The sequence below is a fragment of the Pelobates fuscus genome, chromosome 6, assembly GCF_036172605.1.
Source record: "Pelobates fuscus isolate aPelFus1 chromosome 6, aPelFus1.pri, whole genome shotgun sequence".
Taxonomy (NCBI): domain Eukaryota; kingdom Metazoa; phylum Chordata; class Amphibia; order Anura; family Pelobatidae; genus Pelobates; species Pelobates fuscus.
Window position 1 is genome coordinate 265,775,161 of NC_086322.1, and position 288,358 is coordinate 266,063,518.

At 41.0% G+C, this 288,358-nt stretch overlaps 5 protein-coding genes across 11 annotated transcripts in view; 3 read left to right on the forward strand and 2 right to left on the reverse strand.

Annotated features, from left to right (window-relative positions):
• The first annotated feature begins 4,057 nt into the window (after nt 1-4,057).
• On the forward strand, nt 4,058-131,089 carry IKZF3 (IKAROS family zinc finger 3). Of its 3 annotated transcripts, XM_063459090.1 has the most exons (9): nt 4,058-4,156; nt 54,285-54,338; nt 58,784-58,903; nt 60,953-61,072; nt 94,711-94,971; nt 102,119-102,286; nt 102,979-103,086; nt 122,043-122,159; nt 130,218-131,089. In XM_063459090.1, exons 1-9 carry the CDS (start codon nt 4,150-4,152, stop codon nt 130,892-130,894), a joined length of 1,632 nt encoding a protein of 543 aa, XP_063315160.1. In that variant the 5' UTR covers nt 4,058-4,149; the 3' UTR covers nt 130,895-131,089. The 3 variants fall into 3 exon arrangements, with proteins under 3 accessions (XP_063315160.1, XP_063315161.1, XP_063315162.1); XM_063459091.1 differs by lacking the exon at nt 60,953-61,072; XM_063459092.1 differs by lacking the exons at nt 4,058-4,156; nt 54,285-54,338; nt 58,784-58,903; ... (2 more) ...; nt 102,119-102,286; nt 102,979-103,086 and adding an exon at nt 107,621-107,788.
• A 9,124-nt stretch (nt 131,090-140,213) lies between these two features.
• LOC134565797 (retinol dehydrogenase 8-like) lies at nt 140,214-159,683 on the reverse strand. Its single transcript, XM_063425450.1, has 6 exons — nt 159,437-159,683; nt 143,924-144,085; nt 142,954-143,133; nt 142,127-142,220; nt 140,950-141,133; nt 140,214-140,705 (listed from the first exon to the last, which is right to left on the reverse strand). The coding sequence occupies exons 1-6, from the start codon at nt 159,642-159,644 to the stop codon at nt 140,466-140,468; spliced, it is 1,068 nt and encodes a 355-aa protein (XP_063281520.1). The 5' UTR covers nt 159,645-159,683; the 3' UTR covers nt 140,214-140,465.
• Nucleotides 159,684-163,365: 3,682 nt separating this feature from the next.
• GRB7 (growth factor receptor bound protein 7) lies at nt 163,366-243,824 on the reverse strand. Of its 5 annotated transcripts, none has more exons than XM_063459086.1 (16): nt 242,820-243,824; nt 239,986-240,055; nt 186,856-187,033; nt 185,448-185,580; nt 180,952-181,108; nt 175,825-175,946; nt 174,871-174,948; nt 174,502-174,639; nt 171,798-171,908; nt 171,422-171,520; nt 170,840-170,914; nt 170,293-170,409; nt 169,803-169,863; nt 169,629-169,716; nt 168,181-168,274; nt 163,366-164,173 (listed from the first exon to the last, which is right to left on the reverse strand). In XM_063459086.1, the coding sequence occupies exons 1-16, from the start codon at nt 242,988-242,990 to the stop codon at nt 164,027-164,029; spliced, it is 1,839 nt and encodes a 612-aa protein (XP_063315156.1). In that variant the 5' UTR covers nt 242,991-243,824; the 3' UTR covers nt 163,366-164,026. The 5 variants fall into 5 exon arrangements, with proteins under 5 accessions (XP_063315156.1, XP_063315154.1, XP_063315157.1 ...); XM_063459084.1 differs by having other exon boundaries at nt 186,850-187,033; XM_063459087.1 differs by having other exon boundaries at nt 186,850-187,033; nt 239,986-240,068; nt 242,820-242,965.
• A 33,140-nt stretch (nt 243,825-276,964) lies between these two features.
• Nucleotides 276,965-282,734, forward strand: LOC134565798 (nuclear factor 7, brain-like). The gene is made up of 2 exons (XM_063425451.1): nt 276,965-277,126; nt 281,463-282,734. Exon 2 carries the CDS (start codon nt 281,508-281,510, stop codon nt 282,537-282,539), a length of 1,032 nt encoding a protein of 343 aa, XP_063281521.1. The 5' UTR covers nt 276,965-277,126; nt 281,463-281,507; the 3' UTR covers nt 282,540-282,734.
• Nucleotides 282,735-288,141: 5,407 nt separating this feature from the next.
• The window catches only part of LOC134566157 (E3 ubiquitin-protein ligase TRIM39-like), a 13,397-nt gene continuing 13,180 nt past the window's right edge, over nt 288,142-288,358 (forward strand). Inside the window, exon 1 of the mRNA XM_063425861.1 lies at nt 288,142-288,263. Within this exon, the coding sequence (XP_063281931.1) occupies nt 288,239-288,263 (25 nt within the window). The 5' untranslated portion in view covers nt 288,142-288,238. The remainder of the gene's footprint in view (nt 288,264-288,358) is intronic.

Genomic DNA, 288,358 nt, shown 5'->3' on the forward strand with positions numbered 1-288,358 from the left:
CATTTCTGTTAGCTCCTCACTTATGTGATGTTATGTTATGTTTCAACCTCAAGGTGATTTGCTGCATCGATTGATGCCTTTCATGTACAATTCCAATCAGCTGAAGTGCACATCTGGGGCCTACCTCACGCTGATGATCTCAAGTCTAGAAACACTCCTTGGCAGCTCTCTTGTAAGTAGCGGGTGGAGTGCGGCCTACAAGTAACATCCTGCATCTCCGGACACTATCCGAACATTGGGTGCAGATCCAAAAAGCCTGATGGTAGAGACATAGGGGCTGTGCTCCAGAAGACAGCTCAACCCAAGTCAATACCTGCAGAGGGCCTACAGACATGCCGACGCACTTATACTATGCCTGTATGCGAATCGGAATAGCAGCCTCCCTGGGACCAGGCGGATGGCACAGCATGGAACGCGACCTCAAAGTCCTACTCAATAATCTACACAAAATGATGGCAGCGCACCTTGCCCTCATCAGGTCAGAGATCCAAGCGGTCAATGACTGAGTAAAAGCATCAGAAGAAGATGTGATGAACACTCAGGCCACTGTGTCCATCTTGAGTGGCTCGGTCTAACAATTGAAAACTTCCTAACACTCTCCAGCTCTGCAGATAACGTCCCTTGAAGATCAAAACAGCCGCAACCAAGTAAAAATCTGCCGCACACCCAGTGCAATTCTGGCTGATGAAATGCCACACGACATTCAGTGGTTACTAACCTCCATTCTGTCACCTGCTGTGGCCAAGAAAGTTGGGGTCTACAGAGTTGCATGCAATGCTAAGCTATCAACATCTTTAACAAGGGATGTCATCCTGCAGAGCTCCTCTTCATCACACAGAAACCACTTCATGGCTGCCCTGTGAGGTTAAACACCTCTACATTTTGAGGACTCTCTTTTACCTTTTTGTCAAGACCTCTACAATGGCGCATCTTCATTGGGCCCATTACATCTCAGCTACAAATCGCTGGTGTGTCCTACTGGTGGGGTGGTCCTGGCTTGCTTATAGTGATTTAGAATGGTACTACTCATATAATCTGGTCTACGGAAGAGGCACCTGCATTGTTTAACGCTCTAGGCCTGACGGCACCCGCTGAGAGCTCAAATACCCAAAATCCTGCAGAAACATAGGATCCGGCTAACATTGTATCCTTTACTCGAAGGGCTCGCACATCGTCCTTTTGAGCAACCTGACTGAAGTGGATGACAGTGCTGATCCTGCTCAACCTTTGGACGACAAAACTCAGAACTGCAGCTCCGATATACCTACCGCCAGATCTTATCATTCTACAATCTCTTAAATTCACCATGTGTTATATCCATATGTTCTCTTTATATTATGTTCTTCTATATTGTGTTATTTTGAAAATCAATTAGAGCCTCTATTGCCAAGTGTAGAGATTATTGAGAATCACCCTAATTATTGGGGGCGTAGTCGGCAATTCCCAAAGATGCTATGTTATAAGATGCCCCTAAGCTAAGAGGCCATGGGAGTGGGCCCATTAACCTCCTAGGTTAGGGGCATCTTATCAAGGCGCGTAGCCAATCTAGCTCCCACACCTGTATGGGTTGCCTAACTACTCTACCAACTATACTGCTTTTCATATGGCACACTAATTCTAGTGTAACTATTGGCTATGCATACATTGCTCTTTCATTCCACGCTTTAATTCTTATAGACTATTATGCCAAACCTAACTGTTTTTAAGGGAGACCTATAATCACATAATAAGTTACTCCTCTTCTGGACCCAAGTATGTTTTAAGTACCCCTCCTGATCTTGTTCCCTAGGGTCTTATTTCCTGGTTCACTAAAAAATAAATGCAAGAATTCTGTCATGTATTTCACTTTTACAAAATAATTCTACTATTACAATGTGCTGACAATTGTTGTATTGTGTATTTGCCATGCAGTGCAAAAATAAAGATAAAAAAAATAATAAATTACATTTGTATATATATATATATATATATATATATATATATATAAACAATCTGAGGTGACATCATTAGGTACTAAAATTCACATTCAAAGTAAGAAATAAGAATGGACTAAAAAAATCTGATCTAAGTAACTTTGACCGTGGTATGGTTGTTGCATCCTGACATGATGGTTAGAGTATCTCATAATCTGCTTAAAGCCTGGGTTTTGTCACGCAAAGCAGTCTTTCGAACTTACAGGGAATGGAATGACAATCCAAAACAACAAACGAGAGTCGGTCCCTTGGGTGATAATGCCTTGCTGGTCAGGTCAGAGTGATTCAAACTGACAGGAAGGCAACCTTAACTGAAGTAACCACATACAGGAGTGAATACATGAACACACAGCACGTCGGACCTCTAAGTGGATGGTCTACAGCAGCAGAAGACCACATCAAGGAACACTCCTGCCAGCTCGTCAGTTGAAAACAGGAAACGGAAGCTACAGGGGACACAGTCATACTAAAAATTAAATTGAAAAGATTGGAAAAGATTTGCCTGGTCATACCATTTTTGTTTGTTTTTTCTGTCACATACATATGCAATGGTCAGGATATGGTTTACAAAAACCTTAAACCATGGATCAAACGTGCCTTGTGTCCGTGGTTCAGTCTGATGGTGGTGTAGTTATGGGGTGGGGACTCTTTTTCTCCCAACTGAGCATCTACCTGATAATTGTTGCTGGCCATTTGCATACTGTTATGGCTACCGTCTACTCATCTGCCAATGACTTCTTCCTGGAGGAAACCATTATATGCCACAATGCGCACTTTTATCTCAAGCTGGTAGCAAGATTATGACACAAACCTGTACATTTACCGAATCTCAGTACATTTGAGAACCTTTAGGATATGGCGGAAGAGTAAGATTGTCAGCAGGAATGAGCAGACGACAAATCTGCAGCAACTGTGCAATGATATCATGCCACGAAAATGCGGGTTGTTCTAGGGGCAACCTACGCCCACCATCTTACCTTGTATTAGAAAGGTCTACCTACTAGTGAGGCCATGATAGTTATACATAGTTACCTGAGACTGTCCCTCGCAGTTGCCGCCATCTTCACTTGCCAGGACTGTGTCAGTGCTCTACTCTCTCTCGTGTGTGAGAGTACAACACTAAGGTCTATGGAGGGACCAGTGATAACATCCATATATTACATTGTGTGAGATGACATCTGAATCCCAAAGCTGTCATTATTGATGGCTGCTAGGATTGAACAAAAGTTAATGGGAAATCTGCCTTTTGTTAGCCTAAAACTTTACCACAAAAAAAAAAAAACCCTAAATAATCTTGAATTTGTTTTATGAAATCTGTGGATTGAATTTGAGTTTCAATGAAATGTCAACACTGTCAGCATGAGTATTTCATAAAGCGTATATCTTTATGAAATACTCAGAAGTGACAGAACTGTTCTAATCTGCAGGCAAGTTACACATATCCCCGTCTGCCTGAGATTGCTGGGAGTTACATCCTTCTATAGCAGCTGCTATTTGCATCTGCAACCACTAGTTAAATCCCTTTCCTGTCATGCAGCTCACTAATGATAGAGGGCTGGATTAAAATTTCAGCAGCTGCTACTCAGGAGCATCACTCCCACTAATATCTGCCAGACCATATATGAACAGTTAGAGTGCCCACAATGCACAGGGTCTGCCAAACTGCAAATTATGAAGAAATATAAACTACAAATTTGCTCACCCATTGTGCCATATAAACAGGAAGTTCATAAAAATACATTTAAAATTGTGCAGGTGTAAAACATAGATTATATACTGTAGAGTTTAGCAATGCTAATCTAGTAACAGTCCATACTTTGTCACTATACACCAACTTTTTTTTTTTTTACATTCTATTATATTTTTTGTATCAATAAGTGTTGTTTATATTAGTAATAGAATGTTCACATTGTTTTAATTTTTTTGATTTTTTTTTTATAAAAGCCAAAGTGTCCATATCCCAAACCACATGTGCAGTAACTGCACAGCACCATCCTCTCACTTACCCCCTCCCCTCTTCCCCCCCCTCCTCCCAGTCTGACGTCATGACGCTGCTTCCCTCCGCAGCCGACAGCACAGTGGGAGCCTCCCGCCTGCCTGGTACTTGGAGGCTGCGCGGCAGAGGGAGAAGCACGTGGAGCAGAACTAGTGGAGGGATTTAAAGGGAGAGACAAGGATGGCAGGTGAGAGGGCTCATTCCAAAAAAAAAAAAAAAATTAGAGTGAATTTGCTGTTAAAAAAAACAGTAAGACTGAAACTCTGTGTGTAAAATAGGGGACAGGGATGGGATTTGTTAGATGGTAACACTCCATATGAATTAATCTCAGAAAATATATTATACTTTATAGAAGTCTAGAATCATTTACATTGTTTTACAAGCAATTTGTATAACTATAGATATTTTATTCTTACAGTTATATTGTTGCTACATGTAACACTGAAACACAGGAGGGTATAGGAATTGCATTTATGAGATGGTTAAATTCGATTTAGAAAACATCTCAGCAGACATATTAGACTATATATAATGTTTTACAAGCATTTTGTTTTTAAAATCTATATTTTATTATGTTATTTTTGTGCAGTGTTCTGGATTTCTCCAGTAAATTCTAGTGGTTGTGAATTATAGTTGACGGATTGATTAATTATAGTTGATGTGCGGAAGGAAATTGCAACCTGTTGTGTGCTTATATCAGAATAAATTTATCAAAGTGTTTTTTGTTTTTTTTCTGAAAAGTGCCGCAAAGTTCTAAACATGGAGCAGTCGTCATGGATACTAGTAGAATCCTCAGGAGCATTCCATCATTTTCATATTTTTTGCACCCTTTCACAGGACAAGATACTTTGATAAATGTCCCCCCAGAATGATTTATTAGTGTGTGTGCAGTGACAGGAAGGAGTCTATGTCTCTTTTTCATAATCGCAAAATTGTTTCCTTACCCTAATGAAAGACATCGAGGTTCAATAAATATTAAAGTTGCCTGATAGATCTGGGTAGGACCCCCTTTTTATAGTGACACTAGCTGTGCAGGATATCTGATAGATCATTAGAGTGCTTACATAGTGTTTTTATTTATTGTCTGTGGTAGACAGATCTGAATGTATGTCATGACTAGTAAATCGAGGACATGCAGAAGATTTTTACATTGTGTACCTGCAAGTAGATGGCTGGCCTGCAAAGGGCACACACGGTATATTATTGTATGGTTAGGTACACACAGCTGGCAGAACTGGAGAGGGCACACGGTATATTATTGTATGGTAAGGTACACACAGCTGGCAGAACTGGAGAGGGCACACAGCTGGCAGAACTGGAGAGGGCACACACTATATTATTATATGGCTAGGTACACACAGCTGGCAGAACTGGAGAGGGCACACAGTATATTATTATATGGTTAGGTACCCACAGCTGGCAGAACTGGAGAGGGCACACAGTATATTATTATTATATGGCTAGGTACCCACAGCTGGTAGAACTGGAGAGGGCACACAGTATATTATATGGTTAGGTACACACAATATATTATATGGTTAGATACACACATTATATTATTATATGGTTAGGTATACACAGTGTATTAGTATATGGTTAGGTACACACAGTATATTATTGTATGGTTAGGAACACACAGTATATTATTGTATGGTTGGGTATACACAGTATATTATTATATGGTTAGAACTGGCAGATCGGGAGATGGCACACAATATGTTCTTGTATGGTTAGTGGTACGCAGTATGTTATTGTATGGTTAGGTACAAACAGGTGGTAGGTCTGGAGAGGGCACACAGTATATTATTATATGGTTAGGTATACACAACTGGCAGAACTGGAGAGGGCACACTGTATGTTATTGTATGGTTAGGCACACACAGATGGTAGGTCTTGAGAGGGCAAACAGCACATTATTGTATGGATAGGTACACACAGCTGGCAGAACTGGAGAGGGTACACAGTATGTTATTGTATGGTTAAGTAAACACCGCTGGCATATCTTGAGAGGGCATACAGTATATTATTGTGGGTTTAGATACACACAGCTGGCATATCACAGTATATTATTATGTGGCATTGGTACGTGTTGCTGTCTTATATAGTTAGGTATCTGGATTAGGGCCACAGTATAGTATTGTGCGGTTAGTACACCTATCAGGCCGTTCTGGAGAGGGTACATAGTATATTATTATGCGGAATAGATGGGATATCTGGAAAGGGCACACCATATGTTGGTGTGTTCCATAGCTTTTTGTTGCTCTGCAGATCTGGACAGATCACACTGTATATTATTATGAATTTGGAGAAAAGGTACATCATAGGCACATATGGAGATGGCAGCCAATATATTATTGCGTGGTTAAATATGTATATTTGACAGATATGGAGATGGAGCACAATGTATTATTATGTAGTTAGGTACATATAACTGGCAAATATGGAAAAGACACACACTATATTTTTGTATAGTTAGATATACGTAGCTGACAGATCTGGAGAGGGCACACTGTATATTTTTGTGTGGTTAGGTACATGTATCTGACAAATCTGGAGGGGTCATGCTTTGTATTATTACATTGCATGGCTGTAGACCTTGAGAGTGCATAAATATACAGTACTACGAAGACATAAAATGCATGTGTGCTACTGTCAAATCTGGCAAGTACAAGAAGTATATTACACGATTGGGTATACACAACTGCAGATATGAAAAAAACCCAGATAGTATATTATTATTACATTACATTGATATGTGTACTTTTTTTTAGATGTGGAGAGTGCATACAGAATATCTTTAAATTGCATTACATTATATTTGTATATGTAGTACCTTAGGTGGGAATATAGCATATTTTTAAATTACATGCGTGCGTGTAAGTGCTGATGTGTACAGAGCAAAGAGTTGGTTGTTAAATTGTATTGATACTTGTAACTGGTACATTCTAAGAGGGCATGTAGTATATTATTACATTGTATTGGTATATGTAACTGGTTATTACATAACATGTATTCCTCACAGAAAAATAGAAGTGCACAGAAAGTATATTCTTATGTGTATATGTAGTTGACAGTTCTTACTGTGGCATACAGTTAAGAGATGAACAGGGTTATTCACTTCAGAGTGAATTCAAAATGAGTTACAAATTTAATATCAAAATAGCCACGGATTGAATATTGACTAAAGAATATACAGATATTGTAATTTGTTATTGTTTAAAATGATTGAAAAGAACTAAAATCTAAAATAAAAAAATAAAGATTCAAAAAAAAATAAAAAAAAATAGCCAAACTGAAAAAATTCTCTAAACCGAATTTGCCGCTCTGGCCTTAAATGTAAAATTAATTTTGAATTCACTTTAAATTCTCAACCCAGATGTAGATGTAGCTTTCGTATCTGGAGTGGGCATGCAGTAAATTAGAAAATTTTGGACCATATAACCGTTAAATGTGTTGTGTACATATTACTACTGTCAGATCTAGAGTGTGTGTACACAGTATATTATTACATTATATATGTTGTGTACATGTAACTGACAGATCTGGAGAGTGTATATTAATTCATTATATGTTGTGTACCAATAACCATCCGATCTGGAGAGCGCTTACTGTATATGGTTACATTATTGTTATTATTATTAAATATTGTGTACATGTAGCTAGATGATATACAGTTTAAGCACAATATATTATAACATGATGTGATATGTACAGCGCTACAACATTTGCTGGCGCTATAGAAATAATAAAATAATAATAATAATATGTAGCTGGCATACCTAGAAAGGACATACGGTGTGACATTATGCGCAATAATGTTGCTGGCACATCTGGAAAGAGCATTCAGTATGTTATTATACTTTATGTGTTTATAAGTGAAGCCCTAAAGTAAGAATGTATAGCTATATTAGGCACAAATTATTATGTCAAAGTATATTATTATTTGTAAAGAATGAAATGGAACTGCACTCAATCCCCATCCGAGTCCGGGTGCAAACAGACCGGCCCCAGCACCAAGAGACCAATGTATTAGTAGAAAAAATAGAGAAATAGAGAAAATAAACTCACAGCCAAGGCAACGTTTCGACCAAACTGGTCTTTATCAAGCTTGATAAAGACCAGTTAGGTCGAAACATTGCCTTGGCTGTGAGTTTAAAAAATTGCCTATTCTACTGATATCTGAAGTGCCTGGACCTCTCTTTTTTTTCTAAAGTACATTATTATGTCACTTGGGTATATATCTCAAAAGACAGCATACTGTAAATCAGTATGCATGATGTGAGTATAGATATAACTTTCAGACCGTGATATGGTACACAGTAAATAAGAACAATATAATTTTGCTTTAACTGATGTGTAGAGTTTTACAGGTAAATGTACCACTCTGAGTGCACACATGTGAGTGTACTTTGCAGCTGACAAAACAGGAGAGTGTATAGAGTAATTTTTTAAAAATTATATGAATACTTGTATTGCGGATATTAAGGTGGGACACATTTTATTATTACACTGTATTAATAAATTGGTATACCTGGATAGCGCACAATATACTATTGCACAGTATATTATTACACTATAGATGTACATGTAGCGTTACTCTCTTAAGGGCTGGCCTTATATTATTATATTAGGTTACATAATCTGACGGATGTAGAGATTGTGTGCAGTATATCATGTCTGTAGGTACGTAGACTGTCAGTTCTGATATTTTCATATATTATTGCAGTATATTTTTTGTGAATATATTAAAACTGATAGATCTATTATTGCATTCAATATGATATGACATTATATGAGCACATTTATAGAGCTCTGCATGTCCCTCACAGCACAAGTATATGTGCACAGCATTTTATTAATTTAATTTACAATCGAAGTTGTATGTCTGAGCTAAGCCCGGCAGTTCCGGTCTGTTAGCTCGTAGGCTAAGAGAAACCAGCTGATACTTTCAGCCAATGGGCTCGTCCTGTATTGCACCATGCCTTTCAGACCCCAGATAAGAAGTCAATGGTTTGACTACTTACAAAGGGATGGGGGACACCAAGGCTTTTGTGGCACCATAACCACTACATCACATTGCAGTGAATATGGTGCGTGAAGTATTCCATTCATTTTCATTAACAGGTGAGCTGTTTAGCTGTTGGAGGGACCCTAGAAGCATAATATTTAACACAAAAAGAACAACACTGAGGTGGAATGGACACAAAATATCCACCCACCAGAGTTTGTGGTGGTTAAAGGATATGGTGGGGCATAACCCCTGGAAATAGAGACAAAAAGTAGGACTAGTGGTTGGCAGAGTTAAGACACACTGCCACACCAAAAGACCTTATATCCTTATATAAAAAAGGCTATTTCTGCACATACCCTGTAGGGGAACTCTTATGAGCAGATAGCCAGAAAAAACAAAAAAACTCTTTAATGGTCCCTCTTGGGGAGAGGAAAAAATGAATAAACGTACACACATACAAACTAGGTTAAAATTGGGACCTAGTGGGGAATGGTGATGACTAAACCGGGAAACAATGTTCCACGAGCAAGTAGCAAGGGTTGTATCAATATATTGAGAATTTGCCAGGGATTGTAACAATGTACTAATATCACAGAACACCAAGTGTCATAAATGTATATAAATTATAACTTGCGGACCAAATGGTTCCTGGACATGCCTTGGCTGATATCCCATGTACTAAATGCTCGCTTGCATAATATTTAACATTTAGTATTTTCCTTTTTTTTTTCAGATCTGTGTATTCCTAGGTGTGAGTGTAGTGTTAATGCAGGTGTGCATTTGTGCATGTAATTGTATTGTTTGCAGTGAGTGCAATCAGTGTGTATGCATAAATATGCCTAAAAAAAGTATTGCCTAAACCGTAGGGAACACGATGCCAGCAATGATTTGCACAATAGCACAGATCTCTCCCCAGCACAGAAAACAGGAGATCATTGGTTTGCTGTGTGTCCAAATGCCCCAAATTAGCTGGAAGAATTTTTTTTTTAGTTCTATATTATTATTATTATCGGAATTTATATAGCGGCAACTTATTCTGCATCATTTTATAATATTGTCAATGGGACTTTAACAACAAATGAGACACATTCTTAGACATTTTGAAAGGAACAATAGGTTTTATACAATTATATGAAATTACAAAACGCGTAGGCAGTTTGTAACATGATACATGGTGGTGCATAGACTATGTCTTATAATAGAGACACTGTAAAGGAAAGCTTTCATTTTTTTTCTCTGTCCAATCAGCAAATGAGATGCTTAAGGGGAAACTGTCACACCCTAGGATTTTTAATATTTAAGTGTTCTTGCATAGCAAGACCACTTAATGTTATCTCACATACCGGTATATATTATTATTATTATTATTATTATTATTATTATTATTATTATTAAGTGTTCTTGCATAGCAAGACCACTTACTGTTATCTCACATATATATTATTATTATTATTATAGCCAAATTTACCACCCTAAGTCCTCCCACAGTTTTTACACTACATAGACAGTAATATACCAAAACGTCCAGATTGTTCCCGATCGGATTGCTATTACTTTGTGGAACGTTTTGCCGAATGGTTCTCGAAATATCGTCGTTCTTGTGGCGAAATTTGTCCCATAGGAATGAATGGCAAAATGTTCAAAGCTAGAGTGGGAGCTGGCAAAAGCTGAAAAATCAGGACATGATTTCTAAACTGCCACCACTCCCTCATTTTCAAGCCCACCTACACAAATCTTATATCAAAACGTTCAGCTATCCCTGCTGTCACTAAAAATGTCCACGGCTAAGCCATAGTCCTGATAGTTATTACAAATATGACCATTTGTTTGCAACTCACGCCATCCATTGACATTCATTGAAACTCCACTCTGCAAAGCTCACATTTGAAGAGCAATTTCTAAACTGCGACTGTGCCTTCATTGTTAATATCTCAGAGACATACTATGCATCAAAATGTAGGTCTGGGTCTTGTGATTCTCACAATATAAAGCTCTTCGATGTAGGATGTACAGTTTTTAAAATACGACCGTTTGAAGATGGCAACCGCCAAAATACTCTGACCTGTGCCAGGGTGCAGCAGCAAGTGATGTCATAGACAGGGCCTTTTGCACCTGCTAATGTTTTTATAACTGTATGTTTTAACCCCTTAAGACCGCAGGACGTACTATGCCGTCCTTATTTTGGTGGCTCTAAACGCCGCAGGACGGCATAGTACGTCCTGGGCGGTCTTCAGCCCCACGTGGCCGGCGGAACATGGCCGCTGCAGATCGCGGTCGGGGGGCATGCCTGGCCCCCCAGGCAGCCCCCCTGTGCCTGGGGACCGCGGTCTGCAGCTTCCGATCGCAGTGACAGGCTGTCACTGCGATCGGTATTTACCATGTGTCAGCCGATTTTAAAATCGGCTGACACATGGAGCCGGCGGAATTCTCTGCAGCAGATCGCGGTCGGGGGACATGCCTGGCCCCCCAGGCAGTCCCCCTGCGGTCAGTGACCGCGATCTGCAGAGTATGATCGCAGGGAGAGGCTGTCTCTGCGATCTGAATGCAGAGACAGCCTCTCCCTGCGATCTGATCGCAGTGACAGCCTGTCACTGCGATCAGAGGTTACTATGTGTCAGCCTATTGGCTGACACATAGTAACTGCAGGCAGGATCCCCCTGCAGATCGCGGTGGGGGGCATGCCTGGCCACCCAGGCACTCCCCCTGTGGCCAATTACCGCGATCTGCAGGAGGTGATCACAGTGACAGCCTGTCACTGTGATCACTGATCCTGTGTGTCAGCCAGTGATGTAAAATCACTGGCTGACACTGTCTCTGCCCCTCTCCTCCCCTATTTACCCCCATATTGTAAAAAAATAAACAAATTAGAGTTAAAAATACAATACACTTACATCATTTATATATATATTATATATATGATCTATATATAATATATATATATATACGCACACATTTACACATACACTAAGTGTATTTTAATATTTATATATATAATTATATATATATATATATATTAATATAAAAATACACGTAGAAGGATATTGATTAAATATATACATAATTATATATATATATATATATTATAATAAAAAAATATGTAAATACGTAAAAAAAAAATAAATTAAAAAAAAAAAATTAAAAATATATATGTGTGTAATTTCGTTCTAACTGTATTTTGATAATATATATATATATATATCTATCTATCTATATATATATATATATATAGATAGATAGATATATATATATATATAGATATAGATATCAAAATACACGTAGAACGAAATAATATACCCAAGTATATACGTATACATCACTATATGTATACCTATATATAAATAAAAATAATAGTAAAAAAATTATATACATATATATACATATATATATATACACACACGTGTATATATAATAATTTTACATATATATTTATGTAATAATTTTACATAATTAGGTATCCTAATTAATTACAATTAGCGGGACCTGCCTAACAACCCAGGCCGAAAGTATAGGGAATTTAATTTGCTAGCACTATATTTAACCCTATAACTTTACAAGACACTATAAAACCTGTACATGGGGGGTACTGTTTTACTCGGGAGACATCGCTGAATACAAATATTTGTGTTTCAAAACCGTAAAATTTATTACAACAATGATATCGTCAGGGAAAGTGACATTTATTGCCTTTTTCGCACACAAACGGCACTTACACTGACGATATTTTTGCTGTCATACTTTTTACTGTTTTGAAACACAAATATTTGTGTTCAGCAAAGTCTCCTGAGTATAACAGTACCCCTCATGTACAGGTTTTATGGTGTTTTCAAAAGTTACAGAGTCAAATATAAGGCTTGCGTTTCAGTTTTTTCACAATGAAATTCGCCAGGTTGGTTACGTTGGCTTTGAGAGCGTATGGTAGCCCAGGAATGAGAATTACCCCCATAATGGCATACCATTTGCAAAAGTAGACAACCCAAGGTATTGCAAATGGGGTATGTACAGTCTTTTTTTGTAGCCACTTAGTCACAAACACTGGCCAAAATTGGCTTTCAAATTAGTTTTTTGCATTTTTCACACACAAACAAATATTAACGTTAACTTTGGCTAGTGTTTGTGACCAAGTGGCTACTAAAAAAGACTGGACATACCCCATTTGCAATACCTTGGGTTGTCTACTTTTGCAAATGGTATGCCATCATGGGGGTAATTTTCATTCCTGGGCTACCATACAGTCTCAAAGGCAACATAACCAAACTGGCAAATTTCAATGTGAAAAAACTGAAAAGTGTAACATGCTATATTTGACCCTGTAACTTCCCAAAACACCATAAAACCTGTACATAGGGGGTACTGTTTTACACGTGAGACATCGCTGAATACAAATATGTGTATTTTATTGCAGTAAAAGCAAACAGTATTATGACATTCACAGTTAGAATGTCACATAGAACTAAGAAAATTTAAAAAAAATCATATTTTCTCTCATTTTTTTATATTTTATTCATATTACGTTATGTTCCATACCTAAATATTGGATGTTAAATGAAAGCCCTGTTTCCCCTGAACAAAATGATATATAATAAGTGTGGGTGCATTTAATATGAAAGAGGTAAATTATTGTTGAACAGACATATAGTCAAAATCTGTGGTTTGTTTACATTTTTTTTGGTTCACAACTTGTACATTTGGCTGCGGTCTTAAGGGGTTAATGTAACTGTGAAGCACTTTGGGCAACAACGTTGCAATTAAATGTGCTATATAAATAAATGATAACAGTTACCCTGCCCACTCCAGTTGTAGACTACTGGTGGAGGCAAGAACACTTCACACAATTTCCCCAGAAATTGTAGCTTTTCTAGTTATTCTTATTATAGCCAAATTTTCCACCCTAACTCCTCCCACAGTTTTTACACTACATAGACAGTAATATACCAAAACGTGCGGATTGTTCCCGATTGGATTGCTATTAATTTGTGGAATGTTTCGCCGAATGGTTCACGGAATATCGCCGTTCTTGTGGTGAAATTTGTCCCATAGGAATGAATGGCAAAGCTAGAGTGGGAGCTGGCAAAAGCAGAAAAATCAGGACATGATTTCTAAACTGCCACCACTCCCTCATTTTCAAGCCCACCTACACAAATCTTATATCAAAATGTTCAGCGATCCCTGCTGCCACTAAAAACAGCTAAGCCATAGTCCTGATAGTTTTCATAATATGACCATTTGTTTGCAACTCACACCGTCCATTGACATTCATTGAGACTCCACTATAGCCAGCTCAAACTTGAAGGGCAATTTCTAAACTGCGACTGTGCCTTCATTTTTAATATTTCAGAGACATATATGCATCAAAATGTAGGCCTGGGTCTTGTGATTTCTACAATATAAAGCTCTTAGCTGTAGGATGCAGGGCTAGGCAACCTTCGGCACTCCAGATGTTGTGGACTACATTTCCCACAATGCTCTTATAGCCATAATGTTGGCAAAGCATCATGGGATGTGTAGTCCAAAACAAATGCAGTGCCGAAGGTTGCCTATCCCTGAGTGTAGTTTTAAAAATACGACCGTTTGAAAATGGCAACTGCCAAAATACTCTGACCTGTGGCAGACTGGAGCAGCAAGTGATGTCATAGACAAGGCCTTTTTTACGCCTGCTAATGTTTTTATAAATGTATGTTTTAATGTAACTATGAAGCACTTTGGGCAACAACGTTCCAATTAAATGTGCTATATAAACAGGTGGAGGCAAGAACACTTCACACAATTTCCCCAGAATTTGTAGCTTTTCTAGTTATTTAATTGTAATAATGAAAAAAACTTGTTTGAAACATGAGTAACTACAGGCAGGGCAAAGTCTTAAGCGTGTCTTTATTATCGGCTTTCTTTTACAACAATTAGCCACAAAAGAAAAGAAAATCTTGGGAGAGGACATTTTAACCGTGCCAAGTAGAACGACTACTAAGTTGAACTGAAAGGCAGGGTGCGTTTGTAGTTTTTGTGTGGGGGAATTCTAGAAATTAACATGACCATGAGGGCAGTGGAATATTAGTCATCTCCAAGGTGTTTGACCATCTTACCCGGGACTTATGTGGTCAGACCAAAGCTATGTACTACTAACCTAGCTTCTCCCGGTAATACATTATTCATACAGACCTTCTATGATACATTTGCCCAACATCAGTCTTCAAGCTATTGGTGCACTATTAGTCTCATTAAAGTGAGTCTGTGACTCAGAATTATGGGAAATGTCCTTAACCCCTTAAGGACACATGACATGTGTGACATGTCATGATTCCCTTTTATTTCAGAAGTTTGGTCCTTAAGGGGTTAAAGAACAATATAAGGCCAATGTTGGGTTTCCTGGTCTAGTATGCTTTATTTTCTCCATGTGTAGTAAATATGTGTGTCCGAGGTCTGAAAAATAAAATTTAATCTTGACATCCGCACTGCTGTATTTAGTTCAATTCTGGAATTGGGTACCTCCATCTTGGCTCCTTGTCGAGCACCGTTACAAGCTCTGTCCTTTTCGGTCAACGAAGAAATGAACATAGAACGTGGAGATGGATAAAAAGATTCACAATTTATTAGAGTGCTGCTAAATAATCTGAGCCAAGTCTGAATTTTTGTTTTGTGAATTATCAGTTATAACTTTTTTTTGTATTTATTTTTATTTTGCTTTAAAGCGGCACTGTTGCCTCCCCCCTGAAAAATTTGTATTTTATAAATATATAATTGTTATGAAATACTAGTTTTGACTGTGTTGGAATTTCATTGAAATTCCAACCCAGTCTAGAGCTATACTTAGACAAAGTAGGAACTACTTTGTCTCTGTATATTTCCTCCGCCTGACACTTCTAGACACTGGACGTAGCTACAGCAGTTTGAAGGCTAGGCCTTCATCAGTGACGATGGTTGCAGGGAATTGGCTCTGTCTATGGAGAGTCTCGGGAGATTCTCCAAAGACCTCAATGCATACTATCACACATGCACGAGAGTACAGCATTGACTTCGGTTCCTGACGCTGAAGGCAGGAGAATATGGTGGCCCCCGTGAGAGACAGGTTCAGGTAAGTAGAAATCAACTTAACCTGCTCCTCTGACCACCAGACCCATAGTGGCGATTTCTTCATTTGGCAACGACCCCAGACAGTGACACTGCTGCTTTAATTGTTTTAACACATTCTATTTATAAATATTTGCACTTTTTCTATTTGCATAGAAAGTGAGGCAGAGTAATATTAGTTAGTGGGACATTATAGCGCTGATGTTGAAATAAATTAAGTAGAAATGCTGCCTTGCAGACAACTTTTAAAACATTGCAATAAATTGGAACAGGTTTTTTAATCCCACACTTTTTCTGAACACTTTGATCAGTCCCCTCAATGTTTCTATAGCTCCTCCTCCAGTGCTGTGTGCCTTGGCTGTGCCAGGACTGAACTGTATTGTAATGCCAATTGCTAAATCTTTATTTCAATTAACACTGGGACTCTCCATCCACAGACCTGGAACTTAAGTAATCCAGACCTATTGACCTCTTCACTTATTTCGCTCCTCACGGCAGACAGAGGTGAGGAGAAAGTAAAGGAGAATAATGTAATTGCAAGTCTAGTTATGTATGTGAATGAGTGGCTTGTTATTTATCGGTGTGTCGGAATGATTTACTCCAAGCACAATGATCACTTCACTGATTTAAAGTGGTTATGGTGTCTGGAGTCTGTAATTGCACCATTCCGCTCTGGAACGCTGCAAATTCAGAATTTAACCCCTTTCCTGCTTGGTGGTGTAACTCCACCAGCATCACTGGGCATCGAAAGCCAGTTCGGGATAAGGGTTGAAATTTTCATAGCTCTGGCTAACAACGGATTTGGGACTTGACAAAGCTGGACAGCACAAGCACAGTCTTATGTCAGTTTTGTCAATGTCTCATTCTATTTCAGTTTTACACAGCACAATATTTCTTGAATGGATTTTGTACCTAGTTATCAGTTTGGAAAATATTACAAATAAAGAATTTTTAAAAAATGAGCGTGCCGAGGAAAAGACATGCTGGCTGGCGGAATGGTTGGCCGTCTTAATAAGCAGGTTCGATGTTTGGAAGGAGCCATCATGTATTTGATACGTTTTAGAATGCGAGATGGAGTCCTACTTTCACATTGCTTAGCATCAAACATTAACACCTCTGAATTGTCTCCCATGAACTCTACTCTGACAGGATGGAGCTTGATCTGAGAGGCAAAATGTGACATTTTCTGTAATACCTAAAAATATACTTTTTTTTTTTTTTTTTTAGGGTGGGCTTCAAAAGGTGGTTAACCGAGTAATGACAGATTAACTTTGCAGTTGGTACTTACATTCCTAGTTATGCATGCTTCTCCTTCCTGTGGAACAGAATTGTAACCCCACTTCTGCTCAGCGAAAAAAACGAAAGAATCGAGGCTTACAAGAAGTGTGAGGAGGCAGTCAATGAGCCGCTGACCTACTATTTAACCTGTTATGGGACAGTGCCATATGTTACATGTGTCTGTGGCAACCAATCAAATTACATCCAGTTTTAATTGTTTTAGTGAGGGCTTGACAAGGCTTGACCAAAAGTAGCTCAATCTCTTTTCAAGCGCATGAAAAATACCCAAGTAGTCCCTACTAAGACTAATGCTATAGTCTCAGTCTCCTTAACTGCTTTCTGACCACCCTGTCCGTGTGCTCGGAAATATAAAAATAAAGTATGTTGCCTTTTCTCCAAAGCCTCCTGAGTGACGGTTACAACCCATGTTCCTCCAAAGATTCTCCTGTCACATGGAATCATCGAATGATATCATTCTCTATGACATGCCGTGATGGCAATGCGCATGCGCACATGATGTCACAATATGCCTTGGTATGAAAGCTGGCTATCCTATCTAGACGGCTTGAAGGCATGCTTTCCTTCCTTAAGCTGTCTGCTTCTCTTATATATTTAGTGGATTTATAGCCTGTAACATATCTTTTAAAATATAATTTTTTGCTTATTAAATTTCACAAAAGCAAACCTGCAACTACATAAGGAAACCATGACATGACACAACACACCAACACTGACGAGAGTCTCTCCCCCCAAAACATAACGGTGTTATTTAACATTCTGTAATTTCAAAGCTGAGAGGAGAATTACTCTCTATTCAGAAGAAAGATGTCAAATCACGTAACAGTGATAGGAATTCTTGTGCCCGAGTTCTTTCATAACTGAAAGGCACAAGGGGGCACAAATCTGAAAGATAAAATAGATAACGGGAAATAGAAAGGCAGAAATTGCGGAGCCAAACTGCCGAGGAGAGCGGCCGCAAAAAACGGAGCTCCAGACACAACACGACGGAAAACTGCTTAAAATATACAAAACTTAACCACTGACCCCCCAAAAGGCTGCAGAGACCCCCCCTAAAGCAAGATGGGAAAGAAAAACAAAAAACCGGGGCCAGCAAAACCTACCTGTGGGCTGACAATCGGAGATATGTGGAGGCAAGCACGAGGCCCGACAGAGCCCAATATGGCGGCCCTCCATGGCGGCTGCTCTGATTTTTCTGATGATCTCTCGGGAGACGCAGAGGACGACTACCCACCAGCTCCAGCCATGCCACAGAGGGCCAGACCCCAAGGGACAAGTACCGACGCTGAATTAGTGACCACAGGGGTACTGAAATCCCTACTGGCAGAACTTCAAAAGAACATACTGACTGATGTACATGCCCTCAGGGGAGAAATACAGGGCCTGACAAGCCGCATCACCACGCTGGAGATGTCCTCACAGAATCACCAGCAGGACCTGTCATCCTTACAAAAGGCAGTACGGGACCTACAAGGGCAGAACCGGCTTTATGAACGCCGGCTTGCGGCACAAGAAGACACCGGAAGAAGGCAAAACCTGAAAGTCAGAGGGCTCCCAGACGAAATAACGGAGTCAGAGCTGCCGCAGGTTATTCGGCGCATGATAGCAGCCATATTGCCTCATGGACAGCCTGAAGCCATCACCCCCGCGGACATATTTCGGATCCCTAAATCCTCCAGGGCACCGCCTTCAGCCACAAAAGACACCATAGTCACGTTCCGCACTGGGAGAGATAAATCAGTGATCCTCATGGCCCTACGGGGCAAAACCCCGCTACAGTTTGACAACAGGGGTCTGACGTTCTTTGCCGACCTGTCTAACGGCACCTTGGCCTGGCGTAGGTCGCTTCGACCACTCACCTCCCTGCTCCACCAAAACGGAATCAGCTACAAATGGCGGAACCCCAGGACTCTCAGTATACAAAAGGGAAATGACTCCCACTTGATCCACGACATCCAGGACGCACCGGACCTTCTGCGGACTCTGGGCATCCCACAAGACTCCCTCACACAAGAAGAACCTCCTCACCCGAACACATCCGATCATACTTGGGACCTGACAAAAATCAACACGTTCATCCCGAGAGGCTCAACCCCTGTGTCCTACGCTGCAGTCACTACCTGAAATTCGTGACACACCGAGGACTGTATGTTCCTTAGAAACCGCTGGAATGACACCCCAGCAGACACCCCTGAGACACCTACTAGAAACCTCGATTTCTCCTTGGACTTGTAATGTATTTACCTGTTTTTCTGAATGGCGCCCCCCACCCTAGGGCACAGCGGGGCCTCGACCCTCGCAGACCTCACGGGACCCGCAGACAGACCCACTCCCACACGAAGGGCCATATAATAGCCTCACTACCTCCCTATCACCTACCGATGGGGACCTGCCATACCTCACTCACGCACACCCACTTCACAACCGACCAGACATGGACGAGCTCTCTTCAAAGAACTGCCGGTGGCCACGAAGCATACACACTGCCACACACCACGCCACACCTGACCACACACTCACACTAGATCACCCAACTTGTTCACCTCAACACACCTCCAGACACTGGCTTACCCCGCAGTAATAGGTCACTGACCAAGGGAGGGCGGGACACACACCCAATGTCCAGGCTGGTGTTAGCTAGGACAGATACGGTCCCCCCTCACGCACCCTCTAGATTTACACAAGGTATGGCACAGCACTTATCCCAGAGCGAAACATGACAGACCCCCGCGATAGCGGGTGGAATTGCACGATACTGTTCCCTAACCTCCCACACTGACTAACACAATGCAACTAAATCGCTTATACACTGTTTGAGATATGCGACTGACTTGCCTACTCTCGTACACAGTAAGGAAGCCTCACCATGCAGTCCATTTTCTGTTAAGAGTTTTATATATGTGTACATGTGTTTGTAATTTGGTTACCTAACTATCGTTTTGAGCAATGCGCAGAATAAGCTGTACCCCTTATCAGACCTTCCCTAGCCTCATCCAACGTAATACCCAGCCTTTATCAGGTCTGATAGTTACCCTTAAACCGCACAATCTCTCACAAACCTAGCATAACCGCAAGAGGTAACCACTGAGGTACTCTACTGTTTAATTGAAAGGACCGAAATCAGCAACTTGTGGGCAGCTTAAACTGTGCAAAGCACACAGGGTGCCATGCAACTTGGGAAGTGCTCACAATAATCCCTAGTGTGCCGCCACTCTGTTGTTACTACCTGGTCACTGCTAGTAGTCAAGATCCTATCTCAACTCTTTAGTCCCCGCAAATTCACTATGTTTAGAAAGTACCTCTGATTTTTATGTAACCATGTTGAAACTATTGGCTGGTGACCGCCGATGCGGAGACACGGGCCCTGTTTATACTCTTAATAACCGCACGATACCAATCCTTGCACTGCCACCATGTCACCCCTCGCTGATTTACCATAGTTGACTGTAGATGCCTCCCTCACGTAGCTAGCAATGTATAGGTATTACCCGCTGTTACAAAATCCGCAAGTGTAATGTTTACCACCAAGTACCTCTCCGGGCTTCCCTTAATTGTCATGCCCACTTAGACGCACTTCCACTAGCCCTAAGGCAGGTAACTGGTACAACCGTTGATAGAAATATGAACCAATTTAACTGTGCTGTTGGAACTTAATGGGCACATATTTCTAACCGCACCCGTTTACCATGTAATATGCTCCTGCACAGCTACCGCAGGTTTGGGATTATCCCACTATACTCCCGCCCTTAACCATGGCGACTACGAGCTGCGAAGCTCCAAGTAAACCACCCTCCTGAAGCCCTGCTTTCCGATTCGGAAATGGCAATGGGGCCACTAGAAAAATCCTGACCACACGATAATGCGGCATCAATGATAGAGGTCGGCCCGCTCACATATACCAATGACCGTTTTAGTCGTTACGTTTCATGCTTTATACCCGTCTCCCCTCAATGGTAAAACTTATGAAAGTTACTTACATCAACGAATCATCTGGCATTACCATAATTTGTTATAAGAGTTTAACAATTTAAAAATCTAAAATTGTGCATGCATGTCTGATATACCCCAATGTTATACTTGTTGCAAAATGGCCTGAGGATTGCCGTCGGGGTACCTCAGGTTTATGTTATACTTTTCCTTCTTTGAAATGCACTACAAAAATAAAGAATTAAAAAAAAAAAAAAAAAAAAGAAAGGCAGAAATTAAGAGTAATGGCAAGAAGAAAAAAACAAAAAGGTAGGTGAAGAAATTAGTCACTCAGTTGTCAGCCACGGCCAGCCACCCAACTATAACCTCATAATGTTCAATCCATACAACATGGTGAAAGCAACGCTCTACAATATTAAAACAGTATCTTGTGCATCCAGCCATGAAGGCCAAAGGACATTGATGTTTGGGTCAACATGAATGGTTGTTGCAGTGGTATGTGTCAAAAGGTAAATCAAACCCAAGATAGCCGCACATTGCTGAAGCTCCTAAGGGAAATCCTTAAACCTAGCCGAAAATCTGACTTCTACTTCTGCTTACCCTCTTTGTGAGGCACCTGGGCACAAGTTGAGCCTGAAAGTGCTTGATTGGGACGTGCATAACTCATGTAAGGCTCCAGCTGCGGCCTTCTGGTACACTCGAGGTGGAGGAGGCGGCCGCTCCTCTGCCCGCGACTAGCAAGCATCAGATTAAGAGCCCTGTTCCCCCCCCCTCTGGACCGGTGGGGGTTATCCCGGTCCCCACTGGTACCCCCATTAGACTAACAACCTCAAACGGTGTTACACAGTGCCGTAGAGAGTTGAGGCCCAGAGAACCGAGATGGCCGCCACGACTAGCCCTGCAGAGAGCCCACCCAAGCTGATCTGCTACTTCAAGCCTTTGACAAGCTATGTGCTCAGTTCTGGGCAAGCTGAGGGACCGGATACCCACCGCTACTCCCATCATTCAAAGCAGTGTACCTGGGAGCCGACCAACATCCCGACGCCCAGTAACCAGCCATCTCCCCTGCAGCCAACGCTGGACGACTCTGAGAAGGAGGCGCAGGAGACTGCAACATAAACGCCGCAGGGAGGTGAGAAGAGCTTGAGGACCGCGACGGACACACACTCACAGCGCACTGACCATGACGGCCCAGGGTCACGACCTCGCACAGACCCCATGAACACACCAAACAACCCTGTGTCGCCTGCGTAGAAAATGGGTTCCCCCTCGGCAGGGACAGCGGCATGCGCCACGAAGGTCCAACCGGCGGGCTCTCACCGACACATCGAGCTGCAGGGGGGCCTCCCCATGCCTCCATGAACTCTCAACTCCCGACATCCATAGCCCTCCGTCTGTGGGCATCGACTGAGGGGACAGACTTTCTGCACTGTACTACTAACCTCCCGAATCTATATTTTTCATATTTACTTGCTCACTAACCCAGTGGTATTAATAGCTCATTCTCATGTCACTACATACGTTTTGAAGTTTTTCACCTACAATCTTCTGCTGATATGTATTCCTCTCTTCCCTAAACCTATTTTTCAAATACTATAAAATGTGCTGTATGCTGACATTTCCTACTCAATACTCACTTATGCAATGCTTATACTTACACTCTTGTGGAATGTCACTATTTAGCTAATTGTTATGCTATGCACTTTCAAAAATAAAGAATGAAAAAAAAAAAAGGTAAATCAAACCAAATATTTGCCTTTACACTTCGAATGGTGGGAGCAGCAGCATTATCTGAAGAAGGCCATATGGGTTGCAGTGCACATTCAACTTACCAGTCCATTTACAATGTGGGATAATTTTGGATTCCATACAGCCTTATCCAATTATCGTAGACAGGGGAGATTTCAATCTATAGCACAGAAGTTTGAGATAGTTTTGAAAACTAATTTCACCTTGGAATACATTGATTTATCAGCATTTCCCCATATTGTAATTGTCAGCTTTTTTTTTCATTTTTCCAATTTGTTGTACAGTGAGTGGAAGGATCACGATAGGAGGTTGTAAGATGTTTATGTTTTATGCCTTTGCCTAATAGGGTCACTGGAGAAAAAAAACAACATGTTTTAATTACTTTAAACAATTAAAGGGACACTATAGTCACCTGAACAACTTTAGCTTATTGAAGCAGTGTTGGTGTATAGAACATGCCCCTGCAGCCTCACTATATAATCTGTATTTATTGAGGTAAAACTCATATACAATAAATATAGTTAAGATAAATCAAAGCAAAACACTAAATAAATAAAAATCACAGTGAATACATGAACCCACTAATGTAATTGATGTACCAATGAACTGTATATTATAGGTATAACTGTAGGAACCTACTATTATAAAGGGTATACCAATGAACGTGTCTGCACTTTGCTACTGGACCCACTTGGTATCCTTCGACTGCCTTTGAGTGCCGTTTTCTATTTTTTATTTTTTTGTGTCTTTGACTTTTCGGTGAGTGAGGGAGTAGAGGACTTTTGGATACCTTTCAGCTGTTCCATCTAACTGTACCGCGGTCTTTTGAGAAGATTCCGACCGCGGTATATGTTTCCAGCTCGTGTGTGATCTACCAGCCGTATCTGTGTGTGGTCTGCCTTAATTACACCGCGGTCTTTTTTGAAGATCCCGACCGCGGTGCATATCATCGGTTCCGACGGATCCCCTTTGGAGTAGGTCGGAGGCTTGCTGCACAGAATTCCCACCCTCCTTTACATATTTTATATTTTTATTTTTGTTCTCTCTTCAAGTATCGATCTCCATTTACATATACCTCGGTGGGGGGCCCACACCGAGGCAGGTACTATTATCATTGTTTTTTATAATTTTTTTGTGTTTTATATATATCTTTTGTGATTTCTTTTTTCATTTATACTGTGTCACTTTTTAGGCAGCGGTGTTGATACTCTCTTTTTTACCATGTATTTGTAATACATAGTTCATTGGTATACCCTTTATAATAGTAGGTTCCTATAGTTATACCTATAATATACAGTTCATTGGTACATCAATTACATTAGTGGGTTAATGTATTCACTGTGATTTTTATTTTTATTTATTTAGTGTTTTGTTTTGATTTATCTTAACTATATTTATTGTATATGAGTTTTACCTCAATAAATACAGCTTATATATTTTCTTAATATCTATTTCTGAGCGCACATACTTTTTTATTTTTTGAGCTATCACTCAATTTTAGTCGCTTGTGAACGTATGTAGCTGCCAGTTTTTATTATTTGTTATTCATTACACCTTGTATTTACTTTCCTGCAGCCTCACTGCTCAATCCTCTGCCATTTAGGAGTTAAATCCCTTTGTTTATGAACCCTAGTCACACCTCCCTGCATGTGACTTGCACAGCCTTCCTTAAACACTTCCTGTAAAGAGAGCCCTATTTAGGCTTTCTTTATTGCAAGTTCTGTTTAATTAAGATTTTCTTATCCCCTGCTATGTTAATAGCTCGCTAGACCCTGCAAGAGCCTCCTGTATGTGATTAAAGTTCAATTTAGAGATTGAGATACAATTATTTAAGGTAAATTACATCTGTTTGAAAGTGAAACCAGTTTTTTTTTTCATGCAGGCTCTGTCAATCATAGCCAGGGGAGGTGTGGCTAGGGCTGCATAAACAGAAACAAAGTGATTTAACTCCTAAATGGCAGTGAATTGAGCAGTGGAATTGCAGGGGAATGATCTATACACTAAAACTGCTTTATTTAGCTAAAGTAATTTAGGTGACTATAGTGTTCCTTTAAAAAAAAAAAATTTTCAAAAAAGTATTCAGTGTTTTTTGCACTTGGTTGATGTTAGGGTGGAGGGACAGTGTAATGGTGTTCTTTCTGCCATCATCTTCTCTTACATATTGGTTGATTGTGATATGTAATAAATATCTGCTCTTACGTATTGGTTGATTGTGATATCTAATAGATTTGTTGGATCATCATTGAAACTCCAGAGGAGTAGAGGACCATTGTAAGAACGTAGGGCAGAGGTTACTTAAAGAACCACTAACCTAGGGGCACAACTCGTGCATCAAAATTAGTTGCTTTTACAAAATTAAATTATTTACTCCCCGCAGATAATTTGGACTAAAATATGAGAAGATGAAGATACCATCAAATTATGACCTCGATTTAATATTTTTGCATAAGCTTTTGAATTGATTTCATATTTTTCATATACTTTTAGAATGATTTTGAAAAATATTTTAATAAAAAAATATGAAATGTTAAAGTGAGCATTTACAATTTGCTTTAATACATTTAACAACAAAAAAAAAAGCGCACCAACATCGAATCAAATCTTTAGACAAGCAAATGTAAAAAAGAAAAAAGTTAATGGCATGTCAAGGACCTGGTTTTACATACCATAGTTAAGTTTTGAGATTTGGGATGTTTTAGTAGAGGAGGTAAATGGCTTGTTGAGGACCATGTTTAAGATAGTTTTGCTTTGAGATTTAGGAAGTTTTAGTAAAGTGGGTGTTATCGTGCTCTAATTATGAAATGGATTCAGAGATGTGTGAGTTTAATTTCTGTGGTCTAGTACCAGATGTCAGCGATGCTACATGTTTGAGGTGTTGCACGCTGGTATTGAATAACACAACATTAAAGGAGTAGCATGTAGAAAATGTACTGGCGTCTGTGAGATAATACAACATTTTGTATTTGCAGCATTTTGTCTGAGAAGTTATTTTGCTTTTCGGCATCTACACTTTGTCCAAACCCTTTAGGTTAGTGGGTTACTAAGAAAATGGCTTGAGCAGCGTTGACAATTTTATAAAGTTATGTACAAGTGTAATATTTCTTAATTTCATAAGGTGTGCCCCTACAAATTAACATATACTGACTTGATTCTAAATCTTTTTTTGCCTTGACAGGAATACTGTAGCGTTAGGAACACCTGTAATTCTAAAGCTATAGTGTCCGAGTCCTTAATTAGATTTAGTCCTCCACCTCCCCAGGAAAAAAATGTTATTAGATGTTTTCCAGTGTCGAGACTTGCTTGGTGCAGCTGCTCCCTCCTCCTATTGCGACGTCATCGTGGAGGTGCCGCTTCCACCGTAGTAGTCCAATGAAATGCTCTTCACAGAGGAACGTTAAGGAGAGGTGCGCTTGTGCGTCTCTTTATTTAGATGCTTCTTATGTGAAATCATGTGAAATTCAGTGCAGTCCTATGAGCTCTTTTTAATATCTTTCACTCAGTAAGTGCACAGTAAGTGCCCCGAGTGACTGTCTGGAAGACAACCACTAGAGGTGGGTTTAACCCTGAAAAACTACATTCAGTGGTCCTTTGATTTTACCTTTGTAATGAGGCAGCACAAGCACCACAGCCACTAATGCAGGAGTAGGCAAAGTTTGGCACTCCAGATATTGCGGACTTCATCTCCTATGATGCTTTGCCACCATTATGGCTGTGAGAGTATTACAGGAAATGCTCCATCCTATGGCAAGCAGTCAATTATCGAAAGTTTGGCCCAGCAACATACTTCCACTATAGTAATATCTGAAGAGGAGACCCGACTGGGGTTGCTAATGGTACCCAGGTAATTGTCAGACGTTCTGAAAACAGTTTGTTTACTTTGGGCTTCACCAGGGGACTTGTAGAACTGTGACCACTACTAGTGTTTAGGATTTCTATACTGACCCTTTAAAGTTACAGCTTATAATAGATAATTATGCATTAAAGCTTCTTAAATGGTTGAATCTCTTCTTTGTCACAAGCAAATATGAAAATTCGGTAACACAAAAGGAACTTTGTGCCAGATCAGTGCCCCTAATGATATCAGAACGTAGCATATGACGATGTCATTAGAAGACCTGTAAGGTTGGTCATTAAATTAACCAAGTAGTATGCCAAGTATAGCTTAAATGTACTAGAGTTGAAGGATGCCATCAGGATACTGTGTAGCCTAGTCCCACTAATTAACTCCACACCATCTTACTTTTTCAGCGTTCTGGACTATCCATTAATACCTTAACCCCTAATAACTACTAATACCCATGATACACCTACAACACGCTCCTTTTTGATTCCTACTAACAACTCTTTCCTCGCTTCCTGCAACTATTTGACTTTGCCTTTCTTGTACTCACACATCACTCCCACTACCCATTGCTCACTGACGCCTACCCCCTAACTCCCACTCCTCTGACAACTTCGTTAAACAATGAATACATCTTTCTGACATTGATTTTAAATCATATTTGTACTTGTTAAGTTAATTTTTAAACCAGTGTTGTTCATGGTTTAATATTCACTCCAAGTTGACTTTTGATTCACTTTGATCCAAAATGTGAGATTCATCCGGCCCCATTTTAAACAACAGGGGTACCGTTCAGTTTAAAATAAGTCGTGCATAATTGTTGGTGGTTATACGGTTTGATATTTGCATTGCAAATGCAAAACATATACCTATTCCAACTAATCAGTTGGTTGAGATTTTAATATAGTTTATATGCTACTGAATCTATCTGCCTATACTGTAATCCAGAGGTGCCCAAAAAGGTAGACCCCCCCGATGTTTTTAAAACTACAACTTCCATGATGCCTTGTCATTCTAAAGGCATGAAAACATGAGCAAAGCATCATGGTAGTTGTAGTTCAACAACATCTGGGGATCTACCTTTTGGTCGCCTCTGCTGTAATCCATCATTGCCAATTAATGAATACGGTAACTCTTGTTTCTTCGATTATATCTTATTTTCTTTTCAAATGTTTTTATTAATGAATTTTCAGTAATAACATAATAGTAAAAAAATTAATTGATAATATCAAAATAAACAGGGGTAAAATTATAACGAACATCATCCGATGCAATAAAATAAACACACACACACACACACATATCTTATTTTCGTCTTTAACAAGGACATAAGATTGCCTTTTTTTTTCAGTGGTGCGTATTGGGAAGGAAATTACTTTAGTACAATGCAGATTAAGGAATCATCCTGAAAACAATTAAGATATATGAAATCGACATCTTAATTTTCGCAGGCTTTGATCACATACTCACAGAAGGATATTTGTTGCCTCTGTGGTTAGTCTGATCAGAAAAAGAAGTCAGATAGAGTAAAGGTTACCCGTGAGTCATAGCTATCAAAGTCTTCTGCAGGTGGGACCTCCTCAAAAACCACATTTAGTTACATAAACTAATGATACGGTGTATGTTTAACACTGATATAAAAGTAAAAATGATCAAATACTCCGCTCACGGGTTCTTATAAGGAAGTTGATGTTATTTATGGTAATTCATGCTCTCAAAATTCAATCAGATTGGCTAAAAGCAGGCACTTGAATTTTTAGGGCCATTGCTGCTTGCATTTATGTATGTCCTGAAGTATTTCCACTTTGTCTATAACTCCTGTGCAGAAATTCGTTTCTCCACTATTTAAAGGAGCACTATAGTGCCAGGAAAAACAAACTCGTTTTCCTGACACTATAGGGTCATTAGGTATCCCCCACCCTCAGGGCCCCCCTCCCGCTGGGCTGAAGGGGTTAAACCCCCTTCAGCCACTTACCTTTCTCCAGCGCCGGGCTCCCTCGGTGCTGGTGACCTCTCCTCCCCCTGCCAACGTCAGATCCGAATGCGCATGCGCGGCAGGGGGAGAAGAGGTCACCAGCACAGAGGGAGCCCGGCGCTGGAGAAAGGTAAGTGGCTGAAGGGGTTTTTGTGAATATATTTTTTTATTCGTTTTGAAGAGTTGAAAAGGTAGATAAACAATGTGGACTCGCAGGTCCAATCAAAAAGAGACATTCTATTGTCGTACAAGACAGCCAGAATTTCACAGTTAGCGTCTATGACGGACTCGCAGGTCCTCATCATTAAGTGGAATGATAGACATGGCTCCCGGTTCCCAGTATGATTGTTGTACCCGGAGCTAGTGACCGTCTTGGGGGTCTCGTTTGGGGTCTCCCTTGTCAAAGGTAGGTGCCTCATTCCATGGGAATGGGAAGGGGAGGGGCAGAGTGTCTCCCCTCTTTTGGGTTTTCTGGTGGCTATGACTATATTAGCCAGTTTACAACTCGTGGGCCCCTATTGTTGTCCACCTACCCCTTGTAAGTGGTCTCTTGGTGTGCGGTCTTGGGGTAGTCTATCTGGTTCTCCCCTCCCTTCTAATGCCAGGGTATTGGGTTGCTCCTTTCGCCGTTTGTCTATATCCTTGTGCCTACTCTGTCTCGTGAGCCGTGCTTGAGCCTGCCTGTCTGTGGTGTCTTATCAGTCTCTCTTATCTTTTGCGCACCCTCGCTCTCTGGCCCGCAGGGGAGGGGGGTGAGGGGGGGGGATTGAAGGGGGGGAAGAGAGGGAGTAAAAAAAGGGGGGGGTGGAGGGAGGAATGCCGTATCCCTTCACTATCGTTAGCAGTCTGGTCTGTATGTGCAGGATTAGTGTAGCATGTCTTGGAAGTCCGGGTGTCCGGTAGTCAAGATCCAGTGTGTCCATATCGTCTGGTACGTCTGAGCCCTCCCTTCTGCCATGAGAGAAAGCTCTTCCAGTGCCCTGAGTTCCTCCATTCGTTGGTACCATGTTCCCATCGAAGGTGGGGACTGTTTTTTCCAATATATGGGGGTGAGGCTTTTAGCCACATTGAGTATTCTAATCGTGAGGGATTTCTTATACAGGGAGTGCAGAATTATTAGGCAAGTTGTATTTTTGAGGATTAATTTTATTATTGAACAACAACCATGTTCTCAATGAACCCAAAAAACTCATTAATATCAAAGCTGAATATTTTTGGAAGTAGTTTTTAGTTTGTTTTTAGTTTTAGCTATTTTAGGGGGATATCTGTGTGTGCAGGTGACTATTACTGTGCATAATTATTAGGCAACTTAACAAAAAACAAATATATACCCATTTCAATTATTTATTTTTACCAGTGAAACCAATATAACATCTCAACATTCACAAATATACATTTCTGACATTCAAAAACAAAACAAAAACAAATCAGTGACCAATATAGCCACCTTTCTTTGCAAGGACACTCAAAAGCCTGCCATCCATGGATTCTGTCAGTGTTTTGATCTGTTCACCATCAACATTGCGTGCAGAAGCAACCACAGCCTCCCAGACACTGTTCAGAGAGGTGTGCTGTTTTCCCTCCTTGTAAATCTCACATTTGATGATGGACCACAGGTTCTCAATGGGGTTCAGATCAGGTGAACAAGGAGGCCATGTCATTAGATTTTCTTCTTTTATACCCTTTCTTGCCAGCCACGCTGTGGAGTACTTGGACGCGTGTGATGGAGCATTGTCCTGCATGAAAATCATGTTTTTCTTGAAGGATGCAGACTTCTTCCTGTACCACTGCTTGAAGAAGGTGTCTTCCAGAAACTGGCAGTAGGACTGGGAGTTGAGCTTGACTCCATCCTCAACTCGAAAAGGCCCCACAAGCTCATCTTTGATGATACCAGCCCAAACCAGTGCTCCACCTCCACCTTGCTGGCGTCGGACTGGAGCTCTCTGCCCTTTACCAATCCAGCCACGGGCCCATCCATCTGGCCCATCAAGACTCACTCTCATTTCATCAGTCCATAAAACCTTAGAAAAATCAGTCTTGAGATATTTCTTGGCCCAGTCTTGACGTTTCAGCTTGTGTGTCTTGTTCAGTGGTGGTCGTCTTTCAGCCTTTCTTACCTTGGCCATGTCTCTGAGTATTGCACACCTTGTGCTTTTGGGCACTCCAGTGATGTTGCAGCTCTGAAATATGGCCAAACTGGTGGCAAGTGGCATCTTGGCAGCTGCACGCTTGACTTTTCTCAGTTCATGGGCAGTTATTTTGCGCCTTGGTTTTTCCACACGCTTCTTGCGACCCTGTTGACTATTTTGAATGAAACGCTTGATTGTTCGATGATCACGCTTCAGAAGCTTTGCAATTTTAAGAGTGCTGCATCCCTCTGCAAGATATCTCACTATTTTTGACTTTTCTGAGCCTGTCAAGTCCTTCTTTTGACCCATTTTGCCAAAGGAAAGGAAGTTGCCTAATAATTATGCACACCTGATATAGGGTGTTGATGTCATTAGACCACACCCCTTCTCATTACAGAGATGCACATCACCTAATATGCTTAATTGGTAGTAGGCTTTCGAGCCTATACAGCTTGGAGTAAGACAACATGCATAAAGAGGATGATGTGGTCAAAATACTCATTTGCCTAATAATTCTGCACTCCCTGTATATTGACGCCTTTATTGTGGTGTGGTGGATGAGGAATGTTGCAGGGTTTTTCGGTGGTGGTGTGTCTGTGAACCTCTTTATGATTTTATGTATGTTTTCCCAGTATGGTTGGATGAGTGGGCATTCCCACCATATGTGGAGGTAGGTACCCGTGTGGCTTGTGCATCTCCAGCATGTGTCATCTGTCGTGGGGTCGTATATGTGTGTTTGGTATGGGGTGCGGTACCAGAGTGCCAGTATTTTGTATGCCGTCTTCTGTGTCCCGCTGGATGGTGCACAGTGTAGTGTGAGAGTGCATATCTTGTCCCATTGGACCGGGGTGAAGGTTGTGCCTAGCGCTACTTCCCATTTCCCCATGAAGCTCGGGGGTGGCTGTCTCCTCATCCGCCTGAGTATGTCATAGAGTGTGGAGAGGCCTTTTGCTAGGGGGTCTGGGTCCATGCATATTCCCTCCAATGCTGTCAGTGGTCTGGTGGTGTTTTGTGTTTGGAGTAGTGTTTGTGTGAACATTTGCAATTGTTGGTATCTGAACTGTAGCATGAATGGGTTGTTTGAGTTCCCTGTCAGTTCCTCAAGGGTCTTGAGGTGGCCGTTAGCGGTCGCGTGGCATAGTCTCAGGACCTCTTGTCCCAGGAGGCGTGTCAACGTCTTCGGTTCCTTCCCCGGGGGAAAGGCCTCGTTGTGGGTTAACGGGAGTAGTGGGGACGGTGTGGTGGTAAGTGACAGTGGTGTGGCCAGCTTATGCCACACTTGTAAGGTGGCCTTGATGAGGGGGTGTGGGGCCGCTAGTCGTCTGCCCTGTTGGTGGTCTAGCCAGGGGAGGATCGAGATGGGTCTGCCCACCTGTGCTGCCTCTACGGCTTTCCAGGGTTTGGCCACTCCTGTTTTAGTCCATTCTACCACCCGTTGGATGTGTGAGGCCCTATAGTACCCTTTAAAATCTGGGAGGGCTAGCCCTCCCTTTTCTTTTGGCAGTGTGAGTACGTCGTGTTTTATCCTCGCTTTTAGCTTCTGCCAGGCGAACTTAAGGGCTATAGTCCTGAGTGAGGTAAAGAAGGTCTCCGGGATGGTGCATGGGATGGCTTGAAACAGGTACAACACCCGCGGCAAGATATTCATCTTAAGAACCCCTACTCTACCGAACCACGAGAGCCGAACCTGCGTCCATTCATTCAGGTCTCTCTGAATGGTGGTCAGGAGCGGTTGAAAGTTGGCTGTATATAACTGGGTGAGATCTTTCGTGATCGTCGCCCCCAGGTACTTCAAGTGAGTGTCTGACCATTGGAATGGGAGTTCCTGTCTTAGAACCGTCGCCCTACGTTTCGGGATTGATACATTGAGTATTGTGGATTTGGAGAAATTAATCTTAAAGTTCGATAGCTCTCCATACGCGTCGAATTCCTTCAGAATTGCCGGCATAGCGGTTTCTGGCTTGGTGACAAAAAATAGTAAATCGTCCGCGTACGCCGCTACCGAATGTTTCCTCTTCCCTATCTCCAGCCCCGGGATGAGCGGGTTGTTCTGGATTGAGTTCAAAAACGGTTCTAGGGCTAGTACGAATAGGAGGGGTGAGAGGGGGCAACCTTGTCTAGTCCCATTCCGTATTGGGAAGGGGTCGGTGAAGGCCCCGTTTATGCATACTTGCGCCGTCGGTCTCGAGTACAACGCTCTAATCCAGGCCATCATATATGGTCCCAACCCCAGCACCTCCAGCACCCGGAACATGAAGTCCCAGGACATCCTATCGAAGGCCTTCTCCGCATCTGTTGATAGCAAGAGAAGGGCCGTGTTGCTGATTGTTGCGGTGTGGATCAAGGCTAGTGCCCTGGTCGTGTTATCTCTTGCTTCCCGTTGCGGGGTGAAACACGCTTGGTCCCCATGTACCAAGTCTGGAAGATACGCCTGTAGTCTCTGCGAGAGTATCTTGGTGAATAGTTTCAGGTCACAGTTAAGCAAGGATATTGGCCGGTAATTGGCGCATATTTCAGGGTCTTTCCCTTCTTTAGGGATTAGGGCGATGTTTACCCCTAGGGATTGTGCTGGGATTTGTGCCCCGTCGCGGATTGCATTGAGGGCTGCCAGGAGGCGTGGGACTAGAAGCTCTGAGTATGTTTTGTAGTATTTTATTGGGAAGCCATCTGGTCCCGGACTCTCACCCTGTTTGGCCTTTTTGAGGGCCCATGCTATTTCCTGCGTTGTGATTGGGTCATCTAATTCCGTGCTAGCCTCTTGTGTGAGGCGTGCGCCTATGCGCGATTCCAGATATCGTGTTATTCGTGCTTTCTTGTCTACAAGTGTCCTGTCTGACGTGTGAGGGTCTAGTGTATATAGGTCAGCATAATAGGTCCGTATGGCGTCAGCCATGCTCTGTGGCAAGCTCTGGGTCTTCCCCTGCTTGTCCCTGATTCTAGGGATGTAGGCCGTTGCTCTCTTTTTGGCAATCATGCGGGCGAGGAGTGCGCCGCATTTGTTAGCGTTGGTATAGAAAAACGCCTTGGTGTCTAAGTATGCCCTATGGTAGTTGGCGTTAAGGATAGAGGAAAGCTCCCTGCGGAGGACCGTCAGTTGAGCCCCGTCAGCCGGGAGGTGGGTCTGTTTATGTTTGTCCTCCAGTGTCCGCATATCAGTCAGTAGAGTGGTGAGTCTGGCGGCTTTAGCTCTTTTAAGGGCGGCTCCCTTCGCTATGAAATGTCCCCTCATCACACATTTGTGGGCTTCCCATAGGCAGAAGGGCATGACTTCAGGTGTGTAATTTTCTGTGAAATATTGTGCCAATCTCGTTTCGGCCTCCGTCTTCACTACTAGGTCGTTAAGGAGGGAGTCGTTGAGCCTCCAGTTGTTGCAAGTGGGTCTAAACAGTGGGGATGTCAATGTCATCAGAACCGGGGCATGGTCAGACCAGGACGCCGTGCCTATAGCAGTCCGTCGGATGTCTGTCAAGTGGTAGTGTGGCATTAGAAAATAGTCTATCCTCGAGTATGTCCCATTAGGTGACGAGTAAAAGGTGTAGTCCCGGTCTTCTGGGTGTGTCGCCCTCCAGCAGTCGACGAGTCGGTGGTCACGTAGGGTCTTGTCTATGTCCTGTAGGATGTGTTGGGGCAGCGTCGAGGTGCCTGTGGACGTGTCTACAGTTGGCTTCAGGGCTGCATTCAGGTCTCCCCCCACTATCAGGAAACCTGTGGCAAATTTTTCTATAGCCCTGGTTGTGGAGCGCAGAAAAAGGTGTTGGCGCCTATTAGGGGCATAGAGGCATACAAATGTGTAGGGTCGGTCAGCTATCAGTCCCTTGACGCAGATGTATCGGCCCTGTTTGTCGCTGAGGGTGTCTGTGAGGGCGAAGTGCAGTGATTTATGTATCAGTATCGCTGTGCCCTTAGTTTTCCCTTCTGGGTTATTACTGAGGAAGCATTGGGTATATCGTCGGTCCGTGAGTTTAGGGGCGTTACCCTCCTTAAAGTGTGTTTCTTGGATTAGCACGACATGCGCCCTTCTGACTGTGGAAGTGGCGTAGTGCGTTAGAACGTTTTTCCGGTACGTTCAGACCTTTGGCGTTAATGGAAAGGAGATTAATCTCCGCCTGCGTGTGTGCGGTCTGTGTGGGCATAGCCCGAGTGCAACTAGGTAGTTGGCGTATGGGTGGGGTGGGGAGGGAGGGTGGGTGTGGCTCGAGGGGGGTGAGCACAGGTGCGTGCCGTGTAACTGGTGTGGAGGTTAGGTCCCCTCCCTCTCCCCCGGGGGCCGTCCGGGCGAGAGCCGCGTATTGTGGAAAGAATCAAAATTAACTAGAAACAGTTAACAATAAACTAAACTGTAACAAAGTAAGGTAAAGGTGTGGGCTAGGTAGGAGTCGGCCTGGCCGTACCAGTCGGCCCGGTCGAGACCCCCCGCCGTAAACTGTACACCCCCGTCCGGTGGGAGCGTGGCCTATCTCCTCGTCGTCTCCTAGGGTCTATCTCTGTCTCTCAGTTGGGGGCAGGAGTATTGTGTGGCAAGGAGGTGTGCCCTTCCAAAGGGCGGTATGTGGGAGAGTTTGTCCTACCTGGGGTCATCTATGTCCTCCATCTTTACCCGCCTGGATGATAGTCTGGCCAGCCTCAGTTGGATGCGCCTATTGGGGGGGGGCCCCCTCCCTCAAGCATTCTTAGGTAGTTTAGGTATCTAGCAGGGTCTGTATGGCTTGTGCGGGCCATTGCACCATCGCGTGTGGACTAATCCTCCCGCGTCCCGGCCTTCTGTTCTGCCTGCCCTGCAAGGATGGAGTTATCGAGTGGGTGTTTCCCTGTGTCACCACCCCTGTGGACCCCGGGTGTCGACCTGAGTTTCTACCTTCCCGCGTCTACCCTAGAGGATTTAAAACATCGTTGTGTCAAGTTGTCGGTGGGGGCCTAGGGATAGGGGGACTGACCCTCTGGGATCCCCGAACCTGTGCGTTCGGATCTAAGTGGCTGCTTCTCTACTGGCCCTAGTGGCCTTCAACTTCGGGGGGGGGGGAATTTACTCCCTTACCAACCTTCTCCCTCCCGCCATTCCCCCCTCCCCAAATTGTCAACATTCTTTTTTAGCCTTTTCATGGCCACCATTCACCCAGTCAAGTAGGGGCCGTTTAATAGTTCAAGTCCCCATTGTGCCTCCGCTGGCCCTTCCCCATATCCCATCCCCGACAGCCTCCCCAAGGATCTCATCGGAGTTTGAAGTGTATTACCCGTGTATAAAGTTTGTGTCTATGTGGGGCTTAGGGCCCGGGTGTGTGTGATTATAGTTACGTGTCCTGTGTGGCCCCTCTTGTCGTCGGATTCGCTCGATATGGCTAGCGGGTCGCTCCAGCCGGTCTCACTGTTTCCATCCGATTTCTTGGTCGTCGCTGCGGCTGTGGCTGTCCCCGCGGTGGTGGTGGTGGGTTATTATAGTAGTCCAGCGGGTCCGGCCAGCGCAGATTGAGTGGGGGCAAATGGAGTTCCTCCGTGAGGTCCTGTAGGTCCTGTGCCGTGCGAACCTGTCTGGGGCCGCCCGTTGTGGTGACGGTTAATCCTGTCGGGAAGGTCCATCTGTATCTGATCTTCTGGGTGGCCAGGGCTCAAGTGAGTGGTTTCAGAGCTCTGCGGTATCCTAGTGTAGCCGGGCAAAGGTCTGGAAATAGTTGAAGTTGGTGGCCCTCGTGCATGATCTCTCCTTTGTTGCGGGCGCCGTGCAAAATCTCTTCTTTCAGCGCATAGATCTCTAGGCAGCAGATCACGTCTCGTGGAGGGGCTTCTGGCGGGCCTCTGGGTCTCAGTGCTCTGTGGGCCCTCACAAATGCTATAGGGGTCTCCTCGGCGCGTCCCAGAAGTCCATTGAATATGGACGTGAGCAGGCCCATTAATTGGGCGGGAGTTTCATCCCCCTCAGGTAGGCCCCGAATCCGTAGATTATTTCTGCGGCCCCTGTTGTCCAGGTCCTCTATGTGCCGCGCCATGGCCTGCATTTGGGTTAGTTGTCGTGTCTGGGTCACTGCCTGGGATGCCTGCGCTGCTGTTAAGTGGTCATGGTCTGCCTCTATTTGGGCCATGCGGTCTGCCATCCCCTGTATGTCTGACCTCATCAATTGGAGGTCCGCCCTGATGGAGGTTTGGAGGGCTGTGTTGGCATTTGCCAGGTCGGCCCGGGTTGGCAGTGCCTTCAGCAGGCTTACCCAGTCCGTCGGTGGATCCGTCATGTGATCATCCCTCTCTGGGGAGTAAGAGGCAGGAGTGGAGGTTGCCGACTGCGTGCAGGCCTCAGATGCCGCCTGGGAGTTCGGGTCCGGTGTCGCGGCCAGGAACTGCCGCATGGAGGTGTGCAGCATAGCCTGGCGTGTCCCTGAGGGTTTGGGGGTGCTCCCCGTCCTGGAATGTTTCCCCATATTGAGGTAGGGCTGCAGCTTTCTCGCGGTTTGCGGGCTTTAGTCGGAGGAGCTGTAGGATTAAGCGGCCATTTCGTTCCGCCGCTAGGCCACGCCCCCCGCTGAAGGGGTTTTAACCCCTTCAGCCCAGCGGGAGGGGGGCACTGAGGGTGGGGGGGAACCTCTTGCCGCGCGCGCATTCAAACCGCCCATAGGAAAACATTACTCAATGCTTTCCTATGGATGTCCAGCGTTTTCTCACTGTGATTTTCACAGTGAGAATCGCGGAAGCGCCTCTAGCGGCTGTCAGCCACTAGAGGCCGGATTAACCCTCAGTGTAAACATAGCAGTTTCTCTGAAACAATGTTTTCAGCTGCAGGGTTAAAACTAGAGGGACCTGGCACCCAGACCACTTCATTGAGCTGAAGTTGTCTGGGTGCCTATAGTGGTCATTTAAGGAACAACACTGGAGCAAAGTAAAAGTAAGAATATAAGCTTTATGTGCAAAAGAAACTGTTACAAACTTTTTTTTTTGCAGTAAAGGGCAATTTATTAAAATGTGGCTGTGCTTTTATCTCGTCTTATTTACTTAGCACATAACTAATTCTGTTATTTCATTTTACATTAATTAGTAGAAATAATATATAGGACTACCTGGGACCTTGCATAGAGGTATTGCTAAAGAAGTAAAGCATACCTGTTCTTTTTATGGTAATTGTGAGACATATCCTTTTTGTTTAGCAATATGGTATCCTTTTTTATTTTCCGACAGGTTTTAAAATAGTAGAACAAATTGTATAACATATAGTAGATCTAAAATAAATTTAGAAGTAAAATGGTAAAAGACTCTAGAATGGGTTTTTGTATATATTTCTTAAATCATCCTGGGATTTAGACATAATATAACGGAGAATTTATTCCGTAATTTTCTTTTCCTGGTCATAGGCAATGGCAGCACAACAATGGGTAGCTCCTCCCTATCCCTTACCAGACAGGAACCCAATTAAGAGGTATAAGTAACCCCTCCTACCCCTCCCACCCTCAGTCTTGTTTCCAGCAATATCCCAGGGCGGGATCTTTGTGCCACCAAGGCCGATGACCTGGAAAAGAAAATTATGGTAAGTAGGAATACTTTTTTCCTGGCCATATCCATGGCAGCACAACCAGTGGTGTATCCTGGTTTTGTGCTGCCCTGGGCATGACAAAAATCTGACGTTTCCCCCCCCCCCCCCCGCACCACCTCACCCTTCCCCCTTGCCCCGCCTTCTAAATACACACACATTCACTGACAGACACGCATACACTAGTTAACAGACATACACACTCACTAACAGACACATACAGTCATTAGCAGACACACACATTCACTAACAGACACCCCCCCACACACACACTAACACACACACTAACTCACTAACACACACTAACACACACACACACTAACACACACACACACACACACTAACACACACACATTAACGCACTCACTTTTTTTTTTTTTTTAAACTCAACCCCCTTTTCCCTGGGGTCCAGTGGCTGCTGGGCGGGCGGCACTGGCGAGGGAGCACTGATTAGTGTGCTCTCTGCTCAGCTCCCTCGCGCGCCGCAGAGTGATGCCGGGAGCCGGAATATGACGTCATATTCCGGCTCCCGGCATCACTCTGCAGCGTGCGAGAGGAGCTAAGCAGAGAGCTCAGGGGAAAGTGCTCCCTCGCCAGTGCCGCCCGCCCGCCTGGCTTGTCAGTTGCCCTGGGCATTTGGGGACGGCTTTCCGCTTTCCGCCCCCTGGAAAATGCCGTCCAAGGCAAATGCCTTGTTTGCCTCGCGGCTAATACGTCCCTGAGCACAACAATGGGTAATACCTAATCAATAACAAAGGGAGGGAAGAAATACACAAGACTTACAAAATATGAACGCATATTGACAACACACACCTCATGAAATTAAAAACTGATTGCCCACTATTGACACACTATCAAATTGACCAACTCAAATGTACCAAAATAAATTTCTAATAATTATTGGTTGAGGACCAAGCAGCCATTTTACTTATAAGTTCGAGGGAAACTTGGCCACTGACACTCAAGAAGGAGAAATGGCTCTAGTGGAGAGCAAACAGATGTTCAGGTACTGTAACCCCTAGGGTTTAGTAGACTGAAAATAGCCAAGACTATCCATCTGCTGATGGTTTATATAGAGGCTTGAAGACCTTTTCTGGTCCATTAGTAAAGATAAACAGACTATCAGAAGAAAGCCAGATAGTGGATCTATAGAAATAGATCTTAACCCCTTAACGCCGTTATGGCGTACCATGCCGTCACGCATTAAATGGGCTTTAAAGCCGTTGCGACGGCATGGTACGCCGTAACGGCTTAAGCCCCCAAGAAGAGAGGTGTACTTACCTCCGCCGCGATCCTTTTCTGGGGGGCTGCCTGAGAGCCCAGGCAGTCCCCTTCCGGCAAATGAGGCCCCCGGGGGCCATGTGATCGCTCTCAAAGAGCGATCACATGGCCTCCTATAGCTGGCTGTGGATCTGCCAGCAGGGGGACTGTCTGAAATATCAGACAGTCCCCCTGCTGGTAGGAGGTGTAAAAAAAATAAATTAGACATGTGTAAAAATAAAATAAATATATTTATATATATATATAATATGTATATATATTATATATATATAATATATATACAAATTATATATATGTAACGTCATACAAAGTGTATTTTAATATTAATATAAGTACATATATTAATATTAAAATACACTTAGAATGATGTTACATATATATATATATATTATATATGTATATATATTATATATATAATAGATGTACATATATATATTATATATAAATACGTATAATTAAAATAATAAATAAATAAAATAATAAAATAAATAAATAAAATATTGAAACAAAATTTAATATAAATTATATATGCATATGTAATTTCATTCTAACTGTATTTTGTTATTAATATATATATATCGGTAACAAAATACACTTAGAATGACATTCTATATATATCTATCTATATATAAAATACAAAAAAACGCAAATATATATATATAGATAAATACATATAATTACATAAAAGATTACATTAGTATACACGTAGAATTTAAATACCTATAAATGCATATATATTAAAATTCTACGTGTATATTTAAATAATCTTTTAACGTAATTATGTGATTTGATTAATTAAAATTTGATTGACATGCCTGACAACACAGGGAGAAAGTGCAGAGAATTTAATTCGCAAGCACTATATTTGACCCTGTAACTCTCCAAGACACCATAAAACCTGTACATAGGGGGTACTGTTTTACTCGGGAGACTTCGCTGAACTCAAATATTAGTGTTTCAAACTGGTAAATTGTATTACAACGATGATATTTTAAGTAAAAGTGACGTTTTTCGCATTTTTTACAAGCGAACGACACTTTTATGGTCTATATTATTGTTGTAATATGTTTTACTGTTTTAAAACACTAATATTTGTGTTTAGTGAAGTCTCCCGAGAATAACAGTACCCCCCATGTACAGGTTTTATGGTGTTTTGGAAAGCTAGAGAGTCACATATAAGGCTTGCATTTCATTTTTTTCACATTGAAATTTGCCAGATTGGTTATGTTGCCTTTGAGAGCATATGGTAGCCCAGGAATGAGAATTACCCCCATGATGGCATACCATTTGCAAAAGTAGACAACCCGAGGTATTGCAAGTGGGGTATGTCCAGTCTTTCTTAGTAGCCACTTAGTCACAAACACTGGCCAAATATTCGTTTTTTGCTTTTTTCACACAAAAACAAATATGAACGCTAACTTTGGCCAGTGTTTGTGACTAAGTGGCTACTAAAAAAGACTAAACATACCCCACTTTCAATACCTTGGCTTGTCTACTTTTTCAAATGCTATGCCATTATGGGGGTAATGCTCATTCCTGGCTACCACACCGTCTCAAAGGTAACATTACTAATCTGGAAAATTTCAATTTGAAAATGGAATGTTCTATATTTGACCCTGTAACTTTCCAAAACAACATAAAACCTGTTAATGGGGGGTACTGTTGTACTCGTGAGACATTGCTGATTACAAATCTGTGCATTTTTTTGCAGTAAAACCTAACAGTGTTATGACATTCACAGTTAAAATGTCAGACGGAAATGCACATTTTAAAAAAAATCTAATTTTCTCACATTTTTTTAAATTTTATTCATAATAAATTATGTTCCATATATGAATAGTTAATTATAGATTAAAGCCCTGTTTCTCCTGAACAAAATGATATATAATAAGTGTGGGTGCATATAATTTGAAAGAGGGGAACTACGGGTGAACAGACATATAGCGCAAATTCCAGTTTTTGTTTACGTTTTGTTTTGATCAGAACGTGCACTATTGACTCCGTCCTGAAGGGGTTAAGACATCGATCAAATGTGTCCATTTGTTTGCAATTGTTCAGAGTATGCTTTTGATACGTATTTAGGACAGGAGGAGGAAGTTTCATTACTGACTCTACTTTCTAATCAATAGGCTTTAGATAGATTGTGGAAGGCAGTAAAGGGTTCTATGTAAAATAGTGCTTGAAGATCTGATATCCTTCAGTCCGATGCTAATGTCAACGATAGGGCTTTCACAGCAAATAAATCCATATGCTCTGTATATGAATGCCCAGCCTGCTACCTCTTGGGTCACTGCAGGAATTATGGTGATGGCATGATCTTGCTACCCCTAGGTTTACAGCAAGTCAAATCCCCGGTCACTAAAGGGGTAGCTTCAGGGGGTCACCTTTGCACAGGGCCGCGTACTGAAGACTTCCCAAGGGAGAGAGGCTGAACTCCCTTGAGGCAGAAGGTAACAACCCTCAGGTAAGCCAAAAAGAAAAATTCTCTAGTCTTAGAATGACTAAGTCTGTCCTATGGATAGGACAGGAACAAAAAGACTGAGGGTGGGAGAGTAGTAGGGGTTACTTATACCTTCTGTTTTAATTAGGTTCCTGTCTGGTTAGGGATAGGGAGGAGTTACCCATTGTTGTGCTGCCATGGATATGGCCAGGAAAGTATAATATAGTTTTCTAAATGCCTAAAAAATATAAAGGCCCTTTTAGTGGAGATATATGCTGAAAGAGTGGGCTCAATGAGACTTTTTATTAATATATATATATATAGTTGATATATGGTTAAACACAAATACACACACCAGTCAAGCCATAAGACTTACTTTTCCCACTGAAATCTCACTTTAACTGTACTCTCACTACTGCAAGGGATTCTGGGTAGGTGTATGCAAATGAGCTCAACAAAGAACCCCATTTCTGCCCCATAATTCCACTTCATATGTGGTTTCCTTTGAGTATGTGTCCGCTGTATAAAACAGCTTTGAAACACAACACAGGAAGAGGAGCAAAGCCAGTGAACCACTCATGGACAGCCGTTTCGTTGTTAATGCAATATATATATATATATATATATATATTTAAAAATTACTATTAATTATTATTAATTTAACAAAAATGTGCTTGTTAATAGGGGATCTATATAAAGTGAAAGTTTTAATTTTAACAGTCCACGGTGTGATTCTAACACATATTAAAGAAACATTGTGAGCACCATAACCACTACAGCGCAATGTAATGTAGTTAGCACTGCTCCCTGCCTCCACTACTTCCGATAAAGTGCCAGAAGCTTTATATCTCAGCTAAGGCTGGTGGTGCAGGGCTTAGCTCATTGGCTGAGAGTGAGGGGGATCTCGACCTGTGAGCTAGCCATTCGCTGCATGGCCTAGCCTGGGAGGGCTTACAGAAGCTCCTAAGCAGGAGCTTTCAGCTCTGTTGGAAGCAGTGGAGTGATGCCTGTCAGACCCTATGTAAGCTGTTTGCCTACAATGGGGGGATGCAGTTGCACCCTGACACCATAACCACTGCATCATGTTGGGAGTCTTCCCTTACGGGAACAAATTGTTTACATGACAGTTCCTCTGTGACATGATGATATTAAAATAATTCTTCTCACATGTAAATATGTTTGCCGAACTATATAAATGCTTTAAAAACACTAGTATTTGGGAAGTTGAGTTCACACTTATGTCTGAGTTTTTTTTCTGGTTTTCACACAAACTATTTTTCCAGTTAATAATAAAAAAAACAAAAAACAAACGAGACTCAAGTGCATCACATATAAGTTTTTGCTCATATCTTACTGCTGATCAAAAGCAGTTACCCCACTCATTAACTATGATATCCTTGAATATTTTCAAGAAATCTATATAGAATCTGATAAAACAACCTCTTTAGGCACATAATTACAAATCTTTACTATACATACTATTAAGAACCTGTTACTTTACTGTAGGTGAAATCCCATTCTGGATGACTTTGTATCCTTTTTACAGTCCAGTTAATGAACTGATTAGCATTTTGTTGTACCTGATTGTACCGGCCCTGTATATAAATGTATAATGTTATCATATCTTCTTCGTTAAATCTTTCAAACACTTCTTCTGAACAATAAACCTAAATTCTTATTATTAATGTTATCATTCGCCTCTACACTTTTAGTAAAAAGTAATGATAATATATCCATCTAATGCCCAGAATTACACTTCCTATTTAAGGTGCATTCTTTCCATTGCTTATAAAGAAAAAATATATTTATTTATAAATTATATATATTTAATTATATTTGAGTGTAACTCGCTGACCTTTCCAACCACTAACTCACTTTTGTACATTTTTGCCTAGTGTGTCTATAACGCTTCTCTACACATCCTCCTTATTACACTAACATATTGGTTTCTTTGCCAGAAGATCAACCGTATGAACATTCCAATAGTGACAACAGTAGCTTAATTCCTATACTCTACCAGAAAACACTAGATACAATTTGTAGGGAAATATCACTGTGATGGGGAGCAGACAACTGCCTTCAAGAGGGTTCTTCTGCGCTCCCTGTCCCTCAGTTGTCAGCATAGCCTTCTGTGCTATCAACATACATGTCTAGGCATAGAACTGCATCCGCAAGTATGCTGATGGCACAGAAGTCAGATCACTGAAGCAGGACTCCCAAAACATTTGTAATATAAAATTCACCCGTCTTAAGGCGTAATATCAGCTGATGCTTTCAGGTAATGAATTCTGTCCAAATAGGGACGAGATTGATACATCTAATTTCCACTCCGCCTATCTCAGACAAGGGGCGATCTTTTGTCGTCTGGGTGACCCAGGTAGAATCACACAAATGGAAAATGGTTTGACTGCGTACTGCAAGACAGCGCCTGTTGCGGTCACCAGCCCGCCGAGCCTCACGGTCGTGCCCGACCGGCACGACCGCTCCGACTACACGAGCTTACCTGCTCGTCGGCGAGCCGGGAACCGCGCACGTAGTTCTTCCGGGCATCGCGCCCAGATCCAAGATGGCGCCGACCGCGTGGTCGCGTCTATTGCTAGCCCCGCCCCCGAGAATTATACCAACGTGTGCGTGACGTCACGACGTCAACGCACACGCACGTTTTGGGGTCAGAGGTCGCCCTCTGACCAATCATAGCCTAGAGAGGGGTATTTAAACCCCTAGCTTTCCCCATTACTTTGCCATGTCGTGGTTTCAGTTTCCTGGTTTCCTGAAAGTGCTAGTTTCGTGTTTCTGATTTCCTGGTATCCTGATCCTTGGCGTTTCCCTGGTTATTCTGATCTCTGGTTTCCCTGACTTGGCTTGTTTTATCGGTATTGAGTATTTTCTGGCTTCCTTGACCTCGGCTTTCCCTTTGACCATTCTCTGTCTCTAGCGTATTAGTCCGGCCATTCTAAGGTCCGGTTTACGCTCTGTCCTGTTATTTTTCCTTTTCTGACTTATGTATATGTTTACATAGTTTCTGCGTGCTGGACCACATTACTAGTCGTGACATTACGACATGGCCTTGGATCCTGCAGAACTATGCAAACATATGATCGCCTGTGAAAATAGGGTGGAGGATATGGACCACAGGTTAGACCAATTTGCCCAGGCATTTCAGATCTTGCTCCAGAGGACTGCCTCTTTAGAGGTCCCTCCTGTACCACCTGTGGTTCCGCCACCTGTAGTGGTTCCCGTACCACATAAACCACCGTCCATAACCTTGTCACCGCCCCCTCGCTATGGAGGTGATTCCAAGGAATTCAGAGGTTTTTTAAACCAAATAGAATACCACTTTGAGGCCTCCCCAGGTTCATTCCCAACAGATAGATCTAAAATAGGCTATCTGATGAACCAATTAACTGGAAAAGCCTTGACTTGGGCTAACCCCTTATGGGAAAGTGGTGACGCAGTAGCCCGTGATTACAGTATCTTTCTTACAGCCTTTAAGGCTACATTTGAACCTAAAGGCAGGGAGAAGAACGCTGCCAAAGCCCTTATGAGAATCAAACAAGGCAGTCGTTCTGTAGCCGATTATGCAATAGAGTTCAGGACATTAGCATCTGAGGTTGATTGGACCAATAGCGGTCTGGTGACTGCTTTCTCTGAAGGTTTAGCTGAGAATATACAAGATGAGACTGCAGCTAGAGACCTTCCGGTTAATCTTAACGAGTTTATTGCCTACATGATAGACATTGATAACCGGCTCAGAGAGAGAGAGAAAAACAAACAACGTAACAGACGTTCTGATTCGTCCATAGCTCCTCGTTTCTCTAACCCAGTGGTGAGTAGCCAAACGCCTCTTCCAGAACCTGAACCCATGCAATTGGGTAGTGCTAAACTCACTGAGGCAGAGAGACAACACAGACGTAACGAGGGGTTATGTATGTATTGTGGCAAGAAGGGACATCTAAGATCGTCATGCCCGGTTCGGCCGGAAAACTTGCACACCTAAGGCACGTACGGGGACCGACCTTAGGTGTGATGTATATGTCCCCTAAATTGACTAAGAACCGTTTCCTTATCAAAGTAACCTTATCTTTCGAGAACACTGCTGTTCAATGTAAGGCTATGATTGATTCTGGGGCAGCGGAGAATTTCCTAGACAAAGAATTCTCTGCAAAACATCTCCTGCCCTTAAGACATAAAGAGAAACCTATAGCAGTCGAGGCCATTGATGGAAGGCCTCTTACCCAGCCTTTCATCACACACGAAACTCTGCCAATCACTGTTTCAGTGGGTATTCTCCACTCTGAAGAAATGACCTTTCAAATTATATCTTCACCTACAGTTCCGATAATACTCGGTTTCCCTTGGCTCCTGAAACACAATCCACATTTGGATTGGATTGAAGGAGAGATTGTGAGTTGGGGTGAGAGATGCAAAGGTGTTTGCTTTAAGCAAATCCCACAACCTATTGGCACCATTAATGTTCCTGTTACACCTCCCTTGACCACACAAATTCCACAGCAGTATATGGATTTGAAAGAGGTATTTAACAAGGTCCAGTCAGAAGGGTTACCTCCTCATAGACCTTATGACTGTACTATAAACTTATTACCAGGGACTATGCCTCCCAAGGGAGGAGTCTATGCCTTGTCCCCACAGGAAAATCTTTGTTTGGAGGAATATATTAAGGATGCTCTCAGAAAGGGTCATATCCGTAGGTCCTCCTCACCAGCCGGGGCTGGATTCTTCTTTGTCTCTAAAAAAGAAGGAGACCTACGCCCTTGTATTGATTATAGGGGTTTGAATAGGATTACCATAAAAAATGCCTACCCTATTCCCCTTATATCAGAGCTATTCGACAGATTAAAGGGAGCTCGAGTCTTTACCAAGCTCGATCTCCGAAGTGCCTACAATCTAGTCAGAATTAAGGACGGTCACGAATGGAAGACCGCATTTAACACCAGAATGGGACATTACGAATACCTGGTTATGCCGTTTGGATTATGTAACGCTCCAGCGGTATTCCAGGATTTTATCAACGATGTCCTAAGAGAGTACCTTCACATGTTCGTTCTAGTGTATTTGGACGACATTCTCATCTATTCCCCAGACCTAGAGACGCATCACGAACATGTGAGAATTGTACTGAAAACCCTGTTACAGAACGGCCTTTACTGTAAACTGGAGAAATGCCAGTTTGACCAAACGGAGATACAATTCCTTGGATACGTTATATCTCCGTCTGGTTTCCAAATGGATCCTCGTAAACTGGAGGCAGTCTTACAGTGGCCATTACCCAAGGGCCTTAAAGCTACTCAACGCTTTATAGGTTTTGCAAATTACTACCGCAAATTCATAAGGGGATTTTCCTCCGTGATTTCCCCTATAACCAATTTAACAAAAAAAGGAGCAAATTGTATATCTTGGCCCAAAGAAGCAAGAGAGGCATTTGAACAATTAAAATTTTTATTTTCCTCAGCACCTGTCCTGACCCATCCTGATCCATCCAAACCATTTATCCTCGAGGTGGATGCATCAGAGACAGGAGTTGGAGCCATTCTGTCTCAAAGAGAAAGTCCTGATACGCCTTTACATCCCTGTGGATTTTACTCTCGCAAACTCACACCTGCAGAGAGGAATTACGACATAGGGAATAGGGAACTTTTGGCCATTGTACTTGCCCTTAAGGAATGGAGGCATCTCTTGGAAGGTTCCAAAGAGCCACTTTTGATCTTTACTGATCATAAGAATTTGGCTTATATTGGGGACGCTAAGAGACTGTCCTCTCGTCAGGCTAGGTGGTCATTGTTCCTCTCCCGATTCAATTTCGTAATTACGTACAGGCCTGGTACTAAAAACACCAAGGCAGATGCACTTTCTCGGCAGTTTGAGACAGATGAAGTACCAGAACAGGTGATATATCCTATTGTACCTCCTGAATGCCTCATTGCCACTACTGTTTCCGAAGTGTCTTCTCCACTCTTCTGTGCCATAATAGCAGATCAAACTCAGGCACCTGTGGGAAAACCTCCGGACAAACTGTATGTGTCACCTCAGTTTCGAAAGAAGGTACTAGATTTGTTCCATGACAACCTCACAGCGGGCCATCCTGGAGTCCATAAAACTCTCTCAGCCGTCTCCAGGAGATTTTGGTGGCCTGCTCTTAGAAACGATATCAAAGATTATGTTGGGGCATGTCAAATATGTGCCGTTTCTAAAGTTCCTCCTAGGTCACCTCCTGGACTGTTACAACCACTGCCCATACCTAGTGCTCCATGGACCCACTTGGCCATGGATTTCATTGTGGATCTACCCAGTTCTAACGGGTTTAATACAGTTCTTATGGTTATTGATAGATTCACGAAGATGGCACATTTCATCCCACTTAAAAAATTACCATCTGCCCAAGATCTAGTTCAAATATTCTTGAGAGAGATCTTTCGGTTGCACGGTGTACCCAAAAACATAGTATCTGACAGAGGTACCCAGTTTGTTTCTAGGTTTTGGCGTTCCTTTTGCAAACAATTGGGCGTCGAACTCTCCTTTTCGTCAGCATATCACCCTCAAACAAATGGAGCAGCAGAGAGGGCGAATCAGTCTTTAGAAGCTTATTTACGTTGCTTTATAAATGCCAATCAATCTAACTGGTATGAGCTCTTACCCATGGCTGAGTTCGCCAGAAACAATGCCACTCATGAATCTTCTAATCACAGTCCATTCTTTGTTAATCAGGGTTATCACCCCACTGTTTTACCTTCTGCATTCTCAGACACAGATATCCCCGCTTTGAACACCCGTTTAGAATCGATTCATGATACCTGGGATTCCGTCCATTCAGCTCTGCAAAAAGCCTCATTCCGAGCAAAGGTCCAAGCTGACAAGAAACGGGGCGCTAATCCTGTCTATCTTCCAGGTGACAGGGTGTGGCTCTCCACAAGACATATCAAGCTTAAGGTCCCATCCATGAAATTTGCCCCTCGGTACATTGGTCCCTTTCGAGTTACCCAACGTATTAATCCAGTGACCTATTCCTTGGCACTACCGGCTCATATGAGAATAGCGAATACTTTCCATGTGTCTCTGCTCAAGCCCCTTACTTGCAATCGCTACACCAGGGTATCCACTCCTCCTCCGCCCTTGGTAGTGGGTGATCAAGAAGAATACGAAGTCCATTCTATCATGGACTCCAAATTATCCAGAGGTGTCTTGTCCTATCTCGTTGACTGGAAGGGTTATGGTCCCGAGGAACGTTGTTGGGTTCCTGCTGACTGGGTCCATGCGCCCCGTCTTATCCGGTCATTTCACAACCGCTTTCCTCTTAAGCCGGGTCCTTCCCGCCCGGTGCGCGGTCTTCGAGTGGGGGGTACTGTTGCGGTCACCAGCCCGCCGAGCCTCACGGTCGTGCCCGACCGGCACGACCGCTCCGACTACACGAGCTTACCTGCTCGTCGGCGAGCCGGGAACCGCGCACGTAGTTCTTCCGGGCATCGCGCCCAGATCCAAGATGGCGCCGACCGCGTGGTCGCGTCTATTGCTAGCCCCGCCCCCGAGAATTATACCAACGTGTGCGTGACGTCACGACGTCAACGCACACGCACGTTTTGGGGTCAGAGGTCGCCCTCTGACCAATCATAGCCTAGAGAGGGGTATTTAAACCCCTAGCTTTCCCCATTACTTTTCCATGTCGTGGTTTCAGTTTCCTGGTTTCCTGAAAGTGCTAGTTTCGTGTTTCTGATTTCCTGGTATCCTGATCCTTGGCGTTTCCCTGGTTATTCTGATCTCTGGTTTCCCTGACTTGGCTTGTTTTATCGGTATTGAGTATTTTCTGGCTTCCTTGACCTCGGCTTTCCCTTTGACCATTCTCTGTCTCTAGCGTATTAGTCCGGCCATTCTAAGGTCCGGTTTACGCTCTGTCCTGTTATTTTTCCTTTTCTGACTTATGTATATGTTTACATAGTTTCTGCGTGCTGGACCACATTACTAGTCGTGACAGCGCCAGAGAATTCCTGGCACCATAACTTCTACAGGGCTCTGTAGACTGGTCCTATATTTAGTGAAAGTAATAAAATGTGAGCAGGATACTGCTTTGCTGCAGAGGGATTTGGATAGATTGGGGGACTGGGCACTAAAATGGCAGATGAAATTTAACGTAGAGAAATGCAAAGTTATGCACTTCTGGGACAAGAATGCACAAGCAACCTACACCATAAATGGTAGGGAATTAGGGATAACCATACACGAGAAGAATTTGGGAATTGTTATAGACAACAAATTAGGCAGCAATATGCAATGTCATTCAGCAGTTGCTAAGGCCAGTAAGGTTTTGTCATGTATAAAAAGGGGCATAAATGCTCGGGATGAAAATATAATTTTGCCTCTATGAAAATTGCTGGTAAGACCACACCTTGAATATGCTGTGCAATTTTGGGCACCTGTTAAAAAGAAGGATATCATGGCACTAGAAAACGTGCAGAGACCAGCTACAAAATTGATAAAAGGATTGGAGCATTTTAGTTACGAAGAAAGGTTAAAAAATTGAAATCTCCTTAGTTTGGAAAAACGACGCCTGAGAGAGGATATGATAACATTATACAAATATATTCGGGGCCAGTACAAACCATTATCTGGAAATCTATTCATAAACAGGGCTATACATAGGACACGAGGTCACACATTTAGGCTGGAAGAAAGGAGATTTCATCTAAGGCAAAGAAAAGTTTTTTTTGCAGTAAGAGCAATAAGCATATGGAATTCTCTGCTTGAAGAGGTGGTTTTATCAGAGTCTATACAGATATTTAAACTGCAATTGGATAAATACTTGCAAAAACATAACATACAGGGATATAATTTCTAATTAGTGGGCTAATAGCTGCTTGATCCAAGGAGACATCTGGCTGCTATTTTGGGGTCAAGGATGAATTTTTTCCTTGTTTGTGGCAAAATTGGAAGTGCTACAGACTGGGTTTTTTGCCTTCTTTTGGATCAACCGCAAAAACATATGTGAGGAAGGCTGAACTTGATGGACGCAAGTCTCTTTTCAGCTATGTAACTATGAAACGTGTTGCTTATCATTAAAAAGCAATAAGGTTGACGTATACAATCTTCAGTTTAGTTTTGAATTTGATATTGTAATATTTGCAGTCGGAATCGACAGTCTGAGTGGAAACTCAACTACTTGTGAGATGATGAACGCTTTGAGAACCTTGCCGTTATTTTTACATACCCTAGTTTGGTAGCCAAGTAGAGTTTTTTGGTATCACTGTGTACTTTTTGGAAGCTTGGGAATTTTTTTAGTTGCCTTTTACTGATCTGGTGTTTCCATACTTGTCATTCATGTGGGCACCTTCTCCCCCTCAATTTCTAAATTAGCTTTTCCATTGAAAATAGAAGACAGCTCTGTTTATGACACATTGTCTACATATGTATACGGCATATATATTTTTAAAAAAATGTCTTCAGGTACTCTTATAATAATAGCTTTTGATATATTTTAATCAAAATTGTGAGTTCTGAAAAATAAAAATAAATCTTTTAATACACACCACTGTATTTAATTCGATTGTGAAAATTGATGCCTCCATTTTGGCTCCCTGTCAATCATCATTGTAAACGTTGCCCTTTGCCTTCAGCCAGTCATCATACAGAGAGTGTCCTACCCTTGCAGTAGTCCCGTTATAACGTTCTCTTAAATGTGCTGGTATGAATATCCCTTGAAATGAAATTATAATATAACTAAACTGATCAAAGTAAGTAACAGGTAAACAAATCTGCTCTTCACTAATTAGGAATTACATTTCACTCAACTGAGATTGTACACTTGCTGTGTAATATACTCAAACTTATTTCATGGTTAAAGGGATTCTATAGTGCCAGGATAACAAAACCGTTTTCCTGGGACTATAGGTTCCTACAGTGTCCCCCTCCTGTGGTGCTGAATGGGGTTAAAACCCCTTCAGTCACTTACCTGAATCCAGTGCCGAGGAACATCATGCTCCACCCACGCTCCTACCCTGCCGAGGTCAACCGGCGGGGGATACATATTACGCATACGCGCTTGCATTAGGATGCCTATAGGAAGGCATTGTCCATGCACAGCGTGAGGACGTCCAGCGTCATTTAGGTGACGTTTGGTCGCTTAACTACCCGGGAGTCCCTCTAATGGCTGTCTGGTAGGGGTAAACTGCAATAATTACCACCATAGGGTTAAGAGACCCAGGACACTGCACTCAGACCACTTCAATGAGCTGATGTGGTCTGGGTGCCTATAGTGTCCCTTTAACATGTTCACATTAGTGTATTTTTTTCAGATGTCTTGGAAAACAATCCAACCGTCACACATTTGTTGTATGTTTTATTGCTCTGAATACCTGGAAGCACAAAAGTGTGTTTCCAAAATACCACAGTTTTTTGCTGGAATGTTCTAATTTAGGATTTGGTAAACCCTGGCCCCCAGATGCTGTTGAACTACAACCCCCAGAATTCTCTTCCACATGTTGCATCCAAATAGTTTTGGGAGTTGTAGTCCATCAGTGCCTGGGAATTGGAGTTTGTCAACCCTGTTCAAATATCCCATACAGTACTAGAGTGGGAATAATTTGTGAGATTTGGTCAAACTTTTCCTTTGGAATATTTTTATATTACAATATTGTATTGATTTACCTATCCACCGAATCTATGCATCAGGACCCCGATGGACACAAACTATCACAGGATCTAGTGGAGAGACAGGAAAGCATAAAAGTTGACATACTTAAAGGGACACTCCACTACCCACAAACAAAATAAAAAAATAATTAAAAACACTGTTTAGCAGATATAGCCACAATGAAACCACGCATGCATTTAATTATGCACTATTTTCCACCTGGGAAATATCTAAAACCAGCTTGTAAAACCTGCATTTCTCTTGTCTTCTGCCTTTGCAAATCCTTTTTTTTGGTTGGCGGTATACCTTAAAGCTTGCAAAAGCTGCAGATCTCTTGTCTGCCGTGTTTACAAGCCCTCCCCTTCTAACCCCGCCCAGACTTTCTGTGGCTGTCCAATCACAGACTTCTCAATACAGCTCACTGAGAAGTCTTTGCAAGGCAGGAACCTCTTAAGTTTAGCTCCAGTTAAAAAAAACGGGTAGTAACATTTCCAGTTGTCTGATTGAAAGTCAGGGGGGTGTAACCAGGTTATTTTACAAAAGTGTCAATTTCTATTGAAATCTTCACTTATTGCAAACTGAAAAAGAGCACTCACTATTTACACAGAAAGCTTTTCAGCAAGAAAAAAGTTAAATTGCTTTCGGGGTCTGGAGTGTCCCTTTAAAAGGATATAAATGAGACAGTTGTCTCAAAGTGATGCATGTCCCTTTAATGAAATACCTCCATACAGCTATGTATCTTGGTCTAAACCAGTTGAGTTAAAGGACCACTCTAGGCACCCAGACCACTTCAGCTTAATGAAGTGGTCTGGGTGCCTGGTCCTTCTAGGATTAACCCTTTTTTTTTTTAATAAACATAGCAGTTTCAGAGAAACTGCTATGTTTATACTGAGGGTTAATCCAGCCTCCAAATCCTCTAGTGGCTGTCTCACTGACAGCCGCTAGAGGCGCTTGCGTGCTTCCCACTGTGAAAATCACAGTGAGAAGACGCCAGCGTCCATAGGAAAGCATTGTAAATGCTTTCCTATGCGACCGGCTGAATGCGCGTGCGGCTCCTGCCGCGCATGCGCATTCAGCCGATGACGCCGCGAGGAAGGAGGAGAGGAGGAGGAAAGCTCCCCGCCCGGTGCTGGAGAAAGGTAAGTGTTTAACCCCTTCCTCTCTCCAGAGCCCGGCGGGAGGGGGTCCCTGAGGGTGGGGGCACCCTCAGGGCACTATAGTGCCAGGAAAACGAGTATGTTTTCCTGGCACTATAGTGGTCCTTTAATCCTTTCAGTAACAACACATATTCTTGATGCATGTTTTATACATGACCACTCTGAAACATTGAAGTGATACATATCACAATTAATCACAATTCAATAAAAAAAAATATCTAATTAAATGGCATAAGAAAAGTTAGTAACTTATTTGATGAAAAAAAAACCTCTGTTTTATTTTATTTTTTTGTTTACCTTTTAGATAACGAGACAAGTATGGATTTTGTGAATTATCAAGAGCAGCCAGAACCAGCAGGTAAAAAAAATCCCAAAACACATGTAGTGAAATTCAAAAAGTACTACACAGGCATTGGCAACCTTCAGCACCCCAGATGTTTTGGACTACACCCCCCATGATGCTTTGCCAGCATTATGAATGCCAGAGCATTATGGGGGGTGTAGTCCACAACATCTGGAGTGCCGAAGGTTGCCTACCCCTGGTACCATCTGATCTCTTAATGTCTGCTCCTAAAAAGATAGCCCATTTTGTTGTGAAGTCAATTATTAAAAGGCAGTGGCAAAATCAGCAGACTTAGAAAGATAGAATGTGACGGCAGATGAGAACCATTCGACCCATCTAGTCTGCCCAATAATAGAAATGGTTAATTGTGGGTATCTCTATTTATAGTAGATTATCTACCTGATTTAACATAGATTTCAGTAAAAAGAAGTGCTAATAAAATAATCATGGAAAAAAAGGTTGATTTGCATAAGGAAAAAGAAAATGACAAATAAATAATTCAGACATTATTAATCATTCAAAATGGTGAATATCTGTCCAATCAGGAGATTGGATCTGTAGTCATCCCGAGTGGAATTCCTCAAAGTGTGAGAACATAATAAATAAAGGTAATCTTACTCAAAGACAATTCTCAGGTTCATAGGAAAATATCTGAAAATGATATATATTGTTTTTGTCCCTGCTAAGACATATCACATCGACTCTACAAAACAATAGTGGTTGGGAAACCACATGCCATGGAATATATAAGTTTAAAGTATGAGAATTGCGAGTGCGGAAAATGAACAGTAGTGTTTATATTGTGAACACATTGTAGTTACAAAAGGTCAAATGATAACCAAATGGATGTAAGCCTTGTAGTCTCAAGAAATCTCTGTACGTCTGCTCTTTGGAAGACAGGGGAGACCTCTGAATTTACTTTATAGTTTCAGAGAGTCACCCAACACACTCACCCAAATAGACAACACACTCACCCAAAACCACCTCAGATATTTTTTGAAACAAAAGAATGCCAGTGTAAGACACGTTATTAATGTACATGACAGATCAAAGTGAGGTGGAAGACTGGAACTTGGAATTGTTATCATTAAACAATCTATTGTAGAAAGGTTACATCACAGTTAAAAGCGTTTTCATGGCCGTAAGGGAGAGAGTTGGTCACTGTTGATAAATAAGGCAAGTATGAGTTCTAAAGAACAGTGACAGACACTAATGAGGCCAGTTTTGGCTCTATATACTAACAGGCTTATTTACTAATGTGAGAATTCAGAGTGAATTTAAAGTAAACTTCAAATATAAGGCAGAGTAGCTGAAATGAGAGCATAGCTAACTTAGAGATTTTTTTCCAGACCTGCTTTTTTTATCGAAAATTTTAAATTCACTTTTAATTTAGGTGAATTAGGTAAATAGGTAAATTTTAGGTAAATTCAGAGGTCTCCCCTGTCTTCCAAAGAGCATTTTGTTCTTACAGATTATTACAGACATACAGAGATTTCTTGAGACTACAAGGCTTACATCCATTTGGTTATCATTTGACCTTTTGTAACTACAATGTGTTCACAATATAAACACTACTGTTCATTTTACGCACTCGCAATTCTCACACTTTAACCTTATATATTCCATGGCATGTGGTTTCCCCACCACTTCTCATTTCCAGATATTTTCCTATGAACCTGAGAACTGTCTTTCAGCAAGATTGCCTTAATTTATTATGTTCTCACACTTTGAGGAATTCCACTCGGGATGACTACAGATCTAATTTACCGTTAAGACTGTTTGACTAATCAACTGCATCACTTTTTTATGTCAAACTGTGAACAATCAGTAATTTAAAAGAAAAGAAATAATCTCCCGATTGGACAGATATTCGCCATTTTGAATTATTAATAATGTCTGAATTATTTATTTTGAATTCTCTCTTTAGTAAGTGTAAATAGATAAATTTTCTACCATCAGCATTCAACATATCTGCATCTTCCAAAACACATTTTACTAAGACACATTGCTGTTTTGTAATGTCTCATTGTGTCTCATTTTTATTTTTGCCTCTTATAGCACACCCCTCACCTTCATATACATATCACTAAGGACTTTACAGACAGGATTATTTTCTGTCACAAAATGCTTGAATCTCTGTTGGGAGCTACATAAAGCTATGAATCATATCTATTCTCCTGTCATCTATTTTATGTTCTTTATCGTACCGTAATGATACATGGAACCCATAGCATGATCTATTCATAGACAGCACTATACATAAGACACAGGGTCATACATTTGAACTGGAAGAAATGAGATTTAGTCTAAAGCAAAGGAAATTATTTTTTTTACAATAAGAAAAATAAGGATGTGGAATTCTCTGCCTGAAGAGGTGGTTTTATCAGAGTCTGTACAGGTTTTTAAACAGCAATTGGATAAATATTTACAAAAACATAGTATTCAGGGACATCATTTTTAAATTGTGGGGTAATAGCTTCTTGGTCCAATGAGAGATCTGATTGTTATTCTTGGCAGGATTTTTTTTTGCTGCAAAAAGTCTTTTTTTCCCTTTTTTTTTTGATCAACAGCAAAACCAGATGTGAGGAAGGCTGAACTTGATGAATGCATGTCCTTTTTACGCCATGTAACAATGTAATGGCTGTCTAAACATAGGGACCTTTTATATTTACACTACGAAAACCAGCATTGCTGCTCAATAATGCCATTAATAATTCTAGATTTGCTATGGAATGAAAGCTGAGTATTTTACATGTTATCTGTGTTGATTTTAATGTGATGTCCCATACCATACCAGTGGAAGTATTGCATACCTTAAAGCTGCAAATCTTATTTTGTTACTGCAGTTTTGGAATAAGCCACATGACTTAGATTACAGTTGGCACCCTTCCAGCTCCCTTTAATACATCTATCGGCACAGTCATATCAGTGAACTTACAGGAAACGACCTTGTTATTATATTCAAAGCTGTTCTCACGAAAGATTGGTTATTTATGTCCTCATGCAAACAAACGCTCTACTATTTTATTCGTGAGTTTTTCAAACATTCAAAGCCCGTGTGAGTATTGTAGCATTACCTCGTCCAACAGACCTTAGCGCCTAATTCACTATCAAAAGCCATGAGGAAGTGATAAAGATGTGACACCCAGATAGAATAGGACTTATTGAATGGAATAAAAGTCAAACCACATGAACTAGTTATAAAATATTTAGACAGGTTATAGATGTCAGTTTAAGAATTTTGACATTTTTAACAAGTGAAGAAGATAAGACGTGTGAAGAGGGAAGCTATCAAAATTATGGCTTCTCTGAATAGGTGTAGGCAAATTCAACAAAATGTTCCTTTTTATCGGCTTGTGAAGTTTCAGAATGATAATCTTTTCTACTATTTATCACCTTTCTTATCAATATTATTTAGTAATGGTTCTACATATCCTAAAGAAGCTACAATATATATTTTGAGTTCTTCATTTAGAAGAAAGGAACGTTCGCAATACACAGTTTCAAGTCACGAGAATTAAGTACATAAAATTCCTGTATTTTTAACATAAGAACAATAAGATAGAAAAACATCAGAAAATAAGATAAAAGAGATTTTGCAAAATGTATCTAAGGATCATTACAAATGAGCGTCTAGACAGGCATTCGTATTAGTACAAAAGGTATATGTAACTGACATCCGTGTCACCCTGTATGGTGAAATCACTATTTTAAAGTATTGATGAAACATTTGAAGCACCATAACCACTACAGCGTTCTTAGTGTACTGGCACCCCCACAATGTAAGCAGCTAAACAATTGCTAATATACCTGGGGTCTGCCGGTCTCCAGTCACTTCCTCCATGAGAGCCAGAAGCTCTCTCCATTAAGTTAAACACAGCAGTGGAATTTGGTTCTTAGACTGGCTGACAGTGGTTATGGTGCTTGGGCTATTTCTTTTAGCTCTCCATGTTGTGATAAAAGTTTGTATCTCTACTTTTGATAATTTCCCATTTTCATGGGCTTTTGTACTATCTGAGAGTAAGCCTCCATTAATGAGTGCTGTTTCAATTTTACGTGTGTATAACATCTTATCGGAGTAACTTGGATGGACATGTCCAGTGCATGAAGGGCGCATAGTAATTATATAAATGCTACGTTCCAAATATCAGATTTTTTTGTCATCAAGAGCAGCATTCAAATCCCTTTTCTCCTTTTTTTAGTACTGTCTAGTACAGGGATAGGCAACCTTCGGCACTCCAAATCTTTTGGACTACATCCCCCATAATGCTCTTACACCTGTAATGCTCGCAAAGCATCATGGGAGGTGTAGTCAAAAATATCTGGAGTGCCGAAGCTTGCGTATGCCTGGTCTAGTAAATTTAAACGGTGGGACATACAAGAAATTGATTACCCTTTAAGATATTGAAAACGTGTGTGCGCCTGTGTGTGTGTATTGAAGTCTCTATCTCATGTTCCAGATTTGAGCATGTGCTCGTCAAAGAAAGCCCAGGAGACAGACTCGCATGTTAACGGATTTCAGCCAAAAGAGGGCGAGGCAACTGAGGATGCAGAACAAGAATTTTCCCAGGAAACCAAGGGTAAGTATCTGCTTAGAACATCAACTATGCTTATTCGTGATGCAAGCAGAAATTAAAGTTGTGTCCCAAAGTCTCAACTCAAGACAGTTGCAGTCCACTTTATACTAATCAAAAATGTTTTCATTAATTACTCATAACACATCCAATAATGATCAATCTATTTGTCATAAATGTCTGCTGAGTACAAAATGCTCACCAATTTTCTGTTCTTCCTATCGTAAAATAATTGACAATACATTATTGCACAATGTTGTTCCATTGTTACCTTATGGAATCCCTTTTATAGAGATGGAGCAAAACATATTTTTTTATGTTTTTTGACTTTGTAATTATGGAGTGTTGACAATAATGGACATGGAATGTATGGGGTCTATTTCAGCTGGTTAAATATACCCTGCTAGGGTTATGTTTTTGACTCGCTGGTAATGGTGGGAACAAAGTTCTCACGGGTGGTTCCTCCTGAATCCATGGATCTTTGCGATGAAGAGAGACGAGCAAACCCATTACTCAGTTCTTCCTTTCTTTGCTACCTTGTCTTGTATTATTTGATGTTTGGGGGACAGGAGGTTATAAGGGATGGCTTATCACTGCGCCATCAGGCCTGCTCAAACACTGAGACCTACAGTAGTGTTTGTGCCCTAAGATGCCCTAAATTTAACTCTAAATCCTCTTGGTGTAGAGAGTACTGAGGGGAAGTACTGCACGACAGAGTGTTTTACTGTGCTTGCAGGACACATTCCCTCATCTATATACCTCATATATCTAATGATCAATCTATCGCCCCGTCTGTAATGTTTTGGAAGTGTCGGGAAGTGTAATTCTGTTGAAAGGTTATTCCAAGTTCATTTCAGTGGTCATGGTGCTCGTAGTCTTTCAATTTGAAAAGCTGCATATACTGAGATAAAGAGCTCCGGGTTGGCTAATGTTAATTTTGTGCATATTGGGCATCTGTTTTCAGCACTAATATTATGCTGCAACCAATTACCTCTCACCCCCATGCCGCCAAAGTCTTCCTCTAAGCCCATTCAGCGAGAGGTAGTGACAGCAGCCATAGAAGATTGAGCTATAGGAGCACTTTGGAGCCTCGGAGTGGGCTCTCATTTAAGATTATCCTTTTATGGGTGGATTAAGTACATAAAATTCCTGTATTTTTAACATAAGAACAATAAGATAAAAAAAACATCAGAAAATAAGATAAAAGAGATTTTGCGAAATTTATCTAAGGATCATTACAAATGAGCGTCTAGACAGGCATTCGTATTAGTACAAAAGGTCACCCTGTATGGTGAAATCACTATTTTAAAGTATTGATGAAACATTTGAAGCACCATAACCACTACAGCGTTCTTAGTGTACTGGCACCTCCACAATGTAAGCAGCTAAACAATTGCTAATATACCTGGGGTCTGCCGGTCTCCAGTCACTTCCTCCATGAGAGCCAGAAGCTCTCTCCATTAAGTTAAACACAGCAGTGGAATTTGGTTCTTAGACTGGCTGAGAGTGGTTATGGTGCTTGGACTATTTATTTTAGCTCTCCATGTTGTGATAAAAGTTTGTATCTCTACTTTTGATAATTTCCCATTTTTATGGGCTTTTGTACTATCTGAGAGTAAGCCTCCATTAATGAGTGCTGTTTCAATTTTACGTGTGTATAACATCTTATCGGAGTAACTTGGATGGACATGTCCAGTGCATGAAGGGCGCATAGTAATTATATAAATGCTACGTTCCACATATCAGATTTTTTTGTCGTCAAGAGCAGCATTCAAATCCCTTTTCTCCTTTTTTTAGTACTGTCTAGTACAGGGATAGGCAACCTTTGGCAGTCCAGATGTTTTGGACTACATCCCCCATAATGCTCTTACACCTGTAATGCTGGCAAAGCATCATGGGAGGTGTAGTCAAAAATATCTGGAGTGCCGAAGCTTATGTATGCCTGGTCTAGTAAATTTAAACAGTGGGACATACAAGAAATTGATTACCCTTTAAGATATTGAAAACGTGTGTGCGCCTGTGTGTGTGTATTGAAGTCTGTATCTCATGTTCCAGATTTGAGCATGTGCTCGTCAAAGAAAGCCCAGGAGGCAGACTCGCATGTTAACGGATTTCAGCCAAAAGAGGGCGAGGCAACTGAGGATGCAGAACATAAATTTTCCCAGGAAACCAAGGGTAAGTATCTGCTTAGAACATATATGACTTATTCATGATGCAAGCAGAAATTAAAGTTGTGTCCCAAAGTCTCAACTCAAGACAGTTGCAGTCCACTTTATACTAATCAAAAATGTTTTCATTAATTACTCATAACACATCCAATAATGATCAATCTATTTGTCATAAATGTCTGCTGAGTACAAAATGCTCACCAATTTTCTGTTCTTCCTATCGTAAAATAATTGACAATACATTATTGCACAATGTTGTTCCATTGTTACCTTATGGAATCCCTTTTATAGAGATGGAGCAAAACATATATTTTTTATGTTTTTTGACTTTGTAATTATGAAGTGTTGACAATAATGGACATGGAATGTATGGGGTCTATTTCAGCTGGTTAAATATACCCTGCTAGGGTTATGTTTTTGACTCGCTGGTAATGGTGGGAACAAAGTTCTCACGGGTGGTTCCTCCTGAATCCATGGATCTTTGCGATGAAGAGAGACGAGCAAACCCATTACTCAGTTCTTCCTTTCTTTGCTACCTTGTCTTGTATTATTTGATGTTTGGGGGACAGGAGGTTATAAGGGATGGCTTATCACTGCGCCATCGGGGCTGCCCAAACACTGAGACTTACATAGTGTTTGTGCCCTAAGATGCCCTAAATTTAACTCTAAATCCTCTTGGTGTAGAGAGTACTGAGGGGAAGTACTGCACGACAGAGTGTTTTACTGTGCTTGCAGGACACATTCCCTCATCTATATACCTCATATATCTAGTGATCAATCTATCGCCCCGTCTGTAATGTTTTGGAAGTGTCGGGAAGTGTAATTCTGTTGAAAGGTTATTCCAAGCTCATTTCAGTGGTCATGGTGCTCGTAGTCTTTCAATTTGAAAAGCAGCATATACTGAGATAAAGAGCTCCGGGTTGGCTAATGTTAATTTTGTGCATATTGGGCATCTGTTTTCAGCACTTATATTATGCTGCAACCAATTACCTCTCACCCCCATGCCGCCAAAGTCTTCCTCTAAGCCCATCCCCTAGCCCTATCCCTCCAACGAGAGGTAGTGACAGTAGCCATAGAAGATTGAGCTATAGGAGAACTTTGGAGCCTCGGAGTGGGCTCTCATGTAAGATTATCCTTTTATGGGTGGAGATAGGAAAGGAGACAGTTAAAATAAGGCTTACCCCATCCAAAGACAGCATTTTATTCAAGCTTAAAATACATATAGCTTCTTGATCCAAGGAGATATCTGACTGCCATTCTGGGGTCAAAAATGATTTTTTTTTCTAGTTTGTTGCAAAATTGTAAGCACTATAGTCACCAAAACAACTTTAGTCTAATGATGGAGTTTTGGTGTATAGATCATGTCCTTGCAGTCTCACTGCTAATTTCTCTGCCATTTAGGAGTTAAATCACTGTGTTTATGCAGCCCTAGTCACACCTCTTTGCATGTGACTTGCATTGCCTTCCTACACTCTTCCTGTAAAGTAAAATCTAATGTTTACACCACCTTTATTGCAAAATTCGTTTCATTTAGAATTTCTTATCTCCTGCTCTGTCAATAGCTTGCTGGACCCTGTATCAGCCTCCTGTATAGTTCAAATTACAGAGCAGGAGATAAAAAACTTTTAAAGTAAGCTACACCTGATAGATAAGGAAACCATTTTGTTTTCATGCATGTTGTGTCTGTTACAGCCTATTGTGTTAATTTAATGCAATATTTATATCATACAAAAAATATAAATACTATGAATGTTTCCCTTTGCCCTCATTGTCATTATAAAATAGCTGAGCCATCCCAGCCAATTTTTGCCCTGCTATTCTAATGGATGGAAGGGTTAGGGTGTATACTTGTGTGTATCATGTCACAAATGAATATGTTCTCTTGTTCGTTATGCCGGTCAATGGAGAAGTGTGTGAATGCCCAATAGACCTGATTTGAATTATCTCTTGACTTGAAATGATAATAAATGCTTGCGCAAATGAGCATAAGCTGCCCTAAGCTTCCATTCGCTTTTGCAAATGATTTATTAATTAATTCAGGTCACTGGCTAAGCCTCTGCTGCTCTGTTGGCCATGCCTATGCTTCTTCCTTGACATGCATTATAAAGTGCTCATTAGGGGATTCTGGGACATGTTTAACTAGCTCTATGTTTTTAAATTGCCTCACATTCCCTTCTGGAAAAGAGAGAGAAATTGTAGAGTTATGGTGCATTTGTTTGTTTATGAACACATCGTGCACTTTAAATAATGTAAAAAAAACTTTTTTTTTTTTTTAAATGCAGAGTGATTGTGTGTTTTTCTAAATGAAACATTTTTACTACAGTATGTAGGGTGTCCCTTTAATTAGTAATATATCTAGGTTAAAAGAATTTTTGTATAGTGATAATGTGTGATATAACCCACTTCCATCTTTCTATTCTTACTGGATAAAAACACGCAAGGAAGCAGCCAACGAACTAAGTAAAATTACATTAGAGGGAATGTGGGTTTCATGTATCAAACGTCTCCCGTCCTAATTAGGGCCTACCATACTGGTTTTTTTTTTGTGTTTTTTTTTGCATCTTGCTTATGAGGGACAGGAGAATATTCCCCAAAAGCACAGTGTGAGCTTTCATTCAGTGCTTGTACAAGACTATATGTGGCATAGACAAATGCTTGCTTTAAGTACTACTTCTTCCTAAGCTTTGGAATTTAAAAAAATATATTTATTTTTTTCCCTGATTTGATCATCCCGTCATGAAAGAAAACTAAATTGTCTAATAACATCAAAGAAGTATATTGAAATCTTTATAAAACAAGAATTTGCTAAATAATCATGGAATAGAAAACCTTTAATTTAAAAAAAAAACATTTAAATCAAAGAAGACTGGAAATGGTGGGCTCTAACTTTTCTACACTGCAAAGTTTCTTAAATAGATAAAGTACATCATTTCTGTTTATACAAGCCCCATTTGTCAGAGTAAGAAATTATCCTTTATCTTTCATTACCTTTTTACATTTAAAATAAATATTCACATAATCTCCTCTTTACAAATGTATATTCTAGTTCCAAATTTCATTTTCAGAGTTCATTCAGAGTTCATTTTCGGAGTTTTTTACTTTGTATTTGTACAATTTCCTCCCAATTGTGTTTTTTTTTTTTATAATAAAAAAAGTAAATATATACATAATAATAAAAAAATAAAAATAAAATAAATATATATATATATATAGATGATTCATGGGATACATACCTATAAAAATAGGAGAAAACCGAGTACCTAGAAAACAGTATTACTCTACTCTTTAATATATATATTTCCAGCTAAAATCTCTACAGTATTTGGCTTAATACCTCAATGTGAAGTTGTTCCAAAAGACAGTAGGGATGGTGGAGCTTCTAATTAGGTTGGATGATTTGCATTTAACTTTGAAAACATTCTTTAAAGGCAAAAGTCCTGTTCTGATAGCCTCACAAATAGTATAAGATGTTTTTATGGCCTGGCCTCACACATTATTCTTTCCTTTCAATCTGCCAAAATCTTTAATAGTAACTATAGTCATTTCAAAGGCTGGCGAAAACCCTACCTTGTGTAGTAAACACAAAACAATTTCTCTTTTAAATGTAAATGTCAAATGTATTTGCTAAAATGCTGGCAAACATCCTTTGAACGTTCCTACTGATCATCCAGCTGCTACCTCCCTTACCAGAATTGGTGATGTAATCACTTTAGGACTATGTCTAGCTTGGTGACATTGGAAAATCATTTATAATTATCTATTTATTATATATTATTTTTTCTAATTAAATCTGTTTTAAATATTTGACTTAAAGGAATAATTAAAAAAAAAATAAAAAAAATAGATCAAACACAAATACCATAATAATAAAATTGAGAAAAACTTGCAGATGTTTTATGTAATAATTAGTGATAATTAAATGGTGGTAAACCATGGGTTAATTAATTGTAGGATAAAAATAACCAGGTAAAATTTTTTATTTTTTTTTTAATTTAGCTACCTAGGCCTAAAATTGTTAATTACTTTGCTAGTTCTCCACAGTTACTATTTTAACAAATAAATTACAGCTGTGATGTAAAAACTGTATTCAGCAATCCTAAGTAAACATTTCTAAAGTAGAAGGGTTTTTACAATTCATTTTTTTCCTTGTAATGATAGTTTGTTTTTTTAAGGGTAAGTTCAGACTATCAAGAGCAGTCCCAAACTAGAACAAAATGGAAAGAACCCGAAATGTTGGAATATCCCTTTAAGAAAAGAGCATATAAGAATAAATAGACCATAGATTCTAAACATTCAATTACAATAAATTACCTACTAAAGATAGAATGAATCACACAAGTTAAAAGGGTACATAAGTATCTATAAAGACAATGCCAGTGCGAATCTTATTGGAAAATCCTTTATTTAATGCTAGGACATATGTGAAATGGTAAGTCTCCTAAATGTCTAAAAAATAAGATGATGTATTACCACTTAAATTAGAAGGAATTAATCCTAGAAATCAGGATGTGATTAGATATATGTAGCCCTTGTAGAGGCTAACTGACTTGAAACAAAATATCTAGCCAAATTTTACATCCTGACAACATTGTATATTTGATAATAGCAACCAATTAGAATTGTGGCAGTTTAGAGCTGGGCTGGATAGATAGTGAGAGTCGATAGTTAAATGCAAAGTTTTAATAGATTCTAATAGATCATACCCCACATTACTTGCTTAAATCTGCTAGCTCCTAAGTATTGCTGCAAGTAAATCAAGATTCCAAGGTCTCCACACTAGAACTAGTATAACTACATACACATAGGGAGCTCCGATCTAACTTTGTCGTCTTATAATGGAGAGGAGATACTACATTTAACACTAGTACAAAATAGATTACAGTGACCCAATGTATGCTTAGTGCAAAACCGTAAGTTACTCTAACACCCTGGTGGGGTCCCCTTAACTTAACTACCTTTAACACGACCGACCCGACCAGAACTGCTTGTGATGTCAGGATAAGGGATTCCTACCCACTCATCAGACCTAACGTAAAAGAGTATACCCAACCTAAACCTCCAAGACTGACCCAGCTAGGTTGTTAATTCAGTGAGGAGTGAGTAAGTATAGCTGACACCCCAACCAACCAGCCCAATAGCTACTCAAGACACTACATAATCTCAGAAAAGATTCTAAACTAAGCTAAACACAAAAGTCATACCCTCGTGTGCCCAAAAAGTAATAGCCCATAAATAAAAAATAAAAAAAGTGTTAAAACGCAGGCGCACATTTCGGCGCCACAATATTGCGCCTTTGTCTGGGGCTATTGGTTAATGCCCCCACTCATAGAATTGTTTTAAATACTAGCGCCAAAATGCAAGTCCAGCCCCCTAGTTGATTCGTAACCAATCCAGTATTGTTGGGGGCGGGATAAGTGTTAGTCACGCTCCCCCTCTCCCAAAATTAGTGGCAGGTTGGAATAACTGGGGCTGACCGGAATTGTATCAAATACTACATTAAATTCCCTGTTATATAAACAGGAGTGTTTAATGATATTATGTTATATACTACTCAAAACCCTGGTCGGTCAATCTTTCTCAAAATAAATAGCGGCATCATAAAAATGACACGAAAGAGTCTCTGCCTCTATAATGGGGCTGCATTCTAATCAGAAATTCAGAATGCAGCCAAAGGGTGAGCTGGAAATATCCTCAGAGTAACTAAATTTCTGTATCAACAATTATACATACTGTTAGAAACTCACGTGACATTACAAACGCCTCTCCCATATCCCATCGTGATCAAACCCCGAGTGGGTCCCGAGTTTATGAAGCTCTCCAATATCCAAGATGTGTCGTAACTCAAATAAATGTAACATTTTTTTAGACAGGGCATATTCGCTTAATGAGTTTCCCTTAATTCTCGGGAACAGATCCCTGAGTTTGTTAAAAGTTACTGCTTCCGACTCCTTGGAATATTCGAAATGTAATATTCACGTACGTATATAATTGGGAACAGAATAGAGCTATGTTTCTATGTAACTTCCGACTATACCGACAATCCCCAGACCAGAATCAATGCCAAACTGTATAACCCAGTGGTGCCCAAAATGTAGATCCCCAGGTATTGTAGAACTACAACTCCCATTGTAGAACTACAATTACCATTTGAATGTCTTTTTATGCCTTTAGAATGACAATGAATCATGGAATTTGTAGTTTTAAAACATCTGGGGATCTACCTTCTGGGCACCCTTGGTATAAATAATTCATGAGAGCATAAATAACACTTTAAAGAGCAATGAATTACAAAAAAGGGCATGTGGAATAGAATAAAAAGGGGAATTATAGGACTAGGATGAACGGAAGATAAACGTGTTAACAGAAAACAAGTAGGAACAGCAGAAGATAGAAGAGTCAAAGACTGAAAAGGGCTTAGAGGAGCAAAAAAACAGAAGAATCAAGAACAAAAAAAGACTAGGAGGAGCAGAATCTTGATTAGTAAAGAAAAGAAAAGAGCAGTGAATAACGTAATCAAAAACAGGTAACTAAGAGAAGCAGTAGATGGTTGTGTCAAAAGTAGAAAATGACTATTAGGAGCTGAAGATAGATCGGTCAAAAGCAGAAAAGTACCAGGAGAAAAAGAAGATAGAGTGGTCAAGAACAGAAAACGTATAGAAGATAGAACATACAAGAACAGAGAAGGAATATGAGTATAAGATTGTGGTGTCAAATCAGAGATGAACTAGAGGGAACAGAAGATAGAGAGGTCTAGAACGTATAGTAAAATTTAATTCCAGAAAGGCATGTAGGAGTCCAGAATGGAATATTATCATATTTCTGGGTCCAGAAGTCCCAGATCTTCAAAATACTTATAAAATGTAGCTGTACATATGTCCATTCATCATTTCCCTGTTTAGTGAATACATTGCTCAAATCCATTTAAGAAATGTGTTTTTCACTCTTCAATTATGCTTCAAAGAGACATCTCCCAGAAGTAATTCTACCCATCATTCATCTGATGTGCTTAACAAACTGTATATCTTTTATAATTAATGATGCTCTCCCTTTAATATTGAATAACCCTGCAACAAGTTCATCATTTAGATACAATTCATCAATTATACTGGATGTCAGTACATGTATTCTATTTAATTATAAGTTTTGTCTCATGAAAACTTTGGCGGATAACTCAAATAAAAGCAAGTTCAGTTTTTTTATGGACCTTTTCCACTTTTCTTCCATTTTTAAACCACATCTACAAATTGTGATTGAAAGGTAATTTAAAGGGACACTCAAGGCTCCCAGACCGCTGCATCTCAATGAAGTGGTCTGGGTGCAGTGCACCTATCATTTTAGCCCTGTAATATAAAACATTGCCATTTAGTAAATACCTCTAATGGCTGTCTTACTCACTCATGTGACATTCAACGTTGAACGTCATCAAATGCTGATGTTCTTCTCGTCCCCGATACTTCTGTATGAAAAACACTGGATTAGACAAGAAGCCAAGGAAGATATGTGTTAGACTCAGCGCTGGAAAAAGGTACATTTTTAGAATTTTATATTAGTAATATGTATCCCTGGTTGACGGGACACTGATAGATATAGATAAACAATTAAAGCATTTATAGTTTGTGATTAGTTTTAAGAGCAGATTGTCAAGCAACTGCTGATCCAAAACACCATAGTTGTTTGATGATCCCACAATTTAAGCTTAATTACAACAAATTAAGAGCATTTCAATATACCGGTGCTAAGCAAGGTTTTTCACTAATAATTATTGTACTATGGTGTGAAAGAATTGAAGAGAACTTCCGTTGTATCAGAATAGGTTCCTCACGGCATCTGGAATCTTCCTACACGGACATCCTTTACAAACTACAAAAATGTGGGCAATAGTTTAAAAGGGAAAAAAACATACAGGGTTATTCACTAAACTGAATTAAATAAGCGAAATAACAGAAATTGAGAATTATGCCAAATCAGCTATTTTGGCCTCAATGATGCCATTTGAGTGTAGTCCTGCAGGTGGGGCCTATGATTTAAAAAAAAAAACGCAGGGTACACATCCTAGTGTCCCAACCAGCCCCCACACATGGGTGGCAGTTGGGGCTATGGTCTAATGAAAGGTAAGGTATCCTACTATCCAACCCTCTTGCAACACCTACCCATATCATCCGATGTTTTCAATAAAAAGTATACATACCGTATATACTCGAGTATAAGCCGAGTTTTTCAGCACATTTTTTGTGCTGAAAAACCCCAACTCGGCTTATACTCGAGTCAATAGTCTGTATTATGGCAATTTGCATTGCCATAATACAGACTGGGGTTGTGGGGGCTGGCAGAGCTGTAACTTACCTCTCCTGCAGCTCCTGTCAGCTCCCTCCTCCTCCGCGCCGTCCGTTCAGCACCTCGGTCAGCTCCCAGGCTAAATCTCGCGAGAGCCGCGGCTCTCACGAGACTTACAGTGGGAGCTGACAGAAGAGCTGACCGGACGGCGCGGAGGAGGAGGGAGCTGACAGGAGCTGCAGGACAGGTAAGTAAACTCTCTGCCAGCCCCGCTCTCCCCCCCACTGAACTGCCAATGCTGGACCACCAGGGAAGGAGAGCCCCCCTCCCTGCCATATATCAAGCAGGGAGGGGGGACGAAAACATATATGTTAATAATAATAATTAAATTAAATAATAATAAAAAAATAATAATAATGAAATTAAATAAAAAATTATAATAATAAAAAAAAATTACAATAAATTGCCCACCCCCCACCAAGGCTCTGCAACACACACACACACACTGCACTCATACACACACACTGCACTCATACACACTGCACTCATACCCACACTGCACTCATACACACACTGCACTCATACCCACACTGCACTCACACACACACTGCACTCATACACACACACACTGCACTCATACCCACACTGCACTCATATACACACACACTGCACTCATACACACACACACTGCACTCATACACACACACTGCACTCATACACACACACTGCACTCATACACACACTGCATTCATACACACACACTGCAATCATACCCACTGCATTCATACACACACTGCACTCGTACACACACACTGCACTCGTACACACACACTGCACTCGTACACACACACTGCATTCATACACACACACACTGCATTCATACACACACACACTGCATTCATACACACACACTGCATTCATACACACACTGCATTCATATACACACACTGCATTCATACACACACTGCATTCATACACACACTGCATTCATACACACACTGCATTCATACACTCACACTGCATTCATACACACACACTGCATTCATTATACACACACTGTAAATAAATATTCAATTAATATATTTTTTTTAGGATCTAATTTTATTTAGAAATGTACCAGTAGCTGCTGCATTTCCCACCCTAGTCTTGTACTCGAGTCAATACGTTTTCCCAGTTTTTTGGGGTAAAATTAGGGGCCTCGGCTTATATTCGGGTCGGCTTATACTCGAGTATATACGGTACATTGTTTACAGTATTCGAACCGATAATTATTTGCCTCCCATAAGCCTTTAGCAACATCTATTCAGTCTCTCTGAAATGATACATTGATCGCCTCTAATTAAATCTAAGCCATAATATGATAACATTTGGAGTTTAGTGAATAACCTTGTGTCAAGGTTAGGTTCCCCAACACGCTAACTATAGGACTAACAGGCAACCCAAGCTAGACGTATTACCGGTCCTTAAAGTGGCCGGACTTAACGTGAAGAAAAGTAAGGAGAGTAACAGAATAATCAGACGAGCCGAGGTCAGGGCAGGGGAAGGAAGAATAAACGAGAAACAAGGAAGCCAGAAATTACGGATAACCAGAGACAAGCCGAAGTCAGATACCAAGAAACACACAAGTATACAGAATGCACTCTCGGGCTACAATAGACCACGACAGTGCAAGGAAGTGATGTAGGAGGGAGGTGTAAATAGGGCTAAGAGAGATCTGATAGGCTAGGGAAGAGAATAGGAGAGATTATAAAAGGGTTACCAGGATTCATGCAATAATGGTAGTATCGCTTTAAGAGTTCAGCGCCAAGCCGCGCGTGTATTCGCTGTCAGTCGGAAGCCGGCAGAGCCTGGAGGAGCAGAGCTGATGGCGGGACCGGAGCAGCGTGGGCTGCGAGGAGGTATGACACCTTAAAAGTGATCTCTTTTGGGTGAAAACTGATTAAATTACAATTATTGACATAACTCCAACATATTTCGCCGTGTCGCACACAAGGTCAAACAAGACGAGCAATTCATTCTGACAAAGCTTCAGCTCATTTTACCTTGTATTGTGTAATATACTACATAAAAAAATGAAACAATAATAATAACTAATAGATTAGAATTTTTGGTTTGACTGTTTTTTCAGTTTGTATAATTTCTCAGGTATGTAGCAATAGTTTCCATCAGCTATCACCAAGAATCCACAACAGAGCAAGTTTCCAGAGAATTATTGAAGAGAAGAACAGATCATACCATATTGAAAAGTACCCGCGTTTTTCTTCCTATTGACTCATCCAGAAATATAATACAGAAAGTGACTGAGATCCTGTGATATCGGAGAAATATGCTCACACTTGGTCTGTATGGTTATAGGAATCCCGAACATGACTAGTTTTCCAAGAATGATTGAAAAGACGAAAGTCAGTCTTGACACATGAACAATTGGCTGAAAAGAAAACTCCAAGCACCAGGCATCTCCTCCGAGAGAGCCAGACATTCTCTGCAATGAGCTAAGCCTGGTGGTGCAGGGATAAGATTATTGGCTGAGACTGATCAACTGACTCTAATGAGCTAGTTGCGCACGGGTATGGCTTAGTTCAGAAGAGTATGAGGAAGCTCCTAGCGGGAACATTCTTCTCTCAGTGGAGAAAGTGATTGGACCCCAAGTGAGTTGCAAACTGTTAGCAAATGGTTTGACTAACGTACATTTAGAGAGCGCCAGGGCACTCCTGGCACCATACTCAATATTGGAAGGGTTGATGAATAATTAGGTTAGATTTAAAAATATAAATATTTAGGTTTCGCTAACAATATATAAATTGTTCTTAATCTAAACAAACATTGCATTGAGGAAGCTTTTAGAATTTAGGTCCTAATAATTTTGGATACATTTTTCAAATGAATAAAAACTATTGGATAAACTTTTTTTATTTTTTTTTATTTGATCATTCTATTAAGTATTTTAAGTAGAGGACAACAATCCTGTGGATTATCCACGGAAGCACATAGAACGTAAAACCATCAAATGTAACAATGGATAAACTTTAAAATGTTAAAATATAAAAAAATATAGTATATATATAAAAAAGTATCAAACTATTGAAATAAATTTGAAAATAGTAAACTATTTTAAATGTTTATCCAAAAATAATTAATTCAGTTGAAAAGCTTGTCTAAAATTATTTAGTAATATTTTGGTCGGCACTCACTTGATTTTAGCTGCCTGAATTCTGATGAATAATTTTATGTATACCTACAGGGTGGGCCAAAATTTAGAGTAGTAATTGACAGGTAAATAACTTATTTGTCAGTACTTACATTTTTTGGGAGGTATATATTATAACGGAGTCTTGGGAGATTCGTCATGGGAACTTTCACGAAGAAACAACAGGTAAAAATAGTGGAATTTAATTTTCAACTGTTCATTGTGAGACAACTGTTCGGTGAACAGATAATTTCAAGAAATTCCAAAAAGTAATTGGCCGCCACATTTGCCTGACCTATCAGCTCCCGATTACTTCCTGTAGGGATATATGAAAGAGCAGATATACGTGAACAAACCGAATTAACTTGAGCAGCTCAAGGAGAATGTCCATGCAGAAATTTGAGCGCTAGAGCCTTAGACATTAACTAATGCTAAGAACAATACAATCGAAAGAGTCTGACTTGGCGAGGTGGCAAATGGAGTTAATTTCAAAGATGTCATCTTCCTACCTAGTCAAGCAAATCTGTATACATGAAGAATCAATTAAATGCAATATCATTGAAATTGTTTAATTATTAAAAAGTTATTGAGTCCTCAAACTCTACTCCGAATTTTGGCCCACCCTGTATACTTGCAAATCTTACTTGTCCCTTTACTAGGACGGTTTCTATTTCAAGGATAACTCTAAAAACCATAGCCACTACTGCTCACTCTAGTGGTTATAGTGCTGGGACACATTGAGCGATGTTGGCCTTTTTCGCAAACCTGTTCTGAAGCAGCTAGGGATAAAAAAACAGGACTGTCCCAGTCACCACCTGCTCTCAGGCAGTCATCACAATACTGAGTTGGACGTGATAATGTGAATGTGTAATTTCTGCATTACCAGTGTGAAACGAGTTAGCAACTGTACACGAGAATGCCATGTTTTTTGTCAAATCACTCAAAAATTGTTTGACAGAATACCGGAGGATAGTGCCTGTACACTCTCGCACCATAACATCTATAAAAACACTGTCCCTGTAAACAGAAACATGGCATGTAGCTATTTCTATGTACATTGTACTTATTTATCATACAATGGAATCTCTGAATGATCAGTAAGATGGTTTTGATGCTAATATTTCCCATGCGTTTTATTAAATTTGAGTTTGTAGCCATAACTTCAGCGTTCTTATTAATACACATATATTTCAGAAGTTTGCACATGTTTGCAAACTCCAAAACGCTTGTCTTTGTGCACGCTTTTCTTTTACCTATTATTTTTATATAATGTTGCCGTAGTGTCCACACCTGGATTTTTGGAATACTAGCTGAGGACAATTCCAGAGAGTGGATTGCATCGTCGATTAACGGACCAATTAATGTAAAAGTAGTCCGCTTTGCCAGTCTTTAAGAAGATGAAATATGTAGTTTCCATTAACCCCAATTGCTTACAATATTAGCCTGTCCTTTTCTACTTGCAGCATTAGCTCTTCCTGCCACAAGCCACTCACAGCAGCTCATTCTCTTTGTCTGTGGTTTAGGACGCTCATTTTATATGCTTTGCCACCTCCCCCCACCTTAGGTAGGGAGCCAGCCACTGGTTCTCGAGTGTCCTAGTTTAGAAACCATTTCTACCTTTTTTAGCCTGTAAGAACCACTGACTGAAAAGAATGTGCCTTAAAAATGTTAACATTGTGTCATCGCAAAACCACAGAGTCAAAATTATTTCAGTCTTAAAAATCTCACGTTTTGGGTCTCCAAAGAGATCTTGCTGATACATTAGCGAGCATTTTTCAAATACGTCTCTGAATTTGCTCTGTAGAGGAGGCCCTCTGGGCAACAAGAGCCCATTCGACCTACATGTGTCAGCCTGCGTGTATTGCTGCACCAAGCACCAAACCACTCTGTTAGACTCAAACGTACACCTCAAATAAATTCCGAACTGTAGTCAGAATATATCTGCTTTCACATCGTCAACATATTAGCAATCCGGTAGTTTTGTCATCGCTCATAGCTGTAATATTGTAATGATTTTGATAGGCTATTAGTTCTGGAACTTTGCATTGCTATGCAGCTCTGGCTGTTAGCACATATGCTTCCAGTGCTGCTTAGGACTATCATATCGTTGAATCAATGCAGTGTATTTTCTTCACCCAAGGAGACTAAGCTCCTGTTGCAATACAGCAGCCTGGAAGCGTGATCTGCACCACTGTCTGTGCTCTGTTTTACTCAGACGGCAGTCAGGGTTCAGGATGTGGTATTGGTAATTGCCTTGGTGTGGCAGCTTTGAGTTCTCAGCAGGCTGCTCAAAAATGTAACATGTCCAAGGAACGGCAGAAGGTTAAGGCGGTAAATGTTTGTGGGTTTTCAATACTAAAGTTTCCTTGGCTGGTTTTACGTGTCATGCTCTGCTCTTTACCTGCATCTTTATTGGGTTATCAGACGGAGAGCGAAGACTTGAGGTGTAGCCATCTATTAGCAAAACTGGCCACGCTTCAGTTATTGTGCAGAGCAATTCTTAAAAAAAATAAAAAAATATTCACATTAAATTTTTTTACTCCCCATTTTTTTTTTCATGTGATGATTCAGTAATCTCTTGATATTAAATACGATTGTAATTGTTCATTTTCTAACTTGGCACGATGTGGTGAAAGAGGGTTATTACATTGATGCGTGTTTGAATTGTTGATATAGATTTTTTTATCTTATTTTTTTTGCATGTGGGCAGATTTTGTCATGTGCATGTTCAACCATAATTCTCATCTTTCTATTTTACCCACACATATTATATATTGTTTTCAAAGGACGAATAGAACTTGAATGCATGTAAAACAGTGAAAAACTAATTGTTCAAACAATTTTACCTATCATATTTGTTAAAAACTAGAATAGCTACAAACCAATGCCTGAAATTTTTGGTCCTAATTTTGAAAATAGCTCATATGCCAGGTAAAGTAAAACAATTGTTCTTAATTGGTATAGTGAGCAGGACTAAAAATAAATGATTATATATGTCCGTACTGTACAGCACTGGTGACCTAACACTTTAAATTTAATATGGATTGATTTTGTATCAGCCTGCATTCTAACCTCCCTTCCTATAGGTTAAAGTGAAAAATTATACATTTCATGTTTTTGGATTCCTGAATTTTTAACGCGAGATTCAAAACACCATAGCTAGCAGATATACATTATTCTATCTTCAGGCTGCCTGTATAAATCTATCCCAAATTGTACATGTGACGTGGACCTGCCACAACTTTGACTAATCTCTCTAAATTATCTATATGACGGAACGCTGGTACACCGTCACTTGTTTGGGTGGGCTTTGATGGGGAGCAGCCATTTAGACCGCACAGACTTAGACCTAGCCACAACTTGGAGCGACAAGATGGCACCGAACCAGAGACTGTCTGACCACGTGGGTGGGGGTTGAGACTTTCCCCTTTGTGACTCAGGGAGCTGAGTTACCCATTGTTGACTGTGTGTTAAACCCTTTACCTAATGCATAATGTTTTCCTGTGAATGCAAAGTAGGTGTTCTGTGATGGTGTGTCCTATTGGTTATTAATGGGCTTAGTGTGATTGGCTGTTTGTTTAGGCCAAGTTTGATTGGTTGCTGTTCCAAACCTATGCGTGTTTACTTATGAGTTTACTTGTATACAAATACCTGGGTGTGTCTAATAAAAATTAGTTCCTGTTCTACCCTCAAGCTGTGTGTGTCTGCTGTTCTTGGGGGAGAGCTGTTAGCTGACTGGATCTTCGTGAACGGGCTGAGATTTGTGGTTTGGCGGCTGGAAGAAGCTGTTCGGACTGGTGTGCTCAGTCGGGGCACAGGGGACCCGTCACAATCCACCCTTAAGAGAGTGTGCATGCATGTTTGGAGGATAACTATACATACTCTAGTTCACAAAACTGTGAAGCAGGCTCTGTGCACTGATTGTAGCTGCAGTATGGCTGCTCTCAATTAATAAAACAGTTCTCATCCTGTGTGATAATGGGAATTATCTTGGAAGATAAACTACTTATCCCATAAATTTCTGATGTGCAGAGGTTTGTGGGATAAGATCAGATCCAGATGATCAAAATGAGAGGCCCCTGACTGGTTGAAGGGACACACCAGACCCCTATAGCTCTTTAGCTTGTTGAAAAGCTTTATGTGTGAAGAGCGTGTCCTCTTTTTTTCATTTTAGAAATAGTGCAGATTTCAATAGAAATTTACACTTTTATAAATGATACTGGTTACACCCTTAGGATTGACAACCAGAAAACAGGTCCTGTTACTTCCTGGTTTGGTAAGCATATTTGCACCGAACTCAAGAGGCAGCAATAACCCAGAGCACCTGCCTTGCAAAGACTTCTCATCGAGCTGCATTGGGAAGTCAGTGATTGGACAGTCACAGAAAGTCTGGGCGGGGTTAAAAGAGGAGGGTTTGCAAAGTAAGTAGACAAGAGATCTGCAGTTTTTGCACTGTTTATGACTATACCCCCAATAAAAAAAATGCATAATTAAATGCATGCATGTTTTAATTTTGGGTATATCTACTAAACAGTTATATTTATTTATATTGTATTTGAGCGGTGGAGTGTCTCTTTAAGCGTCTTTCTGGTGAGGTGACTGCCTGAAGCTTGAGACATTTTTACTCCATTGGTTCCCTTTAACCTTATGTGGTATAGGCAAAGGTGAGAAATGACTCTTTAATTGCCTGTGGTATCCTGCAGTTTTAACCTCACTTGTTATAGGATAAGGTGAGAAATGAAATATTAGATATTTATGCCTGTGGTATTCAGAATGCCTAACCTCACTTAGTGTATAGGGTGGACTGGTTATAAACATGTCAATACAGTACTACATCAGGCAGTTATTTGTAACCACACAATATTGCTGTGAGGTGAGCATACATTCTATGTAAGGTTATAGGTGACTTTATCCCTGGGTTTAGTTGAAGACATGCACAACTGTACAAAACAGATGGAATGCTGTGCATTGTCTTATACTGAACCTGCGCAAGACTGATTGTGCCACGGCAGTATCAACCTTCAAATGGCATGAAACACACCAGTACCTGGTTCCGATAAAACTCTAATTTATTGAACATAATCCACCTATTCCTGCTACAGGTTACCCTAAATTTTCTATTTGTTTCCGATACCAAAAAAAGTCATTGATTGAACTGGAAAGAACTCTCTGTACGTACCCCTGGCTGCTGTGGTTAGGATACATGGAGTGCTCGTTTAAAGGGCTATTCCAAGCACCTTGACAACTTCGCTGATTTGAAGTGGTCATAGTGTCTGGAGTCTATATTGGCAGTATTTCGCTACGAAAGTCTGTACATACCAAGTTTAACCCCAGTGCTGCTGAAAGTGGCGGCACCATTGGGCATCAGTAGTCAGCCCTGGAGCTTCTTCGGAGCTGGTTAAAATAAATTCTATGCAAAATGGACGTCTGTCACAGCATGCTGGAGACAAACGTCCAATGGCGGCATGGCCCCTCCACGTGCCACCCATATCCTTCCCTTATTGTGTTCTCTCCCTACATCCCTCCCCTGGCAGATAGGGAGAGTGCCATCAGAGGCAACTATTTTTTGATTGGAGTATTCCTTTACGTGTTTTTGGCTCTTTTTGTTTTACTGATGTTGTTAATTATCTACTTTCTTTCTTGGAAATAGTAAAGAGCAAGGCTGTTATACGTATGGTAGCCATATCCATCATGGTTTCCGGGACACGCATAACTTGACCATGTTGATTGGCAGCAGATAAAAATCCTGCCTTGTATTATGGATTTTTTTTTTATAACATGATTTACTACCTGCTGCATATAACTTCAGCATACCGCAGGGAAACACTTTCTGTATGTTTCCAATACATTTGTATAAATTGAATGTGTCCTGGAAACATGGTGGATATGTTAACCCTAGCTATAAGGAATATCTGTGGTCCAACCAGGTGCAAAGACATCTTTAGTGATATGTTAGAGCACTTGTATGTGTCTGTAGATATACAAATACCAGTACCACATCAATTTGGGTGTATCTGGAAATGTCATATTTACCTCCCAGAAGGGAACTACTACAAAGGTTGAGATCGTATGAGTCATCCCCATTTCTCACACACACCCTTTGTTTTAGGATTCGTGGGAGGATGTTTTCTCCACATTCTAAAGCAGAGGTGTTGCAGAAATTCAGCTTGCCATCACTTTCCGGTACCATAACGCTCTTTCTACACCACTTTCCTTCTATTATCGTTATTATTGCCATTTATATAGCGCCAACAGATTCTGTAGTGCTTTACAATATTATGGGGGGGGGGGGGGGGGGGATGTAACTATAAATAGGACAATTACAAGAAAACTTACAGGAACAATAGGGTGAAGAGGACCCTGCTCAAAGGAGCTTACATTCTATAGGAGGTGGGGTATAAAACACATTAGGACAGGAATATCAATCAAATAGGGTGGGAGTGAAGCAGAGCTGGAGGAGAGAGTAAAGTGCTGCCCTATAGGAGAGAGCAAGAGACAGGTGTGTAAGGTAGAGGTTACTCTGGGAGGCCATAAGCTTTCCTAAGAAGATGGCACTTCTTAAATGATTGAAGACTAGGGGAGAGTCTGATGGGGGTAGGCAGGCTATTCCATAGGAAGGGATCTACAATATATATTGAGGGCTAAAAAAGAGCATTATGCACATTAATAAATGTATTGTATTTAATAAGGTCAATTAGAACTTACGTAAAATGTTTACCCACTAGGTATGTTAGCTGTCATGTTATAGGAAATCTGCCGCATTGTGTTTTTCATAGATTTCATGTGAGCCGCAAAAAATTAGCAGCGATAAACTCTTGATAATGTTGTATTACTGTTTCAGATATATAGCTATGTTTATTTTAAATCTAAAAAAGGTTTAGAGATTTAATTATCAAACATTTCTAAATGTAGTTTTGAACGTCATTGGACAAGCTTTTTTTTTGCGAAGATCAGGGATGATCTAAATAATGGTTCCTCAATTTGGGGTATCTGTATCCCAGGTGGGACTGACAATATAAGTGCCTGTTTATACTTAGAATTGCTTTGACACATTTGCTACAAGGTGTGCGCTGTTAAACTACAGCTTAATGTAGTGATTATGGTGCCAGAGTATTGGTGACATTCTCTCATTTTTGTAGTTTTGACAACAATTTAGAATCTTTCAATATTTTATCCAGTGTTTAATATGCAGAAAAGTGACATTTACTATTTAAACATTTGCTTCCAAAATAGTATTTTTATATAATAATTACATTTTGTGCACACAACATAATCTAATTATTTTTTTAATGCAAGAGATGCAGTATCCAGCAATTCAGTGTAAATTTTCCACGTCAAAAAGACTGTTTCTTATTCTCAACTAATAATATTCCGATATATGACTATCAAAGGGGCATATTACAAATATGAGCAATACTCGCTACTGTAGCAATTACCTGACGCTACATTGGTCCGGAGAACAACCTTGAGTTGCACAGAAATAGATCACACCAGGTACTCCAGGAATAGAATGTTAGTCACTCAACCAGGCCCTCACTGGGTGGGTAAAGTACCATCAGCACTGTTAGGTGCCTGGTCTTGTATATTTCGGACTAAAATTGAACTACTTGAAACTGCCTACATAACTGACACCTTGCAGCCTGTTTGATTACATTACAGGATGAAGATTACAGACGGCAGTGCATTGCTAGTGCGTTGATGATGCTAATAAGTGACTGGGGCGTAAATAACCTGCTATGTTCTATATGGAAATTACAGTGTGTGTTTCGTTGACCCTGTAAGGACCAAGGCTCTTTTGAGATGCAAGGCCATTCTTGCACTTTTGCCATGCGTTCATTGCGTGCCATGCCAACCCTTTCTGTTTGAGTGCGCCAGTACATATTATGTATCTTTTTTTTTTAAGGAGAAATTGGGCTTTCTTTTGAAACTTTATATGCATACATACCATAATATTGAATATGAAAATATATAAACAATCACATTTAATCATTTCTACATAACAAGTGCAGCTGAAGAAAATTAACTCAAAATAGATTCACTGATTACTCCCGATTGTTAAGAGGCCCAATATGTCTAGGATTTCAATTAATATTTACAAGCTAGAAAACAAATATCGCAAGAAGTAAATTACGATTCAGAGCTTAAAATTGCTAAATTTGACATGCTGAGATTACTACTATACTAGTCACAAAATCCAAAACCGCTACACAAAAGTATATGTTTGTAGAAAGTACACCGACCAGGTTATTTAGCTAAGAGCATTTTGACACTTTTCATTGAACCATTTCATCACGAACCTCAGTCAGAATATTTAATGTTTTGTGGTTTTTTACACATCGGTTTTATTTGGGGGATATTCCAGGTGTAGTGCTACTGTAAACACTCCATATTTGTATTATCCTACTGTGCGTCAGTACAATGATACTCCACATGTATACCTTTTTCCCCAGTACTATCCCTAATTTGCCCCTAATCCGGCACTAATCCAACCCTTAACCGTACACAAAATCTTAACCATAATCCTTGTATTTGGGATTTCTTTTGCCTTCTTTTGGATCAACAGCACAAAGGAATATATATTTAAAGGTTGTCTTTCCTCCTCCTAATACTGATCCTCCTCTTTCACTCTCCCTTCAAGTTAGTGGTATCCACATCAGTCCATCCTTGCAAGCGCGCTGTCTTGATGTCATACTTGATTCGGGCCTCACCTTTGAGCTTCACATCCAGCATGTTACCAAATCCTGTGGATTCCATCTTAAAAACATAGCCCGCATCCGCCCCTTTCTTACGCAAGATGCTACTAAGGAGCTTATCTATCGTCTAGTCAATTCCTGCATGGATTATTGAAACCCTCTCCGAATTGGTCTTCCCAAAAAGAATTGCCCCGCTAGTCTGTAATGAATGCTGCCACCAGACTGATTTTTCCTCTTTAGTCGGTCCTCTCACACCTCACCCCTCTGTCAGTCCTTACATTGGCTTCCTGAATCCTATAGGAGTCAATTCAAAGTACTAACCCATACCTATAAAGCACTGAACAACTCTAGCCCCTCTTATATCTCTTCATAGATCCATAGGTATGCCCCTGCTTGGTCTCTCCGCTCTGCCCGTGACCTCCTCCTGTCCGCTGCTCACACCCATACGGCCAACTCAACGCTTGCAGGACTTCTTTCAGACGGCACCCTTCCTATGGAACAGCCTGCCTACCGCCATCAGACTCTCCCCTAGTCTTGCATCTTTTAAGAAGTGCCTTTAAACCCATCTCTTTAGGAAAACTTATGGCATCCCAGAGTAACCTTTAACTTACATACCTGTCTCTTGCTCTCTCCTAAAGGACAGCACACTACTCTCTCCTCCAGATCTGCTTCTCTCCCACCCTATTTGATTGCTATTTCCTGTGCACATGCATGTTTGTTATGTTAGAGAATTTGTCATGTTGTAGTTAGAAAGTGTATGTGTCCTTAGGTTGTCTAATTGATTAATGAGAAATCATTAGTAAACTTTGCTTGTAAACACACATCATAGGCAACGCTTGTTTAGTTCAAAGGTTTAGGGGGATAGGCAACTACACAACCAAACCAGGGGTCTCTCTACCTATCCAATGATACAGTAACTTGCAGGGATGATGGGGGGCATGCCTAAGAGTCTCAGGGGAGATATGGAAGATAAACAGCAAGATAAACCCAAGAGTGTAGTATGTTTGTATGTTAGGAGAATAATACAATTTTACCACATGACAGGAGGCTTCATATTTGCATATCTTTCTTTACTGAAAACTCCAGCAGCATAGAAACAGTAACAACCAATCAGAGAAAAGATATGGTGCCCATAAAAGGCCCTGTCTATGACATCACTTCCTCTTTCTTTGCTGCTCCAGCCATCAACAGGTCAGAGTAATTTTACCTCTCTGGTTTATGTACTTATATTGTCTTTTTTATTGTATTATTCCTGTTTTTATTATATTTATTATTGTATTATTATTACTGTTATATTTACTATTGTATTATTGCTGTTTTTTCTTATTCACCCCTATCTACCTATATCTGTCCCCCTCCTGTTTTTCACTTCTCAGTCGCCCTGTTGGTTTCTGATGCCTCTGCTACTTTGCTTTTTTCGGACTGCCGGTCCGCGGGCGTCACGGCTGTCCGTGCTGCGTTCGCCGCGCGGACCTGCCCTTACTGACACAGGGGGCTGGGTGGGGACGGGTGGAGGGTAGCGGGGGTTAAAAATTTTCAGTTTGCCGCCCTTTTATTCCCTTCCCGCTCGCAGCCGCGAGCGGGTTGCTCTCTGTCTTACTCACGCGGCTGGCGGCCATCTTGGTTCTCGCGGTAAAATCGCGAGACCCGCGACGGCTGCCTCTCCTCACTCGGCGGTCGGGGAATCACCCGATCGCCGCAACGGAGTTGGGGGACCCCCCTCAGGGACCCCCCCCCACCTCTTCTCAGTCTCAGGAAACCGGACAGCTGGGATGGCTTATGTGGCTTGCTGTTCTCCTGCAAAGCACACAGACAGCTATTCCAACTATATGTAACTTATAGTTATGATACTCATAGTGTATATAACTTGAAACAGCATGGTTCTATTTAGACTGTTTACATAGGATTAGTGAAACTTTTCTTCTATATATATACCTAGCAGGTATGGTGGCTCAGGAGATAAGCTGTCTGCCTGTATAAGCAAGCAGACAGTCGGTCCAACAAAACACAAGTTCGAACCCCAGCATGGGTACCCATGGTAACTTGAATTTTTTTCCTGTTCCCAAAACCAACAATATATAAGGACCATTTACCAAATATTGGTAGATAACACTTTTTATCTATGTTAAATGTTATCAATTAGTTTAACCCCTTAAGGACACATGACATGTGTGACATGTCATGATTCCCGTTTATTCCAGAAGTTTGGTCCTTAAGAGGTTAATAAGTGTCCTATTTTACCTATGTACCAGTTTATAGGGTACAAATTGAAGTTTGTGGCAGGCTTTATCTCCACCCTGTGTAAGGTCAGTAGGTATGATCACATTCTGATGGCGGTCCTGTTTTTGATTGTTCGGTACAAGATAGTCAATGCAGGCACAATTGAGCTCTCTTTGGTATGAAGGCTGTACTATATACGATATACATGCCTTAACCGGCATACTGCCTCGCTGGTCCCTGCAGGGACAGATGCAACACTATTTCCCCTCAGGGGATCACATTCTGCTATACCCTTCAAAGGGAATATTATACTGATTACCCGGCACAGGGTTATATTACATTACTGTACCCAAGGGTGCAACATTTATGTGGGTGTCCTCTGGGTATTTTTTCATGGCACACCACCTGGGGTGACCCCCAAATATGCATGCAAGGGCGCTGACGGCCCATTTCAAATGATGTGGGTGTCCTCTGATTGCCACGGCACACCACCCGGGGTGAACCCCGATGATATGCACAAGGGCCTATACTGTCAAGAGATAAACGAATACAGCCCTGATTTCACTGACTACGTGCATATACAGCCCTCTCAATGCCTGTCAGTTTACTTTTAAGCAACAGTACCATGCTGGATACGGTGGACGGCAGGGCCACTGAGGAAGCTGAGTGTACTGCGTAGTACCCTTCACAGGGATACATATATATATATATATTTATGGTGCCTAGTGTACATATTGAACGTGGGTGTCCTCTGGGTTGTTTTTACATGGCACACCACCTGGGATGACCCCCAGATATGCATGCAATACTCGCAGGTACCAATAATTATACTGTGGGTGTCCTCTGGGTACGTTTTCATGGCACACCACCTGGGGTGACCCCCCAGATATGCATGCAAGGTCACTGACAGACCATTACCTTTGATGTGGGTGTCCTCTGGTTTTCCATGGCACGCCACCTGGGATGTACCCAACCTAACAGTCGTGGGTCCTGCGGTTGCAGACCTTTTGGAGACAGGCCCCACGCGCCTCTATAATCAGCCTGTATAATTTGATACCGTACATACAGCTCTGGTGTACATTTGTGGTGGCCCGGCTAACCTGACCAAACACCACTACCAGTCGGTCGCGCCTGCTCCGCGGCCCTCAGTAGCCAGATTTAACTAATAGAGGTGACCCTTCTACACTTGGCACAGGTATTCATACTCTCAAACAAACTAAACAGGCAATTCAAACCATTTTACCCGGGTGATCCACAGTTCTACCTGGAGTCTAACACCCCTACATGTTGGTCCTCAAACATTACTCCCATTGACTACCACTGTCTCCAAACAGGACGGGAATGAGTCATGGTGGACACTCTCAACCTTCCCAAGATTTCTAGGCGGGGACAAACGCCGCTGTAGCGGCCTCAGTAGAGAAGTTTCTGTTATGGGCTCTGCCCCACACCGCTTGATGGAGGACACTTCCTCGAAGTACGTTAGGGACACCTGACTCTGTGACAGCGGCCGAGGCAGGGATAGCATTAACGGCACTAAACCAGAGTGACCGAAGACGGACCGTTCCTGGATGAACACTATTGGCTGCGCAACCCTCTGGGGATGAAAGTATGCGCACGCCTCAAGGCCAAATACCCCAGACCACTGCTTCCAGACAAAGTGGTAGTTGCACCCGAGCTCAATAGATGACGTACTATGCGCCGACAGACGCAATCCTGTCAACAACACATTATGGGACTTAAGAGCGACAAGAATTCGGCCCAAAAGCACAAGGCCTACTATTTGACGTAGTGTTCGTGGCAGAACTCAAGGTGCACGTCAATCTATTCATGTCTCTCCTTCGGGGAAAGATGTATTTGGGAGGACTGTTCGGTAGCGGAACGAGCCGCTGGCCGCTTCTGGGCGATAGTTTCCAGATCGTATACACAGTCCTCATATAGTTTCTTACTCGTTTCTCTACTAGTGAGTCGACCTACATAGCTAACTGTTTCCAATTTTACGACCGGCAGCCTCTCTCTGTATTACGGAATTGGGAGACGATCACCAAAGTCACCGGGGTTCTCCAGACATATGCGATAACTACTGGTTTACACATTGGGTAGTACACAAACATAGATCGCTTCTCCATCTGAGTTGGGCCAATTCCTCGGTTTCGACATCGGCTTGGAGAACCACGTTCCGCGTCGGTCTAGGGCAAAGATCGCCTCTATAATGATAGAGGTCAGACTCACTCCAGGGTTGGATACGATTCCTCTCGGGATACTCGCCGGATTGAGGGATTCCTCTCCTCCCTCATACAAGCGATATTCCCTGGCCCACTACACTACAGGCCATGCAACAGCTGATGGCGAGATACGTACGCACCGGCCACTCTTACGACCACTGGATCTCACTGTCGGCAGAAATGAGGATGGAATTTCCATGGTGATTATTTCACATACAAACTTGAATTGGCTGAACGGTCCTTGACTCTTCCTCCGGATACGAAGCGGTGGATGTACCCTACAAACGTGTCCCAGCCGTTCTCCACAATAGCAAGGGTGCTTCGATACACACGTACCCACAAGATATCGTTCCTGCTCGTGACACCCCTCGGGCAGATCAACCGCGGTTCCCGGATCGCCTGGGGATGTCTCGCGAAGACCATCTACTACTCCCTGACTTTCCTCTTCTTCCGACGGGACCGCAAGGGGAAGCTCACTCCCTTGTCAGGGAAGGACAACTGGCACTAATGGCCTGGACGGTTTTCAGGGGCTCCTGGTCAGTCCACGACCTATTGCATCATCTGCATCCTATGGGGCTCGTAGGCTCCCGACTCCAGGAAATGCTATATTTCTGCCTGGTCGGCCTAGAGTGATTGGTGGGTGGAAAGGGATTCCGACCCCTTTACCGCACCTGTCACGCTGATCCTTACTATCTGTCACTCCTGGTCTCGTGGGGCGGTCATATCGATCCCTCAACGTGATCGGATCCGCCATATCGGTGGCGCACGTTCCGGTACAGGGCGGACCAGTAGGTCAAGATCCACGGAGTTGTCGACTACTACGGGGTGCCGAATTATCGAGACTCTGCACCCAAGTATTCACACCTCTGGCAGGTGGATGTGATGCTGTGATTCCTTGAGGGAATAGCAGGACAATCCTTGTTTGTCACGGAAACAACTTTCAGCCAAACTAGCCCTCTTGTTATGCCTCGTCTTATTTAGACGGGTGATGGACGTTAGGGCTTTCGATATGAATGGTTTTTTCTCTATTACGCCAGATGGGATTACTTTTTCCATATCGAGATGAACTAAGTCCAGTTCATCTTCGGTGTCATAACCATACTTTGTGTCAGACACCAAACTAGGTGTGGTCGGAACGCTAATACAGTATACCGAAATCATTCCCCCTTCGTATTCATGCGACGGGTCTACTCCTGACTTCTTACGTGGACCCTCATGGAGAGGTGCCTACTGCTGCACTGGCCAGATGGAGCCGATAGCTTTTGCATCTGGCGGGCGTCGAACCTTGTTTCGGAGCCCACTCGGTCGAGGGAGCGCTGGCCCCACAAGTCTTTTTCGGACGTCGCCTCCCTAACCGACACTACGCGATGCGCAATTTGAGCGCGAGAGGGTACGTTAGAACGCTCTATTTCGGCAAACATCTCGTACTTCCTTCACACTGGTCAATTCTAAGCTTTAAAAATGCAAATATGAAGCCTCCTGTCATGTGGTAAAATTGAAGATTATACTAGCTTTAGTGTACTAATAATCTTAATTTTAGTAATGACAGGAGGCGAATATTTCCCACCCTATAGGATCCCTCCCATGTTTGTTCTCGTGTTGAACTGAATATGCCCTCTATGTTCAGGAAGGTAAGTACGTTATGGTTGTATGTTTGCTACTTAGATATGTGGCTTGAGAGACTATAGGTTGCATAATTAGTCATGTACCTTGAATTACGTTGTGTTTACAGATTCTTAATTGTCAGTGCTTTAGAATTAATATAATTAATAGAATTGATATATATTGATATGTTACTCATTCTAGTATCCATTGGTATATCAGATTCTTAATGTTTATTGTATGCGGACAAGTTACCACGCCAGAGTCCTTTCACCTTTTTCTTTTTCTTGCAGCGTGAACGTTCTCTCATCAAGACAAAGACTCACCTTCCATACCTCTACATCACGGAACTACTGGAGTTGATTATTCTAATATGTTGTGGAACTGTTGACGTATTATGATTATGTTTATTGTTGCTATTTATTGTTTCGCTTCAAAGAAAGAGGAAGTGATGTCATAGACAGGGCCTTTTATGGGCACCATATCTTTTCTCTGATTGGTTGTTACTGTTTCTATGCTGCTGGAGTTTTCAGTAAAGAAAGATATGCAAATATTCGCCTCCTGTCATTACTAAAATTAAGATTATTAGTACACTAAAGCTAGTATAATCTTCAATAAATAGATACAATTGAACTTTTCAGAGCTGCAATTAAACTCTAATAGGCTTAAATGTGCTGTATAACCTCTGCTTATGGATAATAGAACTTCTCTCCCTGTGGTGTTTTTTCATTAGTAGTATATAGAATATAAACAAACCGAAAACACTCTATGGTGTAGTATGTCTGTAATAGTGAATATCATTATTATAATAAAGATTATGCACTGACATGCTATTGAGCCCAATGTTGGCTCCACTATAAAATCATGAAGTTGTATAATCTCCACTCTGTCCCGGTTGTCAGCATGGAGGTCTGTATCATCAGCATGTATATGCAAAATACAAAGTGAAAATATAGTACACACCATATGAATACAGATTAAAAATAAAACCCTAATTACAAATTGGAGAGCAATATGGGTTTGCTCAATCTGCTGGATTTCGGTGGATTGTATTCCCACCAAGGATCTAGTTGCTCTGTTGCAGCAAAAACAGTGAGGGCCCAAGACTTAGTTAAACAGTACTTTATTTTTTTTTAAAAATAATCTTAACTTACCTTTGCTAGAGCTGTAATGCTGGCTCTGAAATTGATTGGAGGACTACTCCCCATTACAATGACGTGTAGATCCACTGAATAAATACTAGTATTATGCATATCATTCCCAAATTTAACAAAGCCAAATTTGCACTCACATATACCAGAGCCATCTATACCAGAGCCATCACCCTGCCTCTGAGCTAATTTCTCATAATACTGGAGCTTATGTGAGTTTAAACTATTCAAAGGCAATAAAGTACTATACTAAAATCAAACATAGCCATCCATAAAAGTGCTTGTTAAATTGTCTGTTTATTCAGACATCATTTAAAGGAAACCATGGAGAAAAAACCTCTTCCTGTGTTTATTTTTTTATTTATTTTTTACTGGGCACACCGAATACACTGCAAAGCCCTCTATAGTACAGATGTATGGTGTAAATGTACTTATTCCAAATTGCAGCTGTTTTTGTTTTCTTTTGTTAATTTTTGTACTTTTTTTTCAATTTGCATACCATGTGTTGTATGTCTCCCTGAACAGCTGCGATAAAATAATTATTTTTTTTCAAGAAAGAACACATATTTTTCTGCAGTGTTGTACAATTGGAATAGTAACAAAATTAGTCATTTAAGACCTTGGAACACAGAGCCCTGTCCATCAGCATATAACAAAGGGTTGAGTTAAAAGACCCATGAGTTTACAATCTAAAGGAGGTCAAATTTGTGAGAAGTAATGTATCAGGTTTATATAATATTATATAGTTTTATTGTAGACACATACATTTGCATGCATTGTAGCATTACAAGCAATAATCCATTATTTTGTAAAGCAGGTTCATGTCAATTAGCATCTGTTACTAGACACTCTTAACCCCTTAAGGACACATGACATGTGTGACATGTCATGATTCCCCTTTATTCCAGAAGTTTGGTCTTTAAGGGGTTAAAGAGGAACTGTAATTTTGAATAAAACATTGAAAATCACCTATAACTTGCATTAACCTTTTTTCAAGAGCTGCTTCTATCTTTTAAATTGATACTAAAGATTCCGCAAATGACATTATAATCCAGCTCAGATAAGGCAAAGCCAGAGAAATATTGCACGTCTTACCCATATTGCACGTCTGACCCATGAAGTGCCTCTAGTGGCCGTTGGAGTGATTTACCAGAAAAACTATATAAAGGGATAGTAAGGGATAGTAAGGGAAACTATATAAAGGGATAGTATAGGTCCAGGAAAACTATAGGGTTAATAGGCTCCCCCCCATCTCCGGGGCCCCCCTCACGCAGCGCTTAAGGGGTTAAAAACCCTTCAGTCACTTACCTGAAACCAGCGCCGATGTCCCCACAAACGTCAGCCAGCGGCAATGGCCGTGCGCGCAATAGACTTCCCCATAGGAAATCATTATTCAATGCTTTCCTGTGGGAAAATCTAATGCTGGAGGTCCGTGCGGACGTCCAGCGTCAGATAATTGACCAAAAGTCCGTTTGGATTCTGGAAGCCCTCTAGCGGCTGTCTGTTAGACAGCCACAGAGGGCAGACTTAGAGCTGCAATGTAAACATTGCAGTTCTCTAGAACTGCAATGTTTACATTGCAGCACTAGGTGCAAAAGGGACACAGCACCCAGACTACTTCAGCTCAATGAAGTGGTCTGGGTGCCAGGTCCCTCTAGTTTTAACCCTGCAGCTGAAAACATAGCAGTTTCAGAGAACTGCCAGCCTCTAGTAGCTGTCTCCCTGACAGCCGCTAGAGGCGCTTCTGCGATTCTTACTGTGGAAATCACAGTGAGAAGACGCTGGACGTCCATAGGAAAGCGCATGCGCATTCGGATCTGACATCGGCAGGGGGTTGAGAGTTCCCCAGCACAGAGGGAGCCCGGCTCTAGAGAAAGGTAAGTGGCTGAAGGGGTTTTAACCCATTCATCCCAGCGGGAGGGGGTCCCTGAGGGTGGGGGGGGAACCTAATGACCCTATAGTGCCAGGAAAACGAGTTTGTTTTCCTGGCACTACAGTGCTCCTTTAAGCTTGGCTCCCTGCAAATATCCTGCAAAAATAAAATCCTTTATGTTTTTATGGGGTTTGGTTTGCCCGAAGGTTTTTTTTCACTAGATTTTTTTTTACTGTTTAATAAAGGATACTTGCAATTTCTTAGTACTATTTTAATTTACAAAGCAGTTCTATTTTCTAGTGTCCGTATAAGGGTTAACCGCTACCAAGGTTCTGCCTGGGTTGGTCACCTGCCATTTCTGGCTCTAATACGTTCTAAAATTAATTTAAAGCAAGAACAATGTATCTTATTTAAACAGACTGATTTCTAAACACATTTATTGTTGTTTAAAGCCACATTACTGGGAGTATTATTGCTGTGGAGCTCTGGTATACACTCAGACACAGCAACAATATGGAACTCCTGGAAAAGAGGGACATTAGGGTAGACAAGAGGGACTGCCCCTCCTAAATAGGGACGCTTTGCAGGTATGGATATATAACTGTTGTCCTTAAAGGCTGGTTTGAGAAGCAATGGTCTCACAAACAGCCACTACACAGTTACACAATATGTAGATTTCTCATTAAATATTGGTAATGATGGAGTGCTGACTAATGCACTCTCAGGGATTTATTTTCTTGAAAACGTATATATCTATTTTTGGAATTAATAATGAAACTGTGAAATGGTGATCTCCACTACATATATAGGCGAAGAAACTTACACATGGAAGAAGACAGTAATATTAGTATTGATTTTTTTTATCTTAATGAGGTTTGGAAAGGATGGAAGGAAGTCTCGAACAAATCAACTCAATATTTCCGTCAATGCCTGGTCACAGACTTGTTTTTCTAAGTATGGCGATATCTTGTTTTTAAATAGACTTCTCAGTTGGTGGCTGGGTTTGATCATTGACATTGCCAGTGAAATAAATGTAACCAAAAATAAAACCACAGCGCGGTTTCAAGGATGTCAGCTGCTACTTCTAAAGTGTGTCATACTTCCTGAGGGGCTGGAGCGAGGCAGGATAACGCATCCTTGAGCATCTACTCAGAAAGGAAGCTGTGCGGCTTAGCCTATTGTCACAACACTCAAGTCTGAGTTCACAGCTAGAAGCTGTTACTTTTGGGAAATACAAAAGTGTTACATTAGTGATATGTCACAAGTACAAACCTTAAAGGATCACTATAGGGTCAGGACCACAAACATGTATTGCTGACCCTATAGTGCTAAACCCCCCATATAGGTGGCTTGCCCCCCCCCCCCCTTCACCCCCCTATAAAAGTTTAAAACTCACCTTATTTTAAAGTTTAAAACTTCACTTATCCGTCGGCGCTGGCTCCACCCCCTTTGTGACATTATCAAAATGGCCCATTTTTAGCCAATCCAATGCTTTCCCATGGGAAAGCATTGGATAGGCTAAAATCAGCACGGGGGCGGGGCCAAATGCCATTTTGGGTAATTAGGACCTCCTCATAGAGATGCATTGAATCAAAGCATCTCTATGAGGAAAATTCAGCGTCTCCATGCAGAGCGCGGGGACGCTGAACGTCAGGGCTGCTTACTGTGCAGCCCTGAGCCAGGAAGCCCCTCCAGTGGCCATCTAAGGAGCGGCCACTTGGAGGTGTCCCTAGGGGCAATGTAAAAACTGCCTTTTCTCTGAAAAGGCAGTGTTGACATGAAAGTCCCTGAAGGGAGCTATTATACTCACCAAAACAACTACATTAAGCCGTAGTTGTTTTGGTGACTATAGTGTCCCTTCAATTTTATTGGCCATAAAAGCGCATTCAATGGAAATATACTTTAACTTAAACCTTGTGTTCTCTTTAGTTGGGAACACTGTTTGTTCAAACAGAGACACAGCTTGATTGGCTGAAATTGCCGTAGAACATTTTGAAATGTTTGGCATTTGGGCGGGATGCCAGAGTTTGCAAACTTACAGTAGCTATTTGTTACTCGCATTTTGTCTTTCTGACCAAAGAGAACTTAAAGATGGCTGCTTTCATGGAGAACGCGCCAGTCAGGAGGTACAGTGAAAAGAGGTATATACCTATATGCATGCATGATAAAAAGGATACACACAGATGCTGGCATGTAATCTTCTATTTTAATTAATAATAACAAAAGTAGTAATTTTCCTTTAAATTTGTGTAAAGAGTTTTAAAATAGAACAATACTGAGCTGCAGGCTATCGAAAGCTAACCTGACAGCTCCAGCTGCTGTGTCTGTCACCTAGAATACTCAAGTTGAGGGAAAGACTAGCTCTCATAATCTGTATTGCTAAAGGTCTGCTACAATTAACATACATATGTACAATCCTTTTGGTACCTAGCTCTCTGCAACTTGAGATATGCAGATGATGGACTCCTCAAACTCAACTTAAGATATGCAGGTGATGAATCCCTCAAAGTCCAACTTGAGATATGCAGGTGATGGGCCCCTCAAAGTCCAACTTGATATATGTATGTGATGGACCCCTCAAAGTCCAACTTGAGATATGCAGGTGATGCACAACAGTATTTTTGTGTGTGTGTGTGTGTGTGTATGTATATATATATAATACACAAGATCCAGCGCACTCACCTATCCACTAAACAGCAACTTCAATGTTTACAGGTTTCATTCGTTTTTTTTTAAAAACACCCAATCTAGACAAAAATAATGGGGGTTTAGTTACATTATATGATCATACATTGCATAAGCCTGCCACAACGACAGTGTACCCCATCTTTGGCAGTCTAGCCAACTCCTTGGTTTTGCACCCCTCCCGGTCACAGGTGCCTCATCCCAGGGCCCTATTTAGCCCTGTACTGCAGAGAGCCCCACATGGAATTTTCCCTCCAAGTAAGTGGGTTAATCTCATAAGAGCAGACATTAGGCTGTTAGAGTAGGACCTGCCAAAGATGGGGTACATTGACGTTGTGGCAGGCTTATGCAATGTATGATCATATAATGTAACTAAACCCCCATTATTTTTGCTTAGATTAGGTGTTTTAAAAAAAAAAAAAAAAAAAACTGATAAAATCCGTCATCATTGAAGTTGCTGTTTAGTGGATTGGTGAGTGCGCTGGATCTTGTGTATTGTATAAATTGGCCTCTAGCAGCACCCCATTTATGCATGTTCAGGTGAGTGCAGCCCCCGGTTTCATATATATATATTTATACATAGACCCCATACTACTGAATCAAATCAGCGATATCTAAAACAATTATACAATGAACTCGGAAATGTAATTTAACTCTTTCAAATTCTTATATGTTCGATTAGCTTTATTTTATATATATATATCTTTTTCACTGAGGTCTTGTATAAAAACAATAGATTGTGACAACCGATTAGAACCATATTGTTTGGCTCTATATTGTTTTAACTTTAATGTTTTATATTCTCTATTTAAAGTGAAATATAATGTTTTTATTTCTATGTTTTGTAACAGGGAACCATTACTCTGGAGATTACACCATTGCTTAAAACATTTAAATTCACATATAACAAACCTGACTCTTATGGGAAGCTTATAGTTGATCGAATCTGGTTAACGGGCAACTTCTTCAACCTCTTCTCTATACCTCTGGCTAGTCATGAAATCTTCACTTCCTCCAATTTTCTCCTGTCTGTATCTCTAAACGTATCTTTATTCTTGTAATTCCTCTCTCCATATGTGGTATTATTATACCACATAATGCTATGTTTTTGATTTGAAAAAAGGTAAATCACATATATCTTGAAGTTACAAGTTAAATATTAAGTTACATATTAATAAATAAGTGAAATGTAAATAACTTCTGTGTCATTTAAAAAAAAAAATTATATTATGACAAATATACACAGGCATCCCTATTAATAAAAATCTTTCAGGAAAAGTCCCAGTGATCTAACCATAATGTCCAAGAGGGCTAGAGCATTCACAATATTTTTTTCTTATGATCACCCTTTAGTCCTTCAACTGTGTTGCTGCTAGACCTTTTGTTGACAAGTGATCAGAGCTTCTACTGAACTCATTAATAGGAATGGCCACAGATAAGATTCTATTGGTCTACTAAATACTCTCTGCTGTAAGCCCTGTATATATGTCCAAAATTAGGTTACCTTGGGACAACCCCACCAGATGTGGAGGCATGGTCCTCTCTGTCCAGATAGGCGCTATCAAAAGTCACAGATGAATTAGCCAGAAGGAGCACAACCATGTTCAACCCAATTATCATATTGACTGACCATGGTTATAGCAATGAAGATAGTTGGGTAATATTTGCTGCTTAGTATATACCACACTATCAAGATTTAGTAGCCATTTTGTCAAGTGGTTTCTCTTTTCTTTCTAAGATGAAGTGGTTAGAATAAAAGATGAACATTGCGCCAACAGCACTGAGTCAATGGAACCAGAATCTTCTGACCATGCTGAAGTGACCGACCTGTCCTACGGTTATGGATCAGACTGTCCACCTTATACAAATATCCAGCTGGATAGTCATCACATTCCCTACGACATCAAGAGACCGGGCATGGGGAAACTGTACTGCGACATCTGCGGCTTGGCATGTAACAGCTTGAACGTTCTACTGGTGCACAAGAGACGTCACACAGGTAAATATTCTCCGTACTCAACAGATGAACAGTCTGAATGTGTTAACGGAAAACGTTAATTTATTTGAACAGTGGAGAAGTGTGATCAGATTTCATTTTTCATTTATTTTTCATATGTAACATAATTTTATTGGTGAGGTTTTCATTCTAAATGTGTATCTATATGATGTAATGTCTAGTCATGTTCTTTGTTTCTTTATGTGTACTATGAATATTACTTTCACCTTTTTCTCAACTTCTCTTCTTGTTTTTTCTACAATATTTCACCATATTGTTGTTCTCCTCACTCAATTGTGGCCAGATCAAACTAGCCACATTTTGTATCTAATTTTGTAGTTCAATTTTACGATATAATTTTGTGTATTTTTTTTGGTTTATTTTTGTCCGTGTGAGGAAATCTATAAGAGGCACCTATCAGAATGTTAGGGATCAATACTGAACTTGACTTCAGCGTTAAAAATCCCTGCTGCTTTAAAACGACTTTTATATCACCAGGAGTGGTTAAGCACTAAGTAGTTTGCGGGCTACACGTTAAACTTTACCACTTTCCCAGATGTTGCAGGTTCAGAAAATTCAACTGCGAGTTTATTTAGTTGTAAACTGGAAACAACAAGTTAAAGACTGCAACATAACGATACATCTTGGTGAAGTAAAATACATGTAATGTATAATTAAAGGAAAACTATAGACTTTAGCTAAATAAAGCAGTTTTAGTGTATAGATCATTCCCCTGCAATTTCACTGCTCAATTCACTGCCATTTATGAGTTAAATCACTTTGTTTCTGTTTATGCAGCCCTAGCCACACCTCCCCTGGCTATGATTGACAGAGCCTGCATGAAAAAAAAAAACTGGTTTCACTTTCAAACAGATGTAATTTACCTTAAATAATTGTATCTCAATCTCTAAATTGAACTTTAATCACATACAGGATGCTCTTGTAGGGTCTAGCAAGCTATTAGCATAGCAGGGGATAAGAAAATCTTAATTAAACAGAACTTGCAATAAAGAAAGCCTAAATAGGGCTCTCTTTACAGGAAGTGTTTATGGAAGGCTGTGCAAGTCACATGCAGGGAGGTGTGACTAAGGTTCATAAACAAAGGGATTTTTTTTTTTTTTTGTAAATCTGTTTTATTGATGTGGAACAGGAAAATTATGAGGCTCGCAGGCCTCCCGACATAACATAGTACATAAGTGTAGCAATTGGCGTTTGGCATCTTGGTTACAAGTTTCAACAAAACAAGTTTAGTTACAATATATGAAGTGTTAAATATACGGATACAGATACTACCATGGGGTTCATATTATATCTAAGTATCTTGGGAATGCATTTCCGAGTAAGTCACCTTCCTTTGTGAGGTGGGTGTGTGCGGTCGGTCAGCTTTTTTTTTTTTTTTTTTTTTTTTTTTTTTTTTAACTCTCGGGCTGTTCCCGTGTGCTATCCTCATCTGTTGCAGTTAGTGATACCATGAATAGCTGTTGCTTTCCTATTGTCAAGAATGGGTAAGGTGTCGTTCAGAGAGTTGGTTAGATAGAGAAAGGGTAAGGTAAAGGAGATAGGTATCTGACTGGATGTCGTCACGCTTTCTCAAACTTAACCTCTCTAAAACTGAACTCCTTGTCTTTCCTCCTCCTAATACTGATCCTCCTCTCTCACTCTCCCTTCAAGTCAGTGATATCCACATAAGTCCATCCCTACAAGCGCGCTGTCTTGGCGTCATACTTGACTCTGGTCTCACCTTTGAGTCTCACATCCAGTTTGTTGCCAAGTCCTGTAGGTTCCAACTCAAAAACATAGCCCGCATCCGCCCCTTTCTTACGCAAGATGCTACCAAGGAGCTTGTCCATGCTCTAGTAATTTCCCGCATGGATTACTGTAACCCTCTCCTGATTGGTCTCCCCAAAAGCCGTACTGCCCCGCTACAGTCTGTAATGAATGCTGCAGCTAGACTGATTTTCCTATCCAGTCGGTCCTCTCACACCTCGCCCCTCTGCCAGTCCTTACATTGGCTCCCTGTATCCTATAGGAGTCAATTCAAAGTGCTAACCCATACATTTAAAGCACTGAACAATTCCAGCCCCTCTTATATCTCTTCACTGATCCAGAGGTATGCCCCTCCTCGTACCCTCCGCTCTGCCCGCGACCACCTCCTGACCGCTGCTCGCACCCGTACGGCCAACTCACGCTTGCAGGACTTCTCACGGGCGGCTCCTCTCCTATGGAATAACTTGCCTACTGCCATCAGACTCTCCCCTAGTCTTCAATCATTTAAGAAGGGCCTTAAATCCCATCTCTTCAGGAAAGCGTATGGCCTCCCAGAGTAATCTCTCCCTTACATACCTGTCCCTATGGGATAGTGCTTTGCTCTCTCCTCCAGCTCTGCTTCACTCCTACTTGATATTTCCTATCCTAATGTTTCTAATACCCCACCTCCTATAGACTGTAAGCTCATTTGAGCAGGGTCCTCTTCAACCTATTATTCCTGTAAGTTTTCTTGTAATTGTCTTATTTATTGTTACATCCCCCCCTCTCAAAATATTGTAAAGCGCTACGGAATCTGTTGGCGCTATATAAATGGCAATAATAATAATAATAATAATAATAATGAGGAGGATTCCCCCTTCCAACTTCGGCACCCCCTGCGAGCGAGTACTATGTGTTTCGCCATTGCCTGTCGTGAGCAGTCCATCGCTAGTGGAGTTTTGCATGGTGCGTATGTGGAAGGTCGTGTGATATTCCACGGAGATGTACCGGCTGGTCATTGCTAGGTGTAGCTGGGTGGTGTTGGTACGGTCTCCATCCCTAAGTGTAGCTATCCGGGATTCTGTCGGTGTTGTGGTGGGACCAGCCCACCGAACGCCCGACCATGCGTTGTTTTTCGCATTTGATTTCTGCGACCTTGTGTCATGTGTCAGTGTGCGCATGGCATTGTCGGTCAGAGCGGCCACCTGTCGTGTCGCCTCAATCTGTGTGTGCGTGAAAGTTTGTAAAATACAGTGTATAGTCTGTTATCAGGCAGTAGATGCCCTTATGTAATCAGTCTATTAGATACATCTCGCCTGAGGATGAACGCTGGTGCTGAATCAGGCTGTGATCGGTTGTGGATCTGTCTCCCGTCCCTCCTTCTCTTGGAGGCACCGGAGCCATCCGCTTACTGCCCGGTCGATTGATACAAGAACCATGGTCCCCAAGTCTCCGCGTGCCTGGTCGAGCACCCCGCGATGGATGCCTGTAGCGCCTCTGCCGACTGTATATCCCCTACCTTATGGAGCCATTCCGTACGCGTTGGAATTTTGTTTTTTTTCCAGTATGCGGGAATGAGGGATTTTGCCGCGTTCAGTAGATGGCGCAGGATAGACTTTTTGTACCTGGAGATGGATTGTGAGGTGATATGTAGCAGAGCCAGTTCCATCGACCATTCCACGTCATCACCTAGCATAGCTCTAGTTTCTGTGTGAATTTGGTCCCAGTACGGTGCAATGGCTCGGCACTCCCACCACAGGTGCAGTATGGTGCCTCTTTCCTCCTGGCATCTCCAGCATATTGGGGACACAGATCGGAATATATTCACTCTCACCCAGGAATGTCCATGCCCCAGCAGGGAGGCCCCCTCCAATATCACCTCAGGGTCTCGGAGCAGGGATTCGTTCATTCGCCATGTCCAGCGTGCTGGCTTAAACAGTGGGGATTCTAGTTCCACCATCACCAGGCCGTGATGCGACCAGGTCGCGGGTCCTATGGTAGCCGAACGGAGGCGTGACAGGCCTTCTTGTTGGAGCAGTATGTAATCAATACGTGAGTAACGACCGTGGAGAGCTGAGAAGTGGGTATAGTCTCTGACTTCCGGATGTAGTGATCTCCAGCAGTCGACAAGCCTCAGTTCATTCATTGATTTACGTATTGACTGGATACTCGAATTTGGTAAGCAGCTATGCCCAGTTGACGCATCTAGCCGAGGGTCCAGTGGGGCGTTAAAGTCGCCCCCCACTATGAGCGCCCCGTTCGAGAATCCCCGTAGTCTGTTCAGCGTTCCCCGTAGGAATCGCGCCTGGTTCGTGTTCGGTACATAAATTGACACCAGTGTGTAGAGTTTGTCAGCAATGGTGCCTTTCAAGAAAAGAAATCTCCCCTGCATGTCCGACATCGTGTCCAGTTCCTTAAAGAGCCAATTCGGCAGCTAAAATGATGGCCGCTCCCGCTTTGCGTGACGTGGGGTGATTGCTGAAGGAGTTGCGCGGGTAATATTGGTTCCGCAACCTCGGCGCGGAGCCTTCCAGGAAGTGAGTTTCCTGGAGCATAGCTACCGAAACATGGGCTTTCCGTAGGTCGCGTAGCAGTTGTGTGCGACGCGACGGGACGTTCAGGCCCCGGCAGTTAAGACTTAAAACGTGCAGAGGGGTAGATTGATAAGACATGGCCATCCCGGCAGGTGTCTCCAGGCACACGGAGACCTCCAACCCGTTCCACTGAAGGAGTCCCCCTGCTCCCACCCCCAAGCGCCGGCGTCTGGCAATGCGACGGGACCAGAGGACCGGGAGGTGCAAACTCAGGCGAGATAAGGGGTCACTGCTGTGATAGCAAGGGTACGTTAGGAAGTCTTCTCCCCTCTTCCCCCTAGGTCTGTATGTCGTGTCGAGTCGTGAGGTCCCAACGCACGTCAGATCCAGGTGTGTCGTCAACTTTCAATGCAGGTGGTATGCCGTGAATGCAGAGTTGGCGCCAAAGTCAGGAGGGGGTCACCAGGAGAGTAAAGGAAACAGAGGGGGAGGGAAAGAAAAGGATGACACAATAAAAAAATGGGGATAGAGCCAAATCCCCAAGTAGAGGTGCCTCCCGTAAGGTAGGTGAGAAAAGAAAGGTCACCTCGGTACCTCCCTAAAACCAGGAGGAAATAGTCATGCGACAGCTGGGGCTGCCGGGAGCCACCTCGGCAAACAGACCGAGACGTGCAACCCCGGGCGCTCCGCCGTCAGGGAGAAATGCACAACCCTAAGTTGGGGTCCGTAGCTCCGTTGGGATCGAGAGGCCTTCATGATGGCGTCTTTCTCTTTGAAAGAGTGTAAGAAGCATATCAGGTCTCGAGGACCGTCCTCCGGCAGCCGGGGGCGCAGGGCTCTGTGGGCTCTTTATGCTCTGTCAAACTTAATGGTGCGTGGTGCGTCTTCTCCCAGTATCAGCCGAAATAGGCCCGTGAGGATTTCTTCCACATTTTCTTCTCCCCTGTCCGGTTCAGGGATCCCGCTGACCCTGATGTTACACCTGCGCCCCCGATTATCTAGGCCCTCTACTGTCCGTCTCATGGTAAGTAGTAGCTCACCTTGGCATGTTAAGGCCGTGTCCGTCGCTGTATGCTTCACGGCATGCGCCTCCTGCGTGCGTTCCACTTCCCGTATTCGGCCTGCCTGGGCCGCAACCTCTGTGTGGATGCCCGCCATTTCTGCCCTCAAAGCATCTTGTATGGTGGTAGTGAGGAGAAGTCTGCCTTGGTGGCCATAGCAGTGGCTAGAGAGCAGAGTTCATCCCCAATCCTCTCCAACGCTGCACCATGCGGCTCCCGCGGAGATGAGGCCGTCAGCGCCATGTTGGATCCGCCTGCCTCCCCGCTGTTGTCGGCTGGAGGCTGGAGGAACCCGTCCATCGGGCCCGCTTGGGAGCCCATCGGGGTTTGGGGGGTATCAGTGCGTAGGTGCTTATGATTGCTGTGTCGGGGCCGTTTTAGGTGCCGGTTTATGCGGCCATCTCGGTCTGAGCTCAGGCCACGCCCCTCATAAACAAAGGGATTTAACTCCTAAATGGCAGAGGATTGAGCAGTGAAACTTCAGGGGCATGTTCTATACACCAAAACTGCTTCATTAAGCTAAAGTTGTTCAGGTGACTATAGTGTCCCTTTAAGTGAAATTAAAAAGGAAAGCACTAAGCACCAACATAAAGTGCATTTGATGCAGTGTACGTTTTGGCCATATACTCATGCTATTATTTTCTCCCGGTTAAAATATCTTTAGCTTTGCTTAAAAAAAAAGAAAAGAAAACGGCTTTACAGCTTTTCCGTAGCTCTTAGCAATGTGTCCCCTTATAACTAATAAAATTTGAATGTGAAAAAAAAAACAGCATTGATATGATGACAAAATCTTATTAAATGTGCTTAAGTTGTGGTGGTGCCCACAATATGACTGGAGTGTCCTTTTAAAGGAGCACTGTACTCACTAGAGCAACTTCATCAAATTGAAGTTGTTACAGTACTGACTGTGGTTTGCCCCATCTTAGTGGCCCCAATCACTTTATTTTAATAGTTAGAAGGCTTGGAAGTGGGGCTTGAAGCCATGCCTACAAGGCCCCCCGAAAGGAAAGCTGGGATTGTCACTTCCTGGCTCTCATACGCAGGCATACTATGATGTCATGGTCAAATGCTCAGTGCAATGGACCATCATGCCTCCCGGATTAAATATGATGACGAGGAGCATGCGGCAGCACCGAGGTAGACTCTCTACTTTAGAAAAGGTAAGTAAATTTACTTTTAGTATTTTGCTGTGCACATAGGTGGAGTCCCTGAAAGTAGATAGTGACACAATAGTGTTCGGAATACCAATTTGTATTCCTAATACTATAGTGTCCCTTTAAGCACTAAAAAAACATGTAAAAGTATTGTTTGAACATTTTATATCCATTTTTAATACATACCTTTAGAATTTGGAATGTGAGGTGAATGCTAACACCTCAAATCCTCTGCATGTTAGGCTCATGACAGACATCCCATAAAAAACTATCAATAACATGATATATAAATAAAGTCATGGACTAAAATGTAAATTGTAATAAAATTCAAATGCATGTGTTATTTAACTGATTAATCAGTTCATCAACTTGCTAGAGTTACTAACAGGTGAAGTGTGTTATGGTGGAATTGTTATGGTAATTCGGAAGTGCTCAGTTTCCTGATTGGCTGCCAGTAAAGGCTAACGCTAGTGTACCAGATTCCTGAGTCATGTGTAGATGCTAAGGACACAATAGTGTCCTTTTTTTTAATGCCTTAATACAACACAATAAGTTAAAATGCGTTGACAGTGCTCTGTGTTACTGAACATAAGATAATGTTATAAAATGCTCTCTGTGAATCCCAATACCAATAACATCTCCCTGCATATTGTAGGAGAACGCCCATTCCAGTGTAACCAGTGTGGAGCGTCTTTCACTCAGAGGGGGAACCTGCTCCGACATGGGAAACTTCACACTGGAGAGAAACCCTTCAAATGTCACTTGTGCAGCTATGCCTGCCAGAGAAGAGATGCCCTATCTGGACACCTTCGTACCCACTCTGGTGAGTATTTATCTATTGTGCTACCATGTGTTAACCCTACTGTAGACCAAAACACTTTTGTACTACCATCTTTTACTGCATCTTCTACTATATCAACTACCTGCATTTGACAGCCAGTGAGATATACTAGATATTAATATAAACATGCATTTTGTATCAATGTATATTATTCTCAGGAGGACTGATCCAAGGCTAGGGATCCAGACCTATTCTTTCCAGTGCCCGTCCTTTCTCCAACAGGGAAAATACATCCCTCCAATTCAACACTACCAAAGTGGTAGTGCGAAAGATGTCCCCGAGAGACGTAACGTTATGGTTAGATTACAGGGAAACTTCCTGTAAGATTTTTCTTAATGTACTGTGAGTGACTTATAGTTTTCAAACGTTTTCTTATTTTTTTAATAAGGTATAATGTGAGGAACTGTAGGCCATATTGTCAGTCACTGAGTCTTGGTTTATTTCAGCTGGGTGAGTTGTCTACTGTTTTAAAAAAAAAAAATTAAATATGACCCATTTCTCTTATTCCGAGTGGATGAACTGTGCATATAATAAAAATTAGTTTGCACGGGGCCCTAGTTTAGGTGGACACCTGAAACCGTATTATAATAACTTACTATTTAATGTTAGATATTGTAAGTTGTGCACAAAAAAAGGAGTAGATTGAAAAGAACTGCTTATTTATTTACTCTCAGTGGAGAAACCATATAAGTGTGAATTCTGTGGACGAAGCTACAAACAGCGCAGCTCTTTGGAGGAACACAAGGAGAGATGTCGAATTTATCAGCAGAATGCTGAGTCTGGTGGGTTTAATGTCTGTAATTTAAATAATTGCTTTATCATTGTTTGTTTGACTACATGTTAAAGACTTACAGGTTAGACCAGGGTTGGACAGAATGTTTTCCCCATCCTCCATTAAATCCCAAAAATCTGTCAAAGTATAGTTTAGAAGTATACCTGTTGGCCATTTATGCATTAAATGAATCCCTGTTTAATTTTCCTTAGAGCATTATAAGTATATATATACATATATATGACATGCCAAGAGGGTGGATGGAATGATGCTGGTTTCTCATGAGAATATCACATTGTGGTCTAACTCAAAATGTAGCACAGACTCAGGAAACCACCAGAAGTATCTGCAAAGGGTGGACATATAACTGAAATGCCACAGGAAAATTAGTTTGCCTTTCAAGCAACTCGTTTGCAATTTCAGAGGTAGTTGCAAAGCTGAGTCATTTAGGCTGATTGTGGTTAGATGTATGTGCCAGCTTAATGAGAAGGTCGACAGTTATTAGTTTTATCTGTGGGCTTTCAAGGCAACACAAGCATGGGGTTCCAAAGAGGGTAAGTAGTTGGTGCCCAAATAACACAAAACCATCAAGAGTTAGCACTTACATTCCAACTCTTGGTCAGCCCATAATTCAAAAGTAACCAAACTAAAGAAAATGTAATTAATGAAAGACAAAATAGCCTTTCTCATGAAGTTACATAGTTATATTGGCCTATGCCTTGGCCCTCACATTGAAAAAATCTCTTTACTCAAAACTTGGTGCCCTGTACAGAAACAAATCCTGCCTAAACCCTACAGTAAGGAAACAGATGCAATACATGCTAATGCCGGTCATTGATTATGGGGATGTAGTGTATGCACCCGCACTGCAAACCCACCTTAATAAACTTAATACGTTACATAATTAATTCTGCCGCTTTGTACTAGAATGTAATTACTTTGCCCACCACTGTGACATGTTAAAAGAGCTGAACTGGCTGTCGCTGGAATCCCGACGCACTCTTCATCTTTCCAGCCTTGTGCATAAGAGCATTTCTGGGAAGCTCCCATCCTAATTGAGTAGAATGCTCTCCCCGGCTGTTCCCACCTCCTATAACCTCCGATCCAGTACTAGCACGATATTTAGTATACCGCAATACAAAAATAAAGTGTCTCGATCCTCATTTTCCTTCAGAGCACCGCAATTATGGAATAACCTCAGGGACACAGTCAAATCTTCATTCAATCTAAAATCTTTTAAGAGATCTATGGCAATATACCTCAGCACAGAATGCACCTGCAATGGTTGAATATATTTATTACCTGTTATGTAATAAATTTATATGTGTGTGTGTATATATATAGTTTGTATATTGTATTTTTCTACTATTGTATCCTATTGTAACAATGCAATGTTTTGTGGACAAAGACCCAGGATATAGTCATCAGGCAAGTTCAGCCTTTCAAACTTCTCTATTTCTGACATTGATCCAAAAGGAGGTAAAATGCCCAATCTGAAGTAATTTACAGTTTTGCCACAAAATGGGAAAAATAATCTTTCTTGACTCTTGAATAGCAGTCAGATTTTGGATGAGCAAGCTGTTTTAACTTTACATATTAAGTATGATAACCTTGATTACTCTGCTTTTCAAATTAGCATTGAGGCATTTTTTTTAAGCATCTCATAAAACCACCTCTTTAGACAGAGAACTCAACCTTTTCCTCTCTTGTAGGCAAAATTACCTTTCTTCTTGTCCTTTGTACAGTCCTGTTAATGAACAGGTTACCAGTGAGTTGTTTGTGCTGGACATATGTGTCTTTAGTTAATGTTACCATGTATCCTCCGAGACACCTTTTTTTCTAGCCTTTCTTTTATAACGGAAATATAAAATTCCCATTTTTTATTTTGTAGCCAGCCTCTGCACTTATTTCTAGTTCCATCAAATCCTTCCTTAAAACAGGTGCCCAAAATTGCTCTGCACATTAAAGATATGGTCTTACCATTGATTTACAAAAAGGGCAACATGTTTTTATCCCATGAATGAATAGTCTTTCTTATTCATGACAATACCATACTAGCTTCAGTAACTGCTAACTAGCATTGCACATTATTGCATAGTCTGTTGTCTGAAATTATTATCAAAACCTTTTATTTCATTGTTTTCCTTTACTCAGTATTATGTAGATTATAAGTGCATTTATGCACGTTAAATCTTGACTGCCTCTGAATCAGCAATGTTTTTAGTGTTTTTTCTACCCTAGACCCATCAAGGCTTATACACCTCTGCTTCCTCCTTGGACACATACATTCATACACTTACACAAATTCAGATACATGCAATCACAAAATTACACACATTCAGATACATAATCCACATAATTAAACACAGTCAGATACGTATATACATACACTTGCACTTATGCATGCATCCAAACACTAACACGCAATCACATATATTTACCTACTCCCACACACACGTTTTGTATAGCATAAATGGACAATTAGTGGTAACATACAATCACTCTCACAAATATACCACATTTTTTTCTTGCCACAAGTTGGCAATGTTCTATTGATGTGTCATAGTAGGGCCATCCAGAGAGGAATCTGTCATCTGTAATGCCCAAGAACATCAGTCTTTCATAAAACCATGTTGATTACTCCTAATGACATTGTACTCACTAAGTACTCGTGGGTGAATACTATTTGGTCCTGAGGCTTTGTGTACATTAAAGGGACACTTCAAACCCCCTCCAGGACTCCAGGTTCCTGAAGTGCTTTATGTGTGAATAGTGTGTTCTATTTTTTTATTTTCCAAAAAAGTGCAGATTTCAACAGAAATTGTCTCTTTTATAAATTAGCCTTGTTACACCGTTTGGCTGTCAATGATACAACTGATCCTGCCTCTTGAAGATGTAACTTTCAACAGGCAGACAATTGCTCAGAGGACCTGCCTTGCAAAGAATTCTCATTGAGCTCATTGGGAAGTCTGTGATTGGACAGCCACAGGAAGTCTGGGCAGGGTTAGAAGGGGAGGGCTTCAATGGCAGCAGACAAGAGCACTGCAGGTTTTGTAAACTGTTTTTAGATATAACCCCAATGAAAAATGCATAATTGATTGCATGCAAGTTTTAATTGGGTATATATCTACTAAAAGGCGATGTTTGTTTTTATTTGTACAGTGTCCCTTTAACGTTATTTAATTGCTGTACCACTTTATCCTGCACCATGTCATGTGTTTTCTGTATGGTTTTTGTAATAGTGATTTGCATACAGCCATAGGTTCTTCTTTGCTGAAGTGTACAAGCTGAAGTACAAACAGTATTTAAAATTTATTTCTTTCCCTGATCTTATTTCAGTGAAACAACCTTTTAAATCTAAGGTTTTCTTTATTACTTTACTTGAAAGAACATAGAGAAGAGGAGAAATTAAACCATGTTCCCTTTTCTCCTCTGATCTACTAATATGAACTGTAGTGGTTTTGGTGCTTAAAATTTCTTTTTAACACATGTTATAGGTGATTTTCAATCTTGTATTCAATGGTGTTAATTCCAGAGAAGTGATAGGTTCCTTTTAAGGATTCGTGCATGTTTATAGTTTGCAATGGCCATTTGAAAAGCACATGAAAATAACAGGAACAGAATCCAAGGAATATTTCAATTCCTACGAGAACCCAAATAATGTAAGCTTCCAAAGCATTTTAAATTTGCGTATTTACTTGAATCTAATCCGTACCTTTTTTGGAAAATAAAGTTTCCAAAATGTAAATGCCCATTAGATTCGATGGCTCATTACATTCAGGGCAAAATTCTAACATTTCCGTTGAATTGCATTCCGGCAAATTCAAACAGGCAAATTAAAACTGGTGAATTCACACAGGCAAATTTCATTCGGGTGAATTCACACAGGCAAATTTCGTTCCTGAGAAAGAATAGACTTTACATGTAACACTAAAATTTATTTACCATCAATGTTAATATGATATATGGCAATAAACATTTTCATTAAAGCACAATTTTGGATAGTAGTATCTTGTATAAATGCGCATTATATTTGCCAGCAATTTTTTTTTTTCAGGTTTCAAAAAATTGAGGTGCGCATTAAATTCGATGGCGCATTAGATTCGAGTAACTTCTGCAAATATTTAGATACATCGAAGGCAGGAGATAAGGATGTAACTTTCTGTCTAAAAACAAAAACAATATTAACCTTGTAAGCCAATCAAGTAGATATTTACATTGGAAGTGTTGCAAAAGTAGAAAAAAAAATAAGTTGACTCTGTAATAATACATAGTAAAAATGTTTCACGCATTGCAAGAATGTTTGTTATTCAGATTCTATCAGATAGTCAAATTAAGCAGGCACGGCATATCCTGATTATGTGAATGTGCTACAGTTCTATGGAACTTTGCTAGAAGTTTTCACTTAGTCCACAGGAACCATTGTGCACATCAAACACCCATTAACGCTTAATTACCCCCCCACCCCTCCCCTCTGTGTATTCCTCTATCCTTCCTTCAATGACCACAATTGTAAAGAGACAGGAAGCAATGCCTGCCATCAGACAGTGAGGATAGCTGTGTATTAGCCTTGTACTCGTAGAGCAGAGCAAAACCTCAAACCAGCACCAGTGGAAACAGTGACAAAACGCAGAACATTGTCACAGAATGGAAGCTGCAGGTGTCCAATGCATGCGAACAAGTTAGAGATTAGATGCTGGAGCCTCTGCCTGGTAGATGCTTTGATTACATACGTAGAGCCATGCTTACTTACATGGTTGCTCTCTTTGTCAGCACCGATAACTGATTTGTGCTGCTATTCTTTTGTGAAATGTCAAAAGGTTCATATATTTGCCACTTGTCCATGTTGGTTAATTTGCTGTTTGTCTTGGTATTTACCTTTTAAACCCCTAGCCATTACTTCCAGGCTAGATAAATGAAATGCCATACTCTGTATTAATTCTAGAATAGAACACATTAATGTCGGTTTGAAATAAACATGGGGCCTAAACAGAGATATTTGTAAAGTTGTGCCTGGTACTATTTACACAACTGTAACACGTGACTTTCTGGACTGACTTGTGTGAGTTCTGTGCAAAATTTATGTTTAAATTCTCCATGCTCTGCTTTTGTTACTGGCCCCACCCCATCTCCTTACATTTTAAAGCCCAGTCCTTCCCATGCCCACCCTCCCCTACCATTTATGCAATCTTCCCTCTTTCACCCTCCTTGGAGAATTGGCTAGTCGGCAGGCTGTAGCGGTGAAATAAGTTGTCACTTAGCTCATCTTGTCACTTGAGAATGCTCACACAGCGCACATGTGTAGTGTAGCATTAATTTCTTCTGATAAAGGAGCACTGGATTCAATGCTTTTCTATCAGAAGAAGTTGATTGGCGCATTTACAATACTCACTATGCATGCACCCAAGGTCAAACAATGCTTCTGTATGAAAAGCTTTTGATTGGACTGTGGACGGAAAGGTATAATGCAAAGTGAGTGTATTTAAAGGGACACTATAGTCACCGGAACAACTACAGCTTATTGTATTTGTTCTGGTATAATCATTCCCTTCAGGCTTTTTGCAGTAAACAATGTCTTTTCTTAGAAAATGCAATGTTTACATTACAGCCTAGGGATACCTCCACCGGCCACTCCTCAGATGGCTACTAGAGGTGATTCCTGGGGCAGTGCTGTACAGTGCGCCTTACTGGCATTCAGTGTTTCCACTCTCTGAACTTTCCTCATAGGAATGCATTCCTCTATTAGGCGATGCTGATTGGCCAGGGCTTTGTGTGGCTCGTGCTGGCTCTGTCCCTGATCTGCTTCTTTGACAAGCTCAGCCAATCCAATGCTTTCCAATTGGAAAGCATTGTGATTGACTCAGATCAACACTTCTAATGATGTCAGCCAAGCAGCCAGATCAGGGCAGAGCCAGCAGCAGCAGACTGCTATAAAGGTAAGAATGTGCTATATTTAGGGAAGGGCAAGTAAGGGCTAGGAGGATTATATGGTGGTTTTAACCCCTTAAGGACACATGACATGTGTGACATGTCATGATTCCCTTTTATTCCAGAAGTTTGGTCCTTAAGGGGTTAACACTATAGGGTCAGGAATACATGTTTGTGTTCCTGACCCTATAGTGTTCCTTTAACCCCTCAAGGACCAATCTTCTGGTATAAAAGGGAACCATGACATGTCACACATGTCATGTGTCCTTAAGGGGTTAAAGGGGCTTTGCATATATTTTATACAGACCCCTGACGGTGTGCATCAGCCAAGGGGGGAAGCTGAATTGATATATACTTACTTGAAGCAATCCCTCGTAGGTACCATCATCTTTCTCATGGTGTCAGTCTATAGCTTCTGGATCTCCTCCACCAGAAGCCCTCGGCAGTGCCGCAACACAGAGATATATGGAGGATCCCATAGATGAGACAGCGATAGCCTCAGTAAATCTTATCTAGTGACGCTTGAGAAGAAGAGATTTAACCACAGCTGTCACGAGTGATGGCTACTGGGAACTGAAAACATTTGATCCCTTCTGTCAACTTAGAAATTCTTGGAAGAAAAACTAGCCCCTATTCTTTTAATTGCATTGGGATTTCAATGATAATCATGTGCAATTATTTTAAAGGGAAACTCTAAGCAACAAAATAACTGTACCAAATGGAATTGGTATGTAAATCGTGCCCCTGTAGTCTCACTGCTCAATTATTTGTCACTTTGTTTATGCAGCCCTAGTCACACCTCCCCTGTCCATGACTTACACAACCTCCCTACACATTTCCTGTAAAGTTTGATATAATTTTTAAACTTCATTTATTGCACAGTATATTTTATTTATCTATTTGTATAAATTTTTCTTTCCTCTATATACAAGGCAGCTTTTGAGAAAAATGTCTCTATTTGATAAAAGAAATAACATACATAGAGAAATGGCTATCGAATTTGCTAATTGGATAGAAAAAACAGAAAATAAAAGAATAACTGAACCCAATAAAACCAGTGATAAACTAGATAAACTCCTACAGAAGGAATTAAAGATAAAATGGGAGATTGCAACTCTAGAAAAATATATAGGGGAAAAAATCACCCCAAGGGGGTTACGCTATTTTAAATTGCCCACATTTGATCAAGAACACGCAGGCTTTATGGAAGAATGGCATAATATGTTGGAAGGTTTTTCCTTCACCACTATGCAGCTCATTATTGGGAGGAGGAGAGAACATCTAAGAGAGTTGGATGTGGAAATAAATAAATGTCAAGATGAAATACTTAATGCTTTGAATCAGGAAGAATTTGACTGTATAACACAAGAGATTAAAGAAAATCTGGACAGAGTAGAGAAAGGAGTAGTGGAGATAAAAAGAAATAAATATTTGAGGGATGTAAGAGATTACAAAAATAAACAAGTAAGAACTTTTTCCAAAAACCAAGGACAACCTAGAGATAGAAATCGTAGGGAGATAGAGACATATCAAAATCCAAGAGACAGAGCATATCCATCTACTCAATATGAGTCTAGACAGATGAGAAATCCTATACCCCAAAGAACTTATAAAGAAGTTGTTGAGAACAGACAGACCCAAGGAGAGGCGTATAAAAGATATGAGAGTAAAGAATGGAGACCCAACTTCAGATCACGGGGAGAAAACTTTGGAGATAGACGAAGGGATAGAGATGAGGAGAGAAAAGGCAAGGGAACTTACGGTGAGAGAGAGAGGAATCCCATTTATAGGCCTCCTTATCAAGATAGACGCATGTATGGTAAAGACAGAGGAACATATCAACCTCACACCCAAGAACCAAAAGCACATAACTGGTATGAAGTCTTAAAGGATAGGGAAGGAGAACAGGATTTTTGGAGGAGTCGGATTATAGAAAGACACAAAGAAGATGCAATGAGAAATTTCCCCACAAACCACAGGAAACGAGGATATCCATTACAAGAGGAAAAAGAGGAGGAAAATCAGTCAAAGAGAGAAAGAAGAGACAGGAAAGAAAAAGAGTAGAAGATGAAGAGCCCAATGATATTAGCAAGATAGGAATATATAATCTAAGTGAGACGATAATAACTAGAGAACAGATTAAGATCCTTTAAAAAGGGCTTAAATTTGCCCCTAGCAAACATATAAACCCCTTTGATCTGTATATAGATCTAAATAAATTTAAAAGGAATCTCTGCCTTAAAAAGTTCTTCATAAAAAACCCTATAGAAAGGCAGATACATATGGAGAACGAATTCAAGCATACAGAGCTTAAGAAAAAGTCACACTTCTTCCCGAAACAGATGATCTCGGATAAAATGATCACATTCGAGACCATGGTCTTGAACGAGTGTAAGAAACTAGATCTCAAAGAAAATTTTCGAGATAACCTGAATATACAGGAGAAAAAAGCCCTTAGGGAACTGAGGAATAATGAAGAACTAGTTATAAAACCAGCGGACAAAGGGGGGGGGATAGTTATTATGAACAAAGAATCCTACAACAAGGAAGCCATAAGAATCTTGACAGAAGGGGAAACCTATAGAAAATTGGCAGCAAATCCAAGTTTAGAAATTCAAGAAAAATTTATAAGTTTTCTAAAAGGAGGGTTGGACACAGGAGTACTTAACCAAAAAGAATTTGAGTACATAAATATTTTACATCCAAAAGTCCCAGTTTTTTATTTCTTACCGAAAGTGCATAAGAGCGTTACTCACCCCCCAGGGAGACCCATAGTGGCAGGGATAGATGCCATATCCAGCAGACTTTCACATTATATAGATCTACAACTCCAACCTATGGTACAAAAAACGAGATCATATATAAAGGACACCATAGCGATACTAAATATATTGAATAACTGTGTATGGGAAGAGAACTTCCTATTGGTAACATGTGATGTGGCATCGCTATACAGTAATATTCCCCACGAGTATGGATGTAGAGCAGTAGAGCATTATTTGCAGAATAATTCAGATTTTTTGGAAACTCAAATAGAGTTTATCATGGATGGGATTAGGTTAATCCTAGAGAATAATAATTTTTGGTATGGGGGGGGATTTTTTTCTTCAGACTAATGGGACGGCCATGGGGACCAAGTTCGCCCCTAGCTATGCCAATTTGTTTATGTCATATTGGGAACAACACTTTATATATGAAGGGCATGGCTGGGGGGGGGGAGCTTGGTCACCTATGGCCGTTACATTGACGATATTTTCTTTATTTGGAGAGGAGGAGTCCCACTTTTGGAAGAGTTTTTGGCGTTCCTTAATAACAACACATGGGGAATTAGCCTTACTAGTAGCTGGAGTGAGAAGGAAATATCCTTTTTAGACCTTACCATTTTTATAGAAGATGGCAAAATTAAAACAAAGAATTTTTTTAAGGCAGTAGATGCCAACAGCTTTATAGAAAGAGCAAGCTGTCATTTTTCTCCGTGGCTAGAGAATGCCCCTAGAGGGCAATTTTTACGGATCAGACGGAACTGTACAGATTTGGAGAACTATAACAATCAGTCAATAAGAATTAAAGAGGACTTTTTAAAGAAAGGGTATGAGGATTTTAAACTAGAAGAAGCAAGAGTACAGGTTAAAGAGATAGAACGGCACAATCTTTTAAAATATAAAGACCGGACCCAACAGAATATGGAAGGAGTACCTTTTATTTGTAATTATAGTACCGATAATTTTAAAATTAGGAATATTGTGAAAAGATTCTGGCCTATCCTTCGCCAGGATCCAATGCTAGAGAAGATATTACCACCTCAACCCAAATTCATTCATAGAGGAGTAAAGAACGTTCGCAATATCCTGACATCAAGTTTTATTAAGGAAAGAAAAAGGAAAGATACTTTTCTAGAACAAGAAAAAGGTTTTTTTGGCTGCGGCCAGTGCCTGGCATGCAGAAGAACTGGTAATAAAAAAAGAAAAGTCACACAGTTTGAGAATAATAAGCAAAAATATGAGATCAGGGAAATAATCACATGCCACACTAAAAATGTGATCTATGTTATGCAATGCCCTTGCGGCTTGAACTATGTGGGAAAAACCAGTCGACCATTCCATATTAGGATCGAGGAGCATAGCAGAAATATAATGAAGGGGGCAGAGAACCATAGTGTACCTCTCCACTATAAAAGATATCACAATCAATCACCGTTAGTTAGTAACTTCTTAGGGTTAAGTAGAGTGGGGAAAGATTGGAGGGGGGGGGGATTTTAATAAAAAACTCAGCAAGGAAGGAATGAAATGGATCTTCGAATTAAATACCCTCATCCCCTACGGCTTGAATTCAGAATTTGAAATTTGCCATTTTTTAGATTAATTTTAGATTAAGGATTTTTTAAAAGAATACAATTTTTTTTTTGTAATTCTTTATTTTTGTTATGCAGAGTATAACAGTAGCACTTTCTTTGCCCCAACAGCAGGTGCAGTACTTCGGGTTCAACATGGTATTAACAAAGGTCGGGCAGTGAGATACAGCATATTTTATATTAAAAATAAAACACAAAATCAAACTGTAAAGACAAAAGCAAGCACACAGCAAGTTTGCAGGCTATTGAGCGACTGTCAGCTTTGGAAACTACAGAGCTTTGCTGTGTGGTCTGCGGTAGTGGCTGGGCGGTCTCTCACCTCTCAGGGGGGATTATGTTGTTACAGGTATGTGCGATTGGAGGCGAGTCAGACCTTTTGTCTCCCGGTCAGGTGCTAGTGGGCTGGCATAGAACTAGGCATGGGGGGAGGCTATCACCCTCTAGTTAACACAATGGGCATAGTGTACAAGCTGTGGGTGAGTAAGTGGTGGGGGGGGGAGGGAAGAACGAGGTGCAGCCCTTAAGTCAGCAAATAAGTCAGCAAATAAGTCAGCTAATAATTCAGCTAATAATTCAGCTATTAAGGGGGTTTACGTATCAGCGTAAGTGTTATTACTCTAAAACCTTATGTAGATAACAGAACTAAAACATCAACATTGCAGATAAAACATAGCGTTAGACAGTCCTGGAGTAGAGAGGTAGTGTAATCTGGCCAGTCCCTCAGGTGGTATCTGCCGGTGTCGAAGTGGATCGTTTGGCAGCTGGTACAAAGGATCGGATCCTGGCTGGGTCCCAAGTGTGAGGTTGAGGCTCTCGAGTCTCCGGTGTCGAACCTGCCTGTATCATGGGCAGTCCCAGGCGTTGCAGAGTGTCATTTATTTCCGCGGCCTCTTGGACTTTTAAGTTTCCTGCTTCTCGGGGTATCATCAGGCAGTTTGGGGAGCCCCATTTGTAGGGGATGTGGTGCCGAATCAGTTCTGTCGTTAGTGGTTTTAAAGATCTCCTCCACCCCAAAGTAGCTCTGGAAAGATCTGGGTAAAACGTGAGCTTGTGGCCTTCAAAGTCGTACGGTGCTTTGTTCCGTAGCGCTGCGAGTAGCGCTTGTCTGTCCGGTCCTTTCTGGAACCGTATGATAACGTCTCCGTATATTTCAGTGGAGCGCGCTGTGGGTGTCGGTAGCCTGAAGCACCCGTCCAAGGCCATCAGTTTTGCTTGTTTGGCCGAAAAGAGGTGGGTAAGTAGCCTTCGAATGAGGTGTGGGAGTTCAGCAGAGCTTATCTGGGCTGGTATGCCCCTTATTTTAACATTTTTCCATCTCCTCCGATCCTCCATCAGTGCCATGCGATTCTGGGTCTGGGCCTGCTCACGTCTCAGCTCACGGAGCTCTTGTTCCACTTTATCCAAGCGGGTTGCGTGTGCGGCAGTGCATATCTCTGTTTCTTGGAGGCGTCTCGACACTCCACTAATCTCCTCTTTGAAGGAGTTAATGTCGGCAGCCAGATTGCGTCTGAGGTCGTCTAGAAGAGCCTTCAGTGTGCCCTCTGTCACCGGGGATTCTGCAGACCTTTTAGTCGGCATGTCCACTTTCTGTTTCCTGGCGTTGGTGGCCAGCTCCTCCAGGTCAGGGAGTGATGTTTCACTAAAAAGAATACAATTTTTATGTAATCTCTATGTAATTTTTACTATTATCTTTATTTTTAGTTAAAGATTCCTTTTGCTATTATCGTTTTTTATTATTGTTTTTTAGATTTGCACAGATATAAGGGACATGTTTGTATTACATGAATAGATGGAGAATTGTCACATTTATTTTGCCCCCCTTTTTTGGGGGGGATACCTATTATTTAGCACTTTAGAGTACTTATATAGTACTATATTAGATTCTATACTTTGTAGTATATTGTGTACAAATAATAGAGTACTGTATGTATACTCATCACTAGGACAGAAATTAAGATAAGGATTGTACTATTTTATTAATATACAGTGATCACGTTTCTTCTATATATATATATGTTTTGTCTATATATATACATATTTTCTCCGTTTCCTAAATCTATGTATAAGTATACAATCATAAGGACACTTGAGGAGGGAGATCGTGGCTCTCGGTACCTACAGGGTTAATAGTGAATCTAATAACTTTTCACCGGAATGCCGATATATGCGGAAGTGAACGGCAATGAGAACGAGGCTTGAGACGCATGCAGAGTCAGTCGGAGAGGCGGGAAGAGGAGCGCGCCAGAAAACAGCTGAACGCCGGATTGAAAATTCAACACTAAGGTATAAGAGCAGGACTCCTGACAGTAGGAGGAATACTTGGAAAACTTTTGCACCTAGCTGAGGAAGCCGATATTGTTTTGGCGAAACGCGTCCTGGGGATTGCAATATTATTATCACCTTTATGCCCAGTGTATTGTATACATAGTTATTATATTGTTTTTAAAGTATATCGGTTCTTATATATTGTAATTGGCCATTACAATTTTAGATCTTAATACTTAATAAATATATTTTTTTAAAGTCATTTGGGCTACTGGTTCCTGCTCTTAAAGGAGTGTAGTCCTTAACTACACATTGTGCTGAAATTGAGCCTAATAGTTGGCTCCCGATTTGTGAGTATAATTCCTATACTTCTTCTATATGGAATACTGGTAACAGACGATATTGTACTATATATTTTTTTCGCTTGAGCTCTAGCTACATCGTGAAAAAAGATTGAAGAAGGGTAAAGGTCGCCTTTACGGACCTGAAAGTGTGTACTCCTGAGCTTGGCTATAAGCTCAACTAAATGTGAGTGGTTCTATACACAAACTTATAATCTACACACTGAATCACAGAGTTGCACTATGAAGATTTAATTTCTTTTTCAGAACATTTTATATAATTTCATCCACCCTGCGACCATTTGGGAAGTGAATACTCCTAAGAGTGTGGACTTATTTGAGAATTGTATGTAGCGCTACACCTTTCTTTTTTGTATTTGTATTTCATGTATGTGGGAAATTACACTTGGTGATACAGCGGCTACTAAGTATATTAAGGTTCTGTAAAAAGCGCCAGTATATTTTATTCATCTATTTGTTTAATATAGAGTTTATTATCTCATGTTCTATTAACATGTATGTTGGTTACAGTTCAATTCAAAGAGCAGAAGATATTAACATGTAAAGTAAACACAAGGTTCTGTAAATCTGATGACAAATTAAATATTGTTTTTCATGTTTACTGTGCCAGTCAAAGCTAGGGAAAGTGTGGCTAGATCTGCCTAAACATAAACAATAGAGCAGTGAGACTGCATGAACATGATCTATACACCAAAACTGCTTCATTAACCCCTTCCTGACGCTAGATGGAAATTTGCCGTCATGCTTGTGCTTGCGTTAAGGACGCATGACAGAAAATTTCCGTAATTTACTAAAGTTAACCCCAGATCACCGCGATCGTGGGGTTAACGCTTCTCTGGTCTGCGTTGGTATCCGAGGCAGACCGGGAGCACCCGATCGCACTGTCCCTGCAGCTGTGAGAACAAGTGCTGCAGGGACTCCTGATCCGCCTCCCTGCTCTTCCGCGTTAAGTGTGAAGTGCAGGGAGACGGATCACCAGCGATGATCTTTTCCCTGCAAAAGATAATTAAGTAAAAATTAAACCCCCTTTTCCCTGCTGTATTACAATTAACCCCTTCACTGCCATTTGATCACTGACTACAGTGATTAAAGTACAGATCAGGGTATTTTACTGTAATCTGATATATTTTTTTTTAAACCACTGAGGGTTAACTTTTATGTTTTTTAACCTCAGGGGTTACATTTATTGTATTAATTAATTTAAATATTTTAAAAATTATATATTTAGCTAGCTGGGGGGTGAAGGTTAGTGGGGAATTGGGGAATTTGGTGTTAGGCTAGCTAGTTAACATTACATTTTTAAAAAAACAACTTTAAAAAGTTGTAAAAAGTAAAAAAAAAAGTTTTAATAACATTTTTAAAACGTTAAAAAAATCCCACCACCCCCTTTACCCAGTCCTAATAAAAATTAACCCCTTCCTTGCCCATTAATCTCTGCCTACAGTGATCAAAATACAGATCACAGTATTATACTGTGATCTGATTTTTTTTTTTATCCCCTAAGGGTTAACAATATGATAAAATATAAAGTAAAAAAATAGACCAAATAAAAGGGATGCTTCAATCACCTGTGTGAGTCACTCAAACACATACACGTGCAGAACATAAAATAAAAGAATGCTTAGAGCACACTACATAAATTGACACATTACCCTTATTGCACTCTAAGATCAGTCACTAGTGCTTTGATCAATCCTGTAAGGTGTAAATCCTGTATAGGTGTAAATAGTATCTGCTCGTGGCTTCCAAACTCCAGACTGCTTCCTCTCCGTGGTCCCAAAACATTCCAGGATGCATGAAGTATGATAAACAATTGTATTTGGACACACTAAAAACAGCTGGGATAAAACAAATACTGTGTATAAAAGAATATATCTTTAAAGTCCACGTGCACAGTTAAAATAGTGTTTAGGTCATGCATTGGGCATATTGTGTTACTCAGAAGATGTAACTGAGCATAATTTGAGGGATTTTATGACAGTGGTACATATCAAGTTTAAGAAATACTCCGCAAAAATGCAACATGCATGGAAAAATGCAATTCACCCCCCCTCCCCCCGCACCATAAACATTGACATAATTTTGGTGAAAACATGGTGACAAGTTAAGGCACGCTATACGCCATATAAAATACCCTGCGGTGCCTGCTTTATCAAATGTAAGCCCTTAGTGGTTCAAAATGCTATAATCCCCCAAAATGAGACAAAGGCCCATCATATCCATCTACGAAAATTCTAACTATAGAAACTGAAATAGCCTTGTCTCTTATATGGCATTTTAGCTTCACAGGATAGTGCCAAAGGCATACAATGGGGGTATAGTTATACTCAGCAGAATAGCACACACCAGATTTACGAAATACACATTACAAAAACCTTGTTAATGTGTACACGCCAAAACACAATTTTACTCCAATATTTAGCAGAGGTTGGCGGTGAAATGGCTACGTAGAAAGTGTCAAAACAACCTTAGGTAAATAGCCTGTGATGTCTACTTTATATAAATATATACTTTTGTGTGGCAATTTTGTTTTCTGTTATGGCTACTAAACCTACAAGACAAACATACCAACTTCTAAAATAGTTTCACACTGAAATGTTATTTTAGTCCTTGTATTTTGTGACCTGTAACTTTCAAAATAAGCTGAAATCCTATACATATTATGAACTCTATAAATCAAGACACATAAATGAATTTATTTTGAATAACTTTTTCTAAGCAGGACATATTATGCACACGCTATTATTTGCAAAACTGTGAAATAATTTTTTTCCCCCCGTTTTTTGGCATTTTTTTTATAATTAATGAAAATGTCTCTATGTATATGTGACATCAAATTAAAGCTCCTTTTGCCCTATAAAACGGTATATAATATGTGTTGGTGCAATAAATGAGAGAGATGCAAATTGCGTTTGAACACAAACAGCAAAAAATGCAAAAATGACTTCTGTCCTTAAGGGTAAAACAAGTTTTTAAAGCTGTGACCTTCAGGGGTTAAGCTAGTTATTTTGTGCTCAGAGTATCCCTTTAATTGCATTGGAATTTCAGTGAATATCAATGTGAGTATTGAATTGATCCCATCGGATTACTTAGTATCTAAATAGTTGTTCCACTATAAAATTAGAAGTCAGTTTAGAGATATATGATATTCACTTCGCAGATTGGCTTCCGCACGTAACTGAGCGTAGGCTGTGGTTGGATTTCCCTAGCACAACTGCTACGAAAGCACAACACTAAATAAATAATAACATGTAAATAATAACCCCGTGATTTATAGCTGCAAACAGCAATACTTTGTCACCACCGTTTGCAGCTATAAATAATAAAATGCTTGATAACCTCTGTCTAATCCAGTGGGATTATGGAAATTATGGAGCATATGCAGAAGTCACCACACTCCGCCAATCAAAGGCTGTCTATGAGACAAACATTAAAGGGCTACTCCAAGCCTAATAACCAAACAGCTCGCTATAATGGGTAGTATGCTGTGAGAACCCTGGTGCGGTAATGGGGCAATTGTTTGCTACCTTACCTTGGTCCTGCAGGGTCCTCCAATGACTTGTAAAGAGCAGAGCTGCAGAAGTTGGATGCACATCCCGTTGGCCATTGATTGGCTGAGAACATCAGTTGATCGCTCTCAGCTAATGAATAGCCGCTTGTGCATAAAATATGCACAGAATTGATGGTATTCAGCTCGGAACTCGGGATTATGCTTTGTATGTGCAGCACTTCAAAGAGAAATACTGCACATACAGACTCCAGACACTAGGGATGCACCGAAATGAAAATTCTGGGCCGAAGCCAAAAATTCAGGATTCCCTTGGCCAGAAACCGAAATGGAAAATGACTTTTTTCCTCAAATGCTTTTCAAAAAAATGTTTCCTAAAATTGTATTAATATTAGACTTTTTGATGAATTTAATTAATCTAATTTGAAAAACGTCCCTTCTCCCTTCTTTTTTAGTGCCCCCCCGCTTAATGTTCCTCTCCCCTCCCTCTTTTTTAGTGTTCTTTACTCCCTCCTCCCCAGTCCCCTGTCCCATAGTGTTCTTTCCCCCCTCCCCTATCCTACAGTGTTCTTTCCCCCTCCCCTGTCCCATAGTGCTCTCCCCCCTTAATGTTCCTCTCCCCTCCCTCTTTTTTAGTGTTTTTTCCTCCCTCCTCCCAGTCCCCTGTCCCATAGTGTTCTTTCCCCCCTCCCCTATCCCACAGTGTTCTTTCCCCCTCCCCTGTCCCATAGTGCTCTCCCCCCTTAATGTTCCTCTCCCCTCCCTCTTTTTTAGTGTTTTTTCCTCCCTCCTCCCAGTCCCCTGTCCCATAGTGTTCTTTCCCCCCTCCCCTATCCCACAGTGTTCTTTCCCCCTCCCCTGTCCCATAGTGCTCTCCCCCTTAATGTTCCTCTCCCCTCCCTCGTTTTTAGTGTTTTTTCCTCCCTCCTCCCAGTCCCCTGTCCCATAGTGTTCTTTCCCCCCTCCCCTATCCCACAGTGTTCTTTCCCCCTCCCCTGTCCCATAGTGCTCTCCCCCCCTTAATGTTACTCTCCCCTCCCTCCTTTTTAGTGTTCTTTCCTCCCTCCTCCCCTGTCCCATAGTGTTATCCCCCCTACTCCCAAGTGCAGTATTCTTGACTTCTCATGTTATCATTACTATCTTTCATTGTGATATATAATCATTTGAAACTATGCACTACAAAAAAAAAAAATCTTTAAAAAATAAAATAAAATTTTATTTCGACAAATTTGACCCGTTTCCGGCCGAATCGGGATAGGCCCGTTTTCGGCCGAAAATTTCGGCAGCTGAAATTTAGGCACCAAGACCACTTCAAAACACTGAGACAGTCATGCTGCTTGGAGGAACCCTTTAACAATGTTTGATAATATCATGCTACACGTGATGACTCTGAATGTGTAGATCTTTTATTTGTGAAGGTTTTCAACGAAGAGGTTCCTCTAGTTATTCTCATACTGGGGGGAGGGTGGGGGTGAGGGGGAGAACAGCAATATTTTCTGTTGCCTGCAAAATGGGCATGGTCTGTGCACCAAAACCACTTCATTAAAGTTTTTTTTATTGTTTAAAGTGTGTTTTGCTTATAATGCAATTATTATTCGTAATGTAAATTAGTATTTGTTGTGTTATCAATTTTGCTACATGTTGCTTATTTGTATTTTTCTTTTTTTCTTTAATCGATCAAGATGAAATTGTTCCGTTTCATCAGCTTAGGGGAGATGTTTGTGGTGCTAGTTTTGATCATGCACAAAACTGTTTCCAGATGTTGGTTAAATAGTTGCGTAAATTTTTCAGCGACTTATCAAGTCATTGTTGCTGTTGATTTTGATAGGGAACAAATGGTTCCATTAGTGCGTTAATAAATTTTCATCAATCTTCTAAGCTCGACTGCTGAATGCAAAATGTAGGGCTCGTTTTTTTTAAGCCGATAATTTGAAAACAATAGATTGTGATCGATGCCTAAAACAATTTATTCATGGTGAATATTATTAGCGACATTTTAGCTTGCAGTGATAGCTGATGATTTGGCCGTTGAAAGTCTTGGTCTATAATTTAAGAGCTTTTAGTTATACACAAATACTCAAAAAAAAAATGTTTTTATTAGGACAGTAAGGGAGATACCAGGACATGAAATAATGAAGGAATTCGTTTATGCACCACATGCCTAATTGTTGCTTTCATTTAACCCCTACGCATATCGTATATGTCTTCATCTTTGTCTGCAATCTTCTTGACAGTTTATCTTGCTCATTAAGATGATAATAGTCCTTTTTTCTTTTTAAATGCTTATTGTTCTGTGTACGATTTAAGAGAGCTAAGATTTGCATCTGTCTGTGCTGGGTTATGCTGACCACAATCTAACTTAAGACACCAGTGGCAGAGCTAAATGAATAGTCAACCACATGACATTTACGATGATGGCTTTGGGGCTTTGTATAGACTCAATCTAGTTTGAATGGTCTCTATCTCTCCAACACTGTCATTTATCTAACTTCCCTCTTTCTTTATTTCTCTTTTTTATTTTTTTTTTTTTTCTTTCTTTCCCCTTCTTGCAGCAAGTGACGATTTGCGGCAGCCCAAACTCGAGATGGGAAGTGAAAGAGCAATGGTACTGGATCGGCTAGCTAACAACGTAGCAAAAAGGAAGAGTTCAATGCCTCAAAAGTTTATCGGTAGGAGATGGTACCCTTTCAATAACACGTTAATAACATCTGCTTAAAAATGTGTGCTCCTGCTTAATAATGTCCTAATCACAAATGTAAAGAACGAACAATGAAGCCTTTCGCGTGATATATTTTGTCTTTATTGTATCCATTATAAGTGACTTGGCAACGTTTCTACCTCTTTTAGTCTTCTTCAATTCATCTTGAGTCGGAAAGCCTGTAGTAGTAATCACTGCGTTTTTTTTTTTTTGTTACTCTAACTTAGGAGCATTGGGTGGCAGTGTCTTTTTTCATCCTACGTGCATTTCTACCCCACGCTTCGTATAGTGATTTTGACTAGGCACCGCACTTAACTTGCCCAAACTTTATAGTATGTTTGTTGCTTAGTTACCCATTCTTCTGCTCAATGTGGCTGTTAAGTTTCAGAACCTGTTTCCAGGTAGCTGTCACACTTGATCCTGTGATATACAAAGTTCCCGGCTAGAACTGTTTTTTTTTTTGTTGGGTGGGGGGAGACGTGGGGAAATATGTGCACTGAGTTATTGAAGCGTAAACTCTGAAAAGGGGAAGAGGTCCCCAGACTAGGCAGCTGCAGGCACTAGGCATGTCTCGATTTATTTATTCAAAGTATTCAACCTTTCTTTGGCACTCATGTGAGATGTAATTAATGGCATGTATAATTTATAAGTCATATGCATGCAAGGATTCCTTTGGCATGTGGTAGCTGATAAAAAATTAAAACATTGTTTTTTGTTTTTTTTCTTAAATTTGCTAAAATAAATAATCCGACAGTTTTTGGATTAAAGGAAAGTGTCCTAGTTATATGCTCCAATATGTGCATTTAGAGGAGGTGAGAGGTGTGTGCCTTGATCTCTTTATTATGATGAAGCTTAGAAACAGGTGCTCTGTTGTCTGTAAATCAGAAGGAGGTCAGGGTCGTGTGTCCTGATGTCTATATTAGAAGAGCTAAATGTGTGAGTTCTAAAGCATGTTTGTTAGATGAGAAATATGTGTACTGATGTCTGTGTATAAGTAGGAGGTGAGATTTAGTTGGCATCATGTATGTATATTTTAGGAGGTAGGTTGAGATATGTGTCCTAATGTATTTGTATTTTGGACGAGGTGTCTTTGTATTAGGGCACGTTTAGGGCTATATGTTCTCATGTCTGTGTATTAGGAGGAGGTGAGAGGTATGTGTCCTGATGTCTGTATATTAGGAGGTGAGAGGTATGTGTCCTGATGTCTGTGTATTAGGAGGTGAGTGGTATGTGTCCTGATGTCTGTGTATTAGAAGGAGGTGAGAGGTATGTGTCCTGATGCCTGTGTATTAGGAGGGGGTGAGAGGTATGCGTCCTGATGTCTATGTATTAGGAGGAGGTGAGAGGTATGTGTCCTGATGTCTGTGTATTAGGAGGAGGTGAGAGGTATGTGTCCTGCTATCTGTGTATTTGGAAGAGGTGAGAGGTATGTGTCCTGATGTCTGTGTATTAGGAGGAGGTGAAACGTTTGTGGCCTGATGTCTGTGTATTAGGAGGAGGTGAGAGGTATGTGTCCTGATGTCTGTGTATTAGGAGGTGAGAGGTATGTGTCCTGATGTCTGTGTATTAGGAGGTGAGAGGTATGTGTCCTGATGTCTGTGTATTAGGAGGTGAGAGGTATGTGTCCTGATGTCTGTGTATTAGGAGGAGGTGAGAGGTATGTGTCCTGATGCCTGTGTATTAGGAGGGGGTGAGAGGTATGTGTCCTGATGTCTGTGTATTAGGAGGAGGTGAGAGGTATGTGTCCTGGTGTCTGTGTATTAGGAGGAGGTGAGAGGTATGTGTCCTGATGCCTGTGTATTAGGAGGGGGTGAGAGGTATGTGTCCTGATGTCTGTGTATTAGGAGGAGGTGAGAGGTATGTGTCCTGATGTCTGTGTATTAGGAGGAGGTGAGGGGTATGTGTCCTGATGTTTGTGTATTAGGAGGAGGTGAGAGGTATGTGTCCTGATGTCTGTGTATTAGGAGGAGGTGATAGGTATGTGTCCTGATGTCTGTGTATTAGGAGGAGGTGAGAGGTATGTGTCCTGATGTCTGTGTATTAGGAGGAGGCGAGGGGTATGTGTCCTGATGTCTGTGTATTAGGAGGAGGTGAGAGGTATGTGTCCTGATGTCTGTGTATTAGGAGGAGGTGAGGGGTATGTGTCCTGATGTCTGTGTATTAGGAGGAGGCGAGGGGTATGTGTCCTGATGTCTGTGTATTAGGAGGAGGTGAGAGGTATGTGTCCTGATGTCTGTGTATTAGGAGGAGGTGAGGGGTATGTGTCCTGATGTCTGTGTATTAGGAGGAGGTGAGAGGTATGTGTCCTGATGTCTGTGTATTAGGAGGAGGTGAGAGGTATGTGTCCTGATGTCTGTGTATTAGGAGGAGGTGAGAGGTATGTGTCCTGATGTCTGTGTATTAGGAGACGGTGAGAGGTATGTGTCCTGATGTCTGTGTATTAGGAGGAGGTGAGAGGTATGTGTCCTGATGTCTGTGTATTAGGAGGAGGTGATAGGTATGTGTCCTGATGTCTGTGTATTAGGAGACGGTGAGAGGTATGTGTCCTGATGTCTGTGTATTAGGAGGAGGTGATAGGTATGTGTCCTGATGTCTGTGTGTTAGGAGGAGGTGATAGGTATGTGTCCTGATGTCTGTGTATTAGGAGACGGTGAGAGGTATGTGTCCTGATGTCTGTGTATTAGGAGGAGGTGAGAGGTATGTGTCCTGATGTCTGTGTATTTGGAGACGGTGAGAGGTATGTGTCCTGATGTCTGTGTATTAGGAGGAGGTGAGAGGTATGTATCCTGATGTCTGTGTATTAGGAGGAGGTGAGAGGTATGTGTCCTGATGTCTGTGTATTAGGAGGAGGTGATAGGTATGTGTCCTGATGTCTGTGTATTAGGAGACGGTGAGAGGTATGTGTCCTGATGTCTGTGTATTAGGAGGAGGTGAGAGGTATGTGTCCTGATGTCTGTGTATTAGGAGGAGATGAGAGGTATGTGTCCTGATGTCTGTGTATTTGGAGACGGTGAGAGGTATGTGTCCTGATGTCTGTGTATTAGGAGGAGGTGAGAGGTATGTATCCTGATGTCTGTGTATTAGGAGGAGGTGAGAGGTATGTGTCCTGATGTCTGTGTATTAGGAGGAGGTGAGAGGTATGTGTCCTGATGTCTGTGTATTAGGAGGAGATGAGAGGTATGTATCCTGATGTCTGTGTATTAGGAGGAGGTGAGAGGTATGTGTCCTGATGTCTGTGTATTAGGAGGAGGTGAGAGGTATGTGTCCTGATGTCTGTGTATTAGGAGGAGGTGAGAGGTATGTATCTTGATGTCTGTGTATTAGGAGGAGGTGAGAGGTATGTATCCTGATGTCTGTGTATTAGGAGGAGGTGAGAGGTATGTGTTCTGATGTCTGTGTATTAGGAGGAGGTGAGAGGTATGTGTTCTGATGTCTGTGTATTAGGAGGAGGTGAGAGGTATGTGTTCTGATGTCTGTGTATTAGGAGGAGGTGAGAGGTATGTGTCCTGATGTCTGTGTATTAGGAGGAGGTGAGAGGTATGTATCTTGATGTCTGTGTATTAGGAGGAGGTGAGAGGTATGTATCCTGATGTCTGTGTATTAGGAGGAGGTGAGAGGTATGTGTCCTGATGTCTGTGTATTAGGAGGGGGTGAGAGGTATGTGTCCTGATGTCTGTGTATTAGGAGGAGGTGAGAGGTATGTATCTTGATGTCTGTGTATTAGGAGGAGGTGAGAGGTATGTATCCTGATGTCTGTGTATTAGGAGGTGAGAGGAATGTGTTAAATTTCAATCACACAGTGGATGTGTTTTTATGTAGGTTCTTGAGTGAAAGTAAAATTAGGTTTTTAACTTGCAAATAAAAAAAAATATTCATGGGAAAAAAAAGTACCTTAGAGCTAAATTGTTTTCACACCTCAGTGTTCAGATGATCAATCTTGTTATATTCTTAAGGGGCTGCTTCATAATCTTCTTTTGATGTGACAGGCCCAGAATCATGAGGTTTCTGAGATGAATATATTCTTTCTGTTTCAGATTTGCACACAGCAGAAACACACACCAGAAAAGGGACATGTTTAGCATAATGTCACTTTTCTTTATATATACACAGAGCCGAAGTAGCACATCAGCCTAGCTTTGCAAAATACATTCTACGTGAATATCACTTCAGCTGTGTTAACCCGTTTTAAACTTCCCAACCCCAAAAGATATTCTTTATATAAACCTAAATACCAGGTTAATTTCTTTCACACGAATAAAGCCTTGATCTATTACAGCACAGTCACACTTTTTGATTTTTGCAATAATTGTACCCGTGCCCTGGTTTGACCTAAAAGAACAATCTAAGGGGTACGCAACCTTTGGAACTCCACATGTTGTGGACTGCATCTCCTCTGATTCTTTGCCAGGCTGTAAGAGCATTATGATCTAAGCCCTGTACTCTTTACAGCTACATATTGTAGTTATGGTGCAGAGAGACTTTGAGTATCATCCCGCAGACTTGGCAAATTATTTGTGAGCAGTTTGACAAAAATTGGAACTCTCCTCAACGACCATAGCTGTCCCCTCTCCAGTAAGACTGATAATGCAAAAATGACACCTTCACAAAATACCAATATTTTCCAACTAATAACAGTCCATTGAGCTAATACCCCAGCACTCACTGGAATTGATATTGATAATGTGGGAAAGTGTAAATTCTGTATTATCAGTGAGGGTGGAGAGGGAGTGCTCTCGGGCTCCCTACATTTTTCTAATTTCATTGAAGCATCTAAGTCACTGCTAAGACAATAAACATAGAGATCTATTAATTTGAAAATAGTTCAATTCTATCATTACACTGCGTTCATATGTAACAGATACATATTTTGTTCAGGAAAAGGCCTGTTTTTTTTTTTTTTTTTTTCTTCTCGCCTGTGACACCATAGTCTTCTGAGTACCAATTTGTGTGGGTTATTTTAATATTTCCAGTAGTAGTGTTAGTGCCAGTTTACACTTCAGTATGTTCTTTTGTTTTCTGCTAATACATACCCATGTCGCCATCCCTTGAGCCCATATGAATGTTTTAAATCTAAAGCTGCTACCCTTTCCTGTAGACACGTGTAAAATAGAAGAATTGGGTTTGTTAGAACCATTCATTCTGATTGTTTATTTCCATTTGAATGTCAGCTATGTGTTCTGCATGTCTGTATTTTTTTTTAAGAATTGTGTATTCCGGCAACTACAATGAACTCTTTAAAAGGTTACTCAAAACATCATTACCACTAAAGCCTGCGGTAGTGGTTAGGATCTCAGGAGTACCTTGGACTTGTTTCCTGGTAATAGGGCACTGCTTTGCCTTCTTACCTGGGTCAAAGCTAAACGCAGCAACATACAGACTCGAGGAACCATAACCATTTTAAATCAAATCAAAAGTGGTTATGATGCTTGCAGTAACCCCTTAAGTGCAAACAGTATGAGCACATCTCTACAAGAAAAGGGTTAACCAGGAAGAACCATAATGACATATAACTGCGAAAAAAGACCACTTATGAAAATAACAGGTATTATATCCACTCTGGAGCTCTATCTCTTTGGCTGTGGTATGCACGGAAAAATTACTTTTTGTAAGGGGATCTTTCATTTAACTATACAGGGGACTTTCCAATGCCCTTGACCCACAGGCAGTTGGTGGGAGGTTACATTCAGAGTGGATGGGTGACCATCTGCATTCGCTGCGCTGTGAGATGCGGATAAATTAGGCACTATAGTGGGTACAAATACAAAAAGAGAAGTCCTGCGCTTAGTCCCATTACTACTGGGCCAGCAGCAACGACTACAATACACATCAGCCCCAATATATAGTAAAAACCAAAGAAAAGAAAATGTTACCTGCACTTTCTCCTTAATCCCTATGTATATTTAGACAAATGGAGGTCATTTAGTTGCTACAATGGCCATTGGAGGGAATGCCCGCCTGCCAACGTCAAGGCAGACCCCCCTAAGCGGGTCCTAACACTGACCCTTCAGCCTGCTTCCTTGAGCTTCTGGCTCTATAGTGGGACCTGCCAATTTGTCCGCTCAAGTCTCTCACTCAGGGTCAGTGTGTGAGTGTCTAAAGGGACACTATAGGCCCCAAATCAACTTGAGCTTAATGAAGCGGTTTTGGTGTAGTCTCACTGCTCAATTCTCTGCCATTTAGGAGTTAAATCACTTTCTTTATGCAGCCATAGTCACACCTCCTTGCATGTGGCTTACACAGCCTTCCTAAACACTTCCTGTAAAGAGAGATCTAATGTTTAAACTTCCTTTATTGCACAGTCTGTTTAATTTAGAATTTCGTATTTCCTGCTCTGTTAATAGCTTGCTAGTCCCTGCAGAAGCCTACTGTGTGTGGTTACAGTTCAAGCAGGATATAAAAACATCTAAAGTAAGCTAACACCTGACACCGATTTGTTTTTATTGCAGGCTGTCAGTAACAGCCAGGAGAGGTGTAGCTAGGGCTGCATGAACAGAGACAAAAGTGATTTAACTCCTAAATGGAAGAGAATTTAGCAGTAAGTGTGCAGGGAAATAGTCTATACACCAAAGCTAATTCAAGGTGTTTTGGTGCTTGTAATGTCCATTTAACATGTGCTAGTTAGCTATCGTGCTGTATAATGCCCTCCAAGTCTTTAGTACTAAAGTCTTGTTGTTACATAACGTTCCATCAGTTTCTATGAGTCTGTGAGCTCATGTATCTCAAGTTATCACACCTTACCCATAACCAGTTGTGTTATGATGAGATTAATGCAGACAAAACCAAGCACAAACTAAGTCACCAAATGGTGAAAAGTACTATATTTGCGTTTGCAGGAAGAATCTTTTTCCCACACACACTTTTGTGATTGAACGTGAAGGCACTCTTATTTGGAAATAATTGTCTTAAGACCTACTTCACCTCTCTAATAGGAAGATGAGGTTGCCAACAGTGAAACATTTGCAATAATGCAGTTGCTGATACAATGTTTTCTATGAAAAATACTAATCAGTTGCTAATTATCTGTTTTTCTGCACATGTTTTTTTTTTTTTCTTCTCCTATCTGTCGTGCAGAATGATGTTGAATTGGCAGTTTTCGAAAATACAAATTCCGATAACGCAGAGAATTTTTTTCGCTGCCATCATCATTTTTTTTCACTGTGAGCAGTCTCTCCGCAGCATTTGGCCCTTGTTCACACAGTGATTCATATGAACCTGTCAAGGGATGCTCAGGTTTCAGAAAGTGAGAGGGCGTAGCTCTGTTGCCAAAACGGGCTTCGTGGTGAGCAAGAATTAGACTTGTGTCAGTAAATACACTTGTGCGGGATTTTGGCGTAGAGTGACTCACAGGTATAACGTTGCAGTAAAAGCAGACTTCACTGATATGATCTGTTTTTATACACTACTCATCTTACAATATAATTCGAGTCAACCTCTGACAAAGCTACATGCCCTATTTTTGCATATGGAAACTTCTACCTGCTTAAATTTGCTTGTGTCATCTTTAAACCCAATTGGCCTTCTCCTCTTGCTCCTTGTTTCCTAAATGACCAGATGGGTTCCGTTTGTCTGTACCAACAAGAACTTTTTGTACTCAACTTTACAATTATCTGGTTTACATCTTATAGAATGTCATAGAATTAATGTTTCACTCCCAGCGTTTGTCGTTGTGTCATCGTCTTTTTTGGCCTTAGTATGGTCTTGTTTTCTTCTCACATCACTCCACTGATTTAGTATATAGACAGCTAGTGGACCTTATAGCTAGGTTTGCTGCTAATAGTAAAACTTAAGTTGGTTTAAGGCCATTGCTTCATTCTTACACTATATGTTTATTGAAAGTGTGGAATGTGGAGAGTGGGTCAGAATCCGAGGGAAAGAATTCATGGAAATATTTGGTGGAACTATATTAAGTAAAGTTCTCTGGGTGTTTGGAGTTATCTAATTCCAAAGGACACTTGCTGCTTTCTATATGGGCTGCTGTGACAGTAAATTGTGTTTGCTAACTGGTTTTTGGTTCTCTGTGTGTTTCCAGGAGAGAAGCGACAATGCTTTGAAGTTTCCTACAACAATTATTTATATGATAAGGACCATGATTTGAAGCCTCCGAGGATCATGGAGCAAAATTTAGGAAGCTCCATGACTTACTTAAATAATGATGCTTTGCGCCCCTTGGTGCATAATCCATCTGGCCCCACTGCAGAAATGGTGTCTGTCATCAGCAGCCTGTACCCAATGCCTCTCACTCGTATGGAAATGGCAAACGGTCACCTGCCCTCTCAAGGTATCAAGGAAAAGAGGCCAATTACAGAAAGGGGCCTCTCACCCATTGCCAATGCTCAAGACTCCACTGACACAGACAGCAGCCATGAGGAAAGGGGCAATTTCCCACCTGGTTTAAGCATGGCCTCAGGGAGAGCCAGTAATGTACAGCAACTCTCAAAGGAGCCTCCAAGAGTTTTCAATGTGATGAAACACCCTGGCCTGTCTCAACGTGACCTCCTTCAGGTATTGAGCAAGGAAGGCTGTCCGTTAGGTGTGTATCGCTGTGACCACTGCTGTGTTCTCTTCCTGGATTATGTCATGTTTACTATTCATATGGGGTGCCATGGATTCCGGGACCCATTCGAATGTAACATGTGTGGCCACCGCAGCCAGGACCGCTACGAGTTCTCATCTCACCTTGCACGAGGAGAACACCATGTGAAATAGCCATGCCTGATGCCAGAGCTTTGCTCTTTTTATATCAGATATCATTAGTTTAACTTATAACGTTTTCTTGTGGATAGCCATTTGAGACAAGCTCCTTTTTGTTAAAATACTTTTGACTTATGCCTTAAAAAAAAAAAAAAAGACAAAAAAGACAAAACTAAAAAAAAAACCTACGAGTGGAAGGATTTCGCTGTTAACCCCTTAAGGACAGATGACGGATATATTCCGTCATGATTCCCTTTTATTCCAGAAGTTGTGTCCTTAAGGGGTTAAAGAAGCTCCATGTTTATCTGTATTTCCAAGCTGTGTGAAAATTCACATCTACCTTGACAATCTAATCACAAACCCTGCTGTGCTGGGAGTTTTTTAATGTACTGTATTGTTGCAGTTAAGCTTAACTTCTGTCTGCCTTTGAAAACAAACTTTTCTTGAACTATAAAATTATGATATTTGAAAAGGGCAGACGAGCACAGTGTGTTGACTTACTTGGAACAGACGTTTTCCTGTATAATGAACGGACTTTGAAAAATCTCTTTATAAAACTTTACTTGTTTTGTATCTATAGCGGTAGATAGAACATATTTTGTAAAACCCACGCATTACTTTTTTGTTTCATACTCCCCCTCCATCCCCAACGTTTTTGGTTAAGATCAATAAATGATTTATTTTTTCTATCCACCCCCTGTGTTGCTACTCTTCTTTTTTTATTTATTTATTTTTATAATGCTTTATTTTTATTTCATTCATTGAAAATAAAATGCGTATAAACCAGAACATCAGGAAACATAAAGGATACGATCTAAAGGGTTGGTTCACCAACGCTTGGCCAACAGAGAGAAGTTAAAGGGACACTATAGTCACCAGAACAACTACAGCTTAATGTACTTGTTCTGGTTAGTATAACCATTCCCTGCAGGCATTTTCATGCAAACACTGTCTTTTCAGAGAAAAGGCAGTGTTTACATTGCCCCATAGGGACACCTCCAGTGGCCACTCCTCAGGTGGCCACTAGAGGTGCTTCCTGGGGCAGTGCTGCATAGTAGGCAGCACTGACGTTCAGCGTCTCCACACTCTGCATGGAGACGCTAAATGTTTCCTCAAAGAGTTGCATAGGTTCCATGCATCTCTATGAGGAGGTGCTGATTGGCCAAAATTGCTTTTTGGCCCTGCCCCCATACTGCCTCCTTGCCAATTTCAGTCAATCCAATGCTTTTCCTTTCCTTTCTGTAAATTCTGATGATGTCACCAAGGAGGCAGATCAGGGGCAGGGAAAAAGGTGAGTTTTAACCCCTTCTAAGGTGGCTAAGAGGGGGCAAGCCACCTAAATGGTCGTTTTAACACTATATGGTCAGCAATACAGGTTTGTGTTCCTGACCCTATATTGTTCCTTTAGGCCATTTGTAATTCTATGAACAATCATTGCATAAGCTTGCAAAAAAGTAACAGTTTAGTACAGTGTAAGAAATATAAGTGTGATTCGCTAGAGACAATGTATGCTGACCAGAATATGGACCGGGAGTGGGAGACTAGAAAGGTACAATAACCTAACCTATAGAAGTAATTGTAGAAATAGAGCCGATCTGAAAATAGGGCTTAGACCTCAAGGTGAGAGGATTATCATCATTACCAATCTTCTCTAAGCTCACTTGGGGGAGTTGGAGGGAAGTGAGGTTGGGAAGGGTGGGCAATGGGTCATGAAGGTACAGGGGAGGACATTATAGAGAACGAAATACAAATCTGTTAGGATGGAAAACAGGACAGTGGAAGGGTGAGTGTATGAAGGATTTTGAGTCTCTTTTTTTTCTTTTGAATGTTTATTAAAGATTGAACAATTGACATCGCAATCTAGTTTAGTCCTGGCACAGCCAGGGCACACAGTTAATGAGAGGAGTTAAAACAGAAATATTGTTCCTTATTATTATCCTTTATTTTTGCTGGCTGTCGGGGGCAAAGGGCAGAAGAAGGGAGCCAAGAAGGACCTACTCTGTTTGTGATGTGGAGTTCTACTTTTAATTTCATTTTTCAGAATTCACAAACACTATTATCTTTTATATATAGGGGGTAAGTAAACATAAAATTTAAAATTATACGGAGCAGTTGTTCCTCGTTTAAAAATGAAAAACAAAAAGTTACCTCCACGACTAAAGGGGTTTTGTGGAATGAAACATGAAATATACAATGACAAGAATATGAAACATGATATTTATCACTCCAGTCTTTTCATACTATATGTCCTATGACTAACTATACTAACAGCGGAAGGAACACGAAACAAGCAGAAGATACAGATTCAATGTATATGACCGAACATTTAAATTGCCCCTGTACTCTCATCACCTTAAAAAAAAAAAAAGAAAAAAAAAAAAAGAGCCCAGACTAATTCACCCACAGTAGCGTGTGTTATTTAGACTTACTCCTTCCTCGATACAGGTGCAATGTCTGTTAAAGTGGTGACCCAAAATGCTTTCTGATGTGCTACTTCCTCCATTTTCCAGTGATGTAACTGTTGCTTGGTGGGTGACACCTTTTGAAAGCTGAGTGTTTTCAAGTGTGGTACAAACAGCTGCACATTTTATGGCTGTAGAAATCCCCTATCTTCTCCTGATTTATCCAGGAGTAATAATAACTATCGAGCCTAGGGGTAGGCAACCTCCGGCAATCCAGATGTTTTGGACTACATCTCCCTTGATGCTTTACCAGCAATGACAACTGTAAGAGCATTGTGGGTAATGTAGTCCACAAGATCTGGAGTGCCGAAGGTTGCCTACCCCTGATTCTAGCCTAAGACTGTCAGTATTAGCTACTTGTCCTGCTACTCTCTAGAGGCATTCAACTAGGTTTCAGGTGGACCTTGGTGTGTCTCAAGCTGCCTCAAGGTGTACCACGAATACATTGACTTCTGATAGACTGAATGCAGGTCTTAAACGCATTTTTTTAATATAGGTTTTTATCTGGCAATTACTCAAAAGCTAATAGGATGATTTGACAAGAATTGTGCAAATCTCTCAGGTAAGGCTTTAGATGAAGGTAAAATAATTTAAAAACAATAAAATAAAATTAAAAAAAAATATTAAGTGTGCCTTGGAAATGTTTATTTTGCAAAAGTGTGTTTTGGCCCAAAAATGTTAGAGCACCACTGCTCTAATGTAATACTGTGAACATTCGTAGCCAATTGTACTGCTACTCACTAACATAATACTGCCAATATCATAGCCGATTGTTCTAAAAAAGCTGTATCCTAACACTGCCAATATCATAGCCGATTGTTCTGATACTCTCTATCATAACACTTCCAATATCATAGCCGATTGTTCTGATACTCTCTATCCTAACACTGCTTATATTATAGCCGATTGTTCTGATACTCTCTATCCTAACACTGCCAATATCATAGCCGATTATTCTGATACTCTGTATCCTAACACTGCCAATTTCATAGCCGATTGTTCTGATACTCTCTATCCTAACACTACCAATATCATAGCCGATTGTTCTGATACTCTGTATCCTAACACTGCCAATATCATAGCCAATTGTTCTGATACTCTGTATCCTAACACTGCCAATTTCATAGCCGATTGTTCTGATACTCTCTATCCTAACACTGCCAATACTATAGCCGATTGTTCTGATACTCTCTATCCTAACACTGCCAATATCATAGCCGATTGTTCTGATACTCTCTATCCTAACACTACCAATATTATAGCCGATTGTTCTGATACTCTGTATCCTAACACTGCCAATATCATAGCCGGTTGTCCTGGTACTCTCTATCCTAATACTGCCAATATCATAGCCGATTGTTCTGATACTCTCTATCCTAACACTGCCAATACTATAGCCGATTGTTCTGATACTCTCTATCCTAATACTGCCAATATCATAGCCGATTGTTCTGATACTCTGTATCCTAACACTGCCAATATCATATCCGATTGTTCTGATACTCTGTATCCTAACACTGCCAATATCATAGCCGATTGTTCTGATACTCTGTATCCTAACACTGCCAATATCATAGCCGATTGTTCTGATACTCTGTATCCTAACACTGCCAATATCATAGCCGGTTGTTCTGATACTCTGTATCCTAACACTGCCAATATCATAGCCGATTGTTCTAAAAAAGCTGTACCCTAACACTGCCAATATCATAGCCGATTGTTCTGATACTCTGTATCCTAACACTGCCAATATTATAGCCGATTGTTCTGATACTCTCTATCCTAACACTGCCAATATCATAGCCGATTATTCTGATACTCTGTATCCTAACACTGCCAATATTATAGCCGATTGTTCTGATACTCTGTATCCTAACACTGCCAATATCATAGCCAATTGTTCTGATACTCTATATCCTAACACTGCCAATATTATAGCCGATTGTTCTGATACTCTGTATCCTAACACTGCCAATTTCATAGCCGATTGTTCTGATACTCTCTATCCTAACACTGCCAATACTATAGCCGATTGTTCTGATACTCTGTATCCTAACACTGCCAATATTATAGCCGATTGTTCTGATACTCTGTATCCTAACACTGCCAATATCATAGCCGGTTGTCCTGGTACTCTCTATCCTAATACTGCCAATATCATAGCCGATTGTTCTGATACTCTCTATCCTAACACTGCCAATACTATAGCCGATTGTTCTGATACTCTCTATCCTAATACTGCCAATATCATATCCGATTGTTCTGATACTCTGTATCCTAACACTGCCAATATCATAGCCGATTGTTCTGATACTCTGTATCCTAACACTGCCAATATCATAGCCGATTGTTCTGATACTCTGTATCCTAACACTGCCAATATTATAGCCGATTGTTCTGATACTCTCTATCCTAACACTGCCAATATCATAGCCGATTATTCTGATACTCTGTATCCTAACACTGCCAATATTATAGCCGATTGTTCTGATACTCTGTATCCTAACACTGCCAATATCATAGCCAATTGTTCTGATACTCTGTATCCTAACACTGCCAATATTATAGCCGATTGTTCTGATACTCTGTATCCTAACACTGCCAATTTCATAGCCGATTGATCTGATACTCTCTATCCTAACACTACCAATATTATAGCCGATTGTTCTGATACTCTGTATCCTAACACTGCCAATATCATAGCCGATTGTTCTGATACTCTCTATCCTAATACTGCCAATATCATAGCCGATTGTTCTGATACTCTCTATCCTAATACTGACAATATTATAGCCAATTGTTCTGATACTCTCTATCCTAACACTGCCAATATCATAGCCGATTATTCTGATACTCTGTATCCTAACACTGCCAATATTATAGCCGATTGTTCTGATACTCTGTATCCTAACACTGCCAATATCATAGCCAATTGTTCTGATACTCTGTATCCTAACACTGCCAATATTATAGCCGATTGTTCTGATACTCTGTATCCTAACACTGCCAATATTATAGCCGATTGTTCTGATACTCTGTATCCTAACACTGCCAATTTCATAGCCGATTGTTCTGATACTCTCTATCCTAACACTACCAATATTATAGCCGATTGTTCTGATACTCTGTATCCTAACACTGCCAATATCATAGCCGATTGTTCTGATATTCTCTATTCTAATACTGCCAATATCATAGCCGATTGTTCTGATACTCTCTATCCTAATACTGCCAATATTATAGCCAATTGTTCTGATACTCTCTATCCTAACACTGCCAATATCATAGCCGATTGTTCTGATACTCTGTATCCTAACACTGCCAATATCATAGCCGATTGTTCTGATACTCTCTATCCTAACACTACCAATATTATAGCCGATTGTTCTGATACTCTCTATCCTAACACTGCCAATATCATAGCCGATTATTCTGATACTCTGTATCCTAACACTGCCAATATTATAGCCGATTGTTCTGATACTCTGTATCCTAACACTGCCAATATCATAGCCAATTGTTCTGATACTCTGTATCCTAACACTGCCAATATTATAGCCGATTGTTCTGATACTCTGTATCCTAACACTGCCAATTTCATAGCCGATTGTTCTGATACTCTCTATCCTAACACTACCAATATTATAGCCGATTGTTCTGATACTCTGTATCCTAACACTGCCAATATCATAGCCGGTTGTCCTGGTACTCTCTATCCTAATACTGCCAATATCATAGCCGTTTGTTCTGATACTCTCTATCCTAACACTGCCAATACTATAGCCGATTGTTCTGATACTCTCTATCCTAATACTGCCAATATCATAGCCGATTGTTCTGATACTCTCTATCCTAATACTGCCAATATCATAGCCGATTGTTCTGGTACTCTGTATCCTAACACTGCCAATATCATAGCCAATTGTTCTGATACTCTCTATCCTAACACTGCCAATATCATAGCCGATTGTTCTGATACGTTCTATCCTAACACTGCCAATATCATAGCCGATTGTTCTGATACTCTGTATCCTAACACTGCCAATATCATAGCCGATTGTTCTGATACTCTGTATCCTAACACTGCCAATATCATAGCCGATTGTTCTGATACTCTCTATCCTAACACTGCCAATATCATAGCCAATTGTTCTGATACTCTCTATCCTAACACTGCCAATATCATAGCCGATTGTTCTGATACTCTCTATCCTAACACTGCCAATACTATAGCCGATTGTTCTGATACTCTGTATCCTAACACTGCCAATATTATAGCCGATTGTTCTGATACTCTGTATCCTAACACTGCCAATATCATAGCCGATTGTTCTGATACGTTCTATCCGAACACTGCCAATATCATAGCCGATTGTTCTGATACTCTCTATCCTAATACTGCCAATATCATAGCCGATTGTTCTGATACTCTCTATCCTAATACTGCCAATATCATAGCCGATTGTTCTGATACTCTCTATCCTAACACTGCCAATATCATAGCCGATTGTTCTGATACTCTGTATCCTAATACTGCCAATATCATAGCCGATTGTTCTGATACTCTGTATCCTAACACTGCCAATATCATAGCCGATTGTTCTGATACTCTGTATCCTATCACTGCCAATATCATAGCCGATTGTTCTGATACTCTGTATCCTAACACTGCCAATATCATAGCCGATTGTTCTGATACTCTCTATCCTAATACTGCCAATATCATAGCCGATTGTTCTGATACTCTCTATCCTAACACTGCCAATACTATAGCCGATTGTTCTGATACTCTGTATCCTAACACTGCCAATATTATAGCCGATTGTTCTGATACTCTGTATCCTAACACTGCCAATATCATAGCCGATTGTTCTGATACGTTCTATCCGAACACTGCCAATATCATAGCCGATTGTTCTGATACTCTCTATCCTAATACTGCCAATATCATAGCCGATTGTTCTGATACTCTCTATCCTAATACTGCCAATATCATAGCCGATTGTTCTGATACTCTCTATCCTAACACTGCCAATATCATAGCCGATTGTTCTGATACTCTGTATCCTAACACTGCCAATATCATAGCCGATTGTTCTGATACTCTGTATCCTATCACTGCCAATATCATAGCCGATTGTTCTGATACTCTGTATCCTAACACTGCCAATATCATAGCCGATTGTTCTGATACTCTGTATCCTATCACTGCCAATATCATAGCCGATTGTTCTGATACTCTGTATCCTAACACTGCCAATATCATAGCCGATTGTTCTGATACTCTCTATCCTAACACTGCCAATATCATAGCCGATTGTTCTGATACTCTCTATCCTAACACTGCCAATATCATAGCCGATTGTTCTGATACGTTCTATCCTAACACTGCCAATATCATAGCCGATTGTTCTGATACTTTCTCTCCTAACACTGCCAATATTGTGCTGATTGTCCTGGTGCTCTCTATGCTAGTATTGCTACAATGCCTTTGTTATGACCATTATAACCAGCCATTGGTGGTCATGCAGTTACAATCTCTAGAGCTCTTTGTAGTCAGAGTCAGCTTTATTTTTTAATTTCACAGACTTGGTTTGACAACTATAAGCCCTCCTCTCAATTGCAGACATAGTTACTATGAAAGGCTACAATCAATGGCGATTTACCTTTTCATCTCCTTCATGTCTATGTCCGGTATAGTCAACTTGCAACTCTCAATAACTTTAATGGCTGTCTCAGCTAAAACAGTCAGCCTAGTATTTGCTACCCTCTTACCATCATGGGTTGCAAACTTGTATCTTCATCATTGTATTAGAGGTGGTCAGTCTTTTTTTTCTGCCGACATCAAGATTAGTTAAAGGGAGCCTACAGCCCGAAAAGCACTGAATTAGAGAGCGTATGCACGGCAAAGTGCCCACCCACTCCTATCTAATGCTGCCATCGGCGCCTCTAGTGGCTGTCAGGAAGACAGACGCTAGAGACTTGCTCAACCCCCTAATACAAATATTGCTGTTTTACATAACAGAGTTAAAAAGTGCTGCCCACTCCATTGAAGTAGTTTTGGTGACTTTTGTGGACTTTTAAGTTGAGAATTTGCATCTGTTTTTGGCTCACAGGTTTTTTCTTTCAATATAAGATCTAATTTGTAAACTTTGTTAACCTGAGCCTATTTTGAGTGATAACATATTAATGAAGGCAGTAAATTTAAGAGAGCCATTTTTTTTCAATAATATTTATTAATTATGTGTTCTAATAGATTTTATATATATGTATATAGTACAGCTAATAAAGTGTAGGAGTCTGAATGTCTCAGGTCATATCTGTTTAATTGCAGTACACGTGTAATTGTATACGCGTACAACACAATACGGTATTTCAAAGTTACATATTTCGAGAAAGCAAATTAGCTATTCTATTATTTAGGTGTAACGAGATGTTATACCTTGCAAAAACGACGTATCCTTTCCAATCAGAATGAATCAGCCGTTTCTTTAAATTTTCTATTTACCCAACCCGTTTTAAAGAAGAATCCTATGCGTGTGTGAGGAGGTGAGGGGGGGGGGGGGTTTCTGGTGAGTTTCATTTTAAAAAGAAATATGTTCATTTTTTTTTTTTACGGTATTTTCTCCAGCAGTAGAGTGTGATGTGCGCTGATCTTTCACTCCCTTGGGACAGCTGGGGAGATATTTTAGGGTTTGGAATTGGGAAGTGAAACTCACAGCTCAATGACTGTCACAGGCTGTATACCAGTAACTTGCCCTCCCCATTCTCCAAGGGACAAATGTCACAGTCTGAAGAGCCACATGCCCATATCTTTAAAAGTCCTGTTACACAGGTTGAACCTCAGCATAATCCCACTTTATATTTTCAGGATATTTTTTTTCATATCGTTATCAAGATTCGACATTTTAAATGGTCAAATATAGTTTCTTAAAGGCACTTGTAATAGTTTTGACATCGCACATGTCCCATAAGTGACTTATATGTAATAAAATGTAAGCATCAAGAAATCATTTGATACAATACTTTTTCATCATGTGCTAGATCCGTGTCGATGAGTTCTAACATCCCCAATTCAGATGACACCTCAGATCACCCACAAAGCAAAATTAGACATTAGAAGATTACATGAATCCTAAAATTCTTGCTCCCTGTTGGACTTTGTTTGCTTTCCAACGAAGTAGTTTAATCGCTCGGAGACTGGCATGCATCAAAGTGTCATGTTGGAAGACCATCTTGTAGAAGACATTGGTCACCAGTTCCCCACTTGGGTCTGCATACTTTAGTGCAGTCACAGGAGTGTAGACTTGGTTAGTCTGGTGACGGAATGGTGCTATTTCCATAGTAACAACACGTAGAGTATGCTACAAAAATAAAAATGATATATTAACTCTAAAATTTGTATCTCTCAGAATGCATCTGACACACATTATTTATAAAAAAAAATAGTTCGGTTGTGCTTTTGCTCCAAAAAAAACACTAACTTTTATGAAATCAATGTTGTTAAGGTACTCCAAGCTCATTCCACTGTTTTATAAAATCTGTCACAGACTCCATTCCCTCACACTGCAGCAATTCAAGCACTGTAGCCTTTGACAATAGTCTTACCTCTGCGATATCTTCTGGAGTCTGCCCCAAACTGGAAAATATTTCTTTACAATTCTTCAAATAGTAGTTGATGAAGATATCAGCTGTCTCTGCATCTGTCTTGGAATAATCGCCCCGTTCTGCTTCTTCATAGGTTTTTAATTCAAACTCTGTCTTAACGGGACCTGGTTCTATCAGTGTAATACTGGAAAATTAACACAGGGACGTATTTCAGAAAAAAGAGGCATGTGTCCAGTTCAACCTTTCTCAATAATCTATTTTTGCTGTTGATCCAAAACAAGGCAAAAAACCCCAGTTTGAAGCACTTCCAATTTTGCAAACTAGGAAAAAAATCATTCTTGACCCTAGAATGGCAGTCAGATTTATCTTTGTATCAAGAAGCTATTACCCCACAATTTAAAAATTATATCCTTGAATATTATGTTTTTGCAAGTGTGCATTCAGTTGCTGTTGAACAATCTGTACAAACTCTGATAAAACCACTTATTCAGGCAGAGAATTCTACATCCTTATTGTTCTTACTGTAACAAAACCTTTCCTTTGCCTTAGACTAAATCTCCTTTCTTCCAGTCTAAACGTGTGACCTCATGTCCTATATATAGTCCTGTTGTGAAGATTTCCAATATTTGCACACAATCCATAGGGTACCAAATACATGGTTGATATTTACTACAATGCAATTCTTTCATGTAATCCTTAAAATGGGTGATATGTGTCAGAGAAAATTTGAGGCTATGGATAGTGTGTCCTTTATTAAACTAACAATACATTTTTCTACGGTGCACTTTGATGTTAAAACTTTTAAGCACTGTAACCAATTCAACTTATTGTAGTGGTTATGGTGCAAAGAGTCTTTGCATCCCCCAGAGAACTTTCAAATCTGTTAATTTGCCCCTCTTATAATTTCACTTGTGCACTGATGGTTTAAACTTGTGCAAGATCTAAAGATACAAATAAGAATTTAAATATACACAGGAGGAGAAGGAGCAAAATTAGAATAAACATAGGAATTGCCTATATAAAGCTACTGGTGTTTAAGGGAATGCAGATTTCCAAACACATCATCGGAATATAAAAACTAGATTGGTTTAAATAGATCTTTAAAATATGCAACTACTAAATCCATGTTATTATTTTTTTTATTTTTTGGTAATTTACTGACAAATTAATCACTTACAAAATGTTGAATTTCATAGTCTGGAAAACCAAACTTTCACAAAATCCTTCAATGGCAAACTTTGAGGCAGCATATACATCATTGAACATGATGCCTGGTGAGAGAAATTTGGGGAAAAAGTTAGAGAATAAAGTTATCCAGGAATATTCAAAAACAGGAGGTCAAAGAGGCTATTATGTTGACAGCTAATGCGATTTTAAGGTTATTCTTATTCATTTACTAGTAATACCGCAGCTTATTGAGCACCATCGACGGCAATTACTTTGTTTTAACAATCTGTGCAAAAAAAGAGTTTAACAGGACACCCTACGCTTCATTATATTTGCTGTGTTTTGCATAGTTTGTGCTTGGAGAAATGTATCTTCTCTGTTATATACAAAATTAAGTTCAGCTGTTGAACCCTCTTTCACGCCTCCATATGGATCCCAACAATTAAGATGTAGACCTCTCTCCTATCCCATAAGCCAGCATCTTTCTCGTTTTTTTCTTGGCTGCGTAGCCCCTTTGGTTAATGTTTAGTGTTAGCTTTGAGACTGTAGTCATGCGGTCTTGGCTTCACTCTTTGTTTTTTTTGTAGTCTAATATTTTTTGACTCTCCTACATATGCTAAATGTATCTACAAAGCCTTCTATTGAGACCGTTGTTTGGTCATCCTTTGATCTATATCGCTGTCAACAAAAAATATTATTATGATTCCTATTTCTTTATACAGTCCAAGCATTTTGATTTCAACTCCCACTACATTCTGACAGACAAACAGTTGCAATCTGTTTTCAAATATACAGTTAGGTTCTTAAGATTCCCAGGTGACATTCATGGCTTCTCACCTTGAAGTCCCATTACGCTGCTAATGACCACAATGTGGCCGCTCTTCCGTTTCTTCATATCCGGCAGGACCTCTTTAATCATTCTTACAACCCCAAAGAAATTGGTTTCGAAAACCGCTTGCATATCCTGTATGGACTGGCATTCTATAGGTCCAATAAGACCGACCCCTGCGTTATTAACTGATAAAAAGATGGGTAAATAAAAAAAGGTTGAAAGCAATGAAACTTTATTTCTTTAATAGTTAACTAGAACACCTTCACTTATAGGAAAATGTCATTTGTTTTTAGAATTTTAAATAAAAGCTTCCATAAATTATAGCCTATATCAGCAGTAGGCGACCTTTTCAACCCTAGATGTTACTGACTACATCACCCATAATGGTCTTCTGGTCATAATGTTAGCAAAGCATTAGGGAAGATGTTGTCTACAACATGTGGAGTGCCAAATGTTGCCTAACCTTTGCCTATCTTCCTATTATTTCAATGCATACATATAAGTAAACACCGTGTTTCAGTGTTGTCTCTCCTGACTTACCCTTGGTCCATGGGGCAGACGTCTTTAAATCCACTTTGTTCAGAAGCACCACTTATCCAACGAAGATCAAAGGTTACTGCGAGTTCGCAATTTATGATGCCATGAGCAAGTGCCAGACATCTCAAAAATGTGCTGTGAATTGGGTTCAGCTGTTCGAATGTTCTTGGCAAATAACAAGGTGCTTCTGATTGAAGAGCAAAGGTAAGTAGGAGATGCACAGATATGGTATATTTACTTATTATGTACATGTGATCTTTTATTTTCACTGATAATGAACTATGATGACTTTAAGCCCCTGAATAAAAATTTTAACTATTTTTGAAAAGTCTTATGGAATTCCATTTTATTCTGATTTCACGTAATATCAAATTGTGTAAGGTTTTGTTTTGGGGTTTTTTTTTTTACGACGAGACATGCCTACCATGCACCACTCACTGAGAATGTCTACACGTCTGTCGGGGATGGTGTCCACACATTTGCGAATGGAATGTTCACTACAGACGTCTAGTTCTTTGATCTCCAGGGTTCTATTGAGGGCATCACCCGCTGCTTCCTCCAGTGCGGAGCGTTTTGCCAGGTTACGCATTGTGGCGAAGACTACGGAGAGAAACATTGAAATAAAAATGATAAAATTGCATCCTGTAGCCTGTATTTAAAAAAAAAAACATAAGCAGAGAATACTAACATCTCCATTCTCCACTGGAGAACACATAACCACGGAGAGTATATGTCTGTGCATATATATAGCACATAAAGGACCGGCTATATTGGCTCAGGCTGTATGAAGTTGCATAATTTAATTTTTGTTTAGGCCTCACTTGTTTTACTCCTTTACTCTTTAAGTGATGACCAATTCTACCACGGAGATTGCTACCTTGCCCAAGCTGCAACATGAAGTGTTATTTGAGTACTGCATTGCTGCCACCGGATTCTCACTGCACGCTTGCTAGACTTTACAGTTTTAATGGTTACGCTTGTGATTCTTTCAGTAGGAAAGTTCTTTAGGCATTTGTTCCTGTTTAGGCACCTGCAATCTGCTCACCCATCGTAGCCTTGCGTGTCCTTGGGTTTTGGTTCCCGTAGGACTCCGTAACTTGTGCTGTCACTAGTTTAAGAAAGAAGACTAGAGTTATCCTTTACCAATAAATTAAATTGTGTCTGCATGTGTAGAGTAGTGGAAGTGGAACTTTGTAGTTTACTCCAACTGGCCTTTGTTAAACGTTTCTCTGTTCTTCCCTTTCTCAGCTACGTGATAAATTGGGCTCTGTTTTGGTTTGTTTGCAAATTGCTCAGGCCTTCCCTCAGGGTTATCCAGATGTGGACCCCATGTTCAATGTGCCTAGAGGTGTATCACCCACATCTCAACGACAGAGTCCACCAAGACCAATAACCATTTGGGGTTGCTGTATATGTCATGCAAAGGGAGCCTGCCAGCATTTTGGTTCCAGGCTGCCTTTTAGGGTCCGATTTGCATATAGTTCAATAGTTGCTCAAGATAACCTAAACCGAACTGAGGAACTAAGCAGGGACCCACCAAAGGGCAAGCTATTTGAGCTGTTGTGTATTCTCAGTATTCTGTTCTGCTCTGCTTTGGTGTGTTTAACATTATAGACACCTTTATAGTACGGGACCATGCGTCATGTGCAAAATATTATTTTTTTTTATTAGTAAGCACGTCTCGTCTTTTATGTCTTCATCTAATATTTTTAACACAAATACTTTATGTAATGTGCTATATTTAAATGTTTGTCTAAGATCTACACATATAATGTATTTGTCTCGTTTACGCTACAATCTCTTTTTGATCTATGCCTTACATCAGCAGATATGTAATACATTTTAATATATGAACAAATGTCTAATGGGATATTTCCCAAGCTTTTACTAGCAGTTTAGGACTGATCAAGATAAAGGCTGGACGCGTTTCACGCCTACCCTGCATTATTTCAATGGTAACACTAGCACTGAGCTATAGTCCCGTCCTTACGTGTGTGTATCTATATATATACACCTTGGACTTTGCACTGGATGGCCATTGATTGCAAACATAAAGGAGAGCACTCAGGAGACAGTGAAACATTAAATTTCACTGCTGTTTTTTCTGATGCACACAGCTTAAAACCATCTACATTAGTCACATCAACATTTCAGTCCTCTCTGGGACTTTTGTAAAAATAAAGAACATAGGCATAGGTATAGCCACCCAGATGACAGTGAGGGTAAGGTGAGAACAAAGATAGTGATGACAGATGACCACAGGTTTCGTGGTCTGCTGACGTCAATGACCTCGTTATCACCTTACCTCACTGTCATCTTGGCGGTATTGATTTAATCTTTTACTGTATCTTTCTACTTCAAGTTTGTTATAATAGATTAGATAGATAGATAGATAGATAAATGCCAAGTGTGTATCCGGGTGTCTCAGCAATACTAATCATAGTATCCAACAATATCTGGGGGAAGAGGAAAAGAGAAAATAGTATTGGGAAGAACGTGGTGAGAATGAAGAAACAGGATTTGGTCCAGTAGGATGTGAATGAGAGAAACAGCATTGGGGAGAGGGACAAAGAGGACAATTTTGTATTAAGGTGTAACGGAACCACTGACACCCCGACCGGGTACCTTCCGCTGACGGATGCTCCTAGTGCTTTCCAAGGACTCCAAGCACTCTGCCGGACACCATAACCACTACAGACCCCACGAACCGCCGCAGCTTGGTTGGGGTCTCGCCGTCTCCACCCACTCTGGACCCAAGACCAGGGTCCAGCTTCCAGTAGGTGGACCTCTCCGAATTCCAGAGAGCAGGAACAGGAACAAGCTCTTAGCAGAGCTTAGTGATTATACCCTGGGGAGTATAGTGATTATAGCAATCCCCAGAGTGTAGTTCTCCAAACATGAGCCGAAACTTCATGAAGGTCCAAGATGATCTGAACTTTTATTGACCACACACTGGCTTTTATTCAAGTCCCCATGCAAGGGGACATCCCACAGGGTGGGACACAGTACAACCAATCATTTACAGGAAAACCATAAAACACACCCAGCACAAACATACAATCCCTCCCCTCTGCCTGTGATATAATTACTGAACACAATGGGTTAATGTAATTTATCACAGGCAGGAAAAATACACTTTTTATACTTATACAGTAACTTTAAAAATATGCATCATATTCACATACAACATACATATTCAGAATCAGCATACTTTAAATATAAACATAACCAAACATCATACAAATCCCTCCAGTACATAAAAAGTTAGGTGCAAGTCCTTTATGGCCGACCGCCAGCACATTTTCCTGCCCAAAACAGTTCCATAGATTTGGGCTGTGCGGCCGGTCAATTTTATGCAGAAAAATTACTCCCATTCGAACGTGCGTTCGAATTGCCGAACGGGACTTAGTCTCTGCAGCTGAAGATTCAGTGTACGAGAAGGTAAGGGTCAGCGGTGTTCGGTGAAATGTGTAGCCGATTTCAGTTCCATGAATTTGGCTACACACACCGCTGACCTCGTTCGAATGAACAAAGATGGCCGCCGCCACGTGTTCGTTTGTCGAACAGCGGCCCCCGAGCGGTCGTCAATTTACCTACAGCAGGCTCCCAGCCTGGGAGGTAAATTGCCTGCACACTTCCACTTCTGGGTGGTCCGCCTGTGTGGTACTTGGTTCACTAAGCCCCATTTACTGAACCAAGTGGAAAATAGCAATGAACAAAATATTTTAACTAAGTCTGGGGACACTGGGGACACCGTCTTAAAGGGGCATTGTCACACAAAATCTCAATATGTCCCCAGACGGTTCTGAAAGGGCCAGCTTGGTCCAATACAAGTCCATAAGCCACAATGCAGTTCTTAAAGGGCCAGCAGCAGCACAATATAAATCCATTAGCCAAAATAACCCAGGGCCATAGTCATGAGGCAGGAGGCTGGCAATCCGGCTCCTCCAACAGCCAGGGGCAAAGGGGAGCTTTTCACCTAAAAACAGTGACAAAAAAGGCATTTCGTCACATAGGGCAAAGAGTTTCAGAATAATAGGAACTGCAGTAAGTTAAGGAAGGTGTGAAGAAATTAAATTGAGATGAAGATAATGGGAAAGACGGAACTACTGTAGGAAGAAGAGAGATTGCATTTCATGTGGAGAAACAATTTGCATGAGAAGCATGCAAGTCACCTTAAATGACCACTAAACGCATCCAGACCACTTCATCTCCATGAAGTGGTCTGGGTGCATTGGCCCTGTAGTTTAAAACCTGCAATGTAAAACATTTGAGTTTTGTAGAAACATCAATATTTACATTGTTAGGTGAAACACATCTCCAGTGGCTGATAGTTGCACCTCAAGTCGACAGCCATTACAGGCAATTCCTATGTAATAATTTCAATAAGACAGTGGAGCGCTATATATAAAGTGACCATTAATGTGTAGAGATATACAAAACAAAAACACTTGATACTTCAATAATGTATCCAATCTGATGTATATCCCTTTAAATACAAAATAAAGTGCAATAGTGTAATGCCTTAAAACACGTTATGGTATATTAAAGTGCTAATTGAACACTCACATATTCCAGAGCTATATGAACTAGCTCTGGTGTGTAGCACTGATTGGTCTGTTTTGGGTGACCACACCCCTATTCATTGTTGTACTTTTGATGGTAGCTTTTTTTCCCTTTTTTCCACCACAACTACAACATTGAAGAGGGGAGTGGCCACCCAAAACAGACCAATCAGCGCTGGTGCAAATCCCTAGGCTTTACAGCTTGTTCAAAGCCTTTTTACCAAACCAGGAAGTGACTCAGCCAATCATGAAGCTTACTTAAAAGATCACTCCAAGCACCATAACCACTAAATTGGGCTGTAGTGTTTATGTTTTGTTTTTTGTTGTAAGTAAAACCACCTTTAATTGTCCCTTTTTAACTGGTATTTGTGTGAGCTGCAAAATATAACCACTAGATGTCAGCAATACGGCACACATGAACATTAAAGTTTGCCTTTTTGCAAATATATAAAGAGAGGCACTTTCAATTTTCTGATAGTCATAGTTCCTCAAACCGTAAAAGAACACCAATCAACACCAATTTCAACACCAAAAAGGTTCTGAACGAATGCAAATTTGTCCTAATTTAGGCCAATGTGTTTAATCGTCAAAATCACAAATGAACAAATTGAATTATGAAAGAACTAAATGAAAATGAGTCAAAATCACAAATGAACAAATTGAATTATGAAAGAACTAAATGAAAATGAGTTCCTTGATGGATAAGAGTAGACCATTTAATTAGTTATTTGCTTTTCCTTTGTCTTATTACAAGGAGGGAGTTACTGGCACCCTGCCATTTCCTTTCCCCAAACTCCGACCTGGCCTGTGTGATTGGGCATACTCAATTTAATGGGCTTCCCCCTATGCCCCACATTCATTGTCGTGGGAGAAGGGGAAAGTTATGGCATGCCTCAATCTCACATCCCTTGACCCGCTGGCATAGGGCGAGGGAGTGGGGGAGCGCCTGCATCAGTTTCCCCAATTTTACAAATTTTGCGCCATTTCACAGCCCACTAATTATTTTACCATATTGCCCTCGGCAGAGGGTGAAGGACGTGCGATGACCCAGCAACAGGTCCCCCCCCATGTTAAATTAATTCTCAATCCAAGAAGCTAACAGGTTGTTCCTTGTTGCTTCTGTTTCAACCCATTACTTGCCAGTTATGAGTGAGACATGAAAAATATCTGAATTTAGTTTTCAAGCGAAAATATATTTGAAGAAATAAACAGTACCCTCAAAATGTATGCAGGAGCAGAACACCTCCCTTGAGTTTATGGCATTTGACAAGCAATGTTTGCAAACTTACCTTATTAATCACCTAAAGTAAATAAAGTACAAATACAGTAATGTAACATTGCAAAATCATGACATGCGCATAGTCAAGCTTTTGTGCATATGTTCCAAACCTTACCTTGGACGCCCCAATAAGACACGGACACAAATTTAAATTGGATGCCACGGCTTTAATAAATTATAAATATGATAAATATCTAAATAGTAATTTGGGTCATTTCCAAACATTCCCAAGTTCACATAATACGTACTTCACCCCAATTTTAACAGTACTAGACCCACCGGCAAAGACCCATAACATATCAACAATAACATATAACCATACATAATTAACATAACCTACATGGCCACAACAGGCCTCATACTAATTAATTTTCGTAGTAGGGGCAAACCGAGACACCCCCCACCAGGTTGAGAACCACCTCCGGGTTTCAACCTACCAATTTAGATAGTAGGGGCATACCGCCGACACCCCTACCCCACCAGGCTGAGAACCACCTCCGGGTTCCAACCTACCAATTTAGATAGTAGGGGCATACCGCCGACACCCCTACCCCACCAGGCTGAGAACCACCTACGGGTTCCAACCTACCAATTTAGATAGTAGGGGCATACCGAGACACCCCTACCCCACCAGGTTGAAAACCACCTACAGGCTCCAACCTACCAAATACCAAATTCAACCATGTAAACATTATTAACAAACCAAACATCCAGGTAGCAAAACTACCTAGCCTCAAATATCTTCTTCAGCCCCCGCCACTGTGGCCCAACGGGAGCAACCAAAACCAATCCAAATAAAGGGAGGGAAAACAACAGGTAAGTGTGATTAATTAAAATGGCTCCTAATCTAAGATGTCGGTTATTAATATCTGGCATCCGGTTAATGGGCACACCCCTTGTGACCACCTGACCATAAATTCCATCTCCACATATGCCCGCCTCCTAGCTCTGTCAAGGACCACTCCCCTTAGCTGCGCTGTTTCATGGGCTACAATAACACAACACATACACTATACCAAACATATCTAATATGAGCATGTGTCAAGAAACATAAACACATATCAATGTTGAGTTTGAACAGAAAAAGTATAGTAGTTCCTTAAAGGACCACTATAGGCACCAAGACCACTTCAGCTCAATGAAGTGGTCTGGGTGCCAGGTCCATCTAGGGTTAACCCTGCAGCTGTAAACATAGCAATTTAAGAGAAACTGCTATGTTTACAACAAGGTTAATCCAGCTTCTAGTGGCTGTCTCATTGACAGCCGCTAGAGGCGCTTCCGCGATTCTCACTGTGAAAATCACAGTGAGGAGACACTGCCGTCCATAGGAAAGCATTGAGAAATGCTTTCCAATGGACTGTCTGAATGCGTGCGCGGCTCTTCAGTAGGCATTCAGCGCTGACGTCGGAAGAGGGAGGAGATTTCCCCAGGGCAGAGGAAGCCCGGCGCTGGAGAAAGGTAAGTAATTAACCCCTTCCTCCCCCTTCAGCCCGGCGATAGTGGGACCCTGAGGGTAGGGGAGACCCAAAGACCATATAGTGCCAAGAAAAACGAGATTGTTTTCCTGGCACAATAGTGGTCCTTGAAGTACGCCCATATACACACATTGCCCCCCAGACTGCCCCCATACACACATTGCCCCCATACTGCCCCATATACACACATTGCACCCATACTGCCGCATATACACACATTGCCCCCATACTGCCCCCATATACACACATTGCCCCCCATACTGCCCCCATACACACACATTGCCCCCATACTGCCCCCATATGCACACATTGCCCCCCATACTGCCCCCATATACACACATTGCCCCCCATACTGCCCCCATATACACACATTGCCCCCATACACACACATTGCCCCCCATACTGCCCCCATATACACACATTGCCCCCCCTACTGCCCCCATACACACATTGCCCCCATACTGCCCCCATATACACACATTGCCCCCATACTGCCCCCATATACACACGTTGCCCTCATACTGCCCCCATATACACACATTGCCCCCCATACTGCCCCCATACAAACACATTGCCCCCATACTGCCCCCATACACACATTGCCCCCCATACTGCCCCCATACACACATTGCCCCCATACTGCCCCATATGCACACATTGCCCCCATATACACACATTGCCCCCCATACTGCCCCATGTACACACATTGCCCCCATATGCACACATTGCCCCCATACACACACACTGCCCCCCATACTGCCCCCCATACACACATTGCCCCCATACTGCCCCCATACACACACATTGCCCCCATACTGCCTCCCATACACACATTGCCCCATACACACACATTGCCCCCATACACACACACTGCCCCCCCATACACATACTGCCCCCCATACACACATTGCCCCCATACTGCCCCCCATACACACATTGCCCCCATACTGCCCCCATACACACACATTGCCCCCCATACTGCCCCCCATACACACACTGCCCCCATACACACACATTGCCCCATACACACACATTGCCCCCCATACTGTCCCCATATACACACATTGCCCCCATACTGCCCCATATACACACATTGCCCCCATACTGCCGCATATACACACATTGCCCCCATATACACACATTGCCCCCCATACTGCCCCCATATACACACATTGCCCCCCATACTGCCCCCATATACACACATTGCCCCCATACACACACATTGCCCCCATACACACACATTGCCCCCCATACTGCCCCCATACACATACTGCCCCCATACACACATTGCCCCCATACACACACATTGCCCCCCATACTGCCCCCCATACACACACTGCCCCCATACTGCCCCCATACACACATTGTCCCCATACTGCCCCCATACACACACTGCCCCCCATACTGCCCCCATATACACACATTGCCCCCCATACTGCCCCCATACACACATTGCCCCCATACTGCCCCATATACACACATTGCACCCATACTGCCGCATATACACACATTGCCCCCATACTGCCCCCATATACACACATTGCCCCCCATACTGCCCCCATACACACACATTGCCCCCATACTGCCCCCATATGCACACATTGCCCCCCATACTGCCCCCATATACACACATTGCCCCCCATACTGCCCCCATATACACACATTGCCCCCATACACACACATTGCCCCCCATACTGCCCCCATATACACACATTGCCCCCCCTACTGCCCCCATACACACATTGCCCCCATACTGCCCCCATATACACACATTGCCCCCATACTGCCCCCATATACACACGTTGCCCTCATACTGCCCCCATATACACACATTGCCCCCCATACTGCCCCCATACAAACACATTGCCCCCATACTGCCCCCATACACACATTGCCCCCCATACTGCCCCCATACACACATTGCCCCCATACTGCCCCATATGCACACATTGCCCCCATATACACACATTGCCCCCATACTGCCCCCATACACACATTGCCCCCATACTGCCCCATATACACACATTGCACCCATACTGCCGCATATACACACATTGCCCCCATACTGCCCCCATATACACACATTGCCCCCCATACTGCCCCCATACACACACATTGCCCCCATACTGCCCCCATATGCACACATTGCCCCCCATACTGCCCCCATATACACACATTGCCCCCCATACTGCCCCCATATACACACATTGCCCCCATACACACACATTGCCCCCCATACTGCCCCCATATACACACATTGCCCCCCCTACTGCCCCCATACACACATTGCCCCCATACTGCCCCATATACACACATTGCCCCCATACTGCCCCCATATACACACGTTGCCCTCATACTGCCCCCATATACACACATTGCCCCCCATACTGCCCCCATACAAACACATTGCCCCCATACTGCCCCCATACACACATTGCCCCCCATACTGCCCCCATACACACATTGCCCCCATACTGCCCCATATGCACACATTGCCCCATATACACACATTGCCCCCCATACTGCCCCATGTACACACATTGCCCCCATATACACACATTGCCCCCATACTGTCCCATATACACACATTGCCCCCATACTGCCCCCATACACACACATTGCCCCCATACTGCCCCCATACACACACATTGCCCCCATACTGCCCCCATACACACACATTGCCCCACATACTGCCCCCATACACACACATTGCCCCCCATACTGCCCCCATATACACACATTGCCCCCCATACTGCCCCCATATACACACATTGCCCCCATACTGCCCCCATATACACACATTGCCCCCATACACACACATTGCCCCCCATATACACACATTGCCCCCCATACTGCCCCCATATACACACATTGCCCCCATACTGCCCCCATATACACACATTGCCCCCCATACTGCCCCCATATACACACATTGCCCCCCCATACTGCCCCATACACACACATTGCCCCCATACTGCCCCCATACACACACATTGCCCCCATACTGCCCCATACACACATTGCCCCCATACTGCCCCCATATACACACACTGCCCCCATACACACATACTGCCCCCCATATACACACACTGCCCCCCATATACACACACTGCCCCCCATACACACACACTGCCCCCCATACACACACACTGCCCCCCATACACACACACTGCCCCCATACACACACACTGCCCCCATACACACATATTGCCCCCATACACACATACTGCTCCCCCATACGCACACACACTCTACATACATACACTACCCCCATACACACACACTGCTCCCCATACACTGCCGCCCCATACACACACATTGCCCACACTCACACATACACTGCAATACTCACACACACTGCACCACACATACACTGCCACCCTCACTCACACACTACAACCTTCACACACACACACTGCTTACACACTGTCCCCCTCACACACACACTGCACCCCTTACACATTGCACCACTCACACACACCACTGCTCCTACGCCCTACTACAGCCCAAGTTCCCAGCAGAACTCAGGTGAGTTGTCAAACTGTTCTTAAACGGTTTGACTACTTACTCTGGGAGGGGGTCCCGCCACTATTGACACCATAACCACTACACTGAGCTGTAGTGGTTATTGTGTCTGGATTATTTCTTTAAATAATCTACAAGTGCCCCTCCCGAGATCAGGCTCTGCATCCGCCACTGCTTCCATTAAGAGTATAAGTTGCTTGTGCATTCTTGACGCCAAAGTGCATAACTTTTCTACATTAAATTTCATTTTCCATTTGAGTGCCCAGTCCCACAGTCTATCTAAATCCCTCTGCAGCAAAATAATATCTTGCTCATATTTATTACTTTACAGAGTTTTGTGTCATCTGCAAACACTGAAACATGACTTTCAATGCTTTTTTCAAGATCAAATGTCAAATGTAACCGTTCCAGCACTTGCATTTGCTGAGATTTGTGTTAACCTCATTATCAGTGAACTTGATGTTATAAAGGTTAATATTTCGGTCTTTGATGTGAATGAACCAAGTGTTTCACACTGAGATAACAGAATTCTTGCATGCTCAACTTGCTGATAAGTGTCTGACTGATAATGCAATCCCCTTAATGAGATCAGTTTCAGTTGATCTTGTAGACTGCAGTAGAAGTAACAGGAAGGGTGATGTGCTTTGTAACCCAGTGCTAATTATAGAAATGTCTGAGCCATAAGGACAAACTAGCCTGAGTTCTACTTAGCTGCCTCTTTTGTGCCATCCATGCGTATTATAAGTACAAAAAGTGAAGCCTGGCAGAGAGTGATAGTAGTTGCAGTCCACAGCACCTTGAAGGCAGATATGCTAAGCACTAAGCCGAACCGTAAACATAAGACCCCTCTAACCCAAACAGGAACTGGGTTATTTACTAAAATGGGAATTCAAAATGAATTTCGAATTTAAAGGCACATTATAGTGTTAGGAATACAAAGCTGTATGCCTAACAGTATAGTGTCCCTATGCGCCCCATGGCAATTAAAGCATTAAACGTATAAACACTCGCCTAATTCCAGACCCGAGGTTTCTCAGTGCTGGCTCCTTTTCGGCCACATCAGCGCCGAGGGAGGAACCTAATGAATTGATACTTTGCTGTGGGCGATTTGAAGGTGCTGGATGTCTTCACGTACAGCGTAGTTAAATTCCGTGAAACCGCATGAAGCACCTCTAGTAGACAGCCACTAGAGGCAGTCTTAACCCTGTAATTTAAACATTGCAGTTTCTCTGAACATTGCATAGCAGGGTTAAAGGGAAACTCCAGTGCCAGGAAAACCATCAGTTTTTCTGGCACTGCAGGTCCCTTCTCCCTCCCACCTCCCATCCCCAGTTGCTGAAGGGGTAAAAACCCCTTCAGTCACTTACCAGAGGCAGCGACATGTCCCACTTCGCTGCTTCTTTCTCCGCCGCCACTCCTCCTCTGCATTACGTCGGACGGTGGGCGAGACTGATCCCTCCCACCGGCTGGGGAGACCTAATGCGCATGCGCGGCAATGCCGCACATGCGCATTAGAGCTCCCCATAGGAAAACATTGAAAATGCTTTTCAATGCTTTCCTATGGGGAATTGAGCGACGCGGGAGGTCCTCACACAGCGTGAGGACATTCAGCGACGCTCTAGCACAGGTTTTCTGTGCTATGAAGCTGGAAGTGCCCTCTAGTGGCTGTCTAGTAGACAGCCACTAGAGGTGGAGTTAACCCTGCAAGGTAATTATTGCAGTTTATAAAAAAACTGCAATAATTACACTTGCAGGGTTAAGAGTAGTGGGAGTTGGTACCCAGACCACTCCAATGAGTAGAAGTGGTCTGGGTGCCTGGAGTGTCCCTTTAGGGGACAGGGCCTCTGCACCCAGACCACTTCAAGATCTGGGTGCCTATAGTGTCCCTTTAAGGTCAGAGTAGCCGAACTGCAAAATTTATACAATTCAGCTGTGTTTTCAGTTTGACTACTTTGGCTTTAAATTTGAAATTCACTTTGAATTCTCACTTTAGTCAATACCCTGTAAGTTAAAATCCCAATATACCTACATGGTAGGGTACAATCAGGGCCATCCCGTCCATAAACCACGGTGGAGCCACGCCTCCAGGCAGCACTCTGACATAATCTATAACAGGAGTTCCCAACCAATGGCGGCCCTCGGGGCCACCCGATTGGCATATGCAATAAGGGGCCAGGTTGTGCGCTGTGGCGCTTTGACAGCGTGACTGGGTCCCTTCTATCCTGCACAGATTTCTGGGAGGAACTGACAGGGTATCACTTCTTCCCAGCTCACTCACACTGCCGCGCAGGAGGAGGAGGAAGGAGCCAGAACCTGCTGGATGGCTTAATTGTTTTAATGTGTGTTTGTATGCGTGTGTAGCTGTGTGTTTGTGTGTGTGTGTGTGTGTATCAGTTTGTATGTGTGTGTAGTGTGGGTATCTGTGTGTTTGTATGTGTGTAATGTGTTTGTGTGTGTGTGTATTTGTGTATGTGTAGTGTGTGTATCTGTTTGTATGTTATTATTATTATTGCCATTTATATAGCGCCAACAGATTCCGTATGTGTGTATCTATGTGTGTATCTGTGTGTAGTGCGTGTGCAGTGTGTGTATCTGTGTGTAGTGCGTGTGTAGTGTGTGTATCTGTGTATGTGTAGTGTGTGTAATGTGTGTATCTGTGTATGTGTGTACCTGTGTGTAGTGTGTGTATCTGTGTGTGTGTGTGTGTGTGTATGTGTAGTGGGTGTATCTGTGTGTAGTGTGTGTGTATCTGTATGTGTATAATATGTGTAGCTGTGTGTGTGTAGTGTGTGTATCTGTATGTAGTGTGTGTATCTGTGTGTGATTGTTTGTGTGTAAGATGTGTTTGTGTGTGTGTATCTGTGTGTGTGTAGTGGGATGTGTATATCTGTGTGTGTAGTGTGTGCATCTGTGTATGTGTAGTGTGTGTATCTGTGTATGTGCGTACCTGTGTGTGTAGTGTGTATCTGTGTGTGTGTTTGTATGTGTAGTGGGTGTATCTGTGTGTAGTGTGTCTGTATCTGTATGTGTGTAATATGTGCAGCTGTGTGTGTGTGTGTGTGTGGTGTGTGTGTCTGTATGTAGTGTGGGTATCTGTGTGTGATTGTATGTGTGTAGGATGTGTTTGTGTGTGGGTATCTGTGTATGTGCAGTGTGTGTGTGTGTGTGTGTGTGTGTCTGTGTGTGTGTAGTGGGATGTGTATATCTGTGTGTGTAGTGTGTGTATCTGTATATGCAGTGTGTGTATCGGTGTGCAGTGTGTCTATTTGTGTATAGTGTGTGTGTCTGTATGTGTGTAGTGTGTATATCTGTGTGTAGTTTGTGTATACTGTATGTGTGTAATGTGTATCTGTGTGTGTAGTGTGTGTATCTGTATGTCTGTGTATCTGCATGTGTGGCAGTGTGTGCATCTTTATGTGTCAGTGTGTGTATCTGTATTTGTCAGTGTCTGTATGTGTCTGTGTGTATGTCTGTGGTGTATCAGTGTTTCTGTACATCTGTATGTGTGCCAGTATTTGCATGTGTGTCAGATTCTGATACATATACTGACACACATGCAGATGCACCGACACACATACAGTTGCACAGACACTCAGATACACATGCAGATATACAGACACAAACACTGCCACACATGCAGATACATAGACAGACAGATACAATCACTGACACACATATAGATACAGACACACAGATATAAACACTGACACACATGCATATACACAGACACAGTGTATAGGTAAGTGTATTGGCTGCAGTGCACACACCGACACAAGCTACATCCCCAGCATACACACAGACACGCTACATCCCCAGCACACACAGACATATAATATATCCCCAGCACACACACAGACACACACTACATCCCAAGTACACTCACAGGCACACATTTCACTCCCAGCACACACACAGACACACACTTCATCCCCAGCACACCCACATAGAGACACACCATTGCAGAAGCATATGGGTTTTGTTTTTGGGAGGGGTGGGCAGCATTTCATCCTTGGACCAAGGCAGCACAATGTCTTGGGCTGGCCCTGGGTGCAATGCTATATTTACATTATCTATCATGGGCTTTAGAAGAAAGAGATGCAGTAAGTCCAATTAATTTACTGGTCAGATTTTATTTGTACACACTGAAGGGAAGTGCTATTCATCATGTATGTAAGCTGTGCCTCTTTTATGCACCGGTTTAATGACGTTGCAGTAAAACACAGCAATGTAGTAACGTCACCCAATTTAAGGGCAAACTTGGGATTTTTATAGTGATTCACGATATCTGTCTAAATCCTATTGTATTCCAAGAGTAAATGGAGCTGCAAATGTATGTTTGTAAAGGCTCTTAGAACAAATATCTGTGGAGGTAGAAATATTTACAAATGTTTTGCATGCCCAAACACGACCACGGAAGATTATCTTGTTAACACTGCGCTTTTGCTTGTTTACCTTCTTGTTAAAAGTAGTTCATTACACTGACATAATATCAACTTACGGCAAAGTTAAAACCAAAGGGCTGGAACATTAAAGCGGAAATGTCTCTTTAAATAAAAGGATTGCCCAATAAATGGAAGTGGTAGACATAACAGGGGGTTTAACAAGGGATAAGGTAGACGTAGGAGTTTATTCACAAAACTCTGAACTTTGAAGTATGGAAATCTAAATGGCAGAAATCCTTGCTAAAATAGTCACTTTGTGACGATAGCCAAGTTGAAATAATTTTTGCTGCGTTTTGCCATTTGAGTTTCAATTTGATACAATTCAGAGCTTAGAAAATACACCCCATAAGGTCCTCATCAGCAGAAAATTCTATGAAACACATTCTATGAAACACACTATTGCAGGGTTGATTTACAGCTAATATCAGGGGTGCCAAATAGTTAGATCCCCAGATATTGTAGAACTACAACCCCCACAATGCACTTTGCATGTCTTTAGAATGCTTTAGAATGACAAAGACTCATGGAAGCTGTAGTTTTAATACACCCGAGGATCTACTTTTTTGGCATCCCTGACTTAGATGAACTAATTCATCTTTAACTGTTTAATATAATAGTTTGGGTCTATTGGCCAATGGCCTTAATGTTATAGCTACAGCTCTCACCTTTAAAGCGTTGCTGTTCATCATTGGCAAGTTTTGCAGCCAATGCCAGCCCAATCCCGGACGAACATCCAGTTATAAGTACTGTACGAGGAGAGTCCATCTGAGGTTCCAGGTATTTCCAAGTCACAAAACTGAGAGTAACACACAAACAGTGGGATGTTGCACCAATATGCACCAAGTAAGCTGCATCTTCCAAAGGGTCTAACATTTAAGGATGATGCTGAGCCATTATTGGACCGTTCATTAATCCAGTCTTGCGTTTGAGATGAAAGAGATTATTGGATTATCTTGTCGCAGGAGCACATTGCCAACTAGGACAATGACAAGTCAGGGAGAGAAAGAACCTTTGAAAACAATTCATAAAGCTATCAGTGTATTATCTGTAACGGTAACAAAAACACAAACATATCTACACAAACTATAATATTTGCAAATAACCTGAGGTCTACGTCTGTATAATTTAGTTTTAAAACATGTGAACTTAAAAAAACAAAAGTGTTTTTTTTTCATCCTTTCAATCACTTTATACAGATGATTGTGGGTAATTAGAATAGCCAAAAGGGAGGTATTCAAAATTTAAAAAAAACAATGTGCAATAATGTTATCCAAATCTGGTGTCAGTGAGGTAGTCCTCTGATTTATAATAACTCTTAAATTTGTCCTTCAGGCATATTTATAGCTTAGTTTCCATTTCCTTCCCATCTCTAATGGGGTGTAAGAAAGATGCCCCCTCTCACCATTACTATTTGTTTTCTAAACTTACTAGACATGCCAGAGCAGACCCAAATAATAAGGGAGTCTTCCCTTCTTGGTGTGCCTGAGTGTGTAACAGAGCTCCACAGCAATAATATTCCCAGTAATGTGTCTTTAAACATCAATAAATGTGTTTAGAAATAAGTCTCTGTAAATTAGATAAATTGTTCTTGTTCAAAATTACCTTTTAATAAATTGTTAGTAAATCGCCTAACATTTCTGAGAACAGTCCTGGCCCTGGCTACACCCCCACTCACACACTCCTAAAACTGAAGGATCCCATTTGTCCCTTGGAAATTTTGAGAGAAATGATGATGTGTGGGACAACTGAGTTTTACTTATTTTTTCTACTTTATTTTCTAATATTCGTAGGAAGTTAAACTGATAAAGTAAAATGTATCTTTTAAATAATAACCACTTTCGTATAATTGTCAATCTCAATCTGAAATCTATTAACCTGCCTGTTCTACCATGTGTCTTAGTTTGTGTCACGGTTCTCACCGTGACATCCACATGGCCAGACGTGGTCACCCCAGAAGTGCCCGTAAGCCACAGCAAATTCTGTTCTTTTGTATAAGTTCTATCGTTGCTATTCCTGGCTTTGTCTGCTACACTAGGGGGCTGGACTTCATCTGTGGCTGATACCTGTGCCTCACCTGAGGCAGATCGCTAATCATCCGGGTATTTAAGCACTGCCTTGCCCTGGGAACTTTGTCAGTTCTTTGATTCTGATGATCATGTGTTGTTCCTGCTTTGTCTCCTGATACTTGTTCTCCAGATTGACCCTGGCTCCTGACCTTGGCATTCCTCCTTGTTTATCCTGACCTCTGGCATCCTCTGACTTTGGCTTATCCTTAACAAACCTTCTGCTTGTGTCCTTGTCTGTACTGCGAATTGGAGCACTTTTCATGCACAGCCCCCGTGCACAGATTCACAGTCCTGGTGGTTTCTAACCTTATCACCTTGGACTGTGTATATCTGCAAGGGTGAGCACAAATCTCTGCCTACTGGACCCCCACCTCAGGTAAGACCCTGACAGTTTGCTCTCAAATTTACTTCTGTTTTGAGGATCATATTCTGATTTTGAATCCTCCACATTCTAGTTAATTCTCTTGATGTTGCCTCCAATGATTGTCTTTCTTCCATGTGGGGCAATAAACAAACAAGCTATCAATAATAAGTCACTTTTGGCTCGATCCAAAACATGTGCTCTTCACTATTCTCATATTAAAAGGCCTAGAAGATACTCTTACGTCTTTCCTCTCATCAAGTGATGTGTGGAGATATTGATCGGGACAGGATGTCTTTCTGTGATTTCTTTAATCTCCGTTGGCTTCTCTTCCAGTCTCTTGGACTGACAGTTCTCAGCTCTTGTAAAATATTTTCTCACTCTCCAAAGAAAGATGTTTCTGCAATAACCTCACTCAATCAGACTCAGGTATGCCACCCCTTTTTTGGTCGTCCCTCTCTTTCTATCACCCATGCTTAAAAACTTCATCCAAGCAAGCCCTAATATGCTACCCAATTTTAGTAATCCATCTGCTTATTCAGGACTCAAAAAAACCCCACCATATTCTGTTTCTAGACAAATTACGGATTTTTATTCTATGCAACTATTTTGAGTTTTCCAACTCATGGAATGTAGCCCCCTTTTTAAGGAATAGTCTTAATAACATCCTTTTTTTTTTAAGAGTCATGCCTCCAATGTGCTTTTGGTCATTTTATCTCAAATCTCTAAATTTCTGTCATTGACACTCCATCAGACCCTAAACCTCCATATATGCTTTTTTGGATGGAATAGCTGAAAGACACCATAGAACTTACAGAATGAAAGACAACAATTTATAATTGTCTTCATTATCTTTCCCTATATCTCTCCTGATTTCTAATGGCTGCGGCAAGAAGGATACCTTCTAGTATTCATAGTGCAGACGTCCCATATGTCATTGAGCTGCCATGTTTGATCCGTTTTCTTGGACCACATTTCTTAATATACTGTGCTATACTACAATTCTCTCTAAGCATGATGTCAGCAATCTTTAGTGTTATGAATACAAAGCTGTATTCCTAACATTAACATCATGTTCCTCTGCCCCCCGAACCCCACCATGTAAGGGGTTAAATAACTCTTTATTCACTTATCCAACTCCAGCTCCGACGTCCTTCAGCACTGGTTTGCGCTCCGCCTCTTCCGACGTTAGCCGATGGAGAGACCTAGTGAGCATGCGCGACAAGTGGCAGGCACGCTTTAGGCATTCACCATATTCCTGCTTTAGGCCTTCCCCAGCATTGCCTACATGCTTTCCTATGGGGATTTCCTTGACATTGGATGTCCTTATACAGGCCGTGAGGACGTCAAGCGTCGTTTCACATAGTCAAACTTGCAAGTTACAGGATTTAAAAGATGTGCTACTAGTGCCAGATACCACAGGACACGTTTAGATGTCTTGTGGAGTGCATGCGTCAATATATCAGAGCTGTTCTCGCAGCACAAGGGGGTCTACACGATAAGCAGGTGGTGTTAATGTTGTGGCTGAGCAGTACATACATATATATATATAGCTTAATTTCCACAAAGAAACATATTGTGCCAAATAAAAACTCTTTTTTTTAAGTTGTAAACTTCAGCATTGGCAATTCAATAATTGTTTAGCGTAAGCCTGTAGTTGCCCCAAGTTCTGTCTACCTGCCTTTACATTAAAGTACAGTAGATTTACTGAAAATGTACTTTTTCTGCATTTAACAAATGTTCAAGAATCATTCATAACCGTACAAACACAGTAATAATACTTCATAAACCTTTTTAGAGAATTACCGTGATACCTGTTCTGGTACTGTGAATGATTCCACTAACAGAGAGGTAACAGTTAAATGCAAAACTTCCAGCCTTATTAGGTGTTCCATCAAGCACATGATTTTGCTTTTTAATCCACTCTAATCAAATAGAATGATGTGTGCATTTTATTAGCACCTCTTCAGTTAAAAACAAAGTAATATACATGGTTTTATGTTAAAGGAGAGAGATTTACATAAAGTGACAAAGCTGAAGTGATGAAAATGCTATAAAAAAAAAAAAAATAGCCACTGTTTTGGTTTAATTAGCTGCTATGTTTCATTTGTGCAAAAAAAAAAAAAAAAAAATAGAAAAATAAAAAAATCTGTATTAATCATTTGGGTGATTTTTAATATTTTTTATTTTTATTTTAGTGACTCTTGGGTATATATAAATAATATTTTCTCTTCATATGTAGATTTGAGGTTAGAGTGTTTTGTACAAAAATAAGAGAAAATAGAAGACAAAAATATATAGATAAGATTTTTTTTCATAAAAAATATGTGACATTGAACTGGTTTTTGTAAATATATACAGTACAGTGCTCTCATCAACGGGTGCACCATTTAGTATTCCTATTCGAACCTTTGGGTGCCCAACTCCCGTCAGCTTTTAAGGGGCAACAGGAGATTCAAGGCAGCTTGTCTTCAAGTGGGATCGAGCCACTTAATGTCACTAGACTGTCACATAACAGTCTTCAAAGTTGCTTGTACCATCAAGGAGAAAAATTTAGCTTATTAATTGTCTGTCCCAAAACCTCTTTCCTTGGGATGACAAAAATTCTGCCACGCAGAGAAGGCTTTAAGTGCTTAACGCAGAGTAAGCTTCAAGACGATGCAGGCACGAAGTAACTTCGACTTAACCGATCCATGAAACTGCATTTGTAATGTCCTTAAAATGGTAGACACGGTATATTTTTCATGGTGGGAAAGCCATCCCAAAACATGGTAGGCTAACCATTTCCTTCATGAGGACTTGATTCATCTTGAGTATATGAGACTGGATCATAGTGCCACGGAAGTGCAGTAGTGCTTGAGGGTGCATGGTAAGATACCCCTGTTGATCTGGTGGAACTCAACCAGCTGAATAAGGTCAACAAACTTTGTTTGTCCATCGTCCATGGAGAAGTATGGTTTGCCTTCTTCTTCACACTAAAAATAAAACAAAACAGAAAACATGAACGTACACGATGTGGCCTATACCTTCATGGCTCTATAAAAAGAAAAGGAAAGTACTGAAGTTTCTGGTGGGAATAATTGTAACTGAGAAAGAACTTCCAAACACCCTAATCTGATAAAACTTTAAGAAACATTATAAAGCTGCATGTTATAGGAAATGCAATTTAAAATTATTAAATAAATAAAAAGAGGGAAGAGCATGGGCAAGCTGCAGCAGACAAACCCTTCCAAGACTAAACAGAGTCTCCACCAATAAGGACCTTCTTATAGACGTCTGTGATTATTTATCTTATCCCATAAATCTCTCCCACTTACAGTTCCACCTATCATCATATAGGATGGATGAAACTTATCGATAAGTAGATATGTGTACTCCAGGTACTATTGTACTATTCACTGTTCGGTTCACAGTGACATCCTGAGCCAATTAAAACAAAATCCTTCTTTGTCATCAGACAGAGGCTATCTAATATCTTTGCAAATTACTGCTACAATGTGTGCAAGTATTTATACAAAGTAGGCCAGCAAAAAATTCCAGTTTGTTGACTGCCCCTGTTTATCCGTTTATGTGAATAGAGCTGCGCCTGCATGTGTTGTTTATGTGTAAGGAGTTTGATTTGTCCAGCCTCGCTTTGCAATTTGGTTAAAAAAAAAAAAAGCTTTTGCCTCCATTTCCTGCTTACGGTTGGTCATGGAGGGGTCTACCATTTCTCGTGTTCTGGTCAAAACTGGGATTCTGCTCCCTAGTGATCCAGTGGGCAGAACCTTTCGTGGTCTGCCTAATGGTTGTGCTGACCCTGTTTACTGCAGCTATAAGCCATATGCAGTGACAGGGCGACTCTGTGCACGATAACCTATGCAGTGAGCATAGGTTGTTATGGTGCATAGAGGGACACTTTAAAGAAATCCACAAATAACATGGCTCAACATTACCACTTGCAAACTAGCAGCATTTAATCATGCAGAGCGTGAGGACGTCCAGCGTCAGATACCGGACCAAAGGTCCGCTTCAATCCAAGAAGCCCTCTAGTGGCTGTCTGGTAGACAGTCACTGGAAGCAGACTTAGTGCTGCAATGTAATCATTGTAGTTTCTCTGGAACTGCAATGTTTCACAATTGCTGCACTGGGTGCAAAAGGGACACTGTACCCAGACCACGACAATGAAGTGGTCTAGGTGCCTAAAGTGTCCCTTTAAAGGTTGGACATTGTCCATATCGTTAGAAACGTTTGTCCATTCTGTCAAGCTGTGGTATTAGAGCTAGGGGTTACTAGAGGTTTGCAATCAGTCCTCATATATAATTAATATAGTTCAGCATTGTGTTTCACTGAACTGCTGTGATCACTGAGCTGAAGGCTATAAATAAAGATAAGTAGTGCGTGGCTATTTGAAAGGAAACACAAGCTTTATGCCGTCCATAATATTTCATAATTAAACAGCACAAAACATTAAAATATTCATTGTACAAACAACAAAGCTTTTGTAATTGCTTCACCTATGGTCTTCTGTTTGTTGATCTCTCAAGATATTTCTTTTGAAGCATTTGAGTGAAGCACAGAGATGGGGAGGCTATATTTATTTTTAAAGTGTCTGGTTCACCCCCCCTCCAGGATTAGAATTTCGAGATAAAAGCTTTCTGAAATGCTCACATTGACTGTGCTGGAATTCCGACGCAGTCAACATCTATACCAAGACAAAGTAGGAACTGCATTGTCTTAGTACATTCCCTACACCTGACAAAAGGCAGAGCTACCACTGTTAAGTGTTATTATTATTATTATTGCTATTTATATAGCGCCAACAGATTCCGTAGCGCTTTACAATGCTATGAGAGGGGGATTTAACTATAAATAGGACAATTACAAAAAAAAAAACTTACAGGAGCGATAGGTTGGAGAGGACCCTGCTCAAACGAGCTTACAGTCTATAGTTGTCATTTACCCCCAGCCATCAATAGTGACGGCTGTATGAAAAAAGGCATTGTCTATCCAGCAGGTCCTATTGGATGAGGATGGCAGCAGTTACATGGGACAGTTTCATGTAAGTAATGTTCACCATTCCCTGCACCTCTTGGTCGCCAGACAACAAGCAGAGTAGTTCAGTCATGGAATTGGCACAGAGTGCATTGTATTGGAGGAGAAATTTGAATTTTGGGGCTTATGAATACAGAGATTCTAAAAATCGTGCAGTCGCTGTAGAAACCAATGGAATGTCACTGCTGATTGCTTCAACTTAGAACTGCCCCAACATTATTCTTTATACAAAACCCCCAATTTTTCTTTGCTCTCTGCTGACAGATGTAAAGGCTGATTTTTGAAAGATTGACGGGGAGCCAAGATATTGTCTCTCCATTCATGGAGACTTGCAGTTTATCCCTAAGAACAGTTCTACCCATCTTTTAGGATTTACAGCTCAAAGAGTTAAAAATGCTGAAGTCAGTGGGGTGATACTTGGTCTCCATGCAGAGTGGACGCATAGTGCCATAGCTCCACCGTAGATCTCTCTAATTTCTATTTTAATGATGAGATTGCCTACTTTTTTGACTAGAACCATGCGGCTGCTTATTGGGGTGCTTACACTTTTATTATCAAGCTTTACCGCTGATCCACTCTAATTCCCTGACAGCATATTCGCTGTGTTGGCACGGGAGAGGCGGCGCTCTGCTGCTGTCTGTAACATCTTGACATTCCATCAAGATGAAGATTTCATATGCTGGATATCAAACAGACAGAGGAGCTCAGATACTGCTCTGTTTAGCCAGAATACCCAGGAGATAGTGACTGTTCAGTACCCACAGTAGACTGCCTACTCTGGGGCAGATATCGGAATGGATAACCTGCAGAAGCAGACAGGTGCACAGGTGCACAGGTCCTCTACAGCCTTCATGCCCTGACAATTTGGAGACTGGGACTGTTCCTTGACAGGGCCCAATCATGGGTGAAGATTTATACTTACCGGAGCCGAACTCAGGTGCCCCGACTTCTGTGCCATGTTTGGATTATCTAGGAGGCTGGCAGCCCCATGCATAAGATCAGATTTCTCCTACATTGCCAACAGACTCAAGATCAGGTGTCACATGAGGATCCCTTGCTGCCTAGCTATTTATGCTTTTCTGGGACTCCTGTTTATCTCTCGTATAATGCAATGTCTTATTTTCTATCTGCTCTCTGTAAAACGTCAGTTGTTTCTGACATGTGCCGCTTAGACTAAGCTAGATTTTTTTTCTATACTTATACAATGCTTACTTAGGGGCTTCTATAGTGGTCCAGCTTTAGCCTGTACATATGATCCTAAATATACGTTCCTAAATATAATATAATATATAAATTATTCTGTGCTCATGCTATCTGACAATGCAATGTATGACTATATTTTGATACACCATTCTGAAATATGTGCTGATCCTCTGTACTGGATCAAGGACAAGCCATAAATAAAAACATAAAAAATGCCGTACTCATAAGTCACTCTCTGAACTGAGTAGGCTCAGGGTGTCCTGAGGACCACCCAGTTTGCAATTATACAGTGTTGCTGACTCTTTAATTTTATTTTTTCAGACCACTCAAACACAAACACATATTCGCAAAACATAGGCTAAATATAACATCATTTTATAAGTCATTGGAAATGACTTTTCCCTTTAAAACTTAATTTCAAATAAACTCTAAAACAACATAATAGTAGTTATATGGGATATAGTGAATCGAGCTGCCAGGGTCACATACAGAGGAAGGAGGTTAGAATAAAACACTGGTACAGATAAGAAGGTTAATGGGTGACTGTTTTCTAAGAATGAAATAGAACATTGTTTTAATCATTAAAAATAGTTATCTTGCTGTGCAGAAAACTAATGGCGTTGGGCCACACCATAAAGTCTTATCAATTTCAGTTTGTAAAAGAAAAGAAAGAACAATTGAAGGGGTTTAACACTTTCCCCCGGTGTTAGACTGTTCTGTAGTGTATTGTAGGCCAGGCACATACCGGTAAGATGAGGTAGTGTTTGATCTTTTGCATGTGGCATAAGGACAGGACAAAACCATTAGGATTTCTTGTACTTTCACGTACCAGGAAAACTCTGTATGAGGAAAGAGAATAATATTGTTATATGAAATAGGACATATCTTACTACGTGGTGGTTACACTTTAGTTTTGCAGTGGCTTACCTAATCTTGCCGAATTCCCTAATTGTCTTAGTCTATTGCAAGGCTCTCCAAACGTTGGCATTCCAGATGCTGATGAACTACAACTTCCATGATCCTCTAGCTATCTGTTTAATTCAAAGAACCATGCTAGTTGCCTTTCAGCAACATCTGGAGGGCCAGAGTTTGGAGAACCATGAACAATCCAATCCCCTAACCTACTTGTGTTTTGTTCTCCACTGTCACTGCAGTGTGTTTCGCCTTATATCCCCCTTTACCTCCCATATGTCCCTCCAGCCTCCATCAACCTCATACTCAACCTCACTACAATCAATAACAGTGCTGGGTGGGGATGCTGTGTGCACCTCCCTCTTGGCTGTCAATCGGAGAACAACCAACACCCTTCATTATGCCACTGATTCTAGATAGAGAGAAATTTCTTCTCAGAAATCTGAGGTCTTTGAAAAATGACAAAGATTTAAAAAATAAATAAATAAAAACCTTTTGGAAGTTCCCCATAAATTATTTTAATTTTTAGGTCCTCGGCTCGTGTGAGCTGTTTTTATTCTTTTAAACCCTAGTGGAGATGAATGGAGAAACCCAACAATTGTCCTGTTCTTCAGTGAGTACTTTAAAGGACCACTCTAGTGCCAGGAAAATATACTCGTTTTCCTGCCACTAGAGTGCCCTGAGGGTGCCCCCACCCTCAGGGACCCCCTCCCGCCCGGCTCTGGAAAGGGGAAAGTGTTTAAAACTTTCCTTTTTCCAGCGGTGGGCGGAGAGCTCTCCTCCTCCGATCCTCCTCTTCTCCTCCCCGTCGGCTGAATGCGCACGCGCGGCAAGAGCTGCGCGCGCATTCAGCCGGTCACATAGGAAAGCATTCATAATGCTTTCCTATGGACGCTTGCATGCTCTCACTGTGATTTTCACAGTGAGAATCACGCAAGCGCCTCTAGCGGCTGTCAATGAGACAGCCACCAGAGGAAATAGGGGAAGGCTTAACCCATTCACAAACATAGCAGTTTCTCTGAAACTGCTATGTTTATGAAAAAATGGGTTAACCCTAGCTGAACCTGGCACCCAGACCACTTCATTAAGCTGAAGTGGTCTGGGTGCCTAGAGTGGTCCTTTAATTTGCAGGCATCTGTTTTGTGTACATGGACATCCCTCTCCTCTATTAACTGAATACTGAAGGTACTATAAACAATTTAATGGATTGTTACAGTATGAAGAAGCTAGTTAAGATCACCAATTGTGTTGGGCATTTAAACATGGTATCCCACCACTTACCCATCCACCATTCCTTGTTGTACTATAAGACGTTGTGTCTCATCTCGTGACAGCCGCCCATGGTACCATGCCTGAGTTTTGTGAATACCTGACAGGGAAGGAATTGAATAGGTAAGGATTTCCTATTAATACATATTTTTAAGAAGATGTTAAATATGAGTCTTCATAACCTACCTGCACTACTCAAGTTGGTTTGACACGGGGTAGGCAAACTGTAACGATGAGTTGTTTTCTTCTGATGGGGTAAAAAAACAAAAAACAAACAGAGATACATGATATTTCTATTTTGTCCATTGAAAGTTTGGAAAATTTTAAAATGTAAACAAGTGTAGCTTAATTATATTTTAAAACCTACATTTACTGTGAGTTACATGGACTTTTGCTTAATTTTAGCAGTGTTTTTTTTTTTGGATAGATATTTAATTTGACTCTACCTGTCCAACTTTTGCAGAACCAGGAGAGGTGGGCCATAGACATTTCGGAGTCATATGCTGTAGCTTGACCATATTACACTGATATGGAACATTAAAACCATAGAGGTACAACATACCCAGGAGCGGATAAAACATTGCCTTGTGGATCACAATCTCACCTCCTTTGGGATTTCACTGATGTAATATATGGGCTATAAAATATATGTTTAATGTGCTATCAAAAAGCTTACCCTCCATGACTGAGCTTCCTCCAGGGCCACAGACAATGCTTCAAGAGGATTCTCTATCACACGACCTGTACACCCCGAAAAATCCATGGGAACTAGTGTGCTGTCAGACGCACTGCGCTGTAGGGAGCAGAGTACAGGGTTAAAGCTGTGTTGAGTAATTATGTCATAGACTTTTATTTTGCAAATCAGACTAAATTGCCTGAGACAATATTGAGCAAACCCAATATATCTGTAATTTACATCGTAAGGCTCCTGTAAAATAGGTCATGTTGATTGAGCACCTACTGAACAGCATAACATACATTATCAGAGTTTTAAATAAAGTGAGAATTCAAAGTGAATGTAAAATGTAAGGCCAATGTAGCAGAACTGGAAGCTTAGCTGCCTTGGCGAATTTCTTGCTATTTTGAACTTAAATTTTAAATTCACCTTTAATTCTACCTTTACTGAATAACCCTGTCTGTGTTCATTGAGAAGATTTGAAGCCGTACAGTCATGCACTTAAGGTTTTGTTCTTGAGATGAATGATAATTCAAAGATGTATTACCGGTTTTGTGTGTTCCCCCCAAGTCTGTGGACCGCGTCGGGACAACTGGTAATTCTTGTATAGCTGAGCACCATACTGTAAAGGGAACAATAAATGTATTTATAGCACATCATCTGCAACATATTTAACTTTGAATTATATTGCTGTAAAATAACACCAAGTCTTTATACTGTATTGTATTATATTATACCGAAGCTGTAGATTATGAACTCTTGGGTAAGAACATAAATTTGGGTCTGCAGCCCATACAAACATTCAGTAGGTCCCTAGGAGTTTTTGCATTAATCAACTTTTTCCACTCTACTGGAGCCCCCTTTGAAAAGGGAGTATTTTGATGAAGCTTTTGTTAGCATTTGTTTTAGTCTTTATTGTATGTCAGAATCAGTTATCAAACTAATTTACAGTTCAAAAATGGGTCGTCATGCCATCATAATTTGGATACCTGAACGAGGAAGGTCAACAACCATTACACAATGCATAGATTTCATCTGAGTTACACCATTGTAATGCATGTAATAATCCAAGTAATTCGCCTGCAAGGTTGCTTCAGTGAGATCGGAAGAACATGGCTGACAAACTCACTTTAAATAGACGAATTGCTGTAAGCCAACAGGTTCGTGCTTGTTCGTCTTCACTGCATAACATCTTCAGACCTTTGGTGCCACTCCGTATTTTCAATGGCTGTGGAGGATAGAAACATTAGGTAGATTTAAAAAAAACCTGGAACTTATAATAGTCACATATAGTCAAGTTAGCTAGTCTTTCTAGTCCTCTGTGTTTATTACAAGGTCCAGAATTCAAAGCTAACCCTATACCGCTGGAGGGCGAGCCAGGGTTGTTCATCTTCAGTGAATACATGTTATAACTAAACACTAAAATTGAAGAGATGCTTTCTGGAGAGCAATGCAGTAGAGAAATATATTGAACTATATCGCTGATATCTTTCACAAAAACATACTTTTAAACAGAACCCAAAATCCGTGGGGGCATTGTAGAGTTTCTTTCCCTGTGTCAAGCAGTACGCATTCGATTCATTTACGTCGGCAAAATACTGAAGATGTCGAGGATCCTGGTAAGAAGGAAGAAACAATGAACAAGATTCAGAAACCTGTTGCTGTACATTTTATTTTTACAGCGTCAGTCTTGAACCCTACTTGACTACGAATGCTCTTTGTAGTGGTTATGGTGCCAGAGGTTATACTGGGTGTGGCGAAACCAGCTTCGCCACTGTGAACTGGAGAGGCCTGGTTGCTAGCCTCTTACCTGCTGACTATGGCCCCTGGGTTATTTGGGGCATATTGTATTTAATTGTGCGACTGCTGGCCCTTTAAGCACAGGGAATGGTATTTTATTGTACTGCTGCTGGCCCTTTAAGAACTGTCTGGGGACATATTGAGACTTTGGGTAACAATACCCTTTAAGACTATGGCCCCTGAAAAGTATGAACTTTTATTGTGTGTGTATGGCCCTTTAAGAACCGTCTGGGGACATATTGTGACTTTGCTGAACAATACCCCTTTAAGACTATGTCCCCAGACCTGTAAAATAACTTGCCCCTGGCTTTCTCCCACTTGGTTCAGTACATAGGGCTTACTGAACCAAGTATCACACAGGCGGACCACCCAGAAGTTAAAGTGTGCAGGCAATTTACCTCCCAGGCTGTGAGGTTACTGCAGGTTAATTGCCGAGCGCTGGGTGGCCGCCATTCGACAGCCGAACACGTGGCGGCGGCCATCTTAGGTCATTCGAATGCGGTCAGCGGTGTATGCTAAAGATTCTGTGGAACTGAAATCGGCTACACATTTTGCCGAACACCGCTGACCCTTACCTTCTCCATCATTTCGTTTTTTCAGCTCCAGAGACTAAGTCCCGTTCGAAATGGGACTTAGTCGTTTTTCCGCATGAAATTGACCGACCGCACAGCCCAAATCTATGGAACTGTTTTGGGCAGGAAATTGTGCTTGTGGTCGGTCATAAAGGACTTCCAGCTAACTTTTGATCCACTGGAGGGATTTGGCTGATTTTTGGAAGGGTGTATGTTTAAAGTGTGCTGATTCTAAATATGCAGTTTTTAGGAAGATTGGATGTACGGATTTAAAGTTATAGCACATGTATAAAAACTGTAGTTTTCCGGGCTGTATAATTATGTTAACTGGTTATCTGAGGGGAGGGGATGTGTGGGTTGTACCATGTATCTGACTGGTTATTTTATGCCTCCCCCTGGGTGTGGCCTGTATGTGTGAGTTGGAAATAAAAGCCAGGCTGGATGAGCCAGTCCAGAGTTCTTGCTTAACCCTCAAAGCGATGTGTCGTCTCGGTCTTTGGGGGAATGGGATTGTATGCTGACTGCCAAGAGTGTAAGCCGATGTCTGCTTTTCTTGTTCAGCTGTTCCAGTGTTCGTGTGGTTCCAGTCGGGAGAATGGTGTTTGCAGTAGCTGCCTCTGCATCTGGAAAGGGGATTATCGCCTAAACTGGGTTTTATCCTCTTGTAAGTGAAACGGTCCGTTACACTGGGTAAGAGTCGAAAAGTCTTTAGAACAGTTTAACCCTTACTTGGGTCCTCTGGGTGCCTCCTGTCTGGTGTCCACTTTTCTATTTAAAGTGGAAGTTTCCCCTCCTATAAATAAATGCATTTTATCTCTATTTGGACATAGTTATTTGGCACAAAGTGCTAATGCTTTCAGCAAATGAATTCCATTTAAATACAGGAGGAATTGATGTAACTAATACAGAAACTGTTGCATTAGCAATATAAGAGGAGACCTGACCAGAAAACACTTTGACTTTTATGAGGTGGACAGCTCCAGTAAATTCCTGGCACAATAAAGGGGCAAATATTCGCCCCACTCATAGATTAGGGCAGGGGTTCTCAACCTTGTCCTCAAGGACCCGTTACCAGTCCAGGGTTTAGGGATTACCTGGGTGTGTCTAAGGTGTTTAGAAAAAGAAAAAAAAACACCTTTAGAGTCTAAGGTGTTTTCTTTCCCTTTTTCTAAACACCTTAGACACACCCAGGTAATCCCCAAATCCTGGACTGGTAGGGGGTCCTGAGGACTGGGTTGAGAACCCCTGTATTAGGGGATCCTGGGCAACTCTTCCTTTTATATGTCAATATTTTCTCACTGTGCCCTTAGGCTATACAGCTTAATTTGGGTAACAATTTACTGAATGAAGGAATAGAATAGAATACTCAGCAGAACTGAGTACACTACAAGTGACTAAATTGCAATTGCCAAGAAATATTGGTCAAAATTATGCTTACAATTTCAACATTTAGTGAATAGGACTGCTGGCACCTTTAGCAATTTGTATATGATGATTAGGCAATATCAACAGCAATATTCTTTAATATTTGATGTCAGTTATTGACTGTGTATTGATTTTGTGATGTGAAAGAAGTTCTGGAACTCTCAGCATGGAATAGAGATTAGAACAGATAGACCAAACCCATTTCTTGGACAAACATTCAATAGAATGTCTTCATCAAAGTTACACAACTGACTGTCTGCAAATATATTTTTGCACAATGCACTTGTCTTTTCAAAGAATGTCAAGTTATTTTTTTTTCTTCTGAAAGCATAGAGAGAGCTCTATTATAAATCACCTGCTTGCAAAATTATGCAACTCTTCAACTACAGTCATTCGGGCATTTTAGTCGTACCTTAGAAGTTCCCTTGGTAGAGTAGTAGAGGCCGGATCGTCGAAGGAAGAAGAAGAATCGCTTCCAGACCTTACGTCCGCTTTCCTTCATGTGCAAGAATCCCTGAATCTCTGGCCAGCTACCCAGATTCAAGAAGTTCTAATAAAAAGAATATCAAGCAGGTTTCAGTATCAAAGATTCCAGGAACTGTGTCTTTAATGGTCTAAGTTTATATAAACTATTTATACTCTGACTCATGGATAGCAAAGCCCTGAAGCCCTACAGCAACGTCTAAAAATAAAGAACTATTAAACAGTGCATTTCTGTATTAAGGGTCATAGAAGATTAAAACCGTAAGATATTTCTTCAATCTACAATCAGATAAGCTACCTGTATCAGCTCCGAGTGAGAGAGTCCTTTGTGCGTCTCTGCATTTCCTCCTACCATATCCTCTGGAAACAATGAATACTATGGGACGGAAAGTTACAGTTGCAAAATTACACTCTTAGCAAAAGATTAGGGAACAGCTCACACATAAAAATACAGTTTTACATTTTAGAACGCTACTTAAAATCACCTACCTTAGCAAGCAAGTAAATGGATTCCGTTCCACCGAACGGCTATATTGTGTTAAGCCCACCTTTATGACACATGCTCCTAAAAATGGTGGGTCCTACACTAATTTTAACATGGGAAACAAATTAAATAGTTCTAATGCTGAATGAACTATTTAATTAATCTGTTGTCAGAGAATTGTGCATACAGTATATATCATGAAAATGTATGTAATAAAAACACAATTCAAAAAAGTACAGTGCCAAAACTATACGATTAAAGTAATAGTGCTTTGATATGCATACTCCCAATGCATATCATATATCTGCTCTATATCAGATAAAAAATATTCTTAAAGTGACATTACTATCCAAAACCTTCTCAAATGTATACTTTCCTGTGGTGCATCTGAAACTGGGGGAAGGGGGTTCATTTCAAAAGGAGTTTGGTCATGGACTCCAAACTTACTTTTTTTACTCTTAACAAACATGTGAAGTGTTTTTGTTAACTTTAAAACAACTTCATCCATCTATTGATACAATAAATTTAGGAATAATTCATAGACCGAATATAATGAAGTCAATAATGTGCCACTGTTACATGGCAAATACAGAATTAAGGAGATAAGATTCCTACCAAGAACGGTAAATAACTGTTTGAAGAAGAATACCTACAACTACAGAATCGTCAAAAAATTTCAAAAAGTAAATATGTGTGGGAAAAAAAACAAAAACAAATGCTAACTAATCAGAACAGGTCTGAATCAGTCAATAAACTTTCTATACTCACAGGGGATCCTCGGAACAGTTCGTACTTGGCAAAGTTCTTGCGAAAGATGAATTTGCTATCTCCTCCCGCAGGCCACATTGCTTGAACCTCTACCACCGACTCGTGATCTTCAAGGCAGCGCTCTGTGAAAAATCAAAAGATGTTAGAACAAGACAAAAATTGAGTGTTTTTATGTATATAAACATTTAGAACTAGCCTTCTATGAGGGCTGCAGACAATAGATCCATAGCTTTTTTTTGTATTATTTGGGCAATGAATTGTCCCTTTAAGATTTGATATGATGTGTTCACTTTGGAGTCACACCAGGATACAATTTCCTAGTCATGAACCACGACACAACCTGTTGACCTAGTATATTCAATTAACTATCAGAACAACACCCACAAACTTCATAACTTCTAAGAGGTGTACATTAAGGAGGATGGTCCAGGTATAGCTGATCACAAAATAGCAGAGAAACATGAGAAATACCCCTAGAAGAGTATGGCATGCCATATAAGTGATCCAACTGGTAAAATCAATGGGTAACCAGCACACCAGGAATAGATTAACATCTGAACATAGGTAAGGCCATATAAGATAAGTGTGACATTTGCTACTGAGCTTAGGTGTGACATTTGCTACTGAGGTACACTCCGGTCATTACGACAATTTCAACTAAATGAAGTTGTTATGGGCTCACTCTTAACATTCTCAAATGTTGCCTCCAGTGCTGATCTCCAGTTCCCCCGGTGGCATCTAGCTTCTGAACCTGAGTTACAGGAACAGAATATTGCCGCCGGGCAGGGACGCCCCTGATTGACTAGAGCAGTCAACTGACCCTGCAAGCCAATCGGTAGCTCCCCATTCATAAAAAAGGTACGTACCAAATAGGCTCTGGTTGCACCATTTGCGGGGGAGGGATATGGATGTTCTTTTAGGTTAAACAGTATGCACTATGGACTTCTGTGCTGTTTTTCTTTTTTAGGACATGAATAAGGAAACACTTTGTTGTATAAGCATTATATTATAGTATTTTTTAAATTTATAAAGAAGTTGCACTTCTTTGTTGCACTTTAAAATGTGTTCACTTTTAGGTTTCTTACTCAGTACTAAGTTTGCTTTATGTTCTTCAACTTTTGCACACAGTGTGAAGTGTTTGCAGCTGAGCCTTAACAGCACGTAATACCACTGTTTTAGTTATAACACTGGTTGTTATTAATATTGCATGTCCCCCCTGCCTGCGACTCTGTGTTTGTAAGACTTGTCCTCTCTGTAAAATATATATTTATAAATCTATACATACACACATAAACATGTATATGTAATGGTACAAATTAAAACAGATAAATGTATTCACCGCAGATGGAATTACAAGTAACAAAGCTTTGTGGCTCCTATAATAATCCCTCCCTAAAAGATTGTGGCACCTCCATCAATGTGTAGATTTGTGACACAACTCAAGCAAAATGGATTTATTGCCTTTCAACTGCATTACAGATGCTGCATTGGCCAGAAAAGTTTTATCAAAGTTACTAAAAGTGTGACAGTTACCATGAAAACCAATGGAAGCTGCAGACACATTCTATTTCTACGTATACTGTTTATCTACACTTTGATACATTTCTCCCATAGAGTTGCCTCGTGTAATGTTTTATACATCTGCTTCTTACATTGCATTCAACTCTTGAACTCCTGAAGTACCAGGCAGTTGCCAAGTCGATAATCCAATAAATGAATAAAGGGGAACCTGGCATAGGTCTCCCATAGTGGGGGACTTATTAAAATAATTAAATGGGCGGCGGCATAGTGTAAACAAAAAAAACTGTCCATCTTCACCCTGCGAGGTACCACACAGACTGAGCTTGCATGGTCTTTAATTTGACACGCCATGCAATTTGAGTCAGAGTGCTCTGATTGGTTGCTCTTGAGACTGATAGGTAAGCAGTCAGAGTACTCTTACCTTGGCTCACCCAACCAATCAGAGTGCTCTGGTTCAAACTGCAGCCTTTACAAGGCTTTCCTTACTCTGCAAGTTCAGATACTAATCTTTTTTGATGACAGCGAGCAGCCACTTACTGCTCGCTGATTAGCAGTCAAGCCCTTACTCGCAGCATGGCAGATAGAAACATATTTACTCCCCTAGGCCAAGGGTAAGGTGGGGGAGGGGGGCATGGGTCGATTTAGGAAGTTTCTATTTTTAAGTATTACAAAGAGGGAGCTGTGAGCTGGTAACTTCCTCCTTACAATAACTACAAACAAATAACTTAAATGCATGAGCGAAATTTTACCCAACATGCAATTCATTCTTTGTTTCATTGTTGTAATTTGTATTTGTCCATTTTGGACGAATTAACAAATTGCCAAAAATTCGGACGAAAACGTGTTTGTCCAAAAATGAATGCCCAAGTCAAACAGGAAATGCCTTGCAGGAGGGATAGGAACAGCACTGAGTGATGCAGACTGTATACCAGCTCCTGCAATTCTGATCTCAATCATAGGAGGGTGAGTACTTTGCAAATAACACTTTAACCTCCACATGCCTGTATCCTAAACACCCATTTCCCCCTAAATGTTGCCTTTCCCAAAACCTAAACAAATAGAAGCCTAATCCTAAAACACATCTCTTTAACTTATCTTAGAAACTAAACACACCATGTACCACAATACAAAATGTAACTCTAACCCTAAACCCAATCATTTTCAACACCTCTTATTCCAGAACTATAACCCCTCTCAAGCTTTTAATCCTCTTAACACTAAACACGGTATGCAATCTAACTCTGCCATTAACCCCTCGTTAACCCCTCATACCCTAACCACTTCTAACTGCTTCATTATTTTTAATCTTGCATACATTTACACAGCTGCATACACTCACTATACTTACAGAAACACATTATTTAGGTGTTTTTTATGAGTCTGCAATGTCCAGTTTATTAATGAATTAAACTCGCTTTACCTGCATTTTTTTTTTTTTTTGGAGGAGGGGGTGGGGGGGAAGAGGCAGGGAAGGAGAGGAGAGGGCACCTTAGAATTCTACAAACACATGAAATGTAAATTCAGCCTTGTGAAGCGTAGAACTTCACACAGGAATACATATATTCACAACTGAACATTTATATTCATCTGTAACAAGGTAAAACTAAATCACCAAAGACCGGAGGACTACAAAGCAGTGAATTATTAAAATAATTGGTAATTGTTCTTAACTCAGTTCAGATCATTTTCCAATGCTGAAACAACTATGGAGATACTTCTACCGTGGCTATGTTGGATTTTAATAATTAACTAATACTAATACTTAACAGTAAATTTATCAAAATGTTCTGTTTCTATGGTGAAACCTGCATAATGACATGGTATCTATACTCAATACCCTCAGTTAAGTAGATGATAAATCTGCAAGAAATTATATGTTGTTTTATTTTTAATTTTTATCTTTTTCAAAACATTAAACAATTTTAGACGTTTATCCAAAAGTATTAAATCATTTGAAAACCTGATCCATACCTATTAAATCAATGGCAAGATATGCTATTTTTGACTCCAAAGTATGAGCATCTTTGTGTTTCCCAGGGAGTTTGTCATGCGAGCAGAAAAGAATTGCATAGTAATCTAGTCCAAAACCACAACGTAACCTAAATCGTGTGGTTCAAACAGTCCATCGCAAAATTAGTTTTTTTACAAGAAAAATCACAGTTAGGGAATGTACCTAAATGAAGTTGCAAATATGCTACCAAAAAACTTCACCTATTAGAAGAAAACATTGATCCAACCACTCATTCACGGTTTACAAAGTGCAAAATATTAACAGAGTTATTCACCAAAGGAAAATTCAAAGTGATTTTCAAATTTTTAAATGCATACTATAGGCACCAAAACAACTTTAGTTTAATGCAGTTATTTTGGTGTTTATATCATGCCCCTGTATTTTATATATATAAAATGGATAGATTGTTTGTAAAGTCCTAACACCAGAACAAAAAGTGCTTATCATAAAAGTGCTTTTGTAGATTTTTGGCTACTTGTAAAATTAGCTGTTATTTGTGATAGAGTTTTTTTTAAGGTTGCAGTTTAACTTTTCAAATGATTAATTTGGCATACCCCAGGGCACAGACATGTAGCTGTCACTAAGAACTCAGCACAGGGTAAGGGTTATAACGAACTCTGTGAACGGGGGAAAAACTCTGTAAACGGTGTTGCACCACCCGAAAGACAAGGTTCGTGGCATAATAAACAGTTTCAGGTAAGCGGCCATGATTATACCGCCTGTGCATAAAATATGAGACACGGCAAGGGTGAAATAAGGCCTCTCCCCATTTATAATTAATAAGGATACACACAATGTCTGAGAATCATGTAAAATGCATAAGCATGGCTGAAGTCTGTGAACTTTACCAAATTACACGTTGGAAGATATGTTGTTACCTTGTGATTTTAGATTTGTAGGCAAACTACCGGAGGTAAAGTCAACCTGCCCATATGAACAGATAGATGGATGCAGTGTTAATTTTCGAGGCAAATTTCAGTTTAGTTTTAGTCATAGTCTTTTAAATAAAAAGCCATTTTAGTTTTAGTCGTATTTTAGTCATCTGAATTGTTTTATTTTTAGTCGACTAAATCTCCAGAACATTTTAGTAGACACAACCAAAATCTAATGGGTTTAGTTAAAGCCTCTATCTGTCTCTTTTTCCCCTTCCACAGCCCCTCTAGGTGTATCTCTCCCAAACCTTGGTCTGTCTCTTGTGCCCCTTCCCCAGCCCCCCTGTGTGTCTTTGTGTCCCTAGCCCCTCTAGGTGTATGTCTCCCAAGCCCTGGTCTGTCTTTTTGCCCCTTCTCCAGCCCCTCTGTGGCTCGCTCACATGCCAGGGTTAATTTTGGCTGCAAATTTCAATTTAGTTTTAGTCATAGTCTTTTGACAAGAAAGCTATTTTAGTTTTAGTTGTATTTTAGTCATCTGAATTGTTTTAGTCTAGTTTTAGTCGACTAAATCTAAAAAATTTTAGTCGCCTAAAATCCGACTAAAATTGTTAGTAGACAAAATGAACACTGGATGCACAGACAGACAGGTTGTAGCTGTATACTGCTCAGTTACTGTAGGCTGGGATTTTGTTTGTGTAGTTCAATCTTAAATTCTTTCCTTACCCAGTCCCAGATGTGGGTGCAGCTCCACCACAGACCAACTCTCGTCACTTAGACAGTGCGCTCTTTCCACTAACATGTCACAAATGTGCCGCGCCGTCGCTCCCGCTGTCACCTCCAAGGACCGACATGTGCCATCCTCGCTGTACACCTTCACCACCTGCTCTTGTGAACAAGCAGCAATGTATCAGCAACTGTTACACTTTAGACAGTAAGATGCAACGTTTTCAATGAAGTGGGTATATCTGTCGTCTATTTACGCTACATTGTGCATAAACATTCACATATTGTATTTTTTTTTTCAAACATATACCATTTTTCTAATTTTAAAAGCAATGTTTCTCCGATAAAAAAACAAAAAAACAATTAACTTGCTTTTGATGTAATATAAGCAAATAAAATTAAACAGATTTGAAATCTTGGATTCTTTATTCAATTGTTTCCAATGCCTAAAGTAATTCAAACTAGCCAAGGGCCATCCTGACATTACAACAGCCAAGACTTTTTTTTGTTTTACATGAATTTAATTATAATTTGTTTGGGCTGATGATACTGTGGACAGGATAGGATAACATTTGATGTAGAATTGTAGATCTGATGAAGAAATGTTTTTTGGGGGGATATTCAGAAGTAATATCAGTTCTAAGTGGATTCAGTCAAGCAAACATTAGTAAAGCTCTCTGTAATAGTTATGTTGCCTGTTCTGTCATTGTGCCACCTAAGATCTAATGAAGAAACGTTTAGAAACGGTTTAATTTGATGCATGACTCTTCTCTGTGCCCAGAGACAGCCCCCATCTTGGTTGCAATCATATTGCAGAATTAACATTTTTGCATTATCCGTTGCAGTTTAGTTTTAACACCCCCTCCCCCTTTGGTAACTGTGGTTTCTGTACTAGAAGCTAACATAAAAATCAAAGCATTTAATGTGTGTGCTATTTTATCCTATATTGTAATCAATCCTGATTGAATACATACCTCCCAACAATGATCTATAAATCAATACAAATTCTCAGTATTCCACAGACCCTAGCTGAATCTCCAGACACCACTCCAAACAAAGTGTCCCTCCTTGGCCTTTCAAAATGTTTTGGAGTACTAAGATATATCTAAAATTTCAAAAACCTTCTGGACCATTGGTGGGCAGGGAAGAGAGTAGCCATGCATGGTCCTAGTCCCACAAAATGAGTCCTTGGTCATTTTATAGTCTACGTAGGCTTTTGCTGGTCCATGCAATAGATTGGCCCTATTTCATTTTTTGATAAGCAATAAGTATATTGTCCTCTTAAATGATTAGTGGACTAAGCCTTCAAAGCAGGGCTGTGTGAGGCCTTGCCATGGTTTTGCAATAAGGGCCGGTTGTTGAGATCTGAGAAACGAGCTACAAGAGTCAAGATAGGAGTGGAACTGTATGGGCAAATGAGACAACAGTGAACAATGGAGAACAAAATTGTGGGGAGAGATGGAGAAATGCACAAAAAGATGACGAAAAACAAGTGGTGGGAGATGGTATAGAGACCCAAGTGGTAGATAAGAGAGAGGCAAAAGTGCAGGAAGGTGGGGATAGCAACGAGTGGTTGATGGTGAGAGATACAACGTATGTAGAGATGCAGGGGTATTTGGAAGTGGGGACACACATTCTTTATTCACAGGTATTGACATTACACAAATACACGCATCACATTAACACTGACAATCTTCTGTTATACATCTATCTGTTTAGTACAAAAAACTAGGAAGAGGTCACTCACGATGTGTAGGGATAGGGTAAACATTTAGAACTCGTGAAGCCCATAATCTTTTATAGTTATTGCAACGGATATATTTATTAACCAGGTGTTTTGGTAAACCCATCCATAAAAAATGTGTTACTTTCATTTCATTTGAAACCCACGTCGAGTGCACTATAATTAAGATTATATGTTGATGTGCAACCTAGTAAGATGCTCTCACTGTGTAGTGGCTCTTACCTATTCTTACCACTGACAGAATTAGGGGTAACAAGCAAGGTTAGGGTGGTGTCGGAAGGGTTAGTCAGGTAGTTTGTGTAGCAAATAGACTTTTTTCCCCCAGGTTTCAAGGACCCCAATACATTTTAGAACGTTAGTGGAGGGATTTCCCAGTAGCACTGGAAAAGGTCACAGAAATAAGGTAATTTAGATTTTCTGATGTTACATGTGATGCAATGGTGTTTTTTTGTTGTTGTGTTTTTATTTGAGGTGCAGTTTTTCTGTCTTGTGTTAAAGGAACGCTGTAAGCAATGTAACTACTATAGCTCATTGGAGTTGCTACGTTGCCTAGTGTTCCGACACCTTCCCCCTGTTTAATAGCAAACCATTTATTAACAAATTAAAATAAGCCTGGTCTTTTTCTCGGCTCCAAAGGTCTGTGTCCTGCTCGTCCACATTAATAAAGTGGGAAATAAATTTCCATTTCGTCAGTGTCGATTTTGTCCAACCTGGATGACATAGATTGACTGAAAGTGAATGGTGCTGATTAGTGAGAAGAGTCCTGGTTTATATCAAACTGTCCCTAAAGGAAAAATCCAGGAATCATAACAACTTCTTCAAAATTAAGTTGTTATGGTGCCAATAGGTCTCTGGTGCTGACTTACCTTTAGGGGTTAAAAAGTTCACAAATTCTCTTCTCTCCAGTGCTGCTTCATTCTGCCCCTTTAACATCCCCTAAAATCTTTACAATAGTAGCCTTGAACTGATGAAAGCATACACTATACTAGTAGTTGAGGTGTGCTAGGCTTTCTCTTTGACATATTTCAGTGAATGGATGTAGCTATAGCTGCAGTAATTTTAGAAATCTTAAAAAAAAATTGTTATGGACACCGACTTGCACCTTGTACCATAAGCTATGTAGGAAGTACAACTTGTTTTAGTGTTTGGGTAGTCTCTTTTAAATTCTTTTACATTTCTGCAAAATATTTCAAATTTCACACTGAGTTGTAAAATTTGGCCTATTACAATATAATCATCACTAGGAATGTAGTCAAAGTTTACTTTATTTGCAATTATCTTGCTTAAGAAGGCAGTTTTTGAAATACGTATATACATTCCTGGCGTTTACTTGGGAATTTTTGAGTATCGTGAAAATGTTATAGTGAAATAGCTGAGCAGGACAAATAATTGGGTAATGAATTGCCAATTTTTCACAATTCCATGGTTTAGTGCAGTGGTTTACAAACCAGTCCTCAAGGCATGTCTACCAGTCCAGAATTTAAGGATTAGCCAGTTGTACCTTAGGTGTTTTTAGAAAGAAAGAAAAAAAAAAAAAACTTGAGTAATCCTTAAATTCTGGACTGGTGGTAGGTATGCCTTGACGGAGGTGTGGAAACCAATGGTTTAGTGAATAAACAATAACTTTTTGTAATTGCTTTCTATAAAAAATATACTTAAAGGAACACTATAGGGTCTGGAACACAAATTTGTATTCCAGACCCTATAGTGTTAAAACCACAATTTACCTTATTTCCAGTGCTGCGTGGGTCTGCAGGCGCTGGACCCGCCCCCTGATCCACCTGTTTGCTGACATCATCAGAATTTAGGATTTTTTAGACAATCTAATTCTTCATAATGAAAGAGAAAGGAGGAAGGACTGGGGAGGAGCCAAACTGCGGTTGAATCAATGCATCTCTAAGAGGAAAGTTCAGCGTCTCCATGAACAGCAGTGTGCAGCACTTTCCCAGGAAGCACCTCTAGTGGCCAACTGAGGAGTGGCTACTGGAAGTGTCCCCAGGGGGGCAATTAATCACTGCCTTTTTTCGAAAAAGGCAGTGTTTGCATGAAAAAACCTGCAGAAACTGATTATACTAACTAGAACAACTACATTAAGCTGTAGTTGTTCGGGTGACTATAGTGTCCCTTTAACAGTGAAAGTCTCCTGCCATATGCTGTGTTAATGATGCACTCGCTCTGTGCTGCCCGGGGAGTGTTTCCTGGTGCCCCTAGATACGGGACACCAGGGAACTAAAGTAGGATGGCAGGACAGAAGCCCAAAATCAGGACTCTACTGCCAAAAGAAGGACTGTTAGGAGACCTGCAATGGTAAGAGGTAGTGGTGCACCTAGACGGGTATACTACACACCAAGGAGATTTTTGTAGTGGAACATGGAGACTTTTCAGTAAAATGAACTGGGCATCCACTAGCTCAGTGATGTTGTTTTAGGTATGCACAGAGGAGAAAGCCAGATTTTTGGAGAAAGCGTTAGGAAGGCAACCAAAGGACTGAGTATTCTCTATAACCAATTTTCTTATCTCCGCCCATAAAACAAAGAAATTGAGAATGTTGCAGTGCATTTATTGAGTTCTCCGATCTTTTTAAATTTCTCAAACCTCACTTTCTGCATTGTAGCTAGATAAAATCTTTGATGGCCTTTAGTAAGAGCATTTTGTAACCCGTTTTGTAATGGAACTGAAGTAAAGTCTAAAGCAGAAAAACAAATAACGAAAAATAACTAAAGGGAACAACTTGAAGGTGTACTGTACTTACATGAGGCCCCCCTTCCTGCGGGGAACGACTATTTGGGGTGTTACTTAAAATAGGGGAGGAATTGCACAGCTCCGGGAATGGATTTGGGATGTCGGGGAGCGATGAGGATCGTGTTTCCTCATCTCGTAATCTCCTGTAATGCAAAGAATATATAGCATTTGTTTATTTGGTTGTCCCAGTGCATAGAGTAATTTTCAAAAATACTGAAATAACTAGTCATTTATTAAAAGGGGAAGAACACTTGTTTTTGCATTTTTTTTTTTTACAAATTAAGAAAATCATATATATAATATGAAAGAAATAATCATAAAAAAATAAATATATATATATATATATATATATATATACACGCTTTTTGGCTTTCAAAAAGAAAGTTGTCCCATTAAAGTAACTACTTTAATTGCATTTTAAATTAATAACATTTACAGTTTATTAAATAAAATTAAAAATTAAAAAAGGTAATAGAGCATGCCTCTCAACATTTCATAAGGCCAAAGAGCATTTTGATTGTAAGTGTGTCGTTAGTGTTGTTACCCGGTTGATGGCTTCATGACCTATTGATAACCAATTAGGTTGAGTCATTATGTCTAATTTCCGAGCACGTTTGCTTTAGTTTTAATTCATTATGATGTGCATTTTATTGCTGAAGAGCTCTGTTAAAAACGTATTAACAATTCATATTACTGTGAATAAAATTTTTGTGAATTTCTGCATTACAATAATACATACTACACATTTCTGCGAGATCCCTACTACACTCATACACACTGCACAATACAGTGAGTTTTATTGCAGTGGAGCTCTGTACTACACTCATACACAGCACAAACTGCTATGAATATTACTTTTGTAGAACTCTTTGATACGCACACACCGGACATTCATTTATTGCTGCAGAGCTCTGTAAAAGGAGCTTGATTGACTTGAATATTTTTTAAGCCTTTATTCTATCTATCTATCTAGCTATCATGTAACTATACTGTGAATTACTCTTAATTAGTATAATTTTGGAGCTCTTTGAAACTACGTATATTTAGTTCTTAATAAATAAGTTACATCACAAAAACAAAAACGAGACACATGGCTTTGATTTCTAAAGAGAAACTGCTTCTCATCGAGAGACAGGCTTGAGACGTATGAATGTTTGACCCCTTCAGGATCAAACCCTGCCATCTGGTCCTTAAAGACCGTATGACAGTAAGGAATGTTATCCACTTATTAACCATTAGCAGATCGACTAAAGTTAGTGCTACATAAGTGAGAGTGACCATATCAGAGAATCGGTCATTGTGATTACATATACAGTAATTGGTCTTTCACAGCTACGACACAGGAAAGTTACCAAGGAATAAAATTAAACAGATTTGTAACATGTCCGAGTCATCGTCTGCTGAAGACTTACCCCCACCTGCTGCTGTGTATAAGCAAAGGCTGTGATCTCTTCACTTCCAGTGCCAAGAGTTCTGCTTTTTCCGGGTGCCCTTTCTGTGGTGAGGTGCTACGTTTTGTGCATCCTTCCCGCTCATATGGGTTATCCAGAGCAGGTCTGTGGCTACTCTCCAGGGCTTCCAAATCCATGTTACCCCCTATAAAAGAAAAAAAAAAAGTTATCTCTGTGAAGAATACAAACACGCATGCTCTTTCGGTGTTTTAAGATCAGGCTGCCATGACCTGTACGGATTCACATCTGCGATCTTAATATATACCAGACCAGTAATAATATTAAAATCCTTGAACTGACTTATTTTAAAATAGTTTTCTTTTTAGCCGAATTAGCCGAAGGTGACCTAAGGAAGCTGCCTAGCGCCCAGACAGAGACCTGGCCACAGATTCCATTTACCCCTTTAAATCAAGACTTGTATTCCACTCACATACACAGATTGTACTACAATAACACTTTGAGTAACGATTGAAAGTTTAGGGCTTGAGGAAACTGAGTAGAGTGGTAGGGGGTGAACTGGAACCCTGTGTATGTCTCTGTAGGATCCTAATGTCACTCTGGTTATTGCATATTAAATCACTTGTAGAAAAGTGCCAAGCAGCCCAAGCCCCTAATCTATGTGAATTGGTTTAGCCAAGTAGGAATCTTGAACTTTTCAATCTAGTCTTCTTAATTATGTATCAGACTCGGCCTTGATTGGAGCGAACTTCTGTTTTCTAGTTCACTAATCAGCGTCGACCAGTAAGGAGAGGAGCTGACACAATGCTGAGCCACTCAGCCGTCATTACCTGTTTCATTAGAACTTGGACTTCAGCAAGAGAAATGAGAGGCGAAACAGGACAGCTTGTGACAGATGGACCTTTTCACGAAGGCTGTGTCTTTAAACCTCTGGGTTGCTGTTTGGCTTTTGCTGTTGGCATGGATTCTGCTTCCTCAGCTAATTTTTCTTCCACGCTGTGACCTGCACCCGACCTGCCTTGCTCCTCCCGGGTTTAAAATGTAACTTAGAGGGAGGCAGGCTCGCATGCTACCTGCTCGGTTAACACTTTAAGCTTAGAAATTACAAAGTACACACAACAGTCCTTTTCCTATCTCTTCCGTTCAACAGCCATGGTTGTACGTAATGGCAGGTTAAACCTCCAGTCTGTCATTTAACAACTTTAGCTTCTCACATGTTGATTTACTCTACACATTTAAATAAAAAATATGTGAAATATTATATACTGACATGTATATATTATTTTATTTTAGAGCTGAAACAATACGGCACGAGAATGTTTTAATAATAGATGCGTTTCCTTTGTGGAGTCGTATCTGTAGAATTTGAGATACAGTCAGCGGTGGGGTTGTCAAAGAAAAAGTGGTAAGATATCTAGAGAGAGCTTCAGTCATGTCTAGAGGGCCGTAGGTTGATTTGGCAAACACATTTCTTCTACAGAAATCCACTGTCTTCTAGCCATGTTTATTTTTAAAGAAATTAGCAAACATTTACTTCTGTGACAAAGAAATATAGTAGAAATAAAAGAAATATAAGTTTCTTGTAAAGGGCAGTCTTTTTATTTGAAACAAGAAAGTGAAGACTACGTTTGGACTCCTCTCTGAGACTGATGTTTCTTCTTTTAGAAGAAACATCAGGTTTGCCTGGATATTTTTTTTTTCAATTTGATGTCTCCAGGGATAGGCCCTACCTTTCTGGAGCACCCGCCAGGAAGTATTTCCCCCTGTTTAGTGTGTGCATTATACTTTTTTTTTTCAAGAAATCTAGTAGAAACAGGACAACTGTTTGTCCTTCAACACTGGTTTAAAAAGTTGTGCTATGCATCTATTGCTGATTGAGCATGTTGCACCAAGTGGCCTATCTTGCATGCCCAGAGGTGGTAGTGTACGATGGGATGGAAGAGCTGGGTTGTGCTCATACCCCCTAACATCTTGCAATAAAAACATACTGTAAAATCATTGATATGAGCCATTCCGAGGCACAATTTCCAACAATGAACAGAAGAAAACTTTCTTTTTTTTGGAAGCCATGTTTGTAGAGTTGGGTTGGGCACCTGCTGTCCTAACAAGACTCTATATCTCATTTCTCAGTCACGTTTTACAGTTACAAGGCTGCACACCTTAAAACAAAGCTGATATGATGTTGATGTCGAAAGATCCCAAGATATTCATCTCTTATCGACCAATCTCCCGTAATAAAACAAGTTACGGTTTCACTGTCTAGCCCTGCAGCTAAATTTGGAAATTCCCTGATTAAAGTATCAGATCAGGTAGTTTGGTAGACACTTGAAAATCCCGTTAATACTTCATGTAACAACAATTCGATATGTAACAACAACACCTCCACCCCGTCAATAAATGTTGCCTAATGATAATGATTACATGTTTATGGATTTGAAAACGTTATACAAAAAGTAACCCTCTTATGTCTAGAGGAGTGACCGAGTAACTGCTTTGCTCATTCCTCAGGTACTGAAAAGGTTAAATGCAAGATTAAGAAGAAAAAAAATGGAATTTGTGGGAAATATTCATCACAAGAGAGGTTAAGTCAGGTATGTGACCCAAGTGTTCTGACTTTCCCACACAAAGGAAACAAGACAGTTTGCATTTTTTCGATCCTCTTGCGGAACCTGAAGTGTCTGCAATGTTGACTGCTTTAATCTTTTAACCTTTTTCGTGCCAGAAACTGCTATTCTCCCCAGCCAAGGATGCACTAGATTTAAAGTGTGCTCCTCAAACATCAAGTATTTTTGGAAACGTTTAACGTATGATGTGTTTCTGTGTGTATCTATGCTCAATGTTCTCTAAAGCGTTGCTCCAACTACCATGACCGCTTCAGTGATTTGAAGTGGTTATGGTGGTAGGCATCTGTATGTGCAGTGTTTCTCCTTAAAACATTGCGCATACAGGGTAATCTGCAGTTTTGTGCCAGTGGCTAGTTGCATACCTGGCTCACTTGTTTTTGGCAAACTGAAACTCTATTCCGGATTTCCAAATTCTGTGCAAAAAAAAACCAACCCATATTTTGTCAGCGTCTGTTTACTCATACAAACAGTGCCTGCAACGGAAAACATTTATCTCCCCCCCTCTTTCTACTTTCATATCTGATTTTAGACCTCTCCAAGCAACCCTGCCTCTTTATAGTGCTCCCGTCTACCTACATTTGGTTAATAGTATCAGTTTTATATTTTTAATATGTAATAAAAATAAAGAAATGATCCCAAGGCACACCACAGTTTTGCACATAAAAAGAGTATTTATTCATGCATTGAAAATACAAGATATCATTATAGCAGAGATAAAGTGCATAGTATAGTGCTAAACTAGTATATAGTACCAAAATCACAATGTAAGTAAAGTGTTAAATGCAAAAACCCATTAAAAAAGGTATACTGACCAATACCCTATACTATGCACTTTCTCTCTGCTATAATGATATCTTGTTGTATTTTCAATGCATGAATAAATAAATACTCTTTTTATGTGCCAAACTGTGGTGTGCCTTGGGATCATTTCTTTATTTTTATTACATATTAAAAATATAAAACTGATACTATTAACCAAATGTAGGTAGACGGGAGCACTATAAAGAGGCAGGGTTGCTTGGAGAGATTCTCTTCCTTTAAGAGCACCCTGTACCTTATAAAACCACACACTTATTACCCATTTTTTAGTAGAGCTTTTCCTGTAACTTTATATTTTTATATTTTTAATATATTTCATTCCTACTTCCCTTGTTATATCAACCCAACTCCTTCCTTCCCTTTGCCTCTGCGAGAAGCACTTGTCTTGACCACAAGAGGAAGGGAGTGACACAGCCAGAAGTCAGATGGGGTCACGGAAGACCTGCTTCTGGATTGCAGGTAAGTCATAGTTTTATTTTACAGCATTTTGAAAAAATCAGGAAGACACAAAAGGGTTGAAGTAACCCGTCAAGTCTATTGAAATCATCATATTCACCAGCATTTACTGGGGAAGCCATAACATTCAATTTAGACAGAAATATGATGAGAAAGTAGAGATAATAAAAAAGGCAAAAGAAAACAAGAAATGACAGGAGAGAAAAGACGGTATCGTAGTGACATAATGAATATTGGTAGGAACGATATGAATGATATATGATAACCAAAGATGGTCAGCGAGATAAATAATTTGACTTTCCGAAATGCACCTAACATGTCCCATACAGTCATGTTATAAATGAACAGCAAGGGTCTCTAGTATTTGGAGTAAGAGATATATCTGGTATCTTTTCAAACCAATGATATAACCGGGGCCTGTTTAATAACGATTTTGTATTCTGATATAAAGATTCTGTGTAGAAACTCTTTTTGCAACAAATTAATTCCAACTCTGGAAGACCATCGGAACTTCAAAATGTTCTATGAAGCACCTGTATGTTTAAAGACCTGTCACTTGTGAATTGTTTTTATAAAGATAAGATCACTATGGTAAATTGCCCTTTTGTCGCTTTGGTATTTCATTGAAATTCCAGTCAAATCAAAAGATACACAGAAGACACTGTGTCATTGTGGCAGAGCTCCAATACTCGACCAGAGTATCTCCATCAAAGTCTCTCTCCTGTTTCTGCAGAGTGATCTGTGATAGAGTCGTCGACCCCAAACTTGATGAAGGATGAAAATAGGGCTACGTTTATTGGTGACATTTATCACAGAACCCCAGCAAGGGGTCATTAACTGAAACAACGCAAGTCCCAGGAACCTCTGTGGTTCGGAGGCAACTAGATTGAGAAAAACGAATCTAATTAACCTCCAGACATTATTACACATTAATAAAATACCCCAAAACATAAATTTCTCCACCAGTAACTCTACATATCAAGTATCACAAGATAGCTTAACCAGTCAGCGGTAAGCTGTATACAGTTCAAATAGCGTCATGATTCTCTGCACGATTGAGGATTGCTGCCCGGTTAAAGATTTGACTGGCTGTGACCAACCTGAATTGGCAACCTGCTCCAGAGGACCTTGCCTGCATAGTCATATATATGCCTTTAGGAATAACAAATTAGAAACATTAATGATTTTCCAGCAGCCTAGATTTTTTCTCATCATCAGTTGAAAGTTCTAGGTAACGGCAGACATCATCTCATGCGATGTTGTATTTATGTCATATTGACACTAGGAGATGTTTAAAGAGAACACTATAGTCACCAAAACACCTTTAGCTTAATGAAGCGGTTTTTGTTCATAGGTCATGACTCTGAAGTCTTATTGCTCAATTCGATGGCATTTAGGAATTAAATCACTTTTGTTTCTGTTGATGCAAATCTAGCCAGCCCCACAACTTCCCTGGCTGCGACTCACACAGTCTGCATGAAAACAAAATGGTTTCATTTTCAATCAGATGTTAACTTACTTTACAAGATTTTATCTCCTGCTCTGTGAATTGAACTTTAATCACACACAGGATGCTCCTGCACGGTCAAGCTATTAAACGGACACTATAAGCACCCAGACTATTTAATCTCCTTAAAGTGGTGTGGGTCCTTGTCCCCTTAACCATGCAATGTAAAACATAGCAGTTTTAGAGAAACTGCAATGTTTATATTAAATGGTTAAGGCGGACTCTAGTGGCTGTCTACCAAGGAGCCACTAGAGGTGCTTCCTGGAGTTTCACAAAATTTGACTTTGTGAAACAATGCTGGACATTCTCACGCTTTGCATGACACTGTCTATTGTATTGAAATCTCCCATAGGAAAGCATTGAATCGATGCTCTCCTACAGGCAAGACCCAAAGCGCAAGTGAAGCTGGCCATGTATGCGCATCAAGGTCCCCTGGATCACCGACAATGGAGGAGAAGGAGCCCGACTTTGATAATAATTGTAATGCATAAGGACACTATAGCACTATAGAGGAACACTTTTGTGTTCCTTTAACAGTGCAGAAGATGATAAATTCTAGATTAAACTGTCTGTGCAATAAAAGAAGTGTAAACATTAGATTTCACTTTACAGGAAGTGTTTAGGAAGGCTGTGCAAGTCACATGCAATTGAGGTGTGATTAGGGCTGCATAAACAAAGTGATTTAACTCCTAAATGGCAGAGAACTGAGCAAACTAACAGGACATGATCTATACACTCAGTGTCCATTTATGATTTTAAGGAATATGGATTGCAAAATGGGTTACCAAGCAAACTAGTGTTGTGTATGTCACTTGGGTCTCTTTCAGAAAGATTACTTTGAGAATCTGAAGTTCTGCTTATTTGCCATGTTTCTTCGCTCTAGAATGTGACAATTCACCTTGATATTACAGTGAAATTCCAACAGAGTGGAAGGATTTGGTGATGGGAGAGGCAAACAAAGAAAAGATCTGCATGGTGTACTCTGAGCACTGGGAGTAATAGATTGGACATCACTTCTTGCTAGTGCATCCGTGCATGTGGAGAGGGTGTACCTTGTAAGGGGTCCGTCCGTTCTATCACCAGGATTCCGCAATGTGGTCTGGTGCCCAACCAGACCAAGTAGCATTACAGGGCCTGTTGTGGGCTCCAAAGCTTGTCCGGTCCTTTTAACAGATTATGGACTCTACCCTCCTGATGGTTGCCCTGCTGCCCTGGAAGCCTCTGCTTACAGACAGTGTTTCCCTCTCTTCCCCCAGCACCATCTCCCTCTCTCCCCTCCATCCTTCTTTCACAACTGCCTCTCTCCCCTCAAGCTCCATCTCCCTCTTTCCCCCCTCTCATGCCTTCCTCTCTCCCCAGTTCCACCTCCCTACCTCCCCCAGCTCCATTTATTTCTACCCCAAGCTCCATCTACCTCTCCTTCCCCAGCTCCATCTCCCTGTACCACACAACCTCTTTTCCCTCTACCCCCAGTTCCACCTCCCTATCTCTCCCCAACTACATCTCCCACTACACCCAGTTACAACTCCCTATCTCCATTTCTCCCCAGTTCCATCAGCATCTCTCCCCTCCCCAGCTCCATCTCTCTCTCTTCCCAGCTGTATTTCTCTCTCTCCCACCCAGCTTCATCTCCCTCTCTCCCTTTAATTCCATCTTCTTCTCTCCCCCAAGTTGATCAACTCTCTCCCCAGCTCCATCTTATCTTCCCCAGTTTTATCCCACCCCCCAGGGTCATCACCCTCTCTACCCAAATCTACATTTCCCTCTTTGTTCCCCATATTCTCTCACCCCAGCACAATAAATTGTTAGGCCACCTACCCTGGTGGTCCATTGATACTGACTACTGAGAGCGGTATCAACTTCTCCTTCTATCCAAGCGAGATCAGTGGTATTGGGTGTGATAAAGCCTTACTGACAAAATGAGGAGCTTAAAATGTGATTTCCTGCTCCCTCTCTCAGTAGCTTCCTAAAGGATTGCATAGTGAAGGAGATGGCTGGTGCAAGCCTCCTTCACAGATACAACCTTTGCCCAGGCTTTCAACAATTAGTGCTTGTGATCCCCTTATGTGATGCTTGGCACCCATGCTGGTGTTCCCTTCCCCTCCCCCGAATCTGTGGCAGTGCGTAGAGCGTCTGGCTACTGTCGCTCCTCACACCTCCTAATAGTGGGCAGCCCTCTGATGGTGGCCTTCTGCCACCTGCCACATGCTACAGGCCCTGCTCTCCAGTTAGGGGAGTTAAGGCAGCCATGAGGCCCCAGTGAGTGTTAGGCCTCATATTGCATTTTGTGAGTTTCTGTTTTGTGTTACGGACCACATATTACCATTTTCTTGAGCTAAATATATCACAAACACATTATAAGGTATTAAAGTCATTGTAAATATTTTATTTGTTGAAGGCAAAATATGTTGCTCGTGTGCAGAGCTTGTTTTTTCAGTTCTTGAGACTCTAAGCTGCAATGATAATATCAAATCAGTGCCTACCTGCAGAGTGATAGCTACATCGTATTGCTATGTGAATGGAACCTTGGTGCCCAGAACATTCTGACTGATGCTCTCCTCAGTAGACCTGCTCAATATGACTTACATCATTGCCTCCAGAGCAAGTTTACTGATGCCAAAAAGCCAACACTACAGTAAGACGGGCACCTATGTACTACCACATCAGTGTTTATTACAATGTAACCAGCATCTCAATATAGTGACAACAACTTATGTGTTACCACTGCAATATGACTGCCAAATTCTGGCCAACATTAAGGGAAACAGCTACCTCCGTGTCCCCACTACAATGTGACTGCCAATTCAGTGTTCCTGCTCAACTATGACTGCCATTTTGTGGCCAGCCTTGAGAGAAACATCTACAACAGTGTCCTCACTACAATGTAACTAAAACCCCATGATCACCATTAAAGGAGAAAGCTACAGCTGTGTCACCATTACAATGTGACTGACACTTCTGTGTCCTTGCTAAAATGTGATCGCCAATTCAGTGTATGCACCACCCTCACTTCAGTGTTCCAACCAACTGTAACTCCACTTTAATGTCACACTACAATGTAACGGCCACATCAGTGAAACTGGTCAAATGTGACCTCCACTTCAGTGTTCCCACTACATGTTAACGGCCAGTTCATGTATCCACTACAATGAAACTGTAATTTCAGTGTCCCCACTACAATGTAAACGCCACTTCGGTGTCTCCAATACCATGTAATGGCCCTTTAGCAAAACTGGTCAAATGTGACTGCAAATTCAGTGTATCCACTACAATGTAACCACCAATTCAGCATTCCCACTACAATGTTCCTGCCACAATGCTACAGTATCACTGCCCGTTCAATGGTCTATAATATGAAAAATTATGTGACTGCTACCATAGGGTCTCCATTCCAGTAGTTATAAAGAGAACTGTTTATCTTCTAAACATCTGTGCTTAAATGAATGTTTTCTCCAAAGTGCACAGGGCAAACAGTGGAAAGGACAGTATAAATGTATTTTGGTGAGCTGTACACATTGTTACAAACGTCTATATGTATACGCTATAGAATGTTGTGTGTGTGGAGAACTACATCTTTCTTTCTATTAGTTTGGGAGCACAAGTCTGGACTATGCATGGATTCCCAGTACACACTGGGTTAAGAGGAACAATCTGACAAGGAAGAGGAGCTGTCGTCATCCCCTGTCTCTAGTGAACAATGAAGTGTTGTAGCTGGAGCTTGTAGAAGGTGTGTCATTGCCCCAGGTATACAGTAAGCCTCACACCGCCACAGGGCCAGGTGTGTCTTCCTCTGAAAGGTGCCAAAAACATCCTGAAATGATTCATCACCTGTCCTGTGCTTTGAGTGAAAAAGGTGCAATTTCCTACCACCTTGCAGAATGACAGGCATTTATTGCAATTACAGTAATATGTGTCCCAGACCATGTCCTGTCTAGAGTTAGACATGCAATCCGTGTGTGCATGTGGATGTACATGTATGTTCTGCACATAACCAAATATGTATATGGATGTCTCTAAACACAGCTCTACGGAATTTGCTGGCGCTATATAAATAATAAAATAACAAGCAGTCAGTTCAATATAAACAATTGTGTGTGCTATGTTCACACAGGTCCTGTGTATGCTCTATGTACTATCCCCTTTGTGTGTCCAGTGCACTGCTTACTGTGTATGTTCTGTGGGCTGTCCTTTGTGTATGCTCTTTGTTGTATTTACAATGTATGCTCTTTGTGCTCTGCATGTTCTGTATACTGTCTCCTGTTTATGTACTATATATCATCCCTTGTGTAGGCTCTGTCTAATGTCTCCTGTATATGTTTTGTGTATTATCTCTTGTGTGTGTTCTGAGTGCTCTCTCCTGTACTGCCCCTTAAATATATTCTTTGTAATGTTTATAATGTATATTCTGTGCACTCTGCATGTTCTGTATATTGTCTCATGTGTATGTACTGTCTGTGTATTATCCCTTGTGTATGCTTTGTTTATTGTCCCATGTTAATACACTGTGTATTATCACTTGTGTATGCTCTATATACTCCTTACTGTGTATGTACTGTCTTTTATCCCGTATGCATGTTCCTTGTACAGCCTACTGTATGTTCTATGTACTGTTTGTGGTGCTTTTTATGTATACTTATATCTGTTCATTTTCTGTATGTTGAACTTTGTGTATGTTCTATGTACTGATTACTGTGTGCACCATATGTACTGATTCCAATATATAAAAGGTATATACATCAGCAGGAATAAATAGATAGACAGAGAGTGAGAGAGAGAGAGAGAGAGAGAGAGAGAGAGAGATCTGTGTTCCATATACTGACTCCTGTGTATGTTTGTAAATGGTCACACAGTCCCAATGGTAACTAGGAACTTGGAAACTATAGGGTCAGGAACACAAACATGTATTCATGAACCTATAGTGTTAAAAACCTTATATAGCGTCCCTGCCCCCCCTCCCCATACCTCCCTTAATATAGTAAACTCTTAACTTTATTCCATACTGCTGGTGCTGACTCTGCCCCTGATCTGCCTCCTTGGATGACATAATCAGAAGTGATGATCTCAGCCAATCACGATGGTTTCCCATAGAAAAGCATTGGATTGGCAGAGATTCTCAATTGTGATGATCTTAGCCAAGGAGGTGGGCCTGGGTTGGAGCCAAACGCCACCCTGGCCAATCAGCATCTCCTCATAGAGATGCATTAAATCAATGCATCTCTATGAGGAAAGCACACCTCTAGTAGCCATCTGAGGAGTGGCTAGTGGAGTTATCCCTAGGCTGTAATGTACACACTTTATTTTCTCTGAATAGACAGGATTTACTGCAAAAAGCCTGCAGGAAATGACTATACTCACCAGAACAAATGCATTAAGCTGTAGTTGTTCTGGTGACTAAAGTGTCCCTTTAAGTACAAAGTGCAAGTCTAGCCTCCTAAAGCTAATTTTCAAATTAAAGCAGCCTGAAGTGCAGTTTCCAATACGAGAGTGAGATATTGCCCCCAGTGTCTGTTCAATCTGTTGATTTCCACATACAGTTTGATGTCAGAAATGGATACACATAATGTTTATGTCCTTTAGAGAGCTAGTGGAATTCTGAGCTGTAGTAGGTTTCCATTAACAGTTTCTGGTGTGTTTGTTTTGTCTGTTGGCTGTTGCACGCGCTCGCGCGCACACACACACACACATACAGAAAAAATCCTCGAAGTCGGGGGGAAGGTCACTGATTAACTCAATTGTGATAGAAAGTAGAGCTAAAGGCCACTCGACTTTAAATCCTTTCTTTTTCCTGTTAGAAAACATTGCACCACTTAGGCAATCAATGGTTAAACAGTATATATTTTTTTATATTGCAATTGCAAGTGGTGTTAATGATTGACTTGACTTTTCTCATGCATGAACTAACCTCTTGCTATATTTTAAATTACAAGTATAAGTGGCGGAGGGGTGGAGGGGACGACTCAGTGAAGCAACTAATTCAAAGTCTATGTGTTGTGTTGGTGAAGGGAGGGTCCTGTGACGTAGCTATTGCCATTTCAATGCCACCTACCCTTCATCTAAAAGTCACTTCTTTCGTATTCCGTATAACTGAGAATGGTTCTGTGTTCAGTGCCATAGAACGTGGTAAACTCATAAAAAGTTTTAAAGGATATAATGTCACACCAATCGCTTATTAGATTCTTGGCCTCAATTCTTCTACAATGTTTTAAAACTAAGCTCATAAATCATTGTTCAGTTTCAGGGGCCTTAAGGAGATCTAAGGCTTACCACAAAGAAGTAAATCTGGATTAATTCACAGGCTTAAAACAGCAATCCCAGAGGCTCAGTATTTATTTATATGTTTATTTACAAAAGTGCATATCAGGGTGCCCCAGAAGTGGAAAAATCCTTTTTTTTTTATCAATAATCCAATGCTTACAAGCCAGTGATTTCTACCTGGATTGAAATTTATTAGGATATAGTTTAGTATGTACCGGTAATATTGCTATTCTGGGCCCAAATCACTCTGCCCCTCTTTTCTATCCTAATGTCCCTCTTTTATAGGAGCTCCATATTGTTGGTGTGTCTGAGTGTGTAACAGAGCTCCATAGCAATACTATGCCTAATAATGTGTCTTTAAACTATAATAAATGTGTTTAGAAATCAGTCTGTGTAAGTAAGTTAGTAAGTTACCTAAAATATCTCATATCAATAAAATTAAAGTATCCCTCTTTGTCCATTTAAAATGTTGGGAGGTTCATGTCACTGCCTTCTTCCTGACTAAAATGAAAGGCTAACAGGTCCTTATATGGCAGGTAAAGTAAAAAAGAGACTAAGCTATATTTTAGGGCATGTCAGGAGAGAAATTAAACTAAAGCGGATAGGCATAAAAGATGGTCTATTGTAGACCAGTTGTTTGCAACCTTTTTTTGGCAAGCACCCCAATTACGTGCATGGAAATAGCTTGATGATCTATTCCTTAATTCCAAGACTGGTTCAGTGACCCTTTGTAAGATGATATCTTATATAATGCAATAAATGAAACAAAACACCTTCATTAGACTTCCCAGTGTTAAAAGGTTCACCCTTACACAGAGGAAGGCATCACTGCTACAGTAGCCAATTTCATGTCTTGTATTTTTATAAATATCTCTGGCCCTATAACACAGGAGAGATTCCATTTCCTCATCTTTACAAATTAATAAACACATGTGGCTATTGTGGCTTTTTTACACTTAGACTTGAGAGACCTTTCCTTTCCCCCAAAGTGTATACAATGAAAAAACATCTAGAAACAAAACCAATGTCAACTGTCAGAAGTGTAAACAAGTAATTTATCAATGACGATAAAAAAATAATATACAAATACAGCTATTTATTCAAGTCTCTTTAGACACATCTTTGAAGTACAGGTGGCATTCCTTGAAGGCATTCCTCTCCACAAAAAACAGTATTAGGTTTGACAAATAGAGCTTGAAATACACATAGAAAACACAGGCAGTAGATAGAACCAGCCATTAATGCAACCGGGAGAAGTACTGTCAATTAACTAGCCGGATGAGATTTGGACCTCCCTCAATAGATTTCACTCCAATATAACCGAAGAAGCATTGGTGTTATTCTAAGGATATACTCCTATAGACTAACTAAATTAACAAAATTCCATTTTAATGGGTTGTATATGGAAATATCATTTAGGTCACAGTACACAAAAAAAGGTAATCTAGGTCACAGTACACACAATTTTTTTTTATCTACGTTACAATACACAAAACAGATATTTCAAGAAAACATATTATATACACAAGATATATAATCTTCTTATCTTGTTTTAGCATCATAGCAGATTATACCTTTGACTGTTATTGACATTCATTGGGTATGCCAGTGGATTCCAATCCAATTTTCAAGACACGCCAACAGTCTAGAATCTAGGTATTTCCCAGTTCTGTTCCAGCATATCCTGGACTGTTTGTGTGCCTTAAGGACTGGTTTCCGAACCTTTAGTGTGTTCCACAGTACAAGATTACTGAGCAACCTCACCTGGCCATGACCAACTCAACATCCGATATGTTATTATAGCAGATGCTCACCAATGACCAGGATTGGGAGCCGCTCAAGCAGTACCAGTATTTATGATGGAATGCTAACACCATAGCTTTTGTAAAAAACAAACAAACACATAAACAGGTTAAAATGAACACAAAGCATGTCCCCTGTCCCCCTCCTGTTTGCCCTCTCTCTAGAACCATTTCTGGAGGCGGTCAGACGGGATGGGAGCATAACGGGGGTAACTCTGGATGCAGAAGTGCACAAACTCGCCGCCTATGCGGATGACATGTTGTTCTTTCTGGAACAACCCCTAATCTCGATCCCTAACCTCCTCAAGGCGTTTCACGAATATCACCAAGTCTCCAACCTGAAATTGAATATGAACAAATCAGAGGCCATGCCTGTACTCGATAATGCCGAGTTGGTTGACAGGCTGAGCACAGAGTTCGCCTTCTCCTGGCGACCGGACAGGTTACGGTATTTGGGCACGTGGTTACCAAGAGATCTCACACAACTCTATCAAATGAACTTTCCCCTCCTACTCGCGAACATCCAAAAGGACTTCCTCCGTTGGTCCCCACTATACCTCACCTGGTTCGGCCGCATACAAGCCCTGAAGATGAACGTCCTCCCCAGACTATTATACCTATTCACGACACTGCCTGTTACGATCCTGCAATCATTTTTCCGCACCCTGACAAGAGACATCCGTAGCTTTGTATGGAACCGCTCCGCCTCCCGCATACGCAGAACCACCCTGGAACGCCCAAAGACGGCAGGGGGAGCCGGATTACCCTCCGTGCAACAATACTACCAGGCCACGCATCTGCAAAGGGTGGTGGACTGGCACACACGCACAGGTGCCAGACGATGGGTGTCCATGGAGGTCCAGCAGTCACGCGGTACGATCCCTGCCAGACTCTGGCTTGGCTCCCTTACCTATTCGGAGCTCCGACTCCAAAATCCCCTCATCGACGCCACCCTTAGGGTGTGGTGCTCACTACGCTTCGCGTGCCGGCTCACCACGTCACCTAACCCGCTCACCCCGATCACACATAACCCGAACCTCGCGGGTGGTCTCACCCCCGCGGCATTGCGGAATTTCCACCAGACGGATTGGCTCTACCTGCATCAATGGCTTGCCGACGGAGCCCTTAAACCACTACCTGCAGTCATATCGACTCAGCGACCGACCCCACTTGACATGTACCACTACCACCAGGTGAAAACATACTACACAAACCTTCAAGGCAAGGACCACATTCATAGACAACTGACTGACTTCGAACAACTATGCACAGACAGAAAACACCTGGACCACGCTATATCCTACCTCTACGTAAGCTTACAGACACTTGGCAATGTACGCCCACTAGGGTTCACGGACAAGTGGGAACGGGAGACGGATACACGCCTGACTGCCCAGGAGTGGGACAAAATCTTTCTCTTAACCCACAAATGCTCCATTAGCTCCAAATACCAGGAGATGAGCTATAAACTACTCACACAATGGTATAGGACCCCGGACGTGCTCAGACACATGCACGGTACAACCTCTGGCGACTGCTGGAGATGCCACTCCGCTCTGGGAACCAACCTCCACATTTGGTGGTCTTGCCCCCGCATAGCTCCATACTGGCGCATGGTACGTGCTAAGATCAAGGAAATTACGGACACAGACCTCCCATTATTGCCACTGACAATGCTCCTTCACCACACATCCATACCTACACAACAGTACAAAAAATCCCTCACGATACAACTGCTCTCTGCCGCGAAAAGCCTCATCCCACTGCACTGGAAAAGCCAGGCGGTACCCACTTACAGGCAATGGGTTGACAAGGTTGAGGAGATTCGCGGGATGGAAATGCTGACTGCGTCCCTGCGGGAACGCTCGGACAAATGCGCCCTCCAATGGTACCCCTGGACGTCTTACACCGCACGGGGAGGGGCTTGATCCCGTATTCCTGGCCTCACAGGAGGCGCCTGATACCCGCCCTTGCTACCCCTATCCCTATTATGTAGGGAAGATCCCAGACCCAGCCACCCCCACCTCTACCCAACCAACCTGTGAATCACCAGACATGCCCACCGACAGAACGCGACAACCCATTAGCTTGAGGTTCCAGGGGTTCCTTGTATGTTGAGAACACACCTCCCCCTACCCCCGCCCCTCTAACGGGGAAATAGCACCCCACTGAGCACCAACGCACGTCTCTGATCCACTAAACTGTTGTGGACTCACCTGTACCACATTACACCCGTGGAACTCGCCCCACAACACCAACCAAGACCCGCCTAGGCGGAAATGCTGTAAACTGGTTATGATATGGTTATAAGTGAAACGTTGTACCCGACTCTGTCTTAAAGCGGGGCTCGAAACACTGTTCTAGTATATGTCACACTTTGTAACTTGATATTTGTTACCCCCTACCCTCCCCTCCCTTTCCTTTTTTTCTGTCTCCTTCCATTATTTGAAAAATCTTTAATAAATAAAGAATGTCTAAAAAAAAAAAAATGAACACAAAGCAGAATGTTCGATAAAGCCTAGCCCTCAAAAATCTCCAGCAGTCTGCAGTAACTTAAGTTTGGTTTGATTTTTCTCATTTGGAACCTATTGATATTCCTATGCTGTGTATAGTGAAATATGTATACGTGTATGATTTCCATATGGTGGGGGGCTGAATTAGCGACCACTTCGGACTGTTCTGTTGTCTAGTGAAGGTGTTAAAAGGCGTTTAATGGAGGTTGTTAATTAAATCTTGTGTTTGTCTAACAGGAAGCAGAGGTCATTAAAACTTCAAACATGAAATAAAATGCCATTACGTTTAGCAATATGTCCAGGAATGCTAAACTGTGCTCAGGACATATGATGGAGGGTCAGACTCACTTGCAATTGGTACTTCCTTGAAGCCAACTTGTTCTGTGTGGTCAGAGCTGGAACAGATGGTTAGAACTTTATTTCTAATTATAGACACAACTAGACACTATGTGCAAGATGCACCGACTGCACAATGGAATTACTAAATTGTTAGTACATTATACGAAGGATCTGTCACATAAAACCATTTTAAAGTATATTTAAATATTACTAATTGAACTTGTCATAGGTAGAAGTCTCCTTTAAAATTAAAATAATTTAAATGATGCCTTAGTGCAACTAACTAGGGAATAAGATATCGGTCCTGTTCACTGTGCAGACACATCATTGCACCAAGCGCTTGTTTTCGTTGGGTATATATTTAGCTGCTGGCATGATGCAGCAAGAGCTTTGATTTCACAACATACATTCCAAACAGAGGTAGACACTCCTGCCAGAGTTGGGTTACGGATTGTAAGGCGGCCAAATCTAGAGGGCACGTACACTGTCCTTCCCCGTCAGCATGCTGTCATGGATTGCTGTCTGCGCTTTCTCTGTACACCCAGAAACCCCAAAGGCTAGAGGAATTAGAATCTATAATTGCTCAAATTACTCCATGTCTCTTAGTTGAATGCACAGTTAGAATTTTGAGTTTTTTAATTCTGAAAAGTTTTTATAATAGGAGAAGATTAAAAGATTTGAGAGTGATTAATGTAAAACTGTCTCCGTGTTCACTTACGAGTCCAGTGTATATTTCTGGCAAATATGTTTTAACCCCTTCAAGTGAACGGGTTAAAACATATTTACCAAATATATACAATTTTGTATAGCACTTTTTGATTAAAAAAATTATTAGAATGCCATGTTTTTGAAACAAGAGATAGCTAGCATATAAATATATCATAACATAGCATTTTTATTCATATATTAATTTGCGTACAAATGCAAAAAATTTAATTATGTAACTTTACTACATTTTTATTTTTACTTATTTGTATGCCTTATTAAAAATATTTGGGAAATGGAAAGTTTTAAACAGTATATAGTGTCTTGCAATATTTCACACAGGATTTGAAATGTTTGTTTAAAAGCTAAAATGAAATTTATCTCATATACATTAGATATTGTAAAAAAAGATCAATAAAAATGGCCAAATACCTTGCTTATAGGTATTTGTAAGGGCCATGAAGGCATTACTAAAAGTACACCTTATAATAGCAATAGAATTATACAAGAATATCTGCATGTATATATTCAGTAAATAAAGTCAACTCATATATTTATAAAATAAAGGTATTTAAAACCTTAGGTATTTAATGTTAACAATAAAATAGAATAGTCCATTAACTCCTTCCCACTCTCAGATTGTAGGAATGGTATGATCCTTTAAAACTTCCTTTACTGTTTGAAAGCAGGGAATGAATTTACAGGCATTATATTAGTGACTAATGACTTCTGGCAGAGATATCTGTTCCTCTACAAACTATAAATCCTAACTAGAATATATGTAAGGGTGAGTCAGGCTTTATAGACTAAATTTCATACTGAAAAATGCATGAAAATAGAAACATTTATACTCAATTTAGGTAGTTAATTGTTTAAAGTAAATGTAACTTTCCAGTATTTCATAAAAATATAATCTTTACGAAATACTGATTAAGACTGCTTTGTAATTTCACTAAAAGTCACACCCAATCCAAAATTATCAAAAGACAAACTAGGGACTACTTTGTATTAAGGTAAATTTCAGCCTGAGGTTGAGAAAAGTTGACAACGTTTGGCCAATCCCAACAGCCATCAAAATGACAGATGTGAGATTCAGGTTTTGTCTTTGGAAGTTTCTGCAGTCTCACGGTACCCTCCATAGTCAGACTAGACAGGATTATTTGAAGTAGATAAAAAAAAAAAACATACGAAAACCCCCCCCACAATTTCTTGATTTGGAAGATCATGTGTCACAATAATACGTCATGGTTCAAGATAATATTCAACCACAAATTGCTCCAAGAGTCTTGTGGGAAAAACACATTTTAGAGATGAGACAGAAAAGAAGCACAGTGACGTGTAGACGATACGTTGATATATCAACTTGGCATTAAATGTCTCCTCGAGGGGACAGCATTGGATACCTCAGATCTTAACTGATATTTGATCCTCTGCAATGTGACAAGTCCAGCCATCTCTCGAAAAATAAGAATGTCATCAACGGAAAATTATCTTATGGTCGAGGAACGTTTAAACATTGAAGCTTTTGTGTTAATAGAGAAAAAGGAATCTGAGACGACAGATGGTAAGTGTGATAATATGACGTGTTATACAAGATGATGAAATGATGCTCGTACATTTTAGCAATTCATGTAATAAACTCCTAACTAGAAAAACGTCTCAGCACTTCATACTGATATGAGAACCGAATACTTTTTTTTCACACAGGATAGCCTTAGTGTTACTTGTTAATTTTCCAGTGACTCATAGCATTTGTCAGCAGAATGCTATCATGTCCCACAGTCTGCTGACCTTGTTTTCTACTTTATTTTAATCACTGGCCTATGTGTATGATTATTATATGCATTCCTACCCTAGGCATTTGTTAATCTCTTACATTATTTGTGTAGCCCATAATGTTTAACGAAGAAGAAGAATATGGAGACTGCTCGGGCTACTGACTCATTGTGGGAAAACTACAATCACAAAATCACATCCCTATGTTAAAAATCTCTCTCTCTCTCTGGGGGAGGGACCTGACTCTCAAGATGGCTGGATGTGCTTTCTCTTAGCTCTGGCTCTCCAAACTTTAAACTAAGGTTATATCACCTCTGAGCAAAGCAGAGATCACCCTATTGCAGTTGCAGACCGACAATGTGGCGGCATGCACTATTTTCAGCCCGGATCATTCTGGTCCGACAGGTTCTTACGTCGACTTGGATCTGAGGCCTAGTGTGCCCGGAGACTGGGGGAAGCAGCAGATCTCCTGACCCTGTGAGCACACCTGACTGAAGCCACATTGCACCCCGTTACCCCCCCTCTGAACCGGTGGGGGATATCCGGGTCCCCACTGGAGTGTTGACCTGGCTGCAAGCACAGACAGGACCCGCAAAGCTGACTTCCTGCACCATGTGCTCCAAGATGACAGTCGGCGGGAAGTCTGTAGTACAGCAACTGCTCACAACAAAGGCCTCCTGCACAGAGCGTATTGCCAAAGCTTTTTAGAGACTATGATCGCAACTCTTCCGGCAATCATCAATACTCCCAGTACCAGCTGAGGCCCCGGCTGGTCCTTCAGGATGCCGTAAAGAACCACGGCCTGCGATGAGAGGTGGTGACGCTGCGGAGGAAGGTGCTAAGAGGGCCATGTGCTCGTCGGAGTCCCAGTCTCACAGCAGCTCGTTAGACCACCGTCCACAAAGGGCTACTCATCTGGGCACGTCTCGCCTGCATGGAAGACCGACACATTTTTATGGGAACCAGCAGCCTGAACAGAGATCTTGAGCTCTGGTCCTGATTAATGTTACTGATGGGATCCGCAAAACTAATGTGCTGGACTATAAAATAATCTGGGGCTGGGGGGGAGCAGATCAGTGGGACTCTTATTCTTCACTCTGGGCAGAAGTCACGGTGCACATGGCATAGAATGAGTAACCTACCTTTCCTACTTTAGCCTATAACTCCTTTGCCGACAGACTTTCTAACGCCCTTTAATACATTACTGTTCACTGATGATACTTGTCTAGCCTTATACTACTGCATCATGATGTAGTTGACAGGGAATATCTTTACATGGGGTTTAAAGCTTAACTTTGGTTATCTGTTCTGTTTATTCCTTTGTTTTGTTTTTTAAGTCTCAGCGCCTGTGTTCTGTGACCCTACTAGGCTACTTAGTTTTTTCTTGCACCCAATGGCATCATAAGTGACTCATAATGTCAGAGTATCCAGCAGTATGACATGTACCTCTCTATTGACATGATTCCTCTTTTGCTTTTCATATCAGCTTGAGTACCTTGATGCTTCCTATAACTACTCACTATACTGTCAGTCAGCCTAGCGTGATATATCTGCCACTTATGTGTCCTTATCGCCTGACAAGTTCTAAGTTACCATGTTTATTATACAAAACATGTGCAGTTTCCATGGGTCATAATATTGTCTCTGTTGAAAAGCATCTATGTGCTGTTGTGGCACCTCCAACATGCTTGTAAACCTCTTGCGCAGAAAAATAAAGCATGATAAAAAAAGATAAAAATGAAAAAAAAAAATCTCTCTCTCAATACTTTATTGAAGAAAGTTTAAAATCCGAATTGTTTCAGTCCCCGTTCTGGACTTTCATCAGGATCATAAAAGGACAATCCAGATTTAAAGCTTTCTTCAACAAAGTATGGAATTTTACATTTTAAAGAACGTGTTTTTCCTCCAACATATGTGAACATATGAGCCTTGGCTTATAGCACCCGGCAAGAAAAATATTAGTTTAGCCTGTGTGCAAGGACTATTTGGAATTATATATATATATATATATGTACACATGTATCATAATATATTTTGCATTATGATTGTATGTCTCGTAAAGGCGGTCTTTTACGTCTACTTTCCTCAGTAGTGTTTGTTTTTCTTTTAACTATTGCACATGTTTCAAAAGTCGTTCACGAGGACTCACTGGTAGTTTGTGACCATTGCCCTTGACATTTACTAGTCGCCAACATTTGAAAAAAAATTCCAGGGACATTTTGCAGCACAGCTATCAATTACTACCTTTACAGTTTACCACACCCACTGCAGCAATGCCCCGCCCATTATGCCCAACCCACACAATTAATCTCTGCCTACTTATCATAGTGCAGATTACAGGGTCTACTCAATAAAGAGAGAATTACAGGGAATTGAGATGGCAATTTTAAACTTAAGGCCAAAGTAGCCGAGTTGGAAAAAATCTCCCATTCAGCTGCACTATTTCAATCTAAAGTTTGAAATTCCCATCTCAATTGCCTGCAATTCTCTCTTTACTGGGTAGACATTTATAACACCAAGTTCCCTCTATACTATACAGAGATCAGCACTATACACTATACAGGGTGCACTGACTGTCCCAGGATATTATACACACAGACCTGTACTATATAGAGAGTAGCACTATACACTGTACAGGTAGCACTGATTGCCCCAGGATATTATACACACCAACCTGTATTATACAGAGAGCAGCACTATACAGGGAGCACTGACTGTCCTAGGATATTATACACACAGACCTGTATTATACATCGAGCAGCACTATACATTGAGCACTGACTGTCCTGGAATATTTTACACAGACCTATATTATACAGAGAGCAGCACTATAGTATTATACAGATAGCTGGGGATATACCCCATGTTCCAATCTCTAGACTACTAGTACCTGTCAACAGCAGCTCCCAGGCGCGTGTAACAGGGCTGGGCAATGCAGGCTTAAGTGTGCGGCAGCTCACACAGGTGATTCGGCGGTAAAGTGCACTCGCCGGCAGGGCCGGACTGGGAATACAAAGCAGCCCTGGAAAAAAATTTATGCCAACCCTATAAGTCATATATACAGGGCCGGACTGGCCCACCGGGATACCGGGGAATTTCCCGGTGGGCTGGTGGACTTGGGGCCGGCAGTGCAGCATTTCACACATTTTTCCCTCCTGTGAGGTTTTGTGTGAGGCTGGGGCAGATAATTACCTAAGTGGCTGCTACACAGACAGAGGTGGCAGCCACCTCCAGCAGGGAGGAGAGAGAGTCTCCCACACTGCCAGCTCCTCTGCACGGCCAGTCTGGTAGGATCCAGCCCCCGCACTGGAGCTCCGCCCACCAGCCTCGGCCTGGTGAACTTTCACACAGGAAGAGGAAGTACAGGAAGCACCTGAACAGGATCCACACTGCTAGTGACAGGTAATTGTATGATTGATACTGAGAGAGAGAGAGAGAGAGAGTGAGAGAGAGAGTGTGGATGAGAGAGTGTTAGAGACAGAGAGAGAGAGTGAGAGAGAGTGTTAGAGACATAGAGAGTGTTAGAGAGAGAGAGTGTGTGAGAGACTGAGAGAGAGAGTGTGAGTGAGAGAGAGTGTGACAGACTGAGTGTGTGAGAGAGTGTGAGAGAGAGAGAGGGAGAGAGAGGGAGAGAGTGTGAGAGAGAGTGAGAGTAAGTGAGAGTAAGAGAGTGAGAGAGAGTGAGAGACTGAGAGAGAGAGTGTGAGTGAGAGAGAGTGAGAGACTGAGAGAGTGAGAGAGAGAGAGTGAGAGAGAGTGAGAGAGGGAGAGAGTGTGAGAGGGAGAGAGTGTGAGAGGGAGAGTGTGAGAGAGAGAGTGTGAGAGAGAGAGTGTGAGAGAGGGAGAGTGAGAGAGGGAGAGTGTGAGAGAGTGTGAGAGTGAGAGTAAGAGAGTGAGAGTGTGTGAGAGACTGAGAGAGAGAGTGTGAGTGAGAGAGTGTGAGAGACTGAGAGAGTGTGAGAGACTGAGAGAGTGAGAGTGAGAGAGTGTGAGAGACTGAGAGAGGGAGAGAGTGTGAGAGAGAGTGTGAGAGAGGGAGAGAGTGTGAGAGAGAGAGTGTGAGAGTAAGAGAGTGAGAGAGAGAGTGTGTGAGAGAGTGAGAGTGAGAGTAAGAGAGTGAGAGAGAGTGAGAGTGTGAGAGAGAGTGTGTGAGAGACTGAGAGAGAGTGTGAGAGAGACTGAGAGTGAGAGTAAGAGAGTGAGAGAGAGTGAGAGTGTGAGAGAGTGTGTGAGAGACAGAGAGAGAGTGTGAGTGAGAGAGTGTGAGTGAGAGAGAGACTGAGAGAGTGAGAGAGAGTGTGAGAGAGAGAGAGAATGTGAGAGAGAGTGTGAGAGAGAGTGTGAGTGAGAGAGAGTGAGAGACTGAGAGAGTGAGAGACTGAGAGAGTGAGAGAGAGTGTGAGAGGGAGAGAGTGTGAGAGGGAGAGAGTGTGAGAGGGAGAGAGTGTGAGAGGGAGAGTGTGAGAGAGAGAGGGAGAGAGTGTGAGAGAGGGAGAGAGAGTGAGAGTAAGAGAGAGTGAGAGAGAGTGTGTGAGAGACAGAGAGAGAGTGTGTGAGAGACAGAGAGTGTGAGTGAGAGTGTGTGAGAGAGTGTGTGAGGGAGAGAGTGTGAGAGTGTGAGAGAGAGAATGAGAGTGAGTGTGTGTGTATCAGTGAGCTTGTGGTGTGCTTGTGTGTATCAGTGAGCTTGTAGTGTGCTTGTGTGTATCAGTGAGCTTGTAGTGTGCATCAGTGAGCTTGTGGTGTGCTTGTGTGTTTGTCAGTGAGCTTGTAGTGTGCTTGTGTATCAGTGAGCTTGTAGTGTGCTTGTGTGTGTATTAGTGAGCTTGTGTGTTTGTCAGTGAGCTTGTGGTGTGCTTGTGTGTATATCCGTGAGCTTGTGGTGTGCTTGTGTGTATATCCGTGAGCTTGTAGTGTGCTTGTGTGTGTATCAGTGTGCTTGTGTGTATCAGTGAGCCTGTAGTGTGCTTGTGTATATCAGTGAGCTTGTAGTGTGCATCAGTGAGCTTGTGGTGTGCTTGTGTGTTTGTCAGTGAGCTTGTAGTGTGCTTGTGTATCAGTGAGCTTGTAGTGTGCTTGTGTGTGTATCAGTGAGCTTGTAGTGTGCGTGTGTGTGTATCAGAGAGCTTCTGTGTGATCTGTAAGCTTGTGTGGGTCAGAGCACTTCTGTGTTTGTCATTATCAAGCTTGTGTTAGTCAGAGAGGTTGTGTGTGTGGTGAGCTTGTCTGTAGTTAGGTTGTGTTTGTCACTGAGTTTGTCTCTAGTGTGCTTGAGTGAATGTCAGTGAATTTGTGTACGGCAGTAAGCTTGTCTGTAGTGAGCTTGTGCATGTGTCAGAGAGCTTTTGTGTTTATCGGTGAGCTTGTCTGTAGTGAGCTCTTTTGTGTCAGTGAGCTTTTCTGTAGTCAGTGTGTGTGTGTGCCATTGAACTAGTGTGATTTATTAATGTGGGACATTCTTTTAATATATATATTTTCTGAAATTATACAATTGACACACTGATGCCGATATGCTGATATTGACATGGAGTGTTTCCCTGCTTAAAGAATTGTCCCCAAGCAGAGCCAGTCACAACGGACAGGGAGCGTCCTGGAGGGTGGTGGTTATAGCACTGTAAGACCCATGGATCATCTAGAGCGAGGGGCTGCAGGTAAGACAAAAGTCTTCTTCAAAGTGCATACATATAAACAATACAAGCATACTATGTGGCACAATGAATTAGAGGGCTGAAATAATTTTTTTCCAGGGCTGCTTTCTGTTCCCAGTCCGGCCCTGCATATATATATATATATATATATATATTTATAGGGCTATCTGGCACACAGGCTCAAAGACAGACACGCTCACTGACACAAAACACAAACTCACTAATACACACAAATAGGCTCACTGACATAAAAAACTCACACACAAGCTTACTACAGACAAACTCACTTGTATAGACACACAAGCTCACTAAATACAAGCTCACTGACACACAAGCTCACTAAATACAAGCTTACTGACACACACATGCTCACTACAGACAAGCTTACTGACACACATAAGCTCACTACAGACAAGCTCACCAACACATACAAGCGGGGGCCTCTTAACAGCGTCCTTCCTAAACAACAACTCACAGGAATACAAATTATCGATAAAATTAGGCTTATATTTATTGATACCTCCAACAAATGCAATACATACATACACTACATACACAACGACTGCTGAACACATTCACAAACAGACTGCTGGACACATTCACAGACTACTGAATACACACACACACCGACTGCTGAATTCCCGCACACAGACTGGTAAGTACACACAAACAGACTGCTGAGTACATACACACAGTACACTGAATACACACAAAAAAAACACACACAGCTTGCTGAATACATACACAGACTGCTGAATGCATACAGGCTGGTGAATGCACACACTCATACACAGACTGCTGAATACGTACAGATTGCTGAATACACACTCGTAAACTGCCGAATACACACTCGTAGACTGCTGAATACACACACACAGACTGCTGAATACGCACAGACTGCTGAATACACACAGCATGTTTTATAAGCACCCACAGACTGCTAAATACATACAGACTGCTGAATACAAACACACAGCAGAATACACACATAATAAATAAAATTAAGCTTATATTTATTGGTATCTCCAACAAATGCAATACATACATACAATACAGTCAGGTCCATAAATATTGGGACATCGACACAATTCTAATCTTTTTGGCTCTATACACCACCACAATGGATTTGAAATGAAATGAACAAGATGTGCTTTAACTGCAGACTTTCAGCTTTAATTTAAGGGTATTTACATCCAAATCAGGTGAACGGTGTAGGAATTACAACAGTTTGTATATGTGCTTCCCACTTTTAAAGGGACCAAAAGTAATGGGACAATTGGCTGCTCAGATGTTCCATGGCCAGGTGTGTGTTATTCCCTCATTATCCCATTTACAAGGAGCAGATAAAAGGTCCCGTGTTAATTTCAAGTGTGCTATTTGCATTTGGAATCTGTTGCTGTCAACTCTCAATATGAGATCCAAAGAGCTGTCACTAGGCCATCATTAGGCTGAAAAAACAAAACAAACCCATCAGAGAGATAGCAAAAACATTAGGTGTGGCCAAATCAACTGTTTGGAACATCCTTAAAAAGAAAGAACGCACCGGTGAGCTCAGCAACACCGGAAGACCACGGAAAACAACTGTGGTGGATGACCGAAGAATTCTTTCCCTGGTGAAGAAAACACCCTTCACAACAGTTGGCCTGATCAAGAACACTCTCCAGGAGGTAGGTGTATGAGAAGACTTCACCAGAGTGAATACAGAGGGTTCACCACAAGATGTAAACCATTGATGAGTCTCAAAAACAGGAAGACCAGATTAGAGTTTGCCAAACAACATCTAAAAAAGCCTTTACAGTTCTGGAACAACATCCTATGGACAGATGAGACCAAGATCAACGTGTACCAGAGTGATGGGAAGAGAAGAGTATGAAAGGAACTGCTCATGATCCAAAGCATACCACCTCATCAGTGAAGCATGGTGGTGGTAGTGTCATGGCGTGGGCATGTATGGCTGCTAATGGAACTGGATCTCTACTTATTGATGATGTGACTGCTGACAAAAGCAGCAGGATGAATTCTGATGTGTTTCGGGCAATATTATCTGCTCATATTCAGCCAAATGCTTCAGAACTCATTGGATGGCGCTTCACAGTGCAGATGGACAATGACCCGAAGCATACTGCAAAAGCAACCAAAGAGTTTTTTAAGGGAAAGAAGTGGAATGTTATGCAATGGCCAAGTCAATCACCTGACCTGAATCCGATTGAGCATGCATTTCACTTGATGAAGACAAAACTGAAGGGAAAATGCCCCAAGAAACCCAGCGTCTGGTGATGTCTATGCGTTCCAGACTTCAGGCTGTAATTGACTGCAAAGGATTTGCAACCAAGTATTAAAAAGTGAAAGTTTGATTTATGACTGTTAATCTGTCCCATTACTTTTGGTCCCTTAAAAAGTGGGAGGCACATATACAAACTGTTGTAATTCCTACACCGTTCACCTGATTTGGATGTAAATACCCTCAAATTAAAGCTGAAAGTCTGCAGTTAAAGCACATCTTGTTTCATTTCAAACCCATTGTGTTGGTGTATAGAGCCAAAAAGATTAGAATTGTGTCGATGTCCCAATATTTATGGACCTGACTGTATATACACACAGACTGCTGAATACAGTCACATACTGCCGAACACATTCACAAACAGACTGTTGAAGAGATTCACAGACTGTTGAATACACGCACACACCGACTGCTGAATACACGCACACAGACTTTTGTGTACACACAAACAGACTGCTGAGTACACACAGACTGCTGAGTACACACAAACAGACTGCTGAGTACACACATACAGAGTGCTGAGTACATACACACAGTACACTGAATATACACAAAAAAACACACACAGAGACTGCTGAATACACCCCACACAGACTGATGAATACACACAGCATGCTGAATACATAAAAAGACTGCTGAATGCACACACTCACACACAGACTGCTGAATACAGACTGTTGAATACACACACGCAGACTGCTGAATACACACACACAGGCTGCTGAATACACACAGACAGGCTGCTGAATACACACAGGCTTCTTTCTAAACACACACACACACACACAGACTGCTGAATACACACAGACTGCAGTGAGGGATTCAGTGTATGTGTTTGTGTGTGTGTTTGTGCGGAGGGGTGCTGTGTGTGAGGGGTGCAATTTGTGTGTGACAGGTGCTGTGTGTGTGACAGGTGCTGTGTGTAGCAGTTGCTGTGTGTGTGAGGGGTGTTGAGTGTGAGGGGTGCTGTGTATGTGTGTCAGAGGTACTGTGTGTGTGAGGGTGCTGTATGTGTGAGGTGTGCTTTGTGTCAGGGGTGCAGTGTGTGTGTGGGAGGTGCTGAGCGTGTATGAGCGGTGCTGAGTGTGTGTGACGGGTGCTGTGCATGTGTGTCAGAGGTGATGTGTGTGTGAGGGGTGCTGTGTGTGTGAGGGTGCTGTGTGTGTGAGAGGTGCTTTGTGTCCAGGTTGCGGTTTGTGTGTGTGAGGGGTGCTGTGCCCTGGTGGTCGTGAGGAGAATGCTGTGTCAGAGCATTGCCATAGTAAAATGTGGCGACGCTCCGCACAGCATGCTCGCGGGAGGAGCGCTCTTCCTCCCAGGTCCTCCCGCCCTCCCTTTCCTTAATGAAGGGCCTTTGGGCCGGTGAGGGAGATCTTTGGCCCGAGAGGGCCCACAGCAAGAAAGCAGGTCTCCTCTGTCAGCCTGGGCACATGGGCATCACAGTGGGGCCCCAATGCTTGTAGAGCCCCTGGGCAACTGCCCAGCATGCCCATGTGGAAAGACGGCCCTGCACACAAGCTCACTAAATACACGCTCCCTGACACACACTAGCTCACTAAATACAAGCTCACTGACACACACAAGCTTACTACAGATAAACTTACTGACACAAACACAAACTCACTACAAGCAAGCTCACCGACACACACACACACAAACTCACTACAGACAAGCTCACTGACACACACACACTCAATACAAATAAGCTCACTGACACAAACACACACACACACAAGCACAAGCTCACTGACACACACACACACACAAGCTCACTAGAAACAAACTCACTGACATACACACGAGTTTTCTCATTAGCAGGCACATACACACACACACACACACACACACAAGGCTGAATATATCAAGCATATATTACCAAACATGGCACTGGATGCTGTTGCTGGAGCAACTGCAACAAGGTCTCCTGCTTAACGGGGGGCGTGACTTGGATGTGGGAGGTGGGGCTTGCAAGTGTGGGTGGTGCTTACACAGTGGGGGCGGACCCTGTGTGTCGGATAAGCTTCTGAGAATTCGGAAGGGAGTCTCAGCATCTCTCTATAGCCCCCAGGATGTCTCTATAGCCCCCAACACCTCTATATAGCCCCCAGCACCTCTGTCCTGGATTCCCTCGGACTGTAACATGCCCGGGAAAGACTCCAGCATGCCAGGACTGTCCCGTCAAAAACTGAATAGTTGACAACTAAAAATCAGACAGTGTCACATATTGCCATAGTGTTCCACCAAGGAGTCTAGCTAGAAGTTTGTAACCATTTCCTGCCTTTATCAACTTAATGCAGAGTTCGACCATAAGGACTCGCTGGCAGTTTGTAGCAACCATCTAATCCCAGCATCTTGAAGCAATCCTTGCTACCTTTTTACTACTAAAAATAGTAAATAATAATAAAAATAGTGGAAAGTCATATCATCATAAACATGCTGATCTTTGCAGTTTAATAGTGCCATCTCACTCAAAATGGGTTTCATCAGTCAAATGCTAATTTGTGTAAAACTGGTAATGATTGTTTTTATAGGGCAAGTTAGCCAGAAATTAATAACCTGTTGCTGTAAATGAGTAAACCTTTATCCCGGTCAATCACCTGCATTTTTATTATTATTTTATTTACACTGATTGTATTATTTTTGTACATGCAAAAAAAAAAACACGTTTCCCCCAAATAAATTATTATTATGTATTGTTTTGCTGTCTTTAATACAGGCATGATCTGTTTCTTGGGTCAAAATTCTTATGTTTGGTTTAAAATTAGTTCTCTAACAATATGTTTCTATTTCTTCTGGATTTTAAGGGTATATAAATTATATTTTGCTAATAGTATTATGTTTAAAGTAGTTAAACTTAAACATAGTTTAAAAAGAATGTAGAAGAAAAAAAATGGCAACATGTTGCGTGACGTCCTTTCTCTGATGTCAATATTAGGGATGTTTGACTGCTGGCTAGATTTAATTTAATTTTACAGCATAACCATGCTGCTTTATGGCAGAATGGATATCTATAGTTTTAAATGGCCATTATTTATATATTTGTATCAGATTAAATGCATCGCCTATAAAATATACGTTAAAATAAGCCATATGCCAGGTAAATACAGATTATAGAGAAACGTTAAGAAATGTGCCTTTCATGAGTCACATTAAGGATAAAACCTGAGAATTAGAGTAAAAAGGGTTGAGCTGTAGTCTTGCGATCCAGAATGTATGAAACATATAAAAAAAAAAGCATTGGCCACGGGCAAATGGATAAACAAGAAACGAGAAATCAGATTAGTGACAACACAGCAGTACTAGTCACTGCAGAACATTTGATCAATATGGAAGAATCCACACCAATAGGACCCCCCAGGAGGTGTGCGTATTTGACTTTTGGTCAAACCTGGTTACAGTATTAGAGCACATGACATCTCATGTTAAAGCAACCAGCATTGCACAATGCAGTAGTAAAACAAATGGCATTTTAAGACCAAGAGGATATGGCAAACGTTGAGAGAAAGGGTGACATGACTGTTGAACCTGTGTTCGACCTTATCCGCATCACAGGAAGAGTCAGAGCAACGGAATTTATCAGAAATATGCAAACTAAAACTGCATTTTTATTTCCACACTCATAAAATAAAAAATGCTTCTCCTGATTAATGATGGACAGGCAAAACTCATCAGAAAACCACAACAGCTTTTATCCTCATGTAAGCAAAAGCACAAATCAGCTACAAAAATACTGTAGGGTTTATTTACTAAATGTCGAAATAGTGGAAATAGAATATTTGAAAAAAAAATGTGTGAACAAAAATGATTAATTTGGATAAATTCTCCAATTCACCTCTAGCTACAGCTATACTGTTTTAGCCTAAATCCACTATTTTAGCCTTAATTACTTTAATGCACTACTATACATTTTTTTTATTTTTTTTTATTTTTTATTTTTGCAGTACATATAAGGGTAACATACAGGCATGTGGTACCCCAAAGGCATTCCACTTGCATATTTCAGAGCATAGATAACAGTGGGGTATATAGGAGCTGAGCCCAAATTTTTATATTTAAATACACAAGGGTCTTGTTTGGATCATACTACTTAGATATAAGAGTCATGAGTTTAACAAGCTTAAGTGTATAGCTAAGACATTGGAGGCAGGGTTATACTATACATTTTTCGTGTACAAACCCAATACTATGGTGTTTGTATAGAAATCAACTGTGCAGAACAAATCACAAACTAATCAATTTGTTTGTCCGGCGATTAACATGCATTTGATTCATTCAGCACGGCCGAACGGGATTTGTGCCCAAGTTTAGCAAGCATTACGATACAAAATTCTTTTGTATTTTGTTTTTTTTTTGGTTAACTTTTAAAGTATGGAGTGCAAATTGGTATGCAGGCATATAAATCATCTGGAGAGTGTTTGTTTTGAATGGAAAATATTCTGAACTTTAGTTCACAAACATTTTCTTAGTGTTGACTTTTTGCTGTGTTATTGACTTGGGGTACCTACAGATTTTAGGTGTTGGAGAGAGAACGAGACGCTATATGGAGCTCCTTCATTTATTTTTTTAAAAGGAATTTGAAATAAATAAAATTGGTAATATGATTTTAAAGACCCAATATAGAAGAACACATGCATTGTTACAACAGAACTATTTATTCTGAGTATAATAAATGAACGTAAACCTTACAAATATCTAAAAATTTCAGGTATGACTGTCATTTACATCTATGGTGAAAGTTAAGATTTTTTTATGGTAAAATTATCACATATCATAAAGTTCACTATCGTATAAAAATTGTTATAATGTTTAAAAATTTTAATTTAGTGGTATTCTTTACTATCATTGCTCATAATCTAAATGAATAGATGATAAAGCAAAAATGACAGTTTTAGTGAATTGCCCTACGAGGATATTTCAATGTTTTTCTTAACTGTTGAACATCTTTTGTTTCGTTAGTTTCTGTTTTATACTTTATTCTTGTTATTTTTTCTCTCTCTTTGTTATATACTTTGTCTGAGTTTCCTATTGAACCGTTTTCCTCTGTGGTTTTATTATCTCTTACACTGTAAGATGTATTTTTACCCAGAGGTAGATAAATGTGATTAACCTTGACATTAAACTGGTCATCCATCACGGGGAATTGAAAACAGAAGTCACAAGCTTCACCTTAATTCCTGTTTACATTCAACAAAAACAGGAAGGGGGTAACGAATTTCATCTAAACTACATCATAGAATTAGACATCGAGATTATAAAAAAAAGTCATAACTTCCATTGCCAAAGTGGGCAGACCATGGAGACAATGTGTATGCATATGTTACCTTGCTATCATTGCTGTGATTATCTATTTATCTACTGGTTATCAAAACAAAATAAATCTGCCAATAATTGATTTACAATAACTTATTAAGGCACTGGGTGTTTTGGGCCTTTAGTTGTTATGGTGCCACATCTCTGATAGCCCTCTACTAGCCATAGTTAAGGAGCGCAGGCTAATGGAGCAACATGGGAATAATTATTCAACACCTGGACAGCCACAGCCGCCGTAATCCCTAAAGCAACACTGTGCGATTTAAATATACATTGACACATTTGCTTAGTTATGCTTCAAACACACTAATACAAAGGCATATTTCTAGTAAACCTTCTACTTTCTAGCTGAAGGGTTAATAGACATATAAAATGCTGACATACAGTTGTAAAGTCGAACAACGAACGCAGCAGTGATGACAAGGCAAAACACCATTAAAGTCTACAGTACATGTGGGTAATTATTAGTCTGGTGACTCCCTGAGGCATAAGGCTAATTTGGTGTCTGCCCACTTTACATTCCCCCTCCATCATAGATCTCAACATTCCAAATGGACAAAGAGGGACATTTTAATTCTAGTGGTGTGACTGGGGGGAGGGGCAGGGCTGTTCTAAGAAATGTTGTGACTTACTTATAACAATTTTTGGAACTAAAATGCAATGTAGAACAAGAACCATGTATCTTATTTGCACAGATTGATTTCTAAACACATGTATTGTAGTTTAAAGACCCATTACCGTAAAAAAAATTAAAATAAAAACCAAATTGAGGGCGAAAGGCCTTCCACGATTCACCCCAAAATCCCACAACACACAGGACTGATGGGTACAGAAGGGGCAACACAAAAAGGGGAGTGAACAGAGACAAACTTTGGTAGTTCCCTGACACCACGCACCGTCAGAAACCAGTACAACGCATATACAAAACTCACATCCATCCATCCCCCATCCCTCTCCCCCCCCCCCACCACCACCTCCCCTGATTTCCACCCCCTGCTCCATTCCTAAGGTGGACAATGTACATCCCACACAACAGCAGCCACACGGACGACCGAATTACCGAACAGGGAAGGAAACAAGCCAGGGGCAGGGGACGGACACGCGACGCGTGCCCTGACCCACAGTTATAGCGTACTACATAGCCCAGCAGGCTATAGAGACAACTTGATGATTGATGAGATGCTGTAAATGTACCTCTGTTCTTTGCCGCTTAGGCCGTCCCTGAACCTCAGGCCCGTCCTGTCCATACACTTAAATGGCTAGCTAATTTTGTTGTGAAACATACTGCTAGGATTGCAATTAGCGATAAAACAGAAAACAAGTACATGTTGACAATCTATTGAGAATGTGAGAGTGGAAATAAGCTTTTGCTCTTTCCCACTCCCCCTCTTTCCTTTTGTACCCCTTGTTTGAAACCGAAAATAAAAATTGTCAAATTGAAAAAAATAAAATACATTTAAATTAAAAAGACACATTACTGTGAGTATTATTGCTGTGGAGCTCTGGTATACACGGAGACATACCAACAATATGGAGCTCCTAGAAAACAGGGGCATTAGGATAGAAAAGAGGAACAGAGGGATTTTGACCCAAAATAATGACTGTCCTTTTTTTAAACAGGTACACGTGAGAGGTATGTATGCTTTATATTGAAGGCTGTGGTACACAAGAGTTTAGGATTGAGGTTTTATGACAAATATGAGGGGAACAAATTGAGTCGACTCCTTCCCTCCAACACCCACCTGTTTTTGCTGCATGTGTGGACATATTAAACGTGTGACTTTCTTTTTCACTTTCAAATCGAAAGTATATATGCTTATCAAATGCCAGACAGAATATTAGAAACAAAGTGTAAGAATATGAGGAAAAAAAAAATACGTGAAAATGAGTGGGAGACGCTGAGTAGAGAGAGTAACAAGAAAATGGGTCTGAAAGTAACGAAACTAGTCACACACTCTCATCAAGTCTCTTTTGTCTTTCAAATTCACAGCCGAGGGAAAAGTGTTTTGGCCCTTTCGTGTCGGCCAGTGAGGGCAGGATAGTAGAAAACACTGTGGGAACATATAAAATCCACTATTCTCTTCATTTATTTTTGTCAATTAGCTTTTGGTATGAAACCAAATAGCTAATGATCGAGATTACTACATTTCCCGCCCTCCCACGTTATGTTTTTTTTTATTTTTTTCACATTGTAATTCTTTATTTTTCTTGTGCATGTGAAAAACATATAACATTTTGTCTTACAGTGCCACAACAGCATCAATACGCGTATTTTGAACAGTAGTTAACAAGGCATGTGAGGAAACGGCACAATTTTATATGATAGTGTCATGCTAAATATTGAGATTTAATGTCAGGATGAAAGATGCAGATCTAAACACAAGGTCCCAGCTAGTTCAGGAATTGTCATGTTAGGTATAGTCAGGAGCAATTGCACAGGTCGCACATGAGTAGCAGGTTTTTGCTGGTAGCAGTGATATGTCAGACGTGATAGCAGCGTCGGTTTATATGTATGCGTGCTGGGTTCACATTAGAGTGTTAACAAGCTTTGTGGAAATGACTGACTGTGAACTGACAACGTACTGCTATGGAGCGTAGTATACCTGTGGAGTGCAGTTAGGTTGCAAGAGATTAATGTGGTGTAGGGTTAGCTGAGACCTATATGTCTGCGTGTGAAATAAGGATTGAAAGTTGCAAACATTATGTGATGCTCTCTCTCTAGTTGCAGTTGTTATGCATAAGGGTGGTTAAAGGTGCGGCAGAGAGAGGGGATGGTTAATCCACTGAGGCCTCTAAGAGCTCGGTCAGGTGTACGTCGATCATGTAGTATATCAAAGGGGTGCATAAAATAATATGATGTAAAACAAATGGGCAACAGGCCTAACTAAAGCATAATAGGCATATCAGGTGGTAGTTAGAGGAGTCTCTTAAGTTCGGTTGCACAGGTCGACATCATCCAGGAAAAGCCCGGCTATCAGCCAATCCCTGTGTGTGGCAGTTCCCTTGGGATTCGTGGTAGTCCATGCCATGTTTGGTAGGGCTCTCTCTTGTATCCCACGCCCGTCAGCTTACCGGGTCCGTGGGGGTCATGTGCCATCTCACGTCGGCTGGGCATCAGTGCGTGGGGCCTCCGTCTGCCATGTCCTCGGCCCAAGGCCTTTGTGGGAGCCCATGCCTGGTGTCCATTGATCCCTTCCTTAGGATCGTGGGCCCATGGGTTTTCCGGGTTTCGGGCGGCCCTCTGGGTATATGGACGGCGGTGGGGGGTTACCTCCATTAGAGCCCCCGGCTCGGAAGAGGAGCAGGCGTTGAAGGCCCCATCACCTCCCATCCGCACTGCAGGAGGCGTCAGTATAGGCGAGCCGTGTCCCTTCATAGCCTCCAGCTTGGGTGAGTGGTGTGCTTCGGCTGTGTTGCTGTGGGACTGGTGATCTGTATGAGAGGCTTGCCTTTGAGCTCGGTCGTGGATCCTGCTCCAGAATTTCTGGCAGATGTCATCAAATCTTTGGTTGAAAGCAGTGAGCCAGTCCTGTGTCCTCATGCCTGATAGTGGGTGCTGAGTCACTGGGACGGCGGCCATGTTGCGTGCGCCACTTGGGTCCCGAGTCGGCCCCTTACTTGATGTGCTGAGAGTGTGAGTCCTTCAGTGGGGACCGGGATATCCCTCCCGGCCCAGAGGGGGGGGCAGCGAGGCGAGTGGTAGACCTCCCCTGTGGCAGCCTCGCGTGGGGCAGGTGATCGGCCGTTTCACCCGCCCGGCAGCGGAGGTAGGCCGCAATGTGGTCTCTGTGGGATGAAACGAGCGGGTAAGTCCGCAAAATCGCAGGGGCTTCCCCCAGGTTCGCCTACAGCTATATGCAGCTTTGCTGGGCACCGCTGGTCGGCTGGGCACCCGATGTCGGGCAGATTGCGAGGTTTAGATCAGGAGCTCAGGCGATGTGCAGCCAGCCGCCATGATGCCCAAGCCCCGCCCCCCACGTTATGTATTTTATGTCTTGTAGCAAAGAAGGCTCAAGGGCTAAAAGTCATCAACGAAGAGGGAATAGATACAGGAAGAATAAAGTATGTAACAATGGAAAATATAAAATATATGTCATAGACATTACCCTAATCTTGTACACTACAGCCTGAACACTGCAGAGATTATATTTACCTCATACACTACAGCCTGCACTCTACGTAGATTATATTTACCTTGTACACTACAGCCTGCACTCTACGTAGATTATATTTACCTCGTACACTACAGCCTGCACTCTACGTAGATTATATTTACCTCGTACACTACAGCCTGCACGCTAGAGATTATATTTACCTCATACACTACAGCCTGCACGCTACAGAGATTATATTTACCTCATACACTACAGCCTGCATGCTACAGAGATTATATTTACCTCATACACTACAGCCTGCACGCTACAGAGATTATATTTACCTCTTACATTACAGCCTGCACGCTACAGAGATTATATTTACCTCTTACACTACAGCCCGCACGCTACATAGATTATATTTACCTCGTACACTACAGCCTGCACGCTACAGAGATTATATTTACCTCATACACTACAGCCTGCAAGCTACAGAGATTATATTTACCTCATACACTACAGCCTGCAAGCTACATAGATTATATTTACCTCTTACACTACAGCCTGAACACTACAGAGATTATATTTACCTCGGACACTACAGCCTGCACGCTACATAGATTATATTTACCTCTTACACTACAGCCTGCACGCTACATAGATTATATTTACCTCTTGCACTACAGCCTGCACGCTACATAGATTATATTTACCTCGTACACTACAGCGTGCACGCTACAGAGATTATATTTACCTCATACACTACAGCTTGCACACTACATAGATTATATTTACCTCGTACACTACAGCCTGCATGCTACATAGATTATATTTACCTCGTACACTACAGCCTGCACGCTACAGAGATTATATTTACCTCATACACTACAGCCTGCAAGCTACAGAGATTATATTTACCTCATACACTACAGCCTGCAAGCTACATAGATTATATTTACCTCTTACACTACAGCCTGAACACTACAGAGATTATATTTACCTCGGACACTACAGCCTGCACGCTACATAGATTATATTTACCTCTTACACTACAGCCTGCACGCTACATAGATTATATTTACCTCTTGCACTACAGCCTGCACGCTACATAGATTATATTTACCTCGTACACTACAGCGTGCACGCTACAGAGATTATATTTACCTCATACACTACAGCTTGCACACTACATAGATTATATTTACCTCGTACACTACAGCCTGCATGCTACAGAGATTATATTTACCTCATACACTACAGCCTGCACGCTACAGAGATTATATTTACCTCTTACACTACAGCCTGCACGCTACAGAGATTATATTTACCTCATACACTACAGCCTGCACACTACATAGATTATATTTACCTCGTACACTACAGCCTGCATGCTACAGAGATTATATTTACCTCATACACTACAGCCTGCACGCTACAGAGATTATATTTACCTTGTACACTACAGCCTGAACACTACATAGATTATATTTACCTCATACACTATAGCCTAAACGCTACAGAGATTATATTTACCTTGTACACTTCAGCCTGCACGCTACATAGATTATATTTACCTCGTACACTACAGCCTGCACACTACAGAGATTATATTTACCTCATACACTACAGCCTGCACGCTACATAGATTATATTTACCTCTTACACTACAGCCTGCATGCTACAGAGATTATATTTACCTCTTGCACTACAGCCTGCACGCAACATAGATTATATTTACCTCATACACTACAGCCTGCACACTACAGAGATTATATTTACCTCTTACATTACAGCCTGCACGCTACATAGATTATATTTACCTCGTACACTATAGCCTAAACGCTACAGAGATTATATTTACCTTGTACACTATAGCCTAAATGCTACAGAGATTATATTTACCTTGTACACTTCAGCCTGCACGCTACATAGATTATATTTACCTCATACTTAAACCTGCACGCTACAGAGATTATATTTACCTCATACACTACAGCGTGCATGCTACATAGATTATATTTTTCATTTTACAATACAGCCTGCACACTACAGAGATTATATTTACCTCATACACTACAGCCTGCACGCTACAGAGATTATATTTACCTCTTACACTACAGCCTGCACGCTACAGAGATTATATTTACCTCTTACACTACAGCCTGCATGCTACAGAGATTACCGTATATTTACCTCTTGCACTACAGCCTGCACGCAACATAGATTATATTTACCTCTTACACTACAGCCTGCATGCTACAGAGATTATATTTACCTCTTACATTACAGCCTGCACGCTACATAGATTATATTTACCTCGTACACTATAGCCTAAACGCTACAGAGATTATATTTACCTTGTACACTATAGCCTAAATGCTACAGAGATTATATTTACCTTGTACACTTCAGCCTGCACGCTACATAGATTATATTTACCTCATACTTAAACCTGCACGCTACAGAGATTATATTTACCTCATACACTACAGCATGCATGCTACATAGATTATATTTTTCATTTTACAATACAGCCTGCACACTACAGAGATTATATTTACCTCATACACTACAGCCTGCACGCTACAGAGATTATATTTACCTCGTACACTTCAGCCTGCACGCTAGAGATTATATTTACCTTATACACTACAGCCTGCACGCTACATTGATTACATTTACCTCGTACACTTCAGCCTGCACGCTACATAGATTATATTTTCAATTTTACAATACAGCCTGCACGCTACAGAGATTATATTTACCTCATACACTACAGCCTGCACGCTACAGACATTAATATTATACACTACATCATGAAATCCACAGACATTACACTACAGCCTGCACGTTACAGACATTAATATTATACACTACAGCCTGAAATCCACAGACATTACACTACAGCCTGCACGTTACAGACACTACGCTATGGCCTGCGTGTTATCGACATTACCTTTTACCTCATGCACTGTTACCTGCTTGTTAAAAACATTCATTTTCCTCTAACACTGAAATCTGATTGGTATAAACATTACCCTTTACCGTATGCGATATGCCCAGCATGCTATGGACTTTACCTTTTACATTAGAGCCGGTTAGTTATAAGTATTACATTATTCTCACTTATAAGAATATAACTGACACTACATAGAATTCAGGGGAGACGTGGCTTATAATGAACAAACTGTTCAACAAGATATACTGTACATCTTGTGAACAGCTGTACATATACTTTAGTTATTCACTGGATCCGGTGAAAATTGCAAAATTCTGACCACAATGGCAATTCTGGTATTTATAAAATACGGTCAGAATACGGTCAAAATTTGGTCAGACCAAGCATATCTGCAGCAAATGTCCAGAAGCATTCTGTGTCTGAATTAAACCAACTGCTTTCACACATTATCTTCAATTTGTATTGTGTCATGTTTTAGATTTTTGTGTTTTTTAGGGGGAGGGGCTAGTTTTGCTTTCATTTTATTAGTTGTGCTTAAAAGTATGAATTTGTGGCCCTTCAGGGGGCTGAAAATAAGAGTTGAAAGAATAGAAGATTTCTAATGGTATGTAAATTTTTTATTTTACAGGTATTAGTTTTAATGGCCATTCTCATTATTATTAATTAAATCAGTGAGTTAGGTAGGGTTATCTTATTTTAGTGGAGGTGACTAAAGGTTTGGGGGCTGCCATAATATAAATATTTAGAGCCCCCACCTGATGACCATGGCCCTGTAATGGTTATTGTGCTAGACCTTCCCTGGTAAGTAGTCGATTTGTTTTAGAACAGTTTGCACTGTAACAGAAATTGAGTACCATTAAGTACAAATAAAACGGTTATGGAGAATGTTTGTAGACTTTTTTTCAGAACGCATTGCATTTTTATGGCTAGTTATTGTGTAAATACAATACTAATTAGTAACAATTGGTAATAATTGATATTCTGTTATGGCTAGTGGCACTTTGTAGCAAAAGGGATGCTTACTAATGCTACTCCTTCCTAATGAATGTGAACCATCCCGAAAAGATTAAAATACGTTAGTAAAGAATATTGCCAATACCATGAAGAATATTACCTGTATAATAAAAACAAACATAAACACTCCAGTCTATATCATGCAGATGTGTCCTATACAACATAGAGCACACCTTGAGACTATTTTGTACACTACCATATAAACTGTAGCCTATATCAAATTACCTTGTACAGTAGTATACCACATAAAAAATGATTCCACCCTGAGAGAGACATTTAGCTAATGTCGCTAGTTTCCAAGCACTACACCTGGCGTCTAGATGTTAATTACCCTACTTAAAGGAACGTGAATTCCTAACCCTATTGTATTAAAACCACCCTTTAGCCCTCCTGCCTCCCTAAATATAGTAAAATCTTACTTGTATCCAAGTCTGCAGCTGCTAGCTCTGCCCCTGTCTGCCTCTGACCTGCCCATGTCTGCTGACATCATCGGAAGTGATTCTCTGAGCCAATTACAATGCTTCCCCATAGGATTGGATGAGACTGTCAAGGAGGCAGATCATGGGCAGAGCCAACACAAGTCAAACACAGCCCTTACCAATCAGCATTTCTTCATAGAGATGCATTGAATCAAAGTATTTATATGAGGAAAGTTCAGTGTCTGCATGCAGAGGGTGGAGATACTGAATGTTGTGCTGCTTACTCTGCACAAGGAAGCACCTCTAGCAGCCATCTAATGAGTGGCCAGTGGAGGTACCCCCAGGTTGTAATGTAAACATGGCATTTTCTCTGAAAAGACAGTGCTTACTGTAAAAAGCCTGAAGGTAATGATTATACTCACTAGAACAAATGCAATAAGCTGTAGTTGTTCTGGTGGCTATAGTGATCCTTTAATGTTACTCATGTTGTTTCCTATATTTGATATTAATCATCACCAATAATAAAACACTGCATATATATTAATGTGTCAGTTGCGTTCACCATAAACTGTATGCCGGCCCAACAGGATACTGGGAAATATCCTGGTGGGCTTCTGAATTTGGGCTTATCCTCTGCACAGCCGCTGATATGGGGGGCTGCTGAATTTGGGCTTAACCTCTGCACAGCCGCTGATATGGGGGGCTGCTGAATTTGGGCTTAACCTCTGCACAGCCACTGATATGGGAAGGGGGGAGAACACTAGCAGAGGTGCTGTGTGTTTAATAATATTTGCAGGTGGTCCCAGAAGATAGGGAATCTCCTGCAATCATCAATGAGAGCTTAGCTGCAATGTCTGTGAAGGAGTTGGTCAGTGCCTGCCTGGCAACACCAGCCAGCTCCTTCACAGGACACTAGCTTTAGGAAGCCTCACTAAGGGAGGGAGCAGGAAATGAGTTTTAAGGTCCTCCCCACCCTCAGTAAGACTTCCTCCAACATCACACCGCATGGGAGCTGCAGGTCAGGAGGGGAAGCGCATGGTGCTGCTGCTCCCAGTAAGCAGGTACACTGGGCTACCAGGGTAAGTGAAAGTGGCAGCTTATTTTGGGACAGAGGGGGAAATGGAGCTATAGGAGAGGAGGGATGCATCTAGAGGGAAAAGTGAGAGGGAGATGGAGGGGAGGGGAAGATGGAGCTGAAGGTAAAGAGTAGAGGGGAGAGAGATATGCAGCTGGAGAGAGGGAGGCAGGTGGAGCTGCAGGGGACAGAGGGAGGGAAATCGAGCTGGAGGAGAGGGGGGAGATGGTAGTGGGGCAGAAATGGAGGTGGATGGGGACAGAAGGAGATGCAGCTGGATGGGGCAGAGGGAGCATACTGGAGGGGGGGGGAGAGAGATGGAGGGGATTGGGATCTGGAGGGGTCAGAGAGAAGGAGATGGAGCTGGGGGAAGGAGATGGATCTGAAGGGGAGAGGAAGAGGAACTTTTTATTCCCAGTTCGATCCTGCTATCTGTTATATGAGTTCTGAGTTTTATCTTATACTGTGGACCCAACCAATCCATGTACAGACTGCGTCACTTAAAGGAGTTTAGCTTTTTAAATAGGAATTAGCACTTTTATAAATGAACCTTGTTACACCCCACCCCGCTCGCAGTCAGTCAGACAAATGGTCCTGTTACTTCCTGGTTTGGTTAGCTCAGTGGAACTAAACTCAAGAGGCAGCAATTGCCCAGAGCACCTTCATTGCTAAGATTCATTGAACTGCATTGAGAAGTCTGTGATTGGACAACGAGAGAAATCGAGCCAAAGTTGATATTTTCTACCCTATCTAATGCTATTTTGCCCTAAAAGGGTGGATCTTGTTGGACTCCCTGTACAGCAGAGACACACATGAGTCGCAAGAAACAGAAATCAGACAAGCCTCAGTTAGGCATTAATATTGAGGATCTTCTAGTGCAGGCTCATGGCTCTCTTGGGCACAAGATTGCCTTCTATCAAAAGGATTGCTCAGACCTTTCAGACGACCTGTCCTTTGTGGCTGAGGAGGAAAACCTGCATGTTCCGACTAATCCACTGTCGGGTCCATCAAGACCAGTCTTCTCTAAGGTGAGAGCAGTTCTGAAGGAGTTCCTGATGGACCTGCTGAAAAATATGCTGGCTGAAGTAGCCACGCTTCACAAAGATTTTCAGGGCCTGACACGCCAACGTGGAGGATTGGAGAACACATTCCAGCGATGAAGCTACCGCATTTTCTAAGACGTCTGCTGGTGGCTTGTTGCCTTGACTGGCCAAAGCTGTTGTGTTGGATGGACACATCGTTGTGGCGAGGGTCACATTTGCCATTTACATCCCTCTTACAAAATCATAACATTCGCTGCTATTGGTGACTGTCCTCCACACTCCTCGTTTTACGAAGTCCTTCCCCCGTCACATATTCCAGGCAATTAGTATGTTTGCATTTTATGATAGAGAGGCATGATATCATACTGTTAACGTCTTTAGGTCACTCTTATCGCATTATATTCATATATATTCTTTTATTTTTGTTAATACACAACGCTTCACCGCCTACCTGACGTATGAGCTGAACGTACCCTAGTTACGTTTATTGGTTTGAAAACAGTGAACAGTTAAACAAAATGTTATTCTATTTATATTGTCTTAAGTACCTCAACCCATGGGCTGTTATGTATCATACAAGATGTGTATACTGTACACTGATCTATTGTGTTAATAGCAATGTTAACTGTCTTCATATCTCATGTCCGTGGACTGAACCAAAAATAAAGAGTTTAAAAATAAAAAATATGGTTTTATTCTGTACTCTTCTGCGGTTTCTTGTTGCTATGACTTGCTTTAGTAGCTGATTGATTTAGTATACTTTGCAACTATATCATATATAGTACATCACCAAATCAATCTCTCTCTCTCTCTCTCTATATATATATATATATATATATATATATATATATTTGCACACACACAAACACATATATAGATATAATAATATACAGGTTCATACATACACACACACACACACACACACACTCACTGCATGTTTTGACATTATCTCTCCTAATACCGTAGCTCATAGAGTTCTCTCTGCAGCTTCTAGAATGGGCCTGAGGTTTATTTTCTAAATTTAGACCTCACCGGCTGCTTATGTGCACTGTAATCTAGGGGCCTTTCAGCTGCTGTTGGTGTACGTTTCACACACTTGGGTGGCAGAGAGTTGTGGTAATGGTAGTTCAAAAACAGCTGGAGGACCAGTGCTGAACCTCTCCCCCCACATTACCCCCTCCTTAAAGAAAATAACCTAGAAATACAGACTCTGACGCAGATAAGAACTAAAAGACTCATCAAGGCTGCCCTTATTGCATGTAAATAGTAATCTGAATTCATTAAAGAGAGCCTGTTACATATCCCAGACATACTCGAATTCCCTTACAGATTTTGCCTCTAACACCTTCACTAGAGAAACCCCCCTGCCCTCAATTCTGTGTGCTATACATTGTGTACACAAAAGCAAAGCCAGAACATCTGAGTGCAGATACATCGTAGGAGCCACAAAGCAAAGTTTAAATCTCTATCTTACAACCATTCTGTTTGTATCAGGATAACAGTTACACTACAACATGTCACAGAAACCCACACTTGTATGGAAAATCATAAGCATTCTAAAGTTCTATGTGAAGATTGGGCATAGCAGTGAGAACCTAAACTACATTGATAAGCTTCCTACCTGTGCCGGTGACAGTACAGAGATCCAGGGGGGGGTTATCTCTACGAGCCGAGAACTGGCAATTCCTGTTTATCCTCCTGTCTTTATCTACCTGTTCATATTTGCATAGGCACACCTCTTCAGGTGACCTCACCTGGCAAAATGTCTGCCTCCCTCATGAAATATGAATCACAGGCATCTTATTAAGAAACTAGCAAGCAATGTTGCACACATGTACCATTCATACTACTGATTTATATATCTATATCACACAAACTTGCATTTATATATATATACATGTGTGTGTGTGTGTGTATGTATGGGTGTCTGTGTGTTTGTATGTTACTGTATATGGATACTTTATGGCTGTGTACATTATACATTCTCTGTGTGGTTAACGTACATACTGTCTGCATACTGATTCATTGTGTATACATAGTATATACACTCCCTCCTTAAAGGCTGACTGAACTCTTGGACTGTCTCCAATGCCCAGGAACAAGCCTCTCCTCCCTCCTCTCTGTCTGAGACTGGGGAGGGAATAAGCTGCAGATCTGTTAAGTACAGTGACATAAAGGCACAGAAAAAAGATTCAGCTACGTGTGCCAAATTGTGTCCTTACAGCAGAGCCACACCTAATACACTCTGTACATTACAAGTGACAGGTTTCATAGCTGTGACGGAGAAGCACAAAACATCTCATGAACATCGCCAGGGACAAACAAAATGTTTAGCTGGCATGGGCCAGTGTTCTGTTATGATTCCATCTATGGAACTGTGAGATCTTATTTTCTTCTAAGAGTGTTGAGGCAATATTCCTCCTAAAAAAAAAAATGCCATTTGTTGACTACCGGTATGTGTTGTTTTGTGAGTAGACTGGTAGGAACTATCAGGTAATTAAGTGTTGTAATAAAAAAAAAAACGAGGTAGAGTGAATCATTTTACTAAGGCTCTAATAATAACCAAAAACATGATTACATATTGTCTACTCCCTGAAAAGGGTGACGACATCAAACAGGAAGGACCTGTGGGTCATGGATGACACAAAGGTGGACTATATTTTTTGTTAAGCTGTCACTGGGGAGGTGTGAGTGACACAGCAAAACAATTAGCAAAACTCCACTCTCTCATAAGGGACACATAGGGACAATGGTGCTGAGTGATTGACAAATGGGCCCTGTGATACAAAGAGTCAACTCATCACAATGCAAGGCGACACAAATAGGCAGATGCTATGAAATATATAGAGATTGGCTTTATATTGTCATCTTACAGGGAACAGTTCATAGGTCTTTTTTGACAGTCTTTCAATTATGCTTATGGGGTTACTGTGACGAGCACTTAAAGGAAACCTATAATCACGAAAATAGCAATTGTTTTTTCAGAACTATAGCGCTGAGACTCCTCTGCTGCATCCGCATGCTATGCCTCCAAAATCATCAGCGTGCCTGCTGACATCTTTCCAATACATTGCGATCTCTCTCAGTGCATTGCTTCTCATAGAGAAGCATTGGTGGAAGCAATGCGCATGCACTATTATACGCCCCTCCAATCAAATGCTGCTATGGAGTAGGAAGTGCCTCTAGTTGCGGTCAGGCCTTCCATCTCAGTGATGACGCCATGTGATGTGCTTACCCAGAAAAAAAGGGAAGTCCAACTCAAAACACTTCACATGATAAAAAAACAACAACTATGTAGTAGATATAACCCAAATAAAAACAGGTATACATTTATTCATGCAATTTGTCATTGAGGGTACATCTAAGCAAGCTCAACCCTTTTTCTCCAGAACAGACTTTCATAAGGTTATTCACTAAATACGGATTTTGTCCGGATGGAAAAATCTGGTGAAAAAAATGGTTGCATTACGACTGGAATAGAAATTCTCATATTTACTAAAGCTAATTTGGTTTGAATTTGGTCAGCCCAACCAAATTTGCACCAATCAGCTACATTAATTCAGTTTCTGGTTGAAAATGAGTGTTTTTTCGCATGTGAACCATATAAAAAGTATCGGACTAGAAGTATATACAATGCACCAATTTTAAAACGACTAGAGACAAATGCACCCAGGAGGATGCTCAATCGCAAATTAGCGTTCACTCGCTTTGTGAGGTTTAACCACATTTGTGCAATTTATTGGAATGTATTATGGTACATTCCTCTTCTTCTCATGGAAACAAAAATTGAATAAACAATTAATAATAAATGTTAAAAAGTAAAAAAATGAGTCACTGTTGGGGCATATCTACTAAACAGTGAGCAGCCAAATCTGCTGCCTAATCGCTAGCATGGGGGAAGCTCCCCATGAGAATATTTGTATGACAACTCTCGAGAGAAGTGAGATTGGTTGGCTTTTTGTGGGGCTAAAGAAAAGTAAATCTAAGAAGAAATAAGACATCTAATGGCAAGTATACTTTTTAATTTACAGGTTTTTAGATTTATCGGGCAAGCCTCACTATATGAGTGGGTACCTAGGCTATTTTAAACTGGGCAGGTGGTGGCTAAGGGCTTGAGGACCCATAGCCACTGGAGAGGAGGTGGGCAATGGTGGGTCCACCTTTCTCCTTGTTGGGTCTGTCAATGGGTGTGGGCAGGGAACACCAGGTCCCCTTGGTTATAATAAAAAAAATAGCCCTCACCCGTCACCTGTTTGTTAAGGTTATTAAATTAAGGTTATTAAATAGTCCTCACCCACCATTCATCTGTGGGGGTTGATGGTGAACTAGGTCCCCCCAAATTTTAATTAGTAGCTCTCACCATGGGTAAGGGCAAGGGGGGCACTAGGATGCCTCCTCCATTTTTTTGTTAAAAGTCCCCACCCACTGGGCACAACTAGGCATAGATAACTGCTCACCCCGCATTATTTAAATATAAACTCCCATCCGATGCCCATGAGTGGTGGCATTGGGGGACCTGTTGCTGGCCCCCTGTGTTATTTTTACAGGCCCTGTCTCATGGCTGCCCAGCACGAGTTTATAGTTACAGCTGGCTGTTCACTATTTAGTAGACTTAGAGTTGTGGATAAAAAGCTTATTTCACAGTCTGTGACTCTACATAATTCTTCTTCAGCACTTTCAGTGTAGTGGTGTTGTGGAGACAGGCTCAGGCACCAAGTGTAGTGTTGTGGAGACAGTCTCAGGCACCGAGTGTAGTGGTGTTGTGGAGACAGGCTCCATCACCAAGTGTAGTGGTGTTGTGGAGAAAGGCTCAGGCACCGAGTGTAGTGGTGTTGTGGAGAGAGGCTCCAGCACCAGGCTCCAGCACCAGGTGTTGTAGAGACAGGCTCAGGCACCAAGTTTGTGGAACTAATCAATGAAAAAAGGACAAGGTGAGGCCTAATAGAAAGCAGTTATTGTTGGTCGATTCTATCTAGAGGCGTGGAGCTGGACAATAGCCATCTTGTGAGATTTCTTCCTGGAGCTACTGCTCGCAGAGACAGGAGATATATTTTTTTATATGGTTTAACAAGCAAAGCAGGAAGGGGAATTGGATGTACTTGTACATCTAAGGACAAATGACTTGGCTTGCAATATGGTTTCAGAGGTAAAGGAAGTTTTTTGTGTCTTTGCCAATGATATACGGCAGGTTGCTTCCACACTGTCATTCTTTGTAGTTCTGCCTGTGCATAACACTCAGAATGACAGGCAGATGCGTATTAGGGCCTTTAATTTGTGGCTTGGTGAATGGTGTTGGGAGCAACGATTTGGTTTCATTTCTCATGGTAGCTCTATTTGGAATGGAAATGAACTGCACAAAAAAAATGGTTTGCATCTTTCTCAAAAGGGGACAAATGTTCTCAGTGAGCAGTTGAGGTTTTGCTAGGATGTATTTAAACTTGGAGGGGGGCAAAAGGGTGATAAAACATTGTCCCCTAAAACAAGGGCAGAAAGTGCCTGTAGCAAGTGTGTTAAAAAATGACAAGCTTAGAGTCATGTCTCGCAGTTTAGGGAATAAGATCCATGAACTTGTGGCAATAATGGCAACTGATAGTGTAGATTTAGTCGATGTTACTGAGACATGGTATAATGAGAAAAATGACTAGGACATAGCAATACCAGGGTATTCTTTATATAGAAAAGACAGAGAAGGCAAGAAAGGGGTGGCCCTGTATGCGAAGGATAACATAAAATCTATCCTAATAAAAGATAGTGAGGCGAAACATAGTCAGTTTGTGTTAAGTTAGAATATGGTAATCACACAGTAACTCGTATGGTGTGATTTATAGGCTTCCAGGACAAATAGAAGAGTTAGATAATCTACTAGTTGAGGAAATAGCTAAAATGACAATGAAAGGGGAAGTTATCATCATGGGTGACTTTAATCTTCCAGATGTGAACTGGAAAACCAAAATATCTGCTTGTGCCAGGAGCACACATATTCTAATCTCCTTACTAGGACTATCTATAAAACAAGTCGTTGAGGAGTCAACTCGCAAGGAGGCCATACTAAATTTAGTGTTAACAAATGGAGATTTGCAATCAGATATTACTGTAGGTGAACGTTTAGGATACAGTGATCACCAGTCAGTGTGGTTTAATATAAGAACAGTGACTGAGTCACACTACAGAAAAACAAAAGTTTCAGATTTTAGAAAAACAGATTTTTCGAAAATTAGAATGTGTGTAAAGGAGTCATTATCAGACTGGTGCAGTTTAAATGGAGTCCAAGAGAAATGGGATTATTTTAAAATTGCACTACAGAAGGCAACAGAAAATTCAGTCAGGCTTGTCAGTAAGAGAAAAAAATTTAAGAGTACTATGGTACTCCGCAGAAGTGTCCAAAATAGTAAAAAACAAAAGGTTAACATTTAGTAATTGTAAAAAACCCCAGAGTGAGGAAGATAGACAGATCTATAGTTCAGTCCTTGGTCCCCTACTGTTCTCCATCTATAGTGCCTCCCTTGGTAAACTCACCAGCGCCTTTGGCTTCCATTATCATTTATATGCAGATGACACACAAACCTACCTGTCCTCTCCTGATCAATCTCCGCCCATCTTCTTGACTTGTGTCTCTGACTGCCTGTCCGCGATTTCCAATTGGATGGCTGCTCACTTCCTTAAACTCAACCTGTCCAAAACAGAACTTCTGGTCTTTCCTCCCTCAAGTGTTGCTAGTCCTGTGTCTGTCTCCCTCCAAGTCAACGGCGCCACCATCTCCTCTAACTCGCAGGCTTGCTGTCTAGGTGTTCTCTTTGACTCCGACCTCTACTTCACCCCCCATGTCCAGTCGATCGCCAAATCCTGCCGCTTCCATCTCAAAAACATAGATCGCATCCATCCCTAATTAACACCAGACGCGGCTAAAGTGCTGGTCCATGCCGTTGTTCTTTCTCGTCTTGACTACTGCAATCTACTTCTGAGTGGTCTTACGTGTTCCCAGATTGCACTGCTGCGGCAAGGCTCATTTTCCTGTCTGCCCGCACCTCCCACGTCTTTCCCTCTGTCAGTCCCTACATTGGCTTCAAGTTAGATATAGGGCTCAATTTAAGATTCTGGTGCTTGCTTACAAGTTCCTACATAATGCTGCTCCAACCTACCTATCCTCCCTAATACACAAGTATGTCCCGTTGAGGCCCCTGCGCTCTGCCGAAGACCTACGTCTATCCTCTGTCCGTACTCCCACATCTGATGCTCGCCTCCAAGACTTCTCCAGGGCTGCACCTTTTCTATGGAACTCCCTTACCTTCTCCATTAGACTTTCACCCAGTCTCCACTCCTTCAAAAAATCTTTGAAAACACACTTCTGCAGGAAAGCATATAATTTAAACTGTTAGTGGATTTTCATTTCCCACCCTCCCCCCATGACTCCTCTCCTGCAAATGTCAAAAATAACCTACTAAGTTCCCAGTGAATACTTTTCTAGAAACCTATTTTATTACCCCTACTTATACCTTTTGTGTCACTATACCCCACTCCCTCCAGCATGTAAGCTCATTGAGCAGGGCCCTCAACTCCTCTGTTCCTGTGCGTCCATTTGTCTGGTTACAATTACGTGTCTGTTAGTCCACCCATTGTACAGTGCTATGGAATTTTGCTGGCACTGTATAAATAATAAAATAATAATCTATAAGATTAGGCAGAAAGAGGCTAAGCAAGTTGTAAGAGCTCCCAAGTCACACACAGAAGAGAAAACAGCCCAGTCAGTAAAAAAGATACATAAATGAGAAAAGGAAAGTAAAACAAGGATTAGTTAGATTAAAAACAAAAGAAGGTAGATATGAAAAAGAGGATAACAGTCTTGCTGACTGCCTCAATGAATATTGTTGTTCAGTATTTACAGATGAAAATGAAGGAAAGGGACCTCAGTTAGGAAAACGGACAAATTAGTCATTTGATTTATGTCATTTTTTACATTTTAAAGAGGAAGAGGTTCTATTTCAACTATCAAAAGTAAAGACAAATAAGTCTATGGGGCCTGATGGAAAACACACAAAGTTATTAAAAGAGCTTAGTGGTGTACTAGCAAAACCATTAACGGATTTATTTAACCAATTATTGTTTACGGGAGTAGTCCCAGAAGGTTGGAAATTAGCGAATGTTAGTAGTAGGGAGGAGTCAGGCAATTATAGGTCAGTAAGCCTTACTTCGGTAGTGGGGAAAGTAATGGAAACCATGTTAAAGGATAGGATTGTTAAACATCTAAAATCACAGGGATTTCAAGATCAGAGACAACATGGGTTTTCTTCAGGGAGATCATGCCAAACTAATCTTACTGATTTTTTTGATTGGGTAACTAAAATAATAGATCAGGATCGTGCAGTAGACATTGCTTACCTAGATTTCAGTAAGGCTTTTGACATTGTCACACATAGAAAGCTTATCAATAAACTGCAATCTTTAAGTTTGGATTCCAATATTGTTAAACGGGTTAGACAGTGGCTGAGTGACAGGCAACAAAGGGTTGTAGTCAATGGAGTATATTTGAAGCGAGGTCTTGTTACCAGCGGGGTACCTCAGGGATCTGTACTTGGACCCATTCTCTTTAATATTTTTATTAGTGATATTGCAGAAGGTCTTAATGGTAAGGTATGTCTTTTTGCTGATGATACAAACATATGTAACAGGGTTTATGTTCCAGGAGGGATAAGCCGAATGGCAAATAATTTAGGTAAACAAGAAAAATGGTCAGAGCTGTGGCAAGTGACATTTAATGTGGATAAGTGCAAGATAATGCATCTTGGATGTAAAAATCCAAGGGCAGAGTACAGAATATTTGATAGAGTCCTAACCTCAACATCTGAGGAAAGGGATTTAGGAGTAATAATTTCAGATGACTTAAAAGTAGGCAGGCAGTGTAATAGAGCAGCAGGAAATGCTAGCAGGATGCTTGGTTGTATAGGGAGAGGTATTAGCAGTAGAAAGAGGGAAGTGCTCATGCCATTGTACAGAACACTGGTGAGACCTCACTTGGAGTATTTTACGCAGTACTGTAGACCGTATCTTCAGAAGGATATTGATACCTTAGAGAGAGTTCAAAGAAGGGCTACTAAACTGGTTCATGGATTGCAGGATAAAACTTACCAGGAAAGGTTAAAGGGTCTTAACATGTATAGCTTGGAGGGAAAACGAGACGAGGGGATATGACAGAACATATATTAAATACATAAAGGGAATCAACACAGTAAAGGTGGAGACTATATTTAAAAGAAGAAGAACCACCACAACAAGAGGACAAAGTGTTAAATTAGAGGGGTAAAGGTTTAAAAATAATATCAGGAAGTATTACTTTACTGAGAGGGTAATTGATGCATGGAATAGCCTTCCAGCTAAGGTGGTAGAGGTTAACACAGTGAAGGAGTTTAAGCATGCGTGGGATAGGCATAAGGCTATCCTAGACTTAAGATTAGGCCAGGGACCAAAGAAAGTATTTAGAAAATTGGGCAGACTAGATGGGCTGAATGTTTCTTATCTGCCGTCAGTCACGTTCTATGATAAGCCCCAACGTGCCACATGGCAAATGGTTGCATAAGACAGATTTTAAACCTCCCTAATACTACCATAATATGGGGATCACATTGACTCCTATAGGCTAAATTACAAAAAAAATCATATGGCAGCTGGCTAGGATGTGCTGGCCAGTTATCACATGATTAGTCCTTTCACCCCTGAAATGTGTTTGTTTTTAACTGTTTGACCACTGTTTGACAATGCCAGTGAACAAATAGTTCAGATTTTTAAAATTCTGGCCCTGATTTTAACAATCCGGCTCCATATTTTAGCTTTCTAGCATCATTTAGCCTGGCTTTAATCCTGACCAGATTCAGGCTTGTTCTGAGCTTTTATTTTTCCTAAATCTAGACAATGTTAAATAGTGTGAACAATATCTGGATTTTGCAGTCTGAATGGCCTCATATAGAACTGTATGGTTTTACCCCATTTGATATGGGACCATTCGGACTCCAGTGAATATGTCTGTAAGTCTTTGCCGGAGAAATGACCATGAAGCCTCTGAGCACCAAACGTGTGCAAGGAAGGACACAGTACTCACATAAGATCTGTAAAAACACATGCATTCAAGCTTGTGTGATTTCACGGAACACTTGAAGGGCCACTGTGATTGGGGTGTAAGGCACAGAACTCCACCAGAGAGCACATGCCACTTATTGCAGTTAATGAAAGTACAAGATATCCTCCCTGAATTGATAGCCAGGCTAATAAAATTAATTCATAAAAGTGCTGATTTTACGTAGAAGTGCAATTAAGCTGGGATGCTCCTGACACTTAAAGCACCCCTACCTACATGCATGCATTTTGTTGTTATGTAAGTCCTCTACCATACAAGCTAGAGGTTTGCCCTTAACTTTAAACCCGACCCTTGCGTGCATGAACTTTGATAATAAGGCTTAAACCCTTTATTGATAAATCAGTTGCTCTGTTATTGCAACAGAAAGGTCTTACCTTCATCCAGTGGTTCTTTATTGCTGATACAGTCCTTCGGTTTGCCTATTATTCTCTCTCCACCATTCTCCTGCAAAAGAGAACTGTGCACACTGAATACTTGGACTTGCTTTGCCAGTAGCATTAACTCTTTGTTTACTTAAAGAGTTTTACAATGTTCCGTCAGAAAATGTTTAAAGGGACATGCATGCTTTTGAGACAACTGTCTCATTCAATGGCTCTGCCATTGAAGTTACCTCTTTCTGCAGGCAGAAAAAGCAGGTGAATATGATTTGTTTCCATTATTTACCAGGTTTTTCTTCCCTGCCTTTTCCACGTCTACCTTAGGGGGGAGGGCATTTATCTTGCCAATCGGTGTTCTATTTCTTGGTATTGTGGAAAATACCATTGCGCACGCATGACTCATTTGCACAATTAAATGATCTTGCAGCGTCATAGGTGTGCTTTGTGTGTGTTCACGTCTGGCACTTATCTCCCCTAAGCAACGAGCATTAATAAGACAACTTCCCCTACACAACGAGCACTAGCCAGATTCACTTCCTGGGTGGACTTGCTGAATTTGGTGAAACTTTGCTGCACTTCAAACCCGTGGTTGGAGCTCCCCGGCTGGTGACCTACTCCTGTGTGTGGAGGTACTGGCCAGAGAGAACTGCTAGGTGAAGGGAGCATACGAGCATATTAATTAATCACTGCAAGGCCTGGCCACCCGCTGTGGCTGTGTAAAAGTGTGTGTGTGTGTGTGTGTATATATATATATATTGTTACACTTGCTCTTCCTTTGTTGTTGTTTCCCTGGCTACCAGCAACCATTGCTCTTTTATTTGCAAAAGTCATGAGCATGCAGGTAGTTTCCCATGCATGGCTGGTGCTAGTGCATGTAAAACTGCAATGGATGGACTAGTGGGTGGGTAAGACGTGGGATGGAGGCTGAAAAAAATTTCCTTAGCTGAGAGGTGTGCTCAACAATGCAATCTGATCATGGTTATCATTTATAAATGTTTATCACATACTTTTCAATGTTTTTCTTGGCTTCTTTTGGTCTGTATATTTGTTTAAAAGTGTTTGCTTGATGGTTTAAGAAATGTCAAATGATGCATGTCCCTTTAATATTATGATTTTGTTACATTTTTTCACCTATTTTGAATGAATTAGGAGTCAAAAAGGATATCCAGTACGTGTTTCATTCTAAATAATTTGGTTTTAAAACGATATTGTGAATTTAACGTTGTCATGAAATAAAAAGCAAATAGCTAAATTCAGGCTTAAAGGGACAGTTTAGGCACTGTAACCATTTTATCTCATTAAACTAGTTATAGTTCCTGGAGTCTACTGGCATTGTCCCTCCATTCAATGTCAAACCCTTTTTTGGGCAATTTTGGCTCTTTGTCCAACTACAGCCTGGCACCCGCTGGAGGTATGGTTAAAGCAGAGATTACAAACTTCCTTAGTAATTCCATTTCATAACAGGAATGGGAGGCTGTGAAAGGCTGAAAGCAGTTAGCTGACACTCTCAGCCAATCACAGCCACCCATTGCTGTTCAAGCAAATGATTACTCATTAACATGAGCAGTAGAGAGGGGATGATGGGCTGCTGGGACTCTAATTTGCATTAAACCATTGAAAGGAGTTTGATACTGTACAGAAGGACTATGCCAGGAGACTCCAGACACTATGACCACTTCGATGAGATGAAGCTGTTACAGTGCCATTTAACCAGCTTTTGAGAATACTGCTGAGCTGAAAAATATTTTCAGCTCATGTTATTTGACTCAAATGTTGGTATTCAAATGACCACAATTTACAGATAAGTAAATGGTTAATTTACTGGTGAATAAACCTTGCAGTGGAGATATTACTAAACCTGGAATCGGTTTCATTTGGCAGGGGAGTTGCAAATGTTGGACAAAATTATCTATTTGGGAAATTATTTTCCAAATAAGTACGTTATTCTTCCAGATTGGCTAATATAGCCTAAAAAATACAATTCGGTTGTCAATTCTCCATTATTTCTGTTTTTTTTTTTGTTTTGTTTTTTGTTAAATAAACGTCTAAAGGCAAGACCAGCAAACTATAAACTGAGTTTTGATTCTTTTTCCCAACAATTTTAGAATTAATGTGAGCACCTTCACCATTCATTAGCTGTGCCCTTACCAATGCCATGCCGGCCAGAGGGTTCTTTAAGTGGTTTGGGCAACGGTGAGCAAGCATTCATCGTAATTAATTTCACAATTTACTTTGTAAAATAGTGCTACACACAAAAAAAATCTTAGTAACCCTATATTATCTCAGAAAATGAAGTATTGCCAAAATCATACAATGCAACTACTGTACCATCAACTGGTAGAGGTAATGGGCTGGACAGAAGCTTCTTAGAACGTTCAGTCAACTGACCTCTCTCCATATTGGCCATTGCATCTACACCTGACAACCAGATGTTACAACTGACAAACTGATGGTATTAATACTGACAAACATTAAGGGCTGTGTTCTCTCAGCAGAGTAAGGGTTTACACTGCTTACTGAATAGGAGTTTTCTCATATATATTAAAGGATGAATTGCTATTCAGTAAGTAGAGTAAACTCTTATTTGTCTACGAAAAGCCCTTAGATATTGCTACATTATTTCTACTGCTCTACCTATATAAGCAGTCAATTTAGATAACACCTTAATATTTTGGCAATGACAATGCCTGGGGTACTATTGGAGTTGTGTATATATCGCACTAGGACAAATTAGAATTTTTTTCCTTTAAAAAGAGGCTAACTGGGAAATATATTTTCTGTAGCCATACTTCCTATAAGTTTCTTTTTTTTTTTTTATCTAAATCTCTTACCTTTTTGTCGATGAGAAGTTCTCTAGCTCTCTTCTCATTAGGACAAACCTCCTTGTCATTTCCTCCCTCGACACAGCATAATAGTCTTTCCACGATATGTCTCCAAAAAAATCTATGGTTCCTCTGCCTTCCCACAGGGCGTGCGGCCCTCCTTTCCTCCCCCAAAAACATGGGGTACCATGTGCCACGTCACCCCTTCAGCCAAGAAGCAGTTAAATTAGTTCTCTTAATTTTTCCATGTTTTTATCAACTTGCAAACTGCTCACTTAACTGTATCACTTATCATAGGGGTTCCAGAACAAGTCACTGTACCACTTATTGCAGAAGTTTCAGGACAAACTATTGTATCACCTTTGTTAGAAGTTTCAGGACAAGTCACTGTTACACTTATCTTAGAGGTTTCAAGACAACTCACTGTATAACTTATCTGAGACGTTCCAGAATCTGTATCCAATAATCAGTGAGTCCCAGGGGTGTTGCAGGTGCTGTACCCTGAAAACTGACTTCTTATCTTCTTATCACTCCATGATGCACCACTGTGCCCCCCTCCCTGCTTGCCCCTGTCCTGCCTGCACACGGCTGTGGCTTTGCAGTGACGAGAAAGCTCAGTTGTTGACACAGATCACACACATAGTGATAACAGACAGAGTCCAGGGCTGTCCAAAAAACAAAATCTGCTCCCCACGTGGAGACTGAACTGTCCTTCAGAATAATGTGGTGCTAACTTCCAAAGGTGCTTCTAGTGAGTAACTTGTGCATAAATAGCCGTTTGATTGCAAGCTCTCAGGGACAATTGTTTATGTATTATATTTGCTCATCAAGAGGTCTGCAAAATGTTGGACTGCGGGTTCCAGAGTATATACACCTGTTTATGCTGTGTTTGCTTAAGGTACAAAGTGCTAAACACACCCTCTTCTTATTTTATTATCTTTTCGTCAGATCTAGAGTCTTGTTAAATTCCCTCCGATATCATTATTGCCTTCATTTGGTCCATGCTGCATGTACTCAAAATATATTAACCAATCAAGGAAGGAATGAAGAACCTGATCGTGTCCAGATGGTAAGAGAAACAAGACATGAAAAGTTGCAACAAAATTCCAGAAGGACCTTTATGTCGCCGAGAAGTGGTTAACTCAAAGTCTTGCTGGATCTCACGGCATTTCCAAAAGTAGAAGGGTAACGCAGTCGAGGGATAAAAGAGCCACCCAGCAGAGTTGGTGGGAATCACAGATGTCTGGAAAGGAAGAAGGTCTGAGACTGAACAGCCGGTGGTTCAGTTCAACAGAGATTGGCTTTAAGCACTGACTTCAGGTGGCAGGATTTCCCATAGCTCCAGCAGAGCAGCTGACACAACCTCATCTTACATGTTTTAAAACATGTATCATGAGCACGTGGTACAAGGGGGTAATTTTAGAGCATAATGTTACACGGCTGCCTTATAATTTTATGGAAGTCATAAATAGAAAAGGGGAAATGTATTTGTTTGGAGTCCGTCCAGTTCACTGGCGGGGAAACAGATGCAAATTGTTTGCACACTTGCATCTGTTATGTCATAAATAGTTAATGAATACATGTGCTCAATCTGTGATATTGCATGGTTACCTATATACACGTGAACTGTTAGTATAGTCTGTCTCCAGGTGTTACTGCCGAATGCAAGTACCTGATACTTTCTCTCAGTCAAAGGACTTTGTAGGGAAGATAAGGACAGTCATAAACCTGACATGATATGTACATTTTGTCAAGGAGTGAAAAAGCTATAAAATGCAATGTAACGTTAGAAGAAATGCAATTATACATTAAAATAATAACAAATGTATGTGTTTTAACCCAAAACAACGCTCTTAATAATGCGCTGAAGTTTTGGGGCAGATGTGCCTGGGCAGTGACAGATTGTCCTCTCTGGTTATCACTAAATCACATAGAATGTGAATATTTTACCCTTATTTCTAAAAACCAAAATATGTTGCAACGCGTCAGTAAAATAAAAATTGTCAGTTTAAAATAAATACAAAATAGATCACCTTAAACGGTTTCTCGAAGTGCTTTAAAACAAGTGCAATATAAATTGTCACCTTTGACAATTTTTAAAGGGCTTGTGCAACGATCAATTGTGCTACATCAATATGTGCAAACAAATTTTACAGCAATATATTTAAATATTAGTATTTAAAGTGCTTATACCAATACTATTGTGCCAAACAATGTTCACAATAGTATATTAATATGCTGAAAAACAAAGTAAAACAATTTGCTAATCACACAAATAGTGCCTACGGAAAAATACACGCCCAATTGAATAATTTAATAAATACGTATCAGCAGTTGGAACTTCCAAGGGGATTAGTATTAGTATTTTTTAAGTATAGTTTAGATTGCAATTTTCTCTTGGCGCACACTCTAACGCAATGCTCTGTTTACGCCTAAGTTATTAATATATTATGAAATAGTTCGAAGAACATTTTTCTTCAATGAAGCCCACCATTTGTAGTGCTGTATATTTAGAAATCTATATTTGTGAAACTCCACCGCCAACCCAAATCATTCAACTGAGAGGGATGCTGAGCTTGCTGTGCTGGTAAAAATATATATTTTTTTTACAGTAGACAGAATGGGTCTGCTTGCCCTGAAGGAGTTTTTGAAAACAGGTAAACTTACACGACTTGACACAGTTAAAAATTCCTTCGAAAACCTAGATCTCGTTTTTCACACGAAAAGCGCATATTCAGCTTTTACATGATTCATGAACATTGTGATTGCATCTAATTTAGGCTTGTAGTTTTAAACCAATTCTTAGAGAGTAAAATAAAAATACATTCTTACCAGATTTACGAGATATGGACTTCAAGTTGTCATAATAATAATAAAAAAAACAATTGGAAGAAGCAGGACAAGCTGAAGGCAGGAAGTCCGAATTTGACATTCGAGGCTCACGAAGATACCATTATGTCAGAAGAAGACATTGCAAGAAGTGCTTTGGTAGAGAAATGAGGTACAATAATTTGCTTTAAAAATATATAGGCAAACCTGTGCTTATATAAAAGATAGAATGAAGAACTCAAATATACATATATGCCAATATACTGTGCCCTTATCACCAGCAAATGTGAAGAAAATAAGGCGAGACAAAAATACTCTCCGCATTCAACCATTGTGTGGTAGGACAATAGCGAGAACTAAAGTTAATCTGTATTAATGCAGCTCATATGGAAAATTCCGCTGTAGGACCTTTACTGAGTTGGGTAAAACTGTGCTCTTGAGTTTAATGCTGCTGTGATTTTAATCCCTCTCAGGCTAAAAATACAAGTTCTTGCCAACCCCCCTTATGTATAGCTATATATAACACACACAAAAATGTAACTGTGCTTTTCATAATACAGAAATGTATATAGTAGTATTTATTATATTTATACCAGATATTTATTATATAGCAAGCTGGTTATTTATTTTCTACATTTAGACCAAATTAACCAAAAAAAATCTTTGTTATAGTGAAAAATTGTGAATGCTCATTGTCAATTCACCATAATTGACTATCTAATACAGTTGGCAGGCAACCATTGCCACTTTATATGTCGTTGACTACATCTCCCCTGATGCTTTGCAAGCATTATGGCTGTTAGAGCATTATGGGAGATGTAGTCCACAACATCTGGAGCGACAAAGGCTGCCTACCCCTGCTCTAGTAAATGGGCACTCTGCATTGAATAGGCCTTATGTTGAATGTTCTAGTGATTTAAATCCATTCAAGCAAGGTAGACGTTTATAGTTCTTGCAGAACTTTTGATCAAAAACATGCGGTTAAAAAAAAAAAACATTTACTACAAATGTAAATGCTGTTGAAAACTCTTACATCTCTCATGCAGAGAGAACTTGCCAGCATTTCGGTTCTGGATGGTCCTTATGGGTGGGATCAGTCTGATATGCCTTGGAATATGTTCTCTCTGTAATGGTACAAGTGAGCAGAAACAATTTTGAGACCTAAACAAGGATTTACCAAAGGACAAGCTACTGAGTATCTCTATGTTTTTGTCCATTCTCAAAGTTCTCATATTCGCAGTTTTTTGCTTTAAGGCATTAACCCCTTAAGGACCAAACTTCTGGAATAAAAGGGAATCATGACATGTCACACATGTCATGTGTCCTTAATTGGTTAACTTGGCTCTCCCCAAGTTAAAAGGGTAATCCAGACATGGATCCTGTGCTAACTGTGCCTAGAGGGGTATCAGCTACATCTCACCGACGAGGCCCAAAGAAGGCTAAAATGATCATCCAGGATTGTTGTATCTCTCACATTCGGTTCTGGACAGCCCCTACAAGGGGCTTCTGGGTGCAGAGAAGGTGGTGGTGCATTGTGGGGTTCAGGTTAGTGAGCTGTAGTAGTTATGGTGCGTGGAGTGTTCTTTAAATGGTCTGTCCTCCAAAAAAAACCCATAAATAACCTTCTTTAGAAGCTGTATGTGTGTTGATTCCCAATCAGTTCTTTTTTGGATAATCTCAATCATTAACCCTGCCCTTTTCAATTTATCCTAAATTCCATTTCTCATCCAAATTAGCTTCAATTTCTAATAAAATTGTGGTGGAGGGGGGCGGAGCCAGCAGCCATACCGAGAGGGCGCACATGCCTTGAGCTCTGAGCAAAAAACGCTCAATTCAGCTAAAAAATGGAGGAAAACCTACCCTAACAACACCCAGATTGCTCTCCAGACGGCATGGGGCCTCAGAATAAAAAGACGAAGCCAAATAGACCCCCTACAACTGCGGATATTGGAGTTCTCCTGTGGAGGCCCCAAAACTCCCAAAGGCCTGCAATGACGTCTCAGATAGATAGCCTATACAACTCTTCTAGCGAGGCTTCTGTGTCTGAAGAGGGTGACTATGGCGCTCGAGCTATGAGCAGACCGACCCACTCACCTGCGAAACCTCCGATCACAGGGGAAAAGCTGAGGGACATGTTTGGTGAGCTGCGCTGCAGCATTGCAGCTGACATCGGCACGTTCCGCGAAGAGATCAGCAGAGTATCGGCCCGCCTGCAAAACACAGGGCTTAACACTGCCGCACAGGAAAGCCGACTTGTGACGGTAGAGCAGCAACTTTTAGTCCTGCAAAAGGCCCAAAGACAACACCAAGACAGCATGGCAGCGATTGAAGATAAAAGGCGTTGGAAGAACGTCAAAGCCCGTGGCCTGCCTGATGAGGTGGAGACCGCACCTATTCCGCAGAATGCTTTGCATGCTCTTCCCGACCAAATAGGCCAAAGGGATGCCACTATATAGTTGGTATCAGATCTCCAGACCTCAGACAGGTACCTCAGAGGGAGGGAGAGATGTAATTGTGCGCTTCCAGCAAGGCCGAGATTGCATGGCTTTCATGGCGGCCGTGCGCAATAAATCCCCCCTACACTTTGAAGGACATTCTCTGACCTTTTACCCTGATCTATCCAAAACCACCATCGACTGCAGACGGTTCCTGAGACCCTTAACTAAAGAGCTCCTTGCACACAATATACCTTAAAGATAGGAAACCATAGGAAACACTGAAATTGCCAACCCACAAGTATACAAAGGGGGCACAGGCCTCTCTCACTCGCCCTCAGTCCATTGGACTCTGTCCAACTCCTTGGTAAAAGAGGCATCTAATGCACCCTGCCCCACACATATACATGGAATACTTGTCTTGCGACACTTAGGCAGGAATTGCATTTTAGCTACCTAAATGTTTTTACGTTTAAAAGTTATAGTACTGCAATGTATTTTAAAAAGAAGTGCTATGTTATCAATGCTGACAATTGTTTACCATTGTTGATTGAACAACTTGCACCAGCTGCTGTAGCAATGCCAGCCTGTATGAACCGTTTATGCACTACGAAAATAAAGAATTTAAAAAAAAAAATTGTGGTGGAAATGTGAAATGTTTTTGATTCACAAAAGACACCAGTATGCAAGAGCAAGTGTTAATGTTAATGTTCATTGATGCCTTTTCAAAGTCTTCTCCAAAACAAGGTTGTTCCTTCTTAAAGGGACACTATAGGCGCCCAGACCACTTCAGCTCATTAAATTGGTCTGGGTGCAGTGTCCCAGGTCCCTTAACCTTGAGCAAGTAATTATTGCTGATTTCTGGGTGTTTCTGAAGTTTGTTTTCCTGGCACTATTGTTTCCCTTTAATGCATTTCAGCTGACAGTGTAGAGCAGGGATCTCAAAATTCCTCTTAGACTGTTGGGCTCCCCTGTATAAATAAAAATATAAACTTACACTCACCTTTTATCTAGCGACATACTGGTCTCTCCGTGGCCACCCCTCCTTCTGCTGAGACCATCTGGGTGTATGATCTCAGCCAATCAAATGCCAATCAAACTGTATTTAAGAAAGGAAAGGCTCTCCCCAAGTTAAAAAGAGTAATCCAGATGGGGTCCAGTGCTCGCTGTGCCTAGAGGGGTATCAGCTACATCTCACTGATAAGGCCCAAAGAAGGCTGATATGATCGTCCGCGGCTGTTGTATCTCTTGTGTAGAGAGAACGTGAAATAATTCAGTTCTGGACTGCCCTTAATTCCACCTCCAAGGGTTAATGGTGATCCATCCCAGTGAAGAGGTTCCCTTAACCAAATTGGAATGCACCTTCATATAGCTCTTCTTCAGCTCTTCCCATCTGACTGGGCGTGGGGTTCATTACGTTAAAGAACTGTTAAAAAAAAGCACTAGCCTGGATAAATCCTCTATTAAAGGATCATGTGAGACAAGTCTTGAAAACAATTTTACATAATGTTATTTTCTGCATATTAGAGAAGTGTTTATTTGTTCAGACTCAAATATAGTTTTTAGGATATATAATTGTAGCCAATGTATTGCAGATGGACCCAGCCAAATTGAAAGCTGTTCTAGAATGAACACTTCCTATGGGTCTCAAAGCCATAAAATAGGTATTGGTTCTGCTAATTATTATAGAAGGTTCATTAAAAATGTTTTAAAGTGATTGCACCAATCACATTCATGACACAAAAAGGGACCATAACATAACACTGGTCTGCAGACGTACTTTGTACCTTTGAGATGCTTAAGAACCCCTTTGGCATTCAGGCTGTACTATCACAGGGGTTGATACACTATTACATCCCTGTGTTTTTTATCCAAACAGCTTTCCTAGGCTAAACAGAATTACGACATTGAGAGTATGGAATTGTTCACCATTATCTATGCCCTAAAAGAATGTCGTCATCTGTTTGAGGATACAATGTAGCAGTTATGATTATAACAGATCGTAAAAAAACTCTCATATATTAGAGATGCTAAAAGGTTATAATTGGTTATTCTTTCTCTCCAAATTGAATTATGTGATCACTTACAGGCCTTATTCACTTAACACTATGGCAGATGTGGATGGTCAAGAAGAGTATGAGATCTAGTTCAATATTGACTCTTAACTATCTAGAAGCTCCTTACAATACTTGGTTCATTGGAAGGGGTATGGGTTTGAGAAAAGTTTATTGTTTCTGGATTCCACAAGTCCATGCTCCCAAACTAGTCCAATCTTTCCATAAGAGGTTTGCCTCTCACCTTGGTGGGTCCTGCCCAGATGGCGTTCCTTCATCAATCTTGCACTAATTGACACATTGTGTGTCCTTCCTGCGTCAGTTTTATTACCCCACCAGTTTTGCTGCTGACCAAAGTGACATCAATTATGATACAAGTCCTCCTCTGTCATAGTGATGACAATGTCATTCCAGCCTCAAGAGTGACGTGGACCACTATGTCCAATTTCTATGCAAAGTGATAGAAGCATGGTGCCATTCGAGCAACACTAGTGAATCACGTTTTGGTGTCGCTCTAATGACGTAGGCATTTATTGCCGGTATACCATGAGACATGTGTCCATTCGTGGTCTCTTGTAGCCCGATATTGCGTTGTATTTCGATTACTTTTTAAATAGTATATTGACTTTGACTTGCCCTGTGGCTGTTCTGACCTCTCTGATCAAGATTGTGACTTGGCTCACTGTCTTTTTATATCCTATATATCCTATATATTGGCCTGTCCCTTCATTATTCTCTTTCTCCTCTGTAACGTTAAGCTCAGCCACTTCATTATGAGAATTCCTGCCATGATCCTAACTTGAGTAAAACATGCATGAAGTGCCTCTGTTTTTTCACTTTATATTCTGTTTGCTCTCCTGTTCTCTACTCTCAGTGGGACCTGGCTGGCAAATATATAGATGAAAGTGTAATTGGAATACTAACCATTTAGGGACGCATATGGAATAGCCAGAGTCTTTTACCTGCCTTTATGTTGTATCTGCCATTGTAGCTTCTTTTTTTAGCCATCTGGTGGCTCTCTTTACACCTTTGGTATAATGCAAATATATGATTAAACTGTCAATGGCTATTTGTAAGAATAAGAATTTTTCGATATATATGGTAGAGACTGTGACAGTGAGCATCTCAGAACACTAGAGAAGATGGCACACTTATTGGTAATTGTTGTTTCATTTTTATTTTAATTACAATATACTGTGATCTTTCAAAGAATGTAAAACTGAAAGCGGTATTTACAGTTCTCTGACATATACCACACCCTATTTAATTTGTACTTTTTCAGTACTAACTCCATTCTTGACCTTCTGGCTTCCCCTCCCTCTATTCTACTAAAACTGTCTTTACCAAAGTGTCTAATGACGGAATCTCTGCCAAATCGAAAGGTCATAACTCTGTCTTCATTCTCTTAAAATCTATCTGCAAGCTTTTGATACTGTTGACCAATCTCTTCTTTTTCAAACCCTCCACAGGTTTGGATTCTGTGACACTGTATTTTCCTGGTTTCATCCTATCTTTCTGATCGCTAGTGCCACCACCTCCCCACTACCTGTCTCATTTGGAATTCCCCAAGGCTCTGTTCTTGGTCCTCTTTTATTCGTTATTTGCACTACCTCTCTTGTTAACCTTATTAACTCTTTTGGAATTCAATGTCATGTATATATTGACGAAACTCAGATTTACCTCTCCTCTGACCTTTCTCCTGCCCTCCTGGGACACGTCACAAACTGCCACTCTTCCATCTCTAAATGGATGTTTTCTTATTTTCTAAGACTTAATCTTTCTAAAACTAAATCCTCATCCCCCCATGTCCCCAAACAGTCCACCTTCATCTATATCCCTGCACGTCAGTGTGACACCTATTACCCCATGTCATCAAACTGACTGCCTTGGAGTTACTTTACTCAGATCTTACCTTTTCTTCTCACATCCAGTCTTCATCTAAATTCTGTAGCTTCCACCTTAACAATATTGCCTGCTGCGGGTGACAGGGCCTGAATGCTGACCACACGGGATTCAGGTACCATTTCTAATTTTCAGCCCAAAACGCAAGAAATACAGCAACTTTGCACAGTTATGCTTACCTTGGAGGCCCAAGAGTACTGTACACTTGATTGGGATTTCCAGTTCTTTTGGATTTCTTTGTGATTCCAGAGGAAGTAGTATGTGAAGCCTGCTCAATCAATAAAGAGACTTTGTACTTTCAAGTTATAAAATGACAGCTGTATATATTTTTGCACAACACATGGGTACAGTTCATTTTGCTTTTGACGACTTGGGCCAGTGTTTCTGGACAAAGCTTGACTGATGACACATTTACTTTATCCCCCCGTTGCCCCAAATAAGACACATCAGACCTGAATAAATTGTGTAAGGGCAACGGCCACAGCTTTATTTAACCATAAACATCATGCCAGCAAGTTCCTCTGTCAGCTGTTGGGGTGTTCACCAACAGACAGCTCTACACCGTTCTCCAAGAGTCCAGAGCAGCCTGCCTCCCGCCATCAGCTCCCGGCAGGCTGTGACTCCCCAAGCCACCTTGGCGTTTCCATCCCCTGTAGCGCTGGCCAGGAAGAACCGCAAGCTGTGACAAAACAAAACACAAGACACCGACACCAGAAACAGAACACAACCAAATCTATCCCAGGGAGGGAGGGTGGGTAAGTCTGGATTCCTCAACTTATCTGCGCTGACTGGTAAGGCCCCTCCTTCCTCCCCCCCCTTTTCATCTCTTGGTCCTCATTTGCAACTATGTATCTATCTAGGGACCACCCACCCCAAACCCTGGTCCTTAGTCATGCTCTCCCTTCCTTATTTTCCAGGGAGAGGCTTTATCAATGTGTTTCCAGCAAGACAATGCAGGATCTATCTATCAGCATTTTTAAACAACTTCCTCATCAACCTATTTCTCTTGTAACATTTCATATTTGCCTTATTTATTGTTTAGTTATTTATTATTACATTTCCCCCTCTATAATATTTGAAAGCGTTGCGTAATAAGTTTGTGCTAAATAAATGATAATAATAACAATTTCTATCTTTGATTCTATCATTATAATTGAGTGCCTATTTAAAATTGGATTATTTAACCTCAACCCCCAGGTATACCTTCTAAACAGATCAACAGAAGGGTGGACCAGACATTAACAAACTTTAGTGCATAAGATTACGCTAGCAGCGAGAACTGTAGCACAGGCATGGCTGAAACCAAGTGCCCCCACTGTAGCGGCAGTCATAATTAAAATTAAAGACTCCTCATGGATAACTAAACAGCAAGAGCCAGGGCTACAATGAAGAAGTTCGAAAAAATTTGGGAGCCCTGGATGGCTTGAACCCTTGCAACCTGACAGCAATTTATCCAGACCGACCCATACCCATGTGGGGACAGCCGTCGGCGGGTGCATAGGTCCTCCTGGCAGGGGTTGTGGGTGGACCGTCCTGGTTCCCTTCCTTCCTCTCCCCTTCTCTCCCTCCGCCCTCCTTCGCTCCTCTTGCCCCCTCCGCCCTCGCGGCCCATCCAAGTGGGGGGTCTGCGTGGGGAGGGGTCTCTTCCTTTCCTTTCTCTTCTTCTCTGCCTCTCTCCCTCTTGGCTTTCCTTTGCCTTCTTTCTCTTTTATTACTTTGCTATACTTTCCAAATTACACTTTTTTTCTCCTTTCCTTTACACTTACCTTGTACTGTAGCATCACTTATATAAACATACAAAGGGAGCGAATAAGCCACTACAGTCCTAAACTGTCCAATAGGGATGTTGAGCGACATACATGCGGCAAGGTACTGAGAAAAAGTTGTCCTGACGACAATTTGTAAGCCTACATGTTTAGGACATAGCAGTCATGTTGGACTCTCCCTTAGAGACAATAACTTACCATAACCTATGGCTTTCTACTATAATTATAAACACATATATATATTATATATGTATAATATATTGACGTGGTATCCTTGCAACTGCATATTTAAGGATCGGGGTAGACACTTTGCTACTGTATGTTTATGTGATCATATGCCTACTACGTTTAATGTCTATTGTTGTTTTGCTACTGTACCTATGCAGAATCCCATGTTTGATTTGCATTCTTTTATGTCATGACAAAAATAAAGAATTTTAAAAGAAATTGGATTATTTAAGCTTTTGTGGATTTTAGTATTTCCTCCAAATTACCATTACACCAAAAGTACATAAGTGTATCCTTATTTTCACATTCACTGCAGGTATTACATTGATTTTATTTTAGTTATTAATTAATTTATTGATTTTAAATACTGTTCATTAAAAGATAGGTGATATTACAGTGTTATGTCACTAGGGGGTGCTGCTTTGCTATAAATAGATTTCTGGCCTACTCATGCTAAAATTATTAAACCGGACAAAATAATACAGACTGACTTTGCTGCGTAAGAGTATACTTTAAAAAAGTGATTTTGAAAGCTGATCTTGACTGATTTTTGATTAAAAGGCTCCCACCTCAATGCCGCCAGGGATAAGACCTCATCGCGGCCTTTAAAAAGGAACATATACTCCACATCAGGGGGAATATATCAAAGTATTTGGTTCTAAAAAAGTAGTCTAAAGAACTAAAAAAAAAAAAGGCAATCACCATGGAAACCAGGGGAACCAGCAAGCACATTCCACTCATGACAATGAGAGAAATAAGAAACTAAATAAAAAATAGTGTCCTGTGTTTAATCCTAAGTATTAGTAGTAGAATCACTATTAAAAGTTGCGCTCACAAAACAAAAGGCACAAATGAATTGCACGTTGGTTACAATGGCCCTGGACCTCCTGCAAGAACTCACTCCACTCACAGGGTCTCGGCTGGGGTGGAAATAAAGCCCAAGTGACAAGTAGTAAATCCATGAGTGATCAATCATAGATAGTTTGACGTGTTTCGTCCATCTGACTTCCTCATGAGCTGTAACTGATTCTGGATCCAAATCTTTATTTATAGTACTTTCCATCAATCAGACCTTTGTCAGCTGATATGCGGTTGCAATGTCACTGAGACGTTAAAAACAGAAGGATGCTGCGACTGCGTAAGTTGGAGGTGCCGTCCTTTCACCAACCAATGTCAGGCATGTGTGTGCCTTTCACATTTTTCCGATGATCAGCAGCTAAAAAGGTGAATTGTGGGGGCTAATGTATTGCAGTGAAGCAGAGTTTGAGTGCCTTCAAGAAGGGTAATTTGCAAAGTGCAAATTCTGTAGCAATTAAGCCAGTAGGGGAAGAGTCGCCTCACTAGTGCTGGTATGACCCTACATCTGAAAAGACATCATAAGTATGTATTAGTGAGGGAAGAAGCTGAAAAAGTAAGTACTAGGGCAGGTAGAAAATCCACTAGTGTATCAGATTATGTGCAGTTGTTACTACCTACCAATAGCAGTTCCTCCTCCACTACTTCTACAACCACCCTGAGAGCAGGTTAGGATAGTGCTAGTAGTCGACAGACGCAATTTCGACAGGGACTGCTGGACCCCTCATCATTTGATGACTGAAAAGAGAAAAAAGTTGATCTTTTATAGCTGCTACTGCCAGTGCCAACTGCACCCAATGCCACCATCAGGGTGTACAGCCAGAGGCCCCCGTGCGAAAATTGCCCTGAGGCCCCCTCTGTAGGTCTACCCTCGCCACCTTCCCCCCATACATCTACCGTCCCCCTCCCGTACGTCGCCCCCTACTACCACACATGCAAACAGAAACATAGACACACACAAACATACATACACATAGACAGACATATACACATACATAAAGACAGACATACACATTCATTCATACACACACACATACATACATACAAACAGACATACATACACACATACAGAGATTCATACAGACACACATACCTGGGGTCCAGTGGCACAGCCTGATGGGAGTCAGAGTTCCTACTCTGACTCACTCCTCTCCTTCCTCCTGCGCGGCTCCCGGTGGTTGCTGGGTGGAAGTGACTGAGGCAGTCACTTCCTCCCAGCTTCTGACATCCTCGGAGGGGGCCTGGTCGCACTGTTAAAGTGCTGACCGGGCCCACTGGAAATACATAGCATCGGGTGGCCTTAACAGCATGGGCCCCTTCAATGTGGCCCGGTGGTTACACTTAGCCGGTGTGACGGGCCCGGTCGCAGCTGCGACCACGGTAGTTCCGCCACTGTGTACAGCCAATATGGCTGTAGGAAGCCAGGGAGGTGGAAGGGCAATGGCCATACATTCCTAATGTGCATAAATGTGTAGTGAGCATCAGTATACATATACCCAGAGGCGTAACTAGAAACCACAGGGCCCCGGTGCAAAAATTATTGCCTTGGGGGCCCCCAGGCATCTTCTCCCCCCCCCCCCACCACCCCCAACCCCTGTACTTTTATAATATAACACGAACAGATACATACACAGACAAAAATGCTAATAAACAGACACACAGAATGACACAAAGGAAAGAGGAGGTGGTACTACAGGCAGCATGGGGAGGGAAAGCAGGAGCAAGCAGCTGAAGACCCTCACACTAACTCCCATCAGCCTCAGCCAGCATCACCAGGACCCCAAGCAAGCCACCATTCTGGACACAAAAGGTAAGCTAACAGCAAGGTGGCTGCAAATATAAACATTATAAATGTATGTCAGATTGTGTGTGTGCCAGTCTGTGTATCTGTGTGCGTGCATGTATGTGTCAGTGTTTGTATCTGGGTGTCAGTGTGTGTATCTATGTGTCAAGGTGTGTGTGTACGTATCTTGGTGTATGCATGTGTGTATCCAAAAAATTATCCAAAATTACTTAAATGTATTGGTATTCAAAAATATACTATTCCATGGAGAGTGAGTAATATTAAAAATATCCTAGGTAAAAGTGAAATGGAATGGGTATTCAATCTTCAGACACCCACACCCCATGGCCTCAACGCAGAATTTGATTAATTTAATTTTATATAATGTCATTATGCCTTTTACTGTGTACCCTCTCTTCTACTTTTCTGTTTTATTTCCATTTTATTTTATTTTTAGTATTTCCCACCATTAAATACATACATTATTGCAACATGTTTCTTTATATTATGTATCCATATATTGTATTTATGTATATGTACTTATGTATATGCTATCATCCCCTATAATATCTACTAAATAGCTACATATCGCCACTTCCCATTACGGCCCGCCATGATATTATAGGACCGACTGCCGCCATTCCCATCACGGCCGCCATTCACAACACAGCAGCCGGTCATAAAACTAACACACGCCCTTCCCTATTACGGCCATCCATCCTATTAGGGAAACGCCAGCCACCATTCCCAATATGGCCGCCGTTTCGGCTGCCATCTAACGACGCCCCACATTGTTACTATTATGTGCGCCATCGTCATAGATGTGCCAGCGCACACCGCAATGCCCTCTCTAATGGCCAACCACGGCCGTAACGTAAGCTCCCAACGCCACTCCCAATATGGCCGCCGTCTAATTTATTACCCATGCTGCAATAGAATTTCCCAACGCTACTCCTAATATGGCCGGTGGCATATACAGCCGCTAACCAAAATATGGCCGCCGTCTAATATACTACCCATGCTGTCGCGTGACTTTACTTATTTTACTTATACTAGCCTCTAAACCCTTAATTTTGAATTTGTTTTATTACAAAAAGCATTTAAGTACTAAATTTAAAATTATGTCTTTCTTTCTTCTTTTATGTCAACTATGTATATGTTAATTTTTAATTGGCAAACCCACGGCCGTCTTTAAAGCAGGGCAAACGGGGCAGCTGCCCCGGGCCCACTCACTCCTGGGGGGCCCAAAGTAGCTACCCCGTGGGCCCCGCTGTCCGCCCCCAAATTTTTTTGTTTGCCCCCTGGGCCTGCCGGTGCTGCAGCTACACCGGGAGCCCACACACTAAGAGGGCCCGGTCGTGCGCTGTGGCCCTTTAACAGCGCTACCAGGTCCCCTTGTTTTACCGCAGCACTTACCGCAGCACTGCCGTGAGTCACTTTCTCCCAGATAGAGTGAAGCCGCGCGGGAGGATGGAGGAGGAGGCCGTCAGGAGGGAGCTGGAGTGCAGGAGCCTCACACTCCCAACCACCTCAGCCTGCTACTGGACCCCAGGGAACCCATAAAGTAGGCTGGAGGCTGGCTTTATAAATGTAAACTTGCATGTGTGTGTGTGTGTGTCTTACTATGTGTGTATGTGTGTGAGTATGTCTGTCAGGTTGTCTGTGTGTGTCAGTATGTCTGTGTGTCTTAGTATGTGTGTATGTGTGTCAGTATGTCTGTCAGGGTGTCTGTGTGTGTGTGTCTTAGTATGTGTGTATGTGTGTCTTAGTATGTCTTTGTGTGCCAGTATGTCTGTCAGGGTGTCTGTGTGTGTGTCACTATGTCTGTGTGTCAGTATGTCTGTGTGTGTGTGTCAGTATGTCTTTCAGGGCCTTTGTGTGTGTCAGTATGTCTCTGTGTGTGTCAGTATGGCTGTCTGTGCATGTCAGTTTGTCCGTCAGTGTGCATGTCAGTTTGTCTGTCAGTATGTCAGTGTGTCAATGTCTGTCAGTGTGTAAAAATGTAAACTTTGCATGTGTGTCAGTATGTCTGTGTATGTGTGTGAGTATGTATGTCAGGGTGTCTGTGTGTGTATCAGTATGTCTGTCAGTGTGTATCTCTGTTGTCAGTATGTATATAGGTGTATCTGTATTTAGTATATCTATGTTTCTCTATGTGGTCTGTGTGTATCTGCATGTGTGTCAGGTTGTGTATCTGCGTGTCTGTATGTGTGTCAGTGTGTGTATCTGTATGTTATCATTGTATGTATTTGTATGTTGTCAGTGTGTGTACCTGCGTGTGTGTATATCAGTGTGTGCATCTGTATATAGTCAGTGTTTTTATCTGTGTATGCATGTGTGTCAGTATATGCATCAGTGTGTCTGAGTATCCATATGTGTCAGTGTTTGTATATATGTCTATGTATGTGTGTCAGGTTGTGTATCTGTGTGTCTGTATGTGTTAGTGTGTGCATCTGTGTCAGTCTGTATCTGCATGTGTGTTAGTGTGAGTGTCAGTGGTTATGTCTGTGTATCTGCATGTGTTTCAGTGTGTGTGTGTGTGTGTGTGGCAATCTATGTGTACATGTGCATACATCTCATCATTCAAATCGCCAACACTACACACAAGTGCACCCCTGCATTCAACCTTCAACACTACATGCAAACACAGTCCTGCATTGAAACGTCAACAATACATAAACACCAAAAATATATATAAACACACCCCAGCATATAAAAAACAAGAAAAAAAAAACTACACATAGATGCATGCTTGCATTCAAACACCAACACCACATACAAACACACCCCTACATTTACACAAACATACTCCATTTACAAACATGCTTCCATTCAAATACACAAACACAACTCAGTGCTAAATACGACTCTGCAAGCATGGGAAAATGGTTCCGCTACTGCGTTGGGAAGTGGAGAGCGTGATTGCATGACATGGAGTGGGGGTCAGGGGGCCCCATCAAATTCTTGCCCAGGGCCAAATCAATTTTAAAGACGGCCCTGGGCAAACCTAATTTTGGTGCCAATTTGAACCATTTTAGCCCTATATAAACTCCAACTGCCAGGTTGTATACTACTCTATCCACTTGAAGAAGCCCCAGGCGAAACGCATATGTGGCATTTCTAATTGTGTATTAATTAAAGGTTTTTGTCACTACCCTGTACCAATTATTTCTTTTCTTTTACACTGATATTACGTCGTGGCATTTTACTTCTCCTGTACTCCAAGCAATCCTAGGGTGAGTCATACCACTAATGCTGATACCATAGAGCAGTTAGCCTGCTCTATCCTTGTAAGTACATTTTTATTAATTTTATCTATTGATATTTTTTTCATTGAGAGCACTATTAGTTGTCTTTCTATCCCTTTCCTAAGTTGTCCTGAGGTGGACACTTGCTGCATATCCTGTAAGTGGGGATTATACCACTGTACGCCTATCACGCCACTCACCATTCCCAATATGGCCGCATAAAATGTGAGTGTACTACGATTATTTCTACTTATAACATATCTCTAATCACATTTATTGCACTATCCGCTGTCCTCAACTTTTGTCTTTATAAATGCATACAGAGGGCTCGGATTAATTGACTCATCGTTTCAACTGAGGATCTTTCATTTTTCTATCAAGTACTTTATATTGACTCTCATCTATGACTTACAGTCACCTATACAAGAGGGCCTCTTACTAGGAATAGCTCTACTATTGATATTATCTGTATATATATTTTTTTATCTTTGGCACAGCCTTTCCTTGTCTTGTCTTGTTTGATATTAGTTTTGAAGGTCTTGAGGGATCCCCTTTTTTTAGGTTGCTGCTTTCCGGTATTTTGTGTGTTAATTAGCGCTGACTTATCTCTTGGTTTTTGTATTTGCACTGAGAGTGGAAAAAAATGAAAACCCACCCAGGAGGCCCCCCACGTAAGCTAATTGCGAGTCGCACAATGACACATAAAAAATCGAAAACCACAGGACTAAAAATATAAATAAGAGAAAACATAAAGTTTATTTACACATAGCATATAGTGGGTGATGACAATGTACCATGCCAGAGACGACAACTGCCCAAATCAAATTCAGCCGATTCCTTTCTCAGGCAACACAGGTTCTAGCAATGGGTGTCACGGAGTCGGACCTAATAGTCCATTTGAGTGCAGACATGTGGCAATGTCATAGGAAAAGTGCAGGCCTGGGGAAGTCCACTGAGGTTTCGAGACTCCATTTAGTGGGATATTTGAGTCTAGTCGCAGCCGGCAGCTAGATTAGGGTGCTTCTCTCTTGTCTTGTGGGAAACATCGCCCTCTTTGACAACTTTTTTTAGATTCTCTTTGCTACGATTTCACCGCATCTGCGATGGGAGCGTTTTGTCAACACCGAAGTTAAGCGAGCACTAGATTCGTGTGCTATAGCCTGTTGCTCCCGAAGCACCAAATTTCTCCAGAAGGCATCAAATATGTGGTCTAGCTTGGTCGCAAGGTTAAGCTTCTCAGCATAGCACTTTGGAGGGCACATGTCCACAAGCTGCCTTCTCTGCTTCCTTTCCAGCGTCCCATCTGATACAGTCGGTTTGCCTTTCAGGAGCGGATCGGGATCAATCCTACTGGTCCAGGGGTTGGGAGGTAGGAGATCAGTGGATGCTGCACCGCTGAAGCAAGAATGAGGAGAGTGGCCGCCTATCCCCGGCTTCGTCACCCACAGACCGCAGCTAGTCACATCAGGCTCCCGACTGCAGAAAACAAGAAGGTTACCAAGGCACTCCTAACTCAGGTAGAGTTAATACTAACTTAAAATAAATTACTATACAGAATATATTAATGTGCCAGCAATGTTCTTTAACAGACACTAGCCTATAAGTTGTCAGATCCACGTTTCGTGCAGAGTATCTTAGAGGAACGCTCCAAGCACCATAATCACTACAGTGAACTATAGTGGTTATAGTGACAGTATTCCCCTGGCACACCCATTGTAAGTAGTAAAACTGCTTTTGAACAGTTTGACTTCTTGGCTGGGGTTCTCTTGGTGTCGCTCCCCACCAACCAGTACTAATCGTGGAGAGCTGGCAAGAGTTTAGCAAGAACGTTCATTAGCTCTCCTGACCTCCTGCTAACGAAGTAACAGCACCTGGCGGACACAAAGAGAGAATTAAAACCATTAAAAAAATGGTTTGACTACTTATAATGGAGGGGAGATGCCAGAGCATTCCAGGCATTCCTGCTTGGAAAGTCCCTTTAATAGCTCTTCATGCTTTAGTGGCACCTGAAACGCGTTGCCCAGCATTATCTAAAATTGAAATGCAATCAGGCAATTAAAGAAGGTGAATATGCCAAAAAAAACCTGCATTATTAAAGTAAAAATAGTCGAGCTGAGTTAAAGAAAGTTATTCTGGACTGAATTTTGCAATTCCATTTTCATGTTGTTGGGAGGAGGCCTACAAGCAGAGTTTTGCCCAGGGTCAATTAGCATGGACACATACACACACACATACATACATGTTGTGTTCTTGTGATATGTAACCTTTGGTGTCCACAATAAAAAAAATTAATTCATCCCAACTTTGTCATCACGTGAAGCAGGCCGCTGGTGGGAGGAGCAAAAGGTGGCAGGCCAATGATGCGTTTTACGTTATCATTTAAAAGCAGTCGTGTACTTGTGAGTTGTGTTTGCCATTGAATGTAGGGGTGTGTTTATATATATATATATATAAAAAGAAAGTACACCCTCTTTGATTTCTATGGTTTTGCATTTCAGGACATAATGACAATCATCTGTTTCTTAGCAGGTCTTAAAACTAGGTACATGCAACCTCGGATGAACAACAACACATGACATATTATAACGTGTCGTGATTTATTTATTTATTTTTTTAAATAAAACATAGCTTTTATTATTGCATATACATAATAATGACATACACACTATTTTGATAATACTATATACACACTCTTATTTTCATGCTTACGATTAATCTAATAATCACTAAAACTAATTTCCATTTAGTTTGTTTCCTGTTAAATTTTTGCTGCAAGTTTGAAAAAAATGTGCAGAAAAAAATCAATATACAGTACATAAACATCGACAAAAAACGAAAGAAAACAAAAAAAGACATTTTGGCAGGGAGACCATTACATTAAAGTATAGCTGTATTTCCGGGGGCGGAGCTAAGCAACCAAGCAGCCCCGACGTGTCTGGCGAGAGCTCCCACGTCTGGGGACAAAAAAACGGGGATTTCTACCCGTAAATCGTGGCTGACAGCCGGCAACCCACGACGACTGCGACTAGGAGAAGCTGCTGCATCGATCGGTGCCTCTCCCAAGCTCCGGCACAGCCAAACGGACACACCGAGGCTTGCGGCCTACCAGGAACTGAGCCACGGGGAGACGGCCGCTCTCCGGGCACAGGCACGGCGACTGCAGCCTCATACACACACCTCCCCCCCCCGGTCCAGTGGGGGTTATCCTGGACCACACAGAACCGCAGTGGAGAACCTCTAACACCAGCATACAGCAAGGCACTAAACAAGCTCGCCTCGTGGCACGTCCAAGATGGCGGCTGTAGACTCACCACACACTCGCAGCCAGCCTCAACACTACATGCCCAGCCAAAGTAATCCCACAGACATCCTGCAACGCCTTGAGGAAATCTTTCTCCGGTTCTGGGAGAAGCTGGATCAGCGCATGCAGTCAGCCCAGTTCATCTCACAAACCAAGCCACACACCGGTGAGTCGGGGCACACGCGACAGGGAGTGAGGAGGGTGTCCTCGGGCACAGCGGTCACACAGCCAAACACCCCTACTCCACGTAGCCCACCTGGGCTGAAGGCCACCAGGGCTAAAGCCCGAAAGCATCTTCCACATCGGCGGAGGTCCCAGCGCCGTAAACGGCAGCAAAACACCAGACCCCCCAGCTCTCCCACAAGATGAGTAAACTCGGACTCTGGCAGTCACCGGGTTTGTGGCACAGTGATGCAGGCCTGCTCACCAGCCTGGGGCTGGAGGATCACCTCTTCCCGCACCCGCACAGCAGTGGCCCTATACAGCCCGCCAGCGTGCGCCTGTGCCCCCCCGGAGACGAAAGTCAACAGCAAGAGGCAAACTCCTGCACTGGGTATAGGCTGAAGCCGACTACTGTACTAAGGACATGCCGTATCTACACTCAGAAGGTACATTTACTGCTGCCGCGGCATAGACTCTTAATCCAACAACCACACGGAGATACATCTTTTGCGAGCAAGCAAAGGTTTTGGAGTGTTTATCGTCCTAAGCACACTCGGACTGGTATACAGCTAATGTTATGTCTTCATTGGACTTGATCGCTTAAACTTGGTAACCTATGTGATCAGACGGCCTAGCCTGTAACACTGGCGACACTGACACTTTTTAGATTAAGCATGCTCAAAAGCATAATAATGCCCGACCTGCATAGCTAGTACTGCAAGGTTAAACTGTTTATTTTGTTTATGCTGTTTATTTCTCCCTGACGCCAGCTGAAATTCATACGTCCTTGCTAGCTTAAGTTTCATCTGTCATTTATTTCATTTTACATAACTTAAGCCGACATTGAGTTTTCCATGCCCGCAACACTATAATAAGGCTGTATCCTTAATAACGTTGCATACCCGCAGCCGCACTTAAGAAGCTTGTGTCATTTAAGCCTATTCATGCCTGCTATGAAGCTCTGATTATCCGTACTACCTGGCGGGCACTGCAAGTGAGGAGCTATATATTACTACTCAGATTGAACAGTATGTTCTGCTCTGCGTGTATGATCACAGTTAATCTAGCAATGTTTTTGTTTTTCTCTTTTTCTCACTCACCCTAGCTAGTGAATTGAATACAGTTATGATTTATGCTTACAGTTAATATGTGCCTATCCTTAAAACTGGCCCATTCCGTACCAAAAGCGCCAGTGTTCCCACCACTCTAAACCTTACCATTAATTTAAGCCTTCTTACGTGTGGTGATGCTTCAGTCGGCAATAGCCATACATTGAGATATTAACACTCTGATGAATCTTAGCTATGGCTACTTGAGTGTCACAAGTATAACTGGAACTCCGTTATAGACCAATCAACAAGGTTTAATAGCCTGCTCTCCTCTTGTTACATATGTATGAACACTTACTCATGTTTTATGTTTAGTTCAGATAAATGTACGTTAAGCGACTCTTAAAAGATAAAAATGAGGCATTGAAAATAATGCGGAAATGTATTTAACGGTGCTATCGTTGTATCGACCCTACACTGTGAAAATCTTTGCATTTCCCTCTCTTTATTTTGTACCCTTCATCCGTGCCTTAATAAAAGAAAGATTGACAAAAAAAAAAAAAAAAGTATGGCTGTATTTCCAGGGATTCTATACGTTGTACTATATGTACAAACCAGAGTGTTATAAAATCATTATTACATTTCCTGATTTTGCGAGGATAACCATTTATCCCAAGTTCTATTGTATAACCACAATTTCTTTCTCGCTAAATAATACCCTTTTTCCATTAAGCATTGGGTAGCAATCTGTTTTTTTTTATTTTTTTATTATTATTCTTTATTTTAGTTGTGCATATAATTATAACAGTCGCTTGTGAGGTACCCCAAAGGCAGTCCTCTAGCGCGTGGTAGACAGTGTAAACATAGGGGTAGACAGTGGATCTAGCACATTTTTTAGGTAAATGAGGTTATGAACAGTATATATTCACGTTGCTTAGGCATTTTAGTACATAACACGAGATAACATCGCTTGTAACTTTCCGGATAGTGGGTTTTTACGTTGTGTCATAGGCTATTCAAACATAAAATAATTATACATTGGTATATAATCTAGCTCTGCATGTTGGTATAACTGAAGCTAGACTGTAGATAGGCATGCTGTAGAGTAAGTGTGCCCCTGGTCGCATTATTAGTAGCACGTTACATTGCAGCATCATAGGTTAGCATAAAGAGGGTCAGCAAAAATGAAAATCAAAATATAAAGTATATAAGACTTAGGATGTGGTGCATGGCGTCGAGGCAAGAGCAGCCGCTCATGTCATTAAGCGGAGAAGTCCAGCCCGGTGATAGTCCCGCATGCCAGCTTAGCCGATTCCATCAGGTGGTAGGGTAGCTGGATCGCTGGAGTTGGTGGTGCTTGGATGCGCATTGTCTCCTCGGCCCCAGGTTTGCAGGGAGGCTGGAATCCTTGAGCCACAGACTTGGAGTTTGCGAGGGACCAAGTCTTTCTCAATCTTTGGGGTGGCGGAGGTGATGCTGATTTGTTTCAGTCGGTGTGCGGTTCTCCGCCCGCGTGGGTGATGCTTGGAGGGCTTGCCTCGTGTTGCTCTCCGCCTGGGTGAGCGAGTGTGAGATCTCGGGAGTGGTGTGTTACATGTAGTGCTCTGAGGAGGCTTTGCCACGCTGGGGTGACTCGTTTTCCTGCCTCCCTTACGTGGCATTAAGCTTTGGATAGTGGTGGCTTGCAGGCGTGCTTGCAATTTAAGCCAGAAAGCCTGGAAAATCTGATCCAGCCGCCTCATTGTGTAGGTATAGGCGTCGTTAGGTTTCTCCTCTGTTGCAGCCGAGCCACTTGTTGTCGCGTGGGCTGCTTCCGCCATTGTGGGGGTTTGCATGTGTATAAGATCTTTGTGGGCTCTCCAGGGGGGACGGGATATCCCCCGCCGGTCCGGGGGGGGTGGAGTCGTGCTTGTTTTAGCTTCGTTCGTCTGGAGGAGAGCGACCGTCCCTCCCCCAGTCTGAGTCTGGTAGGCCTCAGCCCGCCGATGCGGTTTCCATTGCTTCAGGGCTTCAATTCGGGTAGCCATCAGCAGGATTAGGTGCCCCCAGCTTGGGGATCGCCTTTGGTCGAGGTCACCAGGTTGCCAGCCCAGGATATCACCGGGTGTTTGGCAGTGCCAGCAGGAGCACTTGCGGTGCACATCTTGCCTGCTTGCGGCCCAGGCTCCGCCCCCTCCCAATCTGGTTTTTAACCCTTGACCATTCAATTGGGGTTTGACTTTTCCATTCCCTAGCTATTATAAGTTTCATAGCCATTAAAATTTGTATGGATAGTGCTTTTTTTAGAAAAAATCATGCTTTCCAATCCAAAATTGAAAAGAGCCGTAAGAGATGACATTGGTACTGTTATCTCCGTTAACTCAGATATTAAAGTGAAGATTTTCCGCCATATCTTATCAATCTTTTCACAGGCCCACCACATATGTAGCAGGTTGCCATTGTATTTGTTACACCTCCAACATAGTGAATTGTCTTTGGCTTTAAATTTAAATAATTTTTCAGGATATAGATGCCATCTATATGCAACTTTCAGGTGGAGTTCCTGTATTGATAAGCAATGTGGTATCTTTCCCATTTGGGACCAACTATCCAGGGCCGGACTGGCCCACCGGGATACCGGGGAATTTCCCGGTGGGCTGGTGGACTTGGGGCCGGCAGTGCAGCATTTCACACATTTTTCCCTCCTGTGAGGTTTTGTGTGAGGCTGGGGCAGATAATTACCTAAGTGGCTGCTACACAGACAGAGGTGGCAGCCACCTCCAGCAGGGAGGAGAGAGAGTCTCCCACACTGCCAGCTCCTCGGCCAGTCTGGTAGGATCCAGCCCCCGCACTGGAGCTCCGCCCACCAGCCTCAGCCTGGTGAACTTTCACACAGGAAGAGGAAGTACAGGAAGCACCTGAACAGGATCCACACTGCTAGTGACAGGTAATTGTATGATTGATACTGAGAGAGAGAGAGAGAGAGAGAGAGAGAGAGAGAGTGTGGATGAGAGAGTGTGAGAGACAGACAGAGAGAGTGAGAGAGTGTTAGAGACAGAGAGAGTGTTAGAGAGAGAGAGTGTGAGAGAGAGTGTGTGAGAGACAGAGAGAGTGTTAGAGAGAGAGAGTGTGAGAGAGTGTGTGAGAGACAGAGAGAGAGTGTGAGAGACAGAGAGAGTGTTAGAGAGAGAGAGTGTTAGAGAGAGAGAGTGTGAGAGAGAGTGTGTGAGAGACAGAGAGAGTGTGTGAGAGACAGAGAGAGAGTGTGAGAGACTGAGAGAGTGAGAGAGTGAGAGAGAGAGAGTGAGAGAGAGAGTGAGAGAGAGAGTGAGTGAGAGAGAGAGAGAGAGGGAGAGAGAGTGAGAGTAAGTGAGAGTAAGAGAGTGAGAGACTGAGAGTGAGAGAGTGTGAGTGAGAGAGTGAGAGAGTGAGAGAGTGAGAGAGACTGAGAGACTGAGAGAGTGTGAGAGTGTGAGAGTGTGTGTGAGAGGGAGAGTGTGAGAGTGTGAGAGTGTGTGTGAGAGGGAGAGTGTGTGTGAGAGGGAGAGTGTGTGTGAGAGGGAGAGTGTGTGTGAGAGGGAGAGTGTGTGAGAGAGGGAGAGTGTGTGTGAGAGGGAGAGTGTGTGAGAGAGGGAGAGTGTGTGAGAGAGGGAGAGAGAGTGAGAGAGAGTGTGTGAGAGACAGAGAGTGTGTGAGAGACAGAGAGTGTGTGAGAGACAGAGAGTGTGTGAGAGACAGAGAGTGTGTGAGAGAGAGTGGGTGAGAGAGAGTGTGTGAGAGAGAGTGTGTGAGAGAGAGTGTGTGAGAGAGAGTGTGTGAGAGAGGGAGAGAGTGTGAGAGTGTGAGAGTGTGAGAGAGAATGAGAGTGAGTGTGTGTGTATCAGTGAGCTTGTGGTGTGCTTGTGTGTATCAGTGAGCTTGTAGTGTGCTTGTGTGTATCAGTGAGCTTGTAGTGTGCATCAGTGAGCTTGTGGTGTGCTTGTGTGTTTGTCAGTGAGCTTGTAGTGTGCTTGTGTATCAGTGAGCTTGTAGTGTGCTTGTGTGTGTATTAGTGAGCATGTGTGTTTGTCAGTGAGCTTGTGGTGTGCTTGTGTGTATATCCGTGAGCTTGTGTGTATCAGTGAGCTTGCAGTGTGCTTGTGTGTATCAGTGAGCTTGTAGTGTGCATCAGTGAGCTTGTGGTGTGCTTGTGTGTTTGTCAGTGAGCTTGTAGTGTGCTTGTGTATCAGTGAGCTTGTAGTGTGCTTGTGTGTGTATTAGTGAGCTTGTGTGTTTGTCAGTGAGCTTGTGGTGTGCTTGTGTGTATATCCGTGAGCTTGTGGTGTGCTTGTGTGTATATCCGTGAGCTTGTAGTGTGCTTGTGTGTGTATCAGTGAGCTTGTGTGTATCAGTGAGCTTGTAGTGTGCTTGTGTATATCAGTGAGCTTGTAGTGTGCATCAGTGAGCTTGTGGTGTGCTTGTGTGTTTGTCAGTGAGCTTGTAGTGTGCTTGTGTATCAGTGAGCTTGTAGTGTGCTTGTGTGTGTATCAGTGAGCTTGTAGTGTGCTTGTGTGTGTATCAGAGATCTTCTGTGTGTCAGTAAGCTTGTGTGGGTCAGAGCACTTCTGTGTTTGTCATTATCAAGCTTGTGTTAGTCAGAGAGGTTGTGTGTGTGGTGAGCTTGTCTGTAGTTAGTGTAACAAATAAATGAGTAGGGATGCAAAACCAGAGATACACTTCTAAGGTGCAGATATAAAAATATATATATACAACCTTTCAATAGCGAAGTAGGCGATATCTATATAAAAATAAATAAATCGCACATAGTGTATTACAGAATAAACATAGAGGACACGCAGGAGATCAAGACAGGGAACCATAGAATTTTGCCCAGGTTTAATACATACAAACAATCTAGACCTATAAGACCACGGGACTATGGTTCTGTTGCCAACACACATAGACCAAATTCAAATAGATCGAAAAGAAATTCTACATCTTATCAAGAATCCAACACTCCAAAAATAGGATCTTTTCGTTCTTTTCCCCCCAAAACAACTATTGTGTCTCAGTCAGAAGGACAGGTTAAAAATCAGGAGGTTTTTTTAGACAAGGTGCAAGACCGAAACACTCATTTCTTACCCACACGCAACCGACTGCACAATGTAAGATCCCCAAACAAAAAAAGACCCTACATAGAAACAGAGGATTACCCTCTCCCATCCCAATCCAGGAAATAATTCCTGAGAAAAAAGTTGAAGGTATTTTCAATATTTCCAATATTGACCTTACTCCACATCAATTATCCCTTTTACAAAAAGGTTTGAAATATGCTCCAGCTACTAATCCACAACCGTTTTCTCTATTTCTGGATAATCAAATATTTTTTAAAAAATTAACCAGAAAGAGATTTTTTGAGAAAAGAGAGAGTGAAAAAATAGAAGAACCACCACCTATTAAAAAAGATTCTTCTGAAAATGGTGAATTATCTACAATACCGATAGTACATTCTAAGTTAAAAAACAAGTCCAATTTCTATCCCCACATGGAAAAAAACAAATATCTTGAGCTGTTCAATGAACTTGTTCAGGATGATTTAGAAAAGATCTCACACAATAAATATACCCCAAATCTTTCCAAAAAAGAGAAAGAAGCAATAAAACAATTAACTGATAATTTTGATTTGATTATAAAAGAAGCGGATAAAGGGGGGGGGGGGTAGTCATTATGAGCAGACTATTCTATATGACAGAGGCTAATAGGATCTTAGAAGATTCTATCACATCTAAAACCTTACCCAAAGATCCTACACAAGTATTTTTACAAGATCTAAAAAACCTTCTGTCAGCCGGGATGAAAAAAGAAATAATCACAAAGGAAGAATTTGATTATTTGTTTAATATAGAATGCAAAACGGCAATATTTTACTTCCTTCCAAAAATTCATAAGGATCAAACTAACCCGCCAGGTCGTCCCATCATTAGCGGGATCGACTCTTTATCTTCCAGGCTATCCGAATATGTCGACTTTTTTCTTCAGCCATATGTGCTAATGGTTCCATCATACATTAAGGACACTAGACACATCTTATATGATCTCCAAAAAATAAAGTGGAAATCCACTTATATTATGGCTACAGTAGATGTATCTTCCTTATACACAAGTATCCCTCATTGTAAGGGGTTAAGAGCCATAAAAGAGATCTTAGTTTCCAAACAGCTACTAAATATACACCAGATTGATTTTTTGATTGATTGCATTAATTTTGTACTAACTAAGAACTATTTTTGGTTCGATTCCACTTTCTTTCTGCAGCTATGTGGCGTCGCCATGGGGACAAGATTCGCCCCGAGCTTTGCTAATCTTTACGTGTCCAGGGCTATCACGATGGATGAGGGATCAGGGATCAGGGAGTCCAGGGCTATCACGATGGATGAAGCGGCCGGGGGCGGTCTTGTCCTATGGCGACGCTACATAGATGATGTTCTAATCATATGGGAAGGTCAGACAGAGGAACTGATATCTTTCATTAATAATATCAATAATAACGATTACAATTTACACTTTACATCAGTCATACACCCTACTTCCATTGATTTTCTAGACCTCACCCTTTATGTTGAAGGAGAACAATTAAAGAGCAAAACCTTCTTCAAAAGCACAGACTGTAATACAGCAATTAATAAGTCCAGCCTACATTACGGTCCGTGGCTTACGAATGTCCCTAAGGGCCAAATGATGCGTATAAGAGGTAACTGTACAGATTTATCAACATTTGAGGAACAAAATCAGATTATTAAAAAAAGATACCATGAAAAGGGTTATGATTTAAATAAAATGAATCAGGATGAGGAACAAATAAAAAGTTTGGAAAGACAACTAACAACAGATTTGAATATGCTTTCCCAGGCCAAAAAAATGGAAACAATGGAAACAATTCTAAAAAGACATTGGCACATACTAAGGAAGGATGACATATTAGGAAAAGTGATTCCAGAAAAACCAATGGTGATATATAAAAAGGCAGAAAATCTAAAAAAACATTTAGCACCTAGTTTATTGCGCACAAAAAAGGTTAACACCCGTTTATTTGATTTAAAAGGTTTTTATAGTTGTGGGAAATGCTCCACCTGTAAATTTCAAAAAAGATCCACACATGACTTTACTGGTACTTATACTAATAAAAAGTATGAGATAAAAAAGTTTATCCAATGTTCCACCACGTTTGCTATTTACCTTTTACAATGCGGTTGTGGTGCACAATATGTAGGACGAACAACACGCAAACTACATACTAGACTGGCGGAACATTTTTATAATATCCGTACCAACAAAACGGAACATAGTGTTCCTAAACACTGTAACACTTGCCCGTCTTTTTCATGGGAGAATTTTATGGCCATTGGGATAGATAGAGCGGAAAAAAATTGGAGAGGAGGCAACAGATCTATATTATTGAATAAAAAGGAAGCACAGTGGATTTATAATTTGGGCACCCTTAAACAGGGCCTAAATATGGATATAGATCTTACAGGATTAATTTAAATTCTTTCCCACTTTCTTTCTGTCTTTTCCTCTTTTTAGATACAATATACAATTCTGTTTATAAATTATGTATTTTTGGTTCTGGTTTTAATTTCTGTTTTTTAAGTTTCAGAAATATCTTTGGAGCAAGAACTTCATATTTATTCATTCATTTTATTTTATTTTCATTTTTATTCTTATTGGAGTATCAATATCAATTAATAAATATTTGTATTGGAGTGCCCATATGTATATTCATATTGGTTTTACATTTGTAATAGATATGTATGTTTTTTTGAAAATAATATTTATAAATAGTATTGTGATATACATTTACACGATATGGATGTTAAAGGGTGTCCCATGATTATTGGATACATAACTATTTTTTCATTTTTGAGCTATTCATTTTTTAGCCAGATATTCATTTTTAATCCATATAAGTTCTTTATATTATTAATAGCCTTGTATCTTTTCATTATGGGACATCTTACTGTAACTATGTAAAGGGTTTTTTTTTTCTATGTTCCGTTTTTTTTCGCCTATGCGTTCCAACATGGAACGCACGGAAGTGTTTTATCGCCAAACCGGAACCGGAAGTGATGCCGGACGGATGTAGTGCGTTCCAAACTGAAACGCACACGACGGAGAATCCATACAGGTGAAGCACATTCCGGTATTTTGGCGGCATATTTAAACGGCGACCTGTGAACAGAAAAACAGAATCCCTGAGGAAGTCATCTAGACGAAACGCGTCGGATTATACCATTTGGGGGACTTACTTTGTATGCTGTTACTACCACCTTCGGAGTGGATTACATGCGTTTTTATTTGGACCCTGTTGTAAGTGCATTGAATAATAAATTCTGTTAAGTTTTATTTACATCTGCACTATCATTTGGTCTCTTTTACCTTACAAGGAAAAATAGAAGATTGTGTTTCATATATTCTGAAGATTTTTTCTGACTGAGGATGATGGGCTTGATTATCACTGCAATCTTGTGAGTTCCACATTATCATCCTGCGTGTCCTCTATGTTTATTCTGTAATACACTATGTGCGATTTATTTATTTTTATATAGATATCGCCTACTTCGCTATTGAAAGGTTGTATATATATATTTTTATATCTGCACCTTAGAAGTGTATCTCTGGTTTTGCATCCCTACTCATTTATTTGTTACATTATTGTTTTTGGTGTTGTAAGAGGGCACACTTTTTGGTAGGTTTGCTGTCTTTGTTTTTTAGTGGTTGGGGTATCTCTATTGCCTTGTCTGTAGTTAGGTTGTGTTTGTCACTGAGTTTGTCTCTAGTGTGCTTGAGTGAATGTCAGTGAATTTGTGTACGGCAGTAAGCTTGTCTGTAGTGAGCTTGTGCATGTGTCAGAGAGCTTTTGTGTTTATCGGTGAGCTTGTCTGTAGTGAGCTCTTTTGTGTCAGTGAGCTTTTCTGTAGTCAGTGTGGGTGTGTGCCATTAAACTAGTGTGATTTATTAATGTGGGACATTCTTTTAATATATATATTTTCTGAAATTATACAATTGACACACTGATGCCGATATGCTGATATTGACATGGAGTGTTTCCCTGCTTAAAGAATTGTCCCCAAGCAGAGCCAGTCACAACGGACAGGGAGCGTCCTGGAGGGTGGTGGTTATAGCACTGTAACACCCATGGATCATCTAGAGCGAGGGGCTGCAGGTAAGACAAAAGTCTTCTTCAAAGTGCATACATATAAACAATACAAGCATACTATGTGACACAATGAATTAGAGGGCTGAAATAATTTTTTTCCAGGGCTGCTTTCTGTTCCCAGTCCGGCCCTGCAACTATCCCACCACTGTTCTATAGATATTTGGCATGCTAGTTCCTTTTCCCATGTCTCTAATGCTTTAACCTTCCTAGTTGGAGTCAGGAGCTCAAGAAGATCATACCATGCTCTCACAATTTTTTTATTTGAGTTGATGCACATAAGTCTATCAAATTGATCTTTTAGTTTTTTATCTTGTAAGTCAATAATTTTTGTACCCAAGTAATATTTGATTCTAGTTAATGAGAAATGTTCTTTAACTGTGCAACCAAATTCCCTTTGGAGCTGGGTAAAGGTTTTAAATTGTCTTAATATGTATAAGTCCTGAATTCTTAAGTTTTTTTTTTTTTTTTAAAGACTTAGTGTGAGTTTAAAATCAATAATATTATATTCCAGTACTTCTAATGGGGTGGATATCACACATTTGTCAACAATTTGCATTTTTCTTTTTTTTTTTACTTCTTTATTTTTTTTGTGCATGCAAGAGACATACAGTTTTTCAATGCCCCAACAGCATTTACAAGGTTAACATTGTTCAAGATGATACGTTTGTAGGACATGGTGAAGGATCGCACATTTTTTTTATTTTTAACAAGCATGACCAAATAGTAATGTTGTCAGAATAAGATTGACTAAAATATAATACGATGGAATAATCGATGGTTAACGATGGGTATCGTCTCTTGTGGTATGTATAATGATGAGCCAAAATTAAATAAAAAAGAAATTAAACTTTGCCAAAGAAACTGTGCAGTTGCTGGGTCACTTAAGGTATGTTCAGGTAATGGTCCTAAAAGGCCCACTGGAGCATGAGCTTAACTAAGGTGAACGTATGAGCAGAGTTAATAAGTACCAATTAATGCGGAGTGCCGTTAGACAATATAGTGGGATCCGTTGTGGCATCACAAATCGGTGCGGCCCAAGATTTGAGTGTGCATGGGTGGCAGGCCAATATCCTGTGAGATATGTGTGGGTGGTAGCAAGCTGGTGTGGTTAGCTACTCTGTGAAATTGCAGTAAAGGGGGGGGGGGTTGATTGCCCCTGGGTGTGTGTGAACGAATCGGGAGTAAGGGGACCCCCTATGCGCTGTGCACAAGTGATGCACTTGTATAGCACTGTGTTCGGTATCGGATTGAGCCTCAGTTGCCGGTGCCCGTGTCGCTATGTGCGGGAGGTATGTGTGGCTCTGCTGCCCTAGTGGCCTGGGTGGTCACGGTGGCAGGGAGGTGAATTTGTGTTTGGTTGGGCGTTATCCAGCGGCCACCGTGTGACCCAAAAGTGTGTGTGTGTGAGTGCCTCTGCGGCTAGTGTGCAGACTGATTGTGTCATCAAAAACATAAACATATATTCAAACCATAGATACACACTTCCTACAGCAATAGGACAAAATTATGAGAGGTTGATGCAGCTCAGCCGGCCCGTTAGGGCCGCTCAGGTAGTGGCTACTGTCTGTGCCGTGTGGGTTGAGCCTCTTGGAATGAAAGTCTCGGAATTAGCTGGGTTCCACTCGTGTGGTCTGGAGGGTCTGCTCCGTTGCTGCAGAGAGTCTGGTGGAAGGACCAAGGTAACGAGGTCTTCGCCTCCTGCAGGTCCGCTATGAGGCATGTGTTTCCTCCCTGAAACACCTGGAGCTTGTGGGGTGAGCGTCATTGGTATTGAATATTATGTGCGCGGAGTAGGATTGTGAAAGGCCTCAGGGTTGAGCGCCATGCCATAGTCCCTCTGTATAGATCCATGTAAAACGATAGGGCCATGTCCTCAAAGAGGTATGGTGTGTTTCCCCTGACGGCGGTCATAACTGCTACCTTGTCCTGTCATTTTTAAAATTTGACAATTAAGTCCCTGGGTGCCGTTGATGGAGCCGTCGGTGGTTTGGGGATTCTGAACATGCCGTCTCCCTTGGCCTGCTTCGGTTGGAGTATTTTGCTTATAAGGCGCCTCATGAGGTGAGGAAGTTCCGATTCTGGGACTGACTCTGCTATACCTCTGATCTTTATGTTGAGGGGTTTTCTAGCAGGAAAATCTTTGATTTTCCATTGATTCCTCTCCATTATATAAGAGGCTTCAATAATCAAAATAAGAGGATCATGATCCGACCAAGCAAAGGAGGCTATCGTACTTTCCTGGCAATTTCTTATTAAAGGACCACGATAGTGCCAGGAAAACATACTCGTTTTCCTGGCACTATATTGCCCTGAGGGTGCCCCCACCCTCAGGGTCCCCCTCCCGCCGGGCTGGATGGAGAGGAAGGGGTTAAATCTTACCTGTTTTTCCCCACCGGGCTCCCTCTGCGCGGGGAACTCTCCTCCTCCTTTCCCCGTCATCGACTGAATGCGCATGCTCTTTTTTTTTAGGCAAACAGCATGCAGAGTTACAACTTTTGGCTTGAATACAGTAAGATTTTGCTATATTTATGGAGGCATGAGGGGCCCAGGGAGGCTAGATGGTGGTTTTAACACTATAGGGTCAGGAATACATGTTTGTGTTCCTGACCCTATAGTGATCCTTTAACTCCTAAATGAGAACTGAGCAGTGAAACTGCAGGGGTACGACCTATAAACTAAAACTACTTCAGTTGTTGTGCTGCTTAGAGTAATCCTTGCATCATTAAAGGGTTACTCCTTTGAGTGTTTTGAAGTGGTCATGGTGCCTATGTCAATTCTGTACATATTTCTGTGCACATAATGCCAATCATTGGCTGAGAGCTGTCAGCTGATGCTCTCAGCCAATGAATGACCAATAGGATGTGATTAGCCATAGAGGACCATCGGTGCCTGGCGCTGTCCCAGTTAAGAGGGCAAACCTTTGCAAAACAGTACCCTGGCCCCGTTTACTTGGAAATGGAGCCAGGGTACTTTTCGCATCATAACCACTACAGCGAATGTAGTGCCTATGGTGCGTGGAGTAATGTATTTAAATGTAGAATAATTAAGTTATTTATTTTAAATAAGTTATTAATCTTATATATTTTATCTTAGATAAATAGGCTGACTTTTTAGTTTTTATTTGTAACTTTGAATCAACAGGCACGTGTATTGCTAAGATACATATCCTTTTTCTTTTATTGCGATATTATTTTTCAATGCTGTGATCCTTGATTGGAAGAATGCGAATGTGTTTGGTCGAAACCTGTTCAGTTTGTGCGAAAACAAAATAATAAAATGCACCACCCTGGTCAAACACAAGCAATCCTCAATATTACTGCATACATTTTTTATGACAGATCTATTATTTTTTTTTCAAGCAGCTCCTGCCTGCAGAGGTCATTAGACAGAAACACAACAAAGAAACGAAACTAACGAGGAATTGAAACCATATAAACATTGAAGAAACTGAAGCTATGTAGTCATTCGTGTCTGCAGTCAAATAAGTGTTGCTTATTCTTGTCCTGGGCTGGCTGTGCAATAATCTCAGGTATGGTATTCCATTTAGAACTTTATAAAGCCGAGGTATATGTTACAGGAATGTGATAGATTTTTGCGTGTTTTTGTCATTGTTTTGCCTGTTTACTTCAGTTGCTTGCTAGATAGGAGAGATAGGAAGAGGAGGACAGTTTGTGATGAAATATTAAATAACTGTATCGGCTTTCCATTTCAATCTTTATATTGTTACGTGTAACTTTTATATTTTTTTATTTATTTTTTTATCATTATGATTTAAATAGCATTATCATCTTCCACTGCCTGGTGGTACAAGGAAGGGGTGCACTGACAAAAGTGAACAAGGCGATTGGAAAGGATAAAGGGGAAATGTTTAAACAAGCATTCAGTCTTGGGGTATTACCCCTGCCTTACAAACGTGCAGGCAACAGTAACAGTATGTTAAGACAAAAGTGGTTTTAGTTTTTATTTTACTCAATATTACTAAAGCAGAATTAGCCCTTTTTATTGTTCTTGTTATTTTATTATCCCAAACTTTTTGCGTTTATTGTTTTTTGATTGTAGGTGGAAAAATATGGACATACGGTAAATATATGGGTCGCTATTGAGACTAGGGCTAAAAAACTTCTGTACTTTCAAGCGGCACTTCGCTATTGAGACTAGGGCTAAATAACTTCTGTACTTTCAAGGGGCACTTTGATCACTATAACCACTACAGGCTACTGTAGTAATTATGATGCCAGGAGTTCCCACAGGAAAGACTTAGGAAGGCTTTGAAAACTTGGGGGTCTGTTGCCGACTCCCCTAGATCCTTAAGCTCCAGTTAGGAGCTTCCGTTAGCTCCAATGATCTAAGCCCTGCTGTGCGGAGCCAGCTGTTTGACTGACAGCATCATTATTTTTAAGTGGTTTGAGTACTTACTGTGTGACGATGCCAGGGTACTCCTGACATCAAAACCACTACAGTCGACTGTAGTGCTTATGGTGCTTGGAGTGTCCTTTAAAGTAATTCTATACCCCAGATTTATGGTTTACCGAGTTTCTACCTATACTTTGCACTGTCATAACACAAAGCAAACACACTGATAACGACTTATCTCTGACTCATTCCTTCGCAATAAATGTCACTTGTGGAATTTGTGGGCGTGCCACAAAAGTTCTGCATAATAAGTTAACTCCCAAATACACTTTTCGATGATAGCATCTGAGCGAGGGGCAGCAGGTAAGTAAGAATTTTATTGATACATGCTATATTTACTGTGTTTTGAATTTTTAATACTATGTTCATGTATCCCTATATTTAACAAATATAAGAGAGAGAAGTTAAATGTAAAAATCCACACCTCTTTATTTTGAAGCTGGGCGTATCTCGGCTCCCTGTCAATCAGTGTCAATCATTGTTATAAGCTGTGTTCTTTGCACCTGGCAGTCAGCATCCAGAAACCATACAGAGAAGAGAAGAAATGAAACAACTTTAGAGGTGATGTTTCATTCAAATGGTGTGAAGTCCAGAGAAGTGTCTGTTTATCTTTAAAGGGACACTATAGTCACCGAAACAACTTCAGCTTAATGAAGCAGTTTTGGTGTATAAAACTGCCTCTGCAGTCTCACTGATCAAGCCTCTGCCATTTGGGAGTTAAATCACTTTTTTATGCAGCCCTAGTCACACCTCTGAACATGGGACTTACACTGCCTTCCTAAACACTTCCTGTAAGGGATCATCTAATATTTACACTTCCTTTATTGTAAATTCTGTTTAATTTAGAATTCTTATCTCCTGCTGTGTTAAAACCTTGCTAGACCCTGCGGGAGCCTACTGTGTGTAATTAAAGTTACATTTAAAGAACAAGAGATAAAAACTGTTAAAGTAAGTTACAACTGATTGAAAATGAAACCACTTTTTTTTTTACAGGATGTGTCAGTCACAGTCAGGGGCAGTGTGGCTAGGGCTGCATTAACAGAAACAAAAGTTATTTAACTCCTAAATGGCAGATAATTGAGCTGTAAGACTGCAGGGGCATGATCTTTACACCCAAACTGATTCATTAAGCTAAAGTTGTTTTGGTGACTGTTATGACGAGTTCACTTTAAGACAAAAGAGATCTGGTATACTGTTCGAAATATATTGAAATGGACATTCAAGGCGACGGTGATTTAATGTAAGAAAAGAGGCATTCATCTATATTAATGTCTGAGTGGAAGATCGGATCAGATCCAGGCTATAACTAGCATTCCAGACACAAGTGGCTGCAGCCTGTGTACCAGACAGAGTTATTTCTGTCATGGGAAAACAACATATCATATATAAATGGCAATCTTAATTTGTCTCACCATATGTCTAATGTCTTTTTGAACAGTTTCAACATACTGTATACAACTACCTATCTAAAACTATATTCTGATTTCATTTAAAGAGACACTATAGTCACCCGAACAACTACAACTTAATGTCCCTGCAGGCCTTTAAATGTAAACAAAGCCTTTTCAGAGAAAATGCAGTGTTTACATTGCTGGCTAGATACACCTCTAGTGGACGGGGAGGGAGGAGTGGGCACCTAAACCCTAAACGGTGCTTTTAAACCTACAGTATTCCTGACAATATTGTGTCCCTTTAAAGGAGAACTGTTATTTACTAAATGTGCCTTACGCATTTCAGGCAACATCACACAGTGATGCTGTGTTATGTTTTGCAAGAGAAATGGACCTGGGGCTGCAGCTCCATCAGCCCCTATGTTAATCCACCTTAAATAGCTCTGTGCATATCGGTTTAGTAAATATTATTCATAGCTGCATCATGTTCTGCTAGCAATTTCTCAGATACAATTCAAATATTTTAATTACAGTATTAAATTTAAGTAAATTTAAGTTTAGTCCTTGACTGTATTTAACAGAACACTCAAAACACCTAAATTAAAGAGTGTGTACGTATTTTCTTCTTCTTTTTTTATGTTAATAGAAATTGGCACTTTTATAAATAAACTTTGTTACACCTCCCCGGTTATGATACAACTTATCTTCAAATTCTCCAATTGGAGAGCCACAGTATGTCAGTAATGGGGAGGGTGGGAGGGGGTTGCAGTAACTGCAGACACTAGATCTGCAGCTATTCCAAGACAAGATTTTATGTGCCCCCAAAACAAACAGACAAAACATACATTATATGCCTATTGTCTTTGGGGTTATAATTACTAAATTGTTATTTTTCTTAAAATGGCAGATATTGAACTGCTATCTTTCCCATATTCCAAACTGTTTTATATCGTGTATTAATTAAAAAAAAATTCCAAATTACAAGAATATTACAATATTACAAGAAATTACAAAAATATAATTACAAGCCTACCATTTTTAAAATTTAATTTTTCTTTTTTTTTTTTTTTTTATAAATTTTGCTCAGTGAGCTCATGGCTCCCCTACCTGGTATTCTTAGAAGCTATGTGTTATCTAAATATTAACAGGTAAAATTGCTATGCTCTTATATTATAATTTATAGAGCGCCAACATTTTACAGTCTACCTATCTGTAAGCAGGTAAGTTCACACAAGTCCATTTTGTCCTTTTCATGCTGTAATATAATATAAAGATATCACCATGGGCTTTTTCAAGAGCAAGATATTTTGTAGATAAATATATCTAACGATGTTACCCACCACAATTGGACATTTGAGACTATAGATTACCTCCTGCACATGCCAACGTGTACATGAAGCCATATGGGTAGGAATCTATCTATAGTTTATTTCTGGCTATGTGATATTAAAGGGTCACTCCAGATCCCTAAACTACTTTAGCTTGCTGAAAACATTTATGTGTGGAGCGTGTGTCCTTTTTTTTTTTTTTTTTTTTTGCAAAAAGTGCAGATTTCAGTATAAATTGACACTTTTATAACTTAACCTGGTTAAACCCCTTGGCTTTCAATCAGAAAACAGGTAAAGTTACTTCCTGGTTTCATTAGCTCAATGCAGCTGACCTCAAGAGGCAGGAATTGCCCAGAGCACCTGCCTTGCAAAGACTTCTCATTGAGCTGCATTGGGAAGTCTGTGATTGGACAGGCACAGAAAGTCTGGGCGGGGTTAGAAGGGGAAAGGTTGCAAAGGCAGCAGACAAGAGAACTGCAGGGTTTGCAAGCTGATTTTAGATATATTCCTAATGAAAAAATACATAATTAAATGCATGCAACCTTTCATTTGGGATATATCTTCTAAACTGTGATTTTTATAAATTTTGTATTTGGGCAGTGGAGTGTCCCTTTAAATCTTTTCACCCATGTACATTTTAAAAGGGAATGATTATCTCAGACAGTTGGTTCTAGATCTTTGCAGAGCATTCTAGATCATTGTACTTAAACCTGCGTTTTCTTTCTTCAAATAGAATTCTATATATCAAGACCTAACCAGTTCATCAAGACCTTAAAAGATGGAAGATAAAGATACATCAACTCTTGAACCGAAGGTTGTCCTACTGAGTGATGTCAAACTCCAGCTTTTACGTATAAAAGACGAATCATGGGAAATGATTGATGAATTTGAGGATAAAATTATGAAACTAGAGGTGAATTCAGCCCGAGACAAGGAGAGAACTTATGATTTATTTCAGGATCTACAAGAATTACTTAGAAAAGAGGGGAATATGCGTTTAACCGAAAATGAAATAAAGGAAGAAAAGGCAAAGACAGTTTTAGAAACAGCCATCCTGGATTTGACTGAAATATCAACTAACATCACTGACCAATTGGAGAAAATGGAAAGTAATTCATCAATGAGACGTTTTCTGATCAAAACCAGGAAGAAAAAGGAAATGTTAACTACTCAGTTGAAGGCAATGGATGGACTTGAGACACAGTTTAATGGATTTATGTCTCCACTTCATCTCCGAGATTGGAACGGAATGAGACATATTGTAAAACCAATTCCTGAACCTCTTCATTTTGACCCAGAGAGTGCACATCCTAATCTCATCTTGTCTCCAGACCTCAGACAAGTAAAGTACAGCAATTCTACTAAGAAATTGAAGGGAAGTAAACTCTGTTTTGAGCCAGGGCTTTATGTACTGGGGGTTCCAGGATTCCAGTCTGGCCGTCACTACTGGGAGGTCCATGTGGGTAACAGAAGCAATTGGGTCATCGGCATTGTAAAAGAGTCAGTGGAACGTAAGGGAGTACATGAACTGAGCCCACAAAATGGGTACTGGGTCATACGGAAGCAAACACACAATACATTTTATGGTATCGGGGATCCCCCTCTTCGTCTAGTACTGAAGAACCAACCCACTAGGATTGGAGTGTGTCTGGATTTTTTTGCTGGTCATGTGGCCTTTTATGACACAGACACAACTCTTCTGATCTTTCAGTTCAATGATTTTCAAGTAAAGGAGAAAATGTTTGCTTTCTTTTGCCCAGGAATAGCTATGCAAGATGAAGACTGGTGCTCATTAACATTGTGTCCTTAAGACACCAGTTGTGAACTATAGACAAAAAACAACAACAAAACATATAATTATTCTGATTCCATTTACTGTGATATGAACTAACGCCATGCTCCTCAAAAGACAACTGGAATATGTTAATTTCAAAAGACACATCCTCCCAAGTGTGCATTTGTGAGAATCTGCGTGCAATATACTCTGCATTCTGACAATTTTGGTCAAATTCAGGTGACACAGAGGGATATTTTTAAAAAAACTGTGAATCTTGTTGACATTGGAGCAATCTATCCAAAACATTTGGAAAAGTTCTCCAGATCAATAGGTGATTTTTCTCCCTTAATGCTATCTTGACCATAGTCATTTCTCAAGTCATTAAAATTCACTGTTTTGTTAATAGAACCCAAAAATATATGTTTTACATGATAAAATGCATCCATATATTTTAAGTAATGACATTCAATAAAGAATTTTGTGAGCTTGATATTCATATTACTACTAGCTATTTTGTTTGTAGTATATCTGGTTAGCAATGAAAACATAAGGTCTTTTGTAATGAAAAAAAGGTAACATCACTTTGAAGCTAAAATTTTTGTACAAGATGTTAATTCTGTTTCTGTATAGAAATCAAAAGTGTGGGAATAACCAGCTGTAAAACTGAGTACATTTTAAAAGACCACTCCAAACACTATGTCCACTGCAGAGCATTCTAAAACAGGTTGACTGTCTACAATAGGGGATGTGCCAGGCTACTCTTGGCACCATAACAACTACACTGTGCTGTAGTGATTATGGTGCTTGGAGTGTTCTTTTCCGTTGAACCATTAATTTAAACTAAACCATGTTTGGTACACATTAAAAACAATTTGGTTCAAAAAATCAATAAGGACCATGTCATACATTTCATGCTATTTGTGTTTTGTAGACATTGTTTTAAAATGTAACTCGGAACATCATAATGCTTAAAGGAACACAATAGCGATAGTAATACAAACATTTATTCCTAACACTACAGTTGTAATCTATCTATCTATAGTAGTTCTCTTCCTCCGCCATATAGATACTTTTGTATACAGATCCATTCATGACCTTGCTCCTACCTACCTCTCTTCACTTATCTCCTCAACCTTTCACTCTACTCCCTTAACTCCACCTCTCTTACCTGATCCTCACACCCATGCGCTCCCTTACAATTCTTTGATTTTTCCTGTTAGCTCCCTACCACCGGAACAGGCTCCCTCCTCAAGCTTCTAAAAGCACTCCTCTTCACTGAAGCCTGTCCCGTACCTTCCTAAGCCAGTCCATCACTTGTCCCTCACAGCTCAACATATCTGACGGTATAAGTCTCCCAATATTCCCCGATTCCGAGCAGTGAGGTCACCAACTAGGCTTTTTACTACCTCCAAATTCAACTCTTCCATACAAATTTAAATTGATGCTGGAGCAATTCCCTTTAACACCACCTTCCCTTCTCTGCAGGTCCACTTGACAAAAGGGATCCTGATGACTTCTTGCTTCTTATCAACCTCTTCGTCTCTATTCTTGTCTCAATATTTTACTTACTTACAGGTATACTCATTATCTTCTATTTTTTCCTTATTCAACGCATTGTGATTGAAAAGCATTGCTTCTAGATTCTATCTTCACCATACTCAATGTGTATTGTATACTCATTGTTAAGCAGTACTTATTATATTTGCACATTTTTCTATTACTTCAAAATAGTTTTTTTCCCCATAAACGTTGTCTCAAAGTACAATTCTGCTTTAGATTGTAATGGGCGTTTATCTCCGCTTGTAAATTTACCAATGTTATTTTTTTCATAAATTATATAGCATCATAATGGAACTGTTAAATAAATGAGTAAATTAAAAATGTTCATTTAAAATTACATTAAAATTAATTGAAACATTTTTGGATTCCTTTATTTCAAAAGATCTAAGAGAGCAGAAGAAAACGATATGCTTTTCATCTGAGACGTATTATATAAGGATTTAGTGTGTCCCATGTACGGTTTTCCAACTCAAGCAGATCATCAGAACAGGAGAGATGTACAAAGATAGAGATAAAATCTATAACTACTACAACTCAAGTCTTTTGGCCACTTAATTTCAACCATACTTTGCACAGTTTGACACTAAAGACGGTTCTCCCAATCCCTAAATCCTGGCCACTCTGATACAACTTGGTTAACATGGAATTAAAGTTCTACATAAGCATCCAAATTTATATAGCAGTGATAAGATGGATTCATTAGCTGTATCGCAACAAAGGATTTTACCGGATTTTAAGCATCGTGAAAGTACTGAATTTTTTTTCTAACTTCTCAAAATGGCTGAGCATTGATGTCCGAAAACTCTGTGCAGCATTGCAAGTACGATTATCAGTATAATGAGCTACAGTGGCTATGGTACTTAGAGAGGCTTTTAAAAAGTGCTTTCAAAAGTCACAAGCATGACGTGATTAGGTTGATGATTAGGTTTTGAAATCAGATGAAAATTGTAGCACCCAGCCTAAATCAGGGGCACAAGTAATATAGTGAAGGCATAGAATACTAGGGACCTCATCAACGACACTATAGATTGTTACAAATAAATTTGGGGTTATTCACTAAAGTGAGAATTGTAGCTGACCTGGAGAATGTTTTTAGTTCAGCTAAATTTTTGACAATTTTAAATTTAGAGAATAGCCACGTACGACAAAATAAGGATACGCACCAGTGATGGCAGTAGAGAAACCAATGGCAGAAGTGGGCAATGGAAGGGAAGGTGGGTGCAATAGTCTACTAGGAAAGGGAATAGAAGATGGTTAGTACCTGAACTCACAGATGGCTACCCAGTGGACTACAAAGAAGCCGAAGTTTGACTGGGGTCCTTCTGGAGCTTTTTTACCTGACCAGGCTGCAGCTCTCCTTTCAGGCAGGTATCGTCCCCTCTGCCTATTCCGCTGCCACCCTTCTTCCAGGCAGGTATCATCCCCTCTGCCTATTCCACTGCAGCCCTTCTTCCAGGCAGGTATTCTTCTACAGCTCTGCTTACAGTGATTGTTATTGCCTTTACAAAGTAACTTGTGCCTCTCAGGCCTTGCGCTCTTAAAGGACCACTCTAGGCACTCAGACCACTTCAGCTTAATGAAGTGGTCTGGGTGCCAGGTCCAGCTAGGGTTAACTAATTTTTTTATAAACATAGCAGTTTCAGAGAAACTGCTATGTTTATCAATTAGTTAAGCCTTCCCCTATTTCCTCTAGTGGCTGTCTCACTGACAGCCGCTAGAGGCGCTTGCGTGATTCTCACTGTGAAAATCACAGTGAGAGCACGCAAGCGTCCATAGGAAAGCATTATGAATGCTTTCCTATGTGACCGGCTGAATGCGCGCGCAGCTCTTGCCGCGCGTGCGCATTCAGCCGACGGGGAGGAACGGAGGCAGAGAGGAGGAGGAGAGCTCCCCGCCCAGCGCTGGAAAAAGGTAAGTTTTAACCCTTTTCCCCTTTCCAGAGCCGGGCGGGAGGGGGTCCCTGACGGTGGGGGCACCCTCAGGGCACTCTAGTGCCAGGAAAACGAGTATGCTTTCCTGGCACTAGAGTGGTCCTTTAATTTATCCCAGGGCTGGAGGTATCATACAGCCAGCCAAAAGGTCCGAAGACTGTGTCACTGGGATTCCTAAAAATCCACACATAACATATGTTCTAAAAGGTACTAACATAAAATACTTTATGTTACTTGGGACTAGCCCATATGTTTGTTACATCAACCTTGCTGCGACAAACTCAACAAAATACAATTAACCAAATCATATCAGAAAACACAGGGAGTTATTATAACATATTTATAAAAGGGTGGGGAAGACAATATTTAACACAAAATATCTCTCCTGTCTGCAGAATTAGCAATAGGCAAATCTACCTGAATATGCAAATTACCAAGCCTTGCTATTCAGGTTGTGCATATAGCTGTTGCTACCAAACACAGGCTTGTTCCAGGTGGACACAGACCTGGCACTTATGATGTATATATAATTTTAGATTAGAGATGACCATCAGAGCAGGTCCGGATTGCCCATCAGGCAAATGCCCAGTGCGCTGCGATGGCGTTGGGTCGAGGCCGGCAGGGAAGATTACACAATCTCTCCTGCCTGCTCACATAGGGCTGGCACTGTACAAGGCCCTAATGTGTGCCATGATGGGCCTGTGGGGAGATCAAAGAAATCCGTCAGAAGAAGGGAGAGGAGGATTCAGGAAATCCAGCCAGTAGTTCCGCTGGGTGCTGTAGGTTCCTCTTGGGAGATAGGAGTGTTGCCGCAGTTACCATGGCAACGCTTCAACAGTCCGGATCTCGCAAGGGTGAACTCTAGCCCCAACAGCTGCAGGTTAGAATTCACTCACCACTGGACAACAAGGGTTTTACCACCAGACCACCAGGGCTTGAACAATGCATCCGATCCCTAAGCAAAGGTAAGATGGGAGGGGGGATAGAACGTTTATATTTTTTTAATTAAGAAAAATACTTTGCTTACATCTGCCCCCCCACACAATACCTTCCAACATACACACACACACACACACATTGCACCCCTCACAGACACACACTGCACCCCTCACACACAGCATCTCTGACACACTGCACCCCTCACACACACACACACACACTGCACCCCTCAAACACACACTGCAGTCCTCATACACACTGCAGTCCACACACGCACTGCACCCCTAACACAGACATTGCACCCCTCACACACACTGCACCCCTCACACACACTGCACCCCTAAAACACACACTTTGCTTTGCTCACACACATTGCACCCCTCACACACACTACATCACCTGTATACACATACACCACAGCCCCTATGCACACACTTGCTACATCCCTTATAAACACTATGCCCCTATACACACACACACTCTCGCTCTCTACAGCCGCTTGCCACACAATTTACACCACAAACACAACACGGCTGAAACTGACCTCTTTACACACAACACACGCAATCCCACAAGCACATCTTTCTCACTCCATATGCTGAGTGCCACAGGCATCCTCAGGATCAGCCATGTGTACGTGATAAAAATCTAATAATTTAAATGGGACCAAGATAAATACACAACACAAATTTTATTGTTTAAATTTACACCCCTCATCAGCTGTATCTGCAATTAATTGGTCTCCTCCACCTACGTGGAATTTTGGCTGAGAAAACTAGAAAATGCTGGCCCATCAACCTTTGTCTCTTTCATATTGTTGCTGCTGGTCTGTCACTGACATGTTTTTATATATAAGGATAAAATGTGTTTTTGTTTTTTCTCTCTATTTCTGGACTTTGTGATTTTATTTGGTTTCTTTTTTTGGCATCACCTGAGAGGGATCCTCCAATTTCTGTTTTTATTTTGCCAGTCGATCTTCTGTTCACAAGCTGATATCAAATTCTTTCATGTCTCTATAGTCACGGTATGGCTACTTTAGCCGGTGTTCTATCAGATTCCCATACCTTATCAGAATGCTATAGCCATGTCACACCTGAAGTTGGTCTTTTTCTTAGCATTACGTTGTATGAGAGAGAGACAGCTGTACAGCGATATATATTTAACACACCTATTTCCTGCAAACCTTTGAACGGCAACAAAGAAAAGAAACTTGTGAATTGTTGAGTGACAGCTCTGTGAAACTAGAAATTTTCTGTCAATTCTCGAGTTTCTCTGGGTTGTGCAACATATTAAGAATCTGCCATGGACTGTCAGGACCCGTTTCCAGGTGAGTTATTTTAAAGTTTAATAGCGTGGATTTGGGCTGTAAAGGATTTCAATCTATATGTGCCTGTTGGGTTTATTCACTAAACGCAGTATTGC

Excerpts from the sequence above, each read along its gene's own strand:
- IKZF3 (XM_063459090.1), top strand. Across the intron at positions 61,073-94,710 it reads ATTTTCCCAGGAAACCAAGG|ATGAAGTGGTTAGAATAAAA; the intron begins GTAAGTATCTGC and ends TTTCTTTCTAAG. Across the intron at positions 94,972-102,118 it reads GCACAAGAGACGTCACACAG|GAGAACGCCCATTCCAGTGT; the intron begins GTAAATATTCTC and ends TGCATATTGTAG.
- GRB7 (XM_063459084.1), bottom strand. The coding sequence starts at position 242,990 with ATGTTTTTGGGGGAGGAAAGGAGGGCCGCACGCCCTGTGGGAAGGCAG. Across the intron at positions 169,864-170,292 it reads AGGAAGCTCAGTCATGGAGG|AAGAAAACAACTCATCGTTA; the intron begins GTAAGCTTTTTG and ends TTACCCCATCAG. Across the intron at positions 169,717-169,802 it reads AACCAACTTGAGTAGTGCAG|GTATTCACAAAACTCAGGCA; the intron begins GTAGGTTATGAA and ends CTTCCCTGTCAG.
- LOC134565798 (XM_063425451.1), top strand. The coding sequence starts at position 281,508 with ATGGAAGATAAAGATACATCAACTCTTGAACCGAAGGTTGTCCTACTG.
- LOC134565797 (XM_063425450.1), bottom strand. The coding sequence starts at position 159,644 with ATGTTAGACCCTTTGGAAGATGCAGCTTACTTGGTGCATATTGGTGCA. Across the intron at positions 141,134-142,126 it reads ACTATGAAATTCAACATTTT|TATTACACTGATAGAACCAG; the intron begins GTAAGTGATTAA and ends TTAATTTTCCAG. Across the intron at positions 140,706-140,949 it reads CTCCAGAAGATATCGCAGAG|CATACTCTACGTGTTGTTAC; the intron begins GTAAGACTATTG and ends TTATTTTTGTAG.